At 42.4% G+C, this 266,611-nt stretch overlaps 7 protein-coding genes across 14 annotated transcripts; 4 read left to right on the forward strand and 3 right to left on the reverse strand.

Annotated features, from left to right (window-relative positions):
• Positions 1–74,481: 74,481 nt before the first annotated feature.
• Positions 74,482–95,092, reverse strand: NTMT2 (N-terminal Xaa-Pro-Lys N-methyltransferase 2). Of its 3 annotated transcripts, XM_062602351.1 has the most exons (4): positions 94,775–95,092; positions 87,135–87,310; positions 81,311–81,560; positions 74,482–78,782 (listed from the first exon to the last, which is right to left on the reverse strand). In XM_062602351.1, the coding sequence occupies exons 1-4, from the start codon at positions 94,926–94,928 to the stop codon at positions 78,508–78,510; spliced, it is 855 nt and encodes a 284-aa protein (XP_062458335.1). In that variant the 5' UTR covers positions 94,929–95,092; the 3' UTR covers positions 74,482–78,507. The 3 variants fall into 3 exon arrangements, with proteins under 3 accessions (XP_062458335.1, XP_062458336.1, XP_062458337.1); XM_062602352.1 differs by lacking the exon at positions 87,135–87,310 and having other exon boundaries at positions 94,775–94,958; XM_062602353.1 differs by lacking the exons at positions 87,135–87,310; positions 94,775–95,092 and adding an exon at positions 83,284–83,398.
• A 20,276-nt stretch (positions 95,093–115,368) lies between these two features.
• Positions 115,369–185,148, forward strand: KIFAP3 (kinesin associated protein 3). 2 transcript variants are annotated; one of them, XM_062602280.1, is made up of 20 exons: positions 115,369–115,525; positions 120,040–120,171; positions 121,236–121,390; positions 122,723–122,778; positions 123,265–123,406; positions 124,312–124,411; positions 125,925–126,049; positions 126,519–126,617; positions 127,366–127,544; positions 129,883–130,045; positions 144,314–144,414; positions 148,765–148,873; positions 150,225–150,337; positions 151,304–151,469; positions 151,651–151,779; positions 152,177–152,275; positions 153,449–153,534; positions 162,016–162,205; positions 166,835–166,934; positions 184,707–185,148. In XM_062602280.1, exons 1-20 carry the CDS (start codon positions 115,494–115,496, stop codon positions 184,813–184,815), a joined length of 2,385 nt encoding a protein of 794 aa, XP_062458264.1. In that variant the 5' UTR covers positions 115,369–115,493; the 3' UTR covers positions 184,816–185,148. The 2 variants fall into 2 exon arrangements, with proteins under 2 accessions (XP_062458264.1, XP_062458263.1); XM_062602279.1 differs by having other exon boundaries at positions 115,479–115,525; positions 151,654–151,779.
• A 5,226-nt stretch (positions 185,149–190,374) lies between these two features.
• On the forward strand, positions 190,375–207,275 carry SCYL3 (SCY1 like pseudokinase 3). Of its 2 annotated transcripts, XM_062602406.1 has the most exons (15): positions 190,375–190,491; positions 191,192–191,337; positions 192,971–193,263; positions 193,769–193,954; positions 194,604–194,717; positions 195,661–195,717; positions 196,460–196,562; positions 197,149–197,260; positions 197,928–198,005; positions 198,940–199,079; positions 199,818–200,005; positions 200,554–200,725; positions 202,579–202,722; positions 203,313–204,049; positions 206,836–207,275. In XM_062602406.1, exons 3-15 carry the CDS (start codon positions 193,099–193,101, stop codon positions 206,896–206,898), a joined length of 2,259 nt encoding a protein of 752 aa, XP_062458390.1. In that variant the 5' UTR covers positions 190,375–190,491; positions 191,192–191,337; positions 192,971–193,098; the 3' UTR covers positions 206,899–207,275. The 2 variants fall into 2 exon arrangements, with proteins under 2 accessions (XP_062458390.1, XP_062458391.1); XM_062602407.1 differs by lacking the exon at positions 191,192–191,337 and having other exon boundaries at positions 190,405–190,491.
• A 312-nt stretch (positions 207,276–207,587) lies between these two features.
• On the reverse strand, positions 207,588–226,422 carry FIRRM (FIGNL1 interacting regulator of recombination and mitosis). 2 transcript variants are annotated; one of them, XM_062602409.1, is made up of 24 exons: positions 226,240–226,422; positions 225,696–225,735; positions 224,905–224,993; positions 223,706–223,810; positions 222,987–223,127; positions 222,174–222,336; positions 221,725–221,809; positions 221,006–221,144; positions 220,441–220,521; positions 219,434–219,498; positions 217,172–217,320; positions 216,164–216,272; positions 215,470–215,656; positions 214,348–214,430; positions 213,906–213,957; positions 213,464–213,553; positions 212,659–212,844; positions 211,856–211,978; positions 210,848–210,943; positions 210,298–210,411; positions 209,764–209,868; positions 209,369–209,449; positions 208,503–208,616; positions 207,588–208,201 (listed from the first exon to the last, which is right to left on the reverse strand). In XM_062602409.1, exons 1-24 carry the CDS (start codon positions 226,336–226,338, stop codon positions 208,016–208,018), a joined length of 2,682 nt encoding a protein of 893 aa, XP_062458393.1. In that variant the 5' UTR covers positions 226,339–226,422; the 3' UTR covers positions 207,588–208,015. The 2 variants fall into 2 exon arrangements, with proteins under 2 accessions (XP_062458393.1, XP_062458392.1); XM_062602408.1 differs by lacking the exons at positions 223,706–223,810; positions 224,905–224,993; positions 225,696–225,735; positions 226,240–226,422 and having other exon boundaries at positions 212,659–212,840; positions 213,460–213,553; positions 222,987–223,144.
• A 343-nt stretch (positions 226,423–226,765) lies between these two features.
• Positions 226,766–228,779, forward strand: METTL18 (methyltransferase 18, RPL3 N3(tau)-histidine). Its single transcript, XM_062602197.1, has one exon. It carries the CDS (start codon positions 226,996–226,998, stop codon positions 228,043–228,045), a length of 1,050 nt encoding a protein of 349 aa, XP_062458181.1. The 5' UTR covers positions 226,766–226,995; the 3' UTR covers positions 228,046–228,779.
• A 3,738-nt stretch (positions 228,780–232,517) lies between these two features.
• LOC134155230 (14 kDa phosphohistidine phosphatase-like) lies at positions 232,518–236,174 on the reverse strand. Its single transcript, XM_062602156.1, has 3 exons — positions 235,975–236,174; positions 235,379–235,503; positions 232,518–232,701 (listed from the first exon to the last, which is right to left on the reverse strand). The coding sequence occupies exons 1-3, from the start codon at positions 236,102–236,104 to the stop codon at positions 232,609–232,611; spliced, it is 348 nt and encodes a 115-aa protein (XP_062458140.1). The 5' UTR covers positions 236,105–236,174; the 3' UTR covers positions 232,518–232,608.
• A 14,015-nt stretch (positions 236,175–250,189) lies between these two features.
• Positions 250,190–258,540, forward strand: SELE (selectin E). 3 transcript variants are annotated; one of them, XM_062602148.1, is made up of 14 exons: positions 250,191–250,740; positions 251,023–251,088; positions 251,451–251,837; positions 252,592–252,699; positions 252,823–253,008; positions 253,698–253,883; positions 253,991–254,173; positions 254,738–254,923; positions 255,031–255,213; positions 255,470–255,655; positions 256,442–256,549; positions 257,016–257,037; positions 257,148–257,220; positions 257,564–258,540. In XM_062602148.1, the coding sequence occupies exons 2-13, from the start codon at positions 251,052–251,054 to the stop codon at positions 257,203–257,205; spliced, it is 1,830 nt and encodes a 609-aa protein (XP_062458132.1). In that variant the 5' UTR covers positions 250,191–250,740; positions 251,023–251,051; the 3' UTR covers positions 257,206–257,220; positions 257,564–258,540. The 3 variants fall into 3 exon arrangements, 1 of the variants encoding a protein (XP_062458132.1); XR_009961467.1 differs by having other exon boundaries at positions 250,190–250,740; positions 256,442–257,037; XR_009961466.1 differs by having other exon boundaries at positions 250,190–250,740; positions 256,442–257,220.
• Positions 258,541–266,611: the final 8,071 nt, after the last annotated feature.

The raw sequence follows: 266,611 nt of genomic DNA on the forward strand, positions 1-266,611 counted from the left end.
TCCATCCCTCCGGTAGTAGGGGGAGGGAAAAAGGGGGGGGGGGAGGGGGCAGAGTGAGAGAGTAACAGTGTGATTTATGGCTGACTTTGTTTAAACCACGACACACCGTACCCCAGAAATGCTGCTGCTGATGTGACAAAGGCATAGTGCTGAGTCAGCATATACTGTTTTGGCTTATTTTCAGCCAAGGTGGCTGAAGGGACACCCCATCAGGTCATGTATTCAGTGCCGAAGGAGGATGTGACACAACACTTACTTACCTATTTGCAAAACAAGCTGTCTCCTCACCTTTCCTGTGTCCTTACCGTAAGATACTGGACATTTCTCCATGGAGCACAACCACCCCCTCCTCGTTCAGGGTCTCTGGAGGTGTCTGTAACACAAATGTTAAGGAACAACAACCTAGCATCTCCTATAGCAGAGGAACCCATTTGGAGACCAGCAAATTGCAGGTTCCTCAGAACTTGTACTAGCTTGCTTCACCTCTCCATCCTGCAAACAATTAAGCTACAGTAGACAGCTGCCTCGTACTGCCCTGATGCAACAATGAGAGGCTAAAGGAGGCCAAATCAGCCAGGCCACTCTCAGCACTGTAAACATGTGCTTGCGGATAGCATGACCAATTTTGTGTGCAGCACTCCAGCATTACTTTGAACAAACACTGTCTCTGGTGCACCATGTCTGGGAGTGCTTGCTCCCAGTCAACTCATGAGCACTCGCAGACTTCCCAGGGATGGTCCTCTACTTTCACCTGCAGCCTTATCCACTAGCCATGCCCCAGATTAACTTGTCCCACAATTTGGAAGTCTTAAGATGAAATATTGTGTCTTTCCTGCAATAAAGTTCACAAAATGTTAATGCTTTCTCTATGCAGCAAGCACAAAAAAAAAGTTGTAAACCTCCATGTGTTTATGGATGTTCGTGGTGAACTGTTACTCGCTGACGCTGGACCTCTGAGGAGGTTTGCAAAGGATTGCCGAGTTGCAGGGCACTTGGCTCTCACCAAGGCTTTAGAGGTAACTTCATTTCAACTTCAGTAGGTAACATGGCTTTGGAGAGTCACCCCTGTCAGTGAGCAGCTGCTTTTCACAATGTTTGTGTAGATGTTTTTCAAGTTTCTCTGGGAGGAGAACGTTGTTTTTTTTTTAAATTTTTGAATGCTGTCACATCTGCACACCCAACTGACACCCCCAAGGCTTACCAGGGCCACGTCCTAATAAAGATTTCTAAGTGTTGGTGTGACTTGCAAGGCTTGAGCTGTAACTATAAAGACTGTAAAGAAGCAGGCTGGTGGCCAAAGAGGCTTAGTAGCTCTTTGAAGAGGTATCCAAGATAGTTGCAGAGCAATCTGTACCACAGTCTGTTTGCAAATGCTGATATCACACAGATCTCAGCCTGCAAGAAATTGACAGGTTAGTAAAGCAAGCTCTGATTAATATAGGGGCAATCTAAATTAGACTTTTTACTGCTGAAGCAGTAAGGTGAAAACAAGAATAGAATCATAGAATCATAGAACAGTTAGGGTTGGAAAGGACCTTAAGATCATCTAGTTCCACCCCCCCTGCCATGGGCAGGGACACCTCACACTAAACCATGTCACCCAAGGCTGTATCCAACCTGGCCTTGAACAGCCAGGGATTGGAGCATTCACAACTTCCCTGGGCAACCCATTCCAGTGCCTCACCACTCTTACAGTGAAGAATTTCTTCCTTATACTAGAATTCCTTCTTTATATCCAATCTAAACTTACCCCGTTCAAGTTAAAACCAGTTACCCTTGTCCTATCACTACAGTCCCTAATGAAGAGTCCCTCCTCAGCATCCCTGTAGCCCCCCTTCAGATACTGGAAGGCTGCTATGAGGTCTCCACACAGCCTTCTCTTCCCCAGGCTGAACAGCCCCAACTTTCTCAGCCTATCTTCACATGGGAGGTGCTCCAGTCCCCTCATCATCCTCATGGCCCTTCTCTGGACTTGTTCCAACAGTTCCATGTCCTTTTTATGTTGAGGACACCAGAACTGCACACAATACTCCAGGTGAGGTCTCACAAGAGCAGAGTAGAGGGGCAGGATCACCTCCTTCAACCTGCTGTCACGCTCCTTTTGATGCAGCCCAGGATATGGTTGGCTTTCTGGGCTGCAAACGCACACTGCCGGCTCATGTTCATTTTCTCATCAACCAACACCCCCAAGTCCTTCTCCACAGGGCTGCTCTGAATCTCTTCTCTGCCCAACCTGTAGCTGTGCCTGGGATTGCTCCAACCCAAGTGTAGGACCTTGCACTTGGATGACTGGTTTCTTCTAGTGGTGGAAAATTCTGGGTTTGGAGCTGAGCTGAAGCAAAACGGCTTGGTATAATGAGGAAAGCTCATTTAATTTTAGGTCAAACAAAAATATTTTGCTTGACCAGTAGCAAAATGTTCTGGATTACTTGGAGACTATTTTATCCCCCATTTTTTTTAAACAAAACGAAACAAAAAAAACCCACCCCACTACTAAAAAACTAAAACCCACAACTCTTTTCCTTTCAAATTTAGGTCCATTTGAAAATGAAAAAAAAAAAAAAAAAAGAAAAGGAAAAAAGAAAAGAAAAGAAAAGAAAAGAAAAGAAAAGAAAAGAAAAGAAAAGAAAAGAAAAGAAAAGAAAAGAAAAAGGAACAAAACTAATCAATCTTTAGGTAAGCAAACTGCTTCAGCCTGAAAATGCTGAAGTAAAACATTTGAATATTTAAGGAAAGAAAGAAGGACTTCTATTGTTGTGTCTTGTCATTGACTGACTTCAGCCCAGACTTGTGAGTCATTTTGGTTGCCTCCATTTTCACAGGGGACTTCTTTAAAAAAAAGAACCAAACAACTAATTTAATACCATCTTGCAGTTTGAGGTACAAATGGTCAGGTTCAGCAAAGGTTCATAAGAACATGAAGGAACCGACAATTTGCACAAATATCAGGCAAACACTTTGGGTTTCTTTTCCCTTTGCATTTCGGTTTTGCTTTGAAGTTGTACCTGAATTTCAGAGAAGCTGTCTAGTCCTCGGGACTAGCGACCCCTGAAACATGCACAGAGCAAAACTGTCAAAGTATGTGTGCTCTGCTGTGTAACCTGTGCACCGCAAAAATTCAGATGCCATCTTCAGTCCTGCAAAATATTAAGACAGGCATTTAAGATTTACCCAAGTGATTAAGCATGAGCAGCTTGTAATTGTTTCCAGATTCCCCTCCTAGCAGGAGAAATGACTCTGCAATCCCTGTCCACATGCTCAGTGTAGCAATGCACTCACAAAAAGAGAAACTGAAGAAGACAAACAGATATCCTGTGTTTTGAGAACAAACCAGCGTTACCTTTTAATCCAGTACGTACTGTCCATCTTAGAAAAGCAGGATTATTTAGCCAGCATATATCAAGGTATATCTGCATCCTCCTTGTAGCAACACCTGTGCACCAGCAGCTAGATAACCCTCTTAAATACACATGGTCAGATTCAGTCATGTGACAGTTTTTCATCTGGCTTGGGAGTGTTAAATGAAGATCAACTGTTTCAGTCAGCTTCATCTGGGGAATCTGACTGTGTCTGCACTTACAGAGAGGAACTTTGTCCTGCAGGTTTTAGATAAAGTCCCAAAGATTGCAGACTTTCTGCATAAGCCACAAAACAATCCAGCAAGCATCTGGAGAGACTTGCCTCACATCCCAGACTCTTCCCTTCATGCAAATCTACCAGTATAGTTTTTCCCACAGATTGCTTGGTCATGAAAAGAGATCTTCCCAAACTTGCTCAGGGCTTCCAAAACCTTAGCAGCCCCAGCACTATTCTGAAAGCAAATTCAAGGGTTCGCCATTACCTTTGAACACAGTGGGGATCTACTCCAACAGGTTAGATATCGGGGGCCATGCTGCTCCCAGGATTTAAACCAGACCACATGTGAAATGGCAACTGCCTCTTAATTTTTTATTTTATTTTTAAATAGGATAATTTAGGGCTTTTTTTTTTTCCCATTATCATTATTACTATTTTAATGGCAAATTCAGTGTGCTGCCTTCCCTCCTTAATGAAGAGGACCAGGGACTGGTGCTCAATTTCTCCTGCTTTCTAGAAATAGTTCCTACAAATCCTTTGTAAAAATATAACCACTGTCTTTCTTCCCCCTTTTTTGTCTCCTCAGAGAGGGGCTTTCATTAACTCAGACCATTTTTCTTCCACTAGCTCTCTGTCTTAACCTTTTCTCAAAGGTTACATTTATTTTCTGAGATCCATGGCCAGGACAAGGATACAGAGGATGCAGAGTTTGGCTTTTGAGGGTCAAACCTTTTTGAGGTTTTGCAAGAGGCAAAAGCCTGAGGGGATGGCTGTCTCTGAAAATGGCCCCTACCTTCATCCAGCCCAGTATGCTGCCTAGTTCACCCAGTCAGGCCCCTCCACAGTGGCTGTCATTGCCCACCAGAGCACGTCTGTGTAGCCAGAGCCGACTCCTGCACTTGGACTGTGCAAACCCATTTTCTCTCTCTTCTGCAGTCCTGGCTATAGTGTGCATATCTGGATGTTTCTCTGAACCTCTCTACAATCATTGCTTCATCTCTGTTCAGCTCCAGGCTGGAAATGTAGCTGTTCTTCCTCCCCAGAGACCTTGTCTGCCTCCTCCTCTCTTAGCTGGAATAAGCATGCAATGGTTCATGCCATCCATTCCTGTGCAAAACACCCAGAGAAGAGTCCTTTTCCAGTATGAAAATCTTGGTGCACTCCTGGAGGAGATGACCTCAGACAAGCCCACTGCACCCTCTGTGGAAACTTTGCAAGGTCCGGTCTTCATCCAGATGGCATTTTATTCTTTTTTTTTAGTTAATTTGAGCAAAAGTGCTTCAAGTCTTTACAGTGTGACAGAGGAGTGAAAAAATGCATTGCTGCTATTATAGTGGAGTGAAAAAAAAAGGGGGGGTTGAGGCTCTCTTTCAAGAGCCATGATGCTGAAACAAATGAGCTTCTCTCTTTTGAATTAGATGAGAATGGGTCTTCTAGCAGAAATGGCCTTTTCTCACTTCAGTGAGCTGGGGTGAGTGGCATCATCTGCCATCTCCTGCCTAAGCCTGTCTTTCTGCAGTTGGGGTGGTGGCTGACAAATCTGGTGCAGACCCCAAGGGGTTGAGTGGCAGAGCCAGAGAGATGGGAAATGGTGCTGCCATTTGAGATGAAAGGAGAAACATCTGCAGCAAGGGGCAGAGCTGAGCCAGCACAAGAGGATACAGAGGTGGCAGCTCCTGCCTGCAGCAGCTTTTAACCACATTTACACACCGGGGTGCAGCGGGAGCGCTTTCATTGAAGCATCTGCATGCACAGCCTCAAGATTGTCTTTTACTCAGCAAAAATAGATTTGTTGCTCATATGGAGAGAGGAAAGTTTTCACTTGTGAACTTATCCATCCACTCATGGCCAAAGGCAACCCAATTCTGGTCTGTAGTGCAGAGTCCTGGTCACACTGTTCTTTGGCTCCCAGTCTGCCCTGGTGTGTACTGGTGGTCTCCAGCAGCTCTCAGTGCTGACAGTACCCCTGAGCAGTGCAGTGGCCCCATCTGCACCGTGACCCAGGGCTCACAGTTGAACAATAGCAGTGGGAACCGCCTGCAGGGAAGCCATTGAGAAAGAAAGGATAAAAAACTGGATCCCATACAAGCCAAGAACCCATCTCACTCTTCCACACACCTACCAAGCACTGGGTTTGTGGCAAAGCCATACCTAATGGGGCCACTCAGCCCCTGTAGCATCTTTAACTGTGCTTTTCCAGGTCATCACAAGCCAGCCCTGACAGTGCTAGGAGAAAACAAATTTGCTGCAACTCTCGCCAGTGTATTGCCCCCATTCCCTGTGAGCTGATCTGCAGATTGCTGCCTCCAAACAGCATCACCCGTGAAACAACACCGTTGGCTCAGCCCCATCCTTGGAAAGCCATCAGGGAAAACACAGGGCAGAGGCTCAAGGTTAGCATAGCCCCGACAAGGCTTCTGGGATACCTGCACTGCTAATCTGCCAGACACCCCTGGAGCCCAGCTTGGCAGCCCCCGCTGGCTGTCGCAGTGTGGAAGCCATTAGCATTTAAAAATACTTACAGGAATGGGAAAGTTGAGGGGGGGAATAAATGGTATTTGTGGAGGCCCATTCCTCAGCACACTTTCATGTGTGCCAAAGTTTGTTGGCATGGCTCTGAGTTTGATAGGGAACATCTGGGCTGCTGTTGCTGCCTGTATATTGGCTGAAGGCAGCAAACAAAAGGGGTTTGTGCAGGAATGTGCAGGGAGGGGTGTGGAGTGTGCGCGCATTGAGGGACAGCTGTGAGAGGCGAAATGCAGAAATACTCTCTGGAGAAGAAAGCCTAATGCACATCCCATGTTCCTGCTTTTTAAAAGGGGATAAAAGCCTTCCTCTCTGCTTCTCCTCTTCCCTCCCCTAAGGCACGCCAGGGTACTGAAGGCAAACAGGGCTCAAACTCAGACCTGTGCCCCACTGCTTCTGCTCACTCGATTATTGTCGTAGTCTGGAAAAGCAATTGGGATGAAGGGAGCAGGTTAGCTAGAATGTGGAGAAGTCCAGACCTAGCAGCAGCGTGCAGTGCCAGCACATACCCAAGAGGCAACCAGTAAGCTCTTTGCAAGCAGCCCAGCTCCCTATGCCTTCGTGCCACTGTGAGGACAAGGACTCAGTGACAAACCACCTTTGAGGGCACCAAGACTGGTGACATGGACCCACTAAGAACAGCACTTGTTGAAGTTTCCTTCACTTCTTGTGGGAATTTGGTGTAAGAAGCTGAAAATTATCACCATGCCACTGCCAGCTGCACAAAAAACACAGACTGCATCCTGCAGCACAGGATCCTGTTGTATCTGAGGCCAGAGCATGGCGTGGAGGGATGAAAAGGAGTGGATTCACACTTGAGAAATTCTGATCTGTTGGGAACTATCTGAAAGTTATGGGCCAGGTGCAACCCTTGGCTCTACAGATCACAGCATAAATGCTCTGCCCCCAAAGAGTCACTGCTGCCTGCGGATGGTCACCAGAAACCTTTAATTGAACCTAATGTTACTAGTGCTACATTTCCGATGTTCTCCCTTTTGCAGTTCCTTTCCACCATCCCATGCATGCAGTATTTTTACCCAATGCATTTGCAGTCTTCACAAGTCTTTTCAAAATTTCACTCCATGGACTTGACCTCTTACTCAACAAGAGCATCACTGGTGTCATTTCTCACCTGTTGATCCCTCTTTGCTCATCAACATTTTTCCCCAACAAATACCATGGGCAACACTTTTTGAGCATTTCCAAGTTTTTCTATTATCAATGGGGTATTTTTCTCTTTTATTCTTTCTGGTATGTGCATTTGGCCTGAATCCTACCTAGCAGCTTACATCCCCCCCACTTAGCTCCAGTCCTTAGCAAGGACACACACTGGTTCTGCTACCCAGCACAATATTTCCATTGTCTCTGTCTCTAGGCTTCCTTGGAGTTGCTGGAGCCACTCCAGAGAGGGTGCTTGGATATGCACTTAATGTACGCATCCCTCTTGCTACCCCGTGCCTTGACAGGGCAGTCCTCTGGGAAAGCCCCAGGAAGCAAAACTTAAAGGGGTCCAGGTCAGTGAAGACCCTTGGGTCTGACAGCCAAGGCAGATTTTTCCAGCCCTCATCTCCTTTTTAGACCCCAGCAGCATGCTTACAAGCCATTGCTTTGAGCTCTATGGCTTGTTGAACACCATCCACACAATCCTCCTGGCACTCCTTCAGGCAGCAGGCTTGCACCAGGGATGCTGGCTCCAGAGCTGGCCATGTTTAGAGATAAGCCTCTTCCAAAGGTATTTGGATTTCAATTACATCAGTGTCAAGACAAGGCTTTTCACTAGAGCAAAGCAAGCTCCTGCCATGCCAAAGAAAGTAGCTAGGCTGGCCAGGGGCTGTGCACAGCACACTGGGGAGGGCAGCAGTCCCTCTGCACGCTCATGCAGAGGTACAGTGGCAGAGAAAGCCAGTTTACATGGGGCAGCACAGGCTGCAGACCCCCCTCCCCACACCCCTGAGCTGCCATGCAGACAGTCCCAACCAGTCATCTCTTCTGTAGTGGGTTAGGAGAGGAGCTGCAGAAAACCCAGCCAGTCTTTGGAAACTCCTTACAGCAATTGCTGGGGAACATGAAGCCATATATAAACATGCAAACAAGTTTTGCGGTCAGTGCTCCCTTTTAGAGGAAGAAAACAGTCTAACTGCTCTGTTTAGTGCTAGATATTCCCTTCATCCGCTTCTGAAAAAGAGGTGGCTGAGAGTGGCCGATTTACTTCTGCTTTATCACTTATTGCCATTGCCAACATGCATTTGCCATCTCTCAGGGATAAACCCCTCTTCTTGATGAGATCTGTGCCTCTGTTCATCCTCCACATCCTTCTCCAGGACACCTTTTCTTTTAGATCTGTCTGAAAAACAGCCCAGTGCACCAAGTGACATGATGCTACAGAAACATCCCTCTCCAGCCCTACTCCCATTCGACCCCACACCTGTGTGTCCTTCTTTAATCACTGCCACTAACTAAGAAGAACCAGCTTCAATGAGGACTACAAGAACGAAGCACAAGAATGATTTAAGAGCCTAAATCCCACTTTCCAGTGTGGTTATAGGCCCCATCAGGAGGTAGATCATCCTAGATACTTTTGAAGGTTGCAGAGGTTTGTCTGTATCTTCAGCATCTTAAGGGGACCCACATGCCTTTGAAGTTCCTCCTGACAGATCCCGATAGTGGCAGCTGGGAAGGAGGACAAATACTTAAAGCCACCCAGAGCTTTTTCCCTGAGATACTTACAGTCAAGAGTCCAGTGAAATCTCAGAATGGTTCAAGTTACTTCTGCCAATGCTGTTCCATCTCATTTGCCCATCACTGCATCTTATCCACCATCTAACATGAGCCAGCTGGGAAACTCCCAATGCAATGGGCTTGGGAAGGGGAGTGAGGCTGGTGGGAAAACACCCATTTAACTTTTTGCAGATGAGAGTGGTTCAAACCGTTGTTTCAACTTGAAAAGAATACTGACACACGTTTCCAAATTGTCCAAATGTTTGGCTTTTACATTTCCTTCAGTGACACATCCCAGGATTTTAGTTGAAAAGGTCTTCTCTCTTCAGAATTGGGCTGCTTGTAGGAAAAAGCCTATCAAAACAGGAAGCTTAAAATTATCAAAGAAAAATATTTTCATTGACCTAAACAGATCCTATCCTTTGGTTTTTTAGTTCACAGAATTTTTCAGGACTGACTCTTCATCCCCACGAGAGATGAGAAATACTGTCAGTTCCTCAAAAATGCTGCCAGAAGGAAAGAGTTATTAATTACCAACCCCTATTTTTAACCTGCAACCAAGAGTCACTTCTCATGGGTGACAACCAGATTCTCCTGAGGCTCTCATTAAGGCTTTTAAGTCAGAGACAGGGTTTTTTTCTGATGGGACATGCCCTAGGCACTTTGCAAAGCCTACCCAAAGCACGCATCAGATATCACATGCTTTTGCTATCCATCCTTTTAGAAAAATTATGTTATTACCTTTTTCCCCCACCTATATTCCCATCAAAAAGGTGCTATTTTTTTTCTCCCCCTCCATTCTATAACTCAAAAAGGACTGGGTGGATTTTACTCAGTTTCCAAAAAAAATTCCCCACTGGGTAAAGGCCAGGCATGCAAAAAATTTAACCTGAAAAGTGAATGTTTTCAAAAGTTATTAGCTTATGAAAAGAAGGGATATAATGGAAACTGTTTTACTGCCATGACTGTAACACCACAAACAGAGCCTGCTGCAATATATAACATTATCAAGTGCCTGTCAACATTTAATAGAACTCTTAATTAACTGCTGGGGAGGAACATGGCAAAAAAATTATTTTCAGGAAAACTTTTGGGAACTGAGTAATTTTGGGCTTTTTTTTTTTTTTTTTTTTTTAATTCCATCTTGATTGGAGCCTTTGTAGAGTTCATAGAATCATAGAATAGTTAGAGTTCATAGGACAGACTAAACACAAGACACAAGCATGTATCTCGTTGGCATTACTTAATGATAGGATTTTCATTTCTGTTAAACTGCATAATCCAGGAACAACAATAATGTTTGTGTTGGGTTGGAGCCAGACACTTCAGAGCTGGATTTTAACTTTCCCCAGGTTTGGGTTATTCAAAGCCAGGGGCTTGATTCAGCTTTTTAGGGAGAGGCTCATGTGTAACCCGTGAGGCTGACCTGCCTCTGCCATTTGCTTTCCTCCCCACATTGCACAACCCCAGAGATGTTCTTGCACAGGATTTGGGGAGATCCGCATCTTGTGGTAGAGCTCTACTGCACAGCAGTGCCCGAGCTCCTAGGCTGGAGATCCAGGTAGAGGAGAGGTGTGGGGAGGGCCAAGCCCAACAGTTATAAAACCATTGTAATTAATAGGCTTCACAGGAGAGAACCATTTCAAAACCAGCCTAACCGCTGGGTGTTTCTTCTCCATTGCACATCTGGGGAGGGCTGCATAGGAAGGCTTCTGCAGCCTGGTCTCCACACACATCCAAGATCTTCCTTCCATCACACCTTCAGGGTCCAGCCCTCCATCCCATAGTGATGCCCTGCCAGTGAGACCCTGTCTGGAGCCACCAGACCAGGCTGAAGAGGTGGGAGTGGGGTGAAGAGTGAAGGCAAGCCCGGCCCTGGTATGAGCCTGTGGCTCAGCTGCGGTCAGCAGCAGGTTTTGGGGTGCCTGGGGGACAAAGAAAGATTTGTATGAAGCACATTAAGAGGAAGTTCTGCAATCCTAGTGCTCAACTAGACAACGGGCACAGAGGAGACACCAGGGTGGGTGGTGATCTGCCAAGATTAAACCGAGCTCTTGCTGAGCCAGTATGTTAAATGCAGCTCTCCCCACTCCCACACCTCATCCGTCCGACCACATTTCACAAACCTTCTGGCAAAGGGCCTCTTGGCAAAGCAGGGCAGGTAACATTGGACATGTCACACCATGACAAGCACTCTTTCAATCCCACCTAGTGGCCCAAACTTATTTTTACTCCCTTTTTTTCCCAATCTACCCCCTGCCTGGCCCCAGCAGCAAAGCAGCCCCGCACTGTGAGCTGGCAGGCCACATCCTTTTCCCTTGATAGCGCCGATAGCCCAACAGCTGCTCTCTGTCCCTTTGGAGATTAGTTTGTTTTCCTAACACAATTACTGCCACGTGGCCCTGCTTTCTGCTGGGATCAAGCCTCGATAGAGATAAAGCAGCGATAAGATCATATGCTGTTCCAGACCCCTGCACAGCCTCTCCAGTCGCAGTTTTCCTCGTCGGCACGCGAACACCCTGGCTGCAAGTTACCTGCCCCCCATCAGTGCTGGGCCAGGGAACTCTGCAAGCTTTATGGCACTAAACCCCAGAGATTTGGCTTCTGGCTTTCCATGCAACATGAGGGAGTTGTTTTACAATGCAGCATGGAGATGCTGCAGAGTTGCAGTCACACCAGTAAGCTCTCAGGATGCGATAAAAGCTGCTCATCAGCTGTGACACCCTCCTAACTCAGTGCTTTGGGCAAGCACAGCTGGCTTCAAGCTGACCTGCCTGCATCCAGGTCAGCTGTCTCTGTGCAGTCTCTTCTCCTCCTACCTGGGGTTAGCTGAAGCTGAGCTCTGCTTGCGTATTACTATCTGGTGAATGAAGAAGCTTTACACCACTGCAACTGCTCTGCTGAGCATCCAGTAGGCCTTGTGCTGGTACCTGCAGCACCAGCAAGGGGCTGGTCAGCTCTGGAAATATCAATGGAGCAATCACAGAGGCAGACTGGTACAACCACTCTCTATCACATTCAGCAAAGGAGGTCTCTATCCCTGAGACCCGCCTGTGGGAATCCTTGTGCAGGGAACCACTCCTGGAAGCCTCTGCTGGGGCGGATGCGGTGCACGCCGGGAGAGGACACTCAGGGAGCCTTGCTGCCTTCAGAGAGACAAGCATCCTTGCCAGATGTCTCCCATAAAGCTGCAAGTACTTTATTTTAATAATAAGCCTTAATGTAATCATTAAAGGCTCCCAGTGACCTGGGATGAATTTCCCCACTATTGTAAAGGGCTGTGGGAATCTGGAAACCGCTGCATTACAGTTAATAACTTTAATTTTACAAGGCCTAAAATAGACAACTGAAAAAATACACAGACTCACTGTTTCCAATTAAGAAGGGATTTCTTCTAATTCTTCTGCCACTGGCGCTCTTGTTTAGCAAACAACATCAACAGATACTCAACCATAGACAAGGGAAAAGCAAACAGAGAGAGCTGCTTTATGCATCTCCATTACAAGAGCTGAGGAAGAAGCTGGGACCCTTCCTCACTGGGTTATCAGTGCATGGAAGAGCCACAGCCTGGTCAGCAACAGTAAACCCACACTGGGGAACCACAGATAAAACTTTAACACCTGCTTAAGCCTGACAGACTTGGGGGCTTTGATCAAAGGGAGGGCTTTGATCAAAGTGAGATGATTTCCAACCCATCTTCTCCCTGTTCCCTTCTGAGGGTCCTAGCTAAGGGGAGTTTGATGGGAGCTCTGGGGTGATGGGAAACCACCCCAGTGGTTTCTGACCATCCTGCTAGCATCAGACACTACCAGATCTTCAATTTTAGGGTCAGAAAGGAATATTTCCCCCAGATTAGTTTGGCAGAGATTGCCATGGATTTATTTTGCCTGCCTCTTTATTCCTCTGTCAAATGAGGGGTAGATTGTTTCCCAGGGGAAAAAAAGCTGGGAACCAAAACCAAAACAATTTGTCCTGATTTTTTTTTTTAATTTATTTTTTTTATTTCTGGGAATCTAATGGTTTGCAGCCCCAATATTTTCATTTCCAGTTTGGTTCTTTTTGGTTTTCCAGTTAAAACTGGAGCTCTTCAAAAAGAAGACTGACATTTTATGTGGAAGCATTCAATTTGCCACAAGCCAAGCCTTCTGGGGTGGAAAAAGATATTTCAAAGGCCAGGTTTTGACCAGCATAGAAGTCTGGCTGTGTTGGTGACTGCCATCTGCCTCTTCACACATACCCAGAGCCGTCTCTTCCAAGTTCATGCCAAGATGCTGGTACCCTCCCTCCACTCATGGCAGGGACACACATAGCCTCCTTACCACCACACTGACATCAATCAATGTTAATTAAAGCAGGCCAGGTGAGAACAGCTCCATGCCTTAAAGCAAACCTCAAAAACTTCCTCTGCAGATTTAGCCTGACACAGGAAAACATGTTGCTTAAAACCCACAGGTGATCTCAGCCGTGTAGATCCCAAAATGCTCTCTAGACTACCTGAAAAACAAAGGAGAGGTCCTGTCCAGCAGGACGGAGCACATGCATCCATGCAGCCCTGAAACCCTCACCTCGCCACTGTCCTCTGGACCAAGAGCTGCCTATGAGCAGTACTGAATTCACATCGCCCCTCACATAGGAACAGATTGAGTTTTCCAGCCAAACTGATAAAAAATGAAAAATTATTTTCATATGCTTGGACTCAATTTCCCCATAAATAAGGCAATGATGGAAATTGGGGGAAGGGAGTTGTCAAAGCAGTAGGTCATCCGTCAAAGCTATACTGAGAACACTGATCTAGCCCTTGTCCAGGAAAGCATCTCTATTTAGGAAAGCTGGCAGGCACATCTCTGGTCTCCTTTGAAGCCACTGGGAACTGAGGGCCAGGAAGTTTAAAGATACCAAAATGCCTAAAGGAACATTAGATAAGACCTAGATACCAGCTGGTAAAACCCAGACCCTCAGAATGTATTTAAACACACAAGGTTTTTAATGGCAGTTAAGAGCTTACATACCTTTGCCAATATGGTCTCAAAGGGCACACTTTAGCGACTTTCCTGAAAAGAAGAGATTCAGGCACACATCATGTGCACCAGGGCTTGTAAACCTTTATGTTATGATATAGAATCACCTGCAAGGGAAAACCCAACCTCCAGCTTTGCTGTGATGCAAGACCTGCAGCATGATGTTAATGCAACAGGATGTCTCTGCTCTAGACATCCCCAAATCCAGGGAGACCAGATCCCATGCTGCCAGCTTCAAAGTCCTGCTGTTTCAAGACAGCTATGGATCCCTGCTCATTATGCATCACCTCCAGCCTCCCTCCTCTCCTGCTCCTCATCTGAACTCTGCCCAGAACTATTTGACCAGACATGCCTAAAGACAGAGAAGCTAAACAGCCATGCTTCACCAGTAACACCAACAAAGACACAATCTTCTCTGACCCTCCAAGCATACATTTCCTATTCCTGCCTGCAGCTTCACAACTGCTTTCTCACATCAATGCCCTGGCTGTGGCTGCTTGAAAAACTTCCATCTAAGCAGTTTTTAGCAGGTCATTTTTCAGTGACAGGCAACTTAGAAAAAAAGAAAAAACCCACCAAAGAAAACTTCTTTTTGTGGAAATTTGCCTGACTTGTCTGAAATGTCAAAAAACCTAGGAAAAAGATTGAGTTTTGGCCTCTGGTTGCAAAATGTTGGTTTAGCAAAAAAAAAAAAATAATGCAATTTTCAAGTTTTTTTAGTGAAAATTAAAGAAAACTTCCAGAATGCTTTCATTAAAAATGTTCATGGTGTAATGGCTACACTTAGATTTTCAAAGAAAGCCCACCTCAAGAGACCTTTAAGGAAATTAGTTATGTGAAAGGGAAGGAACTTTTCAGGATTATAGTCTGCCAAAGGAGCAAAGATAAATACTTCATTCTCAGACTAAATGCTAGGTTAACAGCTGGGCATCCCACAGCTCTGCTCTGGGCTTTAATATTTATCACTGATCTGTGTGAAAACCAAGGTGGTAATGCTTGCAGACAACACAAGCCTATGGGGACTCAGGGTCCCAGGGTCCCACCACGCTGACCACAGACTGTCCCATCCAATGGTTATGAAGCTGGCAGGAGACATAGGTCCAGCCCTGATGCTGGGTCTCAGGACCAGTTTGTGCATCACCCAATGGAGATGTCCAGCCTGGTCTTTGCTTTGGTCCCGTGGGAACACTGGGCTGTGGATCCATCAACATGTGGTCCTGGGAAACCTTCCTCATTGCAAGCCACTCTCCAGATGGGCAGCATGGGTATGGGAGTGCCACGATACAACCCTGCCATGCCAAATGCAAACACCCAGCATTGGGTGCCAGAGCCCATTCAAAAGATTCACTTCTCTTCCCCAGGGTGGGACCGGGGGAGCCACATGCTGTGGTGGCTCCGACTGGAGCCGCCAGCACCCAGATGGGTTACAAGTGAACATGAACTCTCCCTCCCCATCTGGAGCCCATGTACAGCAAGTGGCAAGATTTATATTGTGCTGAGGCATTCCACAGTTTTGAGCACAGAAATGATTGAACTCCAGATGTTAACAAGATGCAGGACCCTTTTTTATTATTAAAAACGTGATTTCTTGTTTTGCTCATGACAAAACCCATCAGATTAACTTATTAGGAGCAGAACTGCCATCAGGCTGGAGGAAGCAAAGACGTCTCTGGCTGCCCAAGGGCTTGCTGGAGAACACAGGAAGATCAGGGCTCCTCAAGAGCAGAGCTGCATCCAGCTGCTCTCCTGCACTGAGCCAAGAATGCAGGTGACCTTGCTCCATGCCCAGTGGCAAGACAGGGACATCGGTGAGTCCCTCTGCCTCAGTTTCTCCGTCCCTTAGGAGGAATGTGTGTTAGAGCTGAAAAGGAAATCCCTGAGCAAACACACATTCTGCAGCCATGTCCAAATCAAATCAAATCCCCATGATGAAGTAGCAGAGCCTTAGCTAACAAGCACCATAACCCAGGCCAGAAATGGAAACCTGCCTATTTTCCTCAGACTTCTCTGTCTAACCCCTGGAAGGATGACAGGGACCCAGGACCATGGCTGCTGTGCTGGGGCAACTCAGCAAGCAGCTCTCATGCCACACTTTCCTTCACAAACGTCACGTCCTACTAAAGAGGAACCAAATTCCCAGATACCTCTAAAAGTTCTAAATGCTCTTAGCGCAGCTCTGCTGTGAACATCCACCAGCAGTGTGTGATGCACAAGCAACATCTGAATGCCAGAGTGCAGGCTGGGATGGGGGCCTGTCTGGAGCTGTCACATCTTCACTGCTTTATCACAGGAACTTTATCACAAGCTCGTAACACATACTTCTTTGCACCATGAGATCAAACAGGTATGGCATAGCATTGCAGCCTGCTGTCACAAGACGGCCCCAAGCAGCTAGCACTGCCCCATGCTGTGAAGGGAAAACATGTTGTAGCTGCATGGTAGAGAGGACCCACATATGCTTGTCCTGATGTTATATAGCCATACCAGCTCGGGGAAATTACCAGCACAAAGGCAGCTTCCTGCTAATCCCTGGGAGGCACAGCATCCTTCAGCACCTACACATTATCACTTACCTGTAGCACATGTCAGCTCTAAGGGCAGTCACATCTGTCTGCTCAGAGGGACAGAAATGTTTCTGGGAACTGCAAATGCCCCAGTTTGGCCGGGCTGACCTGGGGACAAGCTGGAGCCATGCAGCTTCTCTACATACAACACACACAACCATCCTCTCCAGTGGAGAGAGGGACTGGAGGGTGGAATAGCAGAAACTGCCTTCCACATCAAAACTGCACTTATCCTGCAAGCCCAGGGAACTGCTCTGCTGAATAAGATTGGTACATCAAAGCTGTCCTTGCTCCAGTAAGCCCAGATGCCAGCCATCAAGAGCGAAAATGCCTCTGGTTTCAGTGTGGGTTTGCTATTACTGTTACTGTTACAGCCTACCCATGGCCTCCTACTCCCTTGCTTCCCAACACCCTGGAGATGAGTGCTTGCTTGCCCAACATGCCCAAGAAAAGGCACTGCCTGGTTCCTGTCCCACCCAGGGACTCCATTTCCCTCCTGTGTTGGTGCAGGAGACATAGCTGCTCTTCTACCAGCCATGCCCGCTGCCAAGCCAGGCCCAGGACAGCACACACTACAGCACATCCCTGTGAGCAGGAGGATGGTGTGTGCACAGGATAGCTCTTCCAGGACACCTGCTTTGAGGTCAAGACTATCCAGGACTGGAGGTCTCTGCCAGCATCTTGGGAGCAAACCACACCAAGAGCCACCTTCTTCCACAGCCAGGCTTGGAAAAAGCTTTTGAAGACCAAAGCAGTATTTATTCACCCAAAGGGACCCCTTAAACAGAGCTGAGAGCCTTGTTACTCTGCCTGGCATTGTTTTATTCCCTCATTGCACGTACTGGGGGAAGCTTCTTCCAACCCAAACCTATCCCTGCTAAGTGGGCAGACTGAGCAATGGTGCTCCCCTGGCTCTGAGTCCAGGCACATGGTGCTGATGTCCTCCAGCCTTGCAGAGCCACCTCAATGGGAGCTGGGCGATGAAGCTCTTCTCCAGTTGAAGAGCTTTGTGCCCATTCCCTTAGTGATGCTGGATGCTTGCAACCTACATCCACCACCATTTCCTTCCCCTCTCCTTCTCAGCCTCTGATTTAATGCCACATCCCCAGGCATGGCCCTTGAAGTGTGCTGCTGCCTCTTTAGTTTCCCCCAGATCGACTGAATACAAAGCTTCTTTCCAAGAACAAGAGCATCAGGTGGAAGGATAAGGTGTGTTTCAGGCTTTTTGGAGAAAGATCCCCAAAATCTTCAATCTTCTCCCTTTCCCCTCTCCCAAAAGCCACTTATTGCAGGGAGTGGAGGGATATAGACGTAAACGTAATCAGGCAGCACTGCTAGTGAGCAGAGGCCATTAGCACCACACTCAGGATGTAACATTTCTGGAAAGCACCACATGCACAATCTTACCTGGGCACAGCCAGTGGATTTGTCTGCAGAGGACAGATCCTGCCGGACCCTCATCCCCCCGGCTCCTCCCTGGCAAGGGTGAGTGGCCCAGCGTGCTGGGACTCTGGAGCATCTGGGACATGCAAGCTCCCAGCTCTGCTGACACAAATAATTTCTCCCCTGTTCTTGGCACAATGTGTTCTGCTCAAACACACTTCAAAGAGGCAGTTCTGTAGCAAGAATGTTTCAAAAAATATAATATTTCCATCTGTTATTCCAATATATATGCTGTGGGACTCTCCTCATGGATTATTTGCCATTCTTTCCTCCTATTAGATGTAAAAAAATATGTTATGAGCAAGCCCTTAGCACTGGCAGGTGATGCTCTAAGCCCGCAGCATCCCACAGCCAAGCCAGCAGGTCCTCTTCTCCTGCAAGTCTGCTCTGTACACCTTAACACTTCTCCAGAGGTGAAGGTGCAGGCTGGGAAGCAGCTTTTTTCTTAACAGCAGTAACGTCTTCTTTACCTGATTTTCACCCTGAGAATAGACAGCACCTGCCTGTGCTTATCCGTAATTCCCTGGGCTGTGCTTTGTTCAAGGCAGAGCAGCCCAGCATCACTTCCCAGCCCCAACAGCCAGCAGCACCCATGGATTAAAACCACAGGGCATGAGCTCCAGGGCTTCCATGTTTGATACACACCAGCCTGCCCTTGGCAGGATACCTCCAGTACTGCTCCACTCACCACTTCCTGTTTCTCACAAAATGCATAGAAACCTAAACCTCTGCCTTGCTGAAAGGTGGTTCAAATCTGGCAGCAAATTATGGGGTGGAAAGGGGAAAAAAAAGGCAGAAAGCCCTTTGCAAAGGGCTCATTTTCTTAGGAAAGCAGACTAGAAACACACAATAAGCACAGTGAGCTATGAGTCTGTAGCACTAAAATGCACACAAGCTGGGGTTTTAATGCATCTTGGGTAGGGCACGACTTAGGGGTAGCAGAAGCTGGATGCTCCTTCCCTGGGCTGGGATGGGGACATCTTAAGGCCATGCTGGACCTCTCCCACATTGTGGTTCATTTGGTCTGAGAGGATCTCCCAAACCTGCATGTGAAGCAGAGATGTCTTTCCATGGTGGCAAGGGCTGCTCCTCCATTACTCCCTCATGGCCCTGAGCTCCGTCTCCACACAGCTCTTTCCCCCATTTCTGGCCAAGGGCATCCAAAGTAGATTATCATGGCCACCTAAAGAAGCCAGTCCTACAGGGAAGGTCTTTACTAGGCAAGCAAAGCCTTAGTGCTCCAGGGTCAGGTGGTTAAACTGCACACAAGTTCAGTCCTTGCCCTCCACATTACTCTGGGGCAAGCTATCCTAGTGGACAGGATGCTTGAATGGATGCTGCTTGCCTCAGTCACCTACTCTATCCCACAGTGAGGAAAACCATGGGGAGAAGCTGCTTTCCCGAGTTCTGCAGCTGAGAAGCCACATGGAGCTGCCACAGCTGTGACTGAGTTACCCACAATGGCTGTCCCACACAGGTCCCTGCTGGGTGACTTCAGCACAGCATTCAGGAGACTTCCTTAAGACCCATCTTCCCCTGAGAGAGCCAGCAAGGGAGAAAGTTTTCCAACACAGAGATTCAGGGCTCTGCAGCTCCAGAGTACAAGACCTGCTTCCCCCCCACCCCCCGCCTCTATTTCCCATCCTGAGACCCAAAGTTTCATACTACAAAGACAGCAAAGGCTTCCCAGGCCCTTCAGAGAGATGATAACTTCCATTTGTGAGCCACAGCCAGAACAAAATGAGTCTTTATTTTTATATGGCCTATTATAAGTCATTATTTAGTGCTCCCAGGTGCCCTATATCATCAAAGGCACATTCCTTAAGGAGCAGCCATCACAGGCGGCACTGGTGCCATCCCACACACAGACAGAGCAGGAGAGATCCTGAGACCAGCTCCATCCCCCGTATCTCATCTCCTTCTAAGCCCTCATGAGCCCAGGAGAAGGTCATGCCCTGTCTCTGCACAGACATCCCAGCACACACATCCAAATGAGGAGCACAGGATTATTTTCCCCCCCTGCTCTGCAACCCAAAGAGCAACCCAATCTACTCAGCTGGAAATGGAGCTTTTGTTGCATCCAGAGTCATTTAAAGTTCCTTTCTATAAAACCAATATTCTTCCTCCTCAATTTAACAAACTTTCAAATTTCTGCTCTCCTGATGTACCAAACCTTTCCAGCTTCCCTCACCTTTCTCCCCATCAGACCTGATGGAAAGCAGCATCTTATTAGGCCTGCTCCAAGGATACCACTACAGAGAAGTGCCACACCACAGCAATCCTCACTTCCACACATTTCACCTCCAGGATGATCCAAACCTTAAACCAGTCCCTTGGCAATGGCAGGATGAGGCCGTCATGCTCCATGGCAATATTCCCTGTCCATGGCACATCTCTCCATGTCCTTGCTGTGCAGTGGAAAGCTGTCCTGAGAGCTGAAAACCCTTGAGACTGTGTCTGCAGACTTGGGCAAGCCAAGAAAACCCAAACCCACACAACTCTGGCTGAGTTCAAGCACTGTGAAAGCTGCACTGGCTATTGGGGGTTTTCTGATGCTCAAGGTAAGGAGCAAAGAAGACACTGAGCAGAGCTAGCAGCATGGAGAGCTCAGTTATTTTTAAATGAGAGCTCCAATTTTGCAACATATGAAATCCATGATGCCTTCAGCCACATAAATACATCAAAGAGTCTGGTTACTTGAAGTCCCTTTGCTCAGTTCAGTAATAGTATTGCACAGTGGCATATATAGGGAGCTTGCAATTTAAAATGGCCTTCTTTCAATAATTATGTCAGCATTTGTTGTAATAGTAATTAGTAACAGTTAATGTAACTTATAGTAAATACCAGATTTCCATTTAATAGTGTTAAAACACAACCTATAAAACATGTTTGTGCAGCTATACTGACACAGTATCTGAAGGGGGCCTATAGGGATGCTGGGGAGGGACTCTTCATTAGGGACTGTAGTGATAGGACAAGGGGTAACGGGTTAAAACTTACACAGGGGAAGTTTAGATTGGATATAAGGAGAAAATTCTTTCTTGTTAGGGTGTTGCCCAGGGAGGTTGTGAATGCTCCATCTCTGGCAGTGTTCAAGACCAGGTTGGATGAGGCCTTGGGTGACATGGTTTAGTGTGAAGTGTCCCTGCCCATGGCAGGGGGTTTGGAACTAGATGATCTTAAGGTCCTTTCCAACCCTAACGATTCTATGATTCTATGATTTCCAATCAGCAACAAAGATAAAATCTGTCCACAGATCCTTACACAAAACTGAAAAGATCCCAGTAGTCAACAGCAAAATTTGCAGAGGATCTTTGGGAGCAGAGCACAGTGCATCTCGGGAGGAAGATGGTCACTGACTGCAGAACAGCAATGATAAGGACTTGACATCCATCCTGCCAGACCATCCTTTGGCAGCCCCCACCTCCACACTGACCTCTTGAAGCCATGCTTACCCACACCTGAGCAAAGGCAGCTGTGGTGCTCAGATGGGAACAGCATCCCAGTGCCCCACAGGAGCTATTCCCACCCCAAGCCAGTGACCTTAATACACCTTTCTTCTGAAAGCATTTGCTTTGCTGGTACATCCAGGTGTCCAGATGGATTTCATGTAGGACTGGGAAACTCCCCAGTGTAAGAATGGAGAAAGCACTGAGATATACTCCCCTTGACTTCATATTTAAATAAAATCACTAAAGTACTGAACATGCCCCACCAGCACTACTTGCAAATGTAGGGTGAGTTTGTTTGAATACTTGGCGCCCAGAAGCAAACAAAGCATTTTCCTCAAGGATTTCCTCCCTACTCCCTGCTTTAAAATAAAGCAATTTAATTAAAAATAAAGTGTTACTCAGGAGGGCCAGCTCTCTCCCTGACAAGAGCTGAGGTTGCCTTCTTTCATTGCAGCTTCACTGACCTATACCAGCTGCACTCAGACAGCAGCAGAGAGATCCTGGAGAGTCCCTTCCTGGGGCAAAGAGGGTGGTTAAAGAAGAGCAAACACCAAAAGCATCCCGTAGGACTGCTGCAGCTTGGTAAGGCTGGTACATGCCAGCATCTTCTCTCCTTTCCAAACAAACTCTGACTTTCTCCCTGACCATCCAAGACTTGCATGGAGTAGCCAGTAAACAAATGGGGCAGAAACCAGCTAGCATTTACAATCCGGTACCCAGCTGCACACTGACACAATTGGAGTCATCTGTAAGTAATTAGAAAACATAAACACTCACAGAAAAACTTGGGTTCCTATACTCAGCAAGACCTTAATGGGCTTTTCTTCAGCCAGAAAATCCTTATTACAGCAATAAATTATTAGCTTTTTTTTCCTAAACCAGCATGAAACATTACAATGGAAAAATGACAAAAGGAGAAACATGCCCATTTTTGGCAGCACTAGCAGGGAGGAGGACAGGGCAAGGGAGCAAGAGCAAGCTCAGCACAGCAGGTGGGCAGGACAGGGCAAGCAGGAGGCTCTTCCCCAGGTCACCCTCACCCCTGGATCCTCAGCCCCAGGCAGCCCACACCACGCATGGGCACAGCAGTCAGCACATGCCAGCTTGTCCCCAGGCATACAACCAGCCATGCCACAGCTCAAGCAGAGCCCAGCACAGTCGTGTAGTTTCTCTGCTGGATAATATAGCTGAGCTGGGCCCAGGAGCCCCCTGCCCTGCATGAAGACAGCTTCCCGCCACCCCAGAAACTTGCTGGCTCCCACATCTCTGCCAACTGCAGCCCTCTGCCATGCTCACCTGAGATAAGGCTCAAGTAGCAGCAGTGCACGCAGTCCTTGGGAAACCAGGTTAGCAAACTCAAAGTCAGTTCTAGGATAAAGACTTTGTCAGGGAACAGAGTGGGAGAGACTGCAGGTGGGTCTCTCCAAGCTGTCACAGTCTAGACAAATGGGACTAGGATATGCTGGAAGCTGTTGATGCCTTCACACACATCCTTGCCTGGGCGAACCAGTGCCCACTCTGGCATTGCCCCACAAGTTTGTGTAAGATTGTACATGCATGAGGTCAATGGAAACTAGGAAGGAGCTGCTGTGGTTTGGCTCCCAGAGGAGTGTGATCTTCACTCACCCCAAACAAGTCAGAGAAATTCATGAGAACAGCCTTTCTTGTGGGTTATTCTGGCAGTGGTGGGGCTGGACAGGACCAGAAGTGAGATGACACAGGGTCAATAAAACATGTCAGAGCAGCAGCCGCATGATGCAAATCTCTATGCTGGGCACTCAAGCCTGACCACAGCCTGAGTCAGCCCATGGCCACCAACCTGCCTCCGGCACACTCCCAAGCCTTGACCCAGCAGCCCAGCACCATTAACCATCTCCAGCCTGAAGGAGGCCTCATCATCTTCCAGACCAAGTGCTTGCGCTTGTGCTGCTTCTGGGGGGACTTGCCTGCTTTCAGGTGCAGGCAGCAGCCCCCTGCAGAGCCACCCATAGGCCAGCAGCCAACTCCAGAGCCCATCCCAGCACCCAAGCAGTAGAGATGCAACAAATCCCATGCAGCCAAACACCAGCCGTCCCCCCAAAAGCACTCAGGGAGCCAAACATACCCCCTCACCGTTCCTTTTGGCCTGAGCCCATCCTACACACCTCTCTCCTAGAGAGGCGAGTCTCACCCAGGGTCTACAATTACTGCTGGTCCGATGTGTTAAATGACAGAGCACTTAATGCCTTGTCTTTGGGGCTTCATGCAAACGAAGAGAACAAATGACTGCCGGGGGAGCTATGGTTTGCATCATTTAATCACCATTTCCAATAAAACGGTACAGCGGCTCTGCGGAGGGTAAGACAGCAGAGTTCAGCAGATTTTATCAATAACATCGCAGGATCCCTACTGTGCGGCTAAGAGAGTTGCCATGGTTATTATGACAGATTTACTATCACTGTAACTTAATGCACCATAATAAGTATCTGCATAGTTATTATTGTTTTACAATGATAACTATAATTCAACCGCAGCTTTATGACTAAATTTGTAACATTACTACAATGTTCTGGGAAGAATTGGAAGCAGGATAATTCACATGCTTTCTCAGAATATAGAAAGAAAAAGAGCCCCTGGTTGGTGCCTTTTTCTTTCCTTTTTGATTGCTTCTTTGAGAACAATTTTTGTGGGTTGGTTACTGTTGTTTTGGGAGAGGGTACTCTGTCAGTCAATGCACAGAGGTAGCTGAAAAATGGGATTTTTCCACTGCAGAATTGATGCTGGGAAAAAAATATAATCCCAAAGTCTTTCAACACAAAGTTGCTAAAAAATTCCCAAGCACTGCCAACAGGGAAACAGATGCAAAGCACTGGCGAGATGAACAAAAATGGTCAGGTTTTGTTCAAAATGAATGACCAGATCGTCATAAAATGTCACTGAAAGTGACCCTGGTAATCAGTGGAAACAAAGCACTGCTGGAAAAGTGTCTGGTAACCCCAGGACAGAGCCAGCTTTGTCGCAGCTGCACACCCTCCACTCCAGCAGCATGGAGAGAGCTCTCCACCACCTTGGAGCTGGCATGGGCAAACACCATAGGGCAAAGCCAAGTGGCTTCTCCTTGCTGTATGGATGCAGCCTCATAACCTGCCCCACTGCATAGCCCAACCCACCCCAAGCTCCTGGCAGCCCCATGGTTACACAGTCCCTATGCCACAACTCATCAAGCATAAAGTACTGCAAAAAACCTTAAGACTGTGTTTACCAGTGGGTTAACCTGCTCAGATTTGAAGAATCAAAGCTTCAGACAAGGACACTTTGGCAGGTCCCAGGGCATAGGACCCACATCAGGGGTCCCCACACCTGCATCCCCAGCTGCTCCTCCCAGGATGGGGAGCAAGTCCCACCTGGGCTGGAGCCACACAAGCAGCTGGTCCCCAGGGGAGAGCAAAAGAGAAGGAACCTGGAATACAACCAGGGTTTCCAACAGGCTCCTTGCACCCTCATCCCAAAGCTCTCCCCTGTTGGAGGGCTTAGCTCCTTCTTGGGTTTCATAGCAAGTGCAATGCTGCCAATTACCCCACAAGTTTATAGGGAAGTCTGGGACTTTATATCCCTCTTTCATTCTCCCATGCAGTGCATTTCCCCCAGGGGCTCTGGGGATGGTTAACTCTCCCTGCATGCCAGAGGCACCTATGCTGCCTTTGCTGAGCAAATTAAAGCAGAAAGGGGGCATTTTCCCAGCCTCTTCTCATTATCCACTGAGGAAGGATCCTGAGGCTTTCCAAGTAAGGTAAACCAGCCTGTGCCACCCATCTGGCTGTCATGGCCAGTCTTGAGCTCACACCCCGTGCGTACACCCCAGACAACACATCATCCCAGCTTCCCACTATACTTCGGTCTTTTAGAGCCACACTAACGCAGCATGGACAAGTTACACCACTTCTGCTGGCCAGAAGCTGGCCCTGCTCAGAGGAGGCTTAGCTCAGCAATCTGTTCTCTGGGACTTGGACCCTTTTTGGGCTCCCAGATCCATTGCTTCCTTGAGTCATTTATGGTCAGTTCCCATTTCTCATCCAATTTGACCAGGGATGGAGGCTTCAGTAGTCCCCTATCCTTCAGGTTGGGACACCAGAGAGGACAACCCTCATCCCATAGCATCAAGTGCCTCTCCCCAGGGCTTCTCAGGTAACAAGCTACTTTTCTTCCACAGGGACTTCAGAAGTGTTCCCTTCTGCATGGTGTCCTGGGTCCATCAGTAGCATTTTTCTCCTTCTTAGTAGCTGGTGCAGTGCTGTGTTTTTGACTCTCAGCCTGAAAACAATGCTGATAACACTGATGTTTTTAGTTGCTGCTCAGAAATGTTTACTCTGACCAAGGACTTTCTCAGTCTCATGCTCTGCCAGGGAGAAGCGGAAGATGGGAGGAAGCAGAGACAGGACACCTTACCCAAACCAACCAAAGAGGTATTCCATACCACAGCACATCGTGCCCAGTATATAAAGTGGGGGCAGTAACCTGGAAGGCCCAGATCGGGCTGGGTATCAGTCGGTGGGTGGTGAGCGGTTGTATTCTCTTCCCTTGTTATTTTCCTTATCATTATTATTATTGGTGGCAGCAGCAGTGGTTTGTGTTATACCTTAGTTACTGGAGTGTTCTTATCTCAACCTGTGGGAGTTACATTCTTTTGATCCTCCTCTCCATCCCTCTGGGAGTTAGGGGAGGAAGGGGGGGGAGTGAGTGAGCTGCTGCGTGGTACTTGTTGCTGGCTGGGCTTAAACCACGACACATGGGGAGCCTCAAAACTTCCCTGCATCATCAGGAGAAGGTGGAAAGGATGGGAGAGGCAGGACTGATGCTCACATGCCCTCCTTCCCAGCAGTGATATGTGTCAGACTGGGCTTACATCATGCTTCCCCACTGCCACCACCATCTCCTGCTCCTGTGGCTGATATATGAGAGTAGATATAGGAAAATCTATTAATGAAATTAATGGAGGCTGCATGAACTCACAGATCATAAACTCAGAGGGGTTTGCAGCTTGCCTTTCGGGGAGGGGGGAAAGAGGTGGGCTCAGAGGCAAATTAGCAGAGGGGACTAATTCACAGCAGCTGCCCCATCACATCCCACACCCCCTCCCCACCCTCGGGAGGATTTAAGGGAGCACAGAGCTGAAGTCTCACAAACACAATGCTGGAGCTGGCATCCATCAGCTTGAGGTCAGACTCGCCATGGATGAGACATTTGGTCTGCTCCCAGATGAAGGATCTTGGCCAAGCTGTGCTCTTAGTGACAGGCCTCCTGCCTGGACCATAAATCATGGATGCTGAAGGCCAAAGCATGAGTAGATCCATCCCATGCTGTGGGGGTTGCAGACAACATGACACTAGTGGGTAGCAACTTGTAGAGCAGTAGGCAGAGAAGGTCTCCCAGGGTGATGAAGAGGACTGTGCTATGGTCCAGCAAGATGGACCCAAGTTCTCCAACACACCAAGCAGTGGGTACCACACTGGGTACAAGGCTGGTGGTGCTCCTCTCCAGCCTAGCTTGGGAATCTCCCTCTGAAACCCTCAGGGATATTTGGGGACAAACCGCTACTGGCTTCTCAACACTTCCTTAAAAGCCATGCAGGGATCCCAGTGTGGATGACAGCCAGCTCTCTCAGAGCAAACACCAGTGCCAGGACCATGTTTCTCTCTTCATCACAATTCAATCCCAGCACAGACCTTTGGCCACTGCTTAGACCTGAACCACCTTCATGCAGACCTTCACACTCCTACACAACATCAGCCCTGGCACCAGCAAGGCCAGTCCCTGCATTCAGGCACGACTGCTCTATGCTGGGTTATTCCATGCATGTCTTGTCAGGTTACCTGGGCTTCCCACCACACAGCCAACAGCTTGTAAGGGAAGAAAAGCACCACTACTGCTGGAAAATCTTCCCCCACATCTCATTTCTCTCCAAAACATTGACTTACTCTGCCTGGGGAAGGGCTAGCCCCATAGATGGAGCAGGTCCCCATGCATCCACCAGCCTAGCAGCAAGGAAGAGGAGGAGGAAGCCCTTTCCTGCACCAACACCAAGGCAGCCTAGGACTGTCCAGGCACTGAGACCTCCTTTGGTCATCAGCCTTCAGTAGGGAACAGAAAAGTCCCCTCCCATCCCCTTTGCCTGACCCTGCTCAGGTTTTCTCTCAATGCCAAAAGCAGTTTTTGCTTCTTTCTGTCAAAAACCATCTTGGCTCCCAGATGCTGCTCCAGCGGCTCCAGCAGCTGTGACTCACAGGCTCTGCTCTCTAACCTCAAGGTTCCTGCTTGCCTCCTCTGCTGACTCAGGCAGCCATGAGCACCAGCCCTGGCACCTTTCAAGTGGTTTGGAGATCCAGACAAGGCACCAAAGCAAAGGGAATCAGGCACCATGATTGCTGGAGCATCAAACCAGCTGCCAGCCTCAGGCTTCCAAGGCTCTAGGACACCATCTGGTCACAGGCTGTCTCACCTCTGCTGGCACAGGGGCTAATCACTAACCAATAATGGGGTCTAGGCACATCACCCCATACACTTTCTACCTCTAATGCAGCCAGCTGCCCTCTTCAGTGCAGCTCCACTTCACATACATGCATCCTCGTGGCACTGTTGGGTCACCCCTGCCATGAGGTGCCCCTTCTGTGTCCTCCCTGACTGGTTGAGGGGGCTTTCAAATGACATCATCTCTAAACACCATATCCTCTTCCAGAAGGGCAAAGCCCACAGGGAGGCACTGGAAATCTCATACAGTCCCTAAGCAGGGTGCTCCCCACCCTGGGGATCCTGTCTGCAGACCCAGCCCTCACCAATGCTCTATCTAAGGAAAGGCAAGCTTTGCTCCTTCCCCTTTTAGATCATCCCTTAGGTGGCTCCACCAGCCTCCCCCTGGTCCCTGACTCAGTGACCATCCTGCTTCCAACCTCACCTGCTTTACATGGAGTTTATTTACTTCTCAGGTGAATTTGATTCTCTGGATAAACCTCTGGGGCAAGGGTCTACCATGCTGCCCATGAGCTGTGGGTCCCAAAAACCATAGGTGAAAGAAGGCAGGAGGGCATGGCTAGCTCTGAACTGAAGCTGGTGCTTGAACAGAGAGGCAGACTTATCGCTTCCCCAGACAGAATCCATAAAGCTCTGAGAAATGTTCTCCAAATTCCCACTGTCTCTGCTTGCAGGGAAGGGGAGCTGTGCTGCCTCCCAGTTCTGGACAGCGGTGAAGTTGGTGGAGAGACATCTGTTCCCCATCCAGTGAGCAGTATCTTCCTGATCTGCCTCTTAAAAATTACAAGGCAATTTGGAGTTTCTATTTTGTACTTTTGATTTGCCCAAACACCTGAAACATGAGCTCTCAATCCAGGATCAAAGGCTCTCTCTGCAGCAACAGAGACGGCTATATCCACTGCCGTATTTATGCATGATTAGGAATGCCTGCATTGGAGAGGAGATTTGGCACGGGTGCGTGTGCTGCACAGCCTGAAACTCCATCTCCTCCAGAGAGGGAGAAGGGAGGGAGACGGGGGGTGATGTCTCAGCAGGTCAGGGTTAGTGCCAGCCCCTTCGGTGCAGGGCAGCAGTGGGGCGATGCCTTACAAAGAGGGTGGCTTGCCTGTGTCAGTTGTCCCCCGTCACTCCTGCCCAGGTCTCATGCCTGCCTGTAGGACTGAGACCTGCCTGCCAGGCGGGATCCTTGCTTTGCTCTGTCTCTGGAGGTGGCTGGGTAGGTGGGTGCAAAAGATGCACTCCTGGATGCAAAAGGATGTTCCAATGTGGATGCAATCCTAGCACTGTAGGATGAAAGGCATTGGGGATGATGCCAGGCCAAGTAAAGGGTTAATGGTAATTAACACAAGTCATTAATGAGCTGGAAGGAAGGGGTCTTCCCAAGCTTTTTTGCTCCAACTTGTCCTACTTTGAAAAATCCCAGACCCTGCACCCTGTGGACTGAGATTTTGCATCATTTAAACTGGAAGAGGTTCAGGCTTGTGAACTGATGTGCCCAAATAACTGCTCCTATAAATGAGCGTGGCTGTGTTGCTGGTCAATAACCAATTTAATGGCAGAGGATCTGGCCCCTTGTCCAATACCACTGGGGTGAATGGGGGCAGACCTGGCTCCAGATCTGTGGCTCATATGGGTTTCTGCTTCTCACCACCATGAACTGCTTCAGAAGAGCAGGATGGAGTTCCTAGAGTAAGCAAATAGTAGGCAGGGCATGTTGTTTATGGGCAAGCCAGCAGTAAAATCAGGAGGATGTAAAGAAGCCTGCTCCTACACAGGTAGCAGGCCAGAAAACATCCACGTGTTTCAAACAGAGGAATGTCTTCCCTTTTCAAATCAATTCAAAACATAGGGAAATGTAATAAAATTCCAGATGCCTCTATGTTATGGACATAATAATTTTTAGAAAATGTGTAATGAATCAGCTCAAGTCAAAGTTACCTTAGCCTAAGGCTAAGATACCCTTAACTCTGGCTGTTTAGGTGAAAGCCTCCCTCTGCACTATTTACTGTTTGTAATGAGTGCACAGTCAATTTCTGTTGTGCGGAGGTGAGAATCAGTGCAAATACAGGGTACATTAGGTGGGCGATGCATGACAGAGTCATCCCAGGCCCATCTCCCCAAATAGTACCCTCTCCCCCTGCTCCAGGGATCTGCTCCCTGCTGCAATGGAGGAGAGCAGCAAGCCACCACATCACCCTTAAATGCAAATCCCAGGATGGGTAGGGGCACTCAAGACAGCAACATCTCTATGAAGTCTTTAACTTCTAAGCAAGTCAAGCTGATGGATACAAGTCCCACCTTCCCATTATACCACATCTCCACTTACAATCAGTAAATCAGTCTGAAAGTACATGACACATCCTGGCGCTCCTTTATTGGGAAATCTGTTGTTTTGTTGTTTTGTTTTTGTTTTTTTTTTTTGCCACAGATTCTTCACACATTGAGGGACCTTCAGAGAAGTGCTGGGAAAAGGCACCCAAGAGCTCTGCAAATCATGTCATGCTCATGCCCTGTCAGTTCACAACCATTCTGCACTGGGAATGGGCTGGGAAGAAAAATTGCCACAAATATTTTCAGCAAATTACAAAGTCTTGGAAAAAGCAGATTTTGGTTCTACTGAGAAGTTGCTGTTTTGACAGATGTTTTAAATATTTTTTTAAGAATTTTATTTTTTTATTGAAACTGAAGGAGGTCCTGAAACCAAAGACTGGGCCAAGAAAAAAAAAAACCTCAGAAACATTCTGCTTTGAAAATGTCTAAACAAAACGTTTCCCTTTTTGCCCTCTTCCTCTATTCAACAATTTGGGGAACGGAGATGAATTCACAGAATTTCACCTTCTCTGAATCCACCCTTTTTGTATGGAAAATGTTTTGACCAAGAAATGCCTTTCATGCCTCATTGAGTCTAAGTCCTTTGAAGGCCCTAGAGTGAATTGGTCTTCCACCTCCAGCATCCTGGTGTGGTTTCCATGTAAATTGTCTGAAACCAGAGATTTCCGGAAGGTCATAAATTATAAAACCTGTGTGCTACCAGCTTATCACATGCAGAGCAGCACCCGGGACAGTGGGTGCACCCATGCCCACCATCCCTGGAGCAAAGAACCAATTACAGAGCCCCCCCTCCACAGCCTGTCTTGGCCCCAGCTCACAACCCAGCAATTCAGTGGCTGTATCCTGCACCCCCAGCTTGTTGTAGTTTCTCATACACCAGCTTGGGGTTTTGGGGCCCAATAAAGATTCAGAGGTGTCAGAGCGAACCTGCCAGCTCCTGAATGTCCTGTGGTGCTGTGGCACCTCCTGCTTTTGCTGCCTGCTCAGCAGCGTGGCACATGTGCTCACGAAAGGAAGCATTTACAATCTGCCACTGGAAAGTGCGCGGTGTTATTCAGTGGGTAGCTGCCTTCCTTCAATGGGCCATAAAAATCCCATTTGGAAATGCAATTGCCTTGCTCCCCTCCTGCATCACACTGCTATTTAAAGAGGGCGCGTCCAACACATTAAAACACATGCACACACACAAAGAGGACCAGGATCTACTGAACCTTAAACCAACCCATACGCCTTCCAACACTAACATTATTCTAAGATGCAGGTAACATGTGACACATTTTCTTTTTCCCTCCAAAGTACAACACCCTTCCCTTCTTCTATCCCTCCTTCCCAAATATCAATCATCAGCAAAGACAAGGCAAATGAACTTTTAATCAATAACAGCTACTGTTTCTTGTACCAGGACTGTTTATGATTTAAAAGGGGAAAAAAAATTAAATCAATCCTGATGTGAACATTTTCCCACTTGGAAAAACAGCCCAATCCTATATCAAAAGGTTGGGGGTTTTATATGTTTTTAAAAGGTTTAAAAGCTAAATTAATTTTAAATTGTTTTTACATATCTTGCCTATAGACAGAACCACATCATATGATGAGGAAGGGTGGTCCATGGTTTATTAATGTTCCCAGTAAGTACTTTAGCACCAGTCTGTCTGCTTTACATACGTTTAATACCGTTGCCATCTAAAAATCAAGACTACTTTAACCACAGTGTGTCTGTCCAGGCACTCTAGCTGGCAGTCTGTCCCCTTTCCGTCCAGACCAGGTACAATAGATCACTTCTGGTATGTCTGCAGTCAAACTCCACTGTCTTCATACCAGCAGGCAGCATTCAGGGAGTACCTGAGACTAAATGATGGGGTTTTTTTTAAGAAAGGACCAAGAAAGGGCCTAGTCCTCCTGGCTGGGTGTTCCCTGGTCAGCACAATGCTCAATATATGTCCTAAGCAAACAAACAAACAAAAAAAGATGAAGCAGGAGCTCATTCCAGGATTAAGAGTCAATTACAGCTCCAGCAGGAGATGGACTTCTAACATACCTACATGGAGCTGGACCTTGGTACCTAAAAAAAGGCAAGACTGCAAGTAAGGGTCCTATTCCTAACTTCCCACATACACAGAAGAAAAGCTTGGTGTTCCCAGGGCCTGAACAGACAAGAGACTCATAGTTTGTTTTCATCTTCATATGCCACAGCATTTGCAGTAGCTCAAATGGCAACGTGCTGGCTCTGATTCAGCTTCATCTGAGCATGAGACATGAACCCAAATGGTATAAGAAATGGCATCCATCAAGTTTTGTATGAACCCTAGGTGGGTTCATTTTGGCCCCTTGCAGCAACAGATTGATCTGCTCTCCAATTCCTCTGACCTCTTTCTGCATTAATCAACAGAAGCCACGCCTTCCAGGTTGTCCCACTTTCCCCATTTGAGGCAGTTTTGGGGGTCCCATTGCTTCTTGAGTGTTGGGATACCCTGTGGCAGTTTCTCCCTCACCTTCTCCCATGACTGATTCCCCCAGGTTTGGAACAGTGAGAGGAGAAGTCTCATTTCATCAGGGTGATGGAGCAGTCCAGATGTGACTGGGTCCATGCAAGACAAGCCAGGAGCTCTGGATGCAGCCATAGGGACAGCAAGCAGAGGGAGGTCATGTGTAGATGTGGCTGAAGCAGAGCTGCACCAATGGTGGAGGAAGGGACAGGCTTCGGCCTCACGAGGATGAGGCTGCCTCCCAGGAAGAGGACACTTCCCAGATGGCTGAGGGGAAGAGGCTCAGACATGCATTCCTGAGGGCCTCTGAGTCACTAGCAGGGGATGTCCCATATGGAGGAAGCAGGAAGTGGCCAGGCTGGCCTTTGACATGCAGGCTGTCCTGCTTGTGCCAGCACTGCACAGCTCACAGCCCTCCCCACTCACTGTGGGGACAGAGATCCTGTCTGGGCAAGGAGTGTTACTCGGTCCCCCCATGCCTACAGATATAAACAACATTTCCTTCTGGCTTTACTAAGTAGATCCCCTCTGTCACTACCCTTACACAGTATTTTTTGCCCCCACTCTCCCTTCTTGATGTGTTGGCGAATGGGATGCATTGTTTGCAAGGGGACACAGAGGCACATGGGGCTATGGCCACGTTTGAAGCCCCCTCTCACTCCACCTGCCCACTGGCTCTGCAAACCATCCCCAAGAAGGTAGGAAGGTCCTTTGCTTAGTTCATGCTCAAAGGACAGTCAGGAGGGAAGACAGAAAGGTGAATTCTGACATTTCCGTGGTACCCTGAGATCAGTGGCTGAACCAGGGCTGGGACCTGGCTTCTTCCACAAGGCCTCCAACCTTTGGTGAGCATCTTATACTCTTCTGTTCTCCAGTACTCTTGCATCATCCCCACGATGAATGCAAACACCTTCTGGTTGTGCACCAAGATGAGTACCCATCATGTACCTACGCCAGCCGAGAGAAGACATCAGGCAACTTTTAGTATTGGAATGGAATAGAAGAGAATAGAAGTTTCTCCACTTACAATTTTGCCAGATTTTAACTGAGCTCCAATTTTCCATGCTGGGTTTCTGCCTCAGGCTGTGTTTTGTTTTGTATTTTTCAAAAGATTCCATGACTCCATTTCCACCAGCCCTTTGAACAAGGTTTAGGGAGGTCTTTTTTTTATTTTTTCTTTTGCCCATGTTAAAATATTATTACAACCATTTTACTGAGAAGCAGCACTGCCTCCAGGCTTGGCAGGAAGTGTCCTTTGAGTGAGAATATGGGCCTTTCTCCATCCCCGTGACAGCGCCTGAAGTCGGTCAGATCACAAGCCTCTGAAACAGCAGAGGCTGGTTGGAGTTTGGTAGATGGATGAAGCACAAAGTCCATCTGCACTGAGTGCTCTCCATCTTCTAATGGGCCTCAATCAATGGTTTCACAATAAAACGTTGGCCAACTGCGTAAACACAGGGTACGGCTTAAATATAGTCCTTGCTTTGATGAACAATCAGTCCCAAAAGAGAAAAGCATCTTATGCAAACAAACAAAGGCCCTGCAGAGCTCAGTATTTGGACCAAGGTTAAAGGAGAGAATTTGTGATAGGGGAAATTAGTGAACTTAAAAGCACATGCAAGTTTTCAGATATGGATTTTTTCTGCTGGGAATTACTAATTCAAGTGGACTGGACCCCTTGGTGGCTTTGGGTTGATTCCAGCAGATCCTAGATCCAAACTGTTGCAACAGCAGAACAGACAAGGAAACAGGGAACGTGAGGAAGGCCAAACCAAAACACTTTGTTTGGGGCAGATCGATTAACTTGGAAACTGTTTTTGTTTGCTTCACTGGGAAGATGGATGCGTTCTCCTGGCTTGGCAGAACCTTTTCTTCTCCAGGGCTTTGGCTCTGCTGGTAAAACAAAAAAACCCTGTGGTTATTCCAGAGGCTGCAGCTGAAGTGTAATCCAGGTAACCTTCATGCCTGCAGTAACCTCAGGCCACTGCGGGACCATCAGCAAGGTCTTTCACTCACAGATCCCTAAGCATCATATGGAGCACCAGCAAAACCCTCCCAGGTCTGTGGGGGTCAAACCACCTGGCATGAACAGATCAGGAGTCCACTTTTAGCTGCAGAAACCAGGGTCCAGAATTAGAATTGCCTGGAAATGTATGACAGAGAGGGAGAAAAAGGCAAAAGCAGCAACAGCAGATGAACTAACCCCAAAAACCCAGCTTGGGGCTCCAGGAAAAAATGTGCCTGCTTGAGGAAGGCTGAGCGTGGGAGGGAGTGAGGGCTCTGAAAAAGCCAGTCTCCACCTGACCTCTTCCAAAGGGCTTAGTGGTGAATGGAGATGCTTTGGCATACCTTGGTAATTGCTGGGCAGGAAAGCCTCAGCTCTGGAGAGAGCATCCTGCTCAGCAGAGAGCAGCCAGGTCCCAGAAAGAGATGGCATCCTCAGGCACCAGCCCCCTCCTTGGGGCTGGGTTTTGGTCCAGATGGTCCTAGCTGCAGTCCATATTTGACAGTCAGTGTACAGACAGGAATAGTTCTCTGCTCTGCTGGAGAGGTTGTGAGGTGGCTGATGGGTAAAACAGCTGCAGCCTTACAGCGCACAGGAACAGGGTCATGTCTTGCCTTTAAAGCAGATTAAATTTAAGACCTGTCAACCTTAACATTGTCTAGGTCAGTTTTCTTCCTCTGCATTGATGGGGAACAAATTTGAAGCCCTGAGGAGTCATTTCTGCACGTCATGCTTTGAGTTGTTCCCGTCCCTTGGCATGATAGACCTGTTCCCTTCCTGAGGACAATCATTTTTCAGCCAAACATGTGGTTGTTCACATTCCTGAGTTATGGAGCACACAGCTCACCAAGGGAAAAGGAATTTGGTTTCATGTCCTGCTGACCCCCTGAATGCATCACCAAGCCAGATGGTCATGGCCACTAGCTCCTACAAATGACAATGCTCCAGGCCAGGCCATTCCCCAGGGAAAGGGGGTCACCCCCAGGGAGGTGCTGTCCTGGGTTAGTTACCTTCTGCCTACCCAGATTTCCACTTGCATTTGCTCCTAAGGGTGGGTAGGTGTGCTCCAGCCATGCATGGAGTGGTTTTTCTACAGCATCAAACTGCTGAAAGCTCCCAGGCTCAAAGGCACTATGTAAAACCTGAGCTGCTTCTTAGCCTGACCTTCTCCATGCCCTGCAGGGTCGTTTAGGTCTCAAGAAAACCCCTCAAACAGTAAGTTGAAAGCAACATAGCTAGAATAATTGGGCTCTCTGCTTCCCAAAATGTTTGTTCCGGCCTTTCAGCCTATACTTCTGGGTTCAAGCGTTTGATTGTAAATACCGCTGTTGTGGAAACTTGGCTGAAGGGAATAGACAGACTGTCACACACTGAGATAGAGATGATCATTATCACAGCTTGAAAGAATAAATGGGTATGACTGGGAACAGCTGGTTTTGAACTGTGGGGCAGTTCTGGGAAGGATGCACAGTGCTTGCTATCCTACACACTTTTGCTCTGGCTGATAGATCCCATTGTTCACAAGCCTGAGAGGTTGCAGAGAGCTGTGTTGCTCTGAGGATCTTAACAGATCTGCTGTGGTGCCAGGTGGTCAAACCCACAAGCTACAGAAGACCCCGCATGCAGCTGGGTTAAGACACGTACTGTTGAGGGGAGTCCTCCTGGCCAAGGAACCCAAGCTGTGCCTAGATGAGGTTATCCCAGAATGCTTCCCAAATCTCAGATCTGGAGGCATGCTTTGGCTGTGTACCAACTCCAGATTGGGTATGTACCAGCAACCCCAGAGCCTCAGTTTGCAGACAGCAGAAACCCAGATGGGAATGCTGGCGCATCTCAATAGCCCCCTACCCTGCAGGGTCTGGAGACCAAGATACAAGGACCAGTTAGCACAGACAGAGCTCAAGTGACTTGTCTGGACATGTAGAGCTTTACCCCTTTCCTGACTTTCTGCCCATTTCTCCAGCAATGATCAATCCCTCTTATTAATCAGAGCCTTGTAAGGTCCCATAAGGAACTACCCCACCAGAAAACATCTCCAAATTTCCAACTGACTTGGTTATAGAGCCATATAAACCCAACTGCATTGGTTTCATACAGGAATGATATTTTTTCTTTTTTTATTGGGATGCCATGAAGATGTAAGCCAAGCACCATGGAAAAACCTAAGTGGATGATGCCACCTTGTCACTTAAGGTTGTTATCCCTCCACAAACAGTAAAAAGGCTCTATTTTCTGCAAACTGCAGCTGATTGACATTAATTATGTGACATACTGTGAGTCCATATGGACTGTGTTCCATAAAGACTTTTTTTCTATCAGTCTTTCTGGATCCACATCTTGCCAAACATCGCTTGTTTTCATGGCCCATTGTATTTACTGCATTATTAGCCCAGTGTTAGATTTTTCCCCCAGACCTCTGGAACTTCCCCAGAGTTCCCAGATTTGTTTAAAAATCAACAGTAATGGTTCAGAGAGCTCTCAGGCCAATTTGTTTATCCTTTGATGCAAGTTATCCGATCCTGCAGAATGTCTAACTTTAATCACTGCTGTTCAACATTCAGCTTCGTCACTGGTAGAATACAAAGTGTTTTATTATCTCCGCAAAGTATGAATTTGTCATCCTACTTCCTTCCAAAGAGAAAAATAAATGTTGAACCAATAACTTTGTCTCTTCTACTCACACGATGAATATTTTCCCATTATTGTCTGTGATATCATTATAGCATTTGGCTTTTCTTGATACATTTAAATAATTCCTTAATATCATTAACCCTCGTGGCCACAGATCTTTCACTCCTGCTTTTAGCTTCTCTTCCCAGGTATCATCATGTTCTAACCAATTTCTATTCACTGATATCAGATTCCTCTTTTTTTTATTTGCCATTAACATACACCCAAATCAGTGCCATCAGTGCCACATATTTACACCTATGATACTATTTATCTAAATATGTATGTATGCTAAACCTACAATACCACTGCTTCCACCTTCTCTCTTAGCTGGGCTTGCTTATGCAAAATGGAGTTCAGGCTTCCAGAATCACAATTACCTTACAGCATCTCACAAGAGAGCTTTAAACACTCCCTGATTATCATCCATTCAATTTTGTTTATATAATTCCTTCATTTTACTCCTAATTATTTTCAGCCCAAGGAAGTTGCTCTTTTTCCAGAATCAGGGGCTAGAGCTGGGCACCTCTGTGCTTTTAAAAATATGGTCCCTTATCACATATAAATAGCACTGGCCAGAGCTCTTCTGTGTTTGCACATAGTGTCACGCTCACTGGCACGGAGACAGCCTGGGGATAGGTTATGGAGTCCTTGCTCATCATGAGACCAGAGTGTTGCATACCTAAAAGGCAGAAGAAGCTGGTTTTGGGTTATGGGGGTGGGGAGAGAGAGAGATGTATCCCTCCTCTGCTCCCAGGCTCAAGAAGAGGGGGAAAAGCCATTGGGGACCAAAGGCAGCTTTCATCAATTGAGATGTTTTGTTTTGTGTTGGCTTTTTTTCTTAAACATCCTTTGTTTTCTAACAATAAATCATATCCTCAGGCAAAAAGCCTTTAAAGGACTGGGCATGGAGACTGCTTCCGTTCCCTGGCTGAGGAGGCAGGCCACCAGCTGACAGCGGTCATCAATCTGCAACTCAGCGATCAATCCATTTTGTCTGTCAGCACAGGGACCAGCGCAGGAGGACCTCAGCTGCGCCAGCCTGCGAACCCCTGCTGGCTGCAGCAGCACCTCAGGGCCTCACCAGCGCTGCGCTGGACCCAACCTTCCTCAACACCCTCAATGCCTCTCCCCTGGAGCAGGCGCCCACTGTCTGGGGCACCATCCCCTCATGCTCCCCAGCATGTGTTGCAGTCAGAAGGCTGAGAGCACAGAGGCTGAGCTGAGCTCATCCTCAGCTCATCCTCCTGTGGTCTGTCAGAGTGGGCACTCCACCTCCTGCCCTTCAGAAAAGCCAACACCTAAGAAAGTAATGACATATTTTGCAAACCGAGGGTATGACCAACATGTGGGTAAACTCTCCTAATGAGGCTTCAGAAATCCCAAGCCATTCTTTTTTTGCCATCAGGGGCTATTTCTACCTCCTATTGTTCACTGCACAGGCTTCTGGGTTTGCTTTTTAACATATGTGCTGCCAGGACTCAGCAGTTTATGGTGGCGCCGACATCTTCTGTTTACCCTCTTAATACTGTTCCCCAAAGATGTTCCATTAAAGACCTTTTAACTGCTGTACCTCATTGGTTATACAGAATATTGGTTGCTCTCTCAGACAGATGGAGGTGGTCCAGCTCATATGCCCCCTCAGGAAGTAGACCTGATACACCTTCATTTTACCTGCATTTTACATTTTTTGCCCCTTGGTGGTCTCCCTCCCTGCCTGCTTTTGCTTCCAAAATGCAAGGAGGAAACTTGCCACTGCTTGTCTGAGCTTTCCTCTCCTTCAATTCCCTCCTGAGATCCCCCAAGTTCTTGCTGATCTGAGCAGTATTTTATGAGGTAATTTTGTTCATGCCAAATGTGTCATAACCAATGGATCCCTGCCTACAGTCATCAGAACCCTGTTCAGCCTCTCAGTGATGTGTGTTGCACTGGAGCCAAGAAGACAGCACACAGGCCCGTCATCTTTCTGTCCCCTCTTTTGCATCTGGCTGGGCAGAAGATCTGTGTCTGCATGCATACGTTTGCTCCAGTGGCCATTAATCAAGCTCATACTCCCCTTGAGTATGCTGGGTCACCCTCTAAAGGGGCCATTTGAGACAGTGTTTTTCTGATGCTGGTTCAGTGCCCAGAACCACACTTCAGTACCTCATGCCCCCACAGACCAGCACAGGCAGTGCCTTGGCCTCTGCCCGCAGGTTTCCGTGCAGCAGGGAAGACATGGTGTTTTTCCCTGGATGGGAGTCCCTGCTCATCCCCCATCCTGGGGAAATGGCCTCAAAGCTTTGGGCATGTTCCCCTGCTCCCTTGCACTGCTTGGCTGATGACATTATGCAGCCACAGGAGCCAGAGCCACCAGCTGAGGTGGGTCATCCCCTGCCTTGCTGCAGTTAGACTGCCAATATTGTATTTGCATCTCGAGGCCATGTGGCTGTGGGCTGGAGAGACTTACTGGCCCAACAGGGGTGGCCTACCTGGCCATGCCTGCTTTCTGCCAAGCTCTCTGCCCCTCTCCTTACTTGGCTAGGAGAAGGCACAGCTTGTGGGCAACACTGGTTGCTTTGGGAACCAAACACTGTAGCTGCTGCCCTTACCCTGGGTTTTGTGTCTCTGCGTGTTCCTCATGCAACCAGGAGGCTGGTGCCCTCTGTCACAAGATGGGGGTCATGTCTTGTGGGATGGGCATGGAGTTCTCATGGCTGGAGGCTGCCCGCCTGCCCCACCACAGAGCAGTGAACCTGGCAGGCATCACCCAACAAGCAGGTATGAGATAAAACCCTGCCATGAGAATCCCTAACCAGGAGTGCATGTCCTGGAACATCAAGGGTAACTGGGAGCAGATGCTGCCTCCAGGCATGGTTATGGCAGAGGGACTGCAGTGAATCTTTGATATTACCAGTGATGGAGATACGTCCTTGCACTCCTCAAGGCTTTTGTCCTCACTGGAGCAAGACTGTGTCCCAGGAGAGGCTTTTGCTGCTGAGAGCAGATGAGAGGTCTGCACTATCTCACAGCCCCAGGAAAGGGATGAGGCCACAATGAGGTTTCCTCCAGTGTTTGCTTTGTGCCAGGGTTAGAGAGGATTTCAGTGTCACAAAAGCACCTGGTCAGGGTGAACATTTCAGGGCTGGGGATGGTGGAGCAGAGGCAGCACGGGGATGGGAGGAAATGGGGTTCCCTCGAGGAAAGGGAGAAACCTCCAGCTTGGAAACATTTTTGTTCCTGCTGGCACAGTTTGGGCCAGGCAGTGGTGCGGGGGGGAAGGCGTGGGGGGGTCTTGACACAGAGCCGCCTGGAGCTGATGTCCCAGCCTCTCTTAAAATGTCCTGGAGCACTTGGATTTGCCTCAGATTAAGTCCAGTTGCCCAGGCTGGCGCATACCCATACACGGGCTAAATGAGAACCACCCGTAGCACCTCCTGTCCTCCCTCCTCCTCTCCCGCGCAGGTTCATTAAGGCTTTCCCCAGCGAAAACAGGCTGCATTTCGGGGGGAACGCTGAAGCGTTTGATATTTTCCACTCTGCGTGTCAAGGGCATTTACAGTCGGCGTCAGGCTGTTCCGTCAGTCTGAGGGAAGCACTTTGAAGTGTTTGTGGTAGAGGCCACATGTGCAGTCAAGATGTGCTGCTGCTCTGGGCTCCCTAGCCTCTCGCTCCCTTTGCATTCCCAGCACCATGTGACAATCAACAACATGCTTAACTCTTTCGCACCGCTGGCTCCTCCTGCTTGGAGATGGGGGACAGGGTCCTTATTGCCTTGTGCATCTTGGTGGTTGTGCCCAGGAAGCCTGCAGCCACCCTGCTTCATTTTTGAGGAGCAGTAGCAGAGCTTGGGCAAGCATGGCTGGTGAAGGTGATGGGGTGGAGCTGGGAGGCCTCAAAACTTCTGGTCCAAACAAAGGATCTGACGCTTATCCCGACACATGCTGCCAGGGGTCCTGCTTTGATGATGAAAGTAACATCATTTGCCATAAGCAGCTGCAGAGCTAGCTCCCACCCTTGCCTGTCCCACAGTGGGACCCAAGAAGCCACATGGAACGAATCCCAGTGGCTGTGACACACCAGGGATGTCCGCAATGACATTATTGCCCATTCTTCCGGTGTGATGGATGGCACACAAAGAAATGGGCAACACTTGGACTGTGCAGATGGTGCCCCGGGTTCCTCTGGGCACAGGGTTAACAATTGCAGCGGCTTTGCCTTGGAGGCATTGGTGCAAACCCAGCAATGTTTTTGAGGAGCTCTCTGCAGAGGCAGTGGTCAGGGATGAAACTAATTTCTTTGTGCAGGGCTTGCACAGTAGTCGTGTTTGTGATTTGCCATAGCTACAGGCTTTAGGTTATTTTCACATGCCCAGAGAGCATCCTGTAGAAGAGCTCGCTTGGGAATAAAACATGAGGACTAGCAAGCACAGCTGCTCTTTGAGGGAAGAAAAGTAGCAGCCTCCCAGCCATACACCTCTCCTAGGCTCCCTAAACAGAGTGCCAGGATACAGTGGAGAAGTTCAAGACACATGGTGTCACTGAGTGATGCTTCCCTGCTGCCCAAAAGGCATCTTCTCTGCTGGCTATCCAGGGCCCTCCCCGAGACAGGAGAGTGGGCTTCTCCAGAGAGCCCCCTGCCAGGCTGCAGACCCTAGGGGTGGATTTTCCATCCTCTGTTGGGAGCCCGTGGCTGGTTACTGGGAGCTGGGCTTGGCTCCTATCTTTGGAAGTCCTATTAGACAGAAACTCAAACTTCACTGCCCCACAAGCCTGTCTCTGTCTAGGGATAAGCTGCAGCCATGGGGTGGTTTTAATTCCGAGCAGATTCACAGTCTGATCCATGCAGCTGGGACCCACTGCAGTGATAACAAGGACATGGAAGGCAACAGGGGAGGAAGAAACACAGTGGAAAAGGCAGAGGCCTTTCTGTGCAAGCTCAGAGCTCAGTAGCTATGAGCTAAAGGGACAGAAAAGTGAGCTGCAGAGAGGCAGCTCCCACCCTTTGCTGCTGCCTCCAGCACAGCAGTGGTTTCTGGAGGCCAACAGAGCACTGCCCCATTCACTCAACCCTGCAACCATGGAGCAGGGAGCAGAGTTGAAGCAACAGGCGCATTCTCCTACAGTGCTGCCAGTGTGGCATGGCAACATGGATCCAGCACAGCAACACTGCTCCAGCAGCTGCAGTGTTAATGCATGGCACAGAAAAAAGTAATCTTCCTTTTCAGTTATTGCATTACAGAGGGTGGAGGCCTGGGGGAAGGGTGTCATTGTACTGGCCCTTGCTGGCAGGGAAGAGATGTCTTCTGGGCTGCAGCTTCCTAGAAAAGTTGAAGCCAAGGCATTTTCCAGCATAACTGACCTCTCCCTCCATGAAATCCTCCCTCCCTGGAATTAATTCAAGTCCTGGAACCCCCTGATTTCCTCCCTGATTTCCCAGCCCCCAGCAAAGTGTCTAAGTCATCTCTTTCATCACTTTCTTCTGTACCAAAATGACTGACTCTGTCACCCAGGGAGGTCTGCTTTGCTGTCATCAAGAGGGTCCATCCAACAGGCCCATCTTTGCATCTCAGGGTCTGTGTGTGCCTGCGTGTTTTCATGTGCTTTTATGCTGAGCTGGCACTGGGAGGAGAGGTGGCCTGAAGTTACAATCTGCTCTTATTCATCAGACCACTTTGAAATCCCAAATCCTCTAAATCTGACAGGTCAGAATTAGACAAGTGATTAGAGAATTAGGTGCTCCTAGTGCTGCCCCTGGACCATTCATGCAACCTGATAAAAGTAGGATGCGTCCAAAAAACTTCAGCCATCCAAATATCACCTGCTTAGCCCAGGTTCATCATCAGCTTGGTGGTGAGAAGAAGCAAGGTGGGAACGGCTGCCAAATACAGACATTCAAAACCGGACAGCTGAAGCAAATGCTGCACTGGCTGGAAGCTCATGATGGGTGTACATGGTGGAGGTGGTCTCTGCTGCTCATGGGAACTGCTGCTCACCAAGGAACTTCAATGCTGAGCCAAAACAAAGCTGAAACTGGGCAGGTGGTAAGGGGCTGGATGGGTTTTCAGGCGAGTTTCCTACAGAAACACCACTGATGCTCTAACCCTCTCCTGGGTTTCCTAATCAGATTTGAATTGGTTGGTTAAGTTTTGAAACCCATTGGGTCAAAGGGGCAGACATCTCAGGAGCAGTAAATTAATGACAATAAAATACCAAACGAGGGAAAGAGATCCAAACTGGGGGCCCATGTTAAGGGATGAAGAATAACCTCACTTGCATTGGACACCAACAGGTAGACATAGGAAAAGCTGGCTTCATCGATTTCACAGACCCACTTGCTTTTATAGCTTTGCTTCAGTGCAAAGGGTAGGCTGAGTTTCAAAATTTAACCAAATTGGTAAGTGTGGATTAGGCATGTTGTATCATTGTTATTCCAACCCTAAGCTCGTCAGGGAAGGAGTCAGAGCTTCCTATGGGTCTGGCCAAGAGCTACCCAAGTCACACAGACGCAGGGATGTATCCCCTTCTGGGCTGCCCTCCTGGCAGCCACCCCAGAGCGGTCCAGGAGCAGATGTACAAGCCCAGAGAGCAACTCTGCTCAGGGCAGCTCTTGGTGCTGGGAGCCAGCAGTCCCCTGATCTTAATCCTGTCCAGGGGTCTACACTGCTTTCCAAGTCGATGTCGTCGACTCAGTGCAAGCCTGATGAACTAAACCCAACAAAAGGCAGGGACGCTATGTGAGCAGGAGCCAGTCATGCCTGCGGCACATTCGTTTTTTTTAGTTTGTGGGATCTTTCTTTAGGCTTGTTTTCCATTTCTGCTGGAAACACCTGGGATAGAAATCAGTTTGTCTGGAGTTCTTCTTTTGCTTCCCACATTTCCCAAAGGCTCCACTCTGCTGTCAAACTGATGGCACCAAGGGCAGGTGGATTTCCTTCCACCTTGCAAACCCCACTGATACTGGTTTTGTGAGACCTCAACACGCCATGGACCCCAGCTGCTTGTCACGCACCCTGAGATTCATCCCTGTTGGCATGCCAAGCCAAGCTTTGATGCCAAGGACATGTGAAATAATTATGGTTTGGGTCATGGTTGAGGAATGAAGACAGCTTCCCCTTTCTGTGCTCATGACCCATTGTACACACTTACAGCCCAAAAGGCGTGCACAGTTGCAATCTGACCTGGTCACAAGCACAAGGTCAGCAACATTTCACCCTTGTGTAGACCCTTTACTCAGAGGATCACAAAGTGGTTTGCAAATGCTTACTTATTAATCCTCACCACGGTTCTGGGAAGAAATAAGAGACACGGGGGAATCACAATCACCTCATTTGCTATGGAGAGGGTGCACTTTCTGGCGTTAAACAGGTATTTAACAGATGAGAACAGTGCTGCTCAACATAACGCACCAGTCAGAAATGAATTAAAATCGTGGTGAATGAGAGGAACTTCAGGCAGGAACAGTATGATTAATCACACTGAAACTTGGCTAAGACAACGGCAAAAGGCGCAATGTGATTTCTATCAGGCTCTGTTAGTGCTCTATTTGTACGCCAGTGTGACAGGTAATACAGCACCCCAGGAGAATGGGACGTGGTGGTAGGATCAGTACTCAGCTTGGGAAGGGAAGGGCTGGGAAAAACTTCCAAAGACAACAGTGTGATTGGGGTTGTTGGACATGACCCACTGATGCCCATCAAGCCTCAGATGGATGCCTGAGTGCAGCATCTTTACTGATTCACCAGCTGTGAAATTTTTCTCCTTGTGGGGGCAGAGACATGTGGCTGTCAGCCCATAACGCATGATACTGTTGTCACCTGCTGTTCATGTCACACATCCCCACCCCTTGCACCCTTTGCCTTCCTGCTGCTGAATTTATGTTGTTTCAGGCAGACAAGATGAAGTCTTTACATGCAATTTTGTTCTCTCATGTAACCTCTGCACCTTGAACTGCCCACCTCTCTTTGAACCTACTTTAGAAAGGTCCTCAGCTCCACAATCCCCTCCAGTAAGCTGCACTTGAACCTCAATTGTGCAACATCAGAGGCAGGCAAAGCTACATAAATCCTCACTACTGATGAAGCTCAAGGTGGTTTACAAATAACCCCAAAACTATTGTCAAAGTGGGATTATCTGAAAAGCAAACTCCACACAGTTGCAAGATGTACAGTGCCCTAACCAGGAACATTCCAGATGACAATACTGGCAAGGAAGAAAAAGTCAGTTTGTTTTCACTCCAAGATTTCACGAGACATGAATTTGCCAATCCTTCCATTCTAACAACTCATTTCAGAGTAGATCATACAAGACTGAAGAATAATTACAGGGACTGGGAACACTGTGTAAACTGTTGCACCATTTTGCAGATGCTACCAAATAAACTCTAGATGATGGAAGGAGGTGGAGGATGAAATTGTATAACTTGAATAAAATGAGAGCTCACAGTCTTCTTTTTTTATGGACACTGATAGCTCTAGCAATTACCAGTGCCAGCTCATACAGCCCTGTGCCTCCATCCAGCCCACATACCACTCCGAGGTGGCTTTTGTATCCTCATTGCAATGAAGTATTTTATCCCACTAGGGTTTATTATTCTTTTATAGACCGAAGGGCTTCAGCCTAATGTTTCAACAAACAAAAGGAATCTTTCAACATTTCAATGCTGTTGTAATTGGCTCCAAAAATAGCACATTCAGAGACACATTTCTTAAACTTCTCAAGTCCAAGGATTAGCATTTTTTCAGGGAAAAAAAAAATATCCAAAGACCATCTTGTATATTTTTCATATAGCAAATCAAATAAACAAAAGACTAAAATTTGGAAATTAATCTATAGTAGCTTTTATTTCCCCCCATTTTGTTTGTGTGCTTGCTTCTGTGGCTGTCGGAGGGGAGGACAGAGGGTTTACTATTGTTTCGTGAGCCACCACTGAATGTTTTATAGACCACCAAAGGCCCATGGATCACAGTCTGAGAAACACTGCTTTAGAGATAAATAGGCTCATCACAGGAGGCCCCTTGCCCTCTGCTCTGCTTTCTGGCTCATGCTGTAGCACACTGTGTCATTTTGTCTTCAGTTCCTTTACCTTGCCCACCAAAGGACACTGGCTGTTCCCCCTGTGGACGAGGTGCTCTGCACTGCTCAGTTCGTGCTGTCCTTCCCTAGTAATTACTGTGCATTCAGTTTATACCCCTGGATCCACCCCGTGCTCCATGTACTCCACCCAGGTCAGCACCATGGCAAAGTACCATTGCTCAAGGGATGCAGAATAATGCCAGCCTATTCTGCATCTTAAAAAAGACAGTATGTGTCCTCTTGGAGTGGATGAGCTGTCTCCACTTCTACTTTGTTACCGTAAGCAGCTTTTCTTGCCAGGAAGGCTGGCCTCAGTGAAACTCTCTCTACGACCCTCGCAGCGCTCTCCAAATTTTGCAAGCAGACACCTTGGCACCTCCAGTTGCCTTCAGACTCTGTTAGTGTTGGCTGGCTGGGACTGGTAGCTTCCATCTTCTTTCTCCTTGTTTCATTAACTGTCACATTGGGGGTTTTGATCTTCCCTGGAACCAAGTTCTGCCAGAAGATTTACTCCACTGCAGTGCTCCATTTCACATAATTGCCAGAGAAAGCTGTGCAGTTGGTAACAACTAAGGTAAGGAAACATACTAAATGCGCTCAGGATACGGCATTCACGTATTGTACTTTCATAAAGGTATAGCAATGGAAATGTTCCCTATCTTGATTGTCCCAAAGCCACAGGAAAAATGGAATTAAGGGAATTGATATGTCTGGGATAGATGCCAGTTCTGATTTACTCACATTTTTACCCTGATCTGAAATACGTTGGTCAGAGGTGGAAAAGTTTTATGGAAGACATAAACCAAATCAGGCCCTGAAAGTGCTGGTATCATAATTAGGGTTGGAAAGGACCTTAAGATCATCTAGTTCCGAGCTCAGAGCTATCATCTCACCTGGCACAGTCTAAGAAACACAAAAATAAAAGAACTGAGAATCAAATCAGCAACAGCAGCTCTGTCAGAAATTTCTTCTTTTCCTACAGAGGGTTTGGACATTCCAGCATCACCATGGCTAATACCTGTATTTGCAGTCTCTTGACCACAAAGTGCAGGAGATGGCTTGGCTCCTGGAAAGAGGATGTCCTTTATCATCAAATCCCAGCGTGATTTGGTAAGGAGAAGCACAGAGCAGTCAAGGCAGAGTGGGAGCCCAAAACAGGGTTGCCTTTGGAAGCAGTAGAAAAGGAAAATATCCTTGCTAACGTAACCTCACCTTCTAGTTTAGCCTCCATGTTCCCTCAGAGAGTGCAAACATGCCTGCACATATTTTAGGCACAGCAACCCACTTAGGAAGACTCAGATGTAGTATAAGTCCAATTAAAGCAGAATGGAATGAAAGTCCCAAATTATTTCAATGTGTCAGAGTGAGGAGTTTGCAAATCCACTGGTTATTGCAAAGTTGTTCTGGGAAAAAAAATGTATAGATTGCGTCCCACTTTGCTGAACTCCATGTGAGCTTTGCCATCAACTTCAATGGGAGAAGGACCAACACATATAAGCAAGCTTTAGCCACATATGAATTAATTGTGCTTCAGGCCAAATGCATTTGCTTTTGTGACCCTATCCTGCAATGAATTTTCTCTAGAAAGATCTCTGTTGAAAGATCTCTCTCCCTACAGTAATATCCACTGAACTCACATCAGCAAAGTCTAACTGCAAGATCCCACCTGACTGTTCAGAAACCCAGAACATGTATCTGCATTAATCTGCTGAGATTAATTTGAGTTCAATCAAGAGCAGAGTTTGATGAAAATATCTCATTACATATCAGGCGGGGGGGGGAGGGGGGGGTTAGAGCAAAGCTTTTTTTTAGCTCACAAATAAAACAAAAGATAAATAGCACTGGAGAGGAGGTAGCTTGCTTCTTTGGGATGGCTCCTTTCTTTGGAAAGGTGAATACAGAAACCACAAATCATTACTGCAAAAATAATTGAAACACAAAATTAGGCAAATATTTAATGCAGGATATCATCCATAATTCTTTTGCTTGTTAAAATTCCCAAACACCGGACAGTGAGGATGAATTTCTGCCCACATCACTCACCTCCAACCTCTGTTCAAAACAAGGAAAATAGTGAAGAACCCTGCTTGAGTTATGAAGCACAGTTTCAAAAAAAATCACTTTTTTTTTAAATGTATTTGAATATTAAGAGGATATCAAAATTCTGGTAGCATAAACTATATTTACACCAGTTCAGTGTGCCACCCCAAAGATGTGCCCTTGGTCCCTCTGAGGTTATGCTATGCACTTCAGCTCTCTGCTCTCTAACACAGTTACCAAAGGGCAGATACTGGCATGTTTTTTTAAGCTTACTAGAAAGCCAATGTAATTTATATCATTCAGCTAGAAAATTTGTTTTCAGTACAAAATACTTTCTAATCACCTCTGTTAAGTCTTTCTACTTCATTCCATATGGTTCCTATGGAAATCACAAGTCTTCCAGAACTGCAAATTCTGTTTCCCAGCCAATGTTGATTTTTTCCACTACCTTCTCAGATAGTATTTGCATATAAATACTGCTCAGATCTCAGAAAATATATTTGAAATTATTCTTATTATTCATGATACTGGAGACCTTCCATGTTTCTATAAGCAGCTGTTTTATTTTCTCTCCCTTTCCACATAAGCAAAAAAAAAAGTCTCCCATTTGCTTCTTCATTAACCCCCAGCTCCTTCTTAGATGCAGTTCTTCTTCACCAGAATTCTTGTTACATGTAAAAAAAAATCAAAGAGAAAACAATAAATATCAGCAGCTTTTTGGCCAAAACAGCACTTCCCACTCTTGATCTATGGGTGGCTGGCAAGGTTACAAAAGTTCTAGTTGGTCTGAAGAACCAACTATTTTTAAAAACTCTCTATTCAAAGTTGAACAATAAAAATGTAAGTGCTCCAAAAGACATAAAGAAGGTTGACAGGAATCTTTGCCATGATTTGGGAACCTCTGTGTTAAGGAAGAGAGAAAGAGTTGCATGTCTTTTCTCTGTGTGATAAGCTACAGTGAGCTGAACAAAAAGTGATGGATTTCCTCACCAGGGTGAGTATCCCACATGTTAATGACAGGTAAAAGAGACCTACTGTTTGAGTCAGCAAGAAATAGTAAGGCTACTCACTGCTACATATTTCACAAGTGCACACCAATGGTACTGCTTATGCATTCACTGAACTTTCTGGGCTTGTTGCTGGCGCTTTTTTCCACTTCTCCTTTCTTTCTGCTGACCCTCTCTCCTGTTTTGGGGCTCCACCTCCCTGCTGTGTACACACTTAGGATAAGTATTCACTTCCTCATAGGAAGATGAGCCTGAAACACAGGAATAGATGACATTATCCATTAGGCAGTGCAATTGCAGGACATGACTACAGATGGGTAACAGCATTGTCCATGAAAGTGATTGTGCAAGCCTCTGCTTCCAAGTCTTGTGAAGAACCATTATTCACCTGTCCTTGGAAGAAGGACGAAGAAGGGGAGGTGCAGATGGAGAAATCTGTTTAGCCTGGGCAGGGAGAAAGACAGAAATATTCTTGCTCTCCCCTGTATGGATCACTTTTGAAATTCCCACTTGTTCTGAACACTGTCCCAGACAAGGAGCAGGCAGACCACAGCACCAGATGAGAGTCACCCGCTGAGATCAAGTGGTGAAAATCTTTTCTGTGTCTGCATCACTCCTGCAGGGTACCTGAATGCCAGAGAGTCATGAACATTTGCAAAAGATTTACTTTCTCAGCATGATCATTCTTTAGGCTAGCATAGAAAATTAACAATAACATAAATTTCAGCTGTCCCTTTGTTACCTCCTCATGCACTTCAGGATTCTTCAGAATCTTCTCAGCTGTTAACAAAGAAGTTCTTCTCCTTTAAAAGAGCAGAAAAATATGGTTTGTTATTGTCTTCATCATGTTGTGAGATAGAAAGAATTCCTGAGAAGATCATCCCCTCTATCTGTATAGCTATAAAGCAGCTACAGCACTAGCCAAGAGCTTGTGACTTTTCATCTGCTTCATAAGCTAAATTTTAGGAATTTTCAAGGCTTGTTCAGCTAGGAGATGGCTAAAACAGTGCTGGGAAGGGCTGTGGTCTCTGGGTTTTGCAGTTGCAGCACCCATGGAAATAATACCCGACACAGATGCTGGCAGTCATGGGTGAACCTTCTTTCAGAGGAAATGGAGATGCGCTGGGAACCTCCCAAGAGAGCAAAAGAATGCTTCCAGACAGTCAGGTGGAGCAGCCTGCTGGCTCCATCAACCTGATGGACTTGGCAACCTCTCCTGCTCCAGCTGGCCAGGATCCTGGAGTCTGCAAAGCTGAAGGCAGAATTACTGAATTATGGGGAGAAAACAGATAGCTGCATAAGCTTATACACAGTGATACATACATACATGTATATATATATACACCCACACACATACATTTATACACATCATGGAATGAGCAGCACCTCCTGTAGTAAGCTTGCAGGATATATGAACTCCTAGTAGGACTTAAACCCCTATGCCTTATCCTATAATGACAAAGCTGGTCTCTGTCTTGGGCATATTAACTCTGCAGGAGAGCTCTGACGTCGTCCTGGAAGAGATTTAAAGATGTATTTTTATTAGCATTTGTAGAAGAAAGACTGACTAAAAGCTCCTATCTGAAGCTAGCCCAACAACTTCACGTTCCCTGGGTTCCTCTAAGTCTGAGTCCTCAAAGTCTTTCTGTAGCAGAGGCCAAATCCCACTTCCAGCTCCATTCTGGATGCCAGGCTTGCTTGCTAAGCTCCTAACTTCTTCACCCAGAGCAGAGTTCCTGCTTACGTCAGCAGTAGTTGGCCAAGAGAAAAAGAGAACAATACAGCCTTTATAGATTAACAGTATTTCAATTCACTATGAATTATGCAGTATATAACATGGCTCAGAGGAGTAATTTGTCATTCTTAAGGATCCTTACTTTTTCTAACCTTTTCTTTTCTTCCTTCTCCACCTTCCCCTTTTCACTTCTCTTCCACTTCTTTTTACCTCCTTTTCTCCTTTCTGCATTTCCTCCCGTCCAACAGATTCAGCTCCATGGCTCCACTCCAATCCCTACCTCTATGTTATTTGCTAAAATCACTTAGAACAGAACATCTAAGGGGAGATGTGTTCCAGTGTCCTGGAAAGGGATGCATAGTGCAAAGAGAGCAAGACTTGAGGAGGATGAGGAATGAGATTTCAAGAAGAGTTACAGGCAGGAAAGGCCTGGGGTACATACACTGGTACAGGAGAGCTCGCCCCCAGCAACGGCTGAAATAATTCTCAACAACATTTCTGCATAGAATAGTCTGTCCAAGAAAAAAATATATTTTATAGTCAGAAAGAGAAAAATAAATAGAAAAGTGTTCCATCTTTGGGGTGTTGGAGATTTGATGTTATCTGGAATGAGTGTGTGTGTACATGTGTGCGTACGTCACTGTTGTTGTTTTATTACAGAGTGCTGTTATGAAACTTCCCTTCCCATTTTGCATAAATCTTCTTTTTCAGACATGTGGTCACTGGTTTAGGGAGTATTTGCTGTTAAATGCCTCAGTTTTTGCAGACCCAACTTCTCTTGGTTTCATTCTCAGCACTACTCAGCATAATCAGTGCCTTTGCAACAGATGTCCCAGACGCTGCTCCTAAAAAATTATCCTGACCAAAATTGGTGCCTTGGCTTGTGCGAACTGCTAAACATCATCGCAAAGCAGCAATTAGGCTCTAAGTTACTTACAATCTTTGCCTCTTCAAATCTTAATTTCAGGTCACATGGAAGAATGCAGTTTTGGACACAAAAACAGCACTCACAGGTTGCCTTATTTGTTCAAACTAATCTTTGGTTCTCTCCCAAAAGCCAGCCTCCCATGGCTGCTCATTGTACCAAGATGCCTTCTCAAGGAAGGAGAAATTCCTTCTCCACAGCAATCACAGGCCTCCTTCAATTCACTCCAGAACTTGTGCCTCCAACACTCAGGAGTCAAACACAACCAGTGCTGAAAAAGCCCAAAGCTCCCTGTGGAATGGTGTTCTGTGACACCAAGGAGTTACCTCTCCCAACCCAGGACCCAGAAGATGCTGTGCAACCTGACAAAACTTGACTCACCCAGCTTCAGTTCTGTCTAGCTACCACAAGATAGATCTTACCTTATTAAGTTCTTGTCCTGTCAAGGTCACCTGACAAACAAAAACTTTGTCACTGCTGTAACAAAAAATGTTCTTTACTGTAAGGATGGTGAGGCACAGGAATGGGTTGCCCAGGGAAGCTGTGAATGCTTCATCCCTGGCAGTGTTCAAGGCCAGGGTGGACAGAGCCTTGGGTGACATGGTCTCATATGAGGTGTCCCTGCCCATGGCAGGGGGGTTGGAACTAGATGATCTTAAGGTCCTTTCCAACCCTAACTATTCTACGATTCTATGTGAAAAAACAGAGGTCTTTGCCTCATCTACCTTGTAGGTCTGACTCTGCTTGTACGTCTTGTTGATCCTGATCCTGGATGTAGGAGGGCAGAGATGTTCTCTATCACCCATGGAAGAAATCAGATCCAGGAGCTGGTGCCTAGGTCCTCCTTCCCGCAGTGTGCTTACCCTGCTTGCTGAATGCCAGGGTGGGAAAATTAAGCAGCCACACTGGTCCCCATCACAAAAGAGTGATGACCTTGTTCTTCAGGCCATTTTCTCAGATTAGAACTGACTACAGGCAGAACTGTTCACGGCACAAGCCACCTTATATCATCTCCAGGACTTTTTAGAAGACACAAACGAGGAACCATGTCAAAGTAAAGTCACAAGGAACTTAATTTCAGCCTCATTCTCCCTAAAATCACTGGACTCTTTGTGCCAACATATTTTGACATCATGTTTCCTTTCTTTACATTTTTCTGTTCAGCATAAAGTGATAAGAGAGCACAGAAATCCATTACAAAGATCGGAGATAGTGAAAATCCTTCTGAATCATCTGTTTCAGAGCAGGTCTCTATCTATCCCCCAGTTTTCACTTGCTGGAAAGTTACCCAGCCATATGTTTGCAATTAAAGTCTCAGTTCGTCACAGGCTCATGGCAAATAGTCTGCTTCACCTGGGTCACATCTCTAAAGGGATTTTCCCCAGACTGAATTTGCAGGCCATATTCGGTGGCAGCTCTGACACAGGTATTAGCCATAATGGAATCCATGTCAATTATGAGTTCATCCATTCGTTTTTCTGTCCAGGCCTCCCACTCGAATTTCAGAGATCTCCTTCTAAAATGCAATTTGACCCATTTTGGAATAGAGAGAGTTCCTTATTCACTCCATTTGAGACCAATTAGGCTGTTTGATTTGGGATCCTTTATCCCTCAGCACTCTTAGCCTGTCTGTTCCAATAAATGTTGCAAAAAATCCCAGTGTCTAAAATCCCTGCATGCTTCACGAACCCTATTTCCTACCCAGTAAATGCACTCCCTTTACTCCTCTTTCACCGACCCGAGTCAATCACAGACTCTGGGGTTACTCTGTGCATACCAGCTCCATCTCCTTGAACTGCCCTTCAACTTTGTGCCTGTGGAGGCTATGAGGATGAGGAGGCGTGATTGACTTATAATGCTTTCTCCTGGCTGATGAGCTCTTTTGTGCCTAACCCACAATGTGAACATACTCTCAGAGCTCACTTTTAATTAACTTCACTGATTTGCTTGAAATAGTGATCAGATCATAGCTGCTTCCTCCCCAACTGTCCAATGGACAGTCCAGTGAGTTTGGGGAGAATTCCAGCTTTCAACCCAAGGTGCAATCGGAGACTTGCAGTGACTATTGGAGCTCGAGGCTTTTTTTTTATGTGTTGTTCCCAGATGTTTCCAGCCTCTTAAATCCCTGTAGAACAAGCCAATGGTGTGGATTCCAGGCTGATAATGGAAATAAGGTCACAGGTTGTGGGAAGACATTTACCTGTTTTAATTCAATAGTCTTTAGAGGTCCTCCACGTTTTCCAAACCAGAAAAGCCTGCAAGGTTTCTGAAATCTGTGTGCACCCACAGTACAGAAATAATTTAAACCTAATACAATGTAAACCTTTAAATGAGGAATGGGCCTCAGCACATACTTAACTGTCATCACAAAGAAGACAGCTTTCCTCATTAGGTGCTCAGATGAATTGTCACAATAAGCCTAAGACCTGTCAGAGGAAAGGGGCGGAACTGGCATTTCCCTCCTGAGCCTCTGGGAATGAGCCTGAACTTTCAGTGAAGGAGGTTCAAGAATCTAAACCTGAACCTGACACTGAATTTGGCCACTCACCCCCTCTTCCATGAGGCACACCTAGCCCAGCTGAAGGCTTCCATGGCCTGGTGCTACACACAGAGTTCAAAACCCAGATCTGGATATTGCAGCCTGGGATCATCTCTGACTTTCCCAGCTTCAGAACCGCAATTCCATGTGCTTTACGTCACTTGCCTGTTTGCTTTGGGGGAAGAAAAGATACCAAAAAAAAACCCAGCCCAGTAACAATCCAAAAGACAGCAGTGTTCTCCCAGCAACATTCCTCACAGAGCAAGGAAGAAGACAATTAAGCCCAGCAGTACCCACATCCTTAGCCCTTCGGGCCTCACTGCATTTTCTCGCTCTTTCCTCTGTCTTTGTTTTGGGGTTTTTATTTCAATTTTTATCACTTTGGCTCGTGCTGCCTGAGAAGCAGGGGACCTCGGTAGTGTCCTTGAAGTGTTTACTTAAGATTGGAGAGCACCCAAGAGGTGGTTTTCAAGGCCCCCACAAGCCTCTGAAACCCCACACCGTGTGGCGTGTGTTGCAGAGGGGGATGGCTGCAGCTGGCTATGCAGAATTTACCCTTGGGGACAGGTTTGCCTGCTAGTGACGGAGAGGTGCCGGGTGTAAAGCGCTTCATCTTCATCCTCCTCCCTTGTTGGTCCTGCTCTGGTATTTGGCTGTGGAAAAGTCGTTGTGCTTCAAGCTAGGCTCTGCCCCTATTCTGGATGATCTCCAGCAGCGCACAGGAACAGTGCTCTTTAAGTTTCCTGAGCCTACAGTGCTGCCTCCTTCAGGGGCCCTCCCTGCCCATCCTGAACGGAGGAGCCCTGATACCACTCCATGGAAACGAGACCTCTATGTCTTGTTTGCACTACTAATCAAAGGACACATATCCCCACCCCTGCAGCCTTGCAGAAGCTCTAAGTTAGGGATCATCTCTTTGCTAACAGATGACAGTCAAAGCCCATGAAATGCAGGCTTTGCAAAATTTTTAGGACCATTACTTTTTATGGTAGGTTGCATAAACTTACAGATAGATCCAGACAAGGCAACTAGATGACCTTTAAGGTCCCTTCCAACCCAAACCATTCTATGATTCTATGATAATACAGTGTTCAGCACATCCCCATCTTCCTTACCATCACCATTCTTGTACAACCTCTTGAACTTGGGTCAAGGCCTGTGGACTATACAGTCATCCTTTTATGCAGGACTCCATACGAGGAAATCTATCCTGCAGGCAGCTTCATCCTGCTTGTCTCCATTTTTAACCTTGGTGGTTCTTCACTGAATGCCCTGTTTCCTTCCTAACAACTCTTTCTTTTCATTGCCACTATCCTTCCTCTTCTTTCTTGTCTTCCATTTCATGAGCTTTTTTATGATTTTGAATTCCTTTGCTCTTCCAGAGGGGGTAGAAACATTTTATATTGGTGATAAGGTAATATTTTGAAAATTAACTTCTTATAGTCAAACTATATGGACAGATATATGAGCACACATGTTCCACTTTGACACTGATTTTGAAACATGCCAAAAATGTAACCAAATACATTTCATGTTAGAAAATATGAAATTTCAGAACATTCAAAAACTGCAGAAACAGAAATTTCTCACATTATAAAAATGTTTAATTTTGCGAAAGACTGGTTTTTCTTTGTTTTTCTGTTCTCCAGTAAAAATACTCAAAACAGGTACTTTTTAGTGTTTGCACAAAAAAAATAACATGTCTTGCTTAAAAATCTTCTAATGAAAAATGTCCAGTAGGTCCCAGAGCTGGCTTCATTCCATGGTCATAATCCCTACTGATGGTGGTGAGGTTAGTTGCGCTTGGTAAGAGATACAATGAAGAACTAACAATCGTCCTTGCTGGTTTGTGCTTGTCCCAGCTTTCCTCCATTGCAGGCACCCCATTGCACCCTGATCTGTTGGTAGGAGGCAGCGTGGTATTTGTTATTTGTTTCACACCAACCATAACCTCATTTGTTACACACCAACCATAACCTCATTTGTTACACAGTCTCCTAGGACAGTCCTGGGTTCTTATGTGCAAATGAAATATGGCTCTGTTGGTGCAGGCTGACGGGCCCTCTCTGTGGGCAGATTGCAAGGAAACTCACCCGTGGCATTCTGGCACCATTTTGAGCCCATTACCTCTATTCCTGCTGCTTCTGCTTCCTCTAGGATTTTCAGTGTTACCGTGGAATGAGGAGTGAGCCCCAGAAGAGGCACATACCTCTTGTCCTGGTGCTGCTAATAACTATTGACGCTTGGTTTTCCACACCTCCACATAGATGAATTAAGCTTTCTTTGTTGCACAGAAGAGCTCAAGCCCAACCACCCAAACAAACAGAAAACAAATTCTGGTGATATTTGGATCCAAGGCTGGAGCTTCACCTTTGATACCACAGCTTAAAGCCATCTGCACAAACAATCTTGGCTTTTCTCACATTGCAGTGTTCCATGCTGCCAAACCTCAGTATTGAATCAGGAGCCAGGCATGGAAAGGAAGAAAGAAAAAAAAGAGAGAAAAGAACAAGAAATGTGACATGTTTTTACTGGTATTCTAGGGGTTTTTAGGCTTTCAGGTACAGTTGTCTCATTGTGTTGGAATGTTTTCTGTAATCAAAAGCACTAGGAATATAATCATAGACTCATATATGTAATCATAGAATCATAGAACGGTTCGGGTTGGAAGGGACCTTCAAAGGTCATCTAGTCCAAGCCCCATGCAAAGAGATGGGACACCTGAGAGCTTTGAACAACCACATACTACCAATGACTGGTGCCTCACAAAGAGCCCCAAACATGATAATGCATCTCTAGTTAGCAACATCAGGATATAACATTTCCCAATCACATCAGTGAAAAATCTTTCTTGTTTGCAGAGCGAACTTACGTCTCTGAGATAAACAGCACATCATAACACAAGAGTTCTGAAACATTTGTCAGTAACCTCTGTTTTAAATAGAAATCAGCATGTTGCAGCAAAGGCCACAACCATCTTGCTGAAAATCAAAGTGATTAATGACAGTAATATGTAATAATTAAAAAATACTCATTGAAGGGGATTGTGAACTGTTCTTGACTAGTGTAAGAAATTGCCCAGTTGGATTGAAAATCTCTGGGATGTTCTTTAGGGATACAGCAAGGGACAGGGGGTCCTGGCCTTTGAATGAGGCTCTATGACTGTGTGGTAACAACAAAACATCACAGACTAATCACACCTCAGCAAGAGCTCTAGTCTTCTGGCCAGAAACGCTAAAAATCCTGAGTGCCAAGATCAAATTTCCACAGTCACCTTGCATCAGCCTGACTCTGCTCACACTGCTAAGTCAGTCACTGGTGGTGGGAAAAACAGGCTTTGCTTCTGAAAATCCCCTCTCGGATTTATTTCAGACTGCTATAAGATGTTTCTTCAACTCATGCATCAGCCTAAACATCCATTCTTCAGAAAGTCTTTGTTCTCCGTTCAAACTTTGTTTCCCAGCCGTCGGAGACACAGGACCAAAGTGGTCTTTGGGCATCCCAGCCAAGACTTTGGCTCAGAGCAGATTCCTTACTCCACCATTAAGGCCAAGCAATGTCAGTTAATGCACCATGCCTGAGTCTCTGATCTTTCTTGCTGGTCTAAGTAAGTCACTGGAAGTCCACTGCCCTCCTCAGGGCCAGGATTTAACACATTGTATTTAAACTACCACTGAGTTCAAAGGCCATTCCTGTCAATATTAGGACTAAAGCCCTCCTAAAGAAGCCATGAGCAGTGCTAGGGAAACTGAGAAATCTCAGCCTTTGCAAATCTAGCGGAGGAATTTTCCCTTAGTAACAAACCCCTTAGCATCCTTTGTTTTGGAAAGTATGAAAATGTTTCCATATAATTTTTTTCCAAAATGCAGCTCTCAGGATTCTTACATTGCCCTGGTGCTGAGAAATCCTCTGCTCACCCCAGAAAAAGGGAAAAAAAAAAAAGACTGCCCGTGGAGTGTCTGAAAGATGGCAGCATCCTCAAGCATCCCTAGCCTTGGGGTAGAAAGCCAAGCCATGTTATTCCTGGTTTTATCCCAGGTTCCTAGGGCTTCTTGCCAGGTTGCCGGGGGTCTGGCATCTCTAGGGGTTTTGTCTGGATTCTGGGGCAACACTCCAGGTGTTTGTGGGCTTCCTGTCCGACAGCACGACTGAACACAGCACACAGACCCCAAGCCCTGGAGAATAACACAGCCAGCTGGCAGGAGAGCAGGCTGCAGTCCTGCGGACCCGTGGCTGGACTGGGCTCACCAAAACAGAACTACTCTTGAGGATTTCAGCAGTGATGAGGGATGATTTCCTGACAACAAGGAAATCTATCCATTAGAAATGTCCCAGACAGTCCCAACCCAGAGGCAGCATGGTGCTCTGGTGAGATGGAAATGTCCTCTGCACAGCCCAGCAGCTACACCATGAAAGCACAAGGCTGAGGAACCTGCCCCAGGGTTGCTACTGGGCAGACTGTGACTCTTCCCAACGAGCCTACTGCCTATCAAAGGCCTGGGGTTAACTACAGAGTTATCCTGGCTCTCCCCATATCTCTGGGCAGAGATGCTCCCTCCTAGGAAATGAATCACACCTTACAGAGAGGCTGAGAAACCTTCCAGAGGTGCCTGTGTGCTGACTCATAAAGAAAGAGATTGCATGGGTAACACAAAATGTCTTAACCAGGGACTCTGTTGGGGCAGCAGGCTCACATTGTGTTGACCCCAGGCGAGCCTTGGGTGCCCAGCTCATCCAGCCCATAGCGAAACAGCTTTTCCGACCTCCGTCTTTTTCACACCTCCCTGTTTTCCTGCACCTCAGCATGTGCTCACACATAAACAGCACTGAGGGAGGGTGGGTGGGTCCCCCGATTACAAACAGGGCCAGACTCACAGTTTGAGTTCATCACAGATGGCCTCCATGCTCTCCTAACAAGGAGAGCATGTGGGCAGCAGCCACCACGTAGGGCAAGCACTTTGCTTCACAAAACCAATAGATCTCCAGTAACAAAAAGTGACAGGCCAGGAACTCCTCCAGGCACCTCGCGTGGGTTTTTAATGCAACATTCAGGCAGAATCTTTGTTCCAGGTTTTGCTTCGAGTTGATTTCTTAGGCACATACACATCCAAGCCTGGGCCTCCGGCCCCCCAACTTCTTCAAGAGCTCTTTTGTATGTAAAGTCCTAATGTCCATGTTGCAGAGCTCGTCTGAACTGTACAGTGGGCTCTGCACAATGCCTGTCAGAATGAAATGACACAAAATCTGTTGATAAATCATCTGTGGAAGGCTTGAACTGCAGCCAAGACAGATAAAAATAAAAGAAATTAAAATAGTTGTGTGTGTGTGTTTTATGAAGGGAACATTTATATTTTTAAACTAGGAGTAATTGTATTCTGTATCTGAAATGGCATCTGAAAGTGATTTAGTTGAACAATGTGGTTTCTGATTGGTGCTTGAACTAGTTCCAGAACATTTTTTATAATAAGCATCATAAAGATCCCAATTATCTGATCCTTTTTCCTAACATGGTCAGAGAGGATGTTTCCAAAGAAACGGCTTTTGGGTTGGGTTTTTTTCCCTCCGTGGCACTGATCCTGCAAACCTTTACATGCACATTTAATCCTGTGAGTAGCCCCAGAGAAGTGAACCAAGGCAGCCCTCAGCAGCAGAGCTAATCGGACAGTAAACTACTAATGTTCAGATTTGCTAATCAGGGCAATCCATAGACTTTCATGGAAAGGTCTGCTTGTTATTCTGAGAGCTGTTCAGGATGCATTTACGATTCAATAAAGGAGGCCCCAGCATTACCAAAATAATTACTTACTCAAACAAGCCTGTAAAACTCAAGGACTGCCCCAAATAAAAGGAGACTTCCCCCCCCCCCCTTTAATAACATAAATCTAGTGAAATGCATCTTGCTGCCATAAAACTGGTTCTACATGCCTTAGCAACCATTGATTTACTAAGTGGGCAGGGAGGTCAGATCCTGCTAGGAGGGCTGAACATATGCAGAGAACTTTTAAATCTAAAAGTTTTGTCCACCCAGAGAAATGGAAAGTAGTTTGTATCTTACACTGTAGCTTCACTCTGCAAACTAAGACACATAAAAGCAACAGGCAATGCTACTGATTAAAATGGAGCCATTTTGTTGATCGCTCAGTAAAAGGGATAAATAACGACCCTAAACCCCACTGTCTGTCCCAGGGGGGGATTGTCCCTGACTGCAAAACTTGCTTTGCGTTGGCAGCATCCCCCTTGTGCTGTGATCCTGCAGGAGGGCTAGCTGTCACATCCCGGGTATTGCCTTTCTCAAGCAGCCCTCAGCAGGCTGCAGGCACAACTCCAGCATCGTGCAGGACACCAGACCTCCTGCCATGAGCACACTGAAGAGCAAAACCAAGCATGGATCAGGATGGCAGCAGTTATGTAAGGCGGCATGCTGGTAGGAACAGCAACAGGGCCTGCTATAGGATAAATTATTTCCTCCTGGCAAAGACAAGAGTCTCTGCCTTCTTCGTAACATCTCTTAAGCTCTTCAGCCCACAAGAAAAAAACTTCCCTGAACTGGCTTTGGCTAGGTCCTTCCTGCTACACACTGCAACAGGGGAACCACAGGCTATCCTGGACACCACGTGTCCTTTCAAGCACCACCACCTCAATTTCCCTCTGTTTCGAGCAACACAGGGTTTAATGTGCTGCAGAGGACAGTTGGTTGTCACCCCAATACCCACAGATGGCAACTAAGTACCTGCAGAGGTTCTTGTGTTAAAAAGGGCTATTTGTGACATCACCCTCAGGGTCCCCTTTCTCCACCATGTTCTTATCTGGAAGAAGGAAACTGTCCTCTATATAGCAAAGAAGATATATTCAAGAAGAGGGCAAGGGAAACTGCCAGGCAGTTGTCCTTGTTCAGACTATCTACGATTATGGGAACGTGTGATGGATTAAGCAGTTTGCTTAGCCTCACACAGCAGGGCAGCCAGAGCTCCACCAGCAGGCTTGCATTTGCAGTCAAGAGGAATAGGAAAATAGCTTTAACAAATGCCAACTGATTGCTTGTGGGTATGAGCTGATAGAGACCATAAGCCATTCTTCACAACACAGTTCTTTGCTCTCTGCAAACTCTCACTGAAGCCTACTGTGGTTTTGCAGTACTTCACACCTATCCGGCACCCACCTCACCTATAAAGTGTTGTCTGACCAATCCTGGAAGGTGCTCAAACCCATGTAGCCCCAAGCACTATGCAGGGGTAATTACCCTGAATGTTTGGGTGGACCTGCAAGTGTCACCTCTCTATCAGGCTGCTCCTGGTTGCTTGGATCATGTTCGGATGATGTGTGAACACAGAGGTGGCCAAAAATAAATAATAGAAGACGCCTTACTCCCTTGAGCGCTGAGGTGCTTGTGCCAAGAAGTATTCTCGCTTCTTGCTGTGTCTTTTTGTGGTGGTTTTCCTGAGACTGAAAACACTCTTCCACTGCAGAAGATGCAAAAAAATTCCTGCTGACCTCAGCACTGAGCTTCATCTTTTTGAAGCTTTGTTGCGCCTCTAAGATAATTTATGAGGTGTCAGGATTTTCCAACCACAAATGTCTTGGACGAAAACCATTTTTACACTACAGATGCCATGAAAGAGAAGCAATGTTGGTCTGTTTTTTCTACAGCACTGTCTGTGTCCACAATGCAGCACGGGTTCAGAGCTCCTGGAGATTATTTGTGTAAGAGTTGTCCGGGCCAGCACTCCACTGAGGCTCAGGCTGGGTTTGATTCCCCACCTTTGCCTCATTGCCCTGATCTTCTCTGTTGGGAGGGGAACTCCCATTTCCTGGTGCTGTGCCATGAAAACATGAGCTTGCCAAGTTATTCTCTGTATGTGTGTATGTGTGCATATGTGTCAAACAAGCCAGAAGTACCAGAAGTAAAAAGATCCATTAACAAACCACATTTTGAAACATCCACAAGGATCCCCAGATTTCTCATCTGTGGATTTCTTTTCCCCGTGGCTTTAGATTTTCGAGGGGAAAAAGGAAACCAACAAAAAACCCCAAGAACCCATCTTAGCCGCCTCTAATCCAGTATGCACCTCAGTCTCCATGAAAGTGTTCTTGGGACGACAGCAGTATTTCCCTTGGCTGGGATGCCCAGCCTCCTGGCTCCTCTGGAGTTGCAGAGCTGTAGACATTCCGCTGAGTAGTTTGCAACCCTGCCTGCCAGGAAAACCCAATGTCTCCACGGAGAAATCTCAGCGGAGGAGTTTGATACTCAGTCAGGGATGGAAAAGAAGGGAGTTTATGCCTCCCTGAGACCAATCCCTTCCCTAAAAAAATGTAAAAGCAAGAGGAAAAAGAAAAAAAGAAAAGGGATCATATTCTTACAGACATGAGCCCGGACACGCCAGTAGCATTGGTGTATGGTGTATTGTTTTTTGTCCTGATGGGCCCAAGTCACAGAGGCTCAGACCAAATGCCTGTTTAGGTCAGTGGGAGTCTATTGACTTTGAATCAGGCCTAAAGTTTGTATCTTAAGCTGAACTTCCGAAAGTCTGGGCACACTTGCGTCTTCTGGTAAGGGGGGCTTGGTTTGGCCTGGCTTTGAGATAGGAACCAGCTGCAAATGTAGGCCTCCAAACATGTTCTAGGAAAGAGGTTATAAAAGAGCCCCTTCTTACTCAATGGATTTATTCCCCATGGGCCAGATTCTGACATCTTCATTAACGCTGAGCAGAACTTTGCTCCAAGAACAGTCACATTGATTTGAATAGGGCTATTCAAGAAGTCAGCAAGTACCTAGTGTTAGCAAGGGTAGCACCATTTAAGGGTCACATCTGTTTGCTTCATTGACATACAAGTTGTTTTCTTCTTCCTGCTCTTAGCACACACCTACAGAAAAAGCACATTGGGTTCCCTTCTTCCTGGCATCTCTTCAGCAAAGAGATGGAGATTCTTCCTTACTGGTAATGTGGTAAGAAGCAAAAAGTGCAGGAGCTCAGCTTACAGCTCTAACAGCTAGAAAAATATTCCTATAATAAAAAGGAAGCTGTGATCAGGTGGTCAGAGCTCCTTCCTAAGCATTGCTCTGATCATCTTTTGTCTGCTTCCCCTTCCAGACTGAAAAATAATGCCTGCGTGCGAAGGTAGAAAGACGCTACTGCCTACCTACACCTTTTTGTAGCCATTGCTTCCTAGAAGTCACTCTCTTATGAGCCACTTTAGATATTAAGTCTACTGTTTTGGATCACTTTGACAGAACCAGGTAAGGGATCACTCCTGTGACTGTCGATAAAGGCAGCTAGCTTTCTAGCATTGTGCCTGTGATGGATAGCACGTATAAGCATCACGAATTTCCTGTCTTGCTAGCCTGAGTTCCGAGAAATGTCTGAAAACCAGCTTTGAACTAGGCACTTAGACTATTAGAGAGCTGAAAAAATCCCAGATTTAGACAAATCAGTGTACCTGATTCACATGAATTGGAAACACCTGATACCTGAACATTTGCCTTTCTTCCCTCCATGACAGTGACCAGCTCTTGGCCCTACCTGTTTCAGGGAAGACTAACTGCAGAAGAGCAAAGCAAAGCAAACTCTGTCCCCTCTGGATTCTCACACCATTTTCTCCATCAGGTTACCTCCCACTCACATAACTAAGGCTTGTCTCAGGTAGATTTTCTTATCCTTCTTCCAGGGAGGTAAGGGTATTTGACTGCGATGTTAGTATAAATCCTCATAACTATTTGCATTATACTCCCTAAGAAACAAGGCTGCTTACACAGAGTGGCTGTGTCTGTAAGGACAGGCCAGACAGTGTTAAGAGTCTCCTTCGAGTTACGAAGAATGCTAAAAGTGCAGCTCCAGCAGGTTAGGATTTGCAAAATAAATACACATGATTTGCTAGCATCAACAATGGTACCTGGTAGTTGTGCGCAGTGCTGCAGTGAGCCCAAACAATCCATGTTCCCTTTACCAATAAGGAGGCAGAAAGTCTCCACACTTATGATAGTCAGCTTTCCTCACCACTTCGAGGAGTTAGGATGACTTTTTAACCAATTTGTATAAAACGACTTCTTTCCTGCCAGTTTCTCTTAGACTTACTCTACAGAGTGTTCTCAGATATTCCAAAGAGGTATCCAAGACTCTGCTGCTTTTCCTCCAGGCATTTACAGATTTTATGTGGCAGCAAATTCAGTTTCCCTGGTCTCCCTCAAAAAACTAAATCGCCAGTGTAATGAAAGTAAGTGACAGACTGTTGTTTGTCAAGAAAGACCTGGCAGAGGTTAAACAGAGGATAACCTCTGCTCTTTTAGGTTGTACTCTGAACAAACAGATGAGCAGAAGACAGTTGCCAGTCCATGGAAGCACGAGGTCTGGAAGGGAACACTTGAGTTCTGGAAAGCTGCATGCAGCAAAACTGGGATTATTGGTCATTTATAGGTTGGAAGGGAACATAGTGGCAGGACTTGGAAGTTGGTGAAATAATTCATTTGCATACACTTCACACGCAGGAATGATTTTTACATGAGCAAAATATCCTCAGGAGATGGCTCCTGCTTAAGACTTGAGATCTGTCCCCACTTTAGAGAACGTGGAGGGACAGGACTCTGGTGTTAAGTCCTGGCTTTATGCTCCCAGAGCCCAAACGCTTTGCAACTCAAGTTCCAAATATGCTGGAGAATAATATATGTAAACACAAGGAGTACTGAAGCACTTTCTGGAGATGGAGAGCAGGTTAAGTTGTTTTGTAAGATGCAGCTAATGAAAGACCATTGTTGCCCTGAGGAGAAAGGAAGGGAATTACATTATTTATGTATTACAAATGCAGCCACTAAGGCATAAACAAAGCAATTTGCACAAAACCAGGCAAAGGAGGTTGCCACAAAGTCAGCAGTTTCAACTCAGGTTTCCTGTGTCGCAAACTAACACTTTAATCATCTTCCTTCTCTGTGAGGGAGAAACGAGTATCAGAGAACAGAGTGAGTCTCCACATTTTTCTAGCCCAAGACAGAACTGTGTCCATTGTTGGGACTAACCCCCTAGGAGGAATTATTTCTATTCAGCTTGTGTGTGTCACAGCCAGATAATGCACTGGGTGGTATTTCCTTCTCTTCCCCCAATCTTTCTCTTTTATGACCACATGACTTCACCCCCTCGTGTGAGTGACAGTACCCATTAGACTAGACTCTGATGCAAAACAGCTGTATGGAGAGAAGGGGAGGAAGGGAGTGGGGAACAGCAATTTAGAAAACAATTAAGAACATCAATTCCAATTCATTTGCTTGGCCAGGATAAGTAATTTCTAAGAGGTAACTTGATCTGTAGTGGACCGAGATTAAAGGCGAAATCCATTATCTCTAGTTTACAGTCTAGAGGAATTTGTTTTAACTGGTTACCAAGGAGGATGCCTGAAAAAAAGGAATGAAAAAAGAACCTTTGCCTAAAAATGTCTAAAAAATCCTCCTGTTTTCTTCCTTTAAAGGACACGCATGGATTTATTAACTCTTCTGAGAGTATGGTTGTGGTGCCTTGCAGGAGGAAGATTTCAGCTTTTGAAAATAGAATCCCTGCCTGCATGAGCTTTGAGATTCATTTTATCAAAATCAATTACACCAGCTTTAAACTGCTGTTAAGATTTTGGTGTAAAGATAGACTAGAAACATGAGACATGGGGGTCAAAAGCAGATTCAGGATTCCACAGAGAAAACAGCGGGGTCTGGAGGAGAACACAGTCTGCTGAGCACCAGGTAGCCCCAGGTTTTCTCCTTCTGGCTTTGACACTACCACATTCACTTGATGTGAAAGATGATTCCCTGCACTGCTTCACCACTGCTGTGAGCAACATGGTGGTAAAGTACTTGGACACCTCTCAGAGGTGCTGTGAGACTCCATGAGTAAATACCTCAAAGTCCCTTTGAATACTGAGAGTCTGAATGAAGGCACACCACAGCAAGGGGTTGTGACTCAGCAGACATGAACTCCTGTATTCACATTAGCATATGGGATGACACCAAAAAGTGAGTATGGGAGTGGGACAGCCACTGCTTTTCTACCATGGAAACCTTACACTCCAGAGCTCTCCCATTCCACCTTCCTCAGCTCTCAGCACTTTGATCCAACCCTGTGTCTCAGTCTTTACCCCAACTCCTACAGGCCTTGCTCCCTCATCCTTGTTTTGCAAAACATGGTCCTGTCAAGAAGCCAACTTATCCTGCAACTTCAGACCATCAAAATGCTTCTCAGACCATTGGAGTTATCACTTGGAGAGCCCTGGTACTCATTCTGGGCATTTTTCCTGGGAACCCAGAAACAGCAGCTGTTGTGCTTACAGGACCATAGAGGCCACATGAGTCTCTGGATCTGATGTGAGAAGCTAAAGGATGGGATAAAACTAGTCATGGAAAAAGCCATTCGTGAGCTGGCTTGAAGTTCAGAGTTGGCCTTGGATCTGCATTTTGCTGGCTGGACCCAGACTTCTACCTCTCATGTGCAATTTTGTTTGTCTTAGGGACAAACCGCATTGCTGCCATCATGAAATGGACAGCCTGCACTTTATACAGCTGCATCCCTGTTAGCTAAGACTCCAGGGTGATGTAATCGCCTCATTGGAAATAGGAGCTGAAGAATGTGATGTGACGAATTTTCCCGGACCACCAAATAAATTAAAAGTAGGCTCTAAGCCCAGAAAGGTTACCCTCCCAAATAAACACGTCCCAGTCTCCCTTCCTCACACACACTTACCTTCTTCCACATCAGGAAGCTGAACTTCTTATAGACTCCATTGCAGACCCAGAATGAACAGGTTCTTCCAGCCAGTTGGCATCTCCCATACAGTAATTACTTTGGTATGGGCATTTGAGAACAAGACAGAACTGTATTTACTAGAAATATTCTCTTAGCATAACTTCTCAGTAGACTTACTTTTGTCTTGTTGCCAGGAAATGTATTTGGGGCCTCTCGCTAACTTCAAATTTCTTTGATTAGAGGGCTATGAGCAGTTTGTTCTGATAGTTACAGAGAAAACAGGGATAGGAAGAACTGAGAAACTGGAAAGCCCTCCTTAAGCACATCCACTTTACAACAGCATGTAAGACCACACTACTTCACAATCCTTCTTGTGACAGCCACACTTCTGAGGGTGGGAAAGGAGCAGTGGGAAACCCATCTTGCAAACATGCTTCCCCAGAACAGGGAATGTCATGGTAGGGTAGATAACCTTACAACCTGAGATCATTTAAGCAACACAGTGCTTATTGTGAGCTCCAGGGTGAAAAAAAGGGCCATTCCACAACCAACAGCAACAAGCAATTTGGGGCATCAGCAAACAGTCAAAACTAGGTGGGTGGGGCAGGAATTTAAGAAACCAAGAATATAGTCAGCCAAATCGGAGTGCAGCCAGGAAACATGAGAGCACCTTTCATCTGCCAAAGAACACTACCAGGTCTGTAGTGACAGTGAATGGCCAAGGATTTGGCCTCATGATCTGCTCAAAAACCTGCAAGATGGAACATGCATATTTTATGCCCAGGTCAGGTCATGATTACTTCATGACAGGAGACAAGGCACCTAGCTTCTCTCAGCCCATACTGGTCTGTGTGCACAGCTCCCTGGGTTAATACTTGCCTCCCTCTGGAGGCTCAGTAACAGTTTGATAAATGCCTGGTTCTTTTAAGAGGCAAGGTGATCCAGACAGTACAAAGTACTTTAGCTTTGTCCTGGAGAAACCAGCCTCCTTCAGAGTCTCAGTCATTAAGACAGCAGCCGTAGTAATCCAAGCTCCTTTGATGGAAGGGGTAAGCGGGGAGATTGCCAAAGGAAGGATTAGCTGATGCATGTCTTGAGCTGCAAGGGTGTCTCATATGGATTTGTGCAGGATTTTCACTTCAGCTGTCCTGGCTGAAATTCCTGTCCTACTGTACCAAGACACTCTCCTTGCAGGCCCTGCTCTGCTTCTACCAGCAGTGAGGGCTGGCTGATAGCTGTCATTCTAAACTCCCTTGTGAAGGAAAGGTACAGAGCATGCCAACGAAACCCAAGCCTCAGCCTGTGGAAAAACTTACTTGTTGCACTCATAGTGAAGCGGCAGCTTTGTCCAGAGACAGGATTGATTCAGGTGGGATTCCCAACTTGGCTACTCAGTGATACAATACTCTCAGCCATTGTCTTCCCTTCTACAGTAGGGATTACCATATGCTCCTCTCTGCACTGCACCCTTTGAGACCTATGAATGAAAGTGCTGTAAGCTCTTTTGTGCTTTTAGGCCTAACCTTAAGTAAACACATTCAGAAGGCACAGTTCCAACACATATACTATGGCAGCAGGTTTCTCACTATTCCCCAACCAAAAGGAGGATCACAATCCCTGTTTTTCTCCTGTCTGTGACTCTGCCTCATCCTTACTAATCATCTTTGTCTTGATCTTTGATTTCTGCCACTCTGCATCTATGGATACATCAGGCTATCTGTGTGCAGTCATTATTATGGGACAGAAAGGAGGGACAATCTGACAGGCAGGTTAGACTCACTTCTACATTCTCTAGTTATGTGAGAATTTTCATTTTGAGAGAACTTTCTAACGTTCACGGTACAGTTAAGCCTTAAAGGGTGTTAGCGACAAATAAGATTATTATTTCCTAAAATGTCACTATTTGAAAGACAGTCTCCCAGTCAGGTTTTTGAGGATGAAAACACTCCAGCCTTTCAAGTCTCCTGCTTTCTATGTCAGACATCCTCTCCTTTCCTGCCATGACCTTTGCAACTCAACACATGGCCAGTATGAGGCCACATCTTCTTTGTGGCTCCTGATCCCAGCTGCTAGATGCTGCCCTGTGCACTCTTATCTGACAAGCAGGGCACAAAGCTAGAGTGGAGTAAGGCACTCTATGCATCTCTCTATGTGCTACCAGCTGCCTTAGATTTTCTTTATCACACAGGATTACAAACCCATCTATAGGTAGGTGTCCACTCTTTTGTCACAGCACCCGGTGAAGGAAGGTCCTGCTTGTAATGTTATTGTTAAAAGGTTCTATTGGGTTGGTTTTAGCAGAAATGTGAGTTGCTTGTTTTCCAGAAGAGGATCAGTTACAAAAACAACACTAAGCAGAAAGGCTTTTTGAGAGCAGGGGCTCTGTTTACCTTGTTAATTTCAGGGAAAGTCATTTGGGAGGAGGGAGGAAGTAATTAAATCCTTGTTTACCATGCTGGAAACCCATATCCCCTCAGTTTACACAAACAAGAAAGAAAATGACTCAGTGGTATGAGCACATGGCTGTGACTAAGGGGAGCTGGGTTTGTTCCCTGCTCTAATGCATACAACTCTCTAAGACCGCTCTTCCCTCAAGGTGAGATTCAGCTCGTTTAACATTAGGTATATGGTCCCAGCTGAAGACCAAATTACTAATCAGCAGAGAGAGGATATTCCTAATTTCAGGTTAGCCCAACAGCATTGGATGTACTGAGAAGTCTTGCAGAGGTGCTGGCCCTGCTTGCCTGAGTATTAGCAATTGTAATAACTACTTGGACTAAATAGACGAAGACAAGATCAATGTAGTTTTGCTTTCTGGGGGTCCCAGACACACAATGAAACTAACTAGTCCTTGCCCACCTGACAGTGGGATGGAATGGATCAATGTTGTAATTATTATCACATGCTGAGATTCTGGAGGTCATAAAAACCTGAGTGTAAGCAGATCTGTTTACCTGAGAAGGCAGCAATGGAAGGTAGTCTATGGGCTTCTAAATCCTTTCTGTTCGGTATGTGTACCTGTCCTAGTAGTTTCATGGGCTGATTTGGACCCCTGCAGTGTGCTCAGCCATCTTTTGTGAGGTGGTATTTCTCTCCTTGCAGTAGAGAATGCAGTCTGTTGGGGGAGACGGGCTATGTCTGTCTGAAAAAACTGCCTGTGCTGAAAGAGCCCAGGAAATGAAATAATTAGTTACTGATCTCAGCTAATAAGGGCAAAGGCAGGGCTTACTCTGACCACTGAAATCAGAACTGAAGGCCCTATAAAACAGCAGCTTGGGAATCTGCAAGACTGAGGAGAAGAGAATGATGGGGACTAAATCCTACCTCAGCAGTGAACTGACTCCTTGGAGCGTGAAAAGGTACTCACTCAGGTCCTTCTGCCTTGACATGTAGGCAGCTAGGGATGATACATAGCCTAATCATGGGCAGGGAGCAAATCAAACAGCAGAGTGGCTCTACAGACGCTATCCAAACAAGAGACACTTCAATGGCCTATGTTTTGCTTTTGGTAAGTGGTCAGGGCTGTCTCTCTCACCAAATCAAGGCAGCCCAAATATGGTTCCTCTGGGAACTTTAATGTTTTACTGAATCACTTAGTTTCTTTTGATGACAGCTGCTTTGGAGTCTCAGTTGCTGGATCCCAGTGGGGATTTTGTTGATAGGGGTTTATTGACTTCTTGTTACCTTGAAGTTACTGCAGTGGTGGGAGTCACAGGTAACTCCTGGAGTCTGTTTATTTTATGGGTTTGATTTTTAAGAGTTTGCCAGTGGTACCCTGAGAAGCCACTTGTTTATTTAGCAATGCACTCACATACTGATCCATAAATAAAACTAGTGTGTTATCTAATAAGACTCAACAGAGGGTCAACCCTGGCTCATTGGTAAACCAATCAATCCAGAGTGCAAAAAGCACCCCTCAGGAAACTTGTCATGGCTATCTGGGGAGGGGTGAGCCAAACATCAGTGCAATTTTGTACTCCAGTGGGTTTTCAGGAGTACGCATGCCCGTACCTTCTGAAAGGAAAATGCTTAAAGGTGGCATAATTTCCAGCAACCTTCACTTTGGTCCTTAGTAGAGGTTTTCAGAGTTGTAAGATTTCTTCAGCTGGGGCTGAGCATCAAAGCTCCTCATCTGTGGGAGAAAGAACAGACTTGAATGCACTGGAGACTGGTCTCTCAGTAGGGTCTATGAATTCCTCGAACTGGAATTCATCCTACCTCACTTAAACACCTAAAAATTACTTGTCTGAACCTGAAATGGTCATGTAGGGTCCTTCTACAGTTGACGTTATGGGATAACCATCACAGAGGGAAGAAGCTTTCTGGAAGGAGCTGATGTCTCCTTAGTGGTGATCATGGAAAGTCTTGACAATTACCTTAACCTCAGAGAAGTATCTCCTAGATGTACAGATTAGGTGAGAAGCATGTCTTGTGTCCCCTGTGATCATGTGCAGCCATAGAGAAGTGAGACACAAAATCATTTGGTCATTTTACCTGATCCTGTGTGCCACATTACAAAATCCTCCCATGACTGAGAGGCTTAAGATATAAGCAACATTCAAAGAGGGTGGGGCAGATGTGAGTGGGTTTTACAAGTGAGACATGCCAGGTGTCACCCAAGGGATTCTGCCATTGAGTCCTGGGATAGAGCCAGGTTGAGCAGATGACATCCAATACTGATCCAGCAACAGTTCCCTTGCAAACTGGTGCTGGACATTTCTTTGTGTGGCTGGGTATCCAGATTATAGAGCAGCTGCTGTTCCACTGCAGTAGATGCCTTGAGAAAAGGTGGCAAGCCACACATATTCCAAGTACCACAGGTCACCTTGGCCAATACAAGCAGCATATATTCCACATCACATGTATGTGTATACATCTGTGAAACTGTTAATCATGTGTGAACACAAAGAGAGAAATCTTCCAAACAAAGATTTTGAAGCTAGAGCTGTGATTTTTGATTTTTCTGGAGTTGATGATGCTCTATGTTTGCTATTCTATTACTGGAGGAGGGTGGGAGGACTTCCATGCTGGAGCATTTCCCCAGCAGCAGTGGCAGCAGGAACTGAAGTTGCTACCAGCAGGCTGTATGTGTACATAGAAGGCTGCTCAGAAAATGTTGCATACTACTTTGTGGAGGCTTATCAGCACTTGTGGCATGTACCACAGTTTGGGAATCTCTGCTACAGATCTTGAAGAGACAGGCTCTGAATCAGGATTTTACATTCACAGATCACTGTCAGAAGTTAGGGAGAGGGGAACGATTAGTCATAATATACCAACAAATCAGTTCAAATCACTGTAAAGTGGCACAACTGAATGTAGCTATCAGAAGGACTTCTCTATTGCTCGGATCTTAATATATATATTTAGAATGAGATGAATGCATGGGCCATGAATGTCTCCTGCATGGGCCGTTTTTTCTCCACTACCTGCAAAGAGAGGCTATACAATTATCTTACATGAGACGTCTATATTTAAGTGTTTCAAATCAAGTGAGATTATTTGTACTTAAGATGTCTACATCTCCCTGAGGGATTTACAAAGACATGCTGATGCCAAAATTTGATTGAATTGGCCAAATGCTTTAGAAATCCCTCTAGATGCCAACCTCCGCTGACAGGCACTTAAATGCTTTCAAATTTGGTCTCCTAGATAATTCTGAAAATGTAGTCATGTGTGAAGCTGAAGTTCCTACAAGCCAAACCTTCAGAGGCTTACAGGCATGTAAAGACACCAATAAGTATCTGCTAAGCCACAAGCACACTTACAGGACTTCTACAACTTCAAATGCCTCTAAAATCCTTAGCTTCAAGAGCCTCAAAATAACGCAACAGGTTAAAATGCTTTTAAATTCAACATCTTTTGAAAGAGAGCTACAGGGAAGAGGGTCTTTCCACCAGTTTTCTGTCTTTTTGCACACACCAGCACTTAGTGCCTTGAAAGGAGCAGAAACTGTACGTTCATGAGCACAATGTTCAGCTTGAGCCCTCTCTTTGCAGGACATATTGGGTTGGCCTAATAAGCAAGCTAACCACAACCATGCTGTTTCAATCTGCTCCAAGCACAATCAGAATAAGTTTATGTCTGCCTACAAAACACTCTAGTTCCTGTCATGGCCTCATTTGTGGAGGTGTTAATCACCCACAGCTACCACTTAGGTAAAGCTGTAATATGAGCCAGATCACACTTCTGTGCCTCAGTTTCCTTATCCAGAACACAAGGATAATGCATGCTTCAAGGTTTAGGGATGTATAGTATTATACAGATATTGTCATTTATGGTGATGATAAGAATGTGAGCTTTGTTTGGAACAAAAGTCTGGGAATGCCTACTTGACATCAATTGAAAAAGACAGGTATTAACCTGTATGTTTGAAATACAGCCTGTTGTTATTGCTCTCAGATAAACAGAATTACCTCCTCTTAAGATCAAAGGTAATCTGTTTTACTTCAGTGAGATGTGGTGATGTCCACAGAGAACAAATCATTTTTAGCAAGTGGAGGAGGGATTTTCTTGGCAAGTTGGGAGAAGCATCACAGGAAGAGAAAAGGGATGCAACGCAACTGGTTTTAATCACATGTAACAGTCAAGTTCCTCTGGACAGGCCTACTGTCTGATATGTCATTGTAAATGCCCTGGGGAGCCTGGACTAAGAGAATGGAAAAAACAGGTGAATGGCATGAAGGTACTCAGGACACTCAGTGGAACAATTGGCAAAGCTTTTGTCAGTTGGCATTATGCAGTGATATAGTGCTCCCATTAATATAGTGCCCTGGGACCATGACTTTGATTTTTAATGGGTGCTTGGTTATCCAAGTCCATGCCTCAGATCACACTGCACTTCTGTTTGACATTAACAATGAAGATGCTGATTTGGTTATAACAAGGATGTATTTTCATTCCCACTGTACAACCACCAAGGAGAAGAGAGACTCTCATATTTCAAGCCAGTTCAGCTCTGAGGTGGTCCGAATTGCTTTGGAGGTACCAGTTTCTTCTCCTTGCTGTCAAAGAGCCTAAGGTGGCTGCCCCCTAGACCAGGCACACTGCAGGCTGCCTGCATGGGTGGGATACATCTGGAGAAAAAGAGCTTGGGCAAATAATTCTTGACAGTACTGTTCCTCTTGAAATGACTGTTTCCTCTGGAAACTAATGACTTGTTTTGCTATATTTGGGTGCAGCAAAGGTACTGATTTTATTAGCACATTCTGTAGGAAACAAATGTTGTACTTCAACTACTGCAATACCATATAATGTATTATCATCTTACATAAAATGTCAGTTTAGGCTAGATTATATAAACATCCAAACAAGAAAGTCAAATGAAAATTGATATGATCAATTTGGTATTTCTGAAGCAAAATATTTTAGAACACCTGTTCAGCAATATGTCTAAAAATGATGACTTCCAATCAGGAATGAGAGGACATTGGTAACATCTGAGTCGCTTTTGGAACCCGAACAGCATGAACTTTGATGGTTGCAGGACGCACAGTTGGAATCGCCGTTCAGCCTGCTGTAATAATCACTTTGTTATGTTTCATTTGGGTTGCAGTAGCATTTGGGGGTCTACTGTCAGGATATGAGGATCTCTTTTGCAAGGAACATCCCATTCATATAATAAAGGCCTTCAGTCAAACAGGATAGATGCACTGGACCTAACACAGGAAAACTGAGCATTACCAAGAGTTTTGGTGCAGAAGCAGGCTTTTCTGCACTTTGGCTGAGGATTTACTTGAGCAGTGGTTGCCCGGGAGAAACTTCTGATTGAAGGAGTAATTACGTATTTTACTAATTACCTGTCAGTGGTGAATGAGGACTTGAGCTTGGAGGACCCTAAGTGTTCTGTGAACCTTCCTTCAGCCAGGGTCTCAATCTTGGATTAAATTTCTGGTACTTGAGATTGGGAACATCCTAAATGAGCACCAAACAAATGGGATTCAAACTCTCACTGCAACCTGATCAGCTAAAGACTTCTTTAAGTGCATAGTTTAAATAACCTGGAAGTTGAGGCAGAGCAACTGAGTTGATTATCCAGTCTTTGAACATGAAAGATCAACTGATATATACATGATTTCTAAGCAAGATCCTCTCCCTGAAATCTGTGATACATTATCATTATTACTGTGATTATGTACTATGGTAAAGTCCAGAAAGCCCTGATTTTTTAAGCCAAGCATGACACTTACCCAACATCTAAGGGTGGCCTACACTGGTTGACTAGGAGTTCTTCAATGAAAAATGTATCTTGGAAAAGTGGGAAACAAAATATTATTCAGTTTGCAGCAATCTCATGCATGTAAGCCCCGGAGGGCTGGTGTGTCTTTACTTTTGAGGTTCATCATGTCACCAGAAAAGCTTTAATATTTTACTGTGGAAGCAACATAGCCATGAAACATTAATTTCCAGGAATGTGGGAACCATGAAATATGTGTTTTTCTAGTAAATTGCCACTTTATTTGTCTCTGTTCTCACACAGTTAAGGGAACCAATTTTCATTATATGCTTAAATATATGTATTTTGGAAATACGCATAGGAAAGATGTACAAAACACAGGAAGACCATTTTTGCCTTGAAAATTGTATTTCACTGATAACAGTACCAGTCATTTATATTCTACGTTTCATCCTAAACCCTTTTACATTCCTATATTCATCTTGGAACCGTATCTCTCTTTACAGAACGGCACCCACACTGGTGTGTAAGTGAACATCTGATATATTCTGCCCTCTGAGATGTGGCAGCTGTTTAAATTTGCATAGAATTGTTTACTTCCTACTTCCACAATGCCATTCTCTCACCATTGTAGTTATCAACATCATTCAGACATGCCTGGCACAGGCACTATTGTACTATGATCTCCAGCAATCCCCAAGTATTCTGTACCATGACAGATGACTGTGGCTGCAAGAAAAAATTATTAAGGGCAAATTAATTTGTAATCCATGTAAAGGCCTTTTAAATATTCTCCTGCTATTGCTAACCAGCGTTACTAACTATAGGACTGATTCCTCTTTCCTGTAAACCAAATGACTGGATTTCCTTCAAATATCTGCACATACTCATATGTACACAAAGACCACACCAGATTTTAGCAGCCTCAGCAGAATAGAAGTATTACAGTAGCTTAAAGGGAATTTGAAGTACTTAGTTCTGGGGACAATTCCAGAATGTAAGTGTTCACCTAAGGTTTTTATCAATGTTAAATACTAAATTTACATCCATTACCAGTTGATTAGAATGGAAAGATTAGACAAAACATTCCAGACACATCTGTGTCATGGGAACTATAGGTTTCATGGTTATATGACACACCAGAATATTCACCAAATCACTAGGGTTGTCTTCCTTAATGCTACAATTAGTGATGCCACATTAAGAGGACAATCACTGGATAAGATTTGATGGCAGGAAGCCCTCTGCCATAAACTGGAAATTCTCAACATATGCAACCATACTGCTAGAGAAGAAGAGTTATGCAATTAAAACCAAAACTGGAGATTTGTTATCAAAGGATGGCAGAGTGTTCTAAAATCCAGCTGAGAGGTTCCTTGATCTCGTTATCTTCAAGCTTCTACGTGAATTAATCTAACACAGATGACAATATTTAAGACAGACAACTGTGCCTACAGTCATGTGGAGGATGTTTTATAGAACCCCTTTCCATCAGAACGTGGAGGTTTGTCATAATGCAACACATAAAGGCTGGTTAGTTTTGCCAGAATAGCATTTCAGGAGAATAAAACATGATAAAAATTCTGACAGAGTCAAAAAAGTCTATTCTAATGTCATAATTCAATTTCCAGAATTTTGAACAAGCCATATTTAATTTGTTTTTTACTGCATTTAATGACATTTAAAGTGCAAATTATTTTAAAAGCCCAATTCAAGATAAACATTTGATTTTGTCTGAATGGAAAAGTCTGCGGTTGTGTGGTTTTCCTTCAAAATTCTCCCTTCTTGTCCCCACTCAGAATGAAGCAGAATTTCAAATTCCGATTTTATTTGCAAGATGAACTTCTGCCCTCCCACAGCACTTTCTGTGCCTCTATGAGAAGGATGAGAAGCTTAATGTGTAATTTCTGTGAACCATAAGGAGATAGTATTTGTGTTAGTATTTTCAAATCCAGGCTTCTAGAGCTGCTGTTTGAATATAAATCATAGATGTTTCTGGGTTACACTAACACCCTCTGCAGTTTAGTAGAGTTGTTAATTAATACAATACTGTATTAGTTATTCTTACAGTCTTACTAGTAACGCCCCATGAAATCCCGTTAGCTGCATATGGTGCCAGACTTGTTCTGAATGTGGGAAAGCAAGAAATTTACAGTGGTATGTATAATACAGAGAAGCTTTCAAGTGGTTTCCACTGTGAACATTTTGAAAAAATATTTTCCAGAATGTAATTTGTGGGAAAATCTTTTCACAAAATTTCAATGCAAACATGCATATATTTGTCATCTAAGTTTTATCCTGGAGTGTAAAAACTGTTATGCGCCACTATTGTTCTATGGCAGAAACCTCAGGAAAATAAAGTAGTTCCTAAATGGAACTAAAATGGAAAATTAATCAGGTTAATGGAAAATTAGCCAGGCTGTCCTATTGTCCAAACTGACAGAAATGCAAAAAATCAACCAAACAAAACTCCCCCCAAATGGATAGCTGATGCCAACAAATGGATAAAACTTTTCTTATATTTTTTGTCTAAATAATTTAGAGATAGTGATGACAGTCAAAATTTGGATTAGGTTTTCCAGAAGTATTTGAATTTCTTGCTTCAGTGATCTGATAGATCCTTCTTAAACTCCAAGAAGATTAAAATGCCACAGTAAAAATCAGGCTCATTTGTTAACACCTCATACAGAACACTCCAAAAGGCATTAGCCACTACAGAGACTTCAGACCTAATTCTTTTCAATTTGTTTTGTCCAGTATTAACTTATTAATGAAAGAGAGATCTGACAAGAAGCTCTTAGAAAGGCTTTTAAAAATGGAGAGAATGATGAAGGAGACAGGATTTTGAAGTAGACTATTTGCTGGAGAAGCTGGCTCAATTGTAATTCTCTCCTGACCCTTTAAGAGTTGCTGCTATAGAGTTGTAGTAGTAGCAATGCGTGGTTAGGTGGTTTCTAGTAGATGCTTTTCTCCTTCCCAGTCCTGTGGTTCATCCATAGTCCAGTCTCTGCAGTCTCACTATGCAATCAGGAATGGCCAGGGCCTTTCTGCATGGCCAGCATCCAGACAGGGACACACTGCTCAGGGAATCCCTCCTGCCTCTCCTCTTGCAGGATGGTGAGTCCACTCATTTCAATGAGGCTGTGGAGGATGTTCAGGTCTCGGATCACACTACTATCCAGACAGTCCAGGATACAGCCCTCCCTGGCTACATTGTCCTTGAGAATGATAACACCATTATCCTTCAAGCCATTCTGGCACCGGATAAGAAACTCCAGGAGATCTTTATCTGTCAGATATCCTACAGATAAAAGATGGAACATAGATCACTATTAACCATTTAAATTCCCACTTTACATATCAGAATGATGCCTTATTCTGAGTCTCCATACCCTATTTATTGCAAGAGAAATTCTAGTCCTGACAGATTTAATTATGAAATCTTGGGCAAATTAATGAGATCAACCATTAAAAGCTCAAACCAGCATTTAGGATCCATATTAGTAGTAGCACCAGATGTGGACAGAAGTCAAGCGGAATAGTGGAGAAAATACCGTGTGCTGAACGGTTCTTTAATCCAGTGGTTAAAGTCATAATAAGAATCAGTGGCAGGAAGCTGGAACCAAAGAAATTCATATTGGAAATAAGTGACAACTGTTTGACAGTGTAAGTAATTACCCATTGGAAACTACCAACAGAAGTGATGTTTACCACTTCTTGAAGTCCTCAAATCAAGCGTGGTTGAATTTCTCAATACGCGTTTTAATTGAACACAAACTACTGGGCTCAGTACAAGGGTAAAGGAATGACTATAACCACTTGTGATACAGAGTAGGTCCAACTAGATAATGTAACAATCCCTTCTGTCTTTTAATGCTACAAATCTCTATAACTTTGTGTAACATTATGTACTCAAAGGAGTTCTTGATCAAAGATCCAATGTGGAATCCAAATGGCCAAATAAACTCTTTATATTACCCTCTACTGTTGTGATTTCTGCATATACCATATACACTTAAAAATAATAAATTTTTCAGTATGTTATTGGAATTGTGGTTTTTATCTTTCCTGCCCAAAGATCAAAAGTTCTGTTACATTGAGAGCAGTAGTGCAGGGCTCTGAGAAAAGCAAAATGAGAACTCTCACATGTGAAACATCTAAAATGAATTGACAAGGACAGGTGGTCAGAAACTGAATGATTTTTTTATTATTTTTTTTTAAAGTAATTGTTTGCATTTTCTAGTCAAAATATTTAGGTCTCTTGATGGAAGATTTAAACTTTTATAAATGGAAGTTGTCATTTCAGAACCACATTTTGACATAGCATGTCAGGTTTCTTTAACCACCCGCCCCAAAAAAAAGAAAAAATCCCCAAAGCCTAAAACCGAATACCTTTCAAGCTGAAGGAAAATAGTGATTTGTGTATGAAATGTAAACCTGCATTCTTATTTTTTCATAAAATAACAGCCTGGGCTCAAAAAACTTATTCATACATAAGATAAATCAAGATTGCATCAGCAATATTCATTGAAGCTCTTGTACACCTAATTTGGAACTTAATGTTCTCTTAACTTAGCTTTTAGCCTACTTTCCTAACAAAATGAGATCTTCATGGTGCTGCTCTCTACAAGACAGTCCTGCCCTTGCCCCACCAGAAAGCATTGAGCTTGTTGGCATATTCCAGCCAAATTCAAGATAGAGGTAGAAGTTTAATTAATATTTAGATCACTATGTATTTCACTGAAATCGATGGAGGAAGCAGATTCAGACCTATTTCTATGCTAAAGAAAAGGCGTATGCTCCCTTTGGTAGCAGCTGCATAGCTGATAAGCACAGCCTCAGACAAGTCTTGGCTCATCTTGACTTGGATTTGCTCAAAATATAAGGCAGGAGCTACATTTACTGCAGTGATTGGTTATTCAAGAAAAGCAAAAATACAAAGGAAAATGATGCTGTTCTGAAGCAACTACAGCTATGAAGACCTGTTCTAAGAAGCTCAGTTTCATTACTTTTTAAGACTATGTGCAGAGGACAAGAAAGTGTTCTTGAATAAAACCTCCTTCTGTGCGAATCTCTCAATTTTTTTTTTTATTTTTTTTTTTCCCAGCGAGAAACTTTCTCCAGGCTTTTAGAAGAGAAGGAGCTGTTCGGGCCTCCTCTTACACTTCAGAATAATGACTTCTTGCCAGCTGAAACTCCACCGTGGACACTTAGGTTCACATATTAAGAGAAAACCTTCTTTTTGGAAGGACAGCTAGGTACTGCTGCAGGTTTTCTAGAAAAAATTGGGAGTGGTTGTGTTGGCTTGGAAGCAGATACTTCTCATATGAGGGGTACTGTGACACAGAGCTAAGTAAACCTGTTTGATAAGCATCAATGCATGTATAAGACATGATCTTGTTTATAGATATTGGTGATTTCAACTGTGTCTTTTTTCAGATTGTTTCCTGAAATACCCCCAAGACATCAGACTACGAAATCCCTGTTGGTGAGGCCAACTCCATGTTGGCAGCACTGGCAACAAAGAAGGCGCATTCCTGTTCAAGAAAACCCATAGGTAAGGCCTACTCCTCAGATGTACCTTAGCACGCAGGCTGCTTGCCAAGAGCATGTACGTTCCTCCAGTAAGTGACCTTAAGAAAACCAACTTGATTTGTACAAACTGTGCATGTGGCTGGGGAGAGCTCTCAGGAGTCTCTGTGAGTTTTAGGAAGCAGTCCCAAAGAACTGAATCTCCTTTTACTGCTGCATCATTCTTTTAACTTACACTTTAGCACAGGCTGTACAGTTCTCTCAGATGCTGGGTTGGATGAATCATGCTGAACTAACCTGAAACCCACTGAATCCAGATGACATCATATCTTTGTGGGGCTGGAGTGAATTCCTGGAGGCTTTTGCAGTAATACATCTCTACTCTGTCCTCCTTGCCCTGCAAGTAGTTCGGGACCTCAGCCAGAAAATTCTCCATCATATCCACCAATTCCACACTCTTAAAAACTGGTAACAGGACATGCTTGCTGATACGACCTATTCCAGAGCCACAATCCAGGGCGCGGTTGGTGCCAGCTTTCCCCACCCCCTGTGGGATACAAGAAAATCAGTTGAAATCTGAAAAATACCACGTGAAAGATCATAGAAACTATGTTAACTGCTATGGCCTTTAGTACACCAAGCCTAGTGTCTTGTTTCCTTATTTGTGCAGAGCTGTTGCAAGACTGATAAAAACCTGGGACAGTAACAATACAGCTTTGGGTACCTATGTTTGAATCAAACTGGGCTGCTATGTGCTCTAGGCTGCTGTTGATGGGACTTCCTCACTACAGCCATACATTTATTACTGCACAATAAGATTTTACTTGGTATAAGAAATGACACAATCTGTCACAAACTCCTAGCTTTCTCAGAAGATCCACTGGTATTTGTAAAATCCTTGCAACTTTATCTATCAAATATTCGCACCTCACAATCAAATACATGGCCAGATAAGCCTCATTTTGAGCCCTGTAAAGGCCTAACAAAAAAGTAAGCATATACCAGATACTGCATGCAAGAAGTAATTTCTGCAGCAAAGAACTCCCGAGGTACCCATGGACATTGCTGCAGATTCACAGCATCCTTGTGACCAGAGTGCAGTTTTCAAAATAAGCTGTGTTTGAATGAAGATGTTGAAGTTGTAGGTAAGTTATTACAACTCAGAAAGTTTGGACTGGAGCATATACAGAATTTCTTTCTTAAGCATAGAGACAAGAAAGATGATTGAACATAACTGTTCTTTTTTTCTTCATAAATACAATCTCTGGACAGAGATCAGGCATGAAAAAAAGTGGCATAAAGGCTATGTCTATGAAAAAATAATGAGTCACTGTAAAAAGATCTTTATAATGACAGCTGTATTTCACCCCTAAGGCTTCCATTCTAGCTATAAAAAGTCTCTTAAGAGCCTGCTGCTGTTCCTTAAAGCAAAAATTTTAAGTCTGTACATGCACTGATTGTAGGATTGGAGCTCCCCTGGCCAAAGTTATCTGTTAAACAAATATATTAAAAGCAAATGTAAACACCTTTTCCCTGTCCCCTGGAACTGAGTGTTGAAGTGAAAGCTATGGGCCAAAGTCCCTGCTGCAACTCCACTGCTCTTAAAGGAAATAAGCTTAGGTAGAGTCTTGCTCTTCCTGTTTACTGGGAGACCTCCTCTCTGATGATCAAGCATAAATCATGTAACTCACCACGGTTTTTGGCCTTGCTTCACTGGATAATTCAGTAGATTATTAAGGTCAAAGGACAGTACCATCAATGACATGACTATGAATAGCCTGGCTGAGCATCTGATTACATAAAGTAACTGTAGAAAGAGCACAAGGACCTCAAAGGCTTTCACCAATCTCTAGGGCTGCTGGTCCCAATTTGTATACCTAGGAAGATTAATCTCCTGATGCGGAAGAGTCCTTAAGACCTTAACCCTGCTGGATTCTGGAGACTACCTGTTTGCAGTTAGCCAGAAAATGTGAGCCATTCTTCATTCATAGGCTGCACTTAGAAGCATGTGGTTTTTACTGATGACCAGTAAGTTACTAAGCTGTAACAAGGATTTTATGAAAGGAGAAGGAACTGTGTCTGGATCATTTGGATTTCCTTATTGTTTGCTGGCAGATACATACAGGCCTACACTGATGTGATGAAGTAAAAATCTTTGAGAAAGCTGGTGAGAAGACTGAGTTGATCTACCAAAACAATTAACAGAATTAAACAAAAAGCCACAGAACTTCTTTGACATTTGTGTTTCAGAGAACCTATAGTCACAGTACCTCACTCAAAACAGGGAATTCATCTCCCATGATGCGTCACAGCAAGGACCTCTGATAACACATCTCCATTTGCCATGGAGGAGGAGGAAAAGGAACAATCATGGGAGATGAAGCTTGATTCCACACTTTGCTGAAAGGGAGCAAGAGCATCAGGCAGTCAGTTGAGAAGCCCTGTGAAGCACTACGGCTCTGTAATGAAAATGTTGACATAAGTCCATGTTCACATTCCCGGTTTGAAAGTGCTCAGAGCTTTGACAGGGTATTAAAATTTTCTTTGGAAGGCAATCATATTCTCAAAAGCCTAATTGAGTTGAAAATCAGACTCCTTATTTTAAAAAACAGTGTAAGTGAAAATTTAAGCCAGAACAGGCTTCAAAATTTAACATTGACTGCTCCTCTGATTACCTGCTTCCCATTACTCAGAATCACTAGCATTTAGGACACATACACACTCAAAAATTCTTCTGTATGCTTAAATAGGGCACTCACAAATTTCCTTAGGGATAAGAGAGCTGCGGAATATGTTCCTGATGCTACTTCAAGTCTTGGAAGGGCAGGAAGGCAGTGTAGATATTCCGGATAAAAAATAAATCTGAGTTCAAGAAATCGATAAAAATCACAGTGGTTTTCCTTCTATTAAAAAAAAATTTAAAAATCAGGTTTTCAACAACATCTCTTCCATCTCCCTGATCAAACAGAAGAAAATCACTCTCAAGAAGCTTTTCATTCAGTAAGTAACCAATCAGGCAGGTGAACTGAGGGCAGAAAGGGAGAAAGGGTTTAGGGCAGAAACAGAGCTATAAAGTTAATATAATCTGTATTATTTCACAAACCTACAGCTCACAACTGTTTCTGAATTAATGGTTTCTTTGTTTTCTTTATTTCCTTTTTTACACATTACCTCTGGATTAGGCACTTGAAAACACACTATGTGGATATCAAGGCTTTAACTGGAATGGACACATTGCCATAAATATGCAATGTTTATTGCATAATATTTATCTGCTGATAACCCTTCAAGTATGTCTGTACCTAAGACAGCCTATAGCTTGTCTGTACAGCACTGCTAGCTCGAGTAATGTTGCTCTTGGTTTGAGTTCTGCCCACACACACATAAAACCTCTTAGCTTGAGCACAGTGGCACTTTTAACTCAGTTTGACTTGCCTGGGAAGGAGACAGGCTAAAATACAAGTCCTCTCCAATCCTACAATCAGAGCATGTGAAGTCCTTAGTCCTCTCTGTAGTTCCTTCCATGTACCTATGCAAGATAAATTCTCCAATCATAAAGAAATCTGTAGCTCAATTTACAGTGGTGCTAAGAAATCATGCTAAGAAATTCCACACCTGAAGGTATGCAACATCAGTCATGTAAGGGAAATGTCACTGTGTGGCATTTCCATACCAGCCAAACTCAAGACGGGTAATTTGAGTGGAACTGGGCAACCGTTTTTCAAGGAGCACTAATTTTGCCAGAAAATCGAGTTTTGGAAGAATAAAACTCTCTGCAAAATTGGTATTTCAAATCTAGAGAAGAGTTATAGCCAAAACACATGGGAAAGAATGTCAAAAATGTCAAGATACTTCTATTTCACAACTTTCAAGGAAAAAAAAACCACAAAACTTGTCAACTTTTCATTTCTAAACAGCATTTTTCATTTTAGAACTGACTTGAACTCTTGAAAAAAAAAAAGGGAGAAGTTTTTCATAGGGAAAAACAATTAAAACTTAAATTAAATACGTTCAGTTGATCTGAAACTAATTTTTCTTTTTCTGATTTTGTTAAACTTCTCTTTTAAGAAGAAAGTATAGTTTATATATTATAGGTGAAACAAACTGCTTTTTTCTACCTTGATCACCTTATTGGAAAAAAAAATAATTCATAGAGCCATAAACTTGGGAAGACATAACTCAAATTATCTTTACAATAAAGTCACTACTACAGAAAGCCAGCAAATATCTGAGTCTGATTAAGTAGGATCCAAATTGCAGTAGTAAGAAAGGAAAATAAACCATAAATAACATAACCAATTGACTGTATCTCAACAGAGGACAGACTTTAACATATTAAATCAGAATTAGCAAAACATGCAGATTCCTTTCTGGGTTTGGTTTTTTTTTTCTTGTTTGATCTTGGCCATTCAGAGTATCCTTTCTATCCCTGGCTAATAATAGGAGTAGGAACTCTGCTCTGGAGTATTCTGTATCTGTCATCACACCTGATGCATTGGGTACAACTTCTCTTTGGCATGTGAAACTGCTACAGACTGTACTTCTTTCCTTTTTGGGTCTTGAAGATGAGAAAGCATAATAACAGTGTGGTATAAACCTTCCATTCAGGAAATGGCATCTGTATGATGTCTCAGAAGTGTAAAATGCTTCCCTGAGTACAATCTTATGCACCACTTGCATTCCACAAAATGTCCTTAAAACAAGACTTAAGTAATATTTAAGGAATATGCCTTAAGCCAGCAACTGAAAAGTTGCATTTTATTTTTTCTGAAAATGCCATTTTACCATCAGGTTCAGCTGCCTTGCTGAACTTCCTTTGTATTTTTGTATTTTCTGCTTGTAAAAAGCCTGATACAGTTAGGCTTTAAAATGTTGTGAAGCCTTTTTGCATTGGCATTAATACAAATGACTGTAAATGAAAAAATGTAGCTGTTCATTCGTGTTTTGCTGGCTCACTGTGCCAAAAGCCTCCCTCTATCAGGTACAGGAAACTTTGCCATCAGTTGCTCTTCACTGCTATACAGGATTTCTATCTGTTGTTAAGCCACACTCATTTTCCATCTCAATCCATTTAAACTGTGCCCTTTTGTGTATATAACATCTAATTAAGCTATTGAGCTTTTTTTCCATAGTGGATCATTGAGACTAAAAAAAGGTCATCTGGCTATCCCAAATTTGTACATTTGAGCAGAAAATGAAAGATTTATGGTAGCATTATAAAGAACTAGTCATTTTGTGAACAGGAGAACATAAGAAATTTGTTTTCCTGTGGCTTTGTGGATTCTTTAGCATCGAATACTGTTGTTGAGCTAATTTAGTAGGCTTTTCCCCTGGGAAGAGGAAAAACCAGTCAGAAAATCATCAGATCACAGCTTTAAAAATTTGCAGATTCCCAAAGACATCAACAGGGTTTTCAGAAACCTAAGTGCCAAAGTGCTATTGCTATTGTAGGTGATTTTAAAATCCCACTTGGCATCTCTCTAGATCACAGGTCAAAGCAGACCTCTGAAAATGTTTACAGAACTTTAGAAAACTGCTTGCAAAGGTCCCCAGTGATACTGAAACACTAAAGAAAAAAGATTTTCTTAATGGGTAGCTTATTCTATATACTGCTCATGTTTAGGGTGGGGAGGGGTGGCACAGGGGGGCTGGGTTTTGTTGCAGTATTCTCAGAAATATCTATAAATAGGCACAGCAGAAACTTGGCATTTATTCTCAGCTACTTTCCCAAATGGACTGCAGGAATTTCCACAGACAAATCTCCCACTGAAGCCAACAAGGATTTTATCATGAAAGGTCCCAGTCCTGCACTGAAAATTAGTCTCCCACCCAAACACAGATAAAAGAACTTGTCCAATCCTCTTTGCAGCTTTGGAGTTCAAGAAAAGGATGCAAAACAGGTAAATAATGACATAAGGCCAGGCAAAATGTATATTCCTGATGATGCATGATCTGGCAGAACACATTACTTGACCCAGTGACAGTCAGTTATAACCTGTGATTGCACATCAAATATGACTGACATATGGTACCATTTAAAATATATCTGATTGGGCATAATGCATGTCATTTATGACACATCACTACTGTTTCTTGCAGAAGATGGGATTAAATGACTCACCCCAACAAACTTCCTGAGAAACTCCTTGGAAGATTCAATGTCTGTATTGGAGAGCTCAATGTAGTCTCCCATCATGCCCTCTTCTGTGGCTGGCACCTCCTGGTAGAAGTGTTTGGCCCTGGCATAGAACTGCATCTCCCCATTGATAACTTGACTTGTCAAAGCGTAAAGTTTCACTGCAAGCAGATAAATCACTATATTACTGTTAATGAAAGACATTTCTGGTTTAGTTTATTGCTCTGGAGACACAATGGTGAAGATCTATAAACTTAAATTGAGCCTTCAAACCACCAAACCTCTGTTTCTAAAGCAAAGGTGGAAGGAAAGGTGTTGGATTTAATCCTGCAATACCTTGAAGAGACACAGTCCTCCTTTGGCAAATTCCGTGCCTCTCAGGCTCAGACATAATTTCTGTCATCACACTATCTTTCATGTCAGTGAAAAATCATCTCAAGTTTGAAGTGAAAATGCAAGCAAGGGGTTTGATTTGCTCCCAGAAAAGCTGTGGATGGCATTTATTGCTCGACAGGGTCATCATTTCTGCTATCACAAACCTAACTGTTGTGCAGATTTCCATATATGCTTTCTAGCCATTGACAGCTGCACGGAGAGCACATCAAGAGAGTGTATGAATGAGGCACTCCCTCTGGTTTATTTTTAGTGATACTGTACAATCTGTGGCACTGCAAGTAAGATGAACCAAAGAGCAGATGGTAGTCTCAGGCCTACATGAGTATAGAGATGGGGAGACCATTCAGAAGAGACAGGACTAAATTTTCATCTGTTAGATCAAGGAGCAAGATAATCAGTTGGTGATACACTGGAAAGTTCCTGTGTGCCAGAGCTTGGATGTTTCTTTTCATTGGTTGTCTATTTTGCTGGTAATATACAGCAATCGTAAGTTTGAAGCTGTTTTATTAAAACCTGCCAGCTTTGATGAGTAAAAGATTATTATATATTACTCTTTAAAAAACTGATGCCTGTCCACATCCTGGGTTTTTCTATACTCCATGTGCATCAGCATATCAAAACCAGTTAGTTTTGCAGCTTAAAAGTCTGGATAGAGGCAGCCCATAAACAGTTTGCTTGGAAACCAGCACCCTTGACTATCCTGTGCACATGCAAGTGTCCAGGCATTTTCCTGTGTGTATGACAGACCTTCCAACAAAAACACAATCACAGGCTTGCTTGTAAAAGCTAAGCAATAAGGAAGGATGGACTCATACTGGGAACAAGTCTTTGCAAGCACAATCTTGCAGTGTGAGACCAGCTCTGCTGCAGATTCCCACTGTGCTCAAAGAACTGGAAATGATCCAGCAGCAAACACCTTTTGGGTTAATAACAGTAAAAAGGGAGAGCTCCCTACTGGCTGCCTACACAGAAGGACCAGGAAGCAGTACTTTGTCACTGCACCTTTTAACTTTCACAGGAGCACTGCCGGTTGCTGCTGGGAACAGGCCATGCCTTGCTTACAATGGCTGGGGACAGGAATTATGCCCTCCACAGAGAGGAAGAGAGCTGGGCCAGAGACCCTGAATATAAACCTGGAATGTATTTATTGAGGGCAAGCAAGCTCAGCAGGGAATGATAAGTGTGTGCCTGCCCATCCTCAGCAGGAGAATGACACTTTGGAGGCAAGAGAGGGGAGGACAAAGGAAGTAGGATGGGGAATAATTACCACCAAGGACCACTCGGTACAGAATAGTGCTATTGGGTTACGCATAAGCAGCATGCCTGGCATATCCTTCATCCAACAAAAGCAGCATTACCAGCCCCTCTTGTCATCACCTGCTTAAGTCAACTGCTGAACGGATACTATTAAAGCTTTAATCCATTACACATTTATGTTATGCCTAAAATTTATACCACAAGAAGCACTGAGCCCAGCAAGGGTCAAACCTGGGAGTTTTACACACTCTACTGATTATATTCACGTACTTAGAATAAACCATTTAGTTGGAGAAATTAATACAAAGGGGGCAGCAACCAATCCCCAGCACAACTTGGCTAGGGTGACTCCCAGAGCCTGGGAAAAAGACTCCATCAGTGGCTGTGATTCTTCCAGTACATGATCTCCATCTTCCCCCTGGGAATGGCACCATCTTGTTTTCTCTGTGCCTCTATTTGTTTCAGATGCCAGCCTGTCTGGTGAACAGAACTGAATCACTGCATGTTAGATTTGCTAGATCTTCTATGTAAGAGTCCAGTGATTATTTCTAAGCCTTGTTTAATGGACCAATCAAGGGACAGTGATTTATCCTGTTTTACTACATTGAAGGGAAAGACATTTACAGGCTGTCTCAGGCAGCTGGCAGCATGAACAACAAATAGTCAGAGTCCTTCTACTGAAAACATGAGCCTGACCTGAGGCAACACATGGGGACGATATGCTATTCAGGATATCAGATCTGTAGTGTGTGCTCTCATATTTCTCACTCAGAACTAGTATCAGGGTTGCAGAATGCCTGCCGGGACTTGCGTGCACACACCAGCTGACTGCAGCTCCTCCTGGGCTTGCTGGGGCCCCAGAGCTCTGCCTTACGTGCTGGCATTCAAAACCAGCTCTGGGCTTAGCATCCCAGAGGGTCTTCTCTATGCATCAATCTTTGCCAAGATCTTTTTATGCAAGTCTCCCACCTGAGGGCATGCAAATAATGTAAAGAGTAGCAATGTACCCAACATCTCCTGCGGACCCACAGTCTCACTCGTGCTCCCTCAGGGTTACTCCTCCCTCTAATGAATTTGCAATACTGCCTATCCTCCCAGTTCACAACCCAATTTTCTGGATACAGCCAGTTAACCTCAACTCTGATGTGCCTTGCAGCTGTGCCTGGCTGCATGCAGCAGCAGGACCAGAGGGAGAGGGAGGTTTGCCAGCTTGCAGGAACCTACCCTAAAAGAGAAGTGTGAGGAGGCACGTGTCCTTGCTGGCAGTGAGTGTTGCAGCTCTGCTCCATTGTACCTCCCTCTCATCACAGGACCTGTCTGGCCTGAGGCATCTCCCTTCCCATGACCCATGTGGGACTACCTCTTGCATCAGGAAATACTTGTGAGGTCTGTTACGGATATACAGTCTGATTTCAGCAAACTTTGGAAAGTAGGGCATAGGCAGGATAGGATGATGGAGACTGCAAGTCTTTCAGACGTTGCAGAGGGCAGCTGTCTTTCACAAAGTTTTCAGTGTTAAGGCAGGTAACTTGTAAGATTTAAGGTTAGAAATGTGTTTTTAGTAAAGCAAGAAGAAACTTTTTCACAGTACACTTGGTCTCAGATGATCTGCTGGCAAGTCCGCCAAGTGGAGATGGCTAAAACAAATGCACTGCAAAAGCAGGCTCAGAACACGAACTGGCTCCCTAAAGGTCACTTCACAGTCATGAGATATTAATTTTAAGTCTCTGCCAACACAGTCAGGATGCAGAGTGGTGATCTATAGCTGAATGCCAACCCCTGGACTAGACAGAGTTATCTACCTAAGACCTTTTGCCCTGCAAAGTCCAAAATGTTATCTCTGATATTTTGTAACGGATCTGTTCAAAATTTTGTTTCCCAGTGCATCTGGTCTAAAACTCTAGAGAGACCACTTACTACATGAGGCTGGGTGCAACCCCAACCTGCAGTAAACTGTCTTGGTTGTGCGGTTTACTCAGCTAAATTTCCCTGGCAGAAGTAAATGCTGCAAATAATTTTTTTGGAGTTTTTATTTGTGAACATTATTTTGTGGCTCCAAATACTTTCTGCAAGATATTGAACTAATTTCAGTCTTGATGAGTATTCCCTTTCACATGCAACATCTGCTTTGTGCATTAGTTGAAAAACAGTTATCTGGGTGCAGGGCAGAATTCACCTCTCTACTGTGGTCCAAGAACCATTTAAATTCTGTTTTATAGAGAATGAACATTAGCTAACCCCCAAAGCAGATATTACTTAAAGGCACGTGCCTCACACATGGGAATATTTATCTCTATGGACCGATCATCTAAGTTTTCCACCACAAATCTCACCCCACTGGCACCAAGTCCCACAGCCCATGTAAACATATGCATAATTTCCAACATCTCAGTAGCTCCATTAAAGTCCACTGGGCCTAATGGTATTCACAAACATTTAAGTACATTATTGGATCAGTGCCTAAAGTTACTCATGTCTTTTATTTATAAATGTTACCCTGGTCTGTAAAAGTGACATGTTTCTCTTAACAGGCTGTGATACCAGATATGCTCAGTACATAAGTAAACATGCCTGATAGCGATTCACCACTGAGCCTAGCAATGGAGTGGGGGAAGTATGGAGCTAGCATACCTTGAAGCAAGCTTTCTACCTTGCTGGCCCTGGACAGCACTGCAAGTTTCAATGTGAGGCTTGATTTCAGTGCTCTTATTCACATTCAGGGTTAAGCACGCTCTTAACTACCTGACTAGTCACAGTCTTGCTGTTGCTTTGGTTTAATGCTGTTTACACAGAGTTATCCAGATGTAGTTCTGAAGCTTGAGAAGTTAAGTTCATTTCTGCTCAGTTCCACTCTGAACTGAACTGGTAAATGTCATTCTGCAGAGATGTTCAGACCTGCCACATTCTGTTCTCTACGTCAGAGAAAGTACTGGTTCACAGTATAATTCAGGTTGGAAGGGATTTAAGGAGGGCTGTAGTCTAAATTCATGCTTAAAGCAGGGACAGACATGAGGTCAGAGGAGGCTCATCAGGACTTTATTCAGTTAGGTGATGGAGAATTGCACAACCCCCCTTGGGCAACTGTTCCAATGCCTGACTGTCCTCATGGGGAAAGAGTTTTTCTTTAGAGCCAGGCTGAACCTCGTTCCATTTATGGCCACTGTGTCTTGTCCTCTTGCCTCACGCCACTGTACAGAGCTCAGCTCCATCTTCTTCATGGTCTTGTAGGTATTGGCAGACTGATACTTGGTCTCCCTGAAACTGTCTCTTCTGGCTGAACATGCCCCATTCTATTTCTGTCTCTTCATAAGGCATGTGCTTCAGTTCCCTCACCACCCTGGAGGTCATTCAACTCGCTCTGTGTCATTTCCTGCATTGGGAGTTCAATTGTCCATGCATATGGTCTAATGACTGTTGCATAAAAGGTGATCATTATTACCCTTGATCAACTAGCTATGCTTTTGTTAATACAGCCGCCTTTGCTGCCAGGACACACTGCTGGTTCATGTTCAGTTGCTATCTACCAAAGCCCTAATAGTAGGGCTGCTCCCTGGCCAGCCACTGCCCCATTCATGTTCTTGTTGCCAAAGATTCTTCCTTTCCAGGTACAGGACTTGGAATTTATCTTTGAATTTTGGTGAATTAAAATTTCACTAGGTTCCCACTGTCTCTTTCCTCCAGCCTGTTTAGGTGCCTCTGGATAGTAACCCTGACCTAGAATTTGTAGACAAGTCCTGCCAGTTGGCCGCAATATGCCAATGGGATGAGCAAGCAGTCCTTTACCTCCCCCAGGTTATGGATAAAGATGTTAAACAGGACAGGTCGCAGGACAGACTCTTGCAGTATTCTTCTGACCTCAAGATTTGACCACGACTTTATGAGTCTGATCACACAACAGCATTTTAAACATCTGATTGTCCATCCCTCTAGACCATGACATCCTAGCATGCTGTGAAATTTCTTGCGTGTGTATTCACAGTGTGCAAGCTACTCCACAGTACCAGTCCTTATGAACACTTTTACTTCATGACAATAAGCATGGAGTAACAGACATGCAGTATGCTCACATGAAAGCTGGATTTACAGTATGTTTTCCATTGGGTCAAACTAATTTGGATAAGATGATAATTTGGATAATTTGGTGAGGTACTGGAATGGGTTGCCCGGGTAAGTTGTGAACGCTCCATCCCTGCTGGTACTCAAGTCCAGGTTGGGCAGATCCTTGGGTGATATGGTTTAGTGTGAGGTGTCCCTGTCCATGGCAGGGGGGTTGGAACTAGATGATCTTAAGGTCCTTTCCAACCCTAACTATTCTATGATTCTATGATTCTAAGATTGCAACAAGCTTGGAAGCTATTTAGCTAAGTTTTAATGATGTGGGTCATGAAGAGCCTGGCAGAGGGGGGAACTTTAATCTGATAAGACCATTTTACAATGTTTGTTGGCTGGGAATGGAAATGGGAATTAAAATTCAGACTACAAAGAAAAAATATATTTTTACAAGAATAAAGCAATTAGGCCTGGAAACAGCTTAATGCTGGACTGATGGATTCTCAGTAATTTGCAGTCCTTAAACCAAGGTATTTTTGCCTTCATAAACATACACTGTGATCCAGTCATACGTTATAAGCACGTTGCACAAACTTTTACATGAAATTCTAAGCTAGATGTTCATACTGGTACCTTCTAGCTTTAAAATGATCCATTAGTACTTACACTAACAGTTAACACTGTAAGAAATCCTGCTCAGTTTCTAATATGTTGTGTTTATTTTCAAAACAAATGAAAGAATAACATTTTCACAAACTTCTTGAGATTCCATCAACCTATAAGTGACTTTTCTTCCTTTCCATCTTTCTTTCCTTTCCATTGTTCACAGTTACCTACCACTAGGGATAGGAGTATTTATCTTCCATGTTTCATTTTAAATAGCTGCAGATATCGCTTCATTTGAAAAACCACGTCAAAAACTAAGATAACACAAAAATGTTTTTTTTTCTTTACAGAATTTTACCTTCCTGAGCAGAGTTCTCACTGGGGTCTGTGTAACTTTAAACAATCAGATAAAACAATCCACTCGCCTAAATAGATCATTCAAATAGGAAGGAGGCCTCAAGAATTCACTGAGAAGAGTAGTTTAACAGGTTCCACTGACACATCCTTTCCATCTTAAATTCCTACAGTTCTAATATTGACTGTAGGCTGAACAATTCTGCTTAAAAAGTGACATGCTAATGTAATACAGACTCAAGTCAAATCTGCATTTTAGCTATATTGTCCTGGGGAAATGTTGTTTCTTATTCAGGACTAAATTTTCATGAGAAATAAACATTCATTTTCTGCATCTAAAAAAATTGTCTTGGCATCCTGGACCAGAGGCTGTCACTGAAATTCAGCTATAAGCAAACATTTTGGAAGCATTTTCCTTCCAGTTAACAAACAGGAGGTTAGACAGCCTGCTGCAGAAATAAGGATTGCAACAACACCTGAAAAAAAAAATTAAATCATTACCTTTCAAGCACTTGTCCAAAACAATGCAAAAGGCAAGGCTAAGGACACACTGAATGATAACAAAATCAGTTATCTGGCAACAGAAAGTAAGGTATGTCAGCTCTGCTAGTTTTGTATTTGTCCTTCCAAGTTCCAAACAGGTCAGTGAAAGTTTTAATTAAATGGTCAGAAAAAAAAGAACCATCAGCTAGAAACCCAACTTTATTTCACTCTTGTGGTCTTTCCCTTGCCCTCCTCTAACAATCTGTGGAGTATTTAAGTAAAACAGCAGGGTACTGAATGAGTCAGGGCTGAGAGAGACTACCAAATGGTTTAGCTAGCACTGTCGTCTCTCTAGCCAGGCTTCTCAAAACGACTACTGATTGTCATTAATGTGCCTGCACTCTACCATCTAACATTATGCACATTTCTGGAGCACAGTCACACACATACACAGACACTCCTACACACCAGCTACTCACCCAGAGGAAGCTTTTCCAGCAGATAAAGGTAACTCTGAAAGAAGTCATTTTGGATTGCTTTATGCAAGACAAAGGACATACTGTGCCGACAGAGTTCTTCGTCTGTCTTATGCCAGCGCGACTTAAAAGCTAAATGCGCTGCTTTATATGCCATGATGAAGATGTTTTTTGCAAGGGTGGACAACTGCTGTGGCTGGTGCTCTCTGGAGTACCTGTCCTTCCGAAGAGGCAGAGGCAGCGTTGTTTAAATTGTGGCAGTGTGCTGTCATTCTATATCAGGGTGTGTGTCCAGAGCAGTGCAGGGGGTGGAGGAGGGAGAGAGGGGAGTGAGAAATGCTGGCTGTTGGCACTGGCTCAGAGTAATCTCTGGAGTGTTGCCTTCTGAAACAAGCAGGTGCTGATAGTGATAAAGAACTCAAGCAGGAAATTGCTCAGCCAGGGTAAAAGTATATCTATTCCAAGAAAGTGGCTTTAATTCAATTACACTTTTCCTAATCTATTCAGCCTTCACTTCAAAGGAACTCTGATATTATCCAGGATCTCCCATCTCCTTCTTTTATATCTCACAGGGTGATTTTGTTTCTCTGTCTCTCCCTTGCTATTTGTTTTTCAGTCTGGGGCACTCAAGAGGAAGGCCAGAAGACAGAACATGGACATGCCTCTACATATATGCTACCGTATGTCCTAATAAACTGTGATTACAGCAAGCAAAGAGAAAGCAATAGATTCAGTTTCATGCTTTGCCACTGTCTATGGCCAGGGCACGCCACTCTATATACCAGGTTCATTTAATCTGTTTAAATGGTACAGACTATCTCATCAGCAAAGGCTAGCTTGAAGAAATTACTGTCTGAGGGCACAGGAACGATAAAGCCAGGGAAGGGTAACAGCTTTTTGCTTCAGATAATAAAATATACAGAAGAACAAAATGAGGTAAACTGCCCTTAACAAATTTGGACAAACATATTGGCTGGCAAAGAGAAGATGGTTCAGACCACTACATGAAGGAGGATGTATATCCTACGTATATCCCATCCCTGAGGATTATGAGGCTCTCAAGGGACAAGGAGAGACAGGTACTGCTTCAAAACCTTTTCTGCCCCTTGGTAGGTCAGGCACTCGGTGTGGTACAACTTCAAGCCTCCTGAATTACAAAGGTACCCGGCAAGGGGACGGAGGCTTTGTATCAACTTCACTGACCTCCACACACTGTGCCCATGACAGTATCTGCTTTACAAGCTCTTTATTCCAGCTGTCTGCAGTGTAAGCACACTATAACGCAGCAATGCATGATCAGAAAGTTGGATGTTTCCAAAACAAAAGGGCTGCCATATGTCTTGAGCAGTACTGAAACTCCCAATAAACATCTGATTAAGTTTCTGAGAGCAGAACAAAGATGACCTAGCCTCCACTGAGGAAAATCACTAGTACTTCAGCTACACATGAGGTTAAGCAACATTGAGAAATGCATCAATTAAAGCATATTTTCCAACATCACTCGCTTCCTTGGAGCAGTCAATCTCTTTATCTCTACTTTGATATTACTTATTAAAAGTACTCAGGGGAAAAAAACATTCCTGGGTATTACTGCCTTTTTTGTTTCCCCAACTACCATCCTGTACTACTCATTCTCACCTAACTGCACTGGCACACTGCTTCCCCAGAGGTTCCAATCTACATGACTATGCAAACGTGCTGGTGAACATATCAGTGAATAAATCTTATTCAGAAAAATATACTTATTTTTCTTTCAAGTTGGACCAGTTCCCCAGTCCAGCCCACAGCTGACATAAGGGAATTTTTCATGTGCTACAGTACGGGGGCTGGAACAGCTTCCTGAGATGGCAGTGTGGAGGAGGTAGCCATACAGTCACAATACACAGTGGCCTTACCAATAATGCAGACCTCCTCCCTGTCTCCTGTCAGAGAACTGTGCTACAGTGGGTTCCATGAGAGCCAAAAGTAATCCAAGTACTAAAAAATACATTTCCACACTTCCACCCCTCCCTGCTCATGCATTCCCCCGTCTGGGGTCTCTGCAGAGCTATTTCAGCTTGATACATAAGTTGGCTTTTTCTGTCTGGCCAGCAATGTGAACCAGTTCAGCGCAGAGCTTAACAACTGCCAGAGAAGTGCAGGAAAGGAGGCAGAAATGCGCAGTTGAGGATGGGTTGGGGTGAGTGGGATCATGGCAATGGTTAGATCAGTTCTACTGCCAAAGTTTGAGCCCTTCCTTCAACAGAGGGGAATAATCTTCATGCAACCTTAGACATTTCAGCCATCCCTTGAAATAACTTGGTTTCAAGTTTCTTCCTGGTTTATCAGAGAAACACCAGGCTCTCTCCAACTAATTTTGCAATATCTGGGCCCATATACAATCCTGGGGTATGTCTTGGTTTCCATAGAATCATAGAATCATTAGGGTTGGAAAGGACCTTAAGATCATCTAGTTCCAACCCCCCTACCTGGGCAGGGACACCTTACGCTATATCATATCACCCAAGGCCTCGTCCAACCTGGACTTGAACACTGCCAGGGATGAAGCATTCACAACCTGCCTGGGCAACCTATTCCAGTGCCTCACCACCCTAACAGGAAAGAATTTCCTCCTTATATCCAACCTAAACTTCCCCTGTTTAAGTTTTAACCCATTACCCCTTGTCCTATCACTACAGTCTCTAATGAAGAGTCCCTCTCCAGCATCCCTATAGGCCCCTTCAGATACTGGAAGGCTGCTATGAGGTCTCCACGCAGCCTTCTCTTCTCCAGGCTGAACAGCCCCAACTTTCTCAGCTTATCTTCATACGGGAGGTGCTCCAGTCCCCTGATCATCCTTGTGGCCCTTCTCTGGACTTGTTCCAACAGTTCCATGTCCTTTTTATGTTGAGGACACCAGAACTGCACACAATACTCCAGGTGAGGTCTCACAAGAGCAGAGTAAAGGGCAGGATCACCTCCTTCGACCTGCTGGTCATGCTCCTTTTGATGCAGCCCAGGATACAGTTGGCTTTCTGGGCTGCAACCGCACACTGCAGCCAGCTCATGTTCATTTTCTCATCAACCAACACCCTCAAGTCCTTCTCCACAGGGCTGCTCTGAATCTCTTCTCTGCCCAACCTGTAGCTGTGCCTGGGATTGCTCCGACCCAGATGTAGGACCTTGCACTTGGCATGGTTAAACTTCATGAGGTTGGCATCAGCCCACCTCACAAGTGTGTCAAGGTCCCTCTGGATGGCATTCCTTCCCTCCAGCGTATCAACCAAATCACACAGCTTGGTGTCATCGGCAAACTTGCTGAGGGCGCACTCAATCCCACTGTCCATGTCAGTGACAAAGATGTTAAACAAGACCAGTCCCAACACCAATCCCTGAGGGACACCACTCCTTACTAGTTCCAGCCGGATATTGAGCCATTGACCACAACTCTTCGTATGTGGCCATCCAGCCAGTTCTTTATCCACTGAGTCGTCCATCCATCAAATTGATGTCACTCCAATTTAGAGACAAGGATGTCGTGTGGGACAGTGTTGAACGCTTTGCACAAGTCCAGGTAGACGACATCAACTGCTCTACCCCTGTCCATCAGTTCTGTAGCCCCATCATAGAAGGCCACCAAATTGGTCAGGTAGGATTTCCCCTTAGTGAAGCCATGCTGGCTGTCACCAAGCACCTTGTTGTTTTTCATGTGCTTTAGCATGCCTTCCAGGAGAATCTGCTCCAAGATTTTGCCAGGCACAGAGGTGAGACTGACTGGTCTGTAATTCCCATGATCATCCATTTTCCCATATCTTGAAAATGGGGGTTATAGTTCCCTTTTTCCAGTCATCGGGAACTTCACCTGACTGCCATGATTTCTCAAATATGATGGACAGTGGCTTAGCAACTTCATTTGACAGCTCCTTCAGGACCCACGGACTTGTGCACGTTCAGATTTTTAAGATAGTCTCAAACTAGTTCCTCTCCTACAGTGGGCACAAGGTCTTCATTCTCACAGTCCCTGCGTCTCCCTTCCAAGACTTGGGTGGTACGTCAGAGCCTTTGCCAGTGAAGACCGAGGCAAAGAAGTCATTCAGAACCTCAGCCTTCTCCAAATCCTGTGTAGCCAGTTCTCCTGAGAGCTTCCTGAGGGGGCCTACGTTCTCCCTAGTCTGTTTTTTATTTGCTATGTACCTGTAGAATCCCTTCCTGTTGTCTTTAATACCTCTAGCCAAGTTTAATTCTTATTATTTCTCACAAATCTGGCCCTTTCTCTTTGCTTATCTATTTTCAGCCACTTGCCAGTTAGTGCACCAGGAACAGATGCATCAAGACAGCAAGTTAATGCTTTGGAAAGACATTGCACAAGCTCACTTTGCCACCAACAAAAGATACCCCTAGGAACCCAGAGCCCACCTGTTCTGCATTTGTTGCCACATTCCAATTTGTCATGGCTGTAGTTTTGGCAATGCCCATTGTATAGCAAAGTGACCTCTGCTTAGAGGTAGCAGTGACTCCAAGGATGAAACTTAAGCCCTGATGTGTCCTAGTGGAGTCAAACGCTGGGACAGCACTGTGAAGGGTGCTGGGACCACAGCTCCAGGGCGCCCCGTAGCTTTGATACTCATGAGGTCCACAAGGGCTGGGTTTCTACATTCAATGGGAGGATGTGCAAAAGCAGAAAAGAACACTGTTTCTCCAGCCTTCTGTGCACAAAGCGGAGCTTAACTCTCTTTGAAGTTGTGCATTTGGGTTCCCCAGTGCTTACAAAATGCCTGAGTTACTGCGACTCTAGTGAAGCTCTCTCAATTTACATTCTCTGAGAATCTGGCCAATTACAATTAATACATATATATGGGAAGCCAAGCATATTTCAGAGTCACTCCCTATCATTTTAATGCCCTGCTAGTGATTTCGTAACATACTCTTGGCCCACTTTCCTTAGGAAAAAAGATAAGTGCAGTCATTTTGTGTATGTCTCTGTCTATGACAGGTTTCATCCTGGTGTCACTCAGCAAAGGGAGTTTTGCTCTTCTGAAACCCCATAAAACTCATGCGGATAGACAGGCATGGGTACATATGCACTTGTCTTTCCAAGGTACCATTCCCAACCATCCAACACAAATGTGTCAGAAACAACAGTCCACAGGATTAGTTTTTCAGGCTCTCTGATAACTTAGTGGTGGTTTTGACTCAGAGTAGTCCTGCCCCACAAAAAAAAGGGTGAAGATCTACAGAAGGCATCATAATTCTATTTATTCTATTTGCACATGATCAAGACTGTGTCCCTCTTCCAAATAGCTCTATAACCTAAAAGTTAGTGTGAACACACACTCAGGCCTCAGATACTAGTGCAGCTAAGTGGGTGAATAACAACAGCATGAAGGCTTTTAAATCACTTTCAAAGCACTTCTTATTGCTGTCAAAGGTTAGGCAAAAACATAGACTTGTGTTCAAAAGTGCCTAGAAAAGTCCACAGAAATACCAGTTGGTTTTGTTTTATTGTTTGTTTTTCCCCAAAAGTGGATGGTATATTATCTGCCTGTTGGCAGCAGCATCTTAATGTCTTCTGCTAAGTACAACTCACAACTATTTCACATTGTCTCCTAACCCCATTTTCTGAACAGGAGTAGTACTGGTCTACCCAGAAGCTGCAAACCATTCAAGCAGTATTATATACCTTACGTCTCCATTGAAAAGAAGTATGGAGCTTGAGTATGGGCAAAATGGCACCTATACTACTTGCAGGATCACTGCTGAAATGTGAGTAAACCAACTTCTCAACTTTAGTTTCCTTTCCCAAACAGCCATCTGATCTTTCTGAAGTTGAAGCCAGCTAGCCATCTTTTTTGTTGGTAGCAGGGACACTGGAGAATCTGTACATTTGGGTAAACTGAAGCCCTACACTAAACTTACAGCAGACACAGTCATTGCCTCGAAAAGGTTCTGGTCTAAAGTAAGAATGTGTTTGAATTTATATGGGTAAACAAATAGTTTATATTCTTCTCCTTGAAATCAGTTCTAGGACATCACATTTAGCATAGATAAAATGAAGGATCAGCCTGAGTGGCTTCTTGTTAAAATACCTGCAGCTGATCTTCACTTGAGAGTAGCAGGTTTAAAATAAGGTATCAGATGGCTTATAATGAGTCACTGCAAGATCCAAGGTAGATCTATTTGTTGGAACATCAAGGTATTTAAAAATAAGTTTGGATTACCTTTATAATAGTAGCTAACTACCTCTCTGCAGATCAGAGCTGCACACCCTACTTCTGAAACACATCAGCTGCAAAGAGAGGGAAAACATGTGCACTAGCTCTACATATCAAGCAGGCCACAGATGGTCAGTTTTGCTTCTAAATTACTGTGTTCTGCTTAGAAAACACCTGGTATGCAATCTAAATTCCACACGGACAAGCATCAGGACTGCTGTAAGATGTCTCTTTATCTTAAAAAGACTTCTATATTCATTCTTCTCCCTCACACTCACACCTGGCATATGCTGCCAGGAATACATCTGGTTAAAGAAAGAATTTTTTATCTTTGACAACAAGTTTTTAAAAGTTCCTGAAAACCACAGGGTCATGTTAATAGAAGAGGCACAGGCTGAGAGCACATACACAATTATGAGGGCAGTGAAGAAATGCTGCAGGTTGGATGGCAGGTGGTAACCTTTACAACTGACTTTGCTGCAGCCAGAAAAGCAACTGCCTGTATTGTTCTGACTGCAGCTTCGGTGGCTTATTCAGAGCAGCAGTGTCTGGGTGTCAAGCTGAGAAATAGTAATATGACAATGGATGCACTAATTGTCTGACTTGTTGAAGTCCAGAACTCTTAATTACACTCCTCGCCCACCTAACTCTGCACATGGGTCTAATTAGACTCAGCAGTCTTTAGAAGTATTACTGTGGAAACAGCTTGGTTTTGAGTTGAGTATGGAATTGAGAAAAAACAGTGTTTTGGGTTGACGAGAAACTGAAATATTTCTCTTTTCTCACCCGAAAAGAATATTTTGTGTCAGGCCAAACAAAAGGTTTTGTTTTGTTTGCAGAGCTATTTATTTCCCTTCTTCCATTTCTTTATTTGTTTATTTGTAACTAAACTTAGGTAAATTTGGTTTCAGTGTCTCATTCACAAGTGCAAACAACAATAATGTTGTTGGCACCAGTAAGCTAGTCAGTCTTGCAAAATCCCTCTGCAGCAAAAGGACCCAAGGAAATGCAGAGCAGAACAGGTCCTTGGGCAAAGACCCAACCTTGAGATAGGACTTCTGATCTCTCATGAGAAACCTTGCTTTGAGCCACATTTCCAAAGAAAAGTTCACTGTCTGTAGGTCAGGATGACTCATGTCTTTCAGGGCATATCCTGCACAATTCCCCTGTGCTTTCACGGGTGCAGTCATAGCAGCAATCTGTTATCACTTATACAAATGGAATTTAGCAATCTGGAATTCCATCTGAAGCAACAAAACATAGCATGTGGGCCCTATGGGCAAATACATTATAATTCATGTAAATGAAATTGGCCAGAGCTTTATCCCGACAGAGGGAATACACAGTTCTTTCCCTCTAATACTTCAAGCTCTGAAGCCGACACTGAATTACATTTTTGAGTGAGTGAAGCCACTCTTAGGTAGGAGTGGGAGCCTGTCTCATCATGCCTCAAGTACAGCAACACTCACAGTGGGACCCTGATTTGGAGATCCAAAAATAGTATGCTAATGTAAATAGCAATATCTGGGGAGGACTCCTGCATGCTTTGGCCATGAGGATTTTATTTCGTCCTAGTTAGGGACTCTCAGTAGGGCTGGGGCTGAAGGGAAGGAAGGGCAGGGTTCCTGATGAAACTGCAGAAGGGGCTGTTCTGTTGTTCTTGATAAGAAGCATGACAGCTGTGCCCACAACATCTGGTTTTCATTGAACCCTAGTGAGAGTTCCTTGCTGAGTCTCTTCCACCCCATATGTGGTGGTTTAATTGATGGAGCCTGAGAAGGTTTTAGGTCCAGCATGGAATGCTGCCTTTCACCATGATATCTGACTTCAGATACAGTAAGGGCTGGGCTGCTCAGAGTCATCTTTTAATTGTATTTTTTCTCAATATTGAATTTTGCATATATTGCCCTCTGTTGGTTCAAGCACATGGTAAAACTCACTTTCTAGGTGGAAGCTAACAAAAATCTCCTTCTGGCTGAGTGGCAGGGTTTGTGGGTTTTGAAAAATGCAGGATCAAGTTAGCTGTAGCATTGTGCATGCGTATGTGCACAGTTCATATCCCCCCATAGCTCTGTGTTTAAGAATGCAGGCACAGCTCTTTAACCAAATTGGAAGGGGGTCTGGAGACTGGCTGTCTCAGTCATTGTGGACTGTACATAAGAAGAGAGTTTTAAGGAGTGACCAGAGGGGATAGTGGTTTGCTGAGCCAGGATAAAGAGGATGTTGCACACTCAGGAAACAGCACGAAAAACAATACAGAAAAGCCTGTGGGAGAACTGGGCAAGTGGGAGATAAGTCTTAATGTCTTTCAGCTCTGGCATGCAACTGCCAGAAATGCTTTGGTAAAATGCCTTTCAAGGCTTTATTTGTAATTCCAAAGCAAAAGAAAGATGGCAACCCACACTATCAAAGCTCCTTCTGCACACAACACTGCCAGAAAAACATGCCTTTCCACTTCCTCTCAGCTGGATTCTTACTACCTAACGCATATGATTGACCCATCTGCTCAGACCAAAAATATCCTGCCCAGTTATCTTGTCTCTGACAGCAAAGAGCTGCAATAAACAGTCTAAACCCTTTAGCTAGGAAATGTGCTTTGGCTAGTTCTTTGCACTTACATACTGCTCCCACACAGAGACAGACCAGGTATTGAACTCTTTGAAGGCCCAGACATGAAGGCCCCCATCCTGAGCATACAGGGGCACACACTAATGATGTGACATGCAAGTGGTGATGCCAGGAGGGGACAGCCTTTCTCTGGAGTGTGAACATCAAGACAAAACAGACACTCTGAGGAAGTAGAGGGTGCAATGGGTAACACCAGATCTGTAGAAAGAATTGATATGGGTAGACCATGGGTTAGAGAGACCATTTAGCCTTCTGCAATATACCTCTCATATTAGAGAGGCTGAGATGTAAAGATCCAGGCTTTCAGATCTCGAGCTCTGTGGATCCCTCCTTGCTGTTGGCTAGGATGGCAAACACGTTGGTGAGGTGGGTAAAGACACACACTGGACAAGAAACTGCCTGTGCTGCAGCTGGTCTGGAGCTCTGGGACAGTTTGGCCCGCCCATTCATCGGTGCTGTCTGGATAGCCTGTGCACAGAAAGCCTGACTCCTCCCTGTTGCCAGTGAGCTGCACTCTACTTAACTCTCCCTCAGCACTCCCCGTCATGAGTCTCTCTCATCTACCTGGAAGCCAGACCACACCACCTCTTGAAACTCAATTAACTTTCAAACTCTGTGCACATCTTTCAATGGTGACTGCACTTGGTGTGCATGTCATAAAGTTATTAGACGGAGGAAGAAGAGACCTGATGAATGCATGGAGAGGCTAGGCAAGTTAAAACTAATTTCCTGAGGAAGCCAGAGGAAAACAAAGTGATATGAAAAAGAGATGTTGACTCTAGGGTACAAATCTGACAAGTGACCTCGAAAGGCCTCTTCCACCTTTAGCTCCTGACAACAAATGGTCTTGTAGAAACTGGAGGTGTGAGGTTGCCCATCAGAGAAATTGCAGGAGGTCAGATCTGTAAGCAGCATTTTCAGTGGATCAGTGTAAGTATCACAAGTATACTACCCCCTGCATTTCAGATACAGTTTATCTGTGACATTGCTTACTTTGATAGCCTTCATCCTTAATTTGTCTCTGATTTGCATGGAGTTTCGCAATACCAGGAATTATGCGTTAAATTCAGTGCATGCCTTGGAACATTCAACTCAGTTTCTGGAAAACTAAGTGGTAAGTACCAAGAGGCAAGAAAACTAGATTAGGTCCAACTCCTGGACAGCACAAACACACAGGGACATGGGTTGCAGAGATTATAAACACACTTCTTGTGAAATACTGCTCTTACACAGTGGAGTGGCTCAAAATTTTCAAAAACACTTCACTCTGTACTGAAAGTAGAACCCTAAATTACCAAGGCTGGAAACTATTTGCTTTGCATGAACAATTTCTATCTGAGCTCTCAGACTAGAACCTTTCAAAAGCCAAATGCATGTGTGCTGTCCTTTGGAACCAAAAAATAATCAAGACATGAAAAGTTTGAGATGGTTAAATGTTTCCTCCAGAGGCTGCAGATTAGAAGTCTGGGCAAGTAGCAAAGGAGGGGGAAAAAAAAAAAAGAAAGAGTAAAGTAAAATAAGAAACTCTTAAACGACCTGACAAGGGAAACTTAAATCTTATTTTTAGGGGGTTTGGTTGTACTAAAGCTTGAAAAATTAAATCCACAGCTGTCTCCAGAGGGCTATATCTCACTAAGAAAGCTTCAAGTAAGTTTATCATGTATCCAACACCTAGACATTGGACCTCAGGGACCACTAGGATAATATTTCCTCTGGATTAGCAAGAAAGCTAGCAAGTGACATTTGTATGAGACTAAGTTTAAGGGGTTTTCTTATTAAAAAATGATAAATGAAGAATGAGCATGCTGGGAAGGAAAGTTCTTGCAGTTTGTAAATCTAACACATCCCCATTATTTCTTAAAAAATGCACTGTTATCTCCTAAATTAGTTTTATTTGGTGACATCAGTAATTTGATGTTTTTATGTCTATCATCCTCCCAGTGAGGATCAATGTGTTCTTTATGAGCAATATTTTTAATCTCATAATCCCCTTTATGAGTAATGCTTTTAATTTCAGAGACCATAAGCACTGGCATTGAGACAATATAACATATATGAAAAAACTTCAAGAAAGAAACTATAGGAAACACTGGATGGACTTGGCACAATTACAGTGCTTTTCTTCTTCTGGGATTCTTCACCACTAGCCAATAAACCAAGGATATGTTGGAATGCTATTAATTAATTCACCTCACTGTGCCTTGCCATGACAATTGATATGCTCCTGGGTTCCAGAGAAATCCCATGAACCATATGAGATGGAATACTTAGCTGGGGCTGGGTGAACTAAGGACAACTTCAGTATCTTAACTTTGAAACTGGAAATCCAGTAGCAAATTGAGTTACATACAGAAGGCACAAAATAAAACTTGAGCATCTACACAAATGCCGATGTTGAAATTTTGTAGGATAAATCACTTTTTATTTGTGTGTTTCACAGTTTCTGTGTCTGTCTAAAATACACATGTGAGGAACACACCACAGGTCCCCACAGCAAAATGCCTACAATCTGTGGATGGGCTACAGAAAACTAGCATTATCCTGTTCTGCCCACAAAGCACATCAGTGACAATTGTGTCTTCCAGTTCTAAGGAAAATCCAGAGTTACACACCTATGTCCTACTCTGTGCCCATACAGATACATATGTAGGGCATGTAATGAAGAAAAGGTATACGTAGCAAAATTAAATGAAGAAAGTGAAACGAAGGGAATTACTTAAACAGCTTACAGATGGTAACTAAATTAGTTGAAAGCTGAAGGATTGTTTTTTCAACACACAGCTCAACAGCATTGTAAAACTTTCAGTATTGTAACCCAGAAGCTCATGAGAAATAGTAATTACCACAGCTGAACTCCTGAGCTCTTGTATTTTCTTACCCACAGGCCAGCCAGACAAGCCCTTGATCCTTCCTTACCCCAGCACTTTCCAGACTTCTGGAAAGTACAGCTGCTCCTTTACACCTCTCAGGTCTCCTGTTGCCCACCTTACACTTTATTTTGAACACCATCACCTTCCTCTTCTGACTGTGTCAGAAGGTGCCCCATACACTTTCCTCCCATTCCTTCCCTGTGTCTCATAGCCAGCAGCCCCTCTGTCTGTTTCTGCGCTGAGCACAGCATGTGGAACCCACACTGCTCCAGAGCTCAGGCTGATGGCAAGTCACATCCACTCTTTCAGAGGCATCCTAGAAAGCTCCTCAGAAAAAGGTATCATGGCTGGTATCATTCTACCCAGAATTGATGGCTTATGCGGAGTATGAAGCTAGTGCTAGGCACTAAGTGCAGCCTTAAGGCTCTCCTAACTGCGAGGAAAATGCAACCACAGCTCCCATGATAACCCTTCACCCTGCATCCTGTCATTGTCTCCCAGCTGACTGTCACATAATACATTTTTTCTTACAACTGCCTCTGTTCTATACACTCTTCCAGTTTCCATCCCAGACATATTGCCAGATTGTCCTGGGAAGACCAAGTAGAGTGAAAGGATAGGTGCACTAAATCAAACTGAAGTACAGCATCTGCTTAGGTTCTTGATGAGTCTAAAACCGACTCACCATCCACCTGACCCAATGTACTACTTCCTCTATTATTATCAACCACGATGTAAATAAACCAAGTTAGCATAAGAACAGAACCCATGAAAGAATTTACCGTACACTCATCATCCACATTTGCTTTCTTAGATTTAAAAACCAGAGGGACTTCCATGACCATCTAGTTGGCTCTTCAGCATAATACGCATCAGTCCCCCATCCCTGCATCAAGACCAGCCTTATCACTACCAAGAGTAAGGATTACTTCATCCCCATAAACAATATGAAGTCATTCTTCTCACCCGTTCAGCACTGGAAAGACTTCAGCTGAAGTACTGTACCCAGGTTTGAGCATGGCTCTTCCAAGAAAAGTAAGGGCTGACTGAGTAACTCTGATAGAAGAAAGGATGGGTTTTCTTGGAATAATAGCAATTCAGTCCTGGAACAGATTCCCCAGGAAGACTATAATGCACATCACTGAAGATGATATTAGCGATAGGAATAATATTGGTACAAATTATTTGGCTTGGGGCAGGGAGATATAGACTGAAAAAGGTCGCTTCAGCACTATTTGCTTTGAACCTCAGTCTGTTTGAGCAGGAGCCTTTGTTTCACAAAGGCATCTACTCCTAACATAAAGATTGGTAGTAACGGGGCAGCATCCAGACATAAATCCTAAGGTAAGTTATTCCACTAGTTAAGTGCTATCCCACTAAAATTTTGTGCTTGATTTCAGGTCTGAATTCATCTAGCTTACATGCCTCTCCTTGTGCTTCCACTCTGCTACACTTCTCATGTGCTTTGGTTAAAATTAAGGGGATTTGCCCTGCTATGAAGAACAAGGCTAGTGGTGTCCAGGACAGTTAAAAAACTTCATGAAAAATATTTTGGCTATAAAGTGTTGTGCAAAATTTTTTATTTTTTATCCTAAGCAAATTACTGTTGTCTGAGATATTTATAATCAGTTGTTGAAAAATGAAATTTACCTTTTGAATCTGTTTGAAATGAGTACTTTAAGTCAAATGTCTGAGGACACCACTTCAGCTGAGGTACCCATTCCTTACTCTCCCGTTGTTTTTTTTTTTGACAAAACCTGAAAAAGGACATTATTTTGAAGCGAAGTAGAAAAATTTGATGATCACATGCAGAATTCTTTTCTTTTGGAGGGAGGGGATGAGAAAGAGGGGGAATTCCTGATTTATGATCAAATATAGACTTGTTCAAGTGTAAAGGAGACCCCTTTTTGAAAACACTTAAGCTGGCACTTAACTTTTATTACTGTGGCAAAATTAAGCATGTGCTTGAGTGGTTGCAGAGTCTGAACCATAAAATGTCATAGCTTTTATAGCATTGAGTCTGCTTTCTGCCTGCTGCATCTAATAAACATTAAGAGGTGAAATTCTGTCCCCATCGGGGTCAATGGTAAAATTCTCATTGACTTCAGAAGAATCAGGATTTAGCACAAAAAATCTCCATCATTGTCACTGCAGCCCACAGATGACATTAGCAGACAGAGGCCATCTGCTCACTCTTGTATGGACACTTTTATAATTTAATCTTTCTGTTTTCCTTAGCTTAATTAAAATTATCCCAAATGGGAAGCACATCATTGGCTCTTTGGATAGGGATACTTCATTTCAGGCTGCTTGTTAGAAAATAAGCAGAAAAGAGATAGTGCACCGTACATACTGAGCACACACATACAGAACAAACTGACATATGCATGTGGCACTTACGGACATGGTTTAGTGGTGGACTTAGCAGTGCTAGGATAACAATTAGACTTGATGACTGTAAAGGTTTTTTCCAACCTAAATGATTCTATGATTCTATGAAAATACACGACATAGCTGTTCCGTACTCCTCACAGCAAAATTCCCTCTTAAAAAGTTGGTCCCTTAAGGAAAAAAAAAAAAACTAATGTAGAGCCATTAAAGTACTTTCTATACCTTCCAACACTACTTCCATCAGCCTTGCTTAGGACATGAGTAAACTGGTATTTTTTCCATAAGCAGCAACCCTAAAGTCTCAAGTCAGGTGCTGAAAGTCCAGGTTGCTTTGCCACATCTTGAGCTGAGCTTGGGTACTGTATTCCTGCCTTGCAGGTGTGCACAGGCCTGCATAAACAGAGTTTGTAACACTCCAGCTGTGGAGGAGCACTGAAGCACAAGATGGCAGAAGTCAATTTACCACCAGCTGGATATATTCACCCAGCCAAGTGAATAAGAGTACAAGACCATCTAACAAGATCACTTTCATGGAAGTGAGCAATTTGATTTGAATAAGCCAAGGGAGAAAACAATATACCCTTTGCTCTATAATCTCTAATTGAAAGTTCTGCTTCTCTATGAAGAGATCTGCTTCTTTTCACATCTCTATTTTTTCTTTCTACATCTGAGACAGTAAAACCCTACAGCTAATTTTCTTTACTGGTTTAAATAAGCCTCAAATTAATGCATTTAGTTAGGTCAGTGTGCAGTTAGATATATTATAAAATTCAAATCAAGCTCTCCATAGAGAATCCTGTTTTCATTTTTGTGAAGTTTCATGTCCAAGGATAACAAGAGCACCCTTTATTTACCAGCACAGTCCCATGTCATAATTCAAATGCCCTTCTCTTGCACAGATGTCCCTGTCACTGCTGATCAAAAAGGCATTCAAGAATCACCTTGATCTGTGTCCCAAGATTAACTTCATCCAGAAGAGTTTAGCCAGACTTTGCCTTTGCATATCAGATTTTACTTTGCCTCATCTCACTTCTTTCTTCCAGTATAAACCTTTAAGCCCAGGGTTTATTACCTCCATACCTCAAATACTTACTGTGTGACAGCACATCAGAACATCAACATCTCCATCCCCCACTGAGCACATTGTTTAATCACTTAAAATGTTTCTCTGAGAGTCATCCTTTCAGAATGTTGTAGCTCATTTTAGCTAATAAAAAGCCTTAAGGAGTTTCATACATAGTTCGTCTTTAAAAGGACTAAGAAAATATCCTGTATGCACTATTTTTCCCTTGAAATCCACCCATGTTCTTTTTTTCCTGAGAGTAAGGTTCAATCTTAGATGGAGAGATTATAAATCTCAAAATTGCTTTGGTTTCTCAATTGCACAAGGCAGAAATTAACCTATTACATTTTAACAATTCTCTCTTCTATAGAAAAGCAATATTGCTTCTTCTGGTTTTTTTTTCTTCCACAGTGATATAAAAAAATTTGCATAGTACTCAATGAAAAAAGTATGGAACTCTGTCTGGGGACAGGTGATCAGTTAACAGAGAGTTTGTACGTCAGGGTCAAAGGGAAAACAGCTATGGGAGACATTACTGTGGGGTTACAGACCACCTGATCAAGAGGAACCTGCGGATGAAGCACTCTGTAGACAGATAGGAAAAGCCTCATGCTCGCAGGCCCTTGTTCTCATGGGGGACTTCAACCACCCTGACATCTGTTGGAGCAACAGTAAGGCCCAGCACAAGCAATCCAGGAGGTTCCTTGATTGTGTGGAAGACAACTTCCTTCTGCAAGTAACAGAGGAGCTGACAAGGAGAAGTGCCATGCTTGACCTCGTGCTCACCAACAGGGAAGGGCTCGTTGGAAATATGACTCTCCAGGGCAGCCTTGGATGCAGCGATCATGACATAGTTGAATTTGAGATCCTCAGGACAGTGAGAAGAGCGTGTAGCAAGCTCACTGCCCTGGACTTAGAGCAGAATTTGGCCTCTTCAGGAACCTGCTCAGTAAGATTCCATGGGATATAGCCCTAGAGGGCAGGGGGGCCCAAGAATCTTGGTTGATATTCAAGGATCACCTGCTACAAGGTCAGGAGTGTTGCAACCCAACTACAAGGAAGTGCAGCAGGAGGGCCAGGAGACCTCCTTGGATGGATAAGGAGCTGCTGAGAAAAATTCAAGTGAAAAAGAGGCTTATAAAAGGTGGAAGCAAGGACAGGCAGCCTGGGAAGAATACAGAGATGTTGTCTGGGAAGCTAGGGACCAGGTTAGGAAAGCTAAGGCCCAGTTAGAATTAAACTTGGCTAGGGATGTTAAGGATAACAGGAAGGGATTCTATAGGTATGTATCAAATCAAAAACATACTAGGGAAAATGTAGGCCCCCTCCAGAAGCTCTCGGGAGAACTGGCTACACAGGATTTGGAGAAGGCTGAGGTTCTGAATGACTTCTTTGCCTCAGTCTTCAAGGGCAAAGGCTCTGACCGCACCACCCAAGTTGTGTGGTTTGGTTGATACGCTAAAGGGAAGGAATGCCATCCAGAGGGACCTCGACACGCTTGTGAGGTGGGCTGATGCCAACCTCATGAAGTTTAACCATGCCAAGTGCAAGGTCCTACACCTGGGTCGGAGCAATCCCAGGCACAGCTACAGGTTGGGCAGAGAAGAGATTCAGAGCAGCCCTGCAAAGAAGGACTTAGGGGTGCTGGTCAATGAGAAAATGAACATGAGCCAGCTGCAGTGTGTGCTCGCAGCCCGTATCCTGGGCTGCATCAAAAAGAGCATGACCAGCAGGTCAAAGGAGGTGATCCTGCCCCTCTACTCTGCTCTTGTGAGACCTCACCTGGAGTATTGTGTGCAGTTCTGGTGTCCTCAACATAAAAAGGACATGGAACTGTTGGAATAAGTGCAGAGGAGGGCCACGAGGATGCTCAGGAGAGTGGAGCACCTCCTGTATGAAGATAGGCTGAGAAAGTTGGGGCTGTTCAGCCTGGAGAAGAGAAGGCTGCGTGGAGACCTCATAGCAGCCTTCCAGTATCTGAAGGGGGCCTATAGAGATGCTGGGGAGGGACTCTATTAGGGACTGTAGTGATAGGACAAGGGGTAACGGGTTAAAACTTGAACAGGGGAAGTTTAGATTGGATATAAGGAGGAAATTCATTCCTGTTAGGGTGGTGAGGCACTGGAATGGGTTGCCCAGGTAAGTTGTGAATGCTCCAATCCTTGGCAGTGTTCAAAGCCAGGCTGGACAGAGCATTGGGTGGCATGGTTTAGTGTGAGGTGTCCCTGCCCATGGCAGGGGAGTTGGAACTAGATGATCTTAAGGTCTTTTCCAACCCTAACTATTCTATGATTCTATGATTCTCAATCGTTTTCAACATATAGTCTTGCAGTTACATACCAAGGGCCCATATAAAGCTCACTGAAGACAATGGAAGCATCTTTTTTGACTTCAAAATCAGGGTTAGCTCTAGTACTTTTCAGTCATAATTAATTTGATTTATACTAAGAGAACCAACAGGAAAACATTATCAAATTACAAAGTTACCATGAGACAGTATGGTGGGTGGTGCTCTGATGTCATGGACAGCATTCTGTCAGGTTAAGAACACCTGGCCACATCTTGAGGAAAGAAAAAAAAACAACCTCAATTTTCTGCATAAAAAGGGTAGGGTTTTCACATTTTTAATGTAAGCAACAAAAATATTGCTAATTTCTTCACCTATTCTATAAAAATGTTTTTGTCCATTTCTTCTACACATATTCTACCATATATAGTTAACTTAAGAACACTCCACGTTTCTTTCCTCTTGTTCTATTTAACCACCTGCTTCACTCTTCTCTCACCCAACTTCTCTTCATGCAGTTTTCTCTACCATTCTCTTTCTATTCTCCCTTTCTTTGCAACTCCCATGCTCTTTTCCACCCTTAAGGTCCTTCACTAAAAGTCTTTTCTTCTACTTGATTCTAGAATAGTATTTCTTACAACTGCTCTAAGAAAAAAACAACCAAACAAAAGAAAAAAGGAGAAACAAAGAGGTAGTGCATATTCCATCTCCTCTTTGCAGCCTGATTATCCTTCTGCCTCAAATACCACTCTTTCGTTCTTTTTATGTATGCTTCTAACATGCAGGTGAGGAGAATCTCCAGGGTCCTATGGTAATACCATGAAGCTCACTGAATTATAACATAAGGGATGTAAGAAATTGTGCAAAGCAACATCAACAGCTCAGAGAAAAGCTGTAGAACCAGACCTCAGGAAACATTTGGTTTACAATTTAATTTTCAAAGAACCTAGTGTGTAATACAAGGTTTTTAGTGTGGTTTTCTAAACCTAGCATCAACTGGTTGTCACTGACAAAATTATCTGATCTTGGCACTGCTTATGACTCAGTCACTGCAAAGCTGAGGTGTTCTCATCTGGCTTCTTGTCAGGCTGAGACAGGCTTTGCTCTCCTTCCAGGCCTTGACAAACAGCCAATTTTAGCTCAAAGATCGTGGCACATTTAACTGCAATAAATGTTCCTTTCCTCATATTTTTCAGGTCCCACATTCCTGTTTATCATTCTCATCTTGTAATCCTTGACCTACTTTTTCATAGGTGTCTAAAACTATTCTCCATTTGTTGTCATATGTGGCCAGATTAAAAAAAAAGAAATTCTCAGTGAAATAGATGGAGACTGTCAGGTACTCCGTACTCAGGAAATATTAGACTATTTAGTTACATGACTTGAGAGTTTAATGTTTGGCTCCTGCTTATCTGAAGAGCTGCTGAAATTACTGAAGAATTGTGGCTCTGACAGGTAACTGTATATACATTTTTCTTTATGGTCATTAACAGATGACATACTACCATAATAAAAAAAATATAATAAGGACAGTAATAAAAGTGTTATGTTCTAGCAATGTTTTGTAAATTCATTGCTCTAAGGTAGCACTTTATATTTCACAGGGTACTTTTTTTTTCCCTGTTTTTTGGTAAACCAGAGGCAGGGCACAGTATGGACACCATAAAATATTTTTTGCTGCCCTGTTACAAATTCTGAAAATATAATTTTTTTAGCATATTTTTTTAGTGTTTGATAGGATCAGTAGACATTAAGCATTTATTCTTTACACTTTGTCACAATAAAAACTAAAGCTTAGTTACCTGAGTGTTATTTATTTCTGTATTACCCCTATGACTCTGTGTAGACAGCCATTTCAGTTGTATGTAATGGGGCTGTAGTACAGCAAAGAGCATTCCAGAGAACAACACGTGCATGGATTCTGCCCTCCATCTTATATACATCTACTGTTAGTTGCTATGAAGTGTTACTGTCCTTTTCTTCTGAAACCCAAACAACTATCCCTGTTCCTCAATTACTGAAATAAACAATCTCTCCAATTCCACACAGTTTTATTTTTACAAATACAAGCAGAAATGAAACCCTCCTTTGAGAAAGTACAGAGAGAGTTCACAAAGCTGAGAAGACACTGCTGCCTCTAGTTCTACAAGTTTTTTTCTACCTAGATGGACAGCAGGACTTTTAGGCAGCTGGAGATAGGCTTGCTTTACCTCCATCATGGATATTAGAACACACAGCTTGGAGCAATCTTCATTCCAGACTGGATACTGCTCTTATACAGTTTCTTGTTAGTTCAACTACAGTCCATTAATACAGTTTCTGATATCTCTTGGATATGATGCTGTTTGGTTGTTTAATAGAGTGGCTGGGATACAAGGTAAAGAGGCAGAGGATTTAGGTGCTGGCTGTACAATTTTGGATTTCCAGCCACCTTCCTAAGGCTGGAGCCCCATGTCTCCTGGAGCAATGGTGCTGCTGATCCAAGAGGAAGGCTATGTTTCAAAACACCTTGCTGACCAAGGCTGCTTTAAGGTTGGGCTTAACTATGAAATGGTGCTGAGGAAAAGTGTCATCTCAGATGTCCATAATGCATCAGGACACTACAAGAGCCCTTCTTCAATACTTCCCTAAATACCACAGTGAAAAACATGAAGTCCCCTAACCCCTGCTGCTCACAATGTCCTGAAATACCAGGTATGAAAGAGATGGTATCCTTGTGTAAGGGCACAACTATTTCTTCTCCCTCAGAGCCTAAAGGACCTCTTTAACCATGGAGGCCATGCTGTACATGGGCCTCCACTTTCCTCAGCACCACCTGCCTGCCCGGCATGGGGCCTGCAGGCAGCCATACCCACTCACCTGTGTCTCCCATGATGGAGAGGGCAAACCCTGAGGCTGGACACTTGGGAGAGCCTTGCCTCTCAGGGGGATCAGCTATACCCCAAGTCTGCGAGGGTCCTCGGCCGGGGGTGCTTGCCTACCACGGCGGCTGGAAACCATTACCCATCCCTGACACCCTGAGGTGGCACTGGGGGGGGGAGGCCGAGGTCAGGGGAATAGCGGCTCCCGCCACACCTGCAGGGGGCGCTGCGACCCCCGCTCGCGGACGGCACCCGGCGCAGCCGGCCCCCGAGGAGGGGCAGCGCAGTGCGCATGCGTGCAGGTCCCCGTGGGCCTCGGGGGCGGTAGCGCGTGCGCGCTCCGAGTGCGCGGGGCGGGGCTCGCGCTCACCCTGGTAACAGCACCGCTGCGGGGCCGCGCCCTGCTGAGGCCTTCTCTTGCTTCTGTCACCATGCAGGGCGAGGACGTCCGGTACCTCAAGAGGTAGCCTGTGGGGCTGGCCTTGGCGGGGAGGAGAAAGAGATGGTTATTGTAGGTCCGAGGTGCGGCAGGTTGTGGGGGTTTGGGTTGGAAGGGGATCGTGGGGTTGAGGCGCGGCAGGTTGCGGCGGAGGCTGGGCATGGGGCTGTGTGGCTGAGGCGCGGCAGGTTGTCCCGAGGGGTGGTGTGGTGTGCCGTGCCGTTGTGTGGAGAGCTGAGGGGTGTGCGAGGAGACAGGTGTTGCAGGCTGTCGTAGGGGATGGATGGGAGGTTATGGACTGGGGTAGTACGAGGGGACTGAGACCACGGGGCAGTGGCATTTTAGCCTATGGTGAGGGCTGAGTGGGAAGTTGTGGGATAAAGGGGCAAGAAGGGGTTGTGGGCTGCTGATGGAGTGTGGAGCTGAGGTGCTCTGGGATGAGTGGTTTGGAAATGAGAGGTATATTTGTTAGGGGCAGTCCGAAGGGTGGTTGTCTAGTCTGGTGGGCAGGAGGCTTGTATGGGTACTGGGAGGCTGGGTAAGGGATGAGTAATGGTTATAAAGTGGGTTTAGGCTGGGCTGAGAGATGGGATGGATGGCATGCTTCTGGTAACTGGTTGAAGGAGGTGGTAGATTGGAGGGATGCACTGCTTTGAGGCTGACTGGTGGCATTTTGTGATGTGCATTTGAGATGGTGCACTTAGGTTCCAGCAAGTTGAAAGGGTATAGTTGCTATTAGGAGTGGGGAGGGGCATTGCTGTGGGCAGGTGGTAGCTTTGGGGAACAGACAGGCTGGAGACTGAGAAGGGAGTATAGGCAGTAAGTGCATGTTCAGGGTGCATCTGGAGAGATGAATTGATTTGGAGGAGATATTAGGGCATGGTGTGGCAGATTGTGGGAGGGATGGGACAGGTAATGTGGTGAGTTGAATGCAGTAATCTGGGAGTCGAGATGGACCTGATAGGTAACCATGGGTATGAAGTGGGCGATCAGAATTTGATGTTAAAGATGTGATGAATGAATGGTACCTTTATCTGTCTACTGGCAGTGGGACCAGTCAGCCTAATAGGGTCTGAGTAGGCGACTGTTGGCTCTCCATAAGTTGTTTCAAAGCAAAAGTGCTAGCAATCCCAGAAGATGTCAGGACATTGCATCCTCAATCCCATGGAGTTCTGGGTTGTGGTTTTTTTTGTTGTTGTTGTTGGTTTGTGTGTGTTTTTTTCTTGTTTTTTTTTTGGGGTGGGTGGGGGGAGGTGAGGAGTGTTTTTGTTTAGATTTGTTTTTTTCTTTCTTTTCATATGCCACATATTAAGATTCATAATTAGAAACAGTGTGGGATACCCCTCTTGATAGTCTTTGAACATTAATTCTGTCATATAATTGCAATAACAGGTAAAAATAAATGGCCACCTGTAACTACATAAGTAGCTGTAACTTTAGAGGAGTGCCTGTTTCTGGCTTTGGATGTTCTGTTTGTGCCATCTTAGGTGATTTTTCGAACACTCTTCTTCATTTTGTAGTCATCCCTGCAACAAGCATACTTTTCTCTCTTTTAAGGGAGCACAAGCCAAAACATCCACAGTGCTGATTAACAGGGCTAGGGTTGTGTGTGAGTCTGGTACTCCTTCCCTTTGTCATCCTCCTTGAGCAGTCCCCCTCCCACCAAGTCTGACTTGCTAGGATTTGTTACTGGATTTTCAGCCTTATCCATGTGTGCTATTTGTGCCACTTGTGATTAGGATAGTTTGGTTTTGGTTTTTTCCCCCTGAAGGAATTAGTTGATAAAGGTTATTCACACACCAGCTTTGGTTGTGTGAGTTCATCTAGAATAGCTTTTGTCTGTAGAAAAGGCCTTCCTCTTTTAAACCTCTAACAGAGTAGGATTCTTGTTGACAAAGCAGGCAGTGAAGTGAAAGGATGGCCTGTGCGTGAGAGGTCCCCAGTGCATTGCTACTTCCATTAGTTACAAGAATGTCTGTATTTAAAAATTTTTTATGAATATATATATGAGTATATTTTTGAATATATATACAAACTTAAGATGTATAGAAAATCAATAAAGTAGATGTTTGTGGATTCGATGGGGAAGGAGGGATCATTTATCTGAAAGATTTTTTTTGTTTGTTTTATTTTGTCATGCTGGCAATATGAATGCAGTGTTTTCCAAATGGAAAACAGTTTTAGTGGCTGGATAGTGCATTTTAGTGTATGTCTTCAAGCAGTTCACAAGGTAAAATTTTTCAGATTGGGAACTTGAATGTGAATTGATTTGTGACTCCATTAACTAGGAAATAGCTCACATAGTGAGAGTGGTTATCAATGTGAGAGGGCAGAAAATCTCTGCAGCTGTAGATTTTTCAGCTTATTCATCTGTTTTACAGAAAAAATTACGTATGGAAAATGCTAAAACTGTTTAAGCAGTCTTAGGCTGAGGTTCTGCTGGTAGCTAAGCTCATCACTGCTTTACTGCTGCTAAAAGGAGGAGGTCTCACTCCATCCTGTTTATCCCTGCTCATAGATCGGAAGTGTTATTCTCTCTTTGTAGAGCACTTTAATTCGGTAACACATTAAAAAACTCCCTCTGCCCAAAACATGAAGAGTTTTCTGTCAGATTGCTGGAATTGGTTTTGAAAGGTTTTGATGAGCCCTCATGCTGAACAAAGGTGACTGCAAGGAGCAGTTAAAACATGGGAAGATCTAATCCTTCTGGCAATGATGAGCTGTTAGTTCAGCTTTAGTCCGTGTAAAACGATGCCACATTCCTTCAGGCCCACTTGTTCTCTACCCATCCTTTTCTTTATATCTGTAAATATTACCAAGCTGTCAATTTACAGAGGTTTGCCTGTCATGAGGATCATTTGTGGTTGGGATCTCCTGGTAGATCTAAATATGGGGGAAATACTGTTGGGAGTGAGGAGTAAGAAGTTGTTCTTTTCAAATAGATTTGTTGTAAGCTTTCTGCTCTGAAAGGCTGAACCTTGTGAGAACAGACTGTTCTGAAGCATCTGCTTCAAAATACTGTTAAAGGGAAGAAAACACAGGTTTCTTTAAAAAAATCTTAAGTGGTAAATGGAGTTCTGCTACAGTCTCAAGGAAGATGCTGCTTTTAGCAGTGAGCTATATTTGTTTGCCCTGTAGCTTTATGTCCTTGTAAGTCTGGTATTGAACTAGTTTCCTTATTTCCCACAGCAGACCTTTCTGTGGTTTGTGGGCTTTTTTGGGCAGCTGTATCTCAGGAAAAAGGTAATTTTGTGCTCGTATTCAGCAGAAGGGGAAGCACTGCTGTAGTAGCTGGAGGCACACATTTCAAGCATTTTCTGAAGAGAGCGCTTACATTGAAGGCTGTATCTGGATTTGCTGACATTTGTAGCTCTGTGAGGCTGAAGTAGTTTTCCCTGGTCTAATTGACCCAATGCTATAGCCAGCTGTTCTCTAATGTATGCTGATACAGCTACTGGTGAAGGCACCTGTAAATCTGGGGTGGGGGGTGGGGGGCATTCTTTTGTGTGGGATTTTTTGGTATTTTTTTTTTTTTATTTGTTGGTTGGTTGGGTTTTTTTTTGTCTGGTTTGGTGGTTGGTTTGTTTTTTGTTTGGTTGGTGGTTTTTTTTTTTTTGTATTTTTATTTTTATTGCACAGATTGTGCCAATAAACCAACACCCAAACAAAACCCAAAACCAAACAAACAACTCACACATGCACTATAAAAGCCATTCTCTGGATGTGGTTCTGCTATCACTCAAAACCAGAAATAACGTGTATCTTCATGGCCTTTTATCCATGGCCTATCCTCATGACCCTTGTATCTCTGTGTGAATATGGAGTTGGTGTCACAAAGTAGGAGAGAGCAGGATAGGTCCTTTAGGCAGTGGCATTCCCAGAGTGCTTTCCTGGAGGATGCTTTTCCAAAGTATCTGTAGCTGTAGTAAAACATGTAGACATGCTTGATTTATATCTGCTGATGGCAGCTGTTGATCTGGTAATTCCCCAAGCCTGGCAACAGACACAGTGAGGTGAAGAACAATATCAGACAGGTTTGCGCTTCAGGAGAAAAATTAAAATTATTTGTAATTCATTCTTAGTAGGTTTTTAACTGTTAAGATTTAGCTAAGAAATTCTTACAAGAATTTCCATTTGTAAATGACTGCACTCAATCAGTGTCATTAGCAGAAGATTTCTCAGTACTGACAATGTAACAGGGAATCAATTGGGAAATTCACCCTCTCTGTCAAGTGCATCTTTTTCCTGATTGTAGTTCTTAAAGAGAGCTGCGAGACTTGGAAATCAAGGATTTATTCTGTTTGTTTCTTACTTGACTTCAGTGACTAAGGCTTGACCAGTGATTTGAGTGTTTCTGATTCTAGTAGACATAATAAGTCAAGAATATGACACTAGCACTAAGCTTTGGTACAGCTGTGTGAAATGAAATGTGGTACAGAAGGAGGGCAGTGCTTGGGTTAAGGAGACAGGTCCTTGTTACTTATCTGTTCTGATATGTTTTCTGAGCTTTTCAGTAATTTTTTTCTTCTTCATTGCAGGAAGGTAAAAGGAGGCAACATAGATGTACATCCATCTGAGAAAGCCCTCATTGTCCACTATGAAGTGGAAGCAATGATTCTTGGAGAGATGGGAGACCCTGTGCTGGGGGAGCGCAAGGAATGTCAGAAAATGTAAGGTCATAGCAAGTTCTGATAGCTTTTTCCATTTTTTCCTAGTCATAAATTCAATAACTCAAAGCATCAGTAGCCTGTAAGAAATCATATATTCTAATATTTACAAAACTTATGCTAGGTTAGTGGAGGGTTTAGAAGCCAGGGGAAGTTAACATCTAAAACACATATTGTAAAGTGCTTTTCATCCACGTACTTTAAGGTGGTTTGTAAAGAAAAGTGATTACTCCCATTTTATATGATGGGAACTTGAGATAGAGAAGGGTGAAGTTATTGGTTCCTAATCAGGTGGTTAATGTTGGAGCAAGTAATGCTGTTGAACCTTCTGACAGCCTTATACTCTAGTCATTGGCTCTTTTCTTGTTTTCATCTGTCAGTACTGCTAGTAATTTCACTATAGTATCTGCATTTTACTTTTACCTGATATTTTTCTTTTAAGAGCATTAAAATATTTCCCATTGAAAAAGCCCATAGAACTATTATGACTTTAATTTCCAAGATGTAAGTTTGGACCTTTCGTAGGTTTATTTCTATACTGAATTCTTTTTGAAAACTTGAGCTGAAGTGACTGCATGTGTAAGTGCATGTAAGAAGAAGAATTGAGGAAGAAAAAGAGACTCTTTAAATTATCTCAAATTTCTGAGAATATCTGTTTTCAGGTGAATCAGCATAACTTGCATATGCAATGTGGTGGAATTCCTTTTTGATCCATCCTGTTGTTATTTTTTGTGTATGCTGTATTCCTTTGCAGTCCTGTGCATATTTTTTTATTGCAAATAAATTGGCTGCTGTGTCTGAGATGGTTATAAAGGATCTGTTTGTGCAGCTGCATTTAGTGTTGCTGCTTGTCAGTTGGACAGTTATGCTCTGCCAAATCTGTTTGACAGTTACTTGCCATTTGGAGTTGTAGAGAGCCACTGCTTTGACATTATGTTTGCAAGTCATGGCACAGCCGTTGGTGGTATCAGGATCATTTCTGCTTCACGAAATTCATGACTGTGTAAACATAAAGAACAGAAGATAGAAAAATTTAGACGCTGAAGAGATACCCATCTCTGTTGCAGCATTCGGCTGAAGAGTCTTAATGCCAATACAGACATTGCTTCCCTGGCTCGAAAGGTGGTTGAAGAATGCAAGCTCATTCACCCCTCCAAACTGCCTGAAGTAGAACAGCTGTTATACTATCTGCAGAATCGCAGAGATGCCTCAGCAGGAAAAGGTAAATAATACAGGAACAAAGTAGCTTGGGGCTGGGTTGCTTCAGCACTGAACAAATACTGTGTGAAATTTTTCTAGCTGAGATCCTAACTTGCTTGATCCTAACTTACGAGTACTCTGGAGATAAGAGTGGGGAAGATGTATAGGTAAATCACACTTGGGAAAGAATAAAATCTTGGAGTGAAACTGGTGGGAATTATCTTTTTTTAAACCAGAGCTTACCTTTTTAGTTAGTTGGTCTTAGTATTGATGCTTATTACCGCCTGCCTTGTGCTTTAGTAGGACTTGAGAGGTACAGATTCCATTATTTGGCACAGCCTTTTATTGTTGCACCTGCACGTGCAGTGACATCAAAAGACTGTATGTTGATCTTCCTAGAAAGATCTGTCATTGTCTGTTGCAAGGGTAGATAGTGTTCCTAGGCTGACTTTGCACTGTCTGTAAAGCTGTAGTGAGGAGTTTTCAGAGCATGACAAGCTTTGGTGTAGCAAAGAGCTTGGAATAGTTGTCATCTTAAGTTCCTGGCATCTTAATGATCCTATTTCTGTTTTAAGTTCATCTTAAACTTTCTGCTCAGGGGACAATTTCATATTTAACGTCCAGTCCTGCGTTACCTTGTGGCTAGCAAGGTTTCTTGCAGTCATTAAATGATTAGCTTTGTTCTCAAGTTGAGTTATTATCTTAGTGGGATAAGATTAAAACAAAGATTAATGTTATTTGTATGCTTTGATTGTAGGTGTTTTGGGTGTTTTACCCTCTTCTGTATAACATATACATGCAGGGGGTTGGAACTAGAGGATCTTAACATCCTGTCCAACTTAACAATTTCGTGATTCTATTCTATGATCCTGTGTTGGTGTATATGTTATATACATGTATGTATACATATATATGTATACATTACACATACACACATGTATATATATGTGTCTGTATATATATGTCTTGGTGTATCACAGGGCAGCTTTGCCACAGTGCACAAGCAGAATCAAAGCTGCTAATGTATCTCACTGTGAAAGTGAGTTTTGCCACTCTGGGCTTTCACTAACAGTTATTAGCCTTTGTCTCCCTAGCTGACTGGGCTGCAACTGATCATTTAGAGTAAGGAGTGAGAAGGCATCTAAGATTTATTTTGCTTCCTGTATGCTGTCCAGCTTCAGAAACCTGACATATCTTAGCTGTGTTAGTCTGACAGGTCAGCATGACACAAAAGGACTTGATTTAAATTCTTGATTTAATCAGAATGTTTACTGTGAGAATACTGGGCTTTTTTGTGTGTGTGTGTATGTGCACATGCATAGTCTTAACTGCAACCCTGTCTTTTTCTTAATAGAAAAGAAAGAGAAATCCAGTAAGCCAAAAGATCCATCCCCATTTGAAGGAATGGAGGTAAATATTGGTGGTAGAAGAAAAATGCAAAACCCATTTACTTCTTAAGTAGATACTAGGGAGGAGGGAAGAGAAAATACTGAATCTTCAGGTGTTTATGCTGCCTGTTTTTTTAAACAAAGAACTTGGTTTGGGAATATTGCAGAATGGAATAAAAATTGTCTCCATAAGGGGTAAAATACTTGACTTGCATACTTCCCTCTCCAACTGTAGCATGCAGCAGGACGGCAAGAGAGCTCTGGAACATCAGACAGGACACAGGGAGTCGTGTCTAAGCATCCTTTGTTTTTTGTAATTAAATCTCAAATTTCCTGGTGTTCATTGGCAGTTATTCTGGATGTGTTGATTTTTTTTCCTTGAATTTTATTTTTTCCTAAGATCTTAACTCAAAGCTGTGGACTCTTTGGGGATTGAATACTGTTGTGATTGATTGTGTTGAATTGGCATAATTTTCCCTGTGAAACTGTCACTTATGACTGCTTTCAGATTGATGAAGTTGCCAATATCAATGACATGGATGAGTACATTGAGTTACTGTATGAAGACATTCCTGACAAAGTGCGTGGCTCTGCCCTTGTCCTTCAGCTGGCTAGGAATCCGGATAATTTGGAAGAACTGCTTATCAATGGTAATTTTTAAACCCAGTGGTAACTTCTCTTAATGTGGTGCTTTCTTCTCAAGGGAAAAATAGTTCACCTTTAACTTGGGATTTTCTCTAGTTTGATAGGCCTTGCTTCTGAGTACATAAGCTGTCTGTCAAAGCCCAGCTGGATCTCTCCACAAATGGATACTGTTCTTAGGTGGGCCTAACACAGAAATCTTCCTGTCCTCAATAGGCTTCAGCTGGTTTTGCTTTTTTTTTTTCCTGGTCCTTGTTATTTTGATGCTAAATCAACTTCAGTTGCCATTGTTGTCGAAGATAAGAGTGTAGAGTTGTATCATGAAGATCAGGAAACTTGCTTTGAAAACGGGATTTGCAGGCTGATATAAGTATAGGTGTCCAGTTTTCAATGGGAAAGAAGAGTGAGCTGGAGAAAAGTATGACAAGAAATATAAAACAAATTATTTAATAAAACAAACTTGCTATGGGAAAAAAAGATAAATGTGGATGAAAAAAATATGTGAATGAAAAGTTATACTTCTCAATGTAGCATTTAAAGGGGATTTGGAAACTAAAGTGGTGATGTTTTAGGTAGGACCCGTAGAGTAGTATGGAACATACAGCTGGCACAAGCCACAGGATGATAAGTTTAGTGGTAGTTTTAAGATGACCTTTGTGTTTGGTTGCAGCTTTCTTGCATGTGGACTCTTCCTAGGGTTTGTAACCGGATGACCACCCAGGGTACTCTGTTTTAGTACCATCTCCAAACATAACTTGTAAGCAGCGTTACATGTTAAAGTGAGATACCTCTGAAAATCTTTCATTTAGAAAACTGATAGATGTAGAATAAGGTATATCCAAATTCTAAACCTCACAAGGCAAAAGGAGGGAGGTAAAATGCTGATGCTCATATAAATCCTGTTTCACTTCAGAAGCTGCCCTGGGTGCATTGGCTAGAGTGCTGAGGGAAGACTGGAAACAAAGCGTGGAACTTGCTACCAATATAATTTATATTTTCTTCTGCTTTTCAAGGTGAGTGCAGTGTCTCTGTGTATAGGGACATAAGGAACTTAGAATCATAGAATAGTTAGGGTTGGAAAGAACCTTAAGATCATCTAGTTCCACCTCCCCTGCCATGGGCAGGGACACCTCACACTAAACCGTGCCACCCAATGCTCTGTCCAACCTGGCCTTGAACACTGCCAGGGATTGGAGCATTCACAACTTACCTGGGCAACCCATTCCAGTGCCTCACCAACCTAACAGGAATGAATTTCCTCCTTATATCCAATCTAAACTTCCCCTGTTCAAGTTTTAACCCGTTACCCCTTGTCCTATCACTACAGTCCCTAATAGAGTCCCTCCCCAGCATCCCTATAGCTCCCCTTCAGATACTGGAAGGCTGCTATGAGGTCTCCACGCAGCCTTCTCTTCTCCAGGCTGAACAGCCCCAACTTTCTCAGCCTATCTTCATACAGGAGGTGCTCCACTCTCCTGAGCATCCTCGTGGCCCTCCTCTGAACTTGTTCCAACAGTTCCATGTCCTTTTTATGTTGAGGACACCAGAACTGCACACAATACTCCAAGTGAGGTCTCACGAGAGCAGAGTGGGCACAGAGAGAGAGGGCAGGATCACCTCCTTTGACCTGCTGGTCACGCTCCTTTTAATGCAGCCCAGGATATGGTTGTTTCTGGGTTGCGAGCACACACTGCCGGCTCATGTTCATTTTCTCATCAACCAACACTCCCAAGTCCTTCTCCTCAGGGCTGCTCTAAATCTCTTCTCTGCCCAACCTGTAGCTGTGCCTGGGATTGCTCTGACCCAGGTGTCTCTGCTTAGTGTTTTTGCATTTGTTTTCTGCAGTGCACTACAAAACCTCACTGAAACAGGAAAAAAAGCTGTGTAGAAACACATTTTTCATAAATGACAAAATTGAGGCACAAAAAGAACCCCCACAGTGAGGCAATGTGTAGTAGAGCTGAGAAGAAACTAGTAAGGGTTCTCACCCATAGCTTGTAGGCTGAGCTGCCACTTTATTTCCCTCAGCATTCCTACAGGGAAGAAGTGGTATTCAAAAGTGAAGTGGGTGCTTGTTCTTGTTTAGCTATGTCAGTGTTTCAGCATACCCTGCCTAGAAATAATTCAGGTGTAATTTGCATTGCAACTTGTTTTTAGGCCTCTATTATATGTCTGGTAAGTAGGGATTCCTCTGAAGCACTTACAATATGGAAAGTGGGGCTGATTGGAAACCAATCCTTTATGCATAAAAATCGGAATGTGTTCTTTATTTTGACTTGGAAAAACATGTTATTGCTTTCCTTCTACAAGTTTGGAAAAAATATTCATGTTTACAGAAACTGCCTTTTGAAACAATTTTTGAATAGAGGAATGTTATAGTGGGGCAGACAGTAAATATTTATTTATTTATTTATTTAATACTTCATGTAGTGTGATGTTGGGACATTGCTACCATAGATGTCAAAACAGATTTGGGATGGTTTGCATTTTTCTTTTTCCTAACAAGTTGTTTTTTCTTCAATGTAGTTTTTCTCAATTTCATGGAATAATCACACACTACAAAATTGGAGCTCTGTGTATGAATATCATAGACCATGAACTGAAGAGACACGAGCTTTGGCAGGAAGAACTTTCTAAGAAGAAGAAAGCTGATATCCTTTTGATATGCTGGGGCAGCTTGATGGCTTCTGACTTGCCTTGATAAGCTGTTGTTGATTTATATGAGATGAGCAGACAGCAGCTTCTGTGAAATCAGTAGAATTTACTATTTCTAATAAAGTGAAAAATATAATATGAAAAAGACCAAGAGTGAGAAATTTGGGCTGCTGAAGACATTAAGTTATAGTTACTAAAACAACAACAACAAAGTTTTATTTCATCAGTGGTATGTTTTAGGAGCATTTGTCCTGACTATTAGAATGTGATATATCCAGGATGAGGAGGAGAAAAAAAAATTATGCCATAGATTACAACCATAGTAAGATGTTGCTGAAGTAGTGTGTTTACACTGGCTATTCCACAGATCCCTTGCTTTTTACTAATGCTTGAATAACACCCTGAGGATTGTAGTCATTTAGGCTATTTAACTTTTATCTGAACTTCTTAACTTCTGCAATTTACTTGATGAAGATCCTGAAAATCAAACCCTGAAAAAGGACTATGAGAAAACTTACAAGAAATATCAAGGGCTGGTTGTCAAGCAGGAACAGCTACTCAGAGGTACCAAAACCAAATAGAAAATTATTTCCTTGTTGGTGGATGTGGGTAGTGGGTTTTATTAAGTGCTTGTTACAACCAGGAGGCATTAAACATACTGAACGTGTGGATAATATATGGAAGAGCATGCCAAAGAATAGGGAGAAGATGAGCGCTTAATCAGATTATTTGACAGTGTACTAACAATTTTTTAAATGATCTGTGAGTCTTAGAGGAAAAATAGCAAAAGTGATCCGCTTAACTTTTCTTTGCTCGTAATTTTGGTTTGGGAGGAGTTTGGGTATTCTGGTTTTGTACATTTGATGGGGGGGGGTATTTTGTTTTATGTTGGGTTTTCTGTTTGGTTTTTGGTTTTGTTTTCTTTTTAACTTGGCCTGTATCTGATTCAAGTTGGAGAGCTTTCATTCTGTCTCAGTTTTTGTACTAAAGTATAGTTAGTGTTAGATTGAAATGATCTGAGTGGCAAAGCTTTTCCAGGAAGGGCTTTTTAATAGTTCCCATTGGAACTGAAAGAAAAAAAAGTGTAAAAAGCTTCTAGTGATCATATTTTTATTTTTATTTTTTTTCAAAACTACTATTAGAATTCAGCTTTCTAAACAGGGATAAAAACCATTCATGGTCAGTTTCCTTCAAAATGCATTGTGAAGGTAGCAGAACACTTCTGAAAGTCTTAAGCAGTTAATGCGTATATAGAGACTTGTTTAGTTCTCGTCTGTGATCTCATGATGTGATTTGTATTGGACTTTGTTAGTTGCACTTTATCTGCTCCTAAACCTTGCTGAGGATACTCGAACTGAGCTGAAGATGAGAAACAAGAACATTGTCCATATGTTAGTGAAAGCACTGGACCGTGAAAATTTTGAGCTGCTTATGCTGGTTGTATCTTTCTTGAAGAAACTCAGCATTTTTATGGAGAACAAAAATGATATGGTAAGGCTCAGAGCACTCGTAGCACTCTACTACAATATTAGAAAAGTACAGACTGTGTGGTTGGAGGGAAGAGGGAGACATTTCTGTCCCCACCCTAAATATTTGTAGCACTGATTATCTTCTCTGTTACTGGTAAAATGAGTAAAAGTGCACCATCCAGCCCATAACATATTGCAACATTTTCTGAAGAACTGTTATCTCTAATGGTGAAGTTACCTCAAAATGAAATTCCAAATTTTGAAGACAGCACCCTAGAGTCTTTTCATACCCCCACTTCTAGAGATGCCCATGGCCCTGCCCCCAGACTACCTTCTTTTGCCAACATGTGGTTATCTCTGCCGTATATTGCCTTGGAAAGAAAGATAGTTATCCTTTTGCAGTTTGCTAGACTTATTTCCTAGGCCAGCTTGGTCTTCAAAGGCACAATTGTTCCTTCATGCTGCCAGTAGCTCCTATGAACTGTGGGTGGTGTTACTCTTCGTAAGCATCTTTTAGGTGAACTCTCAAACTTCTGAAATCATAGCATATTTCTCTGTGCGTATGACTTTAAGCTCTAGCCAAGCATCTCCTTTAGTGATTTTTCCAGCGGCTTTTAGTAGATACATGTTTTCACTTCCATACCTTTATGCCAGCTTGTTAAATGAAAATGATAAATTTTCCTTATCCAAGAAGTAATCTGAGATTAATGTTACACTTAAACGGTGAGATGAAAAGGTCTGTGTAAATGCAATAGAAAATTAATTGCATCTTTGTTACTGGAACTGTCATTCTCATGCATATGCACTGAAAAATGTAAACGAGGTATCTCTCTTATTTATATATGGGTATCCAATTTCTTAACAAAAGTCAGACACCAAGCATGTGTTTTGGCGGAATGTAGACTGTTTATTAGGTGATTGGTCATTGATTTAGTTTATACTTGTGTAGTGTCCTGAAGGACTTTATTAGGAAAATAAGGATGATTTGCTGGCACACCTTCTGCATTCCATTTGATTTAGCAGAAAGAAAAATGAAACAAAGTTGTTGAATTAATTGCAGAGTGTTGTTAACAGTTTTGAAAAGACTTTTGAAGAGGTTTGTATGCTTCAGGTCAGCTGTCCGCTTGAGCATTCCTTACTGGTAATAAGGATGCTACTTTTCTCTGCACAGTATTATTAAGGAAGGCTACCAGTGTAGGAGAAGGTATTTTAGTATTTGTATCAGGCAATAACACAAAACTGTCAAAGGCAAAATGAACCAAGATTAGTTGTGCAATGCCTTATTCTAAGTAAAACTGAATAATCTATGTATATTTATAGCACACTTTTCTCTTTGGTATTTGAGTAGGGATATTTATTAATTTAATTTAGGAATTTATTAATTGTATTCAGTTCAAAGCTGTGAAATAGGAGTTCTTGCTGTCTGATTGTTTTTGGTCAAAGTTATTTGATTATAGTCAGTTGTTTGATTATTGCAGTATGCAGTGTGGGGCAAGCTGTAGTTTCTTAGTATTCGTTCTCTGTGTATTTATAAATGGAAGGCTAGTTAAATACATGCAAAAGTTTGAAGAATGCAAAGTAATTTTGTGTGCCTCCTTCTGGCCAAAGAAGGTTCTGGGAAAAAAAGAAAATGCATTTGGAAGATTATGTCAAATAAAAGAAATTATGCTTAAAAAATGATAAAAACTTTTTGAAGTTTTGCTAGTCAATGCTAAGATGACTTTTCTCTGGCTGCTAAAGTGAATGTGATCTCAAAAACTGATACCACTTCTAAGTTCCTGGATTACATTTTTTAATTTGAGAGTGATACATGTTTCAAGATGACTTTCATGCTTTTATTAAATTAACATGCAGGACACATGCCTCTTCTGAAAGCATATCCAAAGTTCTGTCTAGGAATTCAATTTAAATTCATAATGAAAGGTCTCAAATTCTTTTTGAATGCCAGTTTTCTGCCTGTCTTGGTTGGGTATCTCTGACTTTAATGTCACTTGTTCTAGAATTGCTTGTGTTTACATTTAAATGAGTTGTTACCCCTACCCCAGTCTAATCTTGCAAGTGATGTCTCGATCACATTCTTACAGTGTTCCAGCTGTAAGGAATATTTCCAATGCATCTGAACTATTTGGTTCAAAATCTTTTTAAATCAACATTACCCAATAGCCCAATCTAGAAGACTTCAACCACAAAGACGTAAGCAAAGCGACTTCAGATGAAAAAGCATTGACATTATGGGTACAAATTTGATATGCATTTGCATATGTGTGTATGTAAATATGTAAGACACTGAGAGGTCTTTTATACTGAAGACAATTCTAAGTTTGGATGGATTATGTTTTTTTCTTTTTCTTGATACGCAGGTTGAAATGGATATTGTTGAAAAACTTGTGAAAATGGTACCCTGTGAACATGATGACCTGCTGAATGTCACTCTTCGACTCTTGCTAAATCTCTCCTTTGACACAAGCCTGAGAAATAAAATGGTGCAAGTTGGTCTACTTCCCAAACTAACTGCGCTTCTAGGTATGTGTCCTGGGTTCAGTATTAGCAGTCATTTTTCTCCTTCTTAGTAGGTGGTGCAGTGCTGTGGTTTTGACTTTTGGCCTGGGAACAGTGCTGATAACACTGATGTTTTTAGTTGTTGCAAAGTCATGTTTAGTCTGACCAAGGACTTTCTGAGTTTCATGCTATGCCAGGAAGGAGGGGAAGCTGGGAGGAAGCAGAGACAGAGCACCTGACCCAAACTGACTAAAGAGATATTCCATACCACAGCACGTCATGCCCAGTATATAAACTGGGGGCAGTTACCCAGCAGGACTAGTTCACTGCTCAGTTGGGTGGGGTATGAGTCGGTGGGTGGTGAGCGGTTGTATTCTCTTCCCTTGTTATTTCCCTTATCATTATTATTATTGGTGGTAGCAGTATTGGTTTGTGTTATACCTTAGTACTGGAGTGTTCTTATCTCAACCTGTGGGAGTTACGTTCTTTTGAATTCTTCTCCCCATCCCTTCAGGAGCCAGGGGAGAGGGGGGGTGTGAGAGAGAGACTGTATGGTTCTGATTTATGGCTCGGCTTAAACCACGACAGTATGTGTTCTTCTGTTGCAATGTAGACATTTCAGAAGGGATGGTGAAGCAGTTCACATCATGATATAGTGTGCCTGAAAGTTGCTACATCACTTTTCTCTTTGCCAAAGAGCTTCCTTCCTTAATACTCTCATTTTTTTTTTTATTATTCAACTTGACAGTCTGTAACTGTTAACATCATGTGAGGACTTTGGATACAAGTGAAACTTTTTGTTGTCTGTAGGGGAAAACCAATAAGGAGTGTGGAAAAAGCAGGGGGTTGTCAAATTTGATCCTTCTTGTACACTGGAGTTCTCAGGAGGAAGGTTTTACTGCTCTTTGTGCTTTGGCTGACACTATCTAGAGGCTGCTCTGGTAGATACACTAAATGTTTAGTAGGATTTGGCCATGAGCTGGGTGCTCATTGTTAGGTGGAAGTTGAGGATCTTGTATTATGGAGCCCTGAATGTATGAGACACTGATGGAAGATTTTTGTTAAGTCTTTCTGAGTTATGTTGGGTTTGGGATGTACTAAATCCAGTGCTGATGGTGTATCTGGGTATGATTGGAACAACTGGAATGGAATAGTGAATCTGTGTGCTTTCCCCCCTAGCTTTGACTATAGTCTGTTAGAATTGGTTGCCTTCTCAAGTTTACATTCACCCTCAACATGAGTGTATTGCTGTTTAGTATGAAAATTTACACTGCTTTGGAGGCCTTGATCTTGTTGGTGATTAAACTAACAGCTACCTGATATATCCTGAAATGCCTCCGATCTTTTTATGCTTTCTGTCCCATAACCATCTTTGTGCTTGATATCCGCCTTTGGGCTGAGCTAGGAGGGAGAAGAAAAATGGCACTTGGAATCCCTCTTCTTTATACTGTTTTCTTCAAGACAATGATATTTGGAAGTACACTGAGATGTGGAAGCTGGTCAGGAAATAAATTTTCTCTCATTTGAGAGAAGACCTGGCTAGGTAGGCTGCCGCAGCTTGAGTTGTAAACGTTTTGGAGCAGGAACTTATCTCTTTTGTTTGTACAGCAGCTACCACTGTGGTCTAAACTTGGGGCTTCTGGGTTCTTGTCACCCCAAGCGGTGGCACAACACAAATCACTGAGAATTCCCTGCTCCCCGTAATTCCCTGTTTAACATTAAAGTCAGAGTAAACTCATCAGTTAAGTATCTGCTTTCTAATGTCTGATGCTAATGTGAAGAGGAGAATTTCTTTTCAAATGCCGTTCTCTCAAGCTTCTAAGTAGGCCTGTGCAGAAGGTTGTTTAGATCAAAAGAACTGGCTGCTAAAACTGCAGTCTGTTTCTGAAGAGTCTGTTGGGTAACATACAGAAAGCTTCTGGGACTTCCAGAAGCTTCACTGTCTGTTTGGTCTAGTGGGTGGTGGCTCTTTTCCTTGACTTGGATATGTTTGTCTATTTTTGCACAGGGCCATGTGCTGTTTGCCGTAGCTCCTCCCTCTAGAATTCCTTGATACTCACTTATTTTGCCATTGTTTTAGTTAGAAAATGTAGGCAGAATTATTGTCTATTACTTGTTTCTTAAGACAACTTTGTGATACTTGATATGGTGATTCAGTTCTCAAGTACATCACTTTGTGTATCGTGTGTCAGGGAAGCTTGCAACCTTAATAAAATAATCATGTGTCAGATACGCCTTTTACACAGGTTACTTGGGTATTAAACACACATTATTCAAGTCAGTACTCTTCAGCCTAAATTTGCGGGTTACCTTAAAAGTGCTAAGACACCTCAACAGCGGTTGACAAGTTACCATACAGCTCCTAATGCCAAGAGGTCGAGTTTGTTGACTCGGTCTACTGAAATTTAACATTTGTGCATGCTGTGCCTTTGAGTCTTTAGTACTGGGTTTGAGATGAGTATAAATTAAGTGTAGTAGGTGTTTAAGGGAAGAGTTAAGATTGCAAAGAATTAAAGGACAGGATTTGTCAGGCAGTGGTTTAGGGCTGAGCACTGAGATGGCTGCATTTTGCAGTTCTGGGAGATGTGCCATGTTCCCAAGGGACACTTTGTGACTTGGGAGCAGGAAGACTCTAACTGTAGGTGGAGACTGGAAGCAGAGGGCGTGGACTGGCTTCAACTGAGCTATTAGGAATGGACAAAATATGGCATGAATATATTTGAGAAGGACCATTTTCTTTCTTTCCCTCTACAGAGTGTTGAGGCTCCTGTTGAAAGCATGGACATGAGAAATTCTGCTTAGTCTTGGTTTCCGTTTTAATTGGCCTTTTCTTTTTAATAGTGCCAATGTCTGCTTCCTCATGTAGCTTTGCCAGTCAACACTACTTGCTAGTTTTCACAGCTTCTCTTCACAAGTCTGAAGTATTGTATATGACAAGACTCCTCTTGTTCCCTCCAGGCCCCCAAGTTGATCAGTTACAGCTGAACTTTGTTACACTATGAATCTCAAAGAATTGGGTGCAGTTGAGGGAAATTTGCCTTTAGACTTGAGATCAGAAGCTGGAGCAGAGCTGTGGAGGCCTATGAGATATAGCCTGCTATATTGAAGATTTTTCATACACAAGCTCCTCAAAGAGGTATAAAAGGAGATTTTGTTGGTTTGTGTGGCTTCCATGTTTTAAGAAAACCTTGTAATGTTTGGTTCACCAGGGTCTTGGGGAGAACCTTTTTTTTTTGTACTGATGGCTTGCTTTAAAACCTAGAAATTATAGTTATCTTCCTTTTTTACATTCTCTGTGTGAATGCTTTATGTGCCAGTATACATGAAGTATGGGTTCAGTGAATTAAGATGAGAATTCACGTGAATTTAGCAAGTGGCTTAAGCTAGAAGTTTGTCTGAAATGTGGAAAACACAGATTCAGTGCCCTCTAATTATCACCACAGAAGGAGCAACCAAAGCAGTGAGCTGTGGACTATTCTGCGGAGGTTTGCTTCATTCTTATAGTGCTCTCATATTGCTTTGGCTGGCATAATTAAAGTGGAGTAGAGAAGTGATTTGCTGCAAATACAGTAGATTTTGGTGGTTAGTGTATTCATTTCTGGAAAGTATTCTCACTGAAAGGGGGAAACGTAAAGCTGAACTTCAAGAAAGCAGATTCACATCCTTCCTTTATCCCTGAGCATGCTCTTGCACTGTTGGATGGAACAGAAATATTACCCTTTTTATAATTCTTGCCCTGGATGTGTGATTGGTTTCTGAAGTAAATGCCCTGGCAGCAAACAGAAGAAAGCATTGTCCACAAAGAAGAATAAATCCCCCCTCTCTTCTTGTTTGGACCAAATCCACTTTGTTTTTCAGTTAACTGGCCAAACCAAATACAAGATTTTTAGTACAGCTCTCTTAAATATACCCTCAGCTTGTGATTCACCTTCTTCTAATAAGGATGCTGTTTTGTGTTTTCGTAGCCTTTGTGAAGTGAGACAAATAGTTCTCCATTCTCCGTGAGAACAGCAGGCAGTTTATACAGCAGAACCAGCTGAGTACTACTGTGTGTGTAATGGCAGGCTGCAAGCTATTCTTGGTGGCATCTTGTTCAGAAGGCACTCCTGGCAGTATGCAAGTGTGGCAGGCAGGACTGGGGTTTCTGTGTCTGCCCATGAATGAGTTATTCTTAAAGGATCTAAATGATAAAGAATAGTGCAAAAGCTGTGTAGTGGGGACTGGGTTGCTACTGAAAGGGTAGGAGTAGGTCTTGCTTCATACAGGGAGCAAACATTGTGGTATGTGGGTTCATCCTTTTGAGCTGCTGGAGCGTTCTTAGGTGTGCTGAATGCATATTGTAATGTCAATTTTCTTTTCATTCTCTTCCCAGTGAAAGCCATGCAAAGAATGAGAATCCATTGTGTTTGGAAATGACACTAAAATGTGTCTTTTTGGTTGCTCAAAATTACTAATTTTAAAAATTGAGGACTGATTGAAAACAGGTATTGGTGAACTGAAAAGTGGGCAGGTCACAAAACAACACCAGTTGCAAATTGGGTCCAAATGGGACATGGAGTGTAGAAGGGTTGTGCATATGGCTATGAAAGTGTTACACAGTGCCAGGGTATTCAATCTCAAAAAGATTCTATGATTTTAGGTGATGATGAGCATCTTGGGCTATATTTTCCAGTACTGACTGAAAGAAAATTGGTTTGGTGGATTTGTATTCAGCCAAGAAGATGAACACTTTTATACAGTATTCTGAAATACAGTGTGATCAGTCCCAAACAGCAATAGTGTAGTTTTGCCAGTCATGGTGTGTATCAAGCCTTAATGCCTTATTAATGGGAACATCCTGGCCTGATATTCTTAATTTCTCAATGTTTCAAGATTTAGTGTCAATACACTGAGAAGCAGTAACTGTCTAATGTTATGGAGAAGTCTTAAGTGCTGTGCAACTGGTTTTGGCAGTATGATTTAGCCCTCCTGAGGAGTCTGCCTTCACTAGGTTCATTGATAGAATTTTTGTGAGTTTTCTTATCTAAAATCTTTTCTGGGAACTGCTGGAATTCCACTGATATTTTTCCATTCTTTACAAGTTAGGTTTAATGAGCAATCAAAGCATTGCCAAACAGTTGTATGTTGAGTTTCCTAACAATCAAGTCTCGATACGGTATGCAGCCAAGCAGGCTGTTGGCTGCTGTTTAAAACTGAGGTAGTACTTTGCTCTCTAATTAATGGAGGGCTGTGGGTTTTTAATGTTCTATTCCTTTTATGAAAGTTTCTTTTAAGAAGGCTTAAAGTGGATGTGTTCTCTTTATGAGTTCACTTGGCCTTTTTGTAATGAACTTATTACAGAGCTTCACACATCTGTTGAAAAATTGAGCTTCTTATAGGCTGCTGCAGTGTTTTTTCTGACTTTAATAGGCCTCGTTTATCCTATAAAGAAACATACATTTTCTTACCTGATCAAGTGAGCAAACAATAGGGGTCAGATGTGGCAAAGACCCTAACAAAAAGCACATGTCCAGCCATCAGGGTGAGGTAAAGTCATATCAGGATTGCTTGAAGTTATTAATGGCAGTAAAATTTATGCTTCCTCCTGTTTTCCCAATTAAATTGAGAAACCTTTTTTCCTAAGGTGGCTCTGCAGCAGCTGGTTCCAATACTTGTTGTGTGAATATTGCCTGGGGCGTCTCCATTCCTTTATGGTAGAGGCTGGCTGAAGCACATTAAGTAACAGTTCAACTACAGGGACCAGTCTGTTGGAAAGCAGTAATTATTAAAGGATTTATTTTAATGGTAGGCTTTTTTATCATTTGTGGTGAGTATGGCCAAGGCATTAAAAAACCCCGAACCAGCAGCAACAACAAAAATAGCAACCAAAAATCCCACAAAACCAAAACAAAACCCCTCATGAAACAAACACACAACAGCAAACAAACAAATATCCACCAAAAGAAAAATAAAACCATCTACCATCTTTTAACATTTAACTTTTAAATCCTTAGTAGAAGTGCAAATAAACCTAGCATGTCTGATACAAGGAGAGTGCTGTGTGCCCAGTGCGTCTTAGAACCCAGCACTTACTTAGATACTTTAACTATGGATTAGACAGCAAACTTTAAAGAAAAATTTACTTCTAATGTTGAGAAATATAGAACTCTAAAGCAGAGATACGTCAGTATTGATAATACTGTGTTTGAAGCAGAAATAGAATCCCAACTAACTTTAAGATAAAAGCCTTTGCCATGTCCCAGCTTTGTGCTACTGGTACATTGTAGTGAATTATCAGGAAAGGATAGTTGGAATTCATAACATCATCTTTTTATACAGGCTTTTAAGTTTTTGAAGTCTAGTTTCTAAGAATTTTCTGACTCCTTTAACACTTTCCAGAGTTGGAAACAGTTTTTCCATTTTGTAGTTATTACTGGTGGATCCTTGCTAATCTGAACATTCAGCCTTTGATTGTTCAGGTGAATGAAAGTTCATTACCGTGGTGTGCTGCTCACAAGTGCACATGTGTATTTAGCTATGTTACTAACTTCTTTGATGAAAAGGGTAGCTTTGGTGTAACACAAGGAACTTCTTGAGTGTTGATTGAAAGTAGAAAAGCTTATGGCAGCAACAAGGACAGAAGTGGAGAGATGACAGCAATCTAAAGATGAGGGAGCTAAATTGTTGGAAATTCACTAAACTGCTGAATGAGCAGAATCCCACAGAGCCACTATTTCTACTGGAGTTTACAAATATGTGTGTAATTAATTTAATTCCTTTGTTTGCAAGAACAAATTAATACTTTAACAGTAAAAGGTAAATCTAGTTTTCCACATGAACTCAAAGCTTTCCTGGGCATAACTTGGATGCCTAAAGCATGACAAAACAGAAACAATCAGCTCTTTATTTCTTGGAAAACCTCCATAAGGAATGAGTTGGGGCACTTCTGCTAGTCTTCATAATCTGTTGTAAAATCTTCATAAAGCCTGTATGAAGGCTAAGGTAGAAGAGGGAGGAGCACCTTTTCCAGAGCCCTTGTGAAGCTTGCAGGCAGAGAGATTGTCTTAAAGGATCATATGGAACAATTTTGCGGGTGGGGTAGTCCCATAGATCTTGAGGCTTTTACAGCTTCACATGTAAGGGGAAAGGTTACAACCAGCTTTCCGTTTTGGAAATATGGAAACATATTCAATCACAGCTTCTGCTGTTTACTGAAAACTTTCTTAGGTGATATTCTCCAGTGCAGGACACCATCTGCAGATTCTCCAAGTCTGCAGTTGCTAAGGTGAGAGATCTCTTGTCAGTTGGTGTCTTCAGACCCTTTGAACTGATGAGGGGACAGATACGCTAACATAAAAATTTATTGCACTACAGTGAGTGTAGTGCTGGTAAATCTGTACAATCAATTTCTGTTCCTTTGGTTTCTGACATACAGATGCTTTGCAGAATGGGTTAATTTACATGTTTGAGTAATTTCATTGCATAAAGCGAAACTTCTACGTGAATCTGGGGCCTCAATGTCTTTTTATGTTTTTTGTAAAAGCTGTCAGATCTGTGAGAAACTTGTAGATCCTCAATGAATGACATTTTAAATGACAAAACTGTAATCTTTTCACAATAAGAATACAGTTGAACTGTTTACCTTTCTTCCAAGACTTTGCTAGTTAAGAGTATGCTGGTGCTTGTGCAAAAACAGTATCTCTTTGGTAAGAGCTTAATTCTTTTTCTCTTGAAGATTCGTAAGATGAACCAATATTTAACTCTGCTTTTTTGGGCTTAATAGATTTGACCCTCAGCTTTGTACTTCAGCTACTTCAAAACATGGGTAAAACCACTTTCCATTTCAACGTGGTGAATCGTCCCTTTTGCCAAGGGAAAGGTAGCATCATGCATTTAGAATGGTGGCTGCTCTCCTGTGGAGCTGTGCACCCATAGAGCCAGGAGCATGGAAAGTCTCTCCCTATTTCTATTCCCACTGAAATCCAAACAAGGCTGGGAGAGTGTTTTTAGAGCAGAGAAGTCTGAATATTTTCTAGTACTTGTAATTGGAACAGTTAATGTAATTTAATGAAATATAGTGCAGACGCGGCAAAAATTGTGCATGTCCTATAAATTTCCGTCTAATTGTATAGCATTTATTCTGTGTAGCTTGGTGGAGACCTCTGAAGGAACAGCTTTGTATGGAATTATTTCCACCTACTTTGGAAGTGGGTGTTTTCTTAGTTTGATTCAAACTAAGAACTGCCTCTTCTAATTTCCAGTTTGTTGTAATAATGGTAGCTAATTCTTTTTGTCTCTTCCCTTCTTCCTTGGTCACAGCCTTACTCTAGCATATTTCTTTTGTGAAGGAGAGAGAAGCAGCTTTATCTTCTTCCTTGAGTGATAATCCTGTTGCCTCCTGTTTTCTCTTTAATCTGGATTTATAATTGATTTATCTCTGGTTTGTGCAATATGCAGGATATTACAACCAATCAGCTTCTCATTTCTCATGTGTGAATTCACATGAGGTCAAATACGGTTGATTGTAGGACATTCTAAATAACAAATGATTTGGTTTTTTTTTTAATTCTCTAGGAAGATCAAGCTTCTGAAAAGGACTTACCTAAATTATACAGTATGTGGTCTAATGAGTGGCTATGCTTTGTTGTCTTTTACAAATATCAATGCTGCAGACGTTTTTACTGTATATTTTTCCAGGCTTTCTTGCATAGAGTTCTAGGCAAAGGAATTGAGCCTGAGGCTCCAGATACGCAACTTCATTTTTGTCTATGTGAATGCTCCATCCCTGGTGGTGTTCAAGGCCAGGTTGGACAGAGCCTTGGGTGACATGGTTTAGTGGGAGGTTTCCCTGCCCATGGCACGGGGGTTGGAACTGGATGATCTTAAGGTACTTTCCAGCCCTAACTATTCTATGATTCTGTAGCAGTAACATTAACTCAGTCTAAACTAGTCATTTCTAGGCCCTTTGTTTTAGGATTATTATAATTCCTTCTTTGTTTCCTAGAAAAAAAAAGAAAAATTATATCCATTTTTCAGATGTGGCATGTACTTAGTTCCTTGAGGGAAGAAAAAAAAAACCCCAAAACACCCAAACACCCAAAAAAACTAAAACAAAAGCCACAAACAAATTAAAAAAAAACCACCCAAACACAAAACAACTACCCAACCATGGCAAAACCAGGGGTTTAAGTTAGGCTTATAGTATGAAGCCAGTTTCAGTTAACATAAAGATGGCACAAGAGGGGTTGTTAGTATGTAGTTAATATCATAATGTATTATTTACGATGTCTAGTCTCCTTGAGTGTGAGCAGATTTGAAAATTCTTTCTGATTCTCTTGATAAAATGAACTGATATATCCAGTATGATTTATATTTACATGTGTAAATCAAACCAGTATGTGTCTAACCACACATGGAGTAACTTAGAGTATTTCCAAGCTGGTTGCAAGTAATAATACAGGGTACAGGTTAGCAGAGATACCTTTCTATCCCTTTTTCCAGCATAATCACTGCTAATTATGATACATGAGAATGAAGCCTTGATTTCAGTGTTTCCTGACAGCAGTAAGAGACAGTATATAGATCTTATACTCAGTTTGTGACATTCTTATCCATACAGATTTCTTACATGCCTAATTCCACAGCAGGTTTGAATTGAGAGTGTCAGAGTTTGAAACAGAAATGAAGATTCACTCTGCCATTTTAATAGATATTTACCTTTGTTTGTGTTCTGGTTTTGATTTAGTGTAGTTAATGTTTTGCACATGAGTTGGATAGGGTATATTTCATATTTAATGTGGAGACATTGATGATTCCATTAGAAATGATGACTACTTGAATTACTGATTGTGTTACATTTGAATAATTTAGTCCATAACTTATATTCTCGTTTTTACTTTAGCATTTGAAAGATGAATGCTGCTGCTGCAACTCAGATCAGCATTTCAGTTTTACAGCTTTAGGAGCTCTCTTTTGTTATCATGGAGCTCATGCAGAATTTTTTCCTTTTAAGCTCACAAACTCAACCAAAATGTACGACCTGAGCTTGTGATAAAGAAATATAAAGAAAGTGTTTTGTGGTTTTTTGTTTTTTTTTTTCCTTTAGCTTCTGCTGCTAGTATACCAATTAGATCTTTAACCTTAGTAAGATCTAGACATGGAATTCAGGTGTTGGTCCACAAAACTGGCATATGGCTTCTTATTAATGTTCAAAGGCTAAAAATCTGAAGCCATTTTGAACTCAGAGCCCATCATGTATTTATTTCCCTCTCTAATTTGCAGAAAACTAGTTGTGAAAACAGCCCAAGGGACCTGATATTTTTCCATCCCAGCTGCTCCAGCTGAACTACAGCTGCAAAAAAAATAAAAATCTAAGTATTGTTTCTGTAAACTGTTGAGTGTATTTTATAACAGAATAATTCCCACAAAATCAGTAACTACAGTTAATGACTGGTTTGTTAAAGCATTAACTGCACTCAGCTGGGAATGACCAATTTCTCTGGAATGGCTGTGTAAGAACTAAGGATAATTCAGTAACACTTTCAAATAATTATTTGGTTAATTAATGGTAAATTCTTGTGGAAATCCTATCAAAGTACTTCTGACCCCCACATTTAATATCCAATGAGTTCATTATGATTCATGTTTTATTGCCATAAATACCAGAAGAATCCATAATGAGTAGGCCATTATTTTCCAGGGGTGCCCTTACTGCTTTAGGCCATTTGGCTTTTCCACCTTCAGTCATAAAATGCTTGATGCTCAAAACTACCAGCATTTGTAGGCCACAACTTTCTGGCACCCCACCAAAACTTGGGTGATTTTTATGGACATGTTTGGCAGAGATCTGTTTTCTTTCTCTTGCTTTTCTAGTTAGGGAAATAATTGATGCCTACTGTACCAAGTCATAAGGAGGTCTTCCTTCCAGTGTCTGCTTTTTCATGTGTGGCCTTCAGTAATGGTCAGAAGTAGCACAAAAGTTACCTCTTCCACGCTTTTGAAGACTGTTCTCCAGCCAGGTACTGGCCAGGGTTTGAAAGTTTTTCAGCCAAGTCTGTAAACAATGATGACTTAGTTTATTCATTAGCATTCAGATGAGTATAAAATACTAATAATAAAAAAAAGAAAGGTAAGCTTAGTACTGGCATATTTAAGTAATATGTCAAGTAATTACTGACAGTAATTACTTACTGTCAGTAGCTGCCAGTTTACATGGGAGTGAAATACCTATTTCATTTGGATGGCAGTCGGCTTGGTGGATTTTTCTAACACTGTCACTTTTTACCCTTCAGCCTGAAAGATGATGCTTACTGTTTAAAAGGCTGTAGCTGTTGAATCTGTTGTCCTTCTAATCTTTGGCAAACTAGTTATGCATAGATTCCCATCAGCTTCTCAATAGGCTGTATCCTTCTTAATTGCACATGAGATTAACAACTGCTGTGCTTAAAAACAACCACCTTTTCTTGATTTTCCTGAAGTGCTGGTTCTTTGAATCTTGAGTTGCCACTGTTTTGTGTGAGAACTGAAAAAAAGTCTGGAGGTTCTGGTTTTACTCCACCAAAATGCTTCCACAGGGTAAGTGGAACAGTGGAACTTCCAGACATCAGCCTGAAATTCATTCCTTTCTGGGAAATGAGAATGAAATGAAACTTTAAATGCATACACCATTAAATACTTAAAAGCTGATTTAGTTGCATACTGGTTTTTTTGTTTTTTTTTTTTTTTTAACTTCAGTTCTGTAATTTATTTTCATCTTTAAGTTAGTAGAATTCAGGTGGGGGGTTTTTCTATTTACTTACAAGTGAAGAATATCTCCTTGCTGTGCCAGTGCAGTATGTGCCTGTGACTTAAATGCTCTAACCCATTTTCTATTCCCTGTGTTGACAGTAGGACAGGGGAATTCAGGGAAAATGGATCAGTTAACTGCACAGCAAGGAGGAACTTGAATTCAACTCTTTTAAACTGTAGTTGTCTTTGCTTTTTGTGTGTCATGAAATCTGCCAGATGGCATACACTTTGGGAGAATTTCTGTGCCAGTCAGTAAAACCAAGGTCTTTCAGAGTTTATTCAGGTAAAATAAACTTGAATTCTAGATATTCCTTATATTTTAGGTTGAGTTTCTAGGTCTTTTTGATTATTTTTGGTAGTTTGGAAACAGGCAGTGCTGTCATTCAGCACTGAAACCTAAGGTCTTGTTCAGACATCAGAAGGGTTATTGTGGTAGGCTGGACCTTTGAAAAAAGGGGAGAGAAAATTATGCAAAGAGTTACTTCCCAAAAAACAGGTGGCCTTTGCTGCTGTAGTAGACTATTTTCTTGAAAATAAGCTACCAGTATTGCTGAATACCAGGAAACTGCTTTTGCTACCAAATGTAAGACTGTATCTTAGCTGATGCTTTATCTTAGCACAAATGAAGCTTGCAGAAGTAAGGAGACAAAAAAACAAAGATGAAGGAAAAAGGTTAAATGGATATAAAGTAGCATCATTCTTGTCAACTGCCTGCTAGTTCATACCTGCTAAAGATCTGGTCCAACCTCACTCTAGCTTGTTTTACCTGTTGCTGTTCTGGGGCGCCAACTTTCCTCCCTTTTGTATTGGCTTACCTTTCACTTTACATAGACTTTCCTGCATTCTTCAGCAAAGCATAATTGTAATTTGGGTCTTAAATTTGGGTCTTAAATAGATGCATGGGAAGAAGTGTTAAGAGCAGTCTAAATGGCTTCTTTTTTCCCCTAGCACCATGAAATTTGAAGGCATAACTTACTGTTTAAATTTTTGTATTTGCTTAGTAGAATCCTTTTAGATGCATGTATGGGAAGTGTTTTTTTCATGTAATTATTTGATTTAGAATGTCACTGTAAGTGAACAGGTAGGTAAGATGACCAGTCATAAGAGAATCACAAAAGATAATAATGCTTCATTTTTTTGCTTAAAACACAGTGTATATGCTTTAGCAACTACAGTACTGTCTGTGTTTTTATTTTACTAATAGCCAGAATAGCTATCGGATTTGGGGATTGTCCTTTCTCCAGCTGTTAAGTGTGTGGAAGGTTGTGGTACAAGTCACATTTTTTTTTTTTCAAACTGGTAAGAATCCAGAAGGATCTGAAAGGTCTGCTTTGTAGCTTCATGAGGAAAGCTGTAGCATGGGGAAATAATACTTCATTGTATGGCAACTGCTAGAAGGGCTTCATGGGTCTTTTTTGATAATTCAATTTTGAAAAAAGGCACAAATGTGCATTTTCAGTATAAAGGCATTATATCCTTGCTGATTAAAGGAAATTTCAGCTCCCAGTGATGTAGGCATAAATAAAATTTACCAGTCCTGGTTGCTGTTTGAGGTCTTGATGCTTTGCTAAAGTGTTAAACAGGTAAGTTCTAACTTAGTCTAAATAGAAGCGGGAGGTAGGATATTTCTGATCAGAACTGTAAACTCTGAGTTGGTGACCTTATTACATCCTGGTCGGACTAATAGAAATGTGCAGATGAATATTTATCTCATATATAGCCAGTATCCTGCTAATGTAGGGCTAGAGGAGAGCTCAAGAAAATGCTCAGTGCAGATTTCAGCAGTGAGTCAGGATCAAATTCATCTGTGTTATTCTTAAACATTTGTACGTTTGTCTAAGATGGTTTTATAGAACCTTTCAGTTTAATACTTCACAGCGTACTCACGTAAGCTTCTCTAGTTTTTCTTGAGAACCTTTTTCTCTTGGTAAGAACTAATCTGAAAATATATAAGGTTATCTTTGAAATATAAGAAATACAAAAGGTGCTCACAGGGTAGTACTATTTAGGATAATAAAATAATCAGTATGTGACTTACTTGAAAGGCACTGGATTCCTTCTACAGCACTTCATAGTGGTAGTTCTTGTTTTTCTCTTTGGCACTGGTACATTCTTTATCATTTCACTTTGAGACAAGCTTGTTGTTTCAAAAGGAACATCCACAGCTAAATTGTCATTACATTTGTTATTTAATTTTCTGGTTAGAAAATGATGAAGGCTTTCTCTGGATGACCTGCCATTATTCAGTGTTTCTGTCACAAAATATATTCCTTTTCAAAGGGAGGTTAAGGAAGTGTTTTGAGGTGCTGGGGAAGAGGGGGAGTAGTTAGTATTGCCCTTGTTCCTTCTTAGCACAAATACAGTTCATTTGGATAGGCCAGGCAAGATCCTTTCAATAATGTTGCATTTCTGATGCAGGTTTTGCCTGTATTAGCTGGGTTTTTTATGCTGTTTTCCCACTTTATGTATTTATGACCCCTAAAATACCAGGCTTCTATTAATATGGAATTTTCTTTTTCCTTCTAGCAAATGAAAGCTACAAACAAATAGCAATGTGTATTCTGTATCACATAAGCATGGATGATCGCTTTAAATCAATGTTTGCATACACAGATTGTATTCCACAGGTATGTGCTTTTATGTACGTTGAGCTGGTAAGTTGCGTCTTTGCCTGTACACGTCTTCTCCTCACTCATAGCAGAACTCGCACTGACACCCACAGGTAACAATAGGAACAACCACGATACTTTCAAGTTGATAGCGAGCCACTAATTCATCGAGCAGTCTGACTGTTCTTGCTGTGTTTTAATGGTCCCCAGAAAAAGGATAAGTGACATGTTCTTTTTCAGTACTACTAAAGCTTGAGCTGCATCAATGAATTCATAAAAATACAGTTGACCTGGGGAATTTTTGCAAGAGATTGGGAATGCTTGAAAGAGATTAAAGCTTGTTCACAGCAGGTCCTTAGAGGATCTTGTGGAAAGTACTTCATTTACAGTTTTAGAAGGCATTCTTGCCTGCTCCCTTTGGGTATCAAAATTTCAGTGTCTCCAGTATTACAGGATACGAACTGGAAACCAGCCAAGCAGTGTTATGTTGCTACATGACAGTTCCTTTCCCAGCTACAGGCATGTACAACAGGGGAGAGAGACTTGAAGAGTAAGGAAGGCTCTTCACCAATTATTCAGGCTACAGTTTGTTGCATAACACTGGCTCCAGTCATAGTCTTTGGTCCAAGCACAGACAAAATATCCTGGAGTTTGGGATTTTGTGTGTGTGTGTGTTGTGTGTTTTGTGTTTTGTTGTTTGTTGGAGTTTGGTTGGTTAGTGGTTTTAGTACCAAATCCTTTCTTACTGGTAATTTTTCAGTCCTGATGAGCTCGGAATTGAAAAGCTGCATTACATAAGTGTGACAGCTCTCGGCAGGTTTTTCAGAATTGCACCACAATATCTTCTTTCCTGCCAAATGTGTTTTCAACATCAAATGCATCCGGAGATGGAAGTTACCATGGAAAGGTTTCAGAATGTTTCTGGTCATTATCTCATGCTTCTCCAAATACAGGAGGATTTTGGACAATAGAGAGGGAGAACTAGTGGAAATAACTAGTATGTGTTACAAAATGATCTTGTAAACGTCCTGCTGACTGCCTTTTCTGCCACAAGAAGCAACTATATATAAAGCTGTTTGCGTGATATAAGGACTTGCTTTGCTCTCAGCCATTATCAGCCAAACCAGAACTCATGCACTCTGTTTCAGGTCTCACTTATGACATGATTTCAGGGAATCTTGGCATGGCTTTTAGATTCCCAGTGCCAAATGTGAAGAGATGTGGTAACTTCAGCAGCTTCATACTCTGAGCTTTAACATCATTGTTGTGATGGGCAGCAACTGGTCAAATGGATGCTTACAGGGCTGTATCCAAAGACTAGTGAAACAAGCAGCAAATAAATTTGTTGCCTTCATTGGGTTTTGGCTAAAAGTACAGAATTCATATGGCTATTAATGCTTCACTGGTCAATGTGATTATTCACAGATCGCATCTCCTGGCTGTTCAGAAAGGACAAGCTGGACAACTAGAGCTTAAATTTTATAAATGAATATTCCAATTGAGGACAGTTATTAAGGAAGACAGCAGAAAACATGGGGAGGTGGATAAGGCACCCAGGAGAAGCAAGCATCCTTTTAAAGGACTCCCTGCTGTCTGATTCTAGCTTGGAAAACCAAACTGTCTTTTCAGTAGTAGAATGTGCCCTTCTGCGGGTTTGTTTCTTTTTGAGGAAACTGGCAAATACTCAATAATGAATGTTTAGCTTTTGCAGGAAGTGATTAGAAAATCAGTCCCCTGTTGTCATTTTGAACAGGCGAGGTGCTTGACAAGGGCTTGCGCGTGCTGTCCCAGGTAAACATCCTTGATTGCAGGAGTTAGTGGGTGCTATTCTAGTAACAGTTAAAAGTGAGTATTAACAGTTCATTCTTGTTTAGACCCCAGCAATGCGTGTTTTGTTTAAATAGGTGCAAATGCCATCCAGATGCTTATAAAAGCCTTTATTGGTAATAACCTGGCCAATCAAAGGGCATGGTTAGGCAGTGATGTCATGGTGATATTTAATATTTTACCGCAGAGCAGTGTGCAAGGTTCTCTGCAGCTGCCCACATGTTTTCCACCACGGTTGTCCTGTTTGGCCCCTCTTTGATCTATAAGCTTCTTTTCAGCTTAATGCTGGTAAACGTCCTCTCTTGACAGCACCCTTTGCTCCTGTCCGCCATTATCTGCTGAAGTTCAGAAACCAGAGCATCACTTCAAACAGCAGAGTTAGGGAGTAGCCGGTCAGGAGAGATTCCTGAGGCATGCAGTTCTGGCATAATCATTCAAAGATGTTTGAGCTGGGCTTGGGGAGGGGGTTGGACAGAGGTGTATGTGAACAGAAAGCTGTGGGGGTTGGCCTCTGGTCACTGGTAAATAAGTGAAGGCAGGTGCCAGAGAGTCTAGACACAGTGATTTCAGTCCTGGTCTGTGGTATCTGATACTCAATATGGGACTTGTCTGATTGAACACTACTGCCTCTTCATTGCACATGCTGCAGTCTTTTTACTGCCTTCCTGTTAAATCAGTAAAAGATGACAATGGACATAGTAAAAGCAGAACAAATTTAATTTTAATATTTCCTATTTGGCAGCAATTACTCTTCCTTTTGAAGTGGCACAAGAAGCAATCAAATTAAATGAAGACATAATGGGAAACATGGAGCTTGTACAAAACTATTATTTTAAAATTTGAACAGCTTTAATTGAAACTGGATATATTTTTTCTTTTTATAGAGATGTAGTTCAGTAATTAGCAGTGTAATCCCATCTTGTTAAACATCTAATTTCCACAGATTTTGTATTGTGTAAGTAATGAGAATGTTTCCCTTCAAATTATTTTTAGGGTTTTAAAAATCTGTTTTTAAGGGGTTTGTAACAGAAGAGTTGCAGGGGGCGATTTTTGAATACTTGTGTTCCACTTGTTAAGTGGCAGCTTTTTTCTCTGGTTAATTCACTCTTATGTGACTGTCAGGCTTACGGATTTAATAAACTAGGGATTTTATAGATTCTTGAAGTAACCTAGGGAGTTCTGAGCCTACCTTTTTAAGAAAGGGAGGAGGAAATCAATAATAGCTTTTAAATTTGAAAGTTCCAGAAAAAGAGATAAAGAACTATCTTGTAACTTTTTTTGGGGGGAGGGATGGGGGTGTCTATTTGGAATGACTACTTTGGAGTGAAATTTCTGCAATCCCATTGTTCTTGCCCCTGCCCCCCAAATGGGTTTTTCACCCACTTTCTCCAGTTTTTAATATATTACAAACAGTCCACCAGGCGGCAAGCACGTAACTATATGATTAGTCGTTGCTTTCTTCTCACCTTCACCACTTCTTGACACAAACAGGGCTATATTTTTGTACCCTGTATTCAGCTTATCTTTAGACTCAGTTGTTTCTACTCCTAGTAATCCCAGCCTTGTCATCATGCTGCTTTGCATTGTAATCTTGACATGTCTTATGAGCTGAGCAGGTTTTAGGAGCGAATAGTTATGTCCTGTAGCCTCTCAGTGAGGAAGCTTTGCAGCTTATCTGCCATGGTTGGAAACAGAAAAAGAAACTTATGTATTTGACTCATGTTCATATATTCAATATGCCATTCAAAAGTGTTCATATTGAACAAAATGAGACCAGATAGCCTGTGATATAATGAGCAATACAGGTGCCAGATGTATAATATGATGGCAATCCGTAGGTTATTTGCCTAAGGAATTACGTGGTAATTCACTGACTCCTACTAAACAGTTGGAACAGGATTATAGGTGATTGTCTACTTACATTAACCCAGGTTGTTCTGTCCCATTACCAAAAGAATAGGACTTCACTGGAGAAGTCCTTGGTATATAGCAGTGTTCAACTCTAGCAATGGCAGCTGCAAAGATAAAGTACATTTCTGCAGATACAGCTATTTACGTATCAATGAAGTAATCTCAAAGCAAAATAGTAATAGAATTATTCTGCAATTAAGTATGTGTTTATAGTCATAATCTTATTAAATAACCAGGTAGTAATCTGACTTTCTGTGAAACTAAGTCGTGGGTTTTTTTTCCCCATATTAAGTCTACCTAAACTTTTTTCCAAAACAAATTTGTCCATTCACAACTTTATAAAAACAGTAAAAATAAAAAAATTTAGTGGTAGCAATAAAATGTAACTAACCCATATTAATTTAAGGTGATGAGTGACTGCCATTTTTTGCACTTTATAAGCATTGTTATTCCCAAATAATGGAACTATACATCTTGTGCACTTGACCTTTGTAATTTTCCTGTTTCTATAGAAATGTTGAATATTAATTTTTTGAAAAAAAAAAATTAAAAAAGCTACTGTAGTTATCATAACATTGCTCTCTTAATGCTTTGGAAAGATTAATGACTCAAGTGTGCTTGTCTTGGCAGTTAATGAAGATGCTTTTTGCATGTCCTGATGAGCGAGTTGACCTGGAACTTATTTCCTTCTGTATTAACCTTGCTGCTAACAAAAGAAATGTACAACTTATCTGTGAAGGTAATTGCTGAGATTTTACTGTTTTCTTGGAGATGACACTTCAGATATGTATTTTTATATGTATACTTAAATATATAAATTATGTATATTTGAGTTACTTAGAAATGTGTATATGTATCCTCAAAAAAAAAGGACCCATTTGGGTAATGATTCCTCTCCAGAATTCATCTTGGTGGCATGAGTGCCACTGAGTAGCCAGATTTGCTCATATCTGTCATATGTAGTTTTATAAAGCACATTGATGACATTACTGTGGGAGTATTACTATGCAGTAGCTTTGGCTATTACATCCAAAACTGTATAGAAAGATCAAGATTTTCATATTACTTAAATTCCATCTGCCTAAAATTCATCTGCAGCTAATCAGTGCTTCACCTGCCAGTACCAAATAAATAGTACAGTGATGTAATTTAGTTGCATCTTTCCATTAACTTTTTTTCTTGAGTATGTTTTGGGTTCTAGTATTATATTACATGGTATAGGTGGGCTCTGCACTTTGTTCAGTAGCTATCTGGGTTGCTTTTAAAGTTTCTTTATTTTCATACTAGTGTTAACACTAGCAGTTTAGGTGGAACATTATTATTTAGTAGCTCTAATTTTCCCTTTTACTCAAAATTTTCACTATGAACTACTGCAGTAAATTACTAGACTTTAAAAGGGTCAGTTGCAGTCAATGTGGCCAGCCATCCCGCTTCAGAATTCTGTGTGTAGCTCTGTGGAAAGTGTAACAGGGAGTTACAATTTTATTGTAAAGGCACAAATGAAATTCAAGCTAGTAGCACTTACTAGATAATAAAGTGATCTTTTGGAAACATAATAACATAATTCCGGGGTGATCTTTTGGAAACATAACAGTGGGACTTGCTCAGTGCAATCAAGTACTTAAAGTATGTGTGTTTGTTCCCACGATGATCTATGCAACTCATAAATAATCTTTTAGAACCATAAGTGTATTTATTCTGTAGAGTGGAGGGAGCTGTCTCTGAGTTAGTACCAACAGTGGTGCTGCATCTTCACTAACTGCACTCAATGGTAGGATAACAGTTTTCATATAGAACCTTTCTTCATCTGAATAAATAACTAAAAACACTTGAAGCATTTAGCTAGTTACCCGAGTTCTTGAGTGTCCCACCAGTACATACGGTCATTGTAGCTGTTACAGAATTTATACAGAGAAAGACTCTTCTTTTTCAACTTAGACTTGAAAGAAGAAATAGTTCCTGTCCAGATTCTTCACTTTTCCCTTTTAAAAGTTCAAGCTGGTTTTGTGTGTGTTGGTTTTTGGTCAGCCACTGCTTTCCTTATTTTTAATTTTATGTGGTGGATTTCCCAAGTGTTTGCTTCATTTCAGGAAATGGTTTGAAAACACTAATGAAGCGGGCTTTGAAATTTAAGGATCCATTGTTAATGAAGATGATCAGGAATATTTCACAACATGATGGACCAACTAAAAGCCTGTTCATTGTAAGTACTATCTGTTACCTAATATGATCTCTGATTCTTCCTACTAGAAAAGACTGGCTGTGGACAGCTGCTGTGCTTTGTCTTTACATGGTGTCCAGATTAACTTTTCTTGGCTACCTCAGGTTGTTTTGTTTTATAAGACTACCTCATTTGGTAAGACAGGGTTTGAATCCTCACTACAGGGAAAAGAAATCTGAAGCTGTATCCAGTAAGTCCCTGTTCCAAAATAAACACACAAAATGAAGCAAATGCCAACAACAAAAGAAAACAGTGCCCCCCCCAACTGCTGGGGTGCATGGCATAATAATTAACAGTTAGCAATTTCTTCTGTTATTGCTAGAGGGCAAAATAAAGTGTGGGGTTTGTTTCTCCCTCCCCCCCACCCCGTATCCAGTGTTTTATATAAGTGGATATTTTAAAATTTTGAATACTTGCTATTCAGTTAACCATGTAAAGCTGCCCTTTCAAAAGGGAGGGAAGGGAAATATAACATCTTAATTGTGGAAATTTTATATGCACTGTTAAAATGTGGATTGAATTTCAATTTGTCTTAAAGCAGTATAGAATTAGGAAGTAGAATCCGTGATTCCCCTGTTCATGTCCCCAGAATATCTCGTAGTTATTTCTTAAAATCTATAGGAAGAGGACTCTTACTGTCACTAATGCGGTATGGTGTTCACTGTTGTCTTTCCCTTATTTTCTAACTGCTTTCTCAAGCCATGTGTGTAATAGCTACTTTTGGAACATCTGAACAAATGATCTACATTTTTTTAAAAGTGAAAGGATGGAGCACAAGTATGCTGAAATGTTTTCTTGGATTATTCTTCAACTGAAATTGAAAGTGCCTTATTAGCCTTCATTTAAGGAGAAAAGTCTTTTGAGAACTAGTTTTGATTTGGCCAAGTTGTGAGTTCTTCAGAACCCCGGATTATTCTCTAGTTATGTTTGTTGTTATATTTTCTCTAGGATTATGTTGGTGATTTAGCAGCTCAGATATCAAATGATGAAGAGGAGGAATTTGTGATTGAATGTCTGGGGACACTTGCAAATTTGACCTTACCAGATCTTGACTGGGAACTTGTGCTGAAAGAGTACAAACTGGTTCCATACCTCAAGGATAAACTAAAACCAGGTCTGTACAAAGTTCTGTTGCTCTTTCAAAGTAGAGTCTTTCGAAGAATTCTTGAAGTGCTGTTGCACTTAAGTTTGGGGAAACTTAACATAGAAGAACAGAATCATATCTAGAGAGAAATATACAACTGCCACAAGATTAAGGATTTCTGAGAGATAATACTTTCTGCATTCTGACATAGCAGGTTCTGCAGAAGATGACCTTGTTTTAGAAGTCGTGATAATGATTGGAACAGTTTCTATGGATGACTCCTGTGCTGCTTTGCTGGCTAAATCTGGAATCATCCCTGCACTAATTGAGCTTCTAAATGGTATGTTTGCCATGTTTGACTTTGGTTTTGTTTTTCAGATAAGTTAGTTGATGTAGTCATGATGTAACTGAATGGACATTCATTTTCTCTTGCAAGGCAGGAGTAGGTGTTTTATATATGAAAGGCAGAGCAATTACTTGGTTACTGGTAGAGAGATAGGGACTACTAGCAGTCTGATAGATTTGACTTTTTCCTATGCCTCCATTACTCTGTGGTCCTTCTCCTTGACTGGAGCAGGAGAGAAAATGTTCATTTTGTGTTGTTGGGAGATGAAATCTCTTGCATACCACTGAGTTGTCTAGCTGACATGTAAGAGCTGGGTGTTCTCTAAGCCTCACAAGCCTCTAGTTGTAAGATCTGAAACTGTGCTTTTTGTTTTGTTTTTGTTCCCTTGCAGCTCAGCAGGAAGATGATGAGTTTGTCTGTCAGATCATCTATGTATTTTATCAGATGGTCTTTCACCAAGCCACCAGAGATGTCATTATCAAGGAAACACGTATCTTTTTAAAGATTAAATATCTAGAATTGCAGCAATTAATTTGCCATCACTTGCTGTTTGACCTATATTTATCTTGCATAAACCTCCTGATCTCAGAGCTCTCTTTGTAAATGGTTTAGGCAGCCTAGGCATGTTAGAGGGACTGCAAGATTAATAAGAAAGATTAAAAGTTAGTTTGCTTTGAAACAGGAAAGGAAGTAGGAGGAGGATCACTGGACCAGGTGACCCATTAATTCTTATGAAAACTGAATTACTGCGTTAATTTGTTTTACAAATCATAGTTCATAGAAGAACCTACATAGAGCATAAACAAACCAACCTCTTGCACTGCACCATTAAACATATATGGTGTGTAGTCTGAAGTTATGTGCATTAAAATAATAGCATTCTTTCTTGTATCAATCTAGACAACAAAAATAATGCTTGCCTTGTATTTTTTTTGTCCACCTGATTGTTCTTTGAATTTTGTTTGATGTAAGTCTTCCCTCTTCTTCCCACTATGGAGACTTTGATTCCTGTTCCTGACTTTCCTCTGTCTCTTCTTTTTGCACATTTCTGTTGATGACTGAATCTGTTCTTGAGTTTCATTATGTGGTGAATCTGTTCAATTTTTGGTTTTGTACGGTACTTACAACTCTTATTTAGGCTTTACTGCTTATTGTCATTATTGTTTGCATAATAGATTATCTTCAATATTTTTGAAACAAATACATTGGAAGCCTTTTTTAAAACCAGAAATGCCCGCGGGTTACAAAGGTAACAGATAAAAGATTAAACCATTCTACAGAATCTGAACCTTATGAAATAACACATGGGGTACATGGATTTCCAGTAACAGACCAGAATTTTCTTTGAAGGGGCATGTAATTTCTTTCCAGCAATTCTGAAGAATATTTGGGTACTTTAAAATGTGATTTCAACAAAATAAAAAGTGACTGGGGGAAGGCTGCTGACCCGTGTGATGTGATGGAAAATTCCTGACTATGGTTCTTAATGAAATTTGCAGTTGGAAGAACACAGGGCTGTGGAGAAAAAAAAACAAACCACAACCCCCCCCCCCCAAAACAAACAACACAGACACAGACACACACACACAAAAAAAAGAAACTCAAAAAAATAACCAAACAAAACCCAAACCAAAAGCTCTTATCCTTAACAGTTTCTTTCCAGAGGCTCCAGCATATCTCATTGACCTGATGCATGACAAAAATGCCGAGATCCGCAAAGTCTGTGACAACACTCTAGATATTATAGCGGTAGGTCTAATTTTTATTTTTGTATCATCTGTCCTTCAAGAACCTCTTTACATGAGATAATTCTAAAATAACTTGCAAATTGGAGATATTTTTCATGCACAACTTTTTAATCACATAGTTAATAGATCATTTTCATGGGACAATGACAATCATTAATCTAGGTTTGTACCAGATTTCTGAAGAGTTGTATATATACCAGTTAGCTTTACACTACAGACACTTTTAAGAGAGTGCTTTTGTGCTTAAATAATCACATTACACAAGTATGTCAAGCTTTGTTTCTCAGTTCTCCAGACAAATGGCTCTTGTTACCCAACAGCTTTTACTCAGCTTTCCTACATCACTTGATGCCAGTTTTTGTTTCAGAAAGAAAATGCAGTCAGCGATCCTGAACCTGGCTGTTTGCTGCTGGGGGAACAGTCAGTATAGTGCTGAACTTTTTAATAGCATCTTCAGCTCTTGGATAGGCTTCTTTTAGGTGCATGACTTAGTTTGTCAAAACACAAAGAAATTTCAACATTTTGCAATGTCTTAGGGTTATAGACTGTACATAATGTTGGATGTAGAGTAGCTGTCACAAAATTAAGTCTTGCAGCCAAAGGAACTTCATGATGAGTCAAGGGTGGTGTCTTTGACTACCTTAATGCTTTTCCTGTCACCTCTTCAGTTGAATTACACATGTTGCATCTTGTTCTGTGGAAAGTTTTATATAGTATAAGACCTAATTTAGGCTATTTTGTTGTCTTCTGTTACACTCATTAGTAATGCCTTCTAATTTAATATTCATCTAAAAAAAGAAGTAAAATGACACAACATTTTCTGTGTTGAAATTCTTTTTATCTGGCTCTAGTTTTTGCTTCATAGAGGTACTGAGTGGAAATCCTGATCCACCTAGTTAGTGGCAGAGTTGCTACTGACGTTCTTTAAGGGTAAAATTTTGAGTAAGATGGATATGCAGGTAGTACTTACGTGTGGTGGGCATTATGTTCAGTTACCGAGATCAATTATTTCCAGAGACATCTCCAGTGGAAACAGTTCTAATACTTCTATCTTCTGGGTGAGGCCAGACCATCAGGGTGCTTTCAAGGCTTATTTTATCTTGGGGCCAGTGCAATTTTCAAGTGCCTCAGTTGTTGATTTGTTCATGTTGGGGAGCTTTACAGTGTGGTGCATAGTAGTATCTAGATACTGAAAAATGTTAGCAAAATTATTAAGCAACATTAATTTTATAGAATCTAGAAAAATAAGATATAGCTTCGTATTCAATATTAACATCTGAGTAAAATGGGCTTTCTTTTACTTCTTAAGAAGAGGTAATCTTTATGCTAGCTGCGAGTAAATGAGGGGGGCTATTATAATGGATGGGTAGGGCTTCTCTATTTGCAGGAAGCACTGGACAGGACTTCTAGGGCCTTGAGGAAGAATACAGGGAAGAAATTATGTGGTACTGCTGTTACCGAGGGTAAGGGAGAATATAGCAAGCACATACTCAAAGTAGTTTGTGTGGAGTAAGTTGTTATTTTTCTCTGGTTGTGGATCAGTGAGTACCATGCTTAGAATGGTGTTCGCTGGTAAGTTAAGAGTTCCCTTTCTAAGAAGGTCTTTTTAGCTTTATTATCTAGCTGCTGAGTTATAGGTTGCAAAAGTGATAACTAACACCGTGCCCTGTTGGGAATGGGAAGCACAAATACACCCTCTTTTCTGGAAGAAAGAGAATGCTGCTAACTGATTGCTTTCTTGTTAATGTTGTAAGCTGGCTGCGCTGTCTCCCACTACCAAAAATCACAGGCCAAAAAGGCATCACATTCTAGATGGTGGCAGGAGAAAATTTGAAACAGTAATTTATCAGAATGTCAAATCTTTATAGGTGTTTTGCCATTCAGCTCAGAGGTGGAGCAGCCTGTAAAAACTCTGAGGTATTTAGCTGTGTAGCAATTTTTACACAAACAGTGCATTCTGAGTTGTCTGAGCAGACATGTTCTTTAAGAATGCTGAAACTTCTTATCTGTGCTAAACCCACAACAAGAAAAAAACGAAGTTTTCAGTCTTGTTGTTCCATACATGCTGACAGGATTAGTTCCTCTGATGATGGAAATCAGAAACTAAATGTTGGAGAATAGAGGTTTGAAAGTAACATCTTCTCAGGGAGGCAAATGCTTCTTTCAGTCATCAATAAGCTCTATATACTGTGATTGAAGTAATGCTGAAGAAAATCAGATGCCTTATAAGCCTTAGGGGAGATATGCTTTCTGTAGTAAAGTAATTGTCACAGAAATTATGGAAATGTTACACTAGTGATGATTTGTTTAATATAGCTTGGCTGGACTCTGCCGTTGATGAACTGAAACAGATGTGCTGCTTTAACATAGTACGTACTGGGGAGTCACAGTTTTGCACTGGTAGAGTCAAGATATCCCTTTTGTCGAAAAGAAAGTCTGCGTTGATAATTTAGAAATACTTCAGTCTTGTGTCATGTGCTGAGTATTGACACCAAGCAGCTAGTTTGGTGTACTTGCACAGCTAAAGCAGGGCAGGTCTCGAGGCTCTGCTGACAGCCTGGAATCAACAGCTGCTATAGGAGTCTTGAGCAAATGAAGTTCCCTTTTCCTCTGCCTCAGAAGCCTGGATGCCTGCAACTCCAACCTTGTGGAAAGAAGTGTCAGCTTACTTGAGATGGTTTTACTCTGTTCGCCTCGGACAACGTTATTGAGAGCTCACAGGGCTGTTAATCTCTCAGTTTTCTCATTCTTTTTCTGCCCCTAGCTCAGCCTTATTGCAGTTAAATTATTTCCCTCATTTATTCAAATGATATTTAATTAACCATAACCAGATTCTTGGACTGTGTAGTCTCAACCTTTCCCTTCCATCGTTTCCCCTCATTTTCCTATTCAGTGTTTTTATGCATTGAATCCAGATCTGCTTGTTTCTTTTATGATCAAGAATGGATCATTATACTTCCTGCAGAAGTAAACCATCTTATAGATAGCTACAGCATTATCCATGTGATTGAGGAAGGACTTCATGCCTAAAGTGTTTTTTCCAGCTCTTATTCTTTGCCCCAGGTATTTGTAATGAATCCCAAATAATGTTTGCCTCATATGCAGAACTGTATTAATGAACAGTTTGCATCTTTCCCTATTAGCTAAATGCCCTGACACAAATCCTTCATACTGGGAATGCTGGAATGTCGCATAAGAGGCCAGAATGTGCTGTGAACTCTCAGTACTCTGGGATTTAGGGTCAGCTGTGCAAGATGTTGGCCAGCTCTCTTAGAATTAAGAAAGACCACAGGGATTTGGTGTGTGCTTTATTTGAATAGGCAGCATACTCTTAAAATAGATAACCTTTGACTCCAGCTTGGTGTCCTCTTCCCATGAAGAGTGCTGTAATCACTCCAGGAAAACAGATTCTCCCTTCACTTCTCAAGGCTCTCCCATTTGGTAGTGTCTCTTGTTCCCCTGTTATCCCCTAACAATCATGAATACAGAGATGTGAGCAGAATAGCAGCTAGGGTGTGGGCCTGCATCCTGAACTGCAGATGTATGTTTTCACTGATCAGCTTCTGCATTGTTAAATTTGCAATCAGTTTACTTTGGTGCTGGTAGCTTTTTGTGGCAAAGAGCACGCACCCAGCAGGAAAGGCTGTACCCGCATGAGAAGAATAACCACACTGGAGGAAGCATTAGACCGGGCAGGCTTTTCCTAATAGGGTTATGAGAAGACAAAACCGATCTTGGACAGATTTCCTTCTAGCATTGGTGCTTGCTCTTTGGAGTTGTAAGAGTAGGAAGGTGAGCTAAACCACTGATCTCTGTTAACTTTCACAACAACTTGCCAATGAGATAGATACCATGTGCTCCTGCAAAGAAAAAAAAAAAGGTTTCTCTATTCTGTTGTTGACAATATAGGAACCCTGTGGATGGCATGCATGTTAGGCAGGCACCTAAATTTAGGGGCCATGTTTACTCTTTTTTTCTGCCTTACTTAAGTTTCATATCACAGGTTTCTGTTTGCTTCCCATCATAATACACTTAGTATGAACTTGATTGTGAAGAAGTGACTCTGGATTGCACAGGTGTTAGAAGTTTTTTTTGGTCTCTGAATGAATTGCCCCCTGGTGGTGCTTACACTAAGGTAGGTGTTGTATACACCTGCAGAAGGTGATCCATAACATATGTTTCTCTCCTTGGTTTATAGAGGCATATAGTTCAAATGGCATGCCTCCCTTTTGGATAGCCAGACAAGATAAATCTTTCTTAATAAATTTTTAATTTAACCTTTCATGTAAATTGTATGTTTTAGGGATGGCTAAATAATGAAGAATGTAACACATAACCAAGTACAGCCTTGAACACAATGAACATTCTCTTTACTGTATAGCAGCTTTAGTTTAGTATGAGGAATCACATCAAATGAACCCTATTACAGACCCAATTAAAGGGCAACCACATTAAAGTGAAAAGGAAAATCTGTTTTTCATCAGCTGTGAGAGAACACAAAGCAGATCTGTGTAGCTCTATGTTATCCTATAGTGTGTTAATCAGATACAAGGTGTGACGGAAGCCAGTGACAAAGGGGACCCCTGATAGGGAACAGACATGCTCTGATAATAGGCCAGTTAACGCTTCATAATATTTCAATGGTTCAGTAGTAAACAAAGTTGGAAGCAGAACTTCAAAAAGGATGGCACATTCCTCGCGAAGTCGGACCATACATCTTCTATGACATTTTTGGATTTATGGAAACCGAATGTTAAAAACAGTGATGTCAGGGAGCTCCAAAGAGAATAAAATCAACCTTCAAGATTCCTCCTTTTATGTTTCTGAACATGCAGTGTTGGGGGGAACATGGGGTTAGAGAATAGGCACATTCCTTTTATCACCTTCTTGTTGCCCCAAACACTGCTTTTTTAGTAGCTCAACATCTAAAAGGACTGAAGAGCACAAAGCTATGTTTGTATCTCTGTGATATTTAGTTTTCTGTTTTAATTTGCAGTAATTCCATAACAAAAAAGGTGTCCTTCATATGTTTAAAATAAACAAACCACTTTTAATAGCTCAAAATATAATTACTGGAAGACTTGCTGTGTTTTACGGAATTGTTTTGCTCTAAACTGCTTTAATTTGGCTTCTTTGTACATTTGGATGTGTTCCTGCATTTACAGCTTTTCTTCCATTCTGATGTTATTCCATTAATCATTTATCCAGTGGTGTTTCTCCACATTTCTGTGGAAAATGTACAGATGTATTCCTGATCTAGCAGTACTGAAATGAACTTGTTTGTGCTGAGGTTATATAAGTTGTTCTAGATGATTGCAAATCATCCTTTTCTAGGATTGCTGCCAGAATGAAACTATTGGCAAAACTGATCACTGATCTGATTCTGGTGCTGTCGCTTCTTTTTTCTTGTTACTTATTCATAATGAAATGCAAGGTACAAAGTAACCACTGCTTGACAGGTAACTTGTGATTTTTAAGTAACCTGCAGATATGTTCAGTCTTACAGCTGCTAATTTACCATTCGGTCAATAAGCCTATTTTCCAAAATTTAGATGAATGATTGAGGTAAAATACCTGGGAGTTTTAAGCCTCTTAATATAGGATGGGAAATGTAGAATACACAAATATTCTGCCCTGTTGTCACTGTCTGAAGAAAAACTCAGCATCTGAGAAATTTTAACTGTTTTTTTAACTTTTTTTTGGGGGGGGGAGTGGTTGTTCTTTTTTTTTTTTTTTTTTCCCCTCTTTTTTTATTTATGATGGTACGGAGAGAGTTGATATATATTTGTGACAGACATTCAGCATGTTCAGACAGTGGAGTAGGGTGGAACAATGATGTTGGGCAAGCAGGATTCATTTTGGTTGAAACTTTGGGAAGATCAGCATGTTTTCAAAGTGCATTCATGGTTTATATGAATTAGGTAAATTAGCTGATGGCTTTTTGAGAACTTTTAAAGGTAAACAGGATTCAGCTTTCCCACAGATTAGTGTAATTTGCTGTTTGTTAAATTTGTGTATTTCCCCCCACTTCTTTACAACCGTGATTTCTGGGAAGAGTTTTCTTAAGACTGCAGTATGATTTCTGGCAATTACAAGGTATTTCTCTAAAGGTTGTAAGTAATTCACAGCTGCTGGAGGCTGACATAATAGCCAACAGTTTAGCTCTGGCAGATGCAGCAAAGGAGATGCTTCCAAGATGCTAGTCAGATGTCATCATTGAAAGTCATGGGTTGTTTTTATGGGTCATTTTATAAATTTCAGTGATGAGCTTGCTTTTTCCAGGGCAACTCTTGTTTTGCACTATTGCTTCTAGCCTTTCCTTTTAATCAAGAGTGAAAGTGGGGAAGGAAAGATCAAGAGGCAGAAATAGCATGAGATGTTCTTTTACCAAACAGTATAAGGCATAGGGGTGTGTGTGATGTTTTGGGAGTTTTGTTTGTTTTTCTGTCTCTCCCTAAGGCTGCTGCATTACTGACAGAAATCTGGAATTTTAGTTGAGCTCACTAGGCAGTGCAAATATCTATGGATCCCACAGGTGATACTTGCTCTTTGTATGGAAGTTATGCAGAAGGGCAGGTTTTTGGACAGGACTGCTTGCATGCCAGGATGGTGCAGAGGGGAGTTAGAAGGGTCTAGTAATTGGTGTGGATCAGAGGTGTCATTGGAGAAATTTAGAACAATGCTGCAGACTGAGAAGAGCCCCACATCTACGGGTATTTGCATGGATGTCCCAGCAAAAGGGAGTTTACATTCTGCTGTAAGCCAAGAGGAACAAACTTGCTATTTCCTCAAATAAAACAGTTTTAAAACCTACTACCATAAGATAAAGGTTTGTGGTTGCATGGCATGACTTGACATCCCATGAAATTTTGGATGCTCTAGATACTCATTAGGAATGTCAGAGCACCTTCTGCCAGAATGACAGGGCCAGCTGGTTATTGTGTTGTCAGCCAGTCAGAAGGGTGGAAAATGCACAAGGTAGAGAGTGTCTTACCTGTGCCAGGCTAGAAGCAGTAAAGACAAGGTAGGTTGAATACTAAGTCAGTTTAAAAACTCAAGTTCAGTCTGTAGGGGTTTTGGAAGTTTAACCTGAGCTGCTTAGCCTAGTTATTCTGTCTTCCCTGCTATTTTTTGACTTCCAGTAATAGACACATCTACTTTTGCATGTCTAGCTGGAGCTGTTCAAGAAATTACCACTTCCTAAGCCAGGGCATTGTCGCTAATTGTGTGAATGTTTTTCATCCCCTTCAGGGCTAAATAAAACAGATTTTAAAAACTTTAAACTATTCCAGCTATATCTCCAGGGAAAGTCTGTCTAGATCAGGTATTAATCAATGTGAGAGTTAAATGGTTTTCAGTTTTTCTCTCCTTTGTAGTTTAGCTGTAAGACAGCAAAGTGAGACCTGTTTCACAAGAACATTTCTTCCTACAATTAGAAACTCTGTGGTTATGAACCTTGTTCCTGTTCACAATCCTTTGATTAAAAAATTACTACTCATGGTGCATTATTTGTGAATCTTCCCAAATTAATTCCATCTGCAGATTTCATGTTGATGAGTTTCCTATCGTTAGCTGTGGCCTATTTTTCCAGTAATATTGAGAAACTTAGTATTATCCACAGTTTTGTGTTCCCTCAGTGGTAATCAACAGCCCACATAGTCTGGTCTGTTTTAGAAGAGTCTTCTAAACAGCTGATTGCAGTGTCCAGAGGCTATGTCCCTTCCTTATGGTGCCTCTCTATATTGAATATCACATCGCTTGAGTGCAGTTAGGCTGTAATCCAGATTGAAATTTCATGCCTATGTTTTGTTTCCATAGTGGTTGGATCCTGTGTCCTGTTGTCCTCAGCTTTCTGGGGAAGCTGCTTTCAGATTTTAGTGTTGTATCTTGGGTTCCTACATCCTCTTTATTACAAATGTTGTGCACCATTTTTGTATTTAATATTAATTATAAAAATCCATTATAAAATTTGACAAGAAGTTAAAAATTAATTCCCGTCTTACTGGACCTCATGAAACAAGATACAAAGTCATGGGTTTTATCAGAACTCTTGTTGTATTTTCTAGCAACTGGTTGTCCTAATGAACGTTCCCCTAATGAGGTATTTTGCCAGTGTTAGTAATTAAGTACTAAAAAATTGAAAATTGGCAGTAATTGGCTCTTCTTGATAGACCAAATGACGAGACTGTGATGATGGAGCTTCCCTGCTCAAAGTAGGATATTTTTTCTGGATGGTGTAAAGTTACAAACCAAGAAGGGAAGATTGTACTGCTGGGTGTACAAAACCAGGATAATGCCTAGTGCTTGCAAAATCATTCTCTTTTTTTCGCTAAAAGAGCTCTGCAAACTGAATAGAGGATTTAAGTCACTGAGCCCTGAAACTGACATCTTTTACTGACATTAAATTCTGCTGCTATTTCCCATTAAATCAAACAGATTTGTCTGTCCCCCATCTAAAATACTGTGTGGTGATTTTTAACAGGAATATGATGAGGAATGGGCTAAAAAAATACAGAGCGAGAAATTTCGATGGCACAACTCTCAGTGGCTGGAGATGGTGGAGAGTCGGCAGATGGATGACAGTGAGCAATATCTGTATGGTGATGATCGTATTGAGCCCTACATCCATGAAGGGGATATTCTGGAAAGACCTGACCTCTACTACAATGCAGGTAAGGCTGCATATATTAGTATTCAGGACTGGGATTGCTACTTCTGTGGAACAGGAGCTTGATCTGGGGCTGTGGGGAGAATTTGCTGACTCAAACCAGTTGGACAGTTGCCTGCCTGTGTCACTGGGAGGAGCACTGATGCACACTAGCCAGAGATGGACGTGGCCTTGTTAGGATGTTAATGATGGATTGAGTACTGTATATCTGTCATCTTATGAAGTGCTACAGGTCTTCAGAAATATGAGTAGACCTGTCTGAGAGGTAATGGACTGTGATGACTGATCTGAATAAAGGTGGCCCAGCCTTGTTCTTCACACCTATTTCTTGTGTGCATAGCTTCTTTGCTTTGCAAACGCAAACCTTTTTTTCATCCCTGTTAAATTCACAGCTATGGGATTCGATGCTGAAATTTGTTTTGCCTTTTGTACTAGTCCTGTGATGGATTTTTGTGTTGCAGATCTTGATGAAAGACTTAGGCTGAGCTACATCAAACCTGTAGATTCCTTAGCAGAGGCAATCATTGTGTGACTTTCAGCTAACCTGTTTGTGTGATTTTTGCTGTCTTTTATAGGGAGGGAAGTGTGTGAATCTCTTCTGTAAATACTTTTATTTTTCAGTTCTTCATATGAAAATGTCTTATTACTTGATAATTTGAAGACGTTTGTTTAAAAAAAATAAATAAATTCTTAAGGGTAGTCATGTTCTTACTTGAGATGAACCCAAACACATGCACAGTAGCTCATAATGACACAGTTGTGGGAGATCTGAAGTGGAATCTCTCTCTTTCTGTAAAGATTTTATAGTTACTAAGAAAATAGAAATTGCCATACTGGATTAAGACAGTGATGTGTCTAGTCCAATATTGCCAACTGTTTCAGAAGAAGGTTCAAAAAGTTCTGCTGGAGACAGTCATGAAATAATTTGCCCACCGGATAAATATCTTCATAACTTTTCATAACTCAGAGTTGGCTTTGCTCTCAGATTTGTGGTTATATCCTTTTCAAAGTCCTGGATGACTGTGTGCTCATGGATTTATTTTTTATTTAATTGCTGGTTTGAGTCTGTGGGGTTTTTTATTTTCCATATAAGTGTCCAGTCCTTTGCTATGATGCATGAGTCACAGAACTCTCTCACTCTACGATGAATTTGCAGGAATAGTAATAACAAAAACAAAACCACTAAACCCCATAAGCTTTCTTTGCAGTTGCTGTGAGAAAATAGTTGTGCAAGATCTCAGAACTGTTTAAAAAATTATTCTCAAAGAGTACCAGATTTTAAGGATTTTTTTTTTTTCTTCTTCTACTTTTGATTATGTATGCAGCCAAAGCAACCTGGCCTTTTAGTGGTGTGTTTTTACTTTTTGAATCCTGTAGCTTTATCTTGCTCTACTAGACCTACAAGGTTACCAGTGTGAGCCATGTGTTATACAGTACTTTTATTACATCAAGTCTGCTTTGGGCTTCCAAAGTTAAATATGTGCAGCATGCCTGTTGTAGTCTCCCCTTTACAGGTATTAATAATAAACTTTTGCTTATTTCATAGGGCCATTTCTCTTCCCAAGAGTGTGAGCTAAACAGAGTGGCACCACTAACACTGAATTTCCTGGCTTTTAATCATTTATGTTACAAGTTTAACATTATCCGAACAAAGATTTTCCTACTGGAATTGATATTTGACTGAGAAGGAGAGGCAGATTTCCAATGATATGTTCTGTTGATGTTTGAAAAGTGCTTTTGTTTTTAAAGGTGTAAGAGTAGATGGTTATATTAAAAATACAGATTCACTTCTTGGGTTCCTTCCAACAAGTGCCAGCAATGGTGTGCTTCTTAAGTCTGCTAGATTTATACTTTTGAGACATAATACTCTTTTGAAAAGGCTGCAGATTATTGTACCAATTGGAGTAGGCATTTGGGTGTCTGAAGGACAGAGCATGACTTAGTCAAAAAATAGCGGAAATACAAATCTTTGTGCAGTCAGAAATTAAACACTGTGTTTCAGTTTGATTTTAGAAATGACCTGCACTGATGGTTGATGCTCAGTACAAGTCCTCCCTTAGCCATAAAAGTTCTTGAGTTCACTGATGGATGGCAAGATGATCCTTATTGCCGTGATATGCCAACATCTCTCTTGCACAGTAACTTGAACTTACATGAAAATCTCTGTAGGATCTCTGAAGTCACCTTCATAAGCTCAACGTCTCTCTTGCTCTGAAAGTACATAACCCTAATTTATGTTGAAATGTACATAACAACAGATGTCCTTTAACTGTATAATCATATTATGCAGCTGTTGCTATCCATGTGCTTTCATTTTTCTATAAATTCCTGTGAACTATAACTCTTGAGTGTTATGGTTTGAATGTTAGCAGTCTTGATTGAAGACACTTTAAGTAGTGGTACTTCTAGCCTTAAAGTTAAACTGTAGTGCTTTCTTTATTAATATAAAGATAAATGTTATTTTAAGGTCTCTCTGCTTTCAGATAGGTCGTAACCAAACCTGACTGTTTAAAATACATAGTCGCTTAAATTGATTGGTTTTGATCTGAAGTGCTGCAGGTATATAAGTGCTAATGTTCCCCCTTATTTATTTTCTGTGAAAAATGCAGCATAGGTGGTGAGTAAGGAAAACTTGGCACAAGTGTTCATAATAGCCATTTCAACTTTCTTTCCTCATTTTTGGTCATTTTACATCCATATGATATCACAGGGCACTCATGTCTTGGTGAATATGCTGAAAGACAGTAATGACGGTCTGTGTCAGATTACTTGCTTGTCAAATAATACTCTTCTACGTACTGTATACACATGTATACAATTAGAATATATCCATGTACAGCTATCTTATGCTGCTAAAATGTAGTCTGATCATGGCTAGCGTTTTTCATTTACGATCTGTTGCATTGTATTCAGTCACTTTCCCATGAGGTATTATCTTCTAAATGAATCACTGTAGCACCTCATCAAATGTCTGTTAGAGATCTAGATGTGTCAATTCTATTCCTTTTATCATTTGTCACTGTATTATCTTCAAAAAACATCAGGTAAATTCATAAAGCACTGGGAGATTTGTTTGAATGCCTGAGTTGTCATCTTTAAGCCCTTGTGTCTGTAAGTAACTTTCCACTGCTTCCTGCACAGGCAGTTTTAGTAGTTTCAAAACCACAGAGGTTAAGCTAAGTGGCCTGTGACTCCTTGGATCTTATCTCTCTTTAGAGTGGAAAGGCATTTGTAACTTCCTAGTCATCAGGAATATCTCTCTTTTCTGTTGAACTATTAAAATATCAGTCTGAATGTACCTGTTTCTGCTGTTTTCTGTACTACAAGTCTGGGATTGTTTTCATACAGTTATGGAGACTAACTGATGTAGGGTCAGTTTTGATGAAATAAGTCACTATCTGATTAGTGCCTATTGCTAATTACCAAGTAAGAACTGTGTCCTTAATATTAACAAGAAATGTTTTGTGAATGGTAACAAGAAAGAGTTAAGCTGGGCTCTCATTCAGTTGGGGTCAGTTCACTGTCTTTACTTCAAAGGCACTGTGGATTTACACTGATATAACAGAGGGAAAACGTTAACCCCTGATTTTCTTTCTTCTAAAGCAAGCAGACACTGTGAAGCCTTCAAGGAATACTAGTGGATTTACTGCATCTTCTTATGCTAGTGCTTTAATATACAAGAAGCAAAAACCCACCCTTTAATCTATGTTCATGAGACGATATCATGTGAAAAGACCACCCTTTAGAAGGGGTATTTTTAATTCTAAGAACAGAATAGGCACATCATTAAATAATTAACTGACTTAGTTTTGGAATATCCAGGTTTATTCCCTGCTTTTAACACATAAAATACCATTTAAAAACTCTTCAAAAGCCACATAAAACTCTCACATTCAGAATGGTCAAATGAGTAAATAAATAGGTAGTAACCTGTGTAAAAGTTATTACCAGTGAATAAATAAAGGTGGTGCAGTTGGCAAGGAAGCACCACAGATTACATGGATGAAGGTGAAGCGCATCCCCTCTGGCACCCAAGCACGCAGGAAGATGGGCAATGTAGTTGATAGTTACTATAAAATTTTAAAAGGGAGCAATTTGCAGCCTTGTGCAGTGCAAGTTCTGAGCTTGTCTTTAGAAGACATTAAAATATGGGGAGCGAAAAAAATAGATTTGAAGTTTTTGAAGCTTTTCCTTTTTTTCTTGATTAGTTTTGAGAGGTACAGTGGTAAAGGATAGAGTCTGAGCAAGTAAGACCTTTGCTGCTTTTGTGCTTTTTTGTTGCTGGCCAAGATTAATATTTGACCCTTCTCATTACTTCTTCTCTGGGCTCACTTTCATGATGAGGTAGACAAGTTTGGTCTCAATATAACTTTTACAGGCCTAAGGAAGAAGGGGTAAGAGAGTATTTCTTAAATACATCTTTTCTTCAGAGCAATGGGCTGAGCTACCTGAAGTCCAAGTAAGGTTTCTTGGAATTGAAGTTGCTGTTTTTCAATATTTTTGTTGCTTTAAATTCCTCCAAGAAATATTGCAAGTTGCTAATGAAATCCTAAGACAAGCACAGATTGTATTACCTGCTTGCCCTGAAGTCCTGCTGCTTCATACAGTCACTGTATCTTTCTTGGTTTTATAGATGGCTTAATAGCCCCTGATGGAGCAGTGAGTCCAGATTTCTTCAGTGATTACCATCTTCAGAATGGAGACCTCACTGGGCAGCATCCTTTCTCTAGCAGGTAAATTGATCTTCTTAGAGAATGCATAGAATCTAACAATGGCTATTCAGATTGCTTCACAGGGCTTCATTTGTTTTGCCCTCATAGCAGAGGGAATGGTTTACACCGAAGAAGAAGCTGTCTGAATTACATGCTTCTTTTAGCACGTTAACACACATATTGTAATAGAATCATAAAATCATAGAGTAGCCAAGGTTGGAAAGGACCTTAGCTGTACAATAGAGAAGTAAAACTAGAGCATACAGTTATTTACCTGTTATGGCAATTGCTCAAATACTATTTAGACATTATTATTTGGAAATATCTAACAAGCTTGAGATGCTGATTACCTAGGAGACTAGTTTCCAGCATTGTTAAATCGTTAAAAATAAGCTTTATTTAGCTGCAAAAACTATTTGTGTGGGGTTTGCTTTTTGCTTAGGTTGGGGAGTTTGGTTGGGTTTTTTGTTTGTTTTGGCTTTGTTTTCTTTGGAGGTTGTTTTGTGTGTGTGTGTGCATGTTGGGTTTTGGTGTTTTGTCTGTTTTGGTGTTTTGGGTTTTGTGGAGGTTTTTGCGTTTGTTTGTTGGTTTGGTTCTGGTTTGGGTTTTGGTTTGTTTCTTTGTTTGTTTTTCACTTAACCCAAGTTTTCCCGAGGTATTCTCATTTAGATTATCGAGGGCACTTACTCTGAAAATTTGCTAGATGAGCAGAAGATGTGGACTTGACTTTTGGGAAATGTTTCTCTGAATTCCGCCTTTGATCAATAACCTCTCCTTCTCTGAATGTTAACAAGCTGTTGCAGTTTGTATTTCTAAGTAGACCTCTCCCACAGATTCAAAATAGAGAAGACTTATCTGAAAGAATGGAATCTTCATAGATCCCTGTTGCGTTTAGGAAGTGCCTTTATGGGCACTCAGTATGAAATATTTAAAACACTTTACAGTAGTGGTACAGAATTCACTTCAACAGGATGCTGTCTGGACTTGCCCAGCCACGTGGTTGAAGTTGTTTCTTTCCAAAAGAAGAATGTTATTTTCACCACTTGGAACTTTAGTCATCATTTGTAAAATATGATTAATTCACAGATGTACAGCTGAAGCAAAAAAGATTTTTCTCCTTTATTGTTGCTTCTTGTAGTTGTTAAAGGGCAGTGGATGGTTACACTTGTTTATTTTACCTGTAATGCACCAGAAAGCAGAACATTTGTCAAGGGGTGGAATGGTGATAACATTTTTAACAACAAATTAAAATAACAAAAATGCTCAGATCAGGAAAAAAAAGTAGGACTTGCGAAATAAATACTCTTGGAAAAAGGAAGTGTTTATAATCAGTAAAGATCAAGTTCAGATTAGTGTGTAATCCTTTGCACTGAGCCTATATTTGGGAAGGGAATACTGGAGCTGATAGCTTCCAAATGCACAACCTTTGTTTCAGAGCATCCAGGCATCACCAGGAGAAACTGAGGGAAGTATGAGCTATATGCTACCCTTGGAGTCTTACTATATGACTTACCATTTTAAACTTTAAAATAGACACACAATCCAGGAGATGACAGATTTCTGTATCAACCAGAACACTGTATGGGTATGTGGTCCCAACAGCCTTCATGCCCCCTTGGAGATGGGGGGAAAGGTGTGTAGAGTGAAGCTTGTGGACTCCTTTGTTTCCGATAAACTTAGGTATGGCTCCAGTCAAGATGCTTTTGTTTTGCCAGAAAGCATTCAGCTGGGAAGAAAAGTATCTTGAGTGTCCTTGGGTTAAAGTAGGTCACTGTACCTCAAGTTGCAATCCTTTATCCGGGAGCTACATTAGTAAATAGATTTTTTAATCTGATTGTATTCAACCTAAAATTAGTAGCAAAATACATCTGGTATATACCCAGTTAAATTAAGTATTTGTAGAATTTTCTTGCAGTGTCTCAAGGCATTTTGGAGCTCACCTTGAGAAAGAAAACAGAGAAAATGCAGTTTAGGTAATGACTAACTTGGTAATTGCCTGTTGAAGATAGATAACCTCTGTAAATATTCAGATTTCTCACTAGAATTCTGTTTTCTAGGAAAACTTATTTTGATATGATTGCTCCGTGGATTTATCTGCAGTCCAGACACCCAGTCTAATTGGAAACAGTGTAGACTGCTGCAAATGTTCTCTCCTATTTGTAACAGAGCAGGACTGAATTGTTTGATAGAATAGATACTGGCAGTCAAATGGCGAATCCGAGTTTTCAGATGTGTGTCATTATCGTTTTGAACTTCTTGGCGCCAGAAGCCAGGATTTCCTGATGCTTAGAGCTAATGTAAAATGCATTAGTGCTCCAAGGCATGAGCCATGGAATTGCCAGTCCCATGAGTTTGAAGAGCCAGACCTTCCCTATTCCGCCAATCTGAATTGGTGTTGGAAGGTAAAACCATACGTGCTAGAGAGCCTAATTAAAAATAATAGCAGCAAGTCAAGGCTCTTTTTATGTGTTATATAGTGTACATTTCATCCATACCAAAACATAATTCTAGGGTATTTTTATGCTTACAGTTTAAAGCTAACAAGAACCTTATGTCAAGGATTTATTTTTAACCAGTTCCAGCTTTTAATAAATCAAGATTTTTGTTATAAAAATGGTTCATTTTTCTATTATTAATGTTTGGAAATGTTTTCCAAAACTTTTTTAAAGCGAGCTGAGTTATGATTTGCATAGGCATCTAGCAAGTTAACAGTAACATTTTTTTGTGAGTTCAAAGAGAAATGACCTAATAATGAACATATTTCTGATGTTTTCATTTGTTACACTTTTTTGTTACACAGTTATTTGTTGTGCCTGTGTCTTCTGGTCCTGGCCTTTTATATTAGGCTTTTTAATTCTGTAATAGAAAAAGTGGTTTGTTAAGCGATGAGGTGAGGTCTGAAGAAGTCTCTTCTTTCATTTAAGACCACCCTGTAAAGTTTGAGGTAGGTGACAGTCATGAGCTGACTTCTTGCTACGCAACTTTGAGTAATCCTTTTTTCTCCTTTCTGCATTGCTATGAGGAAAACTTAGGATATGTTAAGTCTTCAATGTCTCTGAGGTTATTTCCTATTCTTGCAATGTGCTTAGACTGAATCAGGACTTCTCCTTGCCTCTGGGAAAGCCTTAAGAAGTCAGACAGAAAGACTCACCTTTTTAGTGCCTGCATGTCACTGAGAAGCTGATCTAGTGTTGAAACGGTGTTGCTGCCCCCAGTGTGTTACCAGGGCTTGAGTGTGTTCTTCTCACCGGCCCTATTTTTTTTGGAGCCAGAGAAATGGTCTGTGAGGAGAGGTTTTCAAGGATTGCAACCAAACTCAAGTTGCCTTGAAGATTTTCCTTGTGAGCAATACTTAATAATATTTGTTTAAGGCAGCTCAGCCCACAACAGCTGTCATACATTAAGTTGTTATACCAGTTATACTGCATTGAGCAGATAGTGAGAACCATGTGCTTCCTTGGTTGTAGGATGCTAGTTCTTAGCAGAGGTGTAGGACAGCCTCTGCCATTACAATTCCACCAAGTTACACTGAGGAAAAATCAGAAGAATTGGAGCGGTGGCATTATCCAGATGTGCAGCTGATGAAGTGGTTGACTTTCCTGTAACCTAGTAGGGGTATCAGAACCATCTCCTGTGGAGTCCCTGTCCCAGGGGATACTGGACCTACATACCTAGATCTGCTGCACAGTCTCAGGCAGGTAGGAAAGCCCTTTTTTTTTGAAGTCAAGCAAAACATAACTTTAAAAAAGTTAAGGTATTTATAGGCACCTGCTGGGTTAGCACAGAGGGGTTTTTGCCCCCCATTATTTTTTAAGAGGGAAACATGGAGTGATAGTATTAGCAGTAAGAACATCTCTACGTATGGCAGGTTAGGTGGAGTATCTTAAGGACTGCATTTTTCAAAGACATTGCCTTCCCTTTACAGGGTTTCTTGAACTTTCCTTTGAAACCTAGAGACTGACTACTGTCAACAGTTGAGAATGCTACTCTCCATTACTGATTTCTGCATCATGAAGTACACAACAGCTTTGAATGCAATTGTAAAAGTACCTACCCCTAAGTTCAGTTTGCCATTTGCTTGCAGGTTTGCTATTCTGGACGTATCCTGAAACAGAGTTAATTGTTGTTTCTGGTACTTGTCAGCATAAAGGAGAAGCAGCACATAATAAAGATGTGGAAAGTTGCCATTTTTGTAATGCTGCCACCCTCACTTTAGGGACTGAAGACATTATTAGAAATCAAAATGCTTTGTTTCTTGTAAGCTAGTTTGTGTGTTTTGAAGCTTTAGTTTACAGCTCTTATTTCTGAACTATATTCTTACTGGAATTTTACTGCTGTGTATGATGTCTATAAATAGAATTATTTCAGAATAATGTACACAGAAGCAGTGATAAAACACATAAACAGCATCTCTTGTTTTCCTCAAAGACTGGGAGCAGAATGCAAACAGATTGTAAGGTATGTTTTCCATTCAGCAGAAAATACATGCTGAGGAGGTTGTTTTGACAGCTTGTATCCAGGTTTTTTCATTGGCTATGAAAAGACTTTTGTGATTAGATTACCAGCTTTGAATCATCTTACTGTCTTTGAGAAACAGATGGACATTAGGCATAGATTTGAAATTTTCATCTGTTATTAAAATCTGTATTCAAGGCTCTGGTTCTGATAACTCTTAATAGAGAGTGAAAGTTTTATGATTGTAGCAAACAAGAAGTCCCTCACCTTTGGCTGATGTGATGACAGCTTAGTGTCTGAGCTGCAAGGGATAAAGACCAGCTTAAAGACATCTTCAGGAATCTGTTGCTATTTGTCAAATTTTAATAACCTTCTTGAGACTAATTACTTTAAACTACAAACATAATAATGATGGCTAAATATCTTATAATAAAGATATCTACAGTGGTTTTTTACCCTTTGGGGAACAGACCACTTTTAACCTTTCCTGGCAATAACTAGATAATGATACAAACTTTAAGTGCAAAAGCTAATTTTTTGTTCATACCTTCATCAGAGTTCCCAAGTCCTTTGTCTGTAGCTTTAGAAAGTTTAATAGTTAGGAATGCTGGAGCTAGCCAAAATTTTTTATTTCCCTCATCCTGAGGAAGTTTTCTCCTGTACGGAATCCTTGAACCTCTGATGTAGCAGAGCTGCCATTGCACAATCTTCATTTTTACTAAGACAAGGCGTTTCTGTGTGTGTGCTCACATCTCTCAACATAGATCTGATTGAAACTTCTTCCCAGGAAGCAGTGAGGTTTGGCATGTCAAGCAAAACCAGTTTTATGGGGTGACTGTCCTTGGTGGAACATCTTTCCTCTTGCCTGGATTTACAGCCTAAAACTGTAGCTACATTTCTTTTTGCCATGGCAAGGTCATTGTGATATTTTGTGAACTAAGTATATGGAGCCAGCACCTTGCGGGCTGCTCTGCATTGACTTCTGTTAAGTTGTGTCTGTCTCTGGGAAGAATAGGCATGTATAACAAAGCTGTTGTGTCTTGGGTTGACAGAAGCTGTGGTGATGCGGGCTTCAGTAATACATGTCTGTAGGTCCTGGTGGGAGCACAGGGAAGACTGTTACTGTGACTTGCTTTATTTCTAGTTACGTTACCCACATGTAATATCTGCCTGTGCTAAATGGCCACATTCAATGGCAAGAACAGTCATATGCACAGACTTTTTTGCTTGGGTACACTGTTGAAAATCAGATGTGAATTTTCAAGGGGAAAGACATAGGTCTGTAGCCTTCCATTCATGTTGACTCCTGCAAGGTCATGTGAACTCCCAGTCATGAGCTACAGCTGAATAGCTTCTGTTCAGGTCAGGTACAGGAACAGCATCAGGCACTGGCAAATGCTCACTTTGTGAATGTTTAGCAAAATGTTTTTAAATGGTTGTATCTGTAACTTAAATTCTACATCAACATTTGTAGCTATCTTACGTGTAGATCCTCATCTTCAATTATATTTGCTAAGAGCAGTCACATGTTGTACTTCTCAAGCATTGAGGATTTAATCTCTTCCTTGTTTTAGTCTTTAAACCATACAGGATATATTGCTGAAATAAAGAACCTTCGTAAGGACTGAAAGAGTTGGTGACCCTGTTCTGGAGTATTTCTCATCCATGTCACATTTTCAGTGATGTGCACAGTTTATTTAGGAATTTGAACATTCCCTTTCCAGCCTTTCAGCAGTTAAGTGCCATGTTGAAGGCCATCTCTGAAAGTGAAAAACTAATACATTAGTAGACAGTAAAAGTGAGCTGCCTCAGGCAACCCTTTACAGCTTGCAGTGGTAGAAGAAACTTTGTTTCATGGTTCTTGGGAAAATTTGCTTAGATAAAAAAACATGATCTTGTGGGGTCTGTGCTACAGTAGATTTGAAGGTATCCACATCTCTCTCCTCATTATTTGAATAAAGGCTATAATGCTTTCCTGTCTAAGAGGTGGACACATAGCCAATCTAAAATATTTTAACTAATAGAAAAAAGCTAATAAAGTGCAAGTTATTATGATTCCACTTTTAAGCATTTTACCATAGTGATATTTCTTACAGTTCTGTGCCTTTTTTCTTTTTCATACTTAAGCTTTATTTTAAAACAAAACATCAAAATCTTTTTGCCATTGCAGTATGTTCAGCAGAGTTGTACTCAGCTTCTACCATTTGGACAGTATTTAATTTGCAATTCCCAAGAGAATCAAATTAGGTTTTATTGGTAAATTGGGCCTATAACCTTGTAGGCAGGTTTTATTAGCTTATCACACATCAGTATTAGCAAATTGTAAATCCCACTGAAACGAATTTGAAAAGGACTTAAAGAGAAGCCCAGAACCAGTGAAGTTTTTGGACACAAATAAGGGGGTTTTCAGCTTTGTTTTGTGGGGTGTTTTTTTTTGTTGTTGTTGGTGGTGGTGGTGTTGGTTGGTTTCTGTTTTGTTTTTTAATCTCACAAAAATTTTGTTAGTGGTAGCAGTCATATCTTCTTTTTAAATCATATTCTGTTGTTATAACTGCCTACATGTTTAGTTTTAAATAAGTTAAACTGAATGTGGTCAGCAGGATTCCCCTAAATTTCTAATATGGCTTTATATGGCTTGATATAACAGGGATAAAGCACACTTCTCATTTGGACAGTACAGCATTTACTGACTATTTGTGTGAAACAGGCAGGTAAGTTTCTTTTAGTTCATCAGTCCGTGTTCACGTGGTACATGTGCTTGGCATTAAGATCTTGCAACTAAAATATAGTAAGAAGGAAGCAGGAACTGCTGCCTTTCAGAGGGTTTTGATCGAAGTCTGGAACAAGCTTCTTGAAGGACTTCACCTGATTTCTTCAGATCCTGGATCATGGCCTAAGCCAGAATTCACCGTGTAGTTGTTTTCCTTCAGTACTTAAATGTGGGAGTGGTGCTTTCAGAACATGGCTAAGAGCTCTTGAATGTGAACTTGAGTTTCTTTATTTCTAGTTTGTAATAATTTGTTTCTGCACCAGTACTAAACTAGTTATTTCTTTCCCTGTTTTATTTTTTTTTTAGGTAGCGGTCATATTCCCTGCTAACTGTTGTTTTTGGGTTTTTTTTGTTTATACTGTTTTCTCAAAGCAGTGTTTATAAAAATGAAATACCGCAACCTGATCATATTACAATCAAGTTTAGGTGTCACTAATTTAGGTATTTGACCAAATTATGCTGTTATGATGTGGACAGCTTTGGTAGCATTTTTGAAGTCCAGGAGTCTGATTATTCAAGGGGAAGATTTTTGTCTCTGACCCAGATTAACCAGTGAGTTTTTCCTGGAGTTTGAAGGTCTGTGCATACTGCACCTCCAAAGGATTAGGGTCCAGCACTACCTGTGATTTGTGCATATCCAGAAGAGGACAATATTCTTCATATCCAGTATTCAGTATACGGCAACTTTTTATGTGCTTGGGTGTTTATTATTATTATTATTCTCTACTTGGACTGTATCAGGAGAAGCTTCCAGGCAGTTCTCTTTGTATCCCCCAACATGCAGACGATGTCCACAGTTGCAGCACACAGAGCTGATGGTCAAGATGGGCAGGGAACCAAAGTCAAGGAGAAGTGAGGTTACTCATCCAAAGTCAAGTGCCAGAACCTGGAATTAGAGCAGTGCTCTCCTGTTGGTGCTTGCAGTGCCACTGTGACTGGACCACACCACTTCTCCAAGGTGTGTGGTCCGTATCGTGAAGGATCATGTTGCACTTGCTTCATTTGCTGTAAGAGCTGTTGAATTGCTCTGAACAATTACACTAGTATGCTGAGAGATGAAATAGCTTGTTTGGGAATATTTTTAAAGGTGCAATCTTTTCAGCAAGTTGCAGATGCCATTTGGGAAGAGTTAGCATTGAGGTTTTAATGCACTTCAACTCTTCTGGAATATAGGATGCTTGGGCCTCTTTCACTTGCAGTCACTTCTTTAACATTTTTTTTAGTTGCTTTTTATTTTATTATATTCCACCTGCAGTTGGCCTCATTTAACCAACATGGTTATGGCTATATGTGGCTGTTAAGAATTTCAAAAGAATACCAAAATGCTGCAGCAGTTAGCTTAAGTCCTTTGGAATGTCTTAACTAAAAATACCTCAAACCTGGGTCTGTCTCTTCTAAAATGTAACATTAATTAATTCCCACGTTCTGTCTTCCACTCTTAGTCTCTCCAGATGTGCTACTAGAAATAGACTGGCTCCCTGGTTACAAGCCATCTGGGCTCTGTAAACTGATTTGCACTTATATTAAACAATAAGTGAACAGAATGCGGAAGAGTTATTAAAGCATATGTACATTACTTATAAATCTCAAAGTAAAATATTAAAACACAGTAAATGGGAATGGAATGTGCAAATGAAGAGCTGCTTGTTTTAATGAGTTTAGCTGTGACCTTCTCAATTTCATCCAAAGAAAAGAATTTTATTTTTCACTTAAAAAAAAGGGGGGGAAAAAAAAAAGGAAAAAGAAACTATAAAACTGCTTACAGAAGTATCTGAGACAAAAACAAGGAAATATAATGTTCTAAACTTGACTGGTCCAAACCACTCAAGCTGCTGTGACAGCTCATAAAACTGAGAGTAGTTTTTAACTGGACTCTGTTTTACATTGCCAGAGTGAATTTTCCTTGCAGGAAGTAGCCAGAAGGTTTATTTAGTTTCCAGACTGCTGCTTTGATCTTTCCATTCTGTCACTTCTCAGGTTACATAGCCCTTTTTCACTGCAGTAAATCTGCAACAGTTAATGAGAATAAAATTTCCTCCTTCTCACTGATCGCATGCTGTTAAATGCCAAACCACAGCCAGCAGCATATTTGCAGAATTTGGCCGCACTGTACAAAAACAGCACAATCAGTTTAATCTTGTTGGTTTTGTAATTCATTTTATTGAGCTTTCTTTTTTCAAGTGACCTATTTTATCAAGACAAGTGGTTGCAAGGCCAGACCTGGAAGAAAGATTTAAAACTGTAATAAAGCAAAGGGTGTTTTGTATGCTTTGTATAAGCATGCTCACAGGATTCAAAATTAAACCTACAATGAGTAGTTTTAAAAACTCTTGTGTATCAGTGGGATATTTCTTATGGCTATTATCTGAACTGAATATGTGCTACAAACAAGTCTCTAGTATAAAAACTAATGCAACATATCAAATTAATTTCTTTTCCAAATAGTTAAAATTGCTTTCATTCTAAAATTTAACTCTCTGAATCTGTGCTTATCAGCTTCAGTCATTGAGCTATGATGACTGAACCACCCTCTTCTCTTCCTTGTGGAAAACTAGAAGGTTTGGAGTGTTTCAGCCTTCTAGTTAAACAGTTTATTTGCCTTCTGGGGTTTGATCTTTTTAAGCTTTTATTTTTTCCAAGACTCCCTGCCCAAACCCTGGCCTGGAAACATTTTATTTTTTTCTCATTTAATTGAAGTTTAAATTTTTGCATGATAATGCTACTCCAAGGTATAGATCTGCAAGAAAATATTCCACATCTGTATCTGGCTTGTTCCCTAATATGTCAAGTGTTTGCCCTAAGAAAGCAAGCAGGAAGAGACATTGAGATTTACTTCCTTCTTGGTTTAAACTATAATCATTACTGATTTGGAGTAGATTTTGACAAGATTTCACTAGGGCCCTGTGTTGCTATGTATAAGTGGTTGAAATCTGGACAATCATTTGTGGCGGTAAAAAACATTTAAGGTTTATTCATCAGTAGTAACGCTCCAACTGCATTTGCTGTGTGCACTCTAGTAAGCACTGCAAATCCCCCAGTAATGTTAACTTTCAGAAAAGACTTTGAAAGCTTTTATTGGCTGCAGCTGTAAGTCAGAGTCAAAGCAGAACAGATTTTTTGACTCTCCGTCCCTCCAGCATCTGGATTATCATGCACATTGAGTTGCCTGGTTCTTGGTGCTGAGTGCAGTAACCTGTTGGCATGGCTTTTCTGGGCATTTGTACACAAGAGGGAACCTTCTTTCCCCACTTGTTCTGAAGTACGGAGCCAAGTTGCAGTGCTTGGACTTGAAGAGCTTGTATAAATATTTAAAAGGAATAATTCTCCAACTAAGAGCCCTTCAATGCAGGGCCCTGCATTGTGTTTCTGCTTCAACTGCTTATCTCTGAGTACATTTTCACAGTGGCCCTGGTCTGTAACCTAGCAAAGGAAGCAAGAAACACTTCTTGTCTGGAAGGCTTGTGGAAGACGTGGGCCAGATCCTGAGCTGATATAGTCAGTGACCCCAGTCACCTCTATGAAGTTGACACTTTACAATCTTACTTACACGATCTGTACCCAACAGAACACTGACATTGCTGGAGCTCAGTGAAAGAGATGCTTGAAACTTTCCCAAGCCAGACTTATTATAGTTTAAGATTAAAGCAATGTACTCCTCAGTTTATGGAGTTGACAGAACTAATTTGGACTGTGCAAGGAGAGTGGGGGAGGAAAGGACGCCTTTACTGCCTCCTTCTCAGGGCTTTTTTATTTGTTTTAGTTCATAATAAATTTTTAAGAAATGGATGTATCTAATCAGTGGATATGGCCATTTGTTGAGCCAACAGCAGAGGAGATGTTTCTGTCAGGCTTATAATGGAAAGTCACAACCCTTGGTTTCTGTTCCAACTCTGACAGTGCACTTGACCTTTAACAAATCCTGTACAGAATAGCTAAGAAACTCCGTGTCCGTGTGGCAGAGCTGTGAATGAAAGAATGCTCGTGAAATTATCCTGATGCCCCTCAAAGAAACAAGATGGCTCTGTGAAAAAACTTGAGTTGCTGTTTTGCCCACTGGCCATGTTCTGGATTGGTTGCTTTTCTAGGAGATCAGGAAAGTTCTTTTTTTCCCCTTTATGAGGGATGTTACAGAATAAGCAAAAGTCTTTTCTATCTATGTCAGTCTGAGTCTTCTCAGTACTGTATTTTGTCACTTGGCTGTCTTTTAATGTCTGGGGTGTTTTTTCTTTCAATACTCCAATGGGAAACTGAGGTCATGGAGAAAAGGAGCAACTTGTCCAGGATTGCACAGCAGGTAACTGACAGAGCAAGAAACTGAGCCCAAGTCCTAGGCTGCTTTTACAGAGCTTGGATGGCAAGCTCTACAGCTTTCAAGCAAGGCTCTTACTGAATTTGGCTAAGCAAGGTCATTTGTTTTTAGTTCAGTGCTTTCTTACTATGCAGTTGGGAAATACATATTATTTATTTTTTTTTTTAAATGCTGCCTCCCCACCAGTGAATTTTGGCATGCTTATTGCTTGGCGCATAGCTGGAGCCTGAGAGATGACACAGTGCTCATTTCTCCACAATTGTCAGATTTGCATTTGTTTATAATTAAATGGCAGAAACTGCAGTATTGTGCTGAGATACAACTGGGCACCAAGTCCAGAGCCACTGGAAACTTTAAGTCATTAAGTGGACTAAAGAAAGCTGGATCACATGAAAGGAGAGACATCATATCCCTAAAAGCTGTATCATGCACAAGGGACCTAAAGTATTATTGCACAGATTCATTCTGAAATTCGCTATCTTTTGAGCAGATACAGTATTACTGCTTAAGGAATTTTAATATTCAGTACTAATGAAGAGAGGGACTTGGTATTTGATGCAGTGTGCACAGTCACAGTCCCTGCCACAAAACTCCCCTCCCAGTGGAGCTTGAGGGATAGAAAGCATGGGAAAAAGCTTCACAGATAGGCAAGAAAAAGTCAGGGCCATGAGAGACAAAATTTAAGAGACTTGTGGTTTGGAGTTTAACGTCATTACCAGTAGTGGGAGAATCTACAGTTACAGGACATTATATAAAGAAACAATGTTTTTTCTAAGGCCTCTCAGTGTACGTTGTTTCTCCATAACCCATGGTTTGTGCTTTTACTCTGAAGGACAGAAAATTTATGGTCGGTGAAACAAAACCAGAGGTAGCTGGCATGCAGAAGTAAGTAGGATCATCTTCTCAATCACTCAACTCTAACCAAGGGAAAAGGCAACTAGCTTTATGCTACTTTCTGATGCTCTTCACTCTTTCATGCCTGGTGTAATGAAAATGGTATCTCATCCAGTGGTTAGCTGACAGCATCAGCAGAAAGGCTAATCCCTAATTGGGGGAGCAAGACTGCAACCTCTCCCCACCCCATATGGGATTATACTGCCCTGCAGTGCAGCTGTTATCTTAGACCTACAGTCTAGTACCTTTCATCAACACTTTGAAACAAACAAAAATATTGAGGGGAGAGAAGAAATACAGACTTGCTGCTGGCAAACTCCTCTGTCTCTTGTTGGCAAGTATTACAAACAGTAAACTCCATCTCAGTTGTACATCTCAGTTGTACAGGGTTATAATTCTGTGCTTGTCTCAAAATTAGAGACTGGTGTGCAATGTCTGTGGCTTAGGTACCTCCTTAGGCGAGAGTACAGCCTTCAGTATTCATCTTAACATAACTTGTTTTGTCTGTTACTTACAGGAACCTGATACAGCATTACAGATTACAGGGGTTTATGGCATGTGAGTTTATAAGGCAATAAGTGTAACTGTATGTTATCAATGGTGCCGTCACATACAAGTAGATTCACAGAAGGGAAATATTAGGACTTTGAGGATGTGCTGCATGAAATTCTGAATGCCTGCCTGGGATGAGGTAGGCGATGTTTTGAGAGTGAAAATGGTGTATTTTAGAAACTGTAACGTAAGGTGTATAAAGGGAGAAGGTACAGAGAGTTGCTATGAACTGTACTGATGTCAGGCTTCTGAAGGATGCTCAGAAACCTCGTTCAAATCCTGTTCTCTGATACTGAGGAGGAGTTTTGCAAAGCTGCAGGTACGATCAATGGCAGCAAGAAGAGATGTCACTGGGGCTGCATATTAATGCCTGCAGTAAACTCTCTCAGCAGTTCATTTAACCATGTGGAGAACTTCGGGTGTAATTCCTTCAATTAGGACTTGGTTAGGGTTGCTGATGAGTTGAGAGCTGTAGACAGTGTTTGCTCGCCTTGCCAAGGTCAGAGTACCTAGTCAATTAACAAATTTTATTACTTATTTTCCTAATAAAATTATAAAACTTGTATCCTCACTGAGTAGCTGGGAGCCTCAGATGAGGCTTACATAAGCCTTATTGATGCAGAGTAAGGAAGGAGGATTGACAGGGATTTAGAACAGGTTCAGGATGAAAATGTAGCTGAAATTGTGGCTCTGTTGGAATCACTGTGTGTGTTTACCTTGGATTTCATTTTCAGTGGGCAGTGATTTTGGGGTGCTTTAATTTTGGGTTACCAACCATGAAACTGATGGGCAGAAAAGGATTAAATTTTGTTCCTAAAGTGTAAGCTCATAAACTTTAACCTCTAAGGTGAAGACTTTTTCCAGGCCACCTTCATCAGCACAGGCAGTCATGGTCTTTTATACTACAGTCTATACTACAAGTAATTCTTGCTATGCTGCTTCATGCCTCTCTTGTGAGTGTGCAGGCCTGTTTCTTGCTGGGATTGCTCAGAGATCCATACATCCTATGCAGGGATTTCCAGTTGAACTTCAGGGGATTACTTTTACCAAGAATTTCTCTGGTGACCCAGAACTTGCCTTTCTGAGGCTCTGCTTATGCTGGAAAAATTAGTGCCCATTTTAGAGCAACTTGCCAGCACCAGCACTAGTTAACCATGTGAACACTAGTGTGGACAGGCTCAGGTGCCTATAGCATCAGGAAAACAGCCCTGCTCCATGGCCAGCCTGCACCCTGGTGCTAATTACCCTAGTTCAGAATAAGCTCAAGAGCCTCCCTTCCTGTACTCTGCACTCATGAGCAGCAAAGATACCTGAATGGGAATCACAGCAGAGGGCTGCTGGCATAGTGTGTCCTGTCTGAGCCTGCCAAGTTTTCCAGACATACCACAAAGCCTATCTAGTCTCTGAGGCTCTGAGTGCAGGAGGGAGTTAAGGAAAGGAAGCATTTTGTGGACATAGTGGAATGCTGGCTGGCATTTCCTGCTTTGAGGGGAGCACTGTTGGACCTTACATGTTAAATTATGTCAGGGCACCTTGGATCCTAGATGGGTATATTAATTTGGATGTTATGAATCGGAGTAGGTATCAATAAGTAAAGCTGTTAAGAAATCTCTCCTCTCATGCAGATCAGGAATATTTTCCTCTTCGGCATGTGTTCTTCAGCTCCCCAGCAGTACAAGCAAATTGGAAAGTTCAGCTGTCATTTGGAGAAGGTCATAGATCACGCTAGCAGCCTGAGTAATCCAAGAGGTTTTAAGTATCCTAGCATTTAGTTTAAAGTGAAATTTGCTCTGACAGGGGCTGGCAGACCAATAGGAAAAAGAAATATTTGTGCGTGGAGAAGTGCTTGTGTAGAGACCTCAAGTATAACTGATGGCTAGAAGTGATTTCAGTCTAAAAAAAACAAATCATTAAGAGAGTGCATAGGGGTAAAATACACAGTTCATATTTTAAAGGGTCTCAAAATGAACCAGCAACTGGGGTTAGCAGTGCATAGTAATTAGCTGTACTGTTCCCTGTTTAACTCCATCAGCCCCAGGCATGGTGGTAGACTTTGCACAAGAAAACAGTCGTGCTTTGACGGTGTGGATAGCGAGCACCAATTTCAGTGCGCACATGTGTGCCATTTTGAGTCAGAGCTGCCTTAAATAACTTGCAGATTAAGGCAACGGCACAAATCATTTTTCTCAGGAGTTTGCGTGGTGGTGCATGATCTGTATCTGTTACGCAGCTATCGGGATCATATATGCTTCTGCTAGGTACCTGCTGGAACAGGGCTGACTAATAGGGAGAAAAAATACCAATTTGGGGGTGAGTATTGTTATCTCAGTGGCATAATTACATGTCCGTAACTTTTCGGCAAAGACAGACTGACACTTGCTCTGCAGAGCATCAACTTTCCCTGTAGATGAGGTATAATAAATAAGGCCAACTTCTTCCTAGGAGTAGGTTTCAAAGTTGGTTGCTGGTGTAAATTGAAAAACACGTGGCACAAGTCATGATCTTGGGCAGTCATTACCCAACAAGTGTTTACAGCTGAGAAACTACCATCTTTCCTGGCTATACCCTTCTGCTGCTCTTGGCAAATGTGGCAAGGATTCATCAGGACTTGGTTTTTAAACTGGTCTCCACCTCTGAGAGTCATGCTTGCAGAGTCACTGCCCTTGGCCTGCCAGCCACACCAGTACGCCAGACTTCAGTCTCCAGACATGTTTGCTGTTGTGTTGCCCTACCCCTCAGTTACCTCCTGGGTTCAATAGCCTTTCCTTCAGCTAAGAAGGGAAGCCTCATGCACAAGTAATCAAATAGGCAAAGCTGGTATATTTCAAGAGCACTAACATGTAAAAATGAAGCCAGTATTTTTTTTTAAGCATGGAGAAGCCTTCATTTGCTTCACAGAAATACTTAGATAGAAAAGAGTAGTGATTTGATCAAGGTGTTCTAATGTGACTTTTCTGTTCCTTTTTATTTTTCTTAACTGTCTAAAGTAGTTATCAGCTGATTCATCTCTTCCAGTTTTCTTCAGGACACTAACATATGTCTGAACCATTTGGAAATAACTGATACTCCTCAAAGTTTAAACTCTGGGGATCTTGACCTAATTACTTACACATTTATTAAAAAAAATATAAAAAAAACTGAGAATGTGATTGAAACCATATTTTCCCTGCTCTTGTTATCAATTTAAATACATTTAAAAGTTCTTTGAATAAGGATTACTAAACTGGAAGTAGCTGAAGAGCTCTGCCTGTAGTAATAGAGGCCCACTGCCACCTTGTGGTTCAGCTTCGTTATTACACCTCGACCATGCGTTCACAAGGCTTTCCGCCACTGCATGGTACTGGCTCCACGGCTACTTGCTTCTCTTTGCCGTGCTGAAGGGACTGATCAGACGGATGGTTCCGTGTATGAGTTACGGGACAGGGGCATTGCCAGTTCGAGTACAGACCGACGTGGAAATAGCAAAGCACTTTGCCTGCTGTATTTCTCAAGATATCTTCAGGTGAAATGGAATGATTTTTTTTTTCCTGCAGTTTGGCTTATGACTGTCTTTTTCCTCTCAGAGGACACCTCTTTGCCTCAGAACTTCCACCTTCATGTGATTATCAGAATATCCCATGAGTGAACTACTTTCCTGAGAAAACAAGTACCAAAGACCCTTTTCTAGGACCTCATGGAAGCACAATCCGAGGAAAGTGTTTTTGCAAGGACAGAGTGATGGGACACGGTCTCCCACCACTTCAGCTGAGCCCTTTCAGTCCAACCAATTCAGGAGTGCCAGCTTTTTGCTGAGCCAGGGCCTGGGGCCCACCCATTGTACATCTTCTGGATGGGTCATTCTTTCCCAGCCCTGACTCTTGCATAACCCATGTTCCATATGTATAATTGGCAGTAATGAGGTTCAGCTTTTCCCCACTCCAAAAGCACTCTGGTTCTTTGTGTTCTGAACAGTCTTCAGAGGGGAAGTTCAGCTCCTTTCAATGCATCCTTAGTCAGGCAATAAATCAGAATCCATTTGCCCTACTGAAGTGGAAGTTAAGCAGTGACATAACTATAAATAGGCACTAATCCAGTATCTTAGGCGGTGTTTCTTCTTCCTCTGCCTCCTGCATGAGTTATTGTTGAGTATGAATATGTGCCACTTTTCCCTATGCAGTTTTTGCGCTTGAGTGTCTGATTCATTGCTGTGGGTGTAAGGGATGCTGTTCCACATGAAAAATTAAATTTGTCTCATTAGTATATAACCTTTCAGTATATGATGAATTCTTTCTGCCAGGCTGTTAACCTTGTATCTCACCAGAAACAGTGTCCTTTACTCAAGTATGTTGATGTGCCAGATATTCTCACTTCTTTATTTCTAGCAGGTTATTTTCCCAGGGGCTTCAGAAATGTACTGAAGGAAGGAAATCACATCATTCAAATGTATGTACTCTGTAGGGCTGGGCCATCAGTGGGCTGTGCAAGAAGCACGCTTGAAGCCTTTCCTGAAACACAGGTTAACTTTAATGTGCAGAGAAATTGAGTCGCAGAAGTGCCTTGCCAGTAAATCCATAAAGGATAGCATATTTCTGTCTTTCTGGGACTTCTGTTTGACCTGAAAGCCTGTACTTGATAAGGGTTGTGCTGATTTATCTGCAGCATTTCTTTATCCGTCAAGGGAAGAAGGGAGAGAGCAGTGCTGGCTAGAAGGAAAATATGGCTTGCAAAGTTGCCTCACTAAATTCTCTCTCTAGCAGGAAGAGTTGGAGCCACCAATGCTAGCACACCTTCCTCACCCTAAAAAACCCTACATTCTCTCTCTACTCTTTCGTAGCATTGGAGTTGATGGGTTTGGTCAACCACCAGGAGTTCCTGGCCGCCCAGCGACTGCCTATGGATACCGCCCAGATGAACCTTACTACTACAGCTACGGAGCACGATAAAACAGCCCACTCTGCACGCCAGGATGCTGTTGTCTGCCCTGGAAGAATGTGTGTGTGGCTGGCAGATCTATCCCTTGGTAATGCATGATTGTACCATGATGGGTCCATTGTTATGTATCCTTTGGCATGTGTAGCGCCAGACAAAGCTAGCCTTTCTCAGTCCAGTGTTCCAGTGAGTGTTTATTCCTTGGTTGCTCTTAGTTACATTTTTTGTACAGTATTTGCTCTGTGACTTGAAAGCAAGAATTGGAAAGCTGCTGGATCGGAAAGTGTCACATTATGTATATTAAGCTACTAATTTAATTTCTATTAAATACAAAACCTACGTGGCCAGCAGCTGTGAATGTGTTTCTAACCAATGTTTCATTTGTTTGACAAGACATTTAAGAAGAATGCTTCATGTGAAGTGTGTTTAACATAGACTGTTTCCTGCTAACACTTCAGTAACAGGAATACTGTTAAACCCCAGCATCTCCTGGCACTGCTCTAACACAAGGTTACCAAAGTCCAGTCCTGGGTCTGAAGCTTTAATAATGGAAAGATGGCACAGATTCACTCTCCTGGAGCTTCAAACACTTACAATCAAGTTTCAGTGCTTGAAAGCACTTAAAATTAGAAACCACACTACAACAGAATACCTTTACCATAGTGTTTAAATAGACTTTTGTGGGCTGAGGGAAGACAGCCACATCCTGAGGACTAGCAAGAGAAGAAATCCCATTAACATGGTTCAGAATTCAGATGCAGAGCCTTCCCCCCTCTTCCCCATCCTAAAATACAAAGGCATCCTGCCCTGCTTGTTTGCAGACTATTAGTCTTATGCTTTGAACATACCTTTGAAAACCTTGCTTTATCTGTCAGAAGTGTGCAGGTACTTTTATATGCACTGTTACTCACTACGTGTCATGGTGCTTGGCTGGAAATGATTCTAATTAGCCATGGCATTTCTTACCAGTTTTCAGCCTCCTCTCCACGCTGGCTTCATGTCCACGGCTTCACATCCTGGAGGTAGGTGGAAGAACAGTATTGCTGAGATTAACTAGTGTTTTAAAAATAATTTTCGATTTTTAACTGATTTTTATGCAATTTCTTGGAAAACATAAGATCTTGCTAAAAACACTACACAAAACTTGAATTAAACTACTGGGTTTCCAGTGTTGTACCTTTCTAGATTCTTTCCATTGATCTGATCCCACACTTTTATCTGCCCAGCAGTTGTGCCGCATTTGCTCAGAAGCTTTCAGATATTTTTATATTTATAGCTGAGAGGAATTACGTGAACTGCACAGTCACACACAGGCTTTTCTTCTGAGACTGGCACTCGCTCGTCAGGCTTTTCCAGAGGATTAGTGTGAAGTTATTTAAAGCAGTTGCCCTTCTCATGGAATGTGTTTTGGGGAAAAAAAAAATGAAGTAGGTCCTTGGAGTATATGCAAACTATCAATGAAACTGAAGGAGCCTTTAATTGGAAACTTCAGGTTAACGAGGAACTACAGTTGAGCTTCAGCAAATGGGTGCGGGTCTGTAATTGTAATACAGTTGTGACCATGCTGAGAATAAATGGCAGTGGAAAATCTCTGGCTGCATTTTTAGTATTCAAAGTTAGGAGTTTATGAGAAAAGAATAAAAGATCGAGTATTTGTAGCTTTGCCTGGCAGCAGCTAAAAGAAGAACATCATTTATCTGCAAGCAGAGCTTGGTAAAAATTACTCAGCACTTAGTAGCCTGAGGATAGAGCCTGCTAGCCAAGATGAAAACCAGCTGTGCCACTATACTCTCTAAGGCAGGAGAGAGGCTGATTTTCCCTTTAATTACAGTTCCTGAGCCAGAAAGGGGGGGAAAGATAGGAACGTGTAGACTTTTCAATCTATATCACATTTCCTGCGGGTGCCAGAGGGAGACTGGAGTGTCTGACCTGTAGGGTAACTCTTTAATTATCTGTATTTATGGATTCAGTCCCCAAGTACTGTATCCTGCATAATATGGGGCAGGGAGGGATCTGCTTGCTTTTAGCAACTTCTACAACTCCTGTCCTTTCCTCCTTTTCCTCATTTCCCTGACTTTGTGTAGCTCCTCTTCTTTCCTGCAGCAGCAATCCCAAACCATCCCATGAGTATCCTCTTTCCCAGTCTGCTACTAATTCATTAATGAGTTTGGTTAGGCAGGTGTTTGGGACATAATTAGGCTGTAAAGTTAATAGCACAATCAAATAAGCATAGGCTGAGACGTTTGTATGTCTGTTAGCTATTATTGAGGCTTTCTGCAGATGTACAGTATAATTTCAGTGAGCAATATACTTAATGCAGCGCCCAAGATCTTGTTTTAAATTAGCATTTGAACCACACTAGTATTTAGGAGCTTACTAGGGCAACAGAGGGTGGGGAAAAGCAAAAGTAAACAAATATCCTTGGCCTGGATTGCTTACGAAGGACCTGACTCAGTGTTTTAAGTATCATGTATGCCTGGAGCTGTCTGGTAACAGTTTAACATGTGTATTTCATTCCAAAGTAATACTGCCATGATTTTGTTTAATTTAATCCACTCTGGATTAAATGAAACAGGAACAAGATGTATCTTCTTTTGGAGTAAGCAGGACAAGCTCTGTTTACATACAAGAGATTTCAAGCCTCTCTGGCAGGTTCCTTAATGGAAATCCTGTAATGCACCACTGGTGAGCTCAGCCATCCAATCTGTATGGGAGAAGGCTGAGAATAGATACAACTGTCATTCCTTCCCTGGCCATCCTCAAGCAAAAGAAAATACAATGAAGCTGATTTACTAGTGCAACTTACTCTGCAGCTGCAGCCCTTAAAAATTATCCTGATCTGGTCATTTTTTCTTTATGAGGTTAAGGAGAGAGCTCTGAGACACCAAGAGAGGTACTGGGGTTGCTGCGTGGGCAGCGGAAGACAGTGCTGCACTGCATGTAGTGCACAGGTAGATGGTGACATTTGCAACCAGTCTAGAAACCCACTTGAATGAGAACATGGACCTTTCTGGAGTTGGTATGTTGGGGTCTCTGCCCCCTAAAAAGAGAAACCTACTTCTGTTTATTAAGAAATTGAGTGCTTGACAGCAGCAAAAGGTGACTGTAGTGTAACTAACATGATTACAACAGGAGGACATAATTGGGGGAGCCATTGATGGCAGCTCAGGTCAGTGCTGGGAGCCACCCCAGCCCTCTCTTCCCTCTGCCTTTTCCAAAGGCCCTATGGCCTGCAAGAGGAAGCACTAGGGGACATTTCTACAGCGCAGAGTGCAACTGCACCAGAGCCTCCTGTTCAGTGCTCCCCAGCTCTCCTTCTAGACCTTACAGGCTCTGTTCCATAGATGTGCTTCTTGCTCACAGTTAGGAAGCTGTGTGTCTCTCCCCTTCGCCCATCTTTTCTTGGTCAGTTGACTTAAGTCCAGTTACAAACCTAATAAGGCACGTGCTAAGAGGTCTGTGATCTTGCTAGTTCCCTGTCTACTATTTCTTCTGCCTTTGAAAAGAAGACAGAGGTTCGTGCCTACCTCTCTGGGAGAGCCTACCTTGGCTGTTCTTGGGAAAGGCAAACTGCAAAGCTTGCAGGACAGAAGCCCAGCTCATGTGTTTGTACAGAGCCTCAGCACCTCTTCAGTTTGTGTGAAACAATAGACTCGCACAGTAAAAGCACATAAAGGGAGGGAGTGTGTCTCCACAGAGGCAGTCCAGCAAATCAAATACACTATAAATGATGCAGAGCAGCCAAAGTTTGGTTTTATCCCCACTAAGAGCCCCATGAATTACACTACAGCCTAAGGCTGGAGCTAAGTGCTGTGAGTAGAAATCAGTTCTTGCTGGTTTTACCTGCAGCTCTTCAGGTCTCTCAGTCTCCAGCCATGCACACACGGAGGACATACAAACTCACCCTCAGGCCCTTGAATAAACCGGTGATGAATTTTCACAGTTTCCTGTTTTGCACATTGAGGCCATGTTTTATTTGCCATGGCTATCCCATTTGGGCTGAAGGCTTCAGATCTTTCCTACCTTTGAAAGAGGGAGGTGGTACATCTGAACTTCATTTTCGTTTCTGTTCCTGTATGCATTATGTTACCCCATGCTATGTGACATACTTTGCCTCGCACACTGTGTATAACCTGTTACACTTCCCTGCATCCTTCTTCTCCTCCCATCATCTCTCTGCTTTATTTGAAAAGATCCACATCATCCAGCTGCTAATACACCCTTCTGCCAGGGGAGTGGACTCCTCGCATTCTGCCCCGCTGTTGACCTGGACATGCCAGCTTACAGACCACCCAGTGCAGTCGGAAAAGAAAGCCTTCCTCTTCCCTTGCCTAAACACACAACGAAGCTCAGCGAAATGGGGTTTGGATCTGAGGGGATCCCTTCTACTGTCCAGATATCTGTGGCTTTGTTGTGCTGAACGGACTCCAGCATAAACAAGCCACTGGCACTGGCCATCAAACCTCTGTCTCTGGGAATATCTGCACTGTTCATGTTCTGAGCTCATAACGAAGGCTTCACTAGTAATGGGAGGGGGGAGTATATTGCTAAAGAATGCAGTCTGCAAAGTTCATGCCAGACTTGAGAGCACAAAACTTAATGCAGGCTCAACTGGTGGGGTTGAGTTACTAAAGAACACCGAGGCATTAGCACAGCTTAGACCACCTTTGCTCAACACACTGCCATTGCCATTAAATCTTTGTCTAGACGTGACCATGGGATTGGGGTGTGCTGCTGGGCTCTCAGCGTTGGGTTCACAAGGATTGAGCAAACCACATCCTAACATCCTGGCGCTGCATGAAACTGGAATAACACCGGCGACATGAAAATAGCGTGTGAAAAGCCCAGACCTCCCACTGCACTATAGTAACTCCTTTCAACGTTCCTTGTGCCGTCCAAAATACTCACATGAAATTTCTCCCCGGAGTCACTTTACTCTGCAGCAAAGCGAGCAATTAGTTTTAACGGCGTTAAATACATCTCCTTATGATGCACGAGTTCCACCACCAAAGCAAGCGCTCGGGGGGTGTCAGGGCAGACCACCTGCCTCGTACGCAGGGCTCCCGCCCCGCCTGCCCTTTGTTCAGCCTGCCCGGGAGCGCGGTGTGGGGCCGAGCAGGGGGCCGCGGAAGGAAATTAGCGCGGTGGAGGCAGCCGGCGACAAGGAGCCCGCTCTGTATTCGAGCGAGGGATACCCCATTGCCCAGGTGCCCCATACCCGTAAACCAGGCGGCACAGCCCGGCCGGCGGCGGGTCCGCCTTGGCCTCCGCGCCCGCGGCACGGAGCGGCGGAAATGGTGAACGGGGATGGCTGGGAGAGCCGCGGGGCTGCGCACAGCGCAGGCTGGGCACGGTTCTGAGGCCTGGGGGGTACGGGGTCAGCCCGGTGCGGGGCGGCTGCCGGGACCCCACTGCCGCGGGGGATCAGGGACAGCCCAAGGGCAGACTCGCCCATAACCAAAATGGCCGCTGCCCCTTCACGGGCCGCGCCCTCATTGTCTCACGCCCGCTTCGCCCCGCCCACTCTGCCCATCCTCCCGCCGCCAGGGGGCGCGCAAGGCAGGTGGCGGCGCTCCGCCCGCCCTGTTCTACGGCGCGGCGCTGCCGGAAGCGCGGCTCGGTGGCTGCCGTGTGAGGGAGGCGGCATTCGGCGGGGCCGAGGCGGCACTGCCCGGGCCGGCGGGGAGCAGGTGGGGAGGGGCGCGGGCAGCGGCAGGTGCTGGCGGGAGGGGCAGGGGCAGCGCAGGGGGTGACCAGGCCCCCGCTCCTCCACCCGCCCCAGGGCGCTGGGGGTCCCAGTGGCACCAGCTCCCCTGGCGCCCGGGCAGTGTCGCCGGCGGTGCTCCACCGCGCCTGGGGCCGGGGCTGCTGTGGCGGGGCACGGGCAGTCGGCACCGGCCGGCGGTGCAGCAGGCCTCGCTCGGGACAGGCGGGTGCTGCGAGCCCGGCCCTCCTTGCGGGTGTTTGGCTCCGGCAGGTGCGGCGAGGGCGGAGGCTGCGGTCGGTGAGTGCTGCAGGAGGCGGCGTTGTGCCCGCAGCTGGTGCTGGGCTGGTGGTCTCTGGGAGGCCGCCGCGTTGAAGTCGTGCTCTTCCGCCATGCCCGGTGCCAGGGGCTGGGCTGTCTTTCGGAAGGTGCAATAGAACCACGCTTCCTTTCTCAGTGGCTGTTGCCTGTTGATCGCCCACCTGCCTGCGTTTCTGGCACCACAAGGGGTCAGTTGCTATTGCCGTGTTGGGAAAACCTCTGCTTTGGGAGCAAAGCTCCCATCACCTCTAACAGCAGCTCCTGGGAGGCCCTGCTGGCACAGGAGGTGCCGTAGGGTGCGCGGATCGTCAGGAACTGCCTGACTCGTGGCCGTGGAGTGACAGGGTTTAGTGTCTGTGTTTCAGGTGGATGCCCCATACATGGTGTCATCACTCCGCAACGAAGCTAACCTGAAATCCCAACTCTTAACACCGTTTATGGTAGCAAACCCAAGTTGTTCTTAACGACCAGTCCCTCTGGCTTTCTCTGCTGAGCTCCTCTCCGCCTCAAGGTGCGCTGTGTGTTGCATCTAATGTTCATGTTTACAATTAATTGAAAATAAGATATTAAAGGGTTATAACATTGGTAATGCTTTTATCTCATGAAACATGTGTGATCCTTACATAGTGTAGTTGTGTGATAGTTTATTCACATTGGAAGAACTTGGGTGGATTTTAGCCACACTGAGGCATGTTTTGGAGTGCTGTGAAAAAGTAAAGAAGCCAAGCAACAGTTTTGCAAAGCTGACATGTTCCTGTGTGACTCACGTTCCACTGGCTGCTGTTGCCCCTTCGTTGTTCAAAGCTGGTTGCACACTGGAGTTGTAGTTACCTGTTTGTAACAGAACAGTTAACTGACAAAGGTAATTAAATGAAGTGTGAGCAAGGATTTGTATGGAGCCTACTAAAAGGCAGCATTCTGCTCCTTTGCAGGGCTCCTGTTGACTAGTGGGTTGTGCAATTGGCATATTCACATTTAATAAAAACATCGGCTTGTAACATGTTTAAATATAGGACACTTTGGCGAGAGAAGGGGCACTCTTTTAGGTAACTAATTCTTAAAAGAAGCAGTGGAAAGAAGTCAGGAAACTGTAACAGAGCAGCTCTCTCTCCAGAAGGCCCCACCACCGCTGACCTCTGAGCTCCTGGCAGGGCTTGAACTACAGACACGGGTGTGCGGCCTGAGCAACGGCTTTGCTGGAACAGCTCTGTTGGAGAGCTGAGACTCACATGTTGTTGCCTCCTGAAGCCTCAGGTCACAGCTGGAAACAGCCACCATAAAGCAATTCTCCAGTTGCAAAAAATGGTTGGGGGTGGGCAGGTTTTTTTCCATACTTTTCATGAAAACTGAGGTTTTTGCTCTGTCCTCTTGTTACTAAAGATCATTTGCTGACTTCCATAGACAGCCTGGTATTGAGGATCTTGCCCCCAGCCTTTGATCTCAGCCTGCTATTGAGGATCTCACCCCTAGCCTTTGATCACAGCCTGCTTATAGCACATATGCCTCGGTCAGTGTTTTCCAAAAGCCTCTGCAGTCACTGTGTTTGTTTTACCGGTTTTGTATGCAAGGAAGCAGCACAAAAATCTGTGTCAGCCTCTTCCTGACAGAGGCTGTGGGAGGAAGGAAGGGTTGGCAGGCACACGGGATATTTGTCAGATGGAGAGAAGGTAATTTGGGGGGAAAGAGCATGCTGCTGGAGGAGGTTACCTGACATAGCTTCATTCTGTGGCTTGGAGAATTAAGGAATGGCTGCTTTGAAGGCAGCTAGGGGCTCCTTGTGCGTTAAGGCAGTGGCTGTCATGATTCCTAACTGCTGACTGTGCTTAGTCTGGATTAAACCTCTGGACTAGGTATCTGCATGACTGGGGGTACTGGGAGAGCCTGGGTTTGGTAGCCAGGTCAGGGACTAGTTGTAGATGCTGTACTGACTGGTCTGTTTGTCTGTGTTATCAGAGCTGGTGGTGTCTTGTGTGATGCTGACACAGATGCCAATGCAGTCGTAGGGGTTCCTGTTGATCCGAACCCTTTTGTGGACATACAGTTTCCTTTACAAAATAAACAATGGGGGTTTTACCCTTGTCCTTAAACTTAAGGAGAGGATCCTGACAGAGGGAAATTCTTCATGGCTTTTTCATGCTTTGCAGAAAATGCTCTGAAGGCAAACTGGACAACACCTGCTGGAACTAAATCTGCCCAAAAAAACATCTTCCTTCACCCTGAGGCCTGTTTGTCATAAAGAGGGAACCTCTACAACGGTCAAACTCTGCAAGTGATGGGCTCAGAGAACAGTGCTTTAAAGAGCTACACACTGGAAGAGCCGCCATTCACACTGCCAACGGGACACACAATTTATCCAGCTGTGCTGCAAGATGGCAAACTTGCTTCGGTTTTTGTGTATAAGAGAGAGAATGAAGATAAGGTTAATAAAGCTGCCAAGGTACTGTGGAGAGTGGGCCTGGGACAGGCTTGTCAGAGCATTCCCTCCTTTTTCTTGGAGGCGTGGGAGTCATTTCATGAGGGTCAAACCCTTGGGCAGTAAAGAGCAGGAGAAAAGGTCGAAGTTGTCGCTGGCTGCAGAGAGCTGCCATGCAGGGGGACAAAAGGGGTGGCAGCCAGAAAACTCAATGTGCGCTGCATGATGTGAGCAGCAATGGGAAGTGCTGTTCAGACAGCAATACCTTACTGGTCTCTTCCTGCAGATGTAAGTTGGAGAGTGTTATTTAGGTACATCTACCCCAAATACTGTATTTATTCTGTGTAAGACTGGCTGTATTTAGGTGTGTTTAAGTTCTGGAATGAGTGGTTGTGCTGAGTGCTTGGTCAGGAGCAGGGATGGGCTGTCTGAAGGCAAGCAGAAACCGTGGCTAAAAGCACAAGGCTAAGTTCTGCAGCAGAGAGAGGTGCTTTGGGTGAGATTTAACAGATGTCTTTGTTTCTGGAAGCACCTGAAAACCTTGCGCCACCCTTGCCTTCTGCGCTTCCTATCTTGTACTGTGGAAGCAAATGGGATCCACCTGGTTACAGAACGTGTGAAGCCTTTGGAGATGGTCCTGCAGACACTCTCTTCTGCAGAAATCTGTGCAGGGATCTACGATGTGTTGCTGGCGCTCATCTTCCTCCATGACCGGGTAGGTACCACCAGCAGAAGTCACCAGGCTTTGGTGGGAGCCAGACGAAGTGTGACAGGAAAGTGTTGTACCTGGGCTTGCCTGGATAACTGTTTCATTCCTGATACCTCAGAAAGACATACGCAAACACCCCACAGTTCTTTTAGGCTGAAGCTGCTAAAATTGTTGGCTGCTTTGTAGGAGGAAGGGTAATTGAAAATGGGTTTGTAAATAACGGAGCAGTTCTCAATTCATGAATTGACATCTGCTTCCAGTGCTGCTTTAGGGAAATGGAATTGCTTGGCCTTGGCATTTATTTACAGCTGTTGCCACATGTCAGAGATTGGTGTCACCACTCCCCTGTTTTGGTACTGTGTGTTAATCCAGGACTGCATCCAAATCCTGGCTCAAACTGTAGCCTTTAGGCTTTGTGTTCATAGTTGGAGGGCTTCTCTGGATTAAGAGTTGCACTGCAAGGGCTGTGACAACTAGAGCTTTGTCTGCTCTAAAAAAACAGCCCTTCTACCTCATACCTGCAAGTTCCTGAACAACCTTCAATATTGTGTGCTTTTTGACAGCTTTCTCTCAGCTCCTCCCAGTTCCTAATTAGTGCTGATTGAGATTTTACATCTTCATCTATTCCCAAGTCTGTTATCTTTTTATGTTTTAGGGAAACCTAACACATAACAATGTCTGTTTATCATCTGTGTTTGTAAGTGAGGATGGGCACTGGAAGCTGGGAGGAATGGAAACAGTCTGTAACTTCAGTGAAGCCACCCCAGAGGTAAGAGCCAAGAAAATGCACTCTGATGCCTGGGAGAGGGTTCCTGGCCTGCTGAAGCTGGCCACCTAGTCAAGAGAAGGCCCAAGTCCTTCCAGTTACCTGAATTTACTCTTAAGTGTGTTGGCTTGCTTTCAGCTTTGGCCTGAACCTTTACTCTAAGAGCAAGGTAACTATAAACCACAATGTCTATACAAACAAAAACTAATTCCCCATTAGCCAGAAAACAGGTACTTTTCTAAGGGCGACTGCTGGCTGGTAGGTTAAGATTGAAGAGAGTGAGAAATCTTTGCTCCTCTGGACTGATTTAAAACAACTGGGGGAGGGGGGTAAATAAAAAATAAAAAGCTTTAGCATGAAGCGGGAAAATCCAGATTGAAATGAGTCAATGAGGAAAGGAATTTCAGTGATGCCTTAGCTTTCGCTGCTGGCATCTTCATTGCTTGCTAGTGGTCTTAGAAAAATTCCTGATTTGATTTTTGCTGCATGCTTTGCAGAGTCGTTGCTGCAGCCTGGCACTGCATTGTAAATGTATATTGCCTTTTCTCCCAGAGGATATACAAATCCTTCACTACCTGTACTGAGTGTCCCTGGCATGTATTGCCTTCCAGAAAGGATCAGGCAGGCACACAACTGGCCTGCGTGGTGGTGCACAGCAATGCAATGCAAAGAGCACAGCAGTAAGACCTGACTGCTAAAGCTCATTAAAGACCTTTCCTGTCCAGATGGATCATGTGGGACAGTAGGACTGAGGACTAAAGGAACAAGTTGCCTGTGATGCCCTGAAGTTGCTTTCTGTCAGCTTGGTGCTTCACACCTGGTGCTCTTGTGCTTCCCCTCCGGGCACAGCAAAGTGCCTCCTGAAAGTGCAGGGGAGAACATGCTGCTGCTGCTGGGCACAGGTAAACAGTCAAGGCAGTTCATGTCTCCCCTCTTCTCCTTCTAGTTCCTCTGCCATGTCAAGTCGGTACGAGACCAGTCATGCATCCCTTGCGAGGAGATGGTGAGTAACATCACTACTTGGAGGAACTTCTTGCTGGCAACAAATAAAATGGTGATGTTCAGGAAATAATCCTTATTCACACATTTTGTTTCCATATGCCTGAATAGGAGGTTGGTTATTGGATAGTATGTGAGGTTTACTCTCTTCCTTTTTTTCCCCTCTTCTATCCCATCCCTGTTTTGGGAATTATGTTGGGCACAGGAAAGTGACATTCTGAATGAGGAGTGATAGGGACAGCAGGTTCTCATAATATTTTTCAAACACTTTGTGTTGCAGCTTTAATGCTTCTGAATTACCAAAGCTTTGCAAAAATTACAGAGCAGTTGCTGAGATTGCCCACATCACTGTGGTCTCACTGCTGTGTACTTTCAAAACAGCCTCTTCTCACTTGTTAGTCACCTCCTATCCATTAAGCATCCTCTGAGCTGCTTATGCTAAAGGAGCACTCTTTCTCTCTCCAATTATCACCTGTCTCCATAGAAATGCTGGAAGCTGCTGACCTGCAGGCGCTGCATGCATTCACTGGGGGATTGTTTCATCATGAAGTTGCTCCTTTGGGTTATAAATTCTCCCCATGGAGGTTTTTTTAGCATAATATTCTACTTGTAGGGTACTCAGTGTAGCTTTGGTGCTATAAAAAAACTGAAGAGTGCATACGGCGGGGGGTGGGAATTAAAACTCCTGGAAACTACTGAGCATTTCATAAACTCCTGCTTTGCTGATCTTCTGTGTTTGTTTTCAGTCTGCAGATTTCAAAATTCTGCCCAGCAGCTATGGGCATGCGAGGGATGCCTTCGCTTTTGGAACAACAGTTGAGAACCTCCTCGCAGTCCTCAGTGATCAGGGTGAGGAATGACAAGTGTTTATTTTGCTATCCACAGGGCTCTGTAACCTACTCCTTGCATTAGTTGAGCCATTTTGATGCAGCTGCAGATGTGCTACACATTCAGTGGCCATTGGTATTCTTTGTGTTTGCTGAATTAAAATGCAGAGTTCAGCTTCTCCTGTATTCCCCTTTCCCTGTGTTTGGACGTGCTCAGATATGACTGAAGGTCACCAGTTTGTGTAACATAAGCACTTACAAACCTGCTCTGCAGCAGTCAGCTCACCTGGTCATGCCCCACCAGCCACTTCACCAAGGGTTATGGATGCAGGAGCATGGGTGTTGTGTACTGCAGCTGAGCAGGGGCCCTATAGCAGGGAGGGAACAGGAAACTTCTTGGGAAGACAACAGCACTCCTTGGTGCCCCAGAGGCCAAACAGCTTTGTAAGAGAAATAGAAATGCTGTTTTCCCTTCCTTTAGGCCAGGTATGAGCAACTTTGCTATCAAATAGAGCTAAAAATTATGGTTTTGGGAGGACAGAGGACTACTGAACACAGCTTGTTTAGTGTTGAGAGAGAAATCTAACTGTAGGTGCTCTGAATTTCAGTTTCAGCAGATATTCTCTCCAGCTTTCAGCAAACCTTGCACTGTACACTGCTGAATCCAGATCCAAAGTGTCGTCCACCACTGTCCAGCTTACTGTCTCATGATTTTTTCAGGTAAGGAAAGAATATCCTTCTTCTCTTGGTGTGTCTTGATACTTCTTGTGTCTGTGTTGTAAATGTGTTCATTTTGTGAAGGTGTGTTACTTTTCAGACGGGAAGTGCATACTTCATCCCTGCCTCTTACAGAAAAAAAGACTTCTTAAATTAAGAAAGCATTATCAGCCTTCCAAATGAGGTCCTGAGCTGGCACTGGTGGCAAAAGCGTGTCCCTTAGTCACATGCAGTCAGTTGGATGTCCCCGCGCTCATGGGAGGTAGTGGGAAATGCTGTAGATAATAAAGTCTTTAGCAATGCTGCTGGAGCAAAGCAGGCTCTGAGATAATCCACAGAGGGCTGTGCCTGCTGTCCCCCGAGTGCTTCTCTAGGCAGTGGCATTCATACAGGGTGGCACTTGGTTCTCGTCATTGCCCTGGCCAGGTGGTCAGATGTGGCTGGTGCCATGCTGTGAATTGCTGACTTCAAAGCGCAGCACTGTGCAGAGGCAGCTTTCGGGTGATGGGTCACACCTCCATGCTGATGTCCTTGGTCCACTGGCATTTGACTTGGATCCCTCTGTCTAGTTCTGCCTGCTAAAAGGAGGACGGGGATTTGCAGTCTCTTCGTTGTGAGTGGTTTAGTATCAGTAAGGATCACACTTGACTGCCTATGTTTTTGTACTTAGGAATGATTTTCTGGAAGTTGTGAATTTTCTGAAGACCTTAACACTAAAATCTGAGGAGGAAAAAACGGAGTTTTTCAAGTAAGTGAAGGAACTATAATCTGGAAGCTTCTTATTTCAGGAATTTCTTATTTCAGACTGTGGGAGACCTGGGAAGACTGGGAGCCAGAGAGGTACTTATGTGGGTGATTTTGATTGCTTTGGCAGAATATTTTTTGCTCTGTAAAATTCTGGGTACTTGAGCCAAAATAATGTTTGCATCAGAGAAGAAATTTCACTCCCTCCTTTACCAATTTCTCGTGAACAGTTTGGTGTTTGGGAGGAGCGATGCCTGCTGGGCTCTGCATCATTCTGATACTCGCCAGCCTCTGGCATAACACTGCACAGCCACATGGACAGTGGAGTTTTTACCTGTCACAGATCAATTGCTGTCAATGGAGAACCAGTCAGAAACTGGACTGTAGTGACATGTGCCACTTCAGGGATGCTTTTCTGAATCTGTCTGCTTGCTAGCAGCTGGGTTGAACTCTACAAGGCCAAGAGCAGCAGCTTTCTCAAGAGTACAGGCATATGAAAATGAAAGAATTTTTCCATTGTCCATATTCTAATTGAGTTAATGCACTTTGTGGGGCATAATACTGATGGTATTAGCGGAAGTTAAATTATTCAGGTTCCCTTCCACCAGCTTTAGCTTCGCTGTTCCATCTCCCGCTGTACCATGGCAGAGCAGGAATCATTTGTAAAGCTGATCCATGTGCTGTAGTGTTGCAATAGAGGAAAGAGGGTGGCCTAACAATGTCTCTGGCTCCTGTTTTGTGTTACCTTTGCCTGAAAGCCTCAGGCAGAGCAGAGCCTTATCCTTCTCTGTTAGAGTGCATGCAGAGTGAGAAGCTGCGATGGGCTGCTGTCTCTAGGGATGAGGCAAGCACAGAAAGAGGGGAAAGTCATACGAAGGGAAACAGTCATAAATGCATGAAGGCTGCCTTGATGCTAATTGCTGTCTCCTGGAACACAGATTCCTGCTGGACAGGGTGGCTGGGCTGTCAGAGGAGCTGATAGCATCACGGCTAGTGCCTCTTCTACTCAATCAGCTCGTGTTTGCAGAACCTGTAGCTGTCAAGAGTTTTCTTCCTCATCTGCTGGGTCCAAAGAAAGGTGACCTTTAAATACTTTCTCTTCACAATTATTACTGACATGTTTGCAATGAATTCAGAGTGGTCATTCCATTCAATCAAGGGAATAGTGGCATTTATTGAACCAGAACAAATACCATAACATACAGAACGGGAGAGGACAGTTACGTGTGTTTCTCCATTTGCAGTACTTGCCACTACTCTGCTGATGCTAGGAGGAGAGTTAGGAATTGCTTGGGCATTTTCCCAGGTTTACATGTCACCCCACCCTCCCAGTCCAGGTTTTCCTGGTTGCTCACTGCATACCCCTCTTCCCACTTTTCCCTTACCCTAGCTGCTCCTGTTTCTTCTGCCACTGCACTTTCTCCTGTAATGGGTGCTCAGTCTCTTCCCCTTTCCTCTGTAAGAGGGGTTCAGCATGTCTTGCTGGGATCTCCAGCTCTTTGTCCTGGCTCTTTGCCTCCTCTCTGTTAATGTTTTTCCTAAATAGCTATGGGGATTTCAGTCAAACAGTACCTGTCTTGTGAGTGACATTCAGTGTTCAGAGTCATGACCGTTGAGCAGTGGACATTGGCACTGGCCTCTTGTGCCTCCCATCTCTGACATCCCCATCAAGCTGTGTTGGCAGCTGACAAAGAATCCGACCCAGCAGTGGGGTGGCGCTGTACATATTGGCTCTGATGGTTTCCCAGTGAGTAGCTTTTGTGTGAGCTGTCACTTGCTGAAGCAGACTTTTCTTATCTTCACCTCTCTTCCCTAGAGCAAATTGGAGAAAGCCAGACCAGCTGCCTCCTCTCTCCAGCCTTGTTCCAGACACATGTTATTCCTGTGCTGCTGAAGCTGTTTGAGGTCCATGAGGAGCATGTTCGAATGGTGTTGCTGTCTCACATTCATGCCTATGCAGAACTGTTCTCTCGGGAGGAGCTGAAAAACATCATATTGCCACAGGTTAAGGACAGCAAAACAATAGGTCTTATATCCTAGAATATGGGATTTCTACTGCTTGGCTTGGTTCTTAGCTTGAAATTGGGATCTCATAGTTGGCCATAAACAATTTCCAGCCTCTTTTCTATGCAAGCCCCAGCCCTTATACCTCATCTAAATCTGGACTTCTGGTTTTGTAATCCCAGTGCCCTCTGAAACATACACCTCTTTTGCTGGTAACTGTTGGCCTTGACTGGCAACCTAACAAGAAGAGACTGTGTTCCTGTTTCACCCCACTGCTGTCAAGGATGGAGGAACAACAGGTGTAAGCTTTGGGTGCCTTGGCCTTGTGGTCAAGCACTCATCAGGCACTAGGATCTGTCACCCACCCTCTTTAGCTTGTCACACAAAGTGGAAGGCTGATTTTATGCTGCGGAATAATGTCCAGTATCTACTGAGAGCTGTGGGAGATGGTAGAAATGAAATGTGCCACCAGTATAACATTTTAAGGGGAAAGGAGTGAAAAAACAGTATTTTCTGTTCTTGGTCACATCATTCTGTTCTTGGTGTAGGTATTGCTGGGCCTTCGAGATACCAGTGACTCCATTGTTGCGATAACACTGCACAGCTTAGCAGTTCTTGTCTCCCTGCTTGGGCCTGAAGTAGTTGTGGGTGGAGAAAGAACCAAGATTTTCAAAAGCTCTGTACCAAGCTTCATGAAAACTGCGGATCTCTCCCCAGAAGGTAAATGATGCAATCAGAGTTGGATTCTTGTCTATTCTGTCAAAGCAACATGGGGGGAATTTCTTGGAGGATTTATCTGTTGCTATTGACAGATGAATCATGGGGGGGAAAGGCAAGCTAATCTGCAGCTAAACTGTAATTCTGGATTAGGTGCTGTTTGTGGATACAGAGTTGGTAACAGAAGTATTTTAAATATAGGAAATAGATGAAAGAATTTAAATCTCTTCATCATTTAAGAATCTCTGTAATTAAAGGAGATTGTTAAATATGTTTGGTGGAAAAACTGTACTGCTCCTCTAAGGGACTAATGGACTTACCCAGATAGTTGTTTAATATTCCCTCCATCCTTCATGTTTTAAAAACTAGTAAATGTCATCCTCTTCCCCCAATTTCTATCCATAGATTGGAAAAGGAATACGAACTTCCCTATTTTCTCAGCTCTCTGGAGACTTTTCAGCTAATCCAGATGAAGACAGTAGTCCCTACACCTGCTAGATAACTTGGAACCAAGCGTACTAAGGGAAAGCTTTTCTGGATATTGAAACTAAGAATGCTTGTAACTGGAGGGAAGAATCAGCATTTGTTGTACTTTAGTCATAGAGATACCAAATGAAATACATAAGAGATCAATTTAAGTATAAATGTTTTCTTCCTGATTATGTATGTACTAATAGCTACCACCCTTTATTAAAATCTGTGGATGGCTCATTGCATTACTGTTCTTTACATTATTTTAGTAGAGTATAGTAAATAAACTCTAAATGGATTGCATGGTAAAACCAGGTTTATTTTTCAGAATATATTTAAAATTAGACCTGATTTAAGTTTAGACAACAAAAAAACCCATCTTTGTCCTCAACAGTGAGTGGTGATCTGCAAAAAACAGTACTAAAGGCTGAACCTGTGAGGCTGCTCAATCTGCTTGCCTAAGCCCTGAGAAGGACATACCTTTTATCAGGGGCAGTCTGGGGAGGGGTGGGTTCTGTATATTAACTGCCATCCTTTCCAGAGCCACAGGCCATGTGTCTGGCTGCACTGGTAGCTCCCAGCCCAGGCAGGTGCAGCTGGCTGGGAGCACAGGTAAGCCATGTGGAAGCAGATGCAGCATTGACATTCTGGCCATGCTGTCCTGAGGTGGTGGCAACAGGGCCTCATGCAGCCAAGGCATCGCCACCACCACTGATCATACGCTGCAACTCCCTACAGTGAATTGGAACAAGGTGCTTGCCAAATGATTCTCAGAAACAAACCTCCCTTCTGCAGCTTCAAAGCGTGGCATCGATTGCCTACCACCCACCTCACCTCGGGTGTGATGAGGGAGCCTGTCATGCAGCCTTCATTCAGGGTAGGGACTCGGTACTGTAAGCTGCCTTGTTCATGCCCAAGCATAAAAGAGGGTTTGTGTGGTTGCATGAGTTTGCTTGTGCTTTGAATTGCTGTGGGTATCAGTACTGGTTTTGTATGAGAAGCAGGTAGCAGGGGATTTGTGATACCATTCAGTACAGAAGCTGGTATTTTGGATGCAGCCAGGTGGCAGGCAGCATTTTTTAAGCCTCTGCTCTGATCATAATCAGTTTGTTCATTGTGTAGTCCTTGAAAGAACATATCAGCAAAAACTGACCCTTTAGAGTTGTCTAAACTTTGTACTGGCAAGAGCTGCAGAGGGCAGGAACAGAGGAGTACTGTACTTGGTACAGATCAAGAAGCACAGCTGTTGGGTTGCTGCACCCATCTTCAGTCAGTATTCCTTGTCAGTGTTGTAAATAAGAACATTCCCATGCTGCAGGCAGGTTCAGCTAAGACTGACACCACACCTTGTGGACTTGGTATCCTCTTTTCTTTTATCCCTCCAGACTCGCCCAGTCATGTTGTAAGCAATCAGAGAAATCAGACCTCACGGCCTTTGAAGAACAATTCTGGTGTGTTCCCCATCTCTGGAAATGTACCTGTCAAGAAGCTTTCTGTGCAACAAGACAATCCACTGGCTTTAAAGACAGGTAAAACTTAGTCCTAGCTCTTCCTTTCCAGAAATCAAGTGTTCTACAAATGAAATGTTGCTTGAGAAGATGTTAATTTCCCCCTGTGCTCATCTGAAGGGTTCAGTGAACCAAGGGAACAAGAAGGAAGCAGAGTGTGATCCTTGACTTTCTAGGGAATAGTTACTTGTGAATTTGATGTAAACATACTGCTGCCTGGCCAGCCTTGAATTTCTGTTCCCTTACTGCTGGTTCTCTGCTGTGCTTCCCTCCCACGTCTCCCACAGCTTGGCAGATTCACCAGGTTTACAGGTCACTCTGGCCTCTGAAGCTAATTGAGTTTACTTCCATGGCCTTTTTTCAGTCACTTGTTGCTTGAGAAGTCAGCTGTTATTGCCCCAGGGCACTGAGATGAACACCCCTCCTCTGCAAGTAGAAAGGGGCCATGCTCTCTAATTTGAGAGGAGCTTAGCACTGAAGCATCTTTTCAATCAGCATTACTGGCTTTATTTCTATGCCAGGTACTACCTGTGATGTGAAGGAGTTTTAGGCACAACTCTCTCTCCACTTGCTTTCTTGAAATAAGTATGTAACACCTTTGTCTTCCACAGGTGAACAAGACATTCAGTCCCCCCTGAATGGAATTCCTGGAAGCATTAATACCCTGCAGAGCAGCAGGAGCTCTCTCACTACCTCTGAAAAGCCAGCAGAGGAGTGGCCGGACTGGAGTGAGCCAGAGGAGGCAGACACCGAGAAAACTGTGAACATTCAAATTCAGCCTCGAGAGCCACAGGGCAGTGTGGGACCTTATTTTGCTGAACATGATGTAGATGAGAAGCCTTGGGATGACTTTGAGCCCAGCAGCCCTAGTCCTGAACTGTCCTTAGGAAATTGCCTTGCTGTGACCCAAGGCGATGCAGTTGAAATGCAAAGGTCTCTGCACCATGCCCCTCAGCTGAGCAAAGAATTCAAAAGCCTCAGACTGAGTCCCCCCCCAAAGTCCTGCCCCAGGAACAGCTGGAGCAAGGACAAGTGGGACCAGCAGGAGCAACTGGGAGAAACTGTGCTGCCAAAAATGACCTTTCGAGAAAGGTTGAAGTCTTCATCAGAGCCTGGCCTAGGAGAAGAATTCACAATCAAAGTGAAGAGGAAACCCATGCACGACCCAGAGCTGGACTGGTTTGCTGACATGATCCCAGACATTAAACCGTCTTCAGCTGCCTTGATTTTACCTGAAGCGAGAACAGAAGTGGTTGTTTCCAGTCACTCTGATGCAGTATCCAGCAGAGAAGGTGCCTCCCAGAATGTGCTGTTTTCATCCAAATTTGCAGCAGCTGATGTCATTGAGGTAAGAGGCTTAGGCAGTGGGGCTTAAATGACTGCACTCTTGAAAGGATCCTGAAGCATGTTGTAGCACCAGCTGGCTCCCTAATCAGATGATGGACAACCTGAGGAAGTAGTAGCAGCATATGCCCATACAGTTAAGTCTTTATGTGTGAATACAAGATGCTGAGCTCTGAATGATGCATCAGGCACCACGTAGTTCTGTGTGCCATTACTACAGCAGTAAGAGAGCTCTGTGAATAAACAGTGAGGGAATGGACTTAACATAGAATCATAGAATAGTTAGGGCTGGAAAGGACCTTAAGATCACCTAGTTCCAACCCCCCTGCCATGGGCAGGGACACCTCATGCTAAACCATGCTGCTACTCAAGGCTCTGTCCAGCCTGGCCTTGAACACTGCCAGGGATGGAGCATTCACAACCTCCCTGGGCAACTCATTCCAGTGCCTCACCACCCTAACAGTAAAGAACTTCCTCCTTATATCCAATCTAAACTTCCCCCAAGTTTTAACCTGTTACCCCTTGTCCTATCACTACAGTCTCTAATGAAGAGTCCCTCTCCAGCATCCCTATAGGCCCCTTTCAGATACTGGAAGGCTGCTATGAGGTCTCCACACAGCCTTCTCTTCTCCAGGCTGAACAGCCCCAACTTTCTCAGCCTATTTTCATACGGGAGGTGCTCCACTCCCCTGATCATCCTCGTGACCCTTCTCTGAACTTGTTCCAACAGTTCCATGTCCTTTTTATGTTGAGGACACCAGAACTGCACACAATACTCCAGGTGAGGTCTCACAAGAGCAGAGTAGAGGGGCAGGATCACCTCCCTCAGCCTGCTGGTCATGCTCCTTTTGATGCAGCCCAGGATACAGTTTGCTTTCTGGGCTGCAAGCCCACACTGCAGCCACCTCATGTTCATTTTCTCATCGACCAGCACCCCTAAGTCCTTCTCTGCCCAACCTGTAGCTGTGCCTGGGATTGCTCCGACCCAGGTGTAGGACCTTGCACTTGGCATGGTTAAACTGCATGAGGCTGGCATCAGCCCACCTCACAAGTGTGTCAAGGTTCCTCTGGATGGCATTCCTTCCCTCCACCTTATGAACCGAACCACACAGCTTGGTGTCATCAGCAAAGTTGCTGAGGGAGTATTCAATCCCAATGTTGAACCAGACCAGTCCCAACACCAGTCCCTGAGGGACACCACTCGTTACTGGTCTCCAGCCAGACATTGAGCCATTGACCACAACTCTTTTGTGTGTGGCCATCCAGCCAGTTCTTTATCCACCGAGTGGTCCATCTATCAAATTGATGTCTCTCCAATTCAGAGACAAGGATGTCGTGTGGGACAGTGTTGACCGTTTTGCACAAGTCCAGGTAGATGACATCAACTGCTCTACCCCTGTCCATCAGTTCCGTAGCCCCACCACAGAAGGCCACCAAATTGGTCGGGCAGGATTTCCCCTTAGTGAAGCCATGCTGGCTGTCACCAAGCACCTTGTTGTTTTTCATGTGCCTTAGCATGCCTTCCAGGAGAATCTGCTCCAAGATTTTGTCAGGCACAGAGGTGAGACCGACTGGTCTATAATTCCTTGGGTCATCCATTTTCCCCTTCTTGAAAACGGGGGGTTATATTATCCTTTTTCCAGTCATCGTGAACTTTACTTGACATGTACACTACTACAAGCACTGCTGGAATTTTAACTCCAGCTTTTAAGTTGTGCTGCTGTTTCCTGGTTGCAGGACCCTACACTATGCTAGAGAGAGGGTTGATTTGTTGGACAGGTAGAACAAGGCTGGAATCCTGTCTGCTGACCAGGCATGGCACTGTGCACAAACAGAAGGAGGATGCTCAGGATTTAATTATACTCCTAGCTCTTCTAGAAAAACCAAATAGCATTGTAAATAAAATACCAGGAAACCAGAACTTCTGGATTACAAAGCAAAGCTTTTGGGGGACTCTTTTTTTTTTTTTCGGAAAGCATAGCTGAGACGTTTCTCCACTTCAGAGAACCAGGAAGGTTAGAAAACTGCCTTTTTAAGGAAGCAGGTAAATCCCTTTAGTCCCATCATTAACACTCTGGAGACTGCTGCTGTTTATGAGGGATGGTAGCACTCCCAACACCCCATTGAATATACAGCTCTGTTAGGGAATAGGTGTTGATTTCAAGTTGTTTTGCTAAGTAAGCCTCAAGAGAGCTACTGCAGGGATAGCAGGTGGTATGGGGAGATAAGCTTGGGATGTAAACTGAAGTTGTTTATGACATTTGAAAATGGTACACTGTTTCACAGTGACAGAAGCACTGTTGTCATAACCCTATTTTGGGAAGGGGGGGAGGGAAGAGTCAACCACTGTAGTGCAAGCAGTGCTGTGGAATAGAAGAGCAGCTGTCAGGGGACAGGTGAGATCAAACTCATTGTGCTAGAATACAGCAGGACAAGGGCTGTATCCTGGGGGGAAAGACATCATTTAGTTTACAGTATCCTGTTCTTAATAGGAGGTGGGTTTATTACAAACAGTTCCTGCTTTAATTTTAGGAAAATTATATAAGACTCTCCCTGTTACCTTCCTCTTGTCTTTAAGATGTTTCCTTTTTGTAGTTAAAAGTTCATTAAGACAGAAAGCTGCAACTACTGGCACGTCATTTTTCACCTTATGAGGGGCTTTCAGCATTCTGGATCCATGTCTTGCTCTGCTAGTACAAGCTACACAGGCTACAGCCTGGCTCCTGTGCTGTGCTAAGTACAGAAGTACAGTACATGTGCCTTAATGTTGGTAATTTTATGTGATTCTAGGCTGAAGCTGCAGGCTGGGGTGAAGAGGAGGAGTTGAACTGGGAAGATGATACTAACTGGTAATGGGACTGAAAGAAAGGCAATTTATGGTGTGCTGGATTCTGTAAGAGAAGTCATGGCTTCCCCACTACAACGGATAAGTACCTCAGCACTGTGTTTGCCAGAAGGCAGACGCTTGCAGCAGCAGCCAGCAAGATCCCATGGGGCCTGATCTCTTGCCATGGATATTCCTCTCCAGTCTGTGCCAAAAACTGCAGGGGTGAGGCTTACATTCAAGCAACGTGCCCAGCTGTGGTGCATGCCGCTGCTACCAGAGAGGAATGGTGTGATGGGTGTGTTGGTGCCGACATGCTATTGGAGGCCAAGAGTGGTGTAAGCAATTGTTCCAGAACTCATCCCTGCTCTGAAAAACTGATGACAATAAATTAAAGTCACACTGAGTTCCTTGGTTAATGTGTCTTATTTTTGCTCCAGAAAAGCTCTTAGAAATGGCTCCTCTCAACTTTCTAGCTAAAAGATGCTTTTAAGATAAATGTACAGTTTACTCCTTTATTTCTGTTTGTATAGTTCTGTCAGTGAATGGCACAGGAGGTGCTAGGAAGTGTGCAGTGAAGGACCAATGAACACAAACTGCTTAAGCACTACATTCTTTCTCCTCGTAACTGTGACCAATAAAGATTGTTTTTAAAAGATGACCCTAGCATGGAGTGGAACCAGCAGCAGAGGTGTATGTTCAGAGACAGCAGACAGCCTTAAATTGTTATACTTGAATGTATTTTAAAATTAAGATAAAAACACCTACTGCCTGGTCACCTGTACAGGACAAAGGTAACTTACAACAGGTTCAAACATCTTAGTATTCAAAACACAATCTCATGAAATGGTTAGCACCACACAGTAGCTTAGAAGAGGAAGCTATACAATGGCAATATACAAAATCACAGCTCAGAGGCATAGTAGTGACCATTAAAATGTATCAGTCCTTCCAGCCAGTTGTGAAAGACAGGCCAACATCTCACACCCCATTTTGTTTTGGCACATTAACTGAGACACAGCAGCACAGTAGAGCATTGCCCTGTATCATTTTTTTTCTTCTCCAGAAATTGTGGTACGAGAGCATCTCTTCCTTATGAGGGGGAGCTGAGACGTTTTATTATCTTTAATCCCTGTTGAGCACACCTTACCGTACACTGTCTCTGAGGATGGCTATAGCTGTGTGTAGAGCCTCCAGTTTCACTGCAAGCCAAGCAGGGGGTGATCCCTTCTGGAGCAGCAGCTTCACAGCCTCCACTGCCCCCTCCATAGTGCCTATCGCTGACTTATACTGCTCCTCAGAAGGTGGGTGACAAGCTCTTTTTGCCAGAGGCTGCAGATTTAAGTAAACATGAGACATTATTTATAAGCCTCTGCACAAGTGATCAGTCTTCATCTAAATGCAGGAAAACCCTTAGATGGAAAACAGCTGCAAGAGACTACCTTGTCTTGTGAGAGCTTTTGCTGTCTGGCAGGCAGTACAGAGCATTCAAGCGTAACACTATGGGCCAGGAGTGCACGCGACCTTTTATCTTAGAACATGGAGGGCAGCAAGACCATCTTGAACCTCTTTAGGTACTTCCTGGAACTAACAAATCAACAATAGAGCCCAGAGAGTTTAAAAGTACACATACCTCTCCTGTTGATTCCAGTTCTGCACCCATTTTCATCAGCTGTGCACTGCAGGTAATCCTTTCTTGCTTCATGCGTTCTGTTCGTGCTTCTGTTGTCTCCTCTACCTGCCTCGTCTAGGGAGAACGTCACAGGAGACGTAACTAAACCAAGGCAACATTACCAGCCTTCATAGACTCCATTTATGTGCCAGAACAAAAGGGCAGGAGAGATCTTAACAAGCGGTTTGAAGTGAATCTAACTTCTCACACACTTGTGAGCAGACTGAAGTTATCTACAACTCTGGTGTAGCATCAGTTCTGGCAGCTTATCAGTTGTTTTGCTAATTACCTGCTTGTCAAATACTGTTCATCCACATAGCCCTGTCTTAGGTTACAGCATGCTAACCACCCTCCTTTCCACTGTGTTCTGCATTAATAGCCATCTGCTCTTAAGGGAATTTTTTCTAATATGCAAAAAAGATGGATATGTTTCATATGCGTTCATTTGGCTTTCAGAAACTAATCCAAGAGAAACAGGGAAGGATATCACACAAACCAAATGATGAAATCCTTGTCTTGTTATTGGATAACTTATCTGCTTACAACAACTGTTCCATTCGATTGTTTGTTTTGTTCAAGGAGGGAAAAGTGAAGCGCTTAAAGTTGGAACATAGTAGAAGAGCAGCATGCAGAGGAATGGCAGTTGTTAATTCTGATTAAAGCAAGTAGGAAACTTCAACCAGATCAACAATTTATTTTAAAGTTACTTATTTTATCACCGTGCAGATAATGCAGGTGTAGACATAGACATAGGCTGTGTACTGTGTATAACGGACGTGCGGAACATCAACTAAGAAAGCAGTAAAGTGACTCAGCAACATACATACCTTCGCCAGAAAACTAATAACTTTGTTCTTAGTTTCTTCAGAATCAAGGCATTGAGGAACGACATCTTCATGGCTTGTTTCCTGTCAAAAATGTTGAGTAATCATTGTCTAGTACACTCATATTAACAGAGGAATAGACAAAGTAAAAATGTTTCCCTGACTGTCCCTCTCCTGTTGCAACCAATCTAAGGAACCAATGTTTTATCTTCCTTCACTTCCAGGTTGTGAAATCACTTGCAGCTGCACGAGGCCTCATTACTTTTGATGTGCAATAGCATCTGTAATACTGAGATCCAAGCTAGTCATGGAAGAGCAGCAAATATTTAAGACAGAATTTCTGTACAATAAAAATTAACAGAGCCAAATACACACATCCAGAGTTCTGCTATACTTACCTCTGCAAAATGTGTGAATGCCTCCAATGCGTGCTGATGAATCAGCCAGGTCTGGTCAGCCAGCAGAGAAGCAAATACACATGACAACTGGGGTACAACTTGCCTCTGAAAGAGGAACAAGTATCTATCAGTTCTGAAGAGTTAGTTGTGCATATCTTACCATCATGATTTGTTATTAAAGAATTGCTCTAATGTCAAGGGACAGGTTTGTGAAATGAGAGTGACTGCCTTGTCTGGCAAAAAAAAACCAACACTCTAAGGGAGGTGACATGTTATGTTCTTTCTTCTTGGAGGGTTGTATGTCAGTCCGTTCTAACTGTTGAGAAGCAACAAGCAAATGAATAAACCAAGCACCTTGCAAGCACTCAGCATGTCTCAATGAAAAACAGAACTACCACAGGCCATTAATAAAGTCTCCAAGATTATTATATCCTTGCACTCCTGTATGCAAAGAACTTGATCCTCAATATTTAAATAAATATCTTTTCATCCAAAGTCTGCAACTTATTTCACTAAGGCCACAATTATATTCACCTGTGCTTCTTGTGGTATAAAGACCTTTCCCATAGAAGAGAGAAAATCCACCATTGCTAGACGAACATGGTCTGGGGGATCCAACTGGAAAAGGGAAGACTGCAGGGCAAATACCTGCAGAAAAGGAACCCAATGAAGCTTCATCACACAGATTCCAGATGAAAACTGTTCTGTCTCATCTTTAAATCTTAGGACATTGATCTCAGAAAACTGGACTGAAAACAAAAGGAATGCTACACTTCAATAAAACTGGCTAGGATAAAGCTGCTGCAGTATTCACTTTAGAAAGAAATTAGCATGCTCTATAGCCTATTCATAGATCTCAACTGTCTTACAGAGTAATGGGATTCAAAAACAGTGTTCACCACAGTGCCGTATACTTGGTTTAAAGATCAGGAAAGTAATCAAGGAAGAAATAAAATTAGGAATCTCCATGTGTTAAGAGTAGGTCAGACCATGAAATAACTCATTTGGGATTTCATTAAATCACAAAGACCTTAGTTTTCATGAAGTAATTTATTCATAGATAGGATTTGTTTTGGTGTTTTACCTGAGTAATCAGTTGAGCATCTAATGCTTGGACGAAAAATTCCAAAAGGTGAAGTAATAAACACACTGTCTGCTGGAGACATGGCTCATCTGAGACCTTTAACACATCACAACATATTAGTAACATTGCATTCTTATGAACTAACTACTTCAGAAAGAATTTTAAATTATGGTAGCGTTCCAAACTTCTTAGCTAACTTTACACAGAGAAAAGAACACATCATAAACAGCAGAATATTAAAATAGTCATATCAATATTTATAGGTAGTCACACTTTTAAAAGACCCTTTTCTTAGATTTTTTTTTTTGTATTAAGAATATTTATTGCCTATTCCTCATCGCCATCCTCCACTCACTAATATAAGCACCTAATAGTTATATGAAGTATTTCTTTTCACTTCTTAGTTGCCAAATGTCTTCAAAGAATGGCTGAGGTTGGAAGAGACCCCTGAAAGAGCACATTGTTGGCTCTTCTTCACCCCCACTCTCAAACTTTCATTTTTAATCCTTTTTTTCTTTACTGCAGCTGCAGACATGAACAGGTATACAGTTGCAAAGAAATCACCTTACCCCTTGTTCTCAAATCTGGGAGGAAGGTTGCTAGCTCTATGGGTTTTCATGTGTGTTAAGCTATACACTAATTAAATCACCACAAATTTTGTTCACATTCTCAAGAACATTAAAAACAGGCCAGTTCTGTAACTGGTATGAACCAGAATGATGTATTTCAGGCTTCCTGTTAAGCTAGTCTGATTCTGACACTAAATAACAGATGAAGAAACAAGGAACCATGTATGTAATGCTCAGGAAAATTCAAACTCCTCTTCCCAGAGCACATGCCTGTCTAATACATAAAGCAGCTGAGAGCAGATGGGCAGCACAGTTACACAGCTTTACAGAAATGGTCTAATCCAAGTAAAACAACAACTTAGTAACAAACACATAATGAAACAGCACCAGCCTCGCAAAAACATCATGCTTTCACGACTGGAGCAGCAAATTCTCTTACCTGCTTAGCCTGGAGAAAAGTCCAGAACTGACCAAGCACCCCCAAGACAGATGTCTGAAGCTCTGCCTCCAGAGTGTCATCAGCAAAACTGCAGGCAGCCAGCAGCACAGAAAGGGCAGTATTCTAGTAGGAAAAAAACTGTGTAAGAGTGACCAAAAAAACCTACATGTAAACCAAACCAAAACCCCTGGCTCCTATTAAACATCTGAAATGATACAAGATGGCAAGAAGCCCAATGTGCTCTGTCAGCTGTACAGTACAGCTAATCCGCTGGGCCAGCAGCCAACAAAGCTTCCAAAGCAAGGAAACCATCCGTTACTTCTGTGAGTTTCACACAGTGCTGCAGCCATTAGCTGCACTGGCAGGCGATAGCTGGCAGCAGACAATTCACGTGGAAGTCCCTGGTTTCTCACACTCCTTTGAAAAGGAGACCAGTGAGCATCTTTCAGATTTGATGCTGCATTAAACCAGCCAGTTTTTAAAACTTAAAACTTATTGTATGATGTAGTATATATCAGAAATTCTGAAGAAAAGTACATCTGCTTTCCTAGAGAGCAAACCGTACCTAAAGTAGTAAACCATAAAACCTCCAGTGTCACCCTCAGCATAGAGGCTCCTAAGGTGCTATGTACTAGCACAAAACATTAAAAAGAGAGTTCTTACTCATGTGTGTGGCAGTTAGGCAAGGAAAAAAGCTGTGCAACACAGAGAAGAAACAGAATTGGGGTGAGAGCAACAGAACCCTTATGGTTTGGAAATCCAGAGTTCCCACATTTTTACAAAGAGAACCAAATCTCCCTTACCACACATCGGAGCTCTCCTAAAGCACGCCTGCTATTCAACCATTGCCTGCACTGTGTGAGCCCAGCCACACAGAGCTGACATGCCACTCGTTTCCTAAGATCAGGATTCAGAGCCTTTAGGGATATATGCTGCCACACAGCTAAGTTCTCCACCTCTTCTGGAACAAACTTATGAGCAAATTCTACCTGCAAACAAAAGTTAATATGAACTAAACAGGCCAGAAGACAATTTGATAATCTGTCAGAAAGCTGAGAAACCAAAAAGCACTACTAGTTTGCTTTGGAAATACTACATGAAAAAAAATTATGTAAAACCTTTTGTTTAAATAAAATCGAGCTTACTGCCACCTCTCTTGTCACATATAGGGCATCAAAATGATTAAGCAACTTACTCTTTCATCTGCTTGAAACAATGGCTCTCAAGCAAGAAGACCAAGCTTTAGCCTCTCCAAGATATACAGAGGCACTAACAGAAAGGGATGCTAGTCTTTGTATCTGATGGCATGAGAACACTCATAAACACCGATTACAGATACAGTGACAGTTTCAGCAAATCTGGGTAATGTGCCATTTTCATACTTAGTCAAAAAAAGGACTTCAGTGCTGCCCAGTAAGACCCCCCTTAGAAAGGCATCTGTGTGTTTCTTGGTAGAGCACATCTGTACAAATTAGAACCCACTATGACAAAGTAATAATAAGTACAGTATCAAGTACAGCAAGTGAAGAACTGAAAGAGCATATTTTAACACAGGCCAGTGATTCAGATCTCTCCTATTAAAGAGAGGAAATGCCGTGCTATACTTGCCTGATGATCTGGAGCCATCAAGAAGAGCATACGCCTCAGCAGAACACCCAAGGCAGAGATCTCGTAACAGTCACTGGGCCAAGACTTTATCTGAATTAGGATAAGAGGGCAATGTATCTAATTAAATTAAGAAAAAAATCACCACTCAGGAAATTAATTCTATACAGAATGTTCTGAGAGTCACAGTGTGGGATCACAGCAGTAACGCTCTACATAAAACAATGCAGGACATGTTGGAAATAGTAGACATATTGTTTTATATTTTCACAGTGCTGCTTGCGCTAATTATTAACCCAATTTGAAGATTTAAAGCAATCTCCATTTGTATTTGGGAAAAAAAAAAAAAAAAAAAAAAATTCCTGTCTTTGGTCATTTAGAAAGTTTGCTGGTAGAACTAGGATTAAAACTGGTGCCAAATTGCAAAGATCACTGTGGTTCTTACCAAGTGGGCAATCACAGCAACGTGGTGAGCGCACAGTTCAGCTGTTCCATATCTGAATGTGAGAGACAGAAGCTTGTGAGTCTGTACTTCCTACTTTTTTACAGATTAAATTTTATAAATCTTGTCTGAGATGGCCATTTCCTCTAATATATTTAAACTTGATATGCACAGAACCAATTTACCTGTGAGAACCATTCCACAAAAGAATTCTTAAATAATAGGAAAGGTATGTTCCCCTTTATTGCATGAATGTAAAAAAGGCTATGCCATTTCTGCTCCTAGTTTTCAAAATATACTCTATATCTGAAAATAATCCAATTCTGGGACAATTTGCCTTTAAAAAAACCCCCAAACCAAACAAAAACCACTTGAGAAATTATGTAAAAGAGAACTAACTGGATCTGTGGAAATCCTGCTTCACCTGGAATAAAAAACATCTTACCGGGCAAGGAAGCACCACGAGTCCATTGCTAGCAAAGATGTGATCATACTAGAACCCAGCACAGCATCCAGCAGAGCATACTCCTGGGGAGAAAATACATATACAAATTCACACAGAAACAGACTGCAGGCTTACTATGACTTTTACTCCACTAATTAGCCTAAAATCTACTACGATTTTCAGCTTATCTGATTTAAAATGGTTTAAGAACTCATTATCATACTCTCTATTCAGCTACACATCAAGCACACCTTCAGTTTTGCATGTTTTGAATGTGCATGTACAGTCATTCCAATGGGCTGAGGATCCCTCACTTTTCAAGACATTCCATCATGTGCATCCCTTCTTCACAAGGCAATTCTATTAAATTTTTGGTTTTTTTTTTTAATCATTTTAAAACCAATGTATTGCCAATTTTCTTGCCAGCTTTATTGGTATCTCACTGAAAACCAAATAAAACCTCTTCTCCTGTAGGAACATGAATTTTATCTGAAAGAGGAATATAGCGTTCAGAAAAAAGAAAAATTAAATTAGGGCTATCATTGCTGTGTGACAGAACTTTATAAAGGTTTACATTTATCTAGAAGTTCTTTTGTCTATATGTAGTAAAAAGTGTAAAACTTCTAAAACTTTATATAAAGTTAATCAAAGCCCAGAATACTACTCTGAAGTAGAAAATTTTGCTTATTACCATGTAATGGTATATTCTTAGCTGCAATCACAACAATATTATCTACTCTAAATATTAAATTCCATTTTATTACTTCACAGTATAGACTAACAAAACCAGGTGAGGTTCATACAACCTGAATACCACATAAAAGAAAGCACTGAACTTTTTTATAACAACTTGACCTTCCCACCCCCCAAAGAGAACAGAGATTTCCAACACCACTGATGTTCTCTAGAACTTGTATGAAGCTTTATTTTTCCCTTTTCTACTAGTGACGTTTACTGTATAACTGAAACCCAGTTATGTAGCTGCACCATGGCAGCTTTCTACAGTATCATTTCACACCTAAGCACCTCTTTAGAGCCAGATCATTAGAAAGAACTCATTCTTTTTTAAATAGTACCCATTCATCACATAGCTGAAGAGATGATAAGCAAAAATAATCTTACCAGCCGAGGAAAGTGTGATGGGAGTGTGGAAGCAATGAAGGAGCACAGGTGGACACAGACATAGTGATAGAGGGTGATGGGAGCAGCCAGCTGTCCTGTACTGATCACCTCTGGCAAACACACAGGGAGAGAAAGCTCGCCAGAACATTGCTGGAAACTGAAGAAGAGAGCTGAAAATAAAGATAGACTGCAAGTGGAGAAACAAAAACAAAAAAAACAATTGGGTTACAAATATATGTCAATTGCAAGCCTTGCAAGCCCTGCAAGCAATATCTGTGCTACAGAAACTTTGTCTTTGACCAGAAACAACAGCAATAACTTTGGTGCTTTTAGATCAGATTTTAGCTCCTGACTACCTTCCTCTTTTACAAATTCAGGTGACTATTAGCAAGTTCAGGCATAAAAACATAAGATTTTAACTTTGTGAACTATCAACAAATTACATACATCTCTCTCTTCTTATCCTGGAAGTACTCTAAATACCCTTTCTTTCTTGAAAAAACAAAGACTTTCTGGCCTTCACTCCCTGTAGCACTGAACATCAGAGCCCATTTTTTCCAGTGTAAGGATGTAAATCCATAGAGTCTGACAAATTTTACTACTCAGCTGCAAAGGAAACTCCAACAGCTGAGCCCCTCTGCCTGTACAGACTGACTGCTGTGGTGAAGAGCTACAATAAAAACCTTTTTAGTACCTTTTTCCTGTGTTCCAGAGAGTTTGCACTTCTTCAGGCTGAGAGGACAGCTTGTCCATTATGGTAATGAGAATTAGACACTGAGGCAGCTGCTGCTCAGGAGGGAGACCTGTAAAAGTTGGGTTGTTTTTTTTTAACATGCTGCTAGTTGATAAACATATTGTGTGTGTAAACTGGCTTTTAAGCAACTGACAAATGATGAACAACTGATGAAACATAGAAGTCCCCAGTAAAATAATAAAAAATTACTTACAGACACTGCTGGGAAAAAAAGAATGGATCATCATGAATATTATGCTTGAATGAAAAATAAACGCAATATACTGTATCGGGTAAAATCTAAAATACTCCAGTTCTGAACTATCACTGCAAGATACTGCAAAGGATTTACAATCTGGATGCCTCACACTTCCGTTCTTCTTGAAAGCACTAGATGACTCAAATACTGAAACCAAAGTTTTCTTGTAAGTGGATAGGCCAGGATAGGCCAGAGTGCACACGTGAAAAAGAAGTCAGTCAGCTATCTCAGAATTACGACATGCTGGTCAGGGCAGAAATGAGGGAGCGTGGAGTGTTATAACAAAAAGCTGAGCGTTTTCCAGATTGAAGGCATTCTACTTTTCACAGAAAATAATTAATTAGGAAAAAAATAGCTGTCTTCCCCCATCAACAGAACAACAGAAAAATTTCAGCCTACTTTGAAAGTCTATAACAAATGTGGACTGAAATGATGCAAAACTAACACTAATTCTAATACTTCAGACTAATCCTAAAGTTATTGTGAGTAACTCTGGAAAAGATGCATTCAACAGCAACATGAACTATCTGTTATAAAATTCATCTGAGTTAGGATGCAACCAGGTATATCATTGTATTTTTGAAAGAACTGGAGACAAGTAAACCAGTGCAGAATATTGCCTGTGCTCCAGAAAGTCAAAATACCAATCTTGATCCCTTAGAGATGCTTGCACAGTACTTACAGCAGTGGTAACTGTATTTTAAACCCACCTAGCTTTTCACTTAACACTTGCTCCATAAAAGGGCTAAAGGGAAGAAGTTGATTGATGAGAGGGTCCAGAGCCACAAGAAACACCCGGGATATTTCATCTCTGTGAACTTCAGAGATCTCTGGAGCATAGAGACTGGGAGGAAATTTGCTGAGGGGGGAGGGAAAAAAAAAAAAAAGTTAAATATTCTCAGTAGCATTTGCAGTAACACTGCTTTTGAAAAGAGCTACAAAAAGAAAAATTAATGGTTTCCTTGTTATTCTGAAATGAAAGGCAAAAATGGGTCCCCATTTTAGAATATTTGTTGTAGCCTAAGAGTTACAACTCTGCATGCAGCCTTTAAACTAAGCATCACAATTCAGTATTTTACTAAACACTGAAAGAAAACCTTACACACTTATGTAAAATACATAACAAATATTAAGAAGAAATATACCAAGTCTCAAAAAACGTCATGCAATGAAAAGCCGAGAACACACCCGGATACACAATTTGACAGTCGTAAATGTGACAGCACTAATTTAACATGACACCAATAAAAGGTACCACAATTTCTTTGAAGAATAAAACAAACCTGGCCAATAAAAGAAAAAAGGATGTGATACCAGAACAGAGCAAAAGAGATCATGAAAAGAAAACCTGCTACTCTTGCAGGTTTTTTACAGTCACTTTATAAAGCGACTGTAAAAATGCTACCTTCCTACTCAAAAATCCTGCCCAGTTTTCTGAGTGAATAAAAGTTTACAACCTTCCACTTGAAAAAGATCTACAAGGTAAGTAAAGTTAGAAGAGGAAACTCATAAAAAAACATTCACTCAATCTTGCAGCATAACATGCAGTGAATTCATGCACACATCTCACCACAGAATCTGGTTTCAATTCAAAAAGAATGAATGAATTCAGCCCATTATGGCAATGGCCACTTTCCCCTAATTCTTCCCCACTGCTGCAACAAATAGAACAAAACTTTTGGAAGAAAAACAATAAGCTGCTTGCAGACTGTTATGCTTTATGAGCATAACATTAAAAAAACATTTGCTTCCAGGAGAACCAGAGTCCTTTTGTGAGATTTCACAAGACTAAAAATGTAACAGTAAAGCTGTAGAAAATTTCAGGATACTCTCTGATCCTCTCTCCCTTCAGGACAAATGATTCTATACATTGTCTTAAAGTAGAAACAATCTGTCAAATGTTGCTGCTGACACCTGCATTGACATCTGAAGGCTGCATGGAGACTGCATAGCAGCCTTCAATTTCTGAAGGGAGGCTACAGGCATGCCAGAGAGGGACTCTTCATCAGGGACTGCAGCAATAGGGCAAGGGGTAATGGTTTAAACAGGAGAAGCTCAGGTTAGATATAAGGAAGAAGCTCTTCGCTGTGAAGGTGGTGAGGCACTGGATGGAACAGGTTGCCCAAAGAAGTGGTAAATGCACCATCCCTGGCATTGTTCAAGGCCAGATTGGACAGAGCCTTCAGCAGCATGGTCTAGGGTGAGGTGTCCCTGCCCATGGCAGGGGTGCTGGAACTAGATGAACTTAAGGCCCTTTCCAACCCAAACCATTCTATGATTTTCTATGATTCAGTCTTGGATTTTTCCTCTCACTAGAATTTAAGACAGAAAACAAACAAACAAACAAATAAATGTATTTTTTAGTTAATTTTTTTGTTTTAGTTAGGCTGTTTAGTTATATATGAAAGAGACAGAAATTAGGATTACTAGGGAATGATAATTCTGAATTGTCTTGACTGTGCATGATTTGACTTGCATCACACTACTGTTTATTTCAAAGTGGAAGGTGCACTGCTGGGTTGCTCTGCTGTAACTTGGCCTCGCTGCTTCACTGCAAGATGACCAAAGGGTGAATCCTACATTCAGGAATTGTGATTTTAGGAACAAGAATTTTCAAATGAACTCGCATAAACAAAACCAGTTTTCAAGACAATCCATCTGTATATTCTATACATAACTCAAGAAATGCTGACATAAGTAATGGCAACAACATTGGTGGTTTGTCAACAGCACACACTGGCAGCACTGCTCAAGAATGGCATGCAGGTAACTAGTTTCACACAAAAATGCCCATTAAAAAAAAAAACACCAAAACCAAAACAAAACCTAGATTTCCATACATGAAAAAAGAAAGCAACAGCTCTGGAACAAGAACTATATTTTTATATCACACAATACTTGTAAATTTAAGAATGCTATATGGAGATGTTATTAAGATACTATCAATAATCAACTCTTTCTGCTTTTCTTACCTGTATATCTGAAGAAAGAGCTGATGTAACTGAGAACACGAATCAGAGAAGAAAGAAAGAAATTCCTGCAAAAGCCATTAATTTTGAACAGTACTTTTAACATAAAATGCATGATTAAATACACTTTCTGTTCTGCTATACTGGCACTAAAATACTACACTGGAAAAACTTTAAGTTCTAACAATCTGCAGCACAAAGCAAGTGCAAAGCAAACACTAAACAAAGTATGCCTAAAATGAATTACACTACATGTACATATATTACAGGTAAAACAATTAAATCTGTAAACTTATTTTAAAAAAATAAGAAGTATGGTTGTAATAGCCATAGAGAGCTGCACTCTGAAGGGGTCTCACACATGCTGTAAGGCAATTCTATCCTGTCACAATGCTATTCATTTTGTGTCCCCTCCCCACCATGGAACAGAACAGATGCAGAATACACCATCACTGCTGTTCCTAGAGAGGAATTTTTTTCACACGCATTCTTAAAATTGGTAGATTTACAGCACGTCTTTTAACAATGAAAAGATAAAACACAACAACAAAATGAAAGGGCCAGGAAAAGAAGAGGAAGTCGGTGTCCATGCTAACGGTACACAGGCATTTCTTCTTATTAATATGCCACATAGTTTTCAAATGCTGAAACAAGCAACAGCTCTGAAAACTTGGCAATGGGTTTCATCTGCTTAATTCTTCCAGATGAAGCTACTATTGCATTGACTCAAGGCTACCTGTAGAGGCTGGACATCTCCTGCCAACCCCTCAGTGATGACACTGCTTGTAATAGCTTATTATTCGTGTTCCTGTTAAACCCCAGCAGTAAACCTGCTTAAGCTTGTGAGTATATATGGGCAGAAGAACTCCAAACAGGTTATGCATGGATGTTAATTACACCTCCCATATGATATAATTATTAAATTATTAACATATTACACAGTACAAAATTATTCCCTTTGCAGGACAGAGGCTTAAATTTAATACTAACATAGAAGTATTGAAACCTACCTTGGTGTAGTGTACCAAGGAATTAGCAAAGAACCTGCACAGTTTGACTGTCTTCTGGAACAGCCTGAGGTCAGTGCCCTCCTGTCCCAGAAAAAAAGCAGTCTAAAACTTAATATACAGAGTAATACAATAAGAAAGAAGGTTAGATTTCTAACAATGTTCAAACTTGATTCTTTACAGACTCTGCAGCTATGGAGGAAAAAATTTAAAAATGTATGCTTCAACATCTTCAGAGCAACACTCAGAATTGAAACGTTTGACTAACCTTGGGATAATGCCAGTTTAGGAAATACAATAAAAAAAAATAGAAAAAAAATCCCATAGAGTATGGTGGAAACTTATTTTCAGTGCCCCAATCTAAACAAAGTGATGGCCTCATTTTCACATGGTTTCAAAAGAACAAGGTGTTCTGCTACCATATGAAGTACCCCCACGAAAAAAACACACCCCCCATAAAAAACCCAAAAACCTCAAAAAAAAAAACCAAACCACTCCAAGCAGCAATACAGCACAAAGAAGTTACTCTTCTCAGGTTAACAGCAGCTTCGGGAGCTTTTTAATTCACCTGTATCCCAGATATCTTCATTTGCTCAGCCAGTTGCAAACAGGAGTGAAAAGAAAGGAGAGTGTCATTGCACAGGCCACTGAGGATATCACCGTGTTTCAGATGGCACTGCAGCAGAGAATGATGCTTCAGGCTTTGCCTAAAAGATAGACATATAATCAGATATTTTAGTGTCAAAAGTGATCATGCCATGAGTCAGTACAGATCCAAATAACTGATTTTTCTATTTAGGCTTTTATACAACACTAATTGGTGCAATACCTGTGTACATCGAGACCAGAAATTTAGAGAGAACAACCTTCTTCACAGCCACATACAAACACAGAGGAGGCAGAATGAAAGTGCAAGACAGCACAACTCACGCCAAAACCACCTACAAACCTGCAGGATCAGACCTCTTAAGATTATTTGTTCAGACAAATTTTCCAAGTTTTCTTCTGCACTGTGATACAAAAAGTCAAGCTTCTGTTACCTTTGATGCATGATTACTATCTACCTTCACTGATAGAACCTTTAAAAGGTTCTGCTCACTAGGTAAATTTAGAAATTAAATTTCTAGATTTACTTCTAGCTAAATAGCTAATTTACTAAATTTACTTCTAGCTAATAGCTAATTTCAACAGTATTTGAAACTCTGAACATAAAACTATTGAAACACTGGCTATTTAGAATTACAGTCTGTTTATCTTACTATAAATCCAAAGAATTCAATTACATACTTGATGATGAACTTCCACGTATTGGCATGAAGAGCATGGTCCATGTTGGAAATGACAGAGCATATCTCCAGCACAGTGTGGATTACTAAGGAGGAAATAACAACAGCAACAACTGAGTTACATCAGATACATGAGTTCACAGTTATGCTACTCTCCTAGAAAAACAGCAGCTGTCACAAGCACTAATATTACCACACTGACATCAAATCAGAAAAATGGCTCAGTACTTAGATGCTGCCCCTTTCCTACAAACCTACACAACATGCTCCATTCCAGAGAAAGTTTCAGGAGAAAAGCAGAAATATTTATAGCTTCAGAATGCTGCTTTCTGGGAGGTTGATCAGGTCAGCAGGAACTGAGCATACTTGGAACCTTGTTTTAAAAATTCAGGCATACTCTCTATAGAAAAAAGACTGAGAAAAAAAAAAAAGTGTTAGATCCACATATACCTGACACCATATCTGTGATGTTATCTTCAGTAGAAGCAGAGCCCATGGAAATTGTATCAAGCAGTTCCATCAGCTGCTTCTGAAGAGAGTAAGCTTCCTTGAACATAGCTTGTAAGAGGTCAGAAATCAAGTGAAGTTGCCCACAGTACACAGATTCACTGTCCTGTAGGAAACAGAGAAGAGGTCTAAAAAAAAAGTTCAGGAATCACAGCCTGATTTTTCATGTGCTGAGCTTTGTCCAATGTTACACTGAGGAAAAAAAAGCGAAAACTTACCTACTGTAACCCAATATCGTGCCAGATCTACAGATTCTGCTACCAACCCCTGTTTGTTAAATACAAAATGCTATTCACCTGCAGCCTCCCCAACAACTAATGGATCCTACCCAGCTCTAGGGATTTTAACCAGGCTTTGGATTCAGTCTCAATATACAAACCTAAGATCATACTTCTGAACAAAACAATGTTAGCAGCAAAGGGAGCAGCATTCCAAATATTTCCCAATACTTTCAAATTAGAATTGTTAGATATTTGTCACCAGAGTTCAAGTCCTGACATGGAAAACTGATGTAAATGTTTCCATAAAAAAGACAAATTGAAAAGTGAAAATTAAGGCTATTGTGTCCTTACGAAAACCTTGTTTTATCTTCACTGTTCTAGAAAGAATTACTGTTGTATTGTGTAAACCACTTAACAATTAAAGTAAAAAAAAAAAAAATCAACAACAATATTATTTCAAAATAGGATCATCTTACAAAGTGCTTCCTAAAAGCCAACCAGTATAAAAATTTCTCTCCTTCTAACATGGACCTACCTTGCAGTGTGTAAATGTGTTCTTTACTACATAAAGAACAGAGGCTGGAAGGGTGCGGATGCTTTCCAGAGGCACACACTCCTGCAGCGTGCAGACGTATCGTACACAACCGGTCAGAGTCTCCAACAGCTGCACCAGAGTCTTAAAGCAAGAGTAAACAACAACAAATGTTTTTCACTTCTGGAATGATTTCAAAAGCATCTTCCTTAGCTGAATCGCACCTAGGGTTTTATGGCATTTAAAGTTCACTGATATTTGCATAAATTAAGTTTGTTAAGGATGAATGAAGCTTTATAAAATAATAAAAGCAATTCCAGAGCTTTTCTCCAAAACCATATGCTCTTTGAAAGCTTCATACTTCTGTTGACTACTGTTCTCAATTTATAAACATTTTAAAATTCAGAATTAAACAACTGTATAAATAGGTGCCAGACTCACTCTTTAAATACAGAGAATCACATTCCATTTGCATTAGAAACTTGAGCAGAATTTGAGATTTAGGATTTAGTGGTTTTAAATTATGGTTAGCATCACACACTAGATGTAATCAAATCATGCACAAAATGTTAATTGAACTTCAACTACAAAGGATGATCAAGCTACATTTCAGCTGCATGGTTAACAGCTGGCAAAAAATATACTAAAAATCTTTAAACTGTTTAGGTAAAATCAAAGAATAATTTAAACATTCCTTTGGTAACGTATTTCACAGGACTTGCCTGTAGAAGGTTCCTCACAGTATTGCATAACTCTGTATTCTGGCTGGTTAATCCTTTGGCCTCACTGTATAATTCATACATCAAGTTATCAAATAACTGTAAAGTCTGTCAAAACAAAACAAAACAAAACTTAAAACATTTTATTTAGAAACACACATGCAAATACCAATACCATTCTGTATCTACTTGCTTCCTTGGCAGGGAGTCACAGGCTACTGACATAATACACAGCAGAAAATAACACTTTCTAGCACTGGAATCACAAAGCACTATGTACCAAGAAGCAAAAACTGCCTTATGGTTTTCCCAAATTACAAATAGAAGCTACAGGACCTGTTACTTTTTCTAAAACCTATTGAAAAACAGACTTCACAGCTAATTCACTTGAAATATGTACCTCATCCTACCAAAGATTATTTTTTTTTTACTTAGTTAAAACCATATAATTTTAAAAGGCTTTTCATTTTCAGATATTTTTTTAGTTTTAGAATTATTAAAATTTTGAATACATAAAAAAATAACACTATAATCTACAAACAACAATAATTTCTCCTTTGGTTGAAGTTTCTGGGTATTTGATGAGCACTACTGTTGAGACTGCAAAGACACTGAGGTGCTTCCAGACACCAGTGGGACACTACATAAGCTGGTAGGGTACAGTAATCCTTTTTCAGAATATGCCTGTTTTGAGGCATTTTTCTTGTTATCACCAAAATTTGCTAAAGGACATAAAATAAACAAAATGGAAAAGAAGCGGCCATTTTTACAGGCTTCTTAAAAGATACAAGCTGAGGCCTGAAACTTAAATCAGGAATATAAGTAAATTTCACATTTATTCATGATACGTAAGCACTGCGTTCTTCAGTTTATTTCTCCTGAGAGGCTACCTCATGTAAAAATTCTCCAGCTCATTTCATAAGAAGCCCAATCTTTTCAAAAGAAAATTCAATTACTGAACCTAGAAAGCAGAACACTACATGTTCAACCCTCTCCCCACCATGAAGAGTTACAACAATCACAAAAACAATCCACTGTGGTTTAAACCACGACACAACCCAACAAAAACTGTTAGAAGTTTTAAAGGGTAAAATTTTAATTTGAAGTTATAACATGTGACCTCAAAAAAGAGTCACTGCATTCTACGCAGGTTTTAGCTCTGGACTTAAGGGAAATTCCACATTCAATTGAAACTGTCATACCTTAGGTAATACTTTTGAGAAAAAAGTTTGTTCCAAATCAGCAAGGCTGATATGGGGCAAAAACATTTCAGTCAGGATTCTCAAAACACCTGCAAAGCAAAATATTTAAGCATTACAGAAAAACAATGTGAGATTATCAGAAACATGTAGCAAGCTACCAGATGAAACAAAGAACTGCATCAAGCTGAAACAGATCAGGTATTTGATTTTGAGTGTCAACACGTTTGCCACAAATGCATTATCTGAGAAATAACAGCTCCAAGGTGCACAAACACATCAATAATAGCATTACACCTGACTACACTTAGTTGAAGGCTAAGCACAATTGTCTGCCCATGGAACTACAATTTCCCATACTCAAAACTGCAGACAGCTGCACATTTAACACGTTAGTTGGCATTATTAGGCAACTTAACAGCAAATGTTAGCAAGACTCTTGAACATTTACATATCAGTCTCATTTTCTTAATACTATCAGGTATTACAGGAGTTTTGCCACTTGTGAGGTAACAGCCAAAAAGCAAAATACAAGATAAAAAGCACCCTTATTTAAAAGATCTAAAAATCAGTAGTGGGAAGGAAAAAACAGCCTTACACGCATAGGTTCTTTATGGGCTTTTATAAAGCTTATTCAACACGCAACTCGCGTAACATGCAAGATCCAGCAGGACTGCTGAAGATCACGAATGTCACTAGTTATAGCATAAGCATTTTTAAGTAGTGCAGAATTTACAATGCAATTGCAATACAATGATCCACAGGAAGAAGAGACACTTCTTGTCACTACTTACGAACATGCTCATTCCAGTCTTGAGACTCTTGATACATAGAGTAATAAAACGTTAAAGAAACTCTCTGCAATGAAAGTTATGTTTAAAGCTTCTGCAGAAGCCACAATGACTTCTCTCACACCGTTTCATGTACACTTCATCTACTGCATGAAATTGGTGTGGATACTCCATTACCACCGCAGGTACCTGAGTACCTGAACGATCAGCACAGGTATTTTTACAGTGCATTGGAGAATAAACCTTGGAAGTTTGGGGATGGGGGGAGGGGGGAAATTACATACAATACTTAATTAACCTCACGCTATTTTCTACCATGTATCTTTTATTTCAGTGAAAGGCTGTATTCGTTTCCAGCGAAATAGCGGCGCACAGGTTTTCTGTCCTGTGTCAGCCCCTTACAAAGGTTGCAGCACTTTGCCTCCCAGGGATTTACTTGCTTAAACTGTGCAATGCTGCAGGAGGAACACCCTCACCCCCCTCCCCAAATTTCGGGGTAGCTCCCCGCAACCACCCAGCAGCCGAACGGCTCTCCCGGGAAGGATATAAGGAGGCGGGGCAGGACGGCGGGCAGCTCCCTACGGCAGAGGTCCCAGTCCCAGCCTCCCAGCTCTTGTAGAAGCAACTCAGGATCTGTTTGGGACATGGCGCAAACTCCGCTCACCTCACGGCCGGGCGGCGGGAAAAAGAATTACCTCCGCTATCCCAACACCCTCCGCGCTCGCCCTGCCCCCTTCTCCTCCGCTAGCGCGCATGCGCTCAGCGAACACGGAAGCCTGTCCACGTGGGGTAAGAGGGGGTCGGTACGGGTACGGGGGACAGGGACACTGTGAGAGAACACGGAGTGGATAAACTGGGCAGAATCATCCTGCCCCGCCTGCATGCTTCAGCCGGGGTGCAGGGAACGCAAGCTGGGCCTTAGCAACCTCGGCCTATACCTACATTACGGCAGAGATGCGGTCACTGGTAAGTTTTTATACATTTCATCTTTAGAAGGTGGGTTGGGTTGGGGTGTTTTGGTGTTTTGTTTTTTTTTTAATGAAATTTGTTTGTACTACTATTTGGCAATTTAATGATACGTAAAACTATTTATTTCCAGATGTTGTTCACCTGATCATTGGTAAAACATCTGAGATTCTACCTGCAGAGTACTCTTCCGCATAGCAATAACTGCATAAAAACATCCTCTACAGAAAAACAAAAGAAAAATAATGTTGTTTATATCAGGATTGCTTTTAGATGACTGTTTCTGGTTGTAATAAATTAAGGTGACTGCTGGTTTTTGTTACTGCTATTCCTGAAAATGGCTTTTCGATTTAATTTTTCTATTGATGAATATGACAACAATGAAGCAGACACTCATGATAAGATGGACTTACAACTGCACTCTCCGAAACACAAGCAGAAATCCACAGAAAAAAATAGGCAAGCTGCTGATGCTGTAGGAGACCCCAGCCCAAGGCTGGGTACCAGTAATCACCAAGATGAGAAACCATCACAGAAAACTTTGTGCTTTAAAGTTGCCAAGGAGCATAACATACCTGAAGATCTCAACAAAGTATTGGAAAATAAAGTCATGGAAACAGTATCAGGCCTGTATTACATAAACATGTCTGTAGTGGAAATGAAATGCTTGGGTAATGCTGATGAAGAAGGCATTGTGTCTAAAAGTGTTTCTTCTCATTCTGATCTCATCCCGGGAGTCTATGAGGGAGGACTGAAAATTTGGGAATGCACCTTTGATCTTATAGACTACTTTTCTGAGGCTGAAATACAATTCGCCAACAAGACTGTATTGGATCTTGGCTGTGGGGCTGGTCTGCTGGGAATAGTTGCTTTAAAGGGTAAAGCTGAAAAAGTCCATTTTCAGGACTACAACAGCACAGTGATTGATGAAATAACTTTGCCTAATGCAGTGGCTAACTGCATAAGGACAGGCAGTGGAGGTGACACTAAAACTAGCCAGCCTCCTTCAAAGAGGCCCAAGAAAGCAGAGCATCTACCTGATGTGCTCACCAGATGCAGATTTTTTTCTGGAGAGTGGTCTGAAGTCAGCCAGCTTCTGTTAAGCAGCAAGAAACCCTTTTCAAAGTACGATGTAATACTCACATCTGAGACTATCTATAATCCCGACTACTATGGTTCTTTGCATGACACACTGGCTCAGCTCTTGGATAAAAATGGACGGGTGTATTTGGCAAGCAAAGAACATTATTTTGGGGTTGGTGGTGGTATCCCCCTCTTTGAGAAATTCATTGAGGACAGAAATGTGTTTAAGACCAGCACAGTTAAAACAATTGACAAAGGACTGCAGCGGTGTATTATTGAAATGTCCTTTAAAGAGTCCAGTTAAAATTCAACCACTGGTCCTTCAGAAATATGCTGAAGACAAAATGTTTTATTCCTCATGTCTCTGCTTTTTCCTCTCTTGAGTTATTCTGGTTTGATAGATTAAGGATGCTAGTTATTGAGATGTTTGACAAATTATGATGTCTGACTAGAAGTGAAGGACTCTTCTGAATCTTAATTTTGGACAGAAAAGGAGTTCTGCTTAAACCTACGTCTGTTTATGCCAATTAATTATCATTTACGTGTATTTTTAAATGAAGTAAGTCACTGTCCCCTGTCCCTGACTCTAATGCTTTGGCAGTGCCAGAACTGGAAGTCACAGGAGCGGCTGCTGAGTGCAGCCTCAACGAAGATGATTTATCATCCTCATGTGGTGGGAGAAGCAGCTCCCGGCAGTCAGGCTCCCAGCTCTGATACGGTTTAACTGCAGCATCAGGATTTCAGAGTGGACTGCATGCCTATGTGCTCTGCTGCTTTGCCACCAGAGGGCAATATGACTGTATTTATCATTTGGCTTCTATTCTGCTAGCAATTCCACGAATCTTTTGTCATGTTTCCATATATAACACACACGATTTTTATTCAAGCCTTTGAAAAACTGTACCAGAGACTATTTACTACTGTGGTCTGTGAATTTTCACGTTCAGATTTTGGCATGCCACTCTAAGAAAATTTCAGAAAATAATTGGGAAAAGCTGTACTGTTTTCAGAAATAAATAAAACGTTTCTATTTTAGAAGCTGAGTTGAAAGAAGATTCTGTAAAAGAGAAGTTCCTTACAACAACAAAAAAACCTATACGTGCAATCCAGGGAACTGAAGGATGACAGAACCAAGCATTAGGTGACAGCTGGGAAAGGAGATAAACTGTGCTGCAGATTGCTGTACTTTTTTTTTTTTTAACAGTATTTTTCCAGAAATTAATTGCCCATACACTATGACCTATTTTCAAGACTTGGTGGATGGGGAGGGAGGGTACTACTGAACACTAATAGCTCCTCACTCTTTCCAGCAGTTTGGCAGGGCAGCAAGTGTTCAAAGACACCTGGGTACAAGTCATTCCTGCGTCCTAGGCTGAAGATGGTTATGTTGCCGAAGACATTCTCGTCAAAACTGAAAAAAAACAAAGAACTATAAAACCTGATCCTGAGCACTTGGTGTCACCAACAATTCACACAAAAAAAAAAATCCATTGCCTGTTTTGTCTTAACCAAAACTGGACAACAAGCTATTAGACAACTCTTAACATGTCCATCAAAGCTTCTGCTTATCATGATGTACTGCCTTATTGAGTGCCCTTGCGTAAATACAAACTTAGAGACAGTCGACCACTACAGTGGACTGGATCTGAGGATACTCAGTGTAGGGGAGAAAGGACAGCAGTCTGACAAGGATGCAAAGAAACTTATAACAGCAGTTACCTGAATAGCTTTAATTATTGCGTAAAGTTCCTGTCACTGAAGACTGAAAGCCCACTGCAAGATTCCTATTTTGTCCATGTTTCTATTAAGGTAGAGTCATAGAGGATTTCCTGTACTCTACAAAAGAGACTTAACTACTGTTGTTTCAAAACCAATTGCAAGTAGACCATTCTAAAGGCATGTTTTGGAAACTACTGAGATTGTTCTTTTACAGGCGAGAAGGGAAAAAAGCAGTCAGTTGTGCCATGGGTGTGATTGTGCTTTGGAATTTTTCTGCATCATCTCTAAAACGTACCAATGATAGATAACTGCTGACTACAGATTGAGGAAAAAAAAAGTAGTTACAGCTTTGTCAGATCAATACAGTACTGTTAACAGTTCTTTTTGTCAAAACTGGAAACAGTTGGAAACAAAGCAACTAGCACTTGCCATTTTTTCAAACCTCATCTGTAAGACAATTAGTGGCTTGTCCAGTGACTGAATAGCTTGTTCTGCACCTGCCAGGTCTAATGCTGTTTCAGAGAACAATACCTGCAGCAAGACATGTTGCCTACTATGACAACAAATATAGTTAAAAACAAAAATCTGGTGTATTTTTTGATGAGTAAATGAAGGCACTTGCAATCTCCTATATTTCCTCCTGAAAATACTCCACAAATTCGCTGTTTTCAGTTTAATATACTACTCCTTTACTAGCTTAATCTTATTCTTGGATTGCTCAAGCATAGCTCTTTTTGTGCAAATACAGAATCAGATTTTTTAGGACCTTCACGTGAAGAGCCACCATCTCACAGTGACTGCACACTTGCAAAACAGGAAACCCCACACAGTATAAAGTTCCCATTTCAGAATTACAGATAAGAATTAATAGAGGATGATTTTCGTTTTTTTTTATCAGGTGAAATCAGCAAAATTAGCATTGGGATTTCCACAATTCCAGATGAATTCTGTTCTAGTCTAAAATTCAGCAGATACATGCTGAGAGGAAGCCAAATTCAACACTTAAGTTTTGTAGGCTAACGGATATTGGAACACCAAGAGAACAAACAACACTAGTTTCCTAAATCTACATTAAGGCTTTCTCTACCTGCCAGATCATCGCCACCCTCGTGACCAGTTTCCTGCTTCTCTTTATGATCTGGAATAAAAATTTTTCACTCACTTTTAATACTTGCACATATTACTTAATAGCTAGGGAAATTATCCTTTCCCCAATGACACAGCTTTAGAAAACAACAGGCACAATTTCTTGTGTGAAGAAACAAAGACAGGGGTTAGCTGGTAACTCAGTTCATTAGCTCATCGCAAATCATCACACCTTTTCTCCCCTTATCCCACCCCCTTCCTCTTTGAAAGAGTCATCACAATAGGAAATCCAGTCTAAATTATGTCCTTCCCGTAACTATTGTGGAGGGAAACATTAAAATCAGTCATAAAACATCTCAGGAAACTCGACTAAAAAGCTTGTTTGTTTTAACAGGCACTGTCCTTAACTGATGACTTCCCTTTAAAGATAATTTGCTAGTTTTGGGAAATGAGGCTATTAAAAAGATCAGTTTTGTATACTGGCAATTACCGTTATTTCACTAAACCTTAGGGGGAAAAAAACGTGCGGAAAATCAAAGTGGGAAGTGCCTAATTTGCAAATTATTGACTTGTATGCTATTCTTGGCTACTAGGTACACAGGCATTTAATCGCATTCTGAAATCAAAATCTTGTGGAGGCAAAAAAAGCCTGTGATCAATGTTATCATGGCTTTTGAAGTGGTGCAGCCAGAAGACTATTTACTGCACAAGAACGTAAAGAGAAGCACAAACAGCAGATGCAAAAGTGCACAGGGGTGCTGGAGGAAAAAGTCCAGGCTGCTTGCGGGGGGGGAAGCAGGTGCCAACCACAACACCTATAACACCAGGTTCAAGAGACCCTGCTCCCAGGTGATTGAGATGGAACTCTTCTAATGAGGAAAGACTGAAAGGTTTGAGAACAAGTACAAGAAATTTTGCCCAACCAGTCAAAACAAAGACACAAGGGTGACATGATGCATTAGTAGTGTATTAATAACAACAGGATTTTTTTTTTTTTTTTTGTGATAGAAACTCAACTAAAGCCTCTCAACTTTCATAGCTTGTACTTGAAGAGTCACATGCACATTGAAAAGAAAAAGTTGCTCTATACCACCAGATACTGGTAGATAAGTGCAGTAGGAAATAGCAAAGGGAAGAACTGGGATTTAGATAGAAATACCTCTTAAAGACTGCAAGTCAACAAAGTAAGCATAAGAACAAAGCATATTCCCTTGAAATCTACAGCAGCATTAAAAGACAACTGGCAGAAAACAAAAAAAAGTGAAAATTGTAGCAAGTAACAACAAATGAAAGGCAAAGTGCTGCCATGACACATGTAGTAAGTTAATTCAGACACTGCCTAGGTGTACTGGCTCTGGCAGGAAGGTAGTTACCTATAAATTAATTATTGCTATAAAAGAGAAAAAAATATCATAAAGGAAATTAACAGTACAGAGGAATCAGTATTGTCAGAATTTGACATTGCCATCAGTCTACTATAGGCAAGAATCTCACAGGAACACAAAAGAACGCAGTCATTACTTGTGTGGAACATAAACGCTGAATTTTCAAAACTGTCGAGTAAATCAAACCTTTACATCATTGGTGAAGAACTGTAATAATCAACCCTCCCCTCTCCTTCCTCCCCCAGTTTTTGTAAATTTGGATAAAGGAATTTGAAAAGCCTAAAGAGTAACAGGAAAAAAAGGAAACTGAAAACACTGTGGCCAAAAAAACAGGGAACAGGTCCGGTCCTGTGGCGCTTAAGTTAATGGCAAAATCCTGATGTATCCTACAATGTATCAGACAGCACTGGATGAAAATAAACTGCAGGTAAGATGCTGGGGGAGCGTTTAATTAGATGGCATATCAAAAGGAAAAGAAAAAGGCTTAGAACTGCAGATTCTGCACAAAGGAATGATCTGAAAAGTAAGATATATCTGGGAATTACTAACCCTATTATAAATCACAGCAGAGTCCAGCTACTCCAGATTTATGGTAACACACAGAAGACATTTGATTTTATTTATTAAAGTACAGTTCGCAGAGTTACCAGTTTTTGTTGTGTACATAAATTGCCAATTTATTTCTTGTCATCTGACCATGTAATTTCATAATCTGGATATGCTTTTTTCAGTATCTCCACAGTCACGGAATGATCTGCTTTTCCATAGCCCTGCAAGAACAAATGCTTATTAGACATATACAGAAAGTCCACAGAAATATTCAGTTCTCGTTGACACAAATGATCCAGTTATTTGACACTTCAAGTAGTCCACATACAAATACAGGTTCCAAAAGAGTTATTCTTGCAGTATTGTGGTTTCTTTAACTCTTGTCATCTCCAATCCCCCTCCCCAGCCTGAGATGTAAAATATAAATGAGATGGGGTCAGGCATATTTTTCACATGATGGTTTCTCCAGCAGAAAACTCATTTTAAAATGTTCCCAACCTCACAACTACCATATTTACTGAATATCCTTTTAAACCACAGAGATTACATTGACCGCTTTAATGCGTGAACATACAAACGTCTGATTTGGCTCAGCTGAAAGAAAAGGGAATAAGCTACCACATGTGTAAACATTTGAGTAATATTCTAGCCACTAAAGAAATCAGAGTCTTCATGTTTTATTTATTTGGAATCTTGCTTTAGATGGTATGGCATAATTTTAAATATCTGTGTTCTTTAGCCACTACAACACCAAACTAAGGCAAGGTCAGATGACTTGTGATTAACCTTCCTTTAAATCACTGATCACATTGTTACTCTTTCACTGAAATTTAAGACAGTTGTGGCAGAAAGTGCCTTTTCATTACTGTCTTATATGACTGGAGTCGATTTCTTATTTTAGAACTACAAGTAGGTTTTTGCTGTCAAAAAGCCTTCACTGCACAACAGCACAGTCTACTGACAGGAACCTGTGATTTACAAGTCACCTTTTTCCAGTAATATTTCATGAGAAACTTAACTTGGAAGACTGAAAAAGAGAGCTCAAGCTGTCATTATTAAACAAAACATGTACTCTTACTCAGGACTGACACTGTCCCAAGAGGAACAGTTTAACTAACCAGAATTTAAACTTTACAGATTAAAATTATTGATGCTTTATAAAATGCAAACCTTTCAAAAAGACCAGATAATATAGTTATGTCAGAAATATTGCAGGTTTATCCTGTCAGTTGTAAAGCAATGGACTCTTCATCAGGGACTGTAGTGATAGGACAAGGGGTAATGGGTTAAACTTAAATAGGGGAGATACAAGTTAGAGCCAAGGAAGAAATTCTTTACTGTGAGGGTGTTGAGGCACTGGCACAGGCTGCCAAAGGAAGTTGTCGGCTGCCCAATCCCTGGCAGTGTTCAAGGCCAGGCTGAACAGGGCCTTGAGCAACCTGCTCTAGTGGGAGATGTCCCTGCCCATGTAAGGGGTTGGAACTAGATTTTTAAGGTCCTTTCCAACCCAAATCATTCTGTGATTCTACAGATTACTCTTGCCTTGGTAATCACTTTGAACACCTTAACCAGTTTTGGAAATAATAGAACAGCATCAGCTTCAGCAGAACAATGACTATTTCCCTGGTTTTCATAAAACTCCAGGATAGTTCTGGTTTAGAGTCTGACAACAAATCTCCAAGTAGAGAGAAGCATTAAACCAATGTAATTAATATACTCACTTCTGACCTGCTACTGAGGTCTTCTCAACCTTCAGGTCTCTGCCTGACAGAAGCCCTCATGGTAATAAAGCCCTGCTTTTAAATGGTGCTTAGCTGTAAGTGCCAACATACCAAAGCAAAGCAGCATTGTATTTTCCATAGACATTGCATTACAAGAATAGGAGTTGACTCTTGCCTCTAACACTAGATTGGCAGTTGAGTAATACAGGGGTCAAGTCTCATCTAAAAAAGCAGTTCACATGAGGGACTACAATCACAAGAACTTAGTACAGTAAGCATTATACACTGCCTTCCCGCCCCACACAAATCTAGAGTGGGTTTGGTTTCTTTCCTTATGATTCCAGGTGGCAAGAGTCATCTCTGAACAAAAGCAGCACTAGCATTTAGAAACACTTAACACATTCAAGGCCCAACCTCCACTGCTCACCTAAGGTGAGCAGACTGGAAGTAACCATCTCTTTCTATTAAGAATTAACTTAATAGAACTATTTTCTTTTGGGCTAGAAGCTTTACTTACAGTATTACTACAGAAACAGCTATGCCTCATCACAGAGCAGCACCAGAAACAGGCTATAGCATGTTCCCTAATTTCAAGAAATCATTAGCACTTAAGAGTCTTTTTATAAACAGGCAACAAAATACGTTCTAGCTTCCATGTTCTTGGAAATTACTTTTATTCCCACAAAATGCATTTACATGAAACTACATCTTCACCTATTAAAAATTAACCACACCTAAACTAGGTCTATTCTTCTCACCCAACACATACACAGAACAATATTCACAATTTAGCTGGTCACTACCAACCATCATTCTCATGAGCAAATAAAGGTTGCATAATAGCTGGATAAAGACCCAGTGGCTACAAATGGGCTCTTCCTGATCTAGCAGTAAAAAATTCTGAGTCAGAAAAGCTAATTTCCATTTTTAGTCTGGATTATAACTTAATGTAGGTATTACTCAGTATTAAGTTATCTATTATTTTTGCTTTTTAATGGCAGTCTCCTGTCCTTAGAACTAGTGTTTTTTTCTAATTTATCTCATAAGTGAGCCAGGCAAATTTTCCAATTTTGTTTACACTGCGATTCAAATTGCCAAAAGCCACAATACTATGAAACAAAAAACCTGAGAACATGAGAGACAAAACAATCTGAAGGAATACAAGAGATGCACTTACTGTCGAGAGCCCAAATACCCTAATTTTCTTCTCTTTGCTATTATGATCAATTTTCCCTCCTCCAAGGCACTTGCACTCATATCCCAGCTTTTCCATCTCAGGATTTACTTTTTCAAATATATGATCTGCACAAGAAGAATGTTTCGAGCCATTAGAATATGCACCCAGTATCAAATACCGAGAACTCTTCAGCTATTTTCCACTCATTTTCCTCCAGTGCCCTTCTTTCACCTGCAGGGTGAGGGAGGTTTCTCTTGATAGACATAGAAAAGCTGTAATCAAGGTTCTCTATTTCAGGCTTTTTACTTAGTTAACACCTCTCATTCTCCTAAACGAGGTTTATCAGGTTCAGAACTGGCATCTGGCAGAGACACTGCTTTTCCTATCAACACAAGGCATCTATGAAGGTTACAAAAGGGGCTTCTGAACGACGCCCGCTGACACCAGCCACCGCAGGCTGGGGGCTCTCCCTCCGCCTGATTCGCTTGGGAAGCGGCGGCCACCTCCCGCACTTGAGGAACGCTGCCGGGGTGGACGGGGCCTGTTAACAGTCGCTCCCCTCCCGCCGCCCTCCACCGCCGCGGCCTGTCACCCACTATGGAACTCGGCTGCCTTGGTGCCACGGACGATGTCCCGCGGCTCCTGACCGCCCGGGCGCTGCAGACGGACCAGGATGTACTTGAACGTGCCCTCAGGGTCGATCTCTACGTCCCGCACCGCGGCCATGGCGGCGCCCCCACTCTCAGCGGGAAGGCGCCGCGAGCTCCGGAGGGCGGGGCCCTGCTAGCGCTCGGTGGGTCGTCGTGAGGCGGGCGGCACGGGGGCAAGGGAAGGCGGGACCGGGCCGGCTTCTCCTCACAGGCTGCGGCAGGGCGCACGGGGAAGGTCGGCGTCACCGCTTCCAGTTGCCTGCCCAGGGCTTAGGGGTGCATTTGTCCTCAGCCGCAGTGCTGCCCACCCCCGGGTCCCAGAGCCGGGCCTCGCACTCGCCACCGTGGGTCTGTCGCAGGGCAAGGCGTTTACAGCGGGGGGATAAGGGGGTCATAGAGAGGCAAGTAGCTTTATGCCCCAGCATTTTGTAGGATACATTTTACAGGCACTGAGTAAGAGAGAAATTCACCTCCTGTTTGCCTTATTTTTATAGGTTCCATTTGATGTGTTAGGTAAGCTCCACACAGATTCATCAGGAAGTCACAGGTGTCTAGAATGAGTAAGGTGCACCGATTCACTGAAGACTAAATCCATTATGATATTAACTGAAGGAAAATAATAGTTTTAAGTAAGAACATATCAAGAGCATATTCCAAAAAGAAGGAATACTCACATTAAAGACTAGAAGTCTTGACATAACCACGTCTTTCAAGTGCTATGTTGTAGGTCACTTTCAACCAAGCTATTCTTTTAATACATAGAAATAGTAAATCATAATTGACATTCATTTCTTAAGTTCTTAATTTTTTTAGTGCTTGAATGCAGACAGTGTACTATATAAACTAACATACAATACATTAAAAACACCAGTAAAACAGAGGAAGAGTTCAGCCTATGGAGGTGCTTAAGAGGATAAATTTTAATTCAAAAGTTACATTTGTTTTATGATTTTTTTTTTTTAATGCTATTCATTAAACTACTTCATTAGCTGTCCTAAGCCTGAATAACGACTAAAGCATCAATAAGATAAACTAAATTCTTACTGGTTGAATCTTTATAAAGAGATGGGAAGAGCTTTAAGTAGAAACACATCTCAGCTGTTCTGGATTTACCAAGGTAGGCAGGGAAAGCAATAAAAACTGTGTCTGGGTAAGGTGCCCTTTAGGATAGTAAGGTTGAGGGAGTTTTGTGGGGTTGAGGTGTTTGCTCAAGCTTGTTTTCTTCTATAGTGAAGGCCTCTAGGGTTATTGTAACCTCTGTTCTTTAAGTTTCTTTCAAACACTCTTGAAGGTCTGTTTTTGTTTTAATTGCTTTTATAGATACAGCTTTTTGTCTAATAGCCTAATATTTTATGTTCTTATTTATCTCTTGTTGGAGCTATATCATTAAAAATGTTTTATGGAGCTTGCTTGTTTGAGTGAGCCTTGCCTTTTTATTTTAACAAGAATTGGGTATTTCCCAAGAATTTCCTTAATTGCAGAAGCCTGTTGTATGGCTGTGGAAAACTTTATTGACCCGTTTCACTTACGATGTACGGAAGGAACTAGCAACAAACAATGGTTGCACTGATGAGCAAGGACAAGGATGGCAAAGGAAATACTTGTGGTGTGCTTCAGATAGAAACTGAACTTAAAAGGAATTTGTCCTTAACCAAAAGAGCAGTCATTTGGCTTGATCTGACAGTGACCTTAACAGCCCAAGTTTGTGACTTGATTATAGGTAAAGCACAACTTTGTCCTGTTTTTCGTAATACTTCTGTCTTCCTAAGCACCCACCTTATCCAAAAGTAGTTTTCTGTGCTGAGCTGTAGGATATTTCTGTTGGTTTTTAGGCTGAAGAGAAAAATCCCCTGCTGTTGGTGGTAACTGTTAGCGCGTCACTTTGTGGGTCTCAGGGGTACAAAGAGGATGGCATGGGGTAACAAGAGTCTTAAAACAGAGACAGACTGTCTCCAGTAAAACTGCATGGTGGGACTTCCCTTTTGTAATGAGCTTACTCATATCTAACTGTGGCAGTGAGTTTGGCACTACTTTCTGAAAAATTAAGTTTATTTATTTATTTATTTGACCAGGTGACATCTTGTCTCGTCACAATTGTGTCCTAAAAACCGTTGTTCTGATAAAAAGTATTGTAAGTATATCAAATTAGGTAACACTGAACTGATGTGATAATAATTAAGGTAGTGTCTATTTTTCTTGAGTAGTTACGGCCAGATCATAAGTGTTGCCAGTGTTTTTTACTCTTCTGTGTTACATATGGGGCTTGTTTTCTATTATGTTTTGCAGGCTTTGGACTGGACCCAGGTTGACTGTAAAGTTGTATTGTTGTTTATGCCCTGCTTATCATCAGATTGTTTCAATATTTATGGCCTTGTGAAATTCCCCTATTCTTGTGTTGTGCCAATATTGCGATGTATATTGCAGTGGATTAAACTGTTAGTGTAACGGCATGTGTGGTTAGGCTGCTGTTAGGCTGGATCTGGGGTACGATAACCATGTTACTAGTTGAGCTAGTGCATCTGAACTTGGTCAAACTTCTCTATATACTCTATCAATCAGGGAGATTAAAAAGAAATAACGCAACCTGTGGTTCATGTGACATGATGAGATACTTGGGTGTTACTGTTGTAGCTACCCCAGTTTGCTTTCACAATGTATGATATCTTCTTGTAGGTCATTTTTTTTACCTTCTGAAACTACTTCCTGAATGTCTTGGGAGGGATAACGCAGATAATAGCCTTGTGTTCTATATTGCATCTCTTATAATAGGGTTCTGTAACTGTGCTTTTTGTGAGTGTTCCTTCTGAGGGAATGGGTTCCTCTGTACTGTCTGAAATATTTGGGTGATGGAAACTGCTGATGGGGGACAGATACATTCTCGTTGTCACACATAACTGAATTTCTGCTAGACTTTTTGGTGGCATTAAGGCTACAAGATATATATCTTTATTTAAAGTAACTTTCTAAAAACATTTTTCTTCCATATTACGTGTTTTGGTTCCCCAAGAAAGATAGCTCTTTTCAAGTGCATACAGCTACTGAGAATTCTTTTAAAATCTTTTTCCTAGTGTTTCATGGTTTTTGGTTAGTGAGGTACACAAATGGTCTCCAAATGATCTTGGAGGAGGCTTCCACTTGAGTGCAGTGCCCTTAAAAACTAGATCTTGAGTGTTTACTAGAATTAAGTAGTACCTTGACACATCAAAGTACAGCTACTATATCTTGAGTATTTATATCCTTTAGCTGTATACCATTCAGTAGCTCAAACTACAATTCATATCAGTATTTTCTTTTGAAATAAAAAAAAAAATTGGAAACTGTGGCTTTAGTACATGGGTTCTTACATGAATATGTTAAATACTAGTTTTCCAACAAATAAGAATTCTGAATGTTGTTAAAGGAGTGCACCTATGTGCCAATATCAAATCTAACAGCAGATGAATATGCTAATGCATGATAAAAATAAATTGGTAATTTAAATGTGTTATGAGCAAAGCACAGTGGGTATGCACCTCCTGTATGAAGATAGGCTGAGAAAGTTGGGGCTCCTCAGCCTGGAGAAGAGAAGGCTGCGTGGAGACCTCATAACAGCCTTCCAGTATCTGAAGGGGGGCTATAAGGATGCTGGGGATGGACTATTCATTAGGGACTGTAGTGACAGGACAAGGGGTAACGGGTTAAAACTTAAACAGAGGAAGTTTAGATTGGATATAAGGAAGAAATATCTTTACTGTTAGGGTGGTGAGGCAGTGGAATGGGTTGCCCAGGGAGGCTGTGAATGCTCCACATCTGGTGGTGTTCAAAGCCAGGTTGGATGAAGTCTTGGGTGGCATGGCTTAGTGTGAGGTATCCCTGCTCATGGCAGGGGGGTTGGAACTAGGTGATCTTAAGGTCCTTTCCAACCTTAACTATTCTATGATTCTAATATAAATGCAGCTGAATTTTTTTACTATGTATTGGCAGTCCAGCTAGAGCATATGTAGAATATCTGCAATATAGCAGATACAGTACTGTAGCTATGTGCTAGCATAGGTGCTAGCAGAGTAAAGTAGGTGTTGTCTTATTAAGTAAGGATTTTTGGAGCAGTTCTGCCCAGTTGTCCCTTTCTTATGTTTGACCTCTATCCTTTCTTGCTGTGAATATACCAGAGATGGCTGTTGTAGAAATCTCATTTACTAATTAGATTCCTAAAACCTTTGCCATAAAATCAGAAAGGTTGAATTTCTTATTAGCCTTTCCTTTAATCATCACTGGAAAAAACTGTGATGTAAAACCAGGGCAAATCACTGGAAGTTCTCAAGGTGTGATGGGCCAGGGTGCTAGATCATCTCATCGAGGCTGTGTTTCCCATGAGAGGTTGGAGCAGGTGATCTTTCGAGGTTCCTTCCCATGTGGGCTATACTATAAAATTCAAATGTTAAGATTACTGAAAAAGCAGGTTTGGTTGGTTGATTGGTTTGTTTCTTTACTTCAGGTGTGTGTGCTTATGAGTGTGTAAATGGACTTCCCACTTCAATCTCTGCGTGCTTGAAAACATCTGATCTTCACTAAAGATAATTGTTCTGGATAGAATGTTCATAGCTTCTCCCCCATTTCTCCACATCAATTCTGTGTAGTCAGTAACAGCATTTTTCAGTCAGACTTGAGCAAAGCACTGCATGCAGTATTTCAACTCCTCTCCTGGTCTGAATGTCAGGAGTCCAGCTTTAAGACTAAATTACCTTTTGACTCACACTGCAATATTCAGAGAGGCTGAATATCTGACTCCTTTCCCCTGCATTATGTTCTGTGTTTTACAGCCTTCAGCTAAAGTCAGTAACTGGAAAAATTTAGTATGTTGTTACAAAGGAAAGCCTTTTGAGTAACCCAGTAACAGAAAGGATCCGTGAAAAAGCATGGATTGAAAGCCCAAATGGATTAGCCCTTGTGCATGATGGTTTGAGATTTTTTTATTTGTAGGTAAAAGCTAATTTGGCCTTGAAATGATTTTTTTTTTTGAAATTAAGGATGGGGAAGAGAAGATGAGGCTGTACTGCAGTTGTATATGGAGATATCAAAATGAATTGTAATTTAACAAGTTCAGGGAGCGGAAGTCATCTGGCTGTAGAAAAATGAAGTTCAGATCCAACTTGCTTATCCTGCCAAAACCCAGAATCAGTCTACTGTGCAGATCTCAGACCTGGTATTTCTTGCTTGTTTTCATTGCCCAGACTACACTAGTTAACTTGCATGGCATCTTAAAAAGAAGAAATTGGATTGCAGCTCAAGATCAAATGTAACATTTCATTTGAGAATAGGCAAAAACCCTGTGAGCCAGCAATATCTTAATTTCAAATATCCTCTTGTTTATTTTGCTATTTATTTGAACAGCAAGTGACTAGAAAAGGAATATTAGTATTTTGCAAATGTGTTAAATACACATTGTGCTGCAATGAAGCTCATCACAGGAGTCTCCCAAGCTATTAGGCCAATCCAGGTTACCAAAGTCAGGAAAAGGGAAACAATTAACTTGAGCTCCAGCTTTATAAATTTTTCCTTTTATTGAGCTCTTTGACAGCAGAGCACAAGAGGTAAGGATATGTTTGGCTTATTGTTGTATTACAGGAGAATATTAAAAAAAGAATTTTGAAGTAGGGAATTTCCATTGCATGTAACTCACACAAGAGAGAAAATAAAATGAGGGTTAACTTTCAGCTATACTTGCCAAATTTTTTTATCCCAGAGTGAACCCATGAGTTCAGCAGAAGAACACATAATACACTGGTGCAAATGAAATACACTGTTGTAAGTTATGGCTATTGTGTGCATCAAAGATCACAGGTCTGCTTTGCTGCTTGGCCCACTCATTTTAATAGGCTTCAAATTAAGATTTTTATTTTTTTTTAACAGCTGTTGATTAGTGGCTCCTCAGATTAGCAAAGAAGCCAGAACAAATGCAGTATAAAATGAAATTATCTCTTCTGGTATTAACATATTTTGGATCTGTGTGTGCAGTCAGTTCAGAAGCCAGAGGCTTGGTTTGTGCACTGATGCTTAAGTATCCAAGCCAACCTTCAGGATGCAGGAGTGTAAAGGACTTTTACTGGGTCCTTTATACCTTGCTTTCATTAATAATGTTCTCATATGATCCCTTTCAGAAACTGAGCAAGATCTTAATGAAAACCAAGTTTTATGTTCTGTTCATAGAAAGCAGTTTGATAACCTCATTACTCTGCTAGCTAGAAATTCCCTCCTAATTTCCAGTCTACATTTACTCACAGGTGGTTTGTGTCCGTTTGGGGTTTTTGTACCAACTTTATGCCTTTATGTACAGAAAACTTCTGATCACTTTCTTTGTTCCTGATGCTTATGAAGAGTCTTGTATCCTTTCTGAGCCTTCCTAGCTGCTTCCTCTTCCCCAGACTTAAGCACAAATTTCTAGTAATCTAGGTATTTCTTTGGAGGGAATTTCATGGTATATTTCTACTCCTTGAACAGTCTATGAGTTTTCTACCAGGAAGAGTCTTTCTCCTAACTCTCCCAAATGACCGTAAATATCACCTGCCTGTCACAGGAATGCTAGTTTAAGTACTGTACACATGCTCCCCTTTGAATCCCCTTGGTCAGTAAAACCAGTCTGCTAGCTTTGTTTTCAGGGCTCTGTTGTCCTTTGGTTGTCCTTCCCTGCCCTTAGTGTCCATGTTTGCAGCATATGCAGGTAATGTAACAGCTGGGACTCTGGAATCTTTCTAGTCTGTAGAGACAAAGTGTGAACGAGTTGTTTAACTGATTAGAGTTCATTTGTGTGAAATACGTGACCTTCTGAATGTAAGGGCCTTTCAGCTGCAGCTGCTTTCTTTTAAGATAAACTCATGCATTTGCATTCATGGTGCAGAGATATGAAGGGATTTTGAATGGTGGTTTTAGGGCGTCAGGTACCTAGCAGGGGAACTGTCTCCTTCCTTGGTAATCAGACTGAAGAAGCAAAGGTGGATGGGTAATGCCTATTATGAAAGTAATCTTAGCTGATTGTTACTTCTGTGGTCTAGCTAACCAGACTCCACTACTGGTTGCAGTCATGTGCATCTACAAAAGACGAGTAGATGTGTGTTGATAAACGAGAGGAAAAAATCCCAACTAATACGCACCAGGAAGGATAAATACAGAATCATAGAATCAATCAGTTAGGTTGGAAAAGACCCTTAAGGTCATAGAGTCAAGCTGTAAAGGTAACACTGCCAAGTTCACCACTAAATCATGTCCCTAAGCACCTGAATACCCCCAGGGATGGTGACTCCACCACATCCCTGGACTGCCTGTTCCACTGCTTCACAAGTTACTTTGTGGGTTGCTTTTTAGGCTCAAGCACGAAAGTGCAGCAGTTTCAGGGTAGATGACAGACTCGTCCTTCCTGATAAGTCAAGAAATTTGTAAGTGTCAAAAGAACAGAATTTTCGTTGGAAAGTTAAAGTACTGTTTTCAGGCCCAGGAAATAAGGAAAGTCCTAATGATCTTGACATCATTTAACTGAAACCTTAAAAACACTCATGGTGCTGTTCTTTGTGGGTTTTTTTTTTGTTTGTTTGTTGGTTTTTTTTTGGTGTGTGGGGGGTGTGTTCTGCTAAAAAACGATAACATTGAGCAATTTAAAACCCTTTCAGAGTTAATGATGAACTTCTTTGTTGTTGAAACAATTACTGTATGCATTAATTTAAGTACCCTCCAGTAATGATCTTATGTTAAACATGTCTGTTGTAAAAAGCAATTACTTATCCAGCTGATAGAAATAGGCTGCTTTCTTGGAATAATTTGTGGATGGTATGGTTGTGGCAAACTTGTGCTGGAGTTGCTGGAATGCTCCTGAAAGAATACTTAATTCAAGAACTTCTGTTTATTTCATAGTCTGCTGTCTGAGAAAAGTAATTACTTAAAAATTGTTGTTGAACATGACTTTAGCTATGGACTCAAACACATTAAGTACTGTGTCCGTATATGTATAAAAATTATTTACCTGAAACTGACTTTCACTGAAAGAAACAGACCTGAAGGATGGAGTTCATAAACTAATGGTGAGACGTATTAGTAAAGAAGGGAGTATATTTTTTGTAGTCTCTCCTTCATAACACTTCAAACGCAGAATAGGTCATGTCAACACTCCATACTATTGATAGTTCACGTGGTATCTGCTAAGTCAGAACAGTGTTTTCTGGGAGCAGAGGTAGGCAGAAACTATGCAGAGAATTTGCAAAACAGAAAACGTTTCTCACAGTGACCACTTTTACAGAACCAGCTATCTACTTAATCTCCTAATCCTGAAACTTCCTCTCATTTCTCTTGTTTACCAAAAGCTGTAACTATTATCTTCCTCAGAGTGAGCATCTCCATCAGTGTCGCATATGGGACATCTCGCTGTGAGAGTATGGGACTACAGAACGGACCTGGGAAGTAAAACCTGATTTAAAATAAAAAAAAAAGGTGAAAATCCATCTATGAGCAGTGCTGGGTCAAATGCATGGGTTATAGTTATTCTTTCTTACCTGTGCATGAAGGCTGGCAATGCTCTGAGAGCTTCTCTGCCATAATTTCCAACAGTAAAATTAGAAATACTCAAGTTCTGCATGGGATCTATTCCATCTGCAACTGCAGGCAGCCAGGTACACACAATATTAAGACCAGTGCTTCTTAAGGTGTGAGTTGCTTCCTCTGCTCTTTTGTTTTTTTCATGTTTCAGTGTGCTGAATCACACCTTGCCAGTGCAAGTGATCCCTGGCCTCAATTTAGATTCTTGAATGTTTATTTTTGCCTGTTTGGAGGAAATTGAGCAGTATGAGTCACACTAGAGAGTTCCCGAAATGAGAAGTGGAGATAAGATTTTCTGGCTCCTAGGGTTTCATTCCAGACAGAGTGGAGACTGTCTTAGGCAGGCTGAGAAATTCCAGCTTCTTTGTCGCAGTGGTATTGCCTACCTTATTTACACTTAATGAGACACAGAGGCAGAGGGATGAGTATGTTTTCAGAAATTATCTTTTCTTCCCATCTAGGCCTCAGGGAAAACTTGTGCCTTAGACCTTTTGTCTCTGAATTTTTAAAGAATTAGTATTTCAAGCTCTTCTCCAAACAGGAAACACCTTCACTGCTGGCACCAGAACTCCTTTTCCCCTCAAGGATGGCTAAAACTCTTACTTGTACTCTTCTACTGACTGTTACTGTGGATGAAGCTGGAGTTTTTTACAGGATTTCAAAATTCCAAGTCGTTTTACAGCTCTTTGCCATGGGATAAATGTCTGTTATACAAACTATTTTGACTAAAATATTTATGAAGTGTTTTAATTCAGGAATGACAGATACATCTCCTAGAAGAGAGATGGAACTGCATTACTTAGAGATACTTAATTATTTTTGTCTGTTGATATAAAAGCATCATTAAAATGTTTAAAAGGGAAAACTTGGAAATAGGTAGATGCAGATATAATCTTATAATGTAGGTAAAAAAAAAAAACATGAAAAATTTCTCTCTGTCTCTTTTTGCATTTACATATGTACAGATGTATATGTTTTGGTTACCTGATATCTCATCATATCCTGTATTTGTCTTATTTTGTTGATTGCAGCAAGTTCAACAAAGAATTTTAGATAATAAAAAAATAATCTCCCACTGCATCCTGCTTTCACAAGCTACTCATAAAGATATTGATGAGTGTTTCTCAAATCAAGACTTAAAAATATCCAGCAGAAAGCTGGACTCTACGAAACTCCTGTTTTAGCATCTCATGGCCTCCTTATTTTGAAAAATATCCTTTCAAGATTTGTCACTACAAATTAATCGAACCACTACTTGCTGTGCACCAAGTGGACATAATGAATTGTTGATCATGTGCCTCCTAAATACTCTAAAATACCTTTTAGGTTTTAGAAGATTGCATAGACTTCTTTCCTCTCTTGTCCTTTACTGCAGTGGGGTGGGAATAAAACAGTTAAATGACTTGGGCGTTTGCACATAAGCCATGTTTTCTGGGCTTGTGTTATTTGAACTGTCATCTGTGGAGAGCTAGTAGTTCGGAAGATTAGGTCACTTAGAGTCTCCTTACATGTCAGACAAGCATTCATATGTTTTCAAGAAAAAAAAAGAGGGTGTTCATAAGGAATAATTTTTTTTTTTTTTAATTAAAATAGTGCAGAATATCAAGATTGGATGAGATGGTCCTAGTTTCTTTTACAAAAGAGAATAAACCTTTAATCTTGTTCTACAGAATGTATTGCCTGTGTTGGTCAGGATTCAGTTGTATTTTGTCAGTCTGTAGCTTTCTAAAATGGTAGTAATTAAGATTAGATGCAGTACACCAGATGAGATTTTGCAAAGGCAGATTGGATGGAATAATTGCAAATTTGGTCTTAAATAAAACATTCCTGTTAATACATACCAGAAGAACACTGGTCCTCTGGAACTCTTGCAGTTCCTCAAAGCCTGATCTCATCTGCAAGTTTTCTAAGCATTTTAGATGACAATTTGTTATCTAATATAAATTAGCTCAGATTAGTTAAGGACAATCCCTTGTAGGGCTATTTTATATAAGTCCTCTCAGACTAACAGTGATCTTTGAAAAACTGCCCTTTGAGTAGCGGTTACCCCTCTTGTGTACTCATTTTATGATTATTTCAGCTAAGCACTATTGTTTTCTCATAAGAATGTCTCATGGGACACTATTAAAAGTCTTAATTACAGCAAAGTATATTGCACTATTGTTTCTCTGTTGCTCACTCAGCCTTGAAGTACAAACTAGATTGATCTGCCAAGAATAAATCAACCATATCAATGTTCTTGACAGCTTAGTAGCTTTCTGCTGATTTTTCAATTGTTTTCTTTAAAAAATGTTCAGCATGGTTCTAGTACCTTTTCTAGGTGCTCAAGTGTAAGGCTTCTAATTACTTTGGTCTTCCTTTCCTAGATACAGAAAGGCAATATTTGCTTTTTTGTCAGCCCTCTCACACCTTTCCCCATCCTCTCAAAGGTAATTACTGAGGGTTTGGATCCTTAAACCAGTAACCTGGTTGGCTATAACAAGTGTAAATAGTTTTTGCTTCTCTCTTGCCTTATTGTAACCTGTTCTGTTTTCCCAGTGCATAACACTATTGCAGTGTCTGTTAACTTTTCTCTGTACAGAAAGAAATGACATTTGACATGTCCTCTGCCAATTACTATTCTTTAAATAGCAGACCTGACCTGGTTTTGTTGTCCTAATGTGTTTCTATAGCCTTTTCTTACTTTTATGTCTCATAGTAGCCTATCAAGTAAGACTTGCAACTGGAAAATTAGTTGCTGCTACATAATCTTTGTTAGGCACATCTGTTTGTAAGGAAAGAGGACATCTGGAGTACTTCCATTCACTTGTAAAAAGCTGGGTTTTCACTGGTGGAAATGAAGGTCTGGAGTGGATAGATAGGAACAAGAAGCATTCAGCATTTCTAGAAGTTTGACTTGATTTAGGTTTGGAGTCTCTTGTGTTTCTGGCAGAGAGGAACTGGATTAATTTTAAGGAGCTATATCTGTGTTCATGCAAGAGTGGACAGCTGCACCCAGCTCAGAACAGCTCAAGAAATGAGAATCTTGTATTCTAAAATCTACTGGCAAAGGAATTGAAAAAAAGCATGAATGTGAAATAACTGGGAGGATAAAACAGTAACATAGAAACCAGTTAAGAGGCAGGCTAGAAGGCTAGATGACTTTTCTAGCTTGAACATCTGCAGTTCAACCTAGTAACTGTATCAAGTATTTTTTGTGGTAACAGGGTTGAAGTTTTTATGCACCTTTGACTTTGAAGAGATTTTAATCTCTCAGTTGTGTGCTTTTGAAAATGCTTTTCAGGCTTTCTCTTTTTTTTCTGCAAACTTTGTGTTTATATTCATCTTCCACTATGTTAAAAGGCAATAAAAAGAACAGGTGAACGGCAGAATTCCCTGGGAAAAACCGAAGAGAGCCCCATGTCAGTGATGCATGGGGAATACTGCCAACAAAAAGAGTCTATTTTTAAGCTGGAGTTTTTACAGGCATATTGCTTTTAGGCTTTGGTGGTTTTGGTTATGGGCTTTCTTTGTATGTGTGGTTTTTTTTATCTGCTGCAGACAAGAGGTCTGAGACAGCCCCTGTGAAGGAAGACTATTGTAAATTCTGAAATACTCTCTTCCTTCCTCCGGAGATTCCACTGGCGAAGCGATTCTGATAAAGTTTTCTCCACGCAGCTTCAGAGCTTCTGCCATGACAGGGATGAGCACTTATGAGCAGGAAGCTCATAAAATGACTTGAAAAAGTGAATCTCCAGGAAAAGGTGTAGGATTTTCTGCCTCCTGGCTCCAGAGAGGATATAAACTGATCTGGGGTTGTCTGTAATTTTTCTGTGTATACAATTATAACAGCCAGTCGATGTTTGAAGTGAAAAAAATAAGGCTCCTCTATCAAAACTAGATATTAGTTTGTATCAGGATAATGCTTACAGAACCTCTGTGAAATTAGGCCCTGCTGCATGGTGTACTGTACATGTTCATTAAAAGTACCAGTCTCTGTTATGTGGGTTTACAGTCTGAAGAACACAGACAGAAAGGTTGACAGACAGGAATTGTTTTCATTCCCAATTTACAGATGAGTCTCTGAGGTTAAAAAAAAGAGTTGTCGTGATTTGGTGCTACCTGGAACTCTCTGAAAGTCTGGTTGTTCTAAGCAAGGCTGGCCCAAACCTGGGCTTGCACAGTAAGTCTGTGGCATAGCCAAGAGTTAGCGTCATCTTTCCAGAGTTTCTTGATAGTTTGTGTTTCTAGCTTTGCTAGTTCACACCTGCTAGAAAGCATTCCTCTCTTTACAAATATTTGGTGTGTTGTTTTCAATCCCCACTCTATTCAGTAACTGGTTTTGACAAGCTTTCTAGTTATAATTGTTGCAATTTCTAGTAAACTCTTCTATTTTGATAGTAACTGAAGTTGTTTTAGAACATACTCTTTATCCTCTTTTCTGTGATGGATTCCTTTGGGCAGAGATTAAGATATGGCCACTTGACAAATACGTTTTTGTGGAAAAAAGTAGAAATTGATACCAGCTGAGTTACTAGGTTGGAATCCAAGAGCCACTGATTTTTATTCTGTAAGAATAGGCTGAGGCTCAAAAATAAGAACTCCAACATGCACTGTATATGCTATAACTATGCTTTAGAGATATGAAGTGGGTGCTACCCTGTGTCCTCATATCGTTGACAACCCTTGTCAAGTCCTTTGCATGTTTAGCCTTGCTAAACCTTACCAACAATGGTGAAACATTGTGCCTGGAATACCAGTTTGGCAACTGGACTGCCTGGTGGAGCCTCCACAGTAAGTGCCTGAGTGAACATGGAATAAAGAGTGGCATGACATGGCTGATCAGAGTGCAAGGAAATAATACCACTTTGTATTTATTGACCAAGGTTGGGAGTCCTGGGGAATGTGGAATCTGCAACAAGCATCTAGTGTCATGTCTTTGCACAAGGTTAAGGACCAAGCTAATGTGTCTGTTACTCGTGTTGCCTATTCCCTACTTGTATTCCTCAGCAGTACTTGTGAGACCTCCTGCAGAGATGTGAGAAATGAATATTTGGATATTCTCTTAAGTGAGAATACCCAAATCTATATTTCTGTACATACCATGGCAAGTCAATTGCCTTATCACCGAAGTGGTGTATGTGTGAAGACATGCATGAGGATCAAGGACTGGAGTGATGTCATGCTGCCAGAACACTATTGTGCGAGGAATTGGTGATCTTCATGCTTACTGCCTTCTCATGTATACAGGTGTACACTGAATAGCCTATGACTGCTTAACAAATCACTGTAGCAAAGTGTCCACAATTACTCAGGCATATGTCTCTGTACCATGGACACTGTGTGACTGCTCTATGCAGTAGTATAATTAATCAGTGTATACACAATAAATGTGCATTAATTCAGTACAAGACTATTGTCTTGTCCATCTGAAATATTATATGCACCTGTCCAGGAATTGTAACTCTGTTGAGGCAAGGCTATTGGAGGATACAGTCCAAGGGACTATTTGAAGCTAAGTTCACATTCCAAGCTTGACTGCTACAAGTGACTGATGAGTCTGTATTGTGAGCAAGACTCTAGACTAGAGTACTAGCAATCATGGGGCTGGCAGACCTTATCACAGATGAGAACTCTGTACAGGGTGCTGTGGTCCACAAGGAATGGCTTGTCCAGTGCTGCAGTTTCCATCTTTTACTCAGTTAAGCAGCTTTGAGTGTCAGTGCCTTTCTCACTGAGAACTGCAAAGCAGTATGCTAGGTAAAAAGTTGGAGTCTTTATCATTCATACAACTAACTCTAACCATCTCACTCCTTCCTGATATCCTGTAATTGTGTGTTGCTGTCAGTAAAACTATGTAATGTAGCACTTGGCAGTTTGTCAGCAGTGTGTCTTTGTGAGATGGTTGATTTGCCAACGGGAAGCATCAGGCTTAATATGTGGGAGTGCCAAATCCTCAGATTTTCCAAGAAATGCTTTTCCACGTGGAATTTCCCATGTCGTAGATGACAGGCCACTTGAGAGAATAAAAGGCTGTAGTAAAGGCAGGGGATTATGCAGTCCAGACACTTGGAGCTGAACTTATTCTTCAAGTCTGTATTCAGCAACTTAGCAACAGAAAGCAGACCCTGAGAAATACTACAGAAGACTTTTGACACCTGGCCACCACAGTCTGTGAGTATAAATGGAGTGTGTTTCTCTGTTTCATTGCTCAGCTAAAGGAAAATAGGATGATGGAATTCTGTGTTGGTGTTCTTTAAAATCTGTTTACATTTCAAAGCAATCTCAATGTTAAGAACTGGTTTAAAATAAATAATGTCCTAAAAATGGAAACCTTATTTAAGTCTTTAGAATAATTGTTAAAATATAGAAAAGATTGCATAGACAGTATTTTATACTGAATTGCAAAAAGTCAGTGTTCGTTCTTTACAAATGCATTCCTTTGATCTTTCATAGCTTTCTGCTTAAAAGAAAAACTCGGAAACATGATTTGCTTGTGGTTCCTATCTCTTCTTACTTATGGTAAGTAAGTGTTCTCTGTGTAAAAAAATAATTGGATGGTAATAGTAATGTGACTGCTCTGTCTCAGCTTAGAATTGGAATTTTTGAGCCTGACATGATTAACTTGAGGCTAGGTTCACACAGAAAAACCTAGTCTGCTAAGCTTTGTGTGATCGGACATAGTTTCACAGGCTGAAGTCCCTGCCCTTAATGCTGACAGCCCTGTTTTGGAGCTTGCCAATTGGTTGTTTCTAAAACAACTGCCACCTTTTGTCTAGTTTCAGAGATGGACGAGTTTGCAATGGTTGTAGAACTTTTGCCTGCTCTCTAGAAGAGGATATGTAAACATCAGACACCAACTTTTTGACATCTTTTCGTTCTAGGGCTTACACTACTGCAGGGGGCAAATGGTTGGACATACCATTATTCAGACACAAACATGACCTACAGAGAAGCAGAGCAGTGGTGCAAAAAGAGATATACTAACATGGTTGCCATTCAGAATAAGGAGGAAATCAACTATCTCAATAACTTCTTACCCTTCAATCCGGGTTACTACTGGATTGGAATCAGAAAAATTAATGAGGTATGGACCTGGATTGGAACTAACAAAGAACTGACAGAAGAGGCAAAAAACTGGGCTTCAGGTGAGCCAAATGGCAAAGGGAACAACGAGGACTGCGTTGAAATCTACATTAAAAGAGGGAAGGATGATGGAAAATGGAATGACGAAAAGTGTGAGAAAAAGAAGGTTGCCTTGTGCTACACAGGTATGGTGTGATAAAGGCTATTCTAGTATGCTTTTGTGGAGATGAGGTGGTGGGTGGGATGAGTTGTTTATAAGCACTTGTATGATTATCCTTGCTACAGAGCTGAGATTGTTCTTGTTCCAAGAGCTGGATTGATCTCACTTACTTTTTAGCTCCCAGAATATTATGCATCTTTTGTGAGCAAGTCACCAGACCTCTATAGTCAGTGAAGAGAAATAGACTCTTCAGGATGGTGACTTTCATCCCACTCTCAAGTGGATGTCTCAGCTAGATAAGAATTGACCTTTAGGAGGCATCTGTCTGCTGATTCTAGATCACTGGATTAGATTAGATGCTGTGTGTAAAATCTAAGCTACTTTGTATAGAGGTGGTTAAGGCAAAAAAAAAAAAATTAGTCAAATATCAGCCAAATTAGAACTGTGGTGAGCTCATTAAGAATGGACCTGTTGAGGATTTCTACCTATGCCATAACATATTGTTCCTTTTGCACTTTAAATATTGCTATTATCTACCTGAGAACAAGTAGGTCATGGAGTTTCCAGCCAATAGAATCCTTTCACTGTGAGCTAGTCTGTCAAAGGTATTTTTTTTTCTGAAATCCTTTTGTGAAATGACAGGGTAATCTTATGGACTAAACCCCCTGCTTTTCTTTTGCTATGCCAGAAAGATAAGCAAAGTGCTAGCCAGGTTTCATTAGTGGCCATTGCCGATTCTTTTAGAAGTTGCCATATTTTTTTTTTTTTTTTTTTCCCAGCTTCTTGCAACCCATCTCTCTGCAGTGGCCGTGGAGAATGCATAGAGACTATTAATAATCACAGCTGCAATTGTAACCCTGGATTCTATGGGCCAGAATGCGAGTTTGGTAAGATTACCCCGTCCTGCTTTTCAGCCAGGGCAATGCTCATGGTAGTCAGTGTTCAGTATGGCTGGCTTGTTGATATACCAGCTCAGCCAATGAGACTGTATATCTGGTGTTTCTTTGAAGTTGAGAGCTGTGATCCACTAAAGAAACCTGATCATGGGAGCCTTGCGTGCAACCATCCATTGGAGAACTTCAGCTACAACTCATCCTGCACAGTTCAGTGTGAGGAAGGCTATGAATTGACTGCATTGGCATCTGTGTACTGTACCTCTTCTGGGATCTGGTCTGCCTCCCTTGCAGCATGCAAAGGTGAGCTTTCTACATTATATATACCTTTGAACATCAATGTTGCTCTGTTAGTAGTGACAAACTGAAGTTCTGGCTCATTCCTTTGTGGAATTAATTACATGATGAAAGTGCTATTTTATTGCAGCACACAGGTTTCTGTTCCTGAAGAGATGGACAGGATGAATGTTCTGGCCCTGGTCTAGATTTCCGTGTAGGGAAAGACTTTCCCTTCTCTTACTGGGAAACAGGGAATGGAGATAATCTAGCTGTGAGACTGCTCACAACAGACCAGATACTCCTGACTGTAGGGATTTTTTGAGGTGTTCAGTCTAAAATGCTGTTTGAGGAAAATAGCATCAAACATAGCAGTCAAACTAAGGAAAATTTTAGATTGTAAATAGTTGCTGTCATGAGCTTCAGATGAATTCATGTCCTTGCCCTAAGTGTCAGTCTTCCATTTTGAGATCTTTCCACTCCTGTCTGCTTTCTGAAATGGCAGCATAGTAGATCTTTCTAAAGCTGCTTCCTTTTAGTAGATATGTTGCTGAGTTTCAAGAAAGAGAGAAAAAATACCAAACATCCCCCCCCCCCCCCCCAAAAAAAAAAAAAAACAAACAACAACACCAAAACAAAACAACTCTGAAAAACAACCCTCAGCTTTTTATGGTTTGCTCCAAGTTAAGCTCTGTGCTGTCTCTTATGCCTTTCAGCTGTAACCTGTCCTGCCTTAGAAATGCCTCTTCATGGTGCTGTGAACTGCTCCCACCCCTCTGTGGAGCTCACCTGGGGTGCTACCTGTGAGTTCACCTGCGAGGAAGGATTTACCCTGACAGGACCAGCCACACTGCAGTGTGGGTCTTCTGGGGCTTGGGACAGGCAGCAGCCATCCTGTGCAGGTACCTTTCCTTAGCCTGGCTCCCTTGAGTGCTTGGGGCCGTCAGCATTGGCATGTTGAATTCCTGAGGCACCTGTGCTGACTGTGCTTGGGATCTCTGTGTTGCAGCTGTGCGGTGTGAGGCTGTAACCTGGCCAGAAGGCTTTGTGACTTGTGACCACGCTCCTGCAGATCTTGCTTATGGCTCACGTTGTGATTTCCGCTGCAGTGAGGGCTATGTTCTGGATGGCCCATCCAGCACTGAGTGCACAGCACAGGGACAGTGGTCAGAGCCAGCGCCAGTATGCAGAGGTAAGCCTTAATGGGTTGGAAGTCATCAGTTAAAGCTTACAGTAGCTTGAGTAGTCTGAAGAAATTTCCTCATTTAAGTGTAGTCAAGGAATAACAGTCACCCTCAGTGTGTTTTTAGCACTCTTCATAAGCAGATCTCGTGATGGGCATCATTAAGTGTCTTGTATTAAAGAGGAAACAGCAGTGCAGGGTGATAAGGAACACTTGGGAACTGTGTCTGCAACACATGTGACAACAGGCTTTTGCGGTGGAGTGTTCTGACAGGAACTTTATTCCGTACATCCTAAATGGGAACCAGTGTCTGTTTATACTCCGCTAGTGGACTGCATAATCCAAAGCCAGTCTCACTATAGCTTGCAATGCTTCAAGTGCATATTTAAGGGTTCTGGTTGCACTGTGCAACGTGCCAAAATCACTGTTTCCTGAGACACTGCTAGGTCTGAAGGGAAGTGTTTTGGCTCTGTAGGGCACAGCTTGAGACAGGGCATGTCCTCTTGTCAGCTAAAAGAGTGTTTGACTTGACCTACACAAGCTAAGCTCTGTGCTGTCTCTTACGCCTTTCAGCTGTAACCTGTCCTGCCTTAGAAATGCCTCTTCATGGTGCTGTGAACTGCTCCCACCCCTCTGTGGAGCTCACCTGGGGTGCTACCTGTGAGTTCACCTGCGAGGAAGGATTTACCCTGACAGGACCAGCCACACTGCAGTGTGGGTCTTCTGGGGCTTGGGACAGGCAGCAGCCATCCTGTGCAGGTACCTTTCCTTAGCCTGGCTCCCTTGAGTGCTTGGGGCCGTCAGCATTGGCATGTTGAATTCCTGAGGCACCTGTGCTGACTGTGCTTGGGATCTCTGTGTTGCAGCTGTGCGGTGTGAGGCTGTAACCTGGCCAGAAGGCTTTGTGACTTGTGACCACGCTCCTGCAGATCTTGCTTATGGCTCACGTTGTGATTTCCGCTGCAGTGAGGGCTATGTTCTGGATGGCCCATCCAGCACTGAGTGCACAGCACAGGGACAGTGGTCAGAGCCAGCACCAGTATGCAGAGGTAGGACTTACTGGGTTACAAATACAGTTTCTTGTCACTGGACAACACACTGAAATTAATATTCCTGAAGGGTCATGGCTGCAACCTAAACTCTGTGCTGTGTCTCTTGATTTAGGCTGTGACTTGCCCTGCGTTAGAACGTTTCCCATCCCAAAGTCAAAAGAATTTAAAAATACAGTATAGATCTAGTGCAAAAAATAAGGCCAAAGACAGGAAAGTCCTTGATGATTCTTAACCATTTCTTTCTGCATTTCAGTTGTACAGTGTGAACCACTGAGCTCCCCTGAGAAAGGCTCTATGGATTGCTCAGATAGTTCTGGGAACTTCACATATAGCACAGCGTGCCACTTCAGCTGTCTGGAAGGATGGATGCTGAATGGTTCTCATGTTCTTGAGTGTAATCATTCAGGAAACTGGAGTGCAAGTCTGCCCACATGTGAAGGTATTTTATCTGTGACTAGCTACAAAAAAAAGGTGGCACTGGGTTTCTAGTCAGGTGATGTATAGAAGGGTGGAGGAGGTAAAAAAGACCACCAGTGAGTTAGAACTTCTAGTGGAGTGCACGAATTAAAAAGGGCAACAGAGTTGCTCAATATATTTCTTGAAAAATATATTTATAATATAAATATAATATAATATATGGTTTTTAATTTAAACATTTCTCATGTTGAACTTTTTCCATATGAATAAAGAAAAAAATCTTTTCCAGAGAAAATGAACCTTGTGGGGAAGTTTCCATTCATAAGTATGTTTCTCAGTTGAAAAGTTTATAGGTTTATTAGTTTGTTGTGATAGATTCTTGGGTTCTCAGCCAAAAGACCTCAGAGAGCTTTTCTGTCAGAGGCTGTAATTTTGCAGAAGTCTCAGCCTCACCTTTCCATTCAAGGCTGTAGGAGCTCTGTCACTGTCCTCAGTGGGAACATCATTGGAATTAAAATATAAACTGAAACATGAAAGATAAGATAAACTGAAGTTGTCATGTGAGGCTGGAGGTTAGTCAGACCCTGGTATAACTACTTGTTGCCTTGCTATTGCTTTGGCAATGGGTGAGATAATTTTTGGTATGTACCTTCTACCATGTCCACTGGATGTGTCTTGGCAAGAGAAAAATTAAGGATTACAAGCTGCAGGGTTCATCATGAAGTGCATAAGGAATAGGAAGAAGTAGAGAGAGCTTCAAAGACCACACATGCCTCTTCAGCTCACTGAAACTTCTTCATCCTTTCAGCTTCTGAGCAAGTCAGCTATATCTCTGTAGGAGTAGCAGCCACAAGTGCCTCTCTGTTGTCCACGGCATCATTCCTCCTTTGGCTTGCAAGACATTTCCGAAGAAAAGGTGAGCAGTTGGATTGGGTCCACTGGATCTACTTACCGTCCTGCAAAATTTACAGTGGAGAAAAAAAACCCAACTCTCCAAATCCCAATACCTAACTTTTTGAAAAAGTGAAAATTCCCATATTTAAATTCCAAAATTATTTTCAAGAAGCCTGCATGTGTGCTATGTTTGTCTTCTGGATGAACATTTGAAAATCAAATACTGTAAGATCCCAAATGTTTAGATAACAAAAATTAGGAGGATAAAAGCAACATTTTATGTGTTGGTAATTACTGCCAGGGACAGTGAATGGGAATTTGAGATGGGGCTTATGACAACATAGTGGTAACTGCATGTGAGATTTGTTGCTAGATAATGGCTTTTTATCAGGTATTCTTAAATGAGAGGGGTTTTTAGTAGAGGAAAAAGTTTGCATGAGGGGGCTTTAATCTTGAAAGGCTAATACCTTTTCTTATTCTTCTTGCAGCAAAGAAATTTACTCCTTCCAGGTAAGTTGTGTCTCAAAAAGCAGCATGAGCAGCACTGCGATCATTTTGCTAAAATCCATTTGTTATAAACTAGTTGTCATTAAAATACTTTTCACTTCTGCTTTTTATAGTAGCTGTCAAAGCCTAACAATTGAAGGTAGTTTCCAAAGTGCTGGCCAGACTGTCTAACTCCAGGTGTTTCAGGTAAGCACATGAGAGCACTGCACTCACAAATTCTCTTCCTTTTAATCACACAAGCCGTCAGAGCTGTTAATTGCTGAAGTAGCAATATGTGCTTTGGGGTACCCAATATGTGCCTTGGCATTGCATGAAAGTTCCTAACAAGACTGATGGATTTATTGCTTTAGAAATGGTTATTCAGCTCCTTGAGGATCTTTGTGGTTACTATTCTGTCCAGCTGCATATAGTATTAATAATGCTTTTATGTGGTTTTTCTACCTGCTGCATATAAAATTCCGCTGAAATGAGAGCAAATACAGATCTATGCTGATTTTCCAATTTATAGAAGAATTTGTTCTCTCTGCAGGAATTGAAGCCATCTTTACTTTTGTCTCGGATTTCCAGAGAGTGAAACTGCATGCAAATCAGCAGCTGTCCAGATGTTTTTACCCCTTGCTGACAAGATGATTGACCTTGTGTATTGTTCAGAAATGCTAAACTCAAGCTGTCTGGTATTTCCATTGAAGACAAGCAGAGTAAAAACCTCTGGCCTTCTGGCAAAATACTGTCTACATTAAGTCATGTAGTTATCATAACTGGGAGCTTGCCATCTCTTGTCCAGATGGTGAGCAAATAGTAAGCTGCTGCCTAAAGAGGAGGCTGGTTTCTCCTCTGGGCTACTCAAGGGTACCTAGGTGAGGTGAAGACATGCATTATTTCACATCACTTACTACACTGCTGGAGATGTCTCCTCTGGAGACATATGGGTTACACTTGCAGAAACAGAATAATCAGGATCAAAAAATATTTATTGACTAGTTTTGAAACCATTGATCTGGTTTGTTGTTGAAGTCAATTTCAGAGGATGTCCCAGTCAAGAAATACACCTGTAGTGCTTATATTAGGTACTCTGGTTTCTGAATGCAGCAAGTAGATCTGAAATGGTCTCATCCCTGTGGGATTATGTACTGTAATACAGGTGTATACACAAATTTAATTGCATTTTTTACTATGGATACTTCTGTGATCTTAACTAAATGGATTATAAAATACTTGTTCTTGAGTAGGTCTGTGGCCACTGCTCTGGCCCCAGGTAATCTTAAAATAATTCAGAGGTGTTTGTAAGGATTTCATGCCTACATATTATTTACAAATACAGTGGAAGCCTGAGATGTGTGTGTGTATATATATTGCAAGTATGATTTATTAAACTGTTAAAGGACTTCAAATGAGAAGGTCTTAAGTTATGCTTAAGTTATAATTATAAATTAAATATCTTTGTCTTAGAATCTGATCTGTATTGTCCTGTTTGTAAAATTATTTAATAAAATGTTTTAAATGTAATGTTCCCTTTTTGGACATGTGCATCTTTTAAATGATTTAGGTCAGCCCTGTGGATATGGCTTCAACAGCAGAGTTTGAGGGGTTGGGGAAAGACTGGCAAAATAGCAAGACTGTCCCTTATTTAGATTTTAATGTTTTCACAGCAGTCAAGGAAAGAGTAGCCAGCAGATGGCACTGACAGCCAGAGCTGGACTTCAGCATCCCCAGTCCTGAAAAGGAGGAGGGCTCAGCGATGTGTCCCGTAAAGCAGGTGCCTGGAGCAGCAGTGAACTTTGTGAGAGACATGCTCAGGAGGGAAAGGAAAGCAGAAAGAGAAGCAAATAGATGATTTTTGTGTATAGTTAACAGTACAAACTCCTCAGCCCACACAGGTCTTTTTCAGACCTCACTGCTGGGAAGTTAGATGAGTGTGGGAGACATGGGCTAATAGGTGGAAGCACAGCTCTGGGGATTAGCCGTGACTGCTATGTAGGGACCTCTGCTCCACTGTTGCCAAAGGCTCAGGTACTCATGGTAGTCAGCCACTCCTGTGATTGCCTTTTCCCACCCCCTGACATAGTCAAGGAAGCTGCACTGTGGCTCTCTGTAGCTGGTACCAGGAGCCAGACCTTGATGATAAATAATGAGGCGCATTCCTGCCCTAGGTGAGACTTCAGAGAACCCATCATACCTGTGAGCAAGGGACTTAGTTAAGAGATGCTGTGCCTCAGTGGACAGGGCCCATTGCTGTTTATCCCAAACTGATTAAAGAACTGAGAGTGTCTGTCAGTGCTTCCCCCCGCCTTGACAAGGTAGGGCCCAAACATGTGAGCAGATGTAGAGCAGTAATCCTTCAGGTTCCCTGAGGGGATGTAGAGATTAGCCCGAAACGCCCTGCTCTGAATCCCTGCAGGAGCTGTTTGAGAGATAAACCACCACATGGGTCCCCCAGCCAGTCCTTGTTGTCCTTGTCCTGTCCTCTGTGTGTGTGGTCCTGTAGCATCCTCTGGAGTGAGCTGCTCAGGCTAGTGTGGCTCCCACTCTGCTGCAGCCAGGGCAGCTCAGCTTCTTCTTTCCTGACCCCAGAGATGGTGCTTCTAGAAGTTTTTCCTGGGATCTTACAGGGGCTTTATTGTGAGAAAAGAGGCTATAAAATTATCCTCTCTCTTTCTCCAAGCATTCACACCGTGACTTCTAGAGGCAGCATGAGTGAGATATTTGGGTGGAATTAGTCTCTCATATATCTCCTAGGCCAGCCAAACACTCCTCAGAGGGGATCTCCTTCCTTACAGTGACTTTTAGGTTACACCTATTCTCATAATTAATGGTAGTCCAGGGCATAGGCAAAACTCTAGCCTGTGCTTGTCCAGGCTCCTTGATTAGAATCATAGAATCATTAGGGTTGGAAAGGACCTTAAGATCGTCTAGTTCCAACCCCCCTGCCATGGGCAGGGACACCTTACGCTAAATCATATCACCCAAGGCCTCGTCCAACCTGGCCTTGAACACTGACAGGGATGGAGCATTCACAGCCTCCCTGGGCAGCCTATTCCAGTGCCTCACCACCCTAACAGGAAAGAATTTCCTCCTTATATCCAACCTAAACTTCCCCTGTTTAAGTTTTAACCCATTACCCCTTGTCCTGTCACTACAGTCCCTAATGAAGAGTCCCTCCTCAGCATCCCTATAGGCCCCCTTCAGATACTGGAAGGCTGCTATGAGGTCTCCACGCAGCCTTCTCTTCTCCAGGCTGAACAGCCCCAACTTCCTCAGCCTGTCTTCATATGAGAGGTGCTCCAGTCCTCTGATCATCCTCGTGGCCCTTCTCTGGACTTGTTCCAACAGTTCCATGTCCTTTTTATGTTGAGGACACCAGAACTGCACACAATACTCCAGGTGAGGTCTCACAAGAGCAGAGCAGAGGGGCAGGATCACCTCCTTTGACCTGCTGGTCACACTCCTTTTGATTAGTCCTCTTCTGGTATTGTTTTGGTCCTGCTTCTTCAGGGTATGAATTACCAGTTATGACAGTTATGGTGTATCCAGGCCTTAAGTATCTTCAGGAAGTAATTCTATTTTCTGTTGCATTGCCTGGGAACACTGCTCTTCTGTTTGCTATCTGTATAGTTCCTGTGCTGGCAAGAATGGCCATGGGAATGTTTGCTGCCAGGCAGTCATTTAGAAACTCCATCGAATCACTCCTCTATATAGTGCTGTGCGACCACCAAAGGGCCACAAGGGGACTTTTCTTATTTCCTGTTGTTCCATTTCCCTGAAATTCCTCAGCTATCCCTGGGCCTGTGGCATTGTTCAGAATGGGATCAGCGTTTTGCCTGGCATCTTATTTTGGGGCGGATGTCTGCTTGTGCCATTACCTATGGAAGCTGTGAAGGTGACATTAACTGGGAGGCACGCGTGTCCTTTCACATCTCTGTGTGTTTGCTGCTTGGCAAGGGGATGCTTTTTGTGGCACAACTTATCACATTCCTGATGAACCAAACTACCTGGGTGGCTTTAGCTTTTAAATCTACAGCCCGACAGAAGGAGGCTTAGAAACAAAATTTAACTGAAAGTCTCAGACAGGTAGTGTTTGATTTGGGGTGGGTGTTTCTGTGGCCCTTGGTGATATGGACAGTATGAGACCTACCCAAGTTGGGTTTCTGCCTTCTATTTTCATAAGCAATTAGCCATCAAACAGTCATTTACCAAGGCCTGGCTGAAGCTGCCTTCCAGAGCTTCAGTTTTCAAGGGTTGGACTGGACCCAACATTTGGCCAGGAGCTTTTCACTCATGAAGAAAAGTCACTGCTACAGACTAGAGACTGACCGTCTTTGCCGCTCCTTGCGTGCTTTGCTGAGGACTGGCAGCAGGGGCTTTGGAGCAGCAGCTCCCATAGGAGTTGGTGTCGTGATCAAATCACTAACCTGCTCAGCTCCTGCTCTGGGAGCTGTCAGAGGATATTAGGGCCAGGAGGCTGCCACATTGAAACATACAGTGCCTGTGCAATGCAACACACTCAAGCCTCTGTGAGCCTGGTTTCTGTCCTGAGACTTGCTCCTGTTTGGATTCCTCTGGTCCTTGCAGGGGGCTGGCTCCGTCCTCTTGGCTTGAGAATGCTGCTAATGTGTGGGTATTTGGTTGAGGGGTTTTCAGCCTACAGGTGCAGGGGAGCAAGTTGCGATGGTGAGCTTTTAAGGACAGAAAGGTCCACAAGATTGCTGCTTCCTGGGATCCATAACTTACATCAAATGAGAAATACAGCATGTGTTTGCCCATGGACAGGCATCCTCCTGTTTGCAGTGGGCAACAGAGCTTGGTGGAGGGCAGAAAAGCAGGCAGCAGAGCCCAGGCTGTCATAGCATTTGCACAGTTGTACAATGGACTTCCCTAGCCTGGTTTACAGCCTCTCTCATGCACACCTGTAGGGAGAAACAAACAAAATTGCAGGTTAGATTTGACCAGTGAGTCAAAACTTTCTAGATGGTTATCGTTCCTCACCTGGCACTTAAATCTCACTGAGAAGGGAGGCAGACATGGCCAACATAATTCAGCTGTGGCTCTGGTGGTGAGAAAGAAATACACATCCCAGAAACCATTTCCACAGCTGATGATGGCCAATGCTTTCTGATGCTCAGGAAAGCTGCTGCCAAGAACAGGACAGTGTGCAAAAAGCATGAATGCCTCCTCAGCAAGGCAGCAGATGCCCCCGGACAGCTGCCAGCAAGTTTTCTACCTGCCTTCCTACTTCTGGAAAGGACGTTCCCTGAAAAGCCCAACATTTGCTTTGACTTTCAGCCTGGGACAAGTGGGACCTTCATCAACTTCTCGCCTCACCAGCTGCCATGAAAGCAGCAATGGCAGGTGTGAAATTACAGGTGACTTGTTTGTTTCTGGCACTGCAGTGCTGTCATTTTGGGCTTTTGACAGCCTCCAAGAATGCGCAAAGAGGGAAACACACTGAATCCATGCTTTCTGGAGCAGGCCTTTGGTCATAGAGCATTTGGGTGGAACAAAAAGGGTTAAAGAGCAGACAGGAAACACTTTGTTCAGGGCTTATTCTACAGAATTATTTCTGGGAAAGGAGGGGCTGCAATCAGGCAGGATGTATTCACTTTGGGATCTCGGGAAATCAAGCCAGCCTGGCCTAAACCAAGAAGAAAATACAGCACAGCCCTCACTGAATGAAACAACAGCTTCCCCCTTCGCCTTATCTTGTGCCAGTGCAAACAGTCCAGATAACATACAAATCAGACATCATGAAATGGTGGCGTCACATGAACAACCAAGGTATACCATGGGGAAGTGACATGGTTTGAGCAGAAAGACACTGGGGGACAGAAAGTCCTAGAAAGCCCTAAGATAGAAAGGGCATTCTCTAGTCCTCACTGTAGTTGCTCCTCCCTTGCCTCAGTTGGTAGCAGGGACCCCAGTTTGATCACTGGCTGGGGAGCAGGGCATGCTGTTTGTGTCACAGGGCTGTTCCCAGACTGGAGTCTGATCTGGATGGTCCTCAAAGGCAGCAGAAGAAGTCTCTATAGATGAGTTAGGAACTGCTGAGCCATTTAATGTGGAAGATCTTTGCTCCTTCACAGCTAATCGCTTCTGACCAACAAACCCTCTGCAGACAACCAGATGTAGCAGAGGTTCTACTCTGTCAAAGGTACTTGTGGAGAAAAACTGACCTGTGTCAGTAACCTCTTCCAACTAAAGGCAGAGGATTTGGCTGAAGCTCTTGATGGTGATGAAGTAGTCATCATGGAGTTATGCAGGAGGGAACAGGGAGACAGAGGGAAACACAGCTCCATCTCTGTTTTGCAAGACACTTCTCGCCTATCACTTGCGCTCTTCTCCCTGGCTTTTTTGCTGGGTACAGGGCTTGGGGTAGAGGTGATGGGCCCTTGGAGGAAAGAGTGGCATTTTGCATTGTGTGAGCAATTGGTAAAGCTACAGTGAATTTTGCATGCACTGCTCGGACATGCAGAGTTTGCTTAGGCTGGTGGTTTGTTTGCACTAATGGCAGGCCAGCCATTCACCTGAATGCATTCATCACTCTGCTCTTTTGAACCGCGGCAGCTGGATATTACTGTTGAGGTCGGTACAGATCGATCTGATTAATTTTCTTTTCTCTCTATTACCTCATTCTTCAGGAATATTCAGCACCCTGTTTAATTTGCCCTGCCTGAGCAGAGGGTTTCCATTCTGGTGTAAAATCCCAGCTGATGTGCCATGAGGAGACCACTCAGGACATTAAAAACTCCATGCCTTTCCTAAAATTGAGTATAAACCCCAGACTTTAAAAACAGACTAGACACAAAAAGTTTCCTGTAAAGTGACTGTAATTACTTACAAACAAGCATCTGGTTCTGTGAATTCATCTAAGTGCTGAAAAGAAGTCATAGACAGATCACCCTTTTCTGCTGAGTGCAATTCATTCAGTTTGCCTGAATTAAATTCAGAAGAGTTCCTTTAGGTGCTGACAAAGGTGTTTCAGATGCTGCCAGACGAGGTTAATAATATGCATAGATGCGCACCCATGCACTCACACACAAAGCGTCAGTCAGTGCTTTTGTCACTTTTGCTTCCTGTTTCCTTGCACACGCAGAGGGCAGATTTTCATTCTCAGCGCATTAAATGGTGAATGACGCTATGCAACATCCTTCCCTGTCTGCTAAGTAGGAGCAAGTCTTGCAGATCAGCCTTTTGGTGACAGAAATTGGTGACAGAGACTCTGTGGACTTCTAAAAAGCTTTATTCATGTTCCTGCATGAGCAGGGGAAATGGAGATGGTTGCAAATAGCAGACGGGATAATACTCTGCTTTCTTGTTGGAACTGAAGCATAGCTCCAGGAAGTGATTCTGTCTCTGAGAAATGCACTGTGCAAGGATAATCCATCTGTATTGGAGGATTTTGGGGAACATGGACTCCCCTGGACTTTGCAATGAGCAAAGCTAAGTCTGAAGAGCAGGTTCCTCCCTGAGCTTGCATCTGAAGAAAGAACTTGTCAGAGGATCCCAAGAAATAGGATTTAAGGAGCCCTGAAAAGTCATCTACCTCAAACCTCTGTCTCAGGGTGAATAATACCACAGGTGGACATTGATGCTGTGGGCCCCATGGAAAAAGCAGGGGCTCTGTGAAAGGAACCTGGGTGGTTCCCAATGCAGTGGCACCCCATCTCAGACCAGTGTGCAGAGGTCCCAGACAGTGGGATTGATTTTGTGTCTGAATTCCTTTGGCTATTTCAGAAATCGCAAGCTGGGGCTATTAGCTCTTCTAACATCATGGTTGTAGCCTGGAAAAATAAGCACTTAGTTTAATTTCCCAGCACTGCTGACAGCTAAGTCTGCCTTGTATCTAAAACAGAATCATAGGATCACAGAATCATTCAAGATCAAGTCCAACTGTAACCTAACAGTGCCAAGTCCCATTAAACCAGGTCCTGAAATGCCACATCTACTCATCTTTTAAATACCTTCAGCAATGGCGATAGAATGATACTGAACTTCTTAGAGAAGAGCTTTGGGACCTTCCCACAAAGAGCAGAGGACCTGTACCAGGTGAAAAGCTACATGTCTTTTTTTTATCCTCCTGCCCTCTCTGTCTGCTGCTGGATATGAAGTGAAACAGGCCTTTGCTCTGATCTGGAATAGCCATCCTTCCATTCCCATGTCTGGAGTGGGAAAATCTAAGCCTTCAGGATGTTTGGATGCTGTGGGAACAGGTGCTATAGGGGACCTAAAAACCAACAGATCAGAAAACATATGGGACTGCCCTATCTCTTAATTAACCTAATTGCTGTAGCTTCCATGAAGGTCTGCATGTTTGCCTAGCATGTTGTTTCCAGTGCAGGCAATCACCGGTCCCTGTGATAAGAGTGTAGGCACATTAATATCATCAGCAGCCCCTTCCTTCCCAGAAGGGTCTCAGCAGGCCAGGACACCTCCATAAAATCCAACAGGTAGGCTCAGGTCCTCATGCCTAGATGTACAGCCCACCCCTCCAAAGAGGCTGCAGGCTTCTCTAGGGAGAGAGTGGGGGTGAGGAACCAGTTTTGAATGCTAGCAAGGGTTATTACAGCCCAGCAGTCTGACTTGTCTGCCTGTCCTCCATCAGAGAATGTTTCTTGGTGATTGCTGCTGCAGGGGCAATGAGTCATTCAGACTGCAGGTGGTCAGTTGATAAACGTATTGAGCCAGCTCACCTGCACATTCGATGGCACAGTAAACCACTAGATATTTATAGAAAGAAATTGTATCCTGACTAGTAAAAAGAGAACACTCTATGCACTCTTTGGTTAAAGAGCACAACTGGGCTTTAGTCCTTTTTCCAGGACTTCAGAGCAAGAGAATAGGTAGTAAAGAATCTTTACTAACCTCTTTTGACAGACAAGTTTTTTTCACTTCAGAGTCACTCTTCCTCACTGAAAGTATTTGGAAAACAAAGTCACTCCCAGTTTAGTTAAACATTGTCTTTTCATGGCACTGAATTGTAAATAAGCTGTTGTCCTAAAAATACTACAGATACCTCAAAGGTTCCTGAGGTTCAGAAATGACATCCTCTAACAACAACCCTTGTGTTATGCCGCAAACTGAAATTTGAAATTGGTTGTCCAGATGCCTGGTGTAGAGCACTGCAGCTGACCAGCCTGCTCTTTGTAAGCAAGCAGCTATTCCTATGTATGTGTTTCACTCCAGCAGAGCCTAGATACTCTCTGAAGCTCAGGGGCTGGAGACTTGAAGCACAGCAGAAGGAGCTGACTTGAGAGATGCAGAGATGCTACTGAGTGAGGAGGGAGAGTGCAGTATCTGATGTGGGCACATCTTGTCTGGCCAGCCAAGCCAAATATTTATCACCTTTGGATTTACCATGCTGCCCAAAAAGCAAAACAGACGTGTAGTAGTGTTGGCAATCTCGGTAGGAACCTCCTGTCTGCCAGATTCTCTCTCTCTGCCGCCCCAGCAGGTGCCAGCTGGGTTTTTGCTTTCTTTCATCCTATGATCATGTTTCATCAAAGCAAGTACAGTCAGGGGATGCAGAGCCCAAAGGCCTACTAAAATTAGGCCTGATCTTTGGTCCTGTTTGTAAGTCATTTCT

Source organism: Pezoporus occidentalis, unplaced genomic scaffold, assembly GCF_034315485.1.
Source record: "Pezoporus occidentalis ecotype Australia unplaced genomic scaffold, CSIRO_AGI_Poc_V1 ctg76, whole genome shotgun sequence".
Taxonomy (NCBI): Eukaryota; Metazoa; Chordata; class Aves; order Psittaciformes; family Psittacidae; genus Pezoporus; species Pezoporus occidentalis.

Coding starts and splice junctions, on each gene's coding strand:
- SCYL3 (XM_062602406.1), top strand. CDS start 193,099: ATGGGCTCAGAGAACAGTGCTTTAAAGAGCTACACACTGGAAGAGCCG. Junction 193,264..193,768: donor AGGTTAATAAAGCTGCCAAG/GTACTGTGGAGA, acceptor TGTTTCTGGAAG/CACCTGAAAACCTTGCGCCA. Junction 198,006..198,939: donor GAAAAAACGGAGTTTTTCAA/GTAAGTGAAGGA, acceptor CCTGGAACACAG/ATTCCTGCTGGACAGGGTGG.
- NTMT2 (XM_062602351.1), bottom strand. CDS start 94,928: ATGGCATATAAAGCAGCGCATTTAGCTTTTAAGTCGCGCTGGCATAAG. Junction 87,311..94,774: donor GCTGGAAAAGCTTCCTCTGG/GTGAGTAGCTGG, acceptor ATCTGCTTGCAG/TGAAACTTTACGCTTTGACA. Junction 81,561..87,134: donor TTCTCAGGAAGTTTGTTGGG/GTGAGTCATTTA, acceptor TGTATCCCACAG/GGGGTGGGGAAAGCTGGCAC.
- SELE (XM_062602148.1), top strand. CDS start 251,052: ATGATTTGCTTGTGGTTCCTATCTCTTCTTACTTATG. Junction 253,009..253,697: donor CTCCCTTGCAGCATGCAAAG/GTGAGCTTTCTA, acceptor TATGCCTTTCAG/CTGTAACCTGTCCTGCCTTA. Junction 254,174..254,737: donor GCCAGCGCCAGTATGCAGAG/GTAAGCCTTAAT, acceptor TACGCCTTTCAG/CTGTAACCTGTCCTGCCTTA.
- FIRRM (XM_062602409.1), bottom strand. CDS start 226,338: ATGTCCCAAACAGATCCTGAGTTGCTTCTACAAGAGCTGGGAGGCTGG. Junction 221,810..222,173: donor CATCACAGATATGGTGTCAG/GTATATGTGGAT, acceptor TTTCCTCCTTAG/TAATCCACACTGTGCTGGAG. Junction 211,979..212,658: donor TAGGAGAGCTCCGATGTGTG/GTAAGGGAGATT, acceptor TTTTCCTACTAG/AATACTGCCCTTTCTGTGCT.
- METTL18 (XM_062602197.1), top strand. CDS start 226,996: ATGGCTTTTCGATTTAATTTTTCTATTGATGAATATGACAACAATGAA.
- LOC134155230 (XM_062602156.1), bottom strand. CDS start 236,104: ATGGCCGCGGTGCGGGACGTAGAGATCGACCCTGAGGGCACGTTCAAG. Junction 235,504..235,974: donor CAAGGCAGCCGAGTTCCATA/GTGGGTGACAGG, acceptor CTTCTTGTGCAG/ATCATATATTTGAAAAAGTA. Junction 232,702..235,378: donor GGGTATTTGGGCTCTCGACA/GTAAGTGCATCT, acceptor TTGTTCTTGCAG/GGCTATGGAAAAGCAGATCA.
- KIFAP3 (XM_062602280.1), top strand. CDS start 115,494: ATGCAGGGCGAGGACGTCCGGTACCTCAAGAG. Junction 121,391..122,722: donor AGATGCCTCAGCAGGAAAAG/GTAAATAATACA, acceptor TTTTCTTAATAG/AAAAGAAAGAGAAATCCAGT. Junction 151,780..152,176: donor ACTAATTGAGCTTCTAAATG/GTATGTTTGCCA, acceptor GTTCCCTTGCAG/CTCAGCAGGAAGATGATGAG.